We start from the raw sequence: 287,507 nt of genomic DNA, 5'->3' as shown, positions 1-287,507 counted from the left end.
GCAGAACCGGTTAATATTTCAAGGATCAAGTATTATGGTGCAGCAGGAGGTGATTTGGCTCATTGTGTCTGTACCTGCTCTCTGAATGAGTATCAGTAAGCCTGCACAATGCCCAATGCTCTCTCAAATACTTCAATGCAGCCTGCCTCCATGACCTCTCCAAGAAATGCATCCAGATCCTATTTGCTTGCTATGTGAAAACATCCTCACATCACATCATCTTCTACAAATCACTTTAAATCTGTGCCCTGTTGATCTTGTACTGCATACAATTCTGATCACCCTCCTATTGGAGAGGGCGCAGAGAAGATTTATAAAGGATGTTGCCGGGGTTGGAGCGATAGGGAAAGATTGAACAGGCTGGCGCCATTTTCCCTGGAGCATTAGTGGCTGAGGGTTGACCTTCATAGAATCCCTAGGGTGTAGAAACAGGCCATTTGGCCTAATAAGTCCACACCAACCCTCTAAAGAGTATCCCATTCCCCTACAAATGCACCTAGCCTGCACATGCCTGAATATTAGGGGCAATTTAGCGTGGCCAATTCACCTGACCTGCACCTCTCTGGACGGTCGGAGGAAATTGGAGCACCCAGAGGAAACCCATGCAGATGTGGGGAGAATGTACAAATTCCACACAGGCACTCGCCCGAGGCTGGAATCGAACCCGGGTCCCTGGCGCTGTAAGGCAGCAGTGCTAACCACTGAGCCACCATGCCACCCACAGAAGATATAAAATCATGAGGGGCATGGATAGGGTGAATAGCCAAGCTCTTTGTCCTCGGTTGGGGGAAGTACAAAACTAGAGGGCATAGATTTAAGGAGAGAGGAGAAAGATTTTAAAAGCACCCGATGGGTAACGAGCAGGAACAGATTCTCACTATTACTCTATCCAGCCAACTCACTTCCGGAACCTGGAGGAAAGAGTGAGGAGGTTGGACCTGTTTAAGGCAAGACCAGCTGAAAATTAGATCCAAGTTGTTTGGACAGTAACATCAGGCAGCATGTCATCTCAAAGGGCAATGGGAATCTGCAATATACAGCTCCGAATGTCTTTTGAGGTTGGGTAGGGGGAAATCGAGGCTTATGGGTAGAATGCAGGAAAGTGGATGTGAGAAATATTGGATCAGCCAAGATGATGCTGAAAGATGGAGTAAGCTCAAGGAGCATACTTACTTAAGAGTCATAGAAATATATAGCCTGCAAACAGACCCTTCGGTCTAACTTGTCCCTGCCAACCAGGTATCCTAAATTAATCTCGCCCCATTTGCCAACATTTAGCCCATATCCCTCTAACCCCTTCCTATTCATATGCCCATCCAGAAGTCTTTTAAGAGAGAGACAGAGTGGGGGAGGGAGGGAGAGAGAGATAGAGGTAGGGAAGGGGGAGAGACAGAGGCAGAAGTTTCTGATGGTCTTATCCGAGAGGCCCAGAGTGAGGCGACAAAATTGAACATTTCAAAATGGAGTTGGCTGGATCTTTGTTCGGACAAGAATGAAGGAAGACCACAACAGACAGGCTGAACCTCTGCATATTGGCCACGATCTGACTGAATGATTGGACTGTCCCGTGGAGCTGAATGGCCTCCTTCTATTCAGAGGCCGCAGGAACCTGGGATGTGAGCATGTAGTGTGCGGAGGAAAGGGCTATGATAAGTACATATTCAATCGTTGGACTGTTGAGAATGCATGAGGGCAGATGCTAAATGGCTACGGTGATTCAAATTATGGAAAATTGTAAGCCATGAAGAATCACTTCTTAAAAAAAGTGCAAAATAAGAAAAGAATTACATAGTCATAACCATTTCAGCATGCTAGTTATAATATACTGCCAAGTGTAAACAGCAAAGTGTAACCATCTTAATCTACAAAGTAAAACTACTGACCTTTGCAACCTTATCAGAAAGGTCCATAGTTCAGATATTGCCAGGTTAAATCCAGCTTTCAGCCATATACTTATTGAGCTTTCTAAAGCAAGGACCTAACCTTGTACGGAATGAGGATTATGCCCATATTGGGGGGGGATAAATATCAACTGATTGGGTCCAATGCTCTGCTTCCATGTTGCAATTGGAATGTACAACTCGGAGGAAGACCCCCCATATGAATTAGGAGGAGCAGGCCACTCAGCCCCTCAAATCCGCTCTGACATTCAGAATCCGGGCTAAGCTGATGACTATCTCACTTCCACATTCCCACTGTCCCCCAAAGACTTTTGACTCCCTTCCTCAAAAGATAATCTACCCACCTCTACCTTATAAACCTTATTGTGCTCTACATACAGTCTCACATTAATGCATTCCCATCTTAGTCAAAAGATCGGGTGTTCAAGCCCCACTCTGAGACCGAAGCTCAGAAAGCTAGGCTGACATGCTCAGTGCTGGTACTCAGAGGAAGTCAGGGATACAGCACAGGTCGACAACCTGACAAAGTCTTTTGTCACAAATTCAAAAGGTATTGAAGTGCACGGCGCTAGATATTTGACAGCAATAGTAGTTTGCACCAGTGTTAAAATCAGAAGCAGAGCAATTGTGGAAGACAGCACTGGGGTATCTAGAGGACACCAGCTCACAGTGGCAACATTAAACACCATCTGCCCACAGATAGCAGGAACAAATCATAGTCATAGAAATGTACAGCACGGAAGCAGACCCTTCAGTCCAACCCGCTTGTGCTGACTAGATATCCTAAATAAATCTAGACCCATTTGCCAGCATTTGGCTCATATCCCTCTAAACCCAATGTTGTCATTGTACTAGCCTCCAACACCTCCTCTGGCAGCTCATTCCATACATGCACCAGCGTTTGTGTGAAAAAGTTGCCCCTCAGGTCCCTTTTAAATCTTTCCCCTCTCACCTTCAGCCTACGCCCTCTAGATTTGGACTCTCCTACCCTGGGGAAGAGACCTGGTCTATTCACCCTATCCATACCCCTCATGATTTTATAAACTTCTGTGAAGTCACCCCTCAGCCTCCAACACTTCAGGGAAAACAGCCCCAGCCTCTCCCTATAGCTCAAACACTCCAATCCCAGCAGTACCTTTTCTGCACCCTTTCCAAGTTTAAAAACCCCTTTCCTATAGCAGGGAGAGCAGAATTGAACACAGTATTCCAAAATCTATTTTTTGGAAAAAGCCAGGGAGCTACCCCAGTGTCCTGGACAACATTCGTCACTCAACTAACATTGAAAACAGGTGACCTGGTGGCGAGGACACTGCTTTTTTGTCGGAACTTGAAACAATGGTCACTGTGTGCAAGTAACCATTCTCTAAAGGGCATGACTTCACATCGTGAAATCTCCTTATAACTGATGGTGTCTGTCTCAGTGTGCCATGAGCACTCACCCAGCATAGAGAAAACGAAGTCTTTTGCAGTGTGAACCTCCAAGGCCCGCCGATCGTCGAAGTCCCTCATCTCATACTTGCCGAATTCTTGGATCAGCTTCGTTATCTCCTCGATGCGAGCTCCTGAGTGGAAGTCCAAGTCGTTCAGGGGTTTGGCAAAGGCTGGCGGTTTAGCACCTAGTGCGGCATCCTTGCCGGACAACGACGCCAAAGTCGCCATGCCGAGGAACTGACCCACACAGTGGTCCCAAGAGCAATGGCGAGGATCGCAGACGGGGAACTATTTTACCGTGGCCTTTCAGAGCCAAGAGTGGGGTGCTGAGGAAACGCGCCTCTTTCAAAGTCGCGCCACCATCTCAGGAGCCCAGCAATGATGACAGGCAGCAGAAGGCGCCAGGCACAATTCTGAGGCGGGGGGAGGGAGTGTTCAGTTGCTAGTACCTCAAGGTTCTGGGAGACAGACTGTTAGACTGACAGATGAGTGAAGGAGCTTCTTATCGGTCAGCCTGGACGACGCAGGCGGGGAAAATCAAGGCTTTTCATCGCATGATCTGTGGTAAGAGTGAAAAACAGGAAAAAGTAAAGGAGAAGTTAGTGATCCAAGCTCAGAAAATCCTATGCAATCACCCTGGTTACAGGAGTTCCTGTCAACAATAAGCCAAAATGCTGTGGCCAGTGCAGCAGTCTGCAGACTGGGGAAGGGAACAACGGGTTGGGCCTATTCCTATCCTGGCCTCTCGAACCCAAAATCAAAATGAGATACAAACATTAAATTTGTGTCTCTGAAATGAGCCGCACTGATGGGATCATACCAGACTCAAGGTATTAATGTTTCTCTCTCCACAGAAAGTGCTGAGTTTCTCCTGCAGTTTTAGTGTTGGTTTCAGATTTCCAGCATCCACAGTACTTTGCTTCTCTTACCTCTGCTCCTGCAGCCTTTGTGCACAAAGGGGCCCTGAGGACAAGTAGTGGCAGCCTCCCTTTGAGCGAGTGAAAAGAACAGACAACAAACATTATTCAATCCATCCTCACCAAGTATTCACACAAGTGCACCTTGAGGTCTGATTGAAGTACACTTGCCTTCATTGGTCAGTGCATTGAGTAGTCATACAGCATGGAAACAGACCCTTTGGTCCAACCAGTCATGTCGACCGTGTTCTGTTTTGTACAGGAGATAGGAGGTCATGCACATGAGACTTTTCAGACCACTTTTAGAAAATTGCATTCGATTGTGGTCTCCCTGCTACAGGGTCCACAGCAGGGCCCCTGTGTATGTACCACCTCAGCTGACACTTGTGCTCAGCACTGGAGAAGTGCTGCGTGGCCACTGGTAGGAGTCGACTGAAAAATAGAATGATTCAATCGGGTACAAAAGCAAGATGCTGGAGATCTGGAAAAAAGACAGGCAAGGGCTGGAAAAACTCAGCAGGACCAGTACCATCTTCAATGGGAGAAAAATGCAGTTAACATCTAGGTGACCAACTGCCCCTTGTTTCGAGGTAATGTTCCTTAATTGACCGTCTGTGCCGTGTCCCACTGAGCAATGCTTTTTGTCAAGTATTTCTAACACGGTTTGCAGAGGGATGAAATGAAATACAGGGAGAGAAGGTGGGAGGGAAAGGGGGGAGGAAGAGGAGAGAGGAAAACCAATCATTGGAGTCTGCAGGGTGAGTTTGAGTGAGGTGAGGCTGAGGAGAGACTCAACGATAAGTTGCCAGCTTTAGTTGATTTTAATCGTCACCCACCCCCAATTATAGGGTCTCTTGAAGACTCCTCCCATCTCTTCTCAAGTTGAAACTCCCTTTCTCCTCTTACGCATAACAATATTAAAAAAATCCTTTTGCATCTCAAATTCCTGTTTGTCCTCTGATACTATACATCCACCGCCATTTCCAACAGGTTGGGAATTGGAACTCTCCCTGAATTGTGTCAACCAACACCACTAAAACAGTTTAATTGCTTATTATCTTTGTGTGTGGGAAACCATGTCTAAATTGGTTGAGAGTTTTGAAGTGACAAAAGATTGACAAAGACAGAGCAGTAGATGCTGTCTATACTGACTTGAGCAAGACGTTCGACCAGCTTCTGCACTGTTGACTGATTAGCAAGGTTAGATCATATAGAATACATGGAGAGCGAGCCAATTGGATGCAAAAATAGCTTGAAGATAGGAGACAGATGGTGGTAATGGTTGCTTTTCAGACTGGAGGCCTGTGACCAGGGGTGTGCCATAAGGATCATGCTGGGTCCACTACTTTTTGTCATTTATATAAATGATTTGGATATGAATATAAGAGGCATAGTTAGTAAGTTTGCAGATAACACCAAAATTGGTGGTGTAGTGGACAGTGAAGAAGGTTATCCTGGAGTACAACAGGGGTTGATCAGATGGGCCAACGGGCTGAGGAGTGGCAGATGGAACTTAATTTACATAAATGTGAGGTGTTGCATTTTGGGAAGGTAAATCAGTACCCTGGGGTGTGTTGCCACCAAACAAGGAGACCTCGGGGCGTAGGTGCACAGTTCCTCCAAAGTGGAATCACAGGGAGACAGGGTAGTAATGGTGGTGTTTGGCATGCTTGCCTTCATTGATCGATCAGTACACTGAGTACAGAGTCAACAAGGAGAAAGTGAGGACTGCAGATGCTGGAGATCAGAGCTGAAAATGTGTTGCTGGAAAAGCGCAGCAGGTCAAGCAGCATCCAAGGAACAGGAGAAAACGTCGATTCTCCTGTTCCTTGGATGCTGCCTGACCTGCCGCGCTTTTCCAGCAACACATTTTCAGCTACAGAGTCATAAAGCATGGAAACACACCCTTTGGTCCAACTGATCGATGCTGACCACGTTCTGTTTAGTATAGGAGTTGGGAGGTCATGTTGCAGCTGAATGCGACATTGGTTAGGCCACTTTTGGAATACCGTGTTCAATTCTGGTCTCACTGCTACAGGAAAGACGTTGTTAAACTTGAAAGGGTTCAAAGATATTGCTGAGGTTGGAGGATTAGAAATATAGAGAGAGGCTGGGGCATTTCTCCTTGGACCATCGGAGGCTGAAGGTGGCATTATAACATAGTGAGGGGAATGGATAGGGTGAATAGTCAAGGTCTTTCCCCCAGGATGGGAACTGGAGGGAGAGAGATTTAAAAAGAAACCTGAGGGGCACCTTTTTGGAACAAGCTGCCAAAGGAAGTGGTAGTGGTGGGTACTATTTAAACATTTAAAAGACATTGGGACAGGTAGATGAATAGGAAGGTTTTCGAGGGATATGGGTCAAACACCGGCAATTGGGAGTAGTTTAGTTTGGGAAACTTGTTTGGCATAAATGAGGTGGACCGAAGAGTCATACCGCACAGAAACAGACACTAGCTAGCTAAAGCTTTGTGGGAGCGTGCTGTGTGGAGATAGCTGCCACATTTGTGGACATAGCATTAGTGGCTAGACCACAAAAAAATAGTTTGTTGGCTTTGAAATGTCATGGGATGTCTCAACCCAGGTAAACGAAAGTTATTTCAGACCACCCAATCCTTGTACCTGTTACACAACTGGCTCCCAGCTAAAGGTCTGGCAATCCTGAGTCTTGAGGTGGGGGAGTGGAAGGGCTGAGCAGTTCTATCAAGGAAACGGTGGATAAAAAGCAGAATTCAAACATTTGCAAACTCAAGACAGACGAAGGAACCTTCCTGCAGTCTGGCTTCCCTCTCAAGTCTTTCCAGAAAGCAACCCTGCACACGCACCATTTATTTATTCCCTACCTTTTCTTCCTCTGGGCTTCAGACAGTATCTCTCTCTCTCACACACACACAAAAAAAAAGCAGGCAGTAATCTGCTTCCAGGTCGTGAACAGTGTTGCTAAGTAACCAGCAGGGAGGGGATTGGCAATAAATGCCGTCCTGGTCAGAGATGTGAGGTGGGAACAATAAAAGCACAAGTTGACGGACTGATTCATCCAGTTTTTTTTTCCTCTTTTCCACCAACCCCCACCTCACTTCCTGAAAGGTGTGTGGGTGTCCACGTAATATACAGATAGCAATCATCTCTGTGGTGACCCCCATCAAAACTACTACACACACACAGGAACAATAAAAGCACAAGTTGACGGACTGATTCATCCAGTTTTTTTTTCCTCTTTTCCACCAACCCCCACCTCACTTCCTGAAAGGTGTGTGGGTGTCCACGTAATATACAGATAGCAATCATCTCTGTGGTGACCCCCATCAAAACTACTACACACACACACACACACACAGAGAGAACACTAAATAGTGTTGCTTTCAATTCTCATTTTGCACCTTTTCTCCCATCCAACTCCTCAAAAATTTTTCAGCACAGTTAGGAAGCAAAACCTCAGACCACTGCTATCCCCTCCCATGGATAAAATGCAAGCAACCAGCCAAACAGAATCCCCTGCAAGAATTAACATGTTCACCCCTATTTCAAATCATCTGGCAGTTCAATTTTTTCAATACAGCAAACAAGTTCAAACCATGGGTAGACTTCATTTAAAATTATCTAGACAAGATATTGCGAACAAGCCCTCGTAATCACACGGTACAATCATGATTTAGACTATGATTAGTTTCAGCTCAATCGCTAATTAGTCTGGACTCAGACCTGAGGTGAGGGAACCCCATTTCTGACTAATGTCTTACCAGAAATATGCTGCCTTGAATGGTAATTCCTCAATCTTTGTTTCTGACGTAACACTCTAAACTACCCGCCGTAGTTGGAATTTAAACCCACAATCTTTTGGCTCAGAGGCAGTTGTGCGGAAAGAAGCTTTGTGCTGCTGTGGGTTCAAAGTTTCTCTCCAAGTATACATTACTATAGTTCACACCTTGCATTATTCCACCAATGCAGCGTTAGACACACCTTCTTCTAACCCATGAATCACAATTAGTAAAAAAAAAAGTACAAGATGATCTTAGTCTCCGACTTGGGAATCCTAGGATGGAGAGAAACCACACAACCAATAAGACAGCTGCACAGGATTTCCCTTTTAAATAGCTGCTTTAAAGAATTTTTTTTTAAAAATCCCCCATCAGAACTTTGAGAAAAAAACAGCGAAACAAGTGCACGCACAAGGAAATTGAGGCAACCCGACAGCTTATTAACACCTTTCCTTTTGAAAAAAAACATTCAAATCCAGACTGACTCCACAAAAACAATGCATTTTTTTAAAAAAAAATCTGTCATGACTGCTAAACGTTTACAGCCGTTCACCTTTGAAGCACGGCAGCTGTTGTGGGATAGAAAGAACACAAGCTGATTTTTTGCAAAGGTCCCAGTGATCAGTAGCCATGTGAAAACCTCTCTTTTACAATATTGGCCAGGACATTAGGGATACCCAGTTTTCTCCCACATTCCAAAGCTCATGGAATCATAGAGATGTACAGTGTGGAAACAGGGGTGGCATGGTGGCTCAGTGGTTAGCACTGCTGTCTCACAGCACCAGGGTCCCAGCTTCGATTCCAGCCTCGGGCTACCGTCTGTGTGGAGTTTACACATTTCTCCACCCCCCCCCCGTGTCTGCGTGGATTATTAGAAGGTGTGTCTAACACTGCATTGGTAGAATAATGCAAGGTGTGAACTATAGTAATATATACTTGGAGAGAAACTTTGAACCCACAGCAGCACAAAGCTTCACGCAGAGGGTGGTGAGTGTATGGGATGAGCTGCCAGAGGAAGTGGTGGAGGCTGGTACAATTACAGCATTTAGAAGGCTGGGTACATGAATAAGAAGAGTTTAGATCAGATTCCACACAGTGTGGAAACTAGAGCACAGTCCAAAGTTGTGCAGGTCAGGGTGAATTGACCATGCTAGATTGCCCATAGTGTTAGGTGCATTAGTCAGAGGGAAATGGGACTGGGTGGGTTATTCTTTGGAGGGTTGGTGAGGACTTGTTTCTACACTGTAGGGAATCTAATCTCAACTCTTCCTATTCATGTACCCAGCCTTCTAAATGCTGTAATTGTACCAGCCTCCACCACTTCCTCTGGCAGCTCATCCCGTACACACACCACCCTCTGCGTGAAAATGTTGCCCTCAGGTCCCTTATAAATCTTCCCCCTCTCACCTTTAACCCTCTAGTTTTGGAACTCCCCTAACCTGAGGTACTCTAACATTGAGGAGAAATTGAATCAACTGTTGATATTCGGTGTGGCTATAAGTATATTTACGTGCATGTGATCCAATGAAAAGGAACTACAATAATTGGACAGAAAATTACAGTAAACTTTGCCAGATATAATGTGTGCAGGTTAGGATGGATTGGCCATACACAATTGCCCCATAGTGTTCAGGAACATGTAGGCTGGGTGGATTAGCCATGGGAAATTCAGTGATGGGGTGGGCTTGGAAGTGATAGGTCAGTATGGACTCGATGGGCCAAATGGCCTGCTTCCTTTGGGATTCTACAACTCCCTTGCTCTCTTTGAAATTAGTGTCATGGGATCTTTTACACTAACCTGTTAGAACAAATGGAGAAGGTAAGGGGGAGAGGGGGAAGCTTAAAAGGATGTTGGGGAGGAGGGTGAGGGACAAACTTGATTTAATACTTCATCCAAATCAGCAACTCTGACAGCACAGCAAACTCCTCTTGCATTCCCATATCAGGGAGCAGGGCTCAAAACCACTACCGTCGTCTGGCTCACTGATGCAAGAGAGGAGCCAGAGCTGGCACTGGCCTCACATGGATAGACAACCCAGGACAGGTTATAAATTCTCCAAACTGTATTGAGTTTAGGCAATTCTTAATGCCAATTTGGCATTGGGGAGGGGGAGGAGGGTAGGGGTTGGGGTGATGGTTAGCTGAATCACAGAAACGGCCTCCTGCGCTATAACATTCGACCCATTATGCCAGCACCAGTTTGCTTACATCGACAGCATCACCTAGTGCCAATCTCCCAAAGCCCTAAACATTATGTGTATCCAAATAATTATTCAATGCCCTCTCAAATGCCTGAATTGAACCTGTCTCCACCATGTTTCCAAGCAGTGTGTTCCAGACCCTAACTACTTGCTGAGTGAAAAAGCTTTGCCTCAGAGTCTATAGAGATGTTCAGCATGGAAACAGAACCTTCAACCCAACTCATCCATTCCTGGATATCCTGAAGTAATCTAGTCCCATATGCCTCCAAACCCTTCCTCTTCATGTACCCATCCAGATTCTTTCTAAATGCTGTAATTGTACCAGTGTCCACCACTTCCTCTGGCAGCTCATTCCATACACGCACCACCCTCTGCGCGAAAAGATTGCCCCTTTCTAATCTCATTTCACCCTCACTTCTTTTACAGATCATTTTAAACCTATGCCTTCTCATTCTTGCTCTTTCTACGGACAGGAACAAATTCTGTCTATTCGATCCGGCTCACTCGCGATTTTGAAAACATCTATCAGACCTCCCACTCAGTCTTCTTCTCTCCACAGAGAACAGTCCCAACTTGTTCGATCTATCCTCATTGGTTAAGCTCCTCGTCACTGGAACCGCTTTTACGCTCAGTCCAATGCCACAGAGTGTCCTCCTCCCAATCACTCATCAAGCATCTCTAGTCTTTTGTGGGGTCGGGGGGATGGGATGTGAAGTGTGTATAGATTAGGAGATAGGGAGGACTGCAGATAATAGACAACAGGTGTAGGAGTAGGCCATTCTGCCCTTCAAGCCTGCACTACCATTCAATATGCTCATGGCTGATCATCCTTAATCAGTATCCATCAGTATGCTGGACAAGTTGAGTCAATAAAGCGTGGCGCTGGAGAAAGCACAGCAGCTCAGGCAGCATCCGAGGAGCAGGAGAGTAGAGATTTCAGGCAGGACCCTTCATCAGAGATAGGCAGCAGAACTATCATGCTCCAATGTGATGCCTTCCAAAGTCGAAGTGCCTGCCCCAGTCCCAACTCAGCTTAGCTCAACTCCTGGGAGATTGGGCATGAGGCCAAGTCACCACAGCAAAGTGTCATGACCCTGAGAGAGGCAATTAGGAGAAAATAAACCCCAGCGAAGGAGGAAGAAGAAGAAAAGGCCCACATTCCCATAGAGGTACACACACACCTGCTTCCATCCCTTCACAGCCCGTCTCCTCGCACATTTATCAGCCCTTTAACATTTCAGCCCGCCCCCTGAGTCAGCTCCAGGCCGGTGTTTCCAGACTGAGTCACCAGCTCCTCCCTGCCCCGGGCCCGACGGTTTAATATTCCACAGGTTCCAAACCGCCATGGACACCACCCAGCCTGCTCCCCGCTCTGCGCACGCGCTGGACCGGCGCTCCTCGCAAGCGGGCGTGATGCCGGCATAGAGCATGCGTACAACGTGCGCTCCGCTCGCGAGCTCGAGCACGCAGTGTCGGTTCTGCCGGCATAGAGCATGCGTATGACTGGCTCCGCTGTTTCCCTCCCCGGCATAGAGCATGCGCATGACTGTCACCGCCGTCCCCCCGGCATAGAGCATGCGCATGACTGGCTCCCCTTACCCACCCACGCCCGGCATGGAGCATGCGCATTACTGGCTCCGCCGTTCCCCCGGCATGGAGCACGCATCTGACTGGCTCTGCCGTCGCGCCTGATACAGAGTATGCGGATATCTGACTCTGCCGTCCCTCCCGATATAGATTAGAGCACGCAGTGTCTGTCCTGCCGTCGCTGCCGGCATAGAACATGCGTATAACTGGCTTTGCCGTTCTACCAGCATGGAGCATGCGTATTTCTGACTCTGCCGTCGCTCCCGGCACAGAGTATGCGCATAACACGCCCTACCGTCTCTCCCGGTATAAAGCATGCGTATAACGTGCTTGCCACGGCTCTCCCTCATCTGGGAAAGAGCACGCGCAGTTCTAGTATCGTCGGTGCTGCCGGAATAGAGCATGCGTATAGCACGCTTTGCCGTTGCGCCCGGGATTGAGCGTGCGCAGATCATGCCCTGATGTCCCTTGTGGGGAATGTTGTCTTAAACGTCCTGCCTCTCATTAACCGAACTGTGCTTCACCTGTACAGGTGTCTGTGTCAGGAGAATTATCACCTCGAATGCTGTCAGAAATTAAATCTCGGAAAATTGCAGAGCAGGAGGAGATCATTCGGCCCATCATGCCCGTGCCCGCCCTTTGAAGGATCAATCCAATCAATCGCACTCTTCCAAATTCCTACTTCCCCCCCCCTCACCGCCCCCATCCCTGGTGGGGAGGTGGGATTGAAGGATGGGGCATAGAGAGGAATGGAGGAAAAGGAGGAATAAGTGGGATTGAGGGATGGGGAGAAGGCAGGATTGAATTGATGGGGCAGAAAGTGGGATTAAGGGATAAATGGAGGAAGTGGGATTGGGAACTGGGGGCAAAAGGTGAGATAGAGGCAGAAAGTTGGGTTGAGGTATTGGTGAAGGAAGTGGGAAAATGAGTTTGAGGGATATGTGAAGGAAATGGGATGGAGGAACAGGAGGCATTGAAGAATAGGAAGAATGTAAGACAGGCATAGGGAGGAGAAGATGGTATCAAGGGATGGGGAAGAAAGGAAGATTGTGGGATGTGGAGAAATTGGGATTGAGGGACAGGAGAAAAGGTGGGATTGAGAGATGGTGAGAAGGTGGGACTGAGGAATGAGGAGGATGTGAGATTGAGGTATGCGGAAGGGGGTAGGAATGAAGGATGGGGAAGAAGTGGGATTGACGGAATTGGAGAAGGTAGGATTGAGGGGTGGGAAGAAGATGAGATTGAAGACTCCTGGAATTGAGGGATGGAAGCAAAGGTTAGATTTTGGCATATGAGGAGAAAGTGAGGTTGAGGGATATGATTATTTGCTAATCTGGAATAAATTAAAAGGAGAATAAACTAGGTTCAAGGTTGTGTTGTAAGATTAAGGAACAACTTGATTAGCTTTCAAGAAATTTGAGGAACATACAGAGGAGATAAAAGTATTTCTGTTGGCCAGGAAACCTTGTACTAGGTGACAAAGTTTAAACATTTGAGCCACACCCTTCAGGAAACACTTCTGCACACAAAATGTTGTGGAGGTATGGGACTCTCTTTCACAGTTGGCAATTAATCAATTGTTAGTTTTATGATTGAGGTTGACACATGTTTATTAACCAAAAACTGGAAATAGGAACAACATGGGTATATGGAGGAAGATCAGTGATCAGCCATGATCTCATTGAATGGTGGAACAGACTCAGTCTGTAGTTCCTTTACTAGATTATGAAGAATGGATGAGCAGACTGTAGACATTTAAAAGACTCAGCAGTGACTTGACTGGATTACTTAATATCCTGAGGTGACTTGACAGAATGGATGTAGAGAAGATGTTCCCTCTTGTGGGAGAATCCGGAACAAGAGACTACTGTTTATAAATCAGGAGTTTCCCATTTAAGACAGGGATGGGGTGAATTTTTTTGTCTCACAAAGTGACCTGTGTCTTTGGAACTCTCTTCCTCAAACTGTGATGGAAGCTGAGTCCTTGAATATTTTAAAGAGTTAGATGGCTTCTAACAGGGTGAAAGATTATCAGGATAGGCAGGAGTAATCAGATCAGCCGTGATGTAATAGATTGGTGGGACAGACTCAAGGAGTTTTTTGACCCACTCCTGCTCATCATTTAGAGTCCTAGAGGTGTACAGCAAGGAAACAGACCTTTCAGTCCAACTCACCAGTGCTGACCAGATATCCTAAATTAATCTAACTCCACTTTCCAATATTTGGCCAATAACCCTCTAAACCTTTCCTATTCATGTTCCCATCCAGATGCCTTTTAAATGTTGTAATTGTACCAATCTCCACCACATCCTCTGGCAGCTCCACCCTCTGTGTTAAAAAGTTGCCCCTCAGGTACCTCTCTCCTTAAACCTATGCCCTCTAGTTTTGGACTCCCTACACTAGGAAAAATACCCTTGGCTATTCACCCTATCCATGCCCCTCATGATTTTATAAACCTCTGTCAGGTCACCCCTCAACCTCTAATACTCTAGGGAAAAAAGCCCTAGCCTATTCAACCTCTCCCTATAGGTCAAACCTTCCAACCCCTTGTAAATCTTTTCTGCATCCTTTCAAGTTTAACATCTTTCCTACAGCAGGGAGACCAAAACATATTCCAGAAGTGGCTGAACTAATGTACTGTACAACCGCAACATGACATCCCAACTCCCAGACTCAATGCACTGATCAATGGAAACGAGTGTTCCAATGCCTGCATTAGTACCACAAATATTTGTGTGTAAAATGCTTAAGATTCAGGCTTCACCAAACCCCAACTTATTAACAACCTAACCTGTCTTTCTTTCAGTTTCTGACTGATTTCCTTTTAATTTCAGGTCTCCATTGATTGCTGCTTTGTATGTAGATTTTGAGAGATGCAGATCAGTAACCAGAGGGGATACAGGTTTAAGACAGTTGACGCAAGAGCCAGAGGGGGAAAAGAAGAGAATTGTTTTTATGTTGTGAGTTATGATCAGGCATATACTGCCTGAAAAGACAGTGGAAGCAGATTCACTCTATCTTTCCAAAGGGGATAAACACTTGAAGGGGAAATATTTGAAGAAATAGGGGAAAGAAAGAGATATTTGGATTTATTGCTCACAGTATATCTGAGCTGACGTTTCCTGTTCCTCGGATGCTGCCTGACCTGCTGTGCTTTTCCAGCACCACTCTAATCTAAACGGTGGCACAGTGGTTAGCACTGCTGCCTCACAGCGCCAGAGACCCGGGTTCAATTCCCGCCTCAGGCGACTGACTGTGTGGAGTTTGCACGTTCTCCCCGTGTCTGTGTGGGTTTCCTCCGGGTGCTCCGGTTTCCTCCCACAGTCCAAAGATGTGCAGGTCAGGTGAATTGGCCATGCTAAATTGCCCGTAGTGTTAGGTAAGGGGTAGATGTAGATGTAGATGTAGGGGTATGGGTGGGTTACGCTTCGGCGGGGCGGTGTGGACTTGTTGCGCCGAAATGCCTGTTTCCACACTGTAAGTAATCTAATCTAATCTAAACTCTGATTTTCAGCGTCTGCAGTCCTCACTTTGGCCTATTTGAGCTGACACTCCAGTGTAGCAATGAGAGAGGATGAGAAACGGATAAGATGGTTTGGGAGAGATGCTCTTTAGAGGGTCAGTGCAGACTCAAAGGGCCAAATGGTCTCTATCTGCATTGTAGGGACTCTATGCGACGTTAAACCAAGCCTCTTCCAATTCAGTTCGAACCACACTTTGTTCTGCTATTACTTGCATTTCGTTAATACAAATGCTCTATAATGCGATTGATGAATTGGGGACACTGTTTCTAAAGTGTGACCCTTTAAAGTGTGTATTGATTCCGGCCCCATTAGTTTAAATGGTGCTGCAATTACATGATTTTCTTATAACACGGGATTGCATGAGAATGGAACTACAGCTGAACCGACTGTATAACAAGGTATTCATATGATTCCCAGCTTTCAGTTCTGACAAAAGGTCATGTCAACGCTGTTTTTCTCTCGCCACAGATTCAGGGGAGCATAGTAAATCAGGGGGTGGCACAATACTTAGGAGTGGGAATGTTTTTGTAAAAGGGACGGACATGTTGCAATACCAACAGTCATCTTGAAGCAGGGAGGAAAGGTAGAGTATTTTAAAATTATGATTCGGCTGGACTGCAGTTATTGTTTAATCAGTGTTTTGCAATTCATTATCTGAAGAGTAATTCACAGGATTAAGTTATGACCTTTCACCAGTGCTTCCCAAACTTTCCCACAATGTGGCCCCTTGGTGAATACTGTAAAAGTGGATTAAGGGAATTGTGAGAGCTGGGGTCTGTTAGAGAGGGAATAAACTGTGGTCATTTCAATACGGCTCTTCTGGAGAACATTAACTTTGTTTCTCTCTGCACAGAAACTGGCGGGCCTGCTGAGTTTCTTCAGCATTTTTCTAATTTAATTACTTCATATTATGTCACATGTGGTAAGTTATAGTTGATATAGTGACAGTCCTGTGGCTTTAAGAGATTGTTTTGTCCTGTTTTATTTTAAAGAGGTTTTAAGATAGAGGTGCTGAGCTATTTAGTTGCAAAGCCAGTAAACAGCTTGTGAGGCCTTGGGTGTATTTTAAAAGTTGGAACAATAGAAGCAGCCTGAATGGGTGTTGACAAACTCCCACAGAACCAGGGGTGTTAGGTTTAGCTTTCAGCAGTTACTGTTGGGGTCTTGAAGAAGTGAAAGCTGGAATTCTGTCTTTCTCTCAGAATTGTCTTTTGATGTTCTTTCCCCCTGGATTGGAGAGCTGCATGGAGGCAATCTGTTTTTTTTACTAAATTTGTCTTTTGCTAAGGGTATGTTTATGGGGTGTTGTTAAATTGGAACAGTTAATTAATAATAGTTACTATATCTATTATTCTGTTAAGTTTTCCCAGAGAGTTCTAATTCTCTAGACTATCTGCTGAATAGTTTGAGGAAGTTTGGTCTGGTCCATAACAATGTGAAGACAAGAAAGGTAACGTTTTCCACTCTGCCTTTATTAGTGTGACTACATTTTGAGATATGGTAAAATAACCGATCAAGTGTGCCCCATGGGGTTTTAAAGAGGTAGAGCATCTCCAATTTTCTTTTGACAGGCAATAGACTGAGAAGGTAATGAAAACTCCGGTGTTGAGAAATGGTTTGCAAAGCCAGTGAGGCAATTGAAGATCAGCAGGGTCACCTCTCTACTTGTCTGTTTTCTCTGACCTCCGAAGCCCAGGTTGACCACAGCCTGGATTTGGAAGGTCACTAATAAAAGTGGATTGAGACAATGGCGCGACAAGTTGAGTTCAGGTTGCAGGTCAGATGATACAACAAGCGTGAGACTGGACCAGTTTGTCATCTTTGAGAAATTTAAAGTCAGGCTTACCAAAGAGGTCAGCACCAGGCGACAGATTCTGTTAGCGTACCTGACCGTCACCACTTCTGGTAGCTCCTATTGGGATCAGGCTGAAGGCAGTCTGAGGTCTTTGTGCTTGCTTGGACTCGTCCTGACTGAAGTTAGATTGGTGCACTGGCATTTTCTTTGTCAGAGCCGGTGCTGAGTGAGAGTGCGATGTGTTTGCACACCTCGCCGAGGCCGAGATGGGTTGAGAGTGAGAGATGGCAGTGTGCCTCACCGGACCCGAGATCGAGGTAGACCGAGGCGGTTCGACATGCTTTGTCGGACAGAAGCCAGAGTGAAGACGTGAGGCATTCACGCACCGTGAAGGATCCCGGGGAAATTGGCACCAGGGGGGCTCGCTTTGCCGTTTCAGGCAAGAGCTGGAGGGGATGGGAGGAGTTTCTGAGTGCTTTATCAGGGTGGGCATGGAGTGTGAATGGGATGTGTTTGCACATCGGACAGAATCGGGGCTCAGATGGGACCGACACAGCTCCGTGTGCCTCAGGCTACCAGACTTAGAGTGACAGTGGGATTTGTTAGTACACTGGACCGAAGGAGGAATGAGATGAGGCTGGGGTGTTTGCTCATGCCTCAACGGGCCAGGGCTGGAGTGAGAGTGCGCCATGTTGGAACATCGGACGGTATCTGGGGTCAAACGAGAGTGAGTTGGCTCAGTGTGTCTAACCGCAGTGGAGCTAAAGAGGACTGGAGGCGTTTCAGTGTGCCTCATTGGAGCAGGGCTAGACTGGGAGGTGTCTGTATGTCGTACCGGGCTAGGAATAGGGTAGTAAGAATGAGATGTGACCGCACGCATTACTGGGCAAGAGCTAGAATGAGAGTGTGAGGCATTAGAACATCGGACAGGATCGGAGCTAAAGCGACACTGCGGTGCTTTGTTTTGCCTCTGGGGACCAGGGCTGCCGAGAGGCTGGGCTGGCTTTGCCAAGCTCACCGGTAAGGAGATGGGATGGGAATCCGAGATCTTAGCTTGCCTTGCTGAGCCACAGGGGCTGCCAGGCTGACAGAATTCAGGGTGGCCTACCGAACCACTTTTCCACTGACATTGGGTTGACTTCAGGCTCCTTACCGGATGAGTGATGGGCCATTCCAGGGTCGCATCGGAAAATGACACACTCCGCGCGCGATGGTGATGGTGGTGGTGATGGTGAGCCCCTGGTTCTCTGTGCCGAAGGCAGGGTTCAGGAGTTCTTGTGCACGGAAGCGTGGCCGGGCTCAGGCAGCCCTCAGAGTTGCAGACCAATCCCGAGCCGGGGCAGGAGTTAGCAATCCGGGGAGTCCTGAGTTTGGCCACTCTGGAGTCGGTGCTGTCTCGAGGTCTGTCCGTGCACGGGGTCGCAGCCAATCCAAGGCCTTGATCCAACTCGAGAGCGGGCATTTGGTGTCTCTCCTCGGAGAGCTGGAAGGGGCCGGCCTCTCCGCTGTGACTCCTGAACTCATTAGAATTTGCCTGTTGGTGCTTCAGAAAGCAGCTGCCTAAATGTGGATTGGCTGGGCGGGGTTCATCTGCTGAACCTTGCATTACTTCAACAGTGCACTTACTAACGTCTACAGGGCACGTTCTTCTGTTTGAGCTTATCTACATTGGAGCAGAATACATCTGACCATGGGACTGCTATTTTCACATTGGCACCTGAGAATTAAGCAAAGATAGTGTTAAAGTTATCACTGAAAGTCTAAATTTTTAAAAAAATGTATTTGGGATTATGGATGGTTAGGCCAATATTTTGTTGCCTGGTCCTAATTTACCCGCTGAGAAGGTGGAAGTGAACTGCTGCAGTCTGTGTGGTGGAGGGTGTGCGATGTACCACACAAGTGTCAGGCAGTGACCATCAATGGTGTTACCATCACTGAATCCGTCACTGTCAATATCCTGGAGGTTATCATTGACCAGAAACTGAACTGGACTCACCACAGAAACACAGTGGCTACAAGAGCAGGTCTGAGGTTGGGAATCCTGCAGCAAGTTTTACCTCGTTGTTTTCACCTCCTGACTCCACCATCTACAAGGCACAAGTTAGGTTTGTGATGGGATGCTCCTGACCTATCTAGATGGGTGCAGCTCCAATAACACTCAAGAAGCTTGACACCATCCAGGACAAAGAGGATAGAAGAATAGAACCCCTAAAGTGTGGAAAGAGGCCCTTCAGACCAAGTCCACACCAACCCTCCAAAGAGGATCCCACCCAAACCCATTCCCCATTACTCTACATTAACCTCACCTACACATTCCTGAACACTATGGGCAATTTAGCATGGCCAGTTCACTGCATATCTTTGGATTGTGGGAGGAAACCAGAGCACCCGGAGGAAACCCACGCAGACACTGGGAGAATATGCACACTCCACACAGTCTCCCTAGGCTGGAATTGAATCCAGGTCTCTGACGCTGTGAGGCAGCAGTGCTAACCACTGAGCCATCGTGCTGCTCAAAGCAGGCTGCTTGATTGGCGCCACATCCTCAAACAGTGATGCTGTGTTTTGCCTCTGGGGACAAGGGGTGCCAAGAGGCTGGGCTGGCTTTGCCAAGCTCACCGGTAAGGTGATGGAATGGGAATCTGAGACCTTAGCTTGCCTTGCGGGGCCACAGAGACTGCCAGGCTGACAGGATTCAGGGTGGCCTACCAAACCACTTTTCCACTGACATTAGGTTGACTTCAAGCTCCTTACTGGATGAGTGATGGGTCATTCCAGGGTTGTATTGGAAAATGACATGCCACGTGCACGCTAGTGATGCACCGACGCTCAGAAGCAGCAGTATGTACCATCTACAAGATGCACGGCAGAAATTCACCAAGGATCCTCAGCGCCTTCCAAGCCCATTACCACTTCCATCTTGAAGGACAAGGGCAGTAGCTACATGGGAACACCACCACCTTCAAGTTCACCTCAATGTCACTCACCATCCTGACTTGGAAAAAAAATCACAGCTCCTTCACTGTCACTGGGTCGAAATCCTGGAATTCACTTACTAATGGCGTTGTGGGTCAACCTACCGCAGGTGGACTGCAGTGATTCAAGAAGGCAGCTCACCAACCACCTTCTCAAGGGACAAATAGGGACGTGCAATAAATGCTGGCCTAGCCAGCGACACCCACACCCCACAAATGAATAAATTTAAAAAAGGGGACACCCACACAGTGCCGTTAGGGGGGGGGGGGGGTTCTAGAATTTTGACCCAGTGACACTGAAGGAATGGTGATACTTCTACAAGTCAGGATGGAGAATGGCTTAGGGGAGGTGGAGGTGAAATATAAAGGTGATTGTGAGCCCTTTGTGCCAGTATCTATTGTCATAGAGTCATAGAGATGTACAGCATGGAAACAGACATAGAACATAGAACATTACAGCGCAGTACAGGCCTTTCGGCCTCGATGTTGCGCCGCCCTGTCATACTAATCTGAAGCCTATCCCACCTACACTATTCCATGGATGTCCATTTGCCTGCCCAATGATGACTTAAACGCACTTAAACTTGGCGAATCTACTACCGTTGCAGGCAAAGCATTCTATACCCTTACTATTCTCTGAGTAAAGAAACTACCTCTGACATCTGTCTTATACCTATCTCCCCTCACTTTAAAGTTGTGTCCCCTCGTGTTTGCCGTCCCCATACTTGGAAAAAGGCTCTCCTTGTCCACCCTATCTAACCCTCTGATTATCTTGTATGTCTCTATTAAGTCACCTCTCAATCTTCTTCTCTCTAACGAGAACAGCCTCAAGGCCCTCAGCCTTTCCTCGTAAGACATTCCTTCCATACCAGGCAACTTCCTGGTAAATCTCCTCTGCACCCTTTCCAAAGTTTCCACATCCTTCTTATAATGTGGTGACCAAAACTGTACACAATACTCCAAGTATGGCAGTACCAGAGCTTTGTACAGCTGCAGCATAACCTCCTGGTTCTGGAACTCAATCCCTCTATTAATAAAGGTCAAACACTGTATGCCTTCTTAACAACCCTGTCAATCTGGGTGGCAACTTTCAGGAATCTGTGTACATGGACACCGAGATCCCTCTGCTCATCTGCACTCTCAAGAATCTTACCATTAGCCCAGTACTTTTGTGTTCTGATTACTCTGGCCAAAGTGTATCACCTCACACTTGTCCACATTGAACTCCATTTGCCACCTCTCAGCCCAGCTCTGCATCCTATCTATGTCTCTCTGCAACCCACTACATCCTTCGTCACTATCCACAACTCCACCGACCTTAGTGTCATCTGCAAATTTACTAACCCACCCTTCTAAGCCCTCATCCAGGTCATTTATAAAAATGACGAACAGCAGTGGACCCAACACCAACCCTTGCGGTACGCCGCTAGTAACTGGACACCAAGATGAACATATTCCATCAACTACAACCTTCTGTTTTCTTTCAGCAAGCCAATTACTGATCCAAACTGCTATGTCTCCCACAATCCCATTCCTCCGTGTTTTGTACAATAGCCTACTGTGGGGAACCTTATCGAACGCCTTGCTGAAATTCATATACACCACATCAACCGGTTTACTCTCATCTACCTGTTTGGTCACTTTGTCAAAAAACTCAATAAGATTCGTAGGCAAGACCTACCCTTCACAAAACCGTGCTGACTATCCCTGATCAGCTTATTCTTTTCTAGATGGTTATAAATCCTATCTCTTATAACCTTTTCCAACACTTTACCAACAACTGAAGTGAGACTCACTGGTCAGTAATGACCAGGGTTGTCTCTATTACCCTTTTGAACAAGGGAACCACACTTGGTATCCTCCAGTCCTCAGGCACTATTCCTGTAGACAATGATGATTTGAAGATCAATGCCAAAGGCTCGGCAATCTCTTCCCTTGCTTCCCAGAGGATCCTAGGATAGATCCCATCCGGCCCAGGGGACTTGTCTATTTTCACACTCTTGGTCTCTTTGGTCCAACCTGTCCATGGTGGATGGTAGATTAAAAATGGGAAGATACTGCTTTAAACCAAGGAAACTGTAATATGTTTGCAGTTTTAGAAGCAGGTTACAGAAATAAGTTGTATTTACAATTTTGAGAGTGTGGTGCTGGGAAAGCACAGCTGGTCAGGCAGCATCCGAGGAGCAGGAGGATCGATGTTTCAAGCATAAGTGCTTCATCAGGAAAGATGAAGGGAAAAGAGCCCCCTCAGAGGTACTGGAAGGGCAGATCCAAACCCAGTGAATGAAAGACTGAAAAGCAGTGCCTTCACCACCTCACATCATTAGCAAAGAATTGGAAGGAGTCAACGGATAATCACTAGGAAACAACTCATTGATGGGCAGAAGTGGGTACTGCAGATGCTGGAGATTAGAGTCGAGAGTGTAGTGCTGGAAAAGCACAGCAGGTCAGGCAGCACCTGAGGTTTATAAACCGGGCGGTGTGGGATTCCCGAACTATGAGGTTGGAAGCTGTGGGTGGGAGATCCCCTGAGGTGATGAGGTTGTGTATGGTCTGGGAGATGATGGTTTGGTGTTGGGGGGGGTGAGGTCGTGGTTGAGGGGGTGGTAGGAGGAGGTGTCTTCGAGTTGGCATCTAGCTTCAGCGGTGTAGAGGTGAGTGCGCCAAACTACCACTGCACCCCCACCCCCACCTTTGTCTGCTGGTTTGATGGTGAGGTTGGGGTTGGAGTGGAGGGCTGCACATTGTGAGGGTGAGAGGTTGGAGTTGGGGGAGGGGGGTAGACATGTTGAGGTGGTTGATGTCTCGGCAGCAGTTGGAAATAAAGAGGTTGAGAGTGGGTAATAGGCCGGCATGGGGTGTCCAGGTGGATGCAGCGTGTTGGAGGCGGGTGAAGGGGTCCTCGGAAGGTGGGCGGGAGTCTTGATGAAAAATGTAAGCTCGGAGGCGGCAGAAGAAGTGTTCAACATCACCACGCGTATTGAAATGGTTGATGCATGGACGGAGGGGGATGAAGGTAAGGCCTTTGCTGATTTCCTGATGAAGGCTTTTGCTTGAAACGTCGATGTTCCTGCTCCTCGGATGCCGCCTGACCTGCTGTGCTTTTCCAGCAGCACTCTAATCTTGACAACAACTCATCAACATCTGTGATCCAGACTGGTGCCAGGACTGTCCATCTGACTTTGTAACAAAATCTTCCCTAGCTACAATGCATGCACATCTTGTTTTGTGTGACTGTATATGTAAGGGATCTTTAAGAAAGGGGTAGAGATTCATTCATCGGTTAGCGTTTCAACTTGTCCATTTTTTTTCCTGGGGATACTCTTTGATTCAGATCTCCATCCTCCATGGTCATTTTGTCTTTTATATTGCCATTGGTGAAAAAAAGGTTGTTTATCTTGTTAATAGAAAAAAGAAACCTGTATTCTTTTAACGTGAAATTGGTAAAATTGGTCACATCAGTGGCTTGATCAAATTTGTAATGCCTGAAGGATTTGCGTGCACTGTTCCAATGAATCCCGACACAGTCCGCAGGCAATTGGACATTACTGTACGACCCCAGAAGGTGAGGAAGCAGCCTTGCATTGATGGGAAATCAGTCACTTTTTGTATGCTATTTGTTAATGGGACATGGACGTTACTGGGTGGGCCAGCATTTATCGTCCTGTCTCTAATTGCCCTGGAGAATGTGATGGTGAGCTACCTTCATGAACCACTTGCAGGATGGGGTGGGAAAAGGTTACCTTAAATCTTGAGGCGAATGAGTAGCAGAGCAGAGTCACACCAGTCAAGAATCTTGCAGTGGAGTTCAGCGCAGCCACGCAATCCTGAGGGAAGATGCGGAAGGACAGGTTTGAGCAGAGTTCCAAAGGTCGAGAGGACAGGGTCAGGAGAGGTGTTTGATAGGCTATAGGGATTGCAGCGTGAACTTAATAGGGTGGATGGATAAGGTGAATGGGTTAATAGGCATGGATAGGGTGAATAGCCAAGGTCTTTTTCCCAGGGTGGGGGAGTCCAAAACTAGAGGACATAAGTTTAAGGTGAGAGGGAAAGATTTCAAAGGGGTCTTATGGGCAACTTTTTCACACAGAGGGCGGTGTGTGTATGGAATGAGCTGCCAGAGGAAGTGGTGGAGGCTGGTACAATTACAGCACTTAAAAGGCATCTGGTTGAGTATATAAATAGGAAGGGTTTAGAGGGATATGGGCCAGGTGCTGGCAAATGGAACTAGATTAATTTAAGATTCCTGATTGGGATGGACAAGTCTGTGCTGTACAGTTCGATGACTCTATAATAGCTTGGGCTAAATTGTTCCCAGGATGTTAGGAAACTGTGGGGAAAAGGGTGAAGGATTGTAATATGAGTGTGGAGCTGCAAAGAGGTCTATAAGGCAGCCATCTTGGTGGTTACCAGATTAGAGCCCTAACCTCCTCCAGCACGCTGTTCTGCACCTTTCCTTGAATTCATTATTCTTACGGGACCCGTATTTTCTCCGTCTCTACACTCCGCCATTGTCAGCCATGCCTTCAGCCATTTTCCCTTTACCTTGTCTTTGTTTTCTACGGCCTGTTTGCTGCACTGCATGGTACCTTTAAGAAAGGTGTCCAGTCGGAGAAGTGCTCATCTTGAAGGTACTCATTCCAGAGCACTGCCCAGCCCTGCAGCTTGTCGTGAACATCGGTTTAAAGCCTCTTTGACTGAGATCATCCCCACCCCTGCTTGCTTGCTTTTTTGACTAGGCGCAGTGTCCAGTCCCCTCAAACCTTTCTGAAGCACATCAGTGAAGGCCCCATTGGAGGGCCTTCTGTGGTCCCCAGCCCTACACTGGAAGGCCATGGAGGAGCTTCAACATCTCCACTTAAGAGGCCAGAATCTGCTGTCTTTAACACTGTATGCAAATGGTTACCTCCTCCATGTCCTCATTGTGAATCATAGAATTCCCTACAGCGTGGAAGCTGGCCATTTGGCCCATCGAGTCCACGCTGACTTCTGAAGAGCATCCCACCCAGACCCATCACCCAATCTTATCTCCATAACCCTGCATTTCCCATGGTCAATCCACCTAACCTACACATCTTGGACCGTACGGGCAATTTAGCATGGCCAATGTATCTAACCTGCACATCTTTGGACTGTGGGAGGAAACTGGAGCACCCAGAGGAAACTCACGCAGATATGGGGAGAATGTGTTAACTTCACACAGACAGTCACCCAAGAGTGGAATTGAACCTGGGTCTCTGACACTGTGAGGCAACAGTGCTAACCACTGAGCCACCGTGCCTCCCACCATTTGTAAAAATGCAATGTAAGGTGCTGGCAGAGGTCACCTGGCCCATCATGTGCTCGTCCCAGCTCTTTGAAAGCAATCTGATTATTCCCAGTCCCCTTCTGTCCCCATATCATATGACCTTTCCTTTCCAAGTATATATCCTTTTAAACACCATCCCTTTATCCTGCCAATCTGACTTTAGACAACTTTACCCCATTGGGTGCTACTGGAGGTCACCCTATTCAAACTCTGCAGAGGCTGAGAATGGGGCCCACAGGGTGCAGCTCACTCAGACTAACCAAAGCGGTCCCAGTTGGGAAGTGTTTGATGACTCGGAGGGACTATTTAGCCAATCACCCGTGATGCCAGTGCGCTGTGTCACTTGGATGACACCAGAGAATTAGTTTCAACTCACATGAAGAACAAAGTCTGGTTGCCGAGACTTGGGTAACTGCATCTCTTGTCTCCGTGCCTAAGAATCAAAACAAATATTGGAATTTTTCTCAAAATCATTTGTATTTGCAATTATGACTTATATGTTGACTAAGGCCTCATACTGATGTTTCACATCATCAAAGACTTCTGCTCTTTGTGCATGAGCTCAGGTATCCATTATAGCTTAGATGGCGTCCATTCGGTCCATTAAGTCCAAGCCCAGTTTTAGGCATTCATAAACTATTTGACTCAGAGAGTTGCAAAATAACAATAGTTTTCACTTATAAAGCACCTTTATTTAAAAAAAACTGTTGCAATGTCTCAATCACCTATCAACCCATCTTAATTACCAGTTAAGATTTACCATGTCTTCCTGTAGGTCTCAAGTCACACATACCCTAGACCAGATTTCCTTCCCTGAAGGGCATTTCAGAGAATCCTATTGTAGAAACCCTACAGTTTGGAAGCAAGCCATTCAGCCCATTGAGTCCATGCCAACCCTCAGAACAGCAGCTCGCCCAGACCCTCCTACCCTATCCCTGTAACTCCATATTTCCCAAGGCTAATCCACCTCGCCTCACAGCCTTGGACATAATGGGCAATTTAGCATGGTCAATCCACCCTAATCTGCACATCTTTGGACTGTGGGAGGAAACCAGAGCACCCGGAGGAAACCCACGCAGACACGGGGAGAATGTGCAAACTCTGCACAGACAGATGCCCAAGGGTGGACTCTAACCCAGTCCCTTACAGTGTGAGACAGCAGTGCTAACTACTGAGCCACCATGTCACCCCAAACAATAGCTTATAACAATGATTTCACAGTCACTATTCATCTGCAGATTTTGTTTTAATTATATTAAACTTTTAACCCTGTGGGATTTGAATCTGGGACCTCTCGTCTAGCAAAAATATGACTGCACCATCACTTCCCCATTAACCTAATAAAGTGTCTCAAAAAAGTATTATCAAAATGACATCTGACACTGAGTCACATATGAAGAACAAAGGGACTGGTGACCAAAGGTTATAAGTTTTAAGGATTGTCTTAAAGGACAGAGAGAAAGGATGAGAGGTTTAGGGGAAAGGATTCCAGAGCATAGAGCTCAGGCAACTGAGGTCACGGCCACCAGTGGTGGGAACAGAAGATGATTCAGGGGGGTGAGTTGGAAGTGTGCAGCGATCTTGAGGTGACAAATAAAAGGAAGTGAGGGGTTGAGGGCAAGGCCACTGTGGCAATCTCAAACTGAGGCTGAGGTTGACCGACAAGATGTGGAAAATTGGCTGGACTCTGAACAATGATCTAAAGCTGGGATTGTTGCCAATCTTCAACAGTTTCTTGATTGTGTGGTTCAACTACTGGTTGCTGTGAGCTAATGAGTCATCAGGACGTGTTTCTCATTTGTGGTTGTGACTGAATCATAGAATCCCTAAGTGTGGAATCAGGCCATTCGATCCATAGAGTCCATACCAACTCTCCGAAGAGCATACCACCCAGATCCAACCCTCTCCCTGTAACTGCACATCCCATCCACACAACCTGCACATCTCTGGACACTATGGGCAATTTAGCATGGTCAATCCACCCTAACCTGCACATCCCCGGACACCATGTGCAATTTAGCATGGCCAATCCACCCTAACATGCACATCCCTGGGCAATATGGGTAATTTAGAATGGTCAATCCATCTAACCTGCACACTATGACCAATTTAGCATGGTCAATCCACCATAACCTGCACATCCCTGGACACTATGGGCAATTTAGCATGGTCAATCCAACTAACCTGCACACTATGAGCAAGTTAGCATGGCCAATCCACCCTAACCTGCACATCTTTGGACTGTGGGAGGAATCCGGAGCACCCGGAGGAAACCCACGCAGACAGAGAGAATGTGCAAACTCCACACAGTCGCCCAAGGTTGAAATTGAACCCGGGTCCCTGGCATTGTGAGGCAGCAGTACCCATCACTGAGCCACCGTCCCACCCTGGTGAGGGGTCAGCTGGGGCTAATAGCCCCTTGAGTCAGGAGTTTGCAGGTTTAATTACCACTCCAAGCTCAAGTAGCTCAGGTAGACTGTCCAGTGCAAAACTGAAGATGTGTTCTCAAGAATGCACGGGCCAGGCTATTCTGCCCCTCAAGCCTGCTCTGCCATCTAGCAAGAGTATGGCCAATCTAATTATGGTCCCAGCTCCACCTTTCCGACCACAACTGCTGACTTCAATCAGAAACCTGTCTAATGCAAACTTTTAATATATATCCGCTGCTCTCTGGTGTGAGAGAATGCCAAACACTAAAGACCTCTGAAAGAAAAATAATCCTCTTTATCTCCCTCTTAAACGGGAGATCCCCCATGTTGAAACTGTGCCCCCCTCCCCACACCCCTAATGTCTAGAGTCCTGCAACAGTCTCTCAGCATTTATCCTGTCGAGCCCCCTCGAATCTTAAGTTTTAATGAGATCTGCTCGCATTCTTGTTAAATCTAGATAGATACGGCTGTCAGATGAGATTAACGAAGGCCGTAATTACTCTCTCCGGTGGATATGAAGGATCCCATTCTGCTGTCCAAAGTTTTGTTGGATTTGCATATTAATAGCCCTCTAAAGTCCTTGCAGGAAGTCAGGCCTTGTAACAATGATAACTGCAAATACAAAATACAACAAGCCCCTCCTGATCTGGAAAGTGAACATTTAAACTGTACAGGGTCATTCCACCAACTAGATTCTTAAAGATTTAAAACATCTAAAAAAACATTCTTACTGTTTCTATCTGGATTTTTTCACTGTCTCTCCATCCAGTCTTTCTTTCCCTCTCTTTATCTCTCTCTCTCTCTCTCTTTTGATGTGAAATTTCCCTTCTTTCTGTCTTTCTTTCTCAATCCTTAAATTGCATTGTTTAAGGAGGTCAGAAAGAACAAAAAGCAAGACTTGTATTTAAATATCACCTTCCATTAGCCCAGGATGTCCTAACGTGCTTCCTCAGCCAACAGAGTAATGTTATACGAAGCACAGCAGCTCATTTACACACAGCAAGCTCCTACAAACAGCAATGTAATAATGACCACATAATCTGTTTTTGTGATGTTTGCCGAGGGATCAATATTGGCCACAGGACACCAGAGATAACTCAAAGCAAAACGCTGTTGTTGCTGGAGATCTGAAATAAGAACAGGAAGTGCTTGGGAAAGATCCTGCCCAACTTAGAATCCCTACAGTGTGGAAGCAGGCCATTCAGCCCACTGAGTACACACAGACCCTCTGACGGGTAGCCCACCCAGACCCACAGCCCACACTGCCCATGGCTAAACCACCTCACCTACAGATCCCTGGACGCCATGGGCAACTTAGCATGGTCAATCCACCTAGCCTGCACATGCGTGTACTGCAGGAGGAAATCCACACAGACACGGGGAGAATGTGTAAACTCCACACAGAAGTCGCCTGAGAGTGGAATGGAACCCAGTCTCTGGTGCTTGAGGCAGCAGGGCTGACCACTGAGCCACTGTGCTGAGGGTCCTGCAGCACTTTCCAATTGTATTCCAATTGGGTTCTCGCTCCCTGCTTTCCTTCTAATTGGCACCAAAGAATCTTTAGTGCCCAGCCACAGCTGGTGGCTTCATGTCTCTATCCTGATTGGTGGCTCCACTGCATTTGCTCAGCACCGCTAATTCTCATCTGACCCGGAGGTAGGAGCACTACCCGCTGAGTCACTCACGGTTGGGTTCAAAGTTTTCCAAATGCCCACGCACACTGACCTTTGCCCTTGCAGCAGCTTAGAGAGCAAGACACACTGACTTTTTTGAGTTTTGGATAAATTAAAGATTGAATTAACAGCGGATGCTTGTGAGAAGGCTGTCCTCCAATAAAACTATCTTTTTCATCACTGGATATACTTGCAAACATGTTGTATCAGAAGCTTACCACAGCTGCCAATCAAAGTCTTCACTTTCAAAATAAACTGTGTGAACAATAAAATGGAAGTTAGCATCAGACGAACCAATAAAAGCAGAGTTCTGCGCAAATCTGAAACAAACGCAGAGAATGCTGGAGAAACTCAGCAGGTCTGGCAGCATCTGCAGAGAGAGAAAAACAGAGTTGATGTTTCGAGTCTGGTATGACTTTTTCTCAGAACACGAAGCATTTTGAAGAGTCCTTCGTATTCTCAGAAAGAGTCATAGCGAATCGGAAATATTAGCGGTTTCTGCTTTCATAGATGCTGTTAGACCTGCTGTTTTTCTCCAGCACCTTTTGTGCTTATATCAGGGAAACTAAGTTTGTTTGAACAATTATAAGCATTACTGTTTGCAGTGCTGTTACAATGAACTAAAAAAAAACACTCAATCATGGCAAAACCATTTACCTGCAGGGCATATACAGGAAGCCAAATTCAATCATAGACTCCAAAGAAAGACTAGCTCGTGGGAGAATCGAACCAGGGTCATTCAAGCATTTTACTTTATTTATTCACGGGATGAAGTCATCACTGGCTAGGCCAACATGTATTTCCCAGAGGGCAGTTAAGAGTCAACCACATTGCTGTGGGTCTGGAGTCACATGTCGGCCAGACCAGGTAAGGATGGCAGTTTCCTTCCCTACTGAAAATGTGTTGCTGGAAAAGCGCAGCAGGTCAGGCAGCATCCAAGGAGCAGGAGAATCGACGTTTCCTTCCCCAAAAGACATTAGCCAGTCTGATGGGTTTTTCCCATCAATCAACGATAGTAGGATTTGAATTCCCCATCCAGGTGAAATGGTCTCGGGATATGCCTCTTGAAGTAGAAAAAAAAGGCAAACCCCCACTGGCAAAAAAATACTAAGATGGAAATAACTCAGGATAAAATATCAGCTGATGAGGACCCTCCAATCTGTCCTGATTCCCAGGACAAAGGACTTGTCTTTCTAAAGAAAGGTCAAGCTGGTTAGACCTATAAGTATTGGAGTTTTGAATAAGAGGTGATTGTATTGGAGTTTTGAATAAGAGGTGACCAAATTGAACGATATAAGACTCTTGAGGACGCCCAACAAAGTGCATGTTGAGAAGTTTCCTCTTGTGAGGGAACTGAGAACCAGGAGCACACTTTCAAAGTCAGGGGTCTCTCTGAGGAGATGAGGAGGAACTTCTTCTCTCAGAGCATCATGAGTGTTTGAAACTCTCTCCCCGAGAGAGCAGTGGAAGCCGTTTCAATGAGGTTTTGATTGTCACAGGAGTTGATGGTTGGTGAGGGCAGTGCAGGAAAGTGGAGTTAAGACCACAATGAGATCAGTCATGATCATAATGAATGGCAGAGCAGTCCTGAGGGGTCGAATGGCCTATTCATGCTCCTATTTCTTGCAATTTTATTTATTATGGACACTCCATGAATTTACATACATGAATTCCACACACGTGAAGGGTGAAGTGATGCACTTTGAAGAATCAGAAGCAGCAGCATTGATTAAAAGGGATGATGATTGCATGTTTGAGAACGGAAAGGGGTGGGGGCAGAGCTACACAACTCTTAGTAGGCCACACAACAAGAGAAAAGGTTGCTTAAGAAAAGATCTTCAGGATTCCTGACTCTAACAATAGGGCCATGGCATAGAGATGCACAGGGACCCAGTGGTTAGCATTGCTGCCTCACAGTGCCAGGGACCCAGATTCGATTCTGACCTCAGACTACTGGCTGTGTTGGAGTTTGCATGTACTGCCCGTGTCTGTGTGGGTTTACTCCGATTTCCTCCCACAGTCCAAAGATGTGCAGGTTAGGGTGGATTGGCCACGCTAAATTGCCCATGGTGTCCAGGGATGTGCAGGCTAGGATCAATGGGGAAATGTAGGGTCACAGGGATAGGGTGGGTCTGGGTATGATGCTCTTTGGAGGGTTGGTGTGGATTTGATGGGCCGAATGGCTGTAGGGAATCTATGATTCTTTGTAAAGTACTGGATCATCTGAACTGGAATGTTGTGCTCCGGTCTTGGCATCACACTATGGGAGAGGGATGAGAAAGCCTTGGAAGAGAGTGCTGAATGGATTTGTACAGAATGATGCCAAGGATGAGGGATGCCAGCCAATTGGAGAGGTTGAAAGTCAGACTTGCTCTCCCTGAGTCAGAGATGAATAAAGGGCTCTCCACATCCACCCAATCAGGACCTCTCAGGATCTTACATGTTTCAATCAAGTCGCGCTATACTTTCCTAAATTCTAGTGGATATAAGCCCAGCCTGTCCAACCTGCCCATGCCAGGTATGAGTCTAATGGACCCTCTAACTGCCTCCAACATATTTGCATCCTTCCTTAAATAAGGAGACCAATACAGTACTCACCAATGCCCTATATAACTGAAGTGTAACCTCCCTGCTTTTGTGTTCAGTTCCCCATTACTTGCTGTATCTGCATATTAGTCCTTTCTGGCTCCTTCTGGGCAGGACACTTAGAACCCTCTGCAATCTTTCATTACTGAGGGGTGACCTTCTAGACGTTTATAAAATCATGATAGGATAAATAGACAAAGTCTCTTCCCTGGGGTGGGGGAGTCCAGAACTAACGGGCATAGATTTAGGGTGAGAGGGGAAAGATAGAAAGAGACCTGAGCAGCAATTTGTTCACACAGAGGGTGGTACGTGTATGGAATGAGCTGCCAGAGGAAGTGGTGGAGGCTGGTACAATTGCTACATTTAAAAGGCATCTGAATGGGTATATGAATATGAGTTTAGAGGGATATGGACTGGGTGCTGGCAAATGGGACTAGATTGGATTGGGATATCTGGTCAGCATGGACGAGTTGGACCAAAGGGTCTGTTTCAGTGCTGTATATCTCTATGACTCTATCTGCTTTTTTATTTCATTTGAGGCAGCATGGTGGCTCAGTGATTAGCACTGCTGCCTCACAGCAGCAGGGACCTGGGTTCAATTCCTGTCTTGGGCGACTGTCTGTGTGGAGTTTGCACATCTTCCCGTGTCTGTGTGGGTTTCCTCCGGGTGCTCTGGTTTCCTCCCATAGTCCAAAGATGTGCAGATTAGATGAATTGGCCATGTTAAATTGCCTGTACTGTGAGGTGCATTAGTCAGGGGTAAATGTAGGGGAATGGTCTTTGGAGGGTCGGTGTGGACTTATTGGGCCGAAGGGCCTGTTTCCACACCGTAGGGAATCTAATCTAATAATTCTTCCTGCCAAAGTGGACAATTTCCCACTTTTCCACACAATAATACTCCATTTTCTAGATCTGAGCCCATTTATTTAAATTAAAAACATTCAGAGTCATAGCATGAAAACAGACCCTTCGCTCCAACTAGTCAATGCCGACCAGAGATCCAAAATTAACCTGGTCCCATTTGCCAGCATTTGGCTCAGATCCCTCGAAACCATTCCTATTCACGTACCCATCCAGTTGCCTTTAATCCAAGTCATTCCTGCAAATTGTGAACAGTTGAGTTTCCCAGTTGCACACCACATGTTACTTATTGCTAACCTGAAAATAACCCATTAATTCCTGCTCTCTGCTTCCTGTTAGCTGGCCATTCTTCAATCCACACCAGTATGATACCCCACATTTTATGTTCTGCAAAGGGATTAGAAAAGATTTACAAGGATGTTGCCAGGGTTGGAGGATTTCAGCTATGGGGGGGTGGGGGGGGGTGGTGGAGGGGGTGGGGTGCTGAATAGGTTGGGGCTGTTTTGCCTGGAGCTTTGGAGGCTGAAGGGTGACCTTATTGAGGTTTATAAAATCATGAGGGGCATGGATAGGATAAATAGACAAGGTTTATTCCCTGGGGTGGGGGAGTCCAGAATTAGAGGGCATAGGTTCAGGGTGAGAGGGGAAAGATATAAAAGGGACTTAATGGGCAACTTTTTCACACAGAAGGTGGTGCATGTATGGAATGAGTTGCCAGAGGAAGTGTTGGAGGCTGGTACAATTATAGCATTTAAAAGGTATCTGGATGGGTACATGAATAGGAAGGATTTAGAGGGATATGGGCCAAGTGCTGGCAAATGGGACTAGATTAGGTTGGAATATCTGGTCAGCATGGATGAGTTGGACTGAAGGATCTGTTTCCATCCTGTGCATCTCTATGACTCTATGATATGGCAGAAGTCTTCTGGAAATTTAAGTATAGTACATCCAATGGTTCCCCTTTATCTACAGTACATTGAAGAATTCCTTCATTAAAGAACTCTAACAGATCAATTTAACACAAATTCCCTTTCGCAAAACCATATTGACTCTGCCAATTAGAGTCATAGAGTCAGACAGCATGGAAACAGAGACTTCGGTCCAGCTAGTCCACATGGACCACGTTCCCAAACTAAACTGTCCCACCTGTCTGCACTTGGCACATACCCCTCCAAACATTTTGTCTTCATGTACTTATCCAAATGTCTTTTAAGTATTGTAACTGTACCCACACTCACCAGTTCCTCTGGAAGTTCATTCACACACTAACCACTCTCTCATGGAAAAGAAATTGCCCCATGTCTCTTTTGAATCTCCCTCCTTTTACCTCAAAAATATGCCCCCTCATCTCGAAATCCCCAACCCTATGAAAAAGACACTTGCCATTCAGCTCACCTATACCCATCATAATTTTATAAACGTAACCTCCTACAGTGAGAAAAAAGTCCCAGCCTATCCAGCCTCTCCTTATAACTCAAATCTTCCAACATCTTGGTAAATCTCTTCTGAACCCTCAGCAGCTTGATAATATCCTTCCTATAACAGGGCAGCCAGACTAGAGCTGAAAATGCGTTGCTGGAAAAGCGCAGCAGCATCGAAGGAGCAGGAGAATCGACGTTTCGGGCATCAGCCCTTCTTCACAGTACTCCAGAACAGCCCTCACCAACATCATGTACAACCTTAACGTGACATCCCAACTCCTATACTCAAAGGTCTGAGCAATGAAGGCAAACTGATGGACTCTCTTTAAACTATATCTTTCTTTTTCACTCCTTATTCTTAAATTAATCAAAATGGCATTGTATCGTGGCAACAAATGAAAGCTTTTCTTTATATTTTATTGTATTCTTACTATAAAATAGACATGACAATCAACCCAAGGCCCTTCTTTTAACTGTATATGACCTGCCCTTGTTTGTTTTACCAAATTGGAATACCTCACATTTACCCAGATTAAAACCCATCTGCCTCTCTTCAGCCCATTGACCCAGTTGATCAAGTCCTTTTTGTAATCTTAGGTAACCTTCTTCACTGTTCACCACCAAACTTGGTGTCATCTGCAAACTTACTAACCCTTCTATATTCTCATCTAAATCATTTATATAAACGACAAACAAAAGTGAAATTTCTTTAATTTTCCTTTAATTTAACCAAGTGGCCTGCTAAAAAGTCTATAAAAGTAGTTTCTAACATTTTCTCCACAATAGATGTTAAGCTAACTGGCCTATGGTTTCTTGCTTTCTGTCTCCGTTGTTGAATAGAGGAGCTAAATTCACTACAGGTGAACGATGGTCACATCCAATCCCCCTAATAGGACCTTCCTTGAATCTGGGGAGTTTTGGGAAATCAAAATTCTTGGGATAAAGTCCATCAGGATTGGGCTCTGGTCAGCCCATCGTACCAACATCAGGAGAGATTCCTGGTCAGCTGCATTTGATGTGGAGCAGTGCTCACCAGACTGATGGCCTAATCTGAGAAAATCCAAGCTCCAGGAACAGATGTAAGCATCTGTTTTGTCCACCTCATGTGTCCCTAGACGTGCAAAAGTCTTTGAAGTCCGGGAGAAATATAATGAAACTCTTTACAACATTGCAAGTCGTCATGACCTGCTGCATGAAAAGGGTGGTGGGAGAAGATTCTACGGTAACTTTCAAATTGGGAATTGGAAAAATGCTCATGAGGAAAAGAAATTCCAGGGCTAAGCAAAGACAACAGTTAGATAACTGGATAAATTCAGAAAGCAGCTAGTTCAAGCACAGTGGCTGAATGGCCTCCTCCTGAATGTGTCTTTCAATGATTCTGAGGTGACTGATGCTTGTCCAAAATTGGAAATGCGTTTGCAATAAAAAGGACACCTCTCTTCACTTTACTGGCTGTTGGTATTTGGAATGCTGCCTTCAAAGGAGTAAAGGCTGGATCGGAGAGTCAAAGAGTCATACAGTACGGAGAAGACCCTTTGGTCCAACCAGTCCATGCCAAACATAATCTCAAACTAAACCTGCCTGCTCCTGGCCTATATCCGTCCCAACCTTTCCCATTCATGTACTTATCCAAATGTCTTTTAAAACATTGTAATTGTGTCCACATCCACCACTTCCTCAGAAAGTTATTTCCACTCTGTGTAAAAAAAAATTGCCTGTAATGTCTTTTTAAAAATCTCTTTCCTCTCACCTGATTTTGCCCGAAACGTCGATTTTTCCTGCTCCTTGGATGCTGCCTGACCTGCTGTGCTTTTCCAGCACCACTCTAATCTAGACTCTAACGCCAGGATGTCATTTCTTAGATAATCTCCAGCATCTGCAGTTCCCACCTCTGCTTTAAGAATGTGTCCCCTATTCTTGAAATCCCCATCCTAAGGAAAACATAACCCTATCTGTAAACGTCATTTTGTATAAAATTCTATAAGGTCACCTGAGGTTGCATTGTTAGGTCAGTGTTTAATGGACAAGAGAGTTTGGAGATAGGGACAGAGTTAGATTTGGGTGCATGGTGGTTGTGGAGACGGCAAGGAACTGACAACCTTCCTTCGGCCTTCTCCAGCCTGGCTAAAGGAACTGACAACCTTCCTTCAGCCTTCTCCAGCCTGGCTAAAGGAACTGACAACCTTCTCCTGTCTTCCGATGAACAAAAGTGCTCAAATACTTGGGACATGTTTCTTAATGAACTTCCTCACGGCCCCTCCCACCCCCACTTTGAAGATTGATTGGATTGCCTGTCCTCTGCTGTCCCTCTCTCCCATCCCTTTGTTTTGCCAACAGCTCTTCCTATAGGCTCATTATCAAACTGGTCTAAGAAACTCTTTCTCCAGCATCTACACTGCTATTGCCTTTTATCTGGCCCCTTCAGCCCATTTGTGGCTCTGATTATCCAAAGGGAAGACATTTGCAGGACTTGGAGAGATATCAGGTGGGAATGGGAATGGGAGTGGAGGGAAGGATGCTGAGTTGTTCTTATGGAGTGACAGCACAGACATGATAAACAGAACAGCCTCCTCCTGTTCTGGAACCATTCCCAGATTCCATTCTGGGATTCTTGATTCTAAGTCGCATGGAAATTCTGGAATTACCTTGTCTCTGAATTTGTTTGGACAGGAATCCCATAAAAAATCTGGGATTTGTTTAGATAGAAATTCCACTAAAATTTTGGGGTTTGTGCGAGTGAGAATCCCATTCAAATTCTGCGATTTGTTGAGGTGGGAATCCCATTAAATTCTGGGATTTTAAAAACCCACTAAAATTCTGGGATTTGTGTAGATGGAGAGCTCATTAAAATTCTGGGATTTGTTTAAGTGGGAAATCCCACCAAAATTCTGGGATTTGTGTAGATGGAGAGCTCATTAAAATTCTGGGATTTGTTTAAGTGGGAAATCCCACCAAAATTCTGGGATTTGTCCGGATGGTTACTCATTAAACATCTGGAATTTGTTTAGACCTCAATTCTATTAAAATTCTGGGAGTTATTTAGGTGGAAGTTCCACTAAAAGTTTAGAGTTTATGTTGGTGAAAATCCCATTAATCCAGGATTTTTTAAAAGACCTAGTCCAACTAAAATTCTGGAATTTATGTAGATGGAGATCTCATTAAAATTCTGGGATTTGTTTAAATGGGAAATCCCATTAAAATTCTGGGATTTTTAAAGACCCCACAATCCCATTAACCTTCTGAAATTTATCTAGATGTGTATCTCGTTAAAATTCTGGCATTTGCTTAGACCTCAATCCCATTAAAATTCTGGGACTTTTGTAGATGGGAATTCCTTGACTCTGAATTCCATATGTTTACATATACGTGTCTGTACAAACAAAAAAAATAAAATTTGTTTGGATTAGGAAAGTTCTGGGACGAGTTTGGATCTGAATCCTGCGCAGGCAGAGAGCTGGATGTGCCCCAAAACCCCCCTGGCTGTTGAATCTGGGACAATCTCATCCCTCCCTCAAGTCCCTGAGGCAAGCTCCGATTTACCAGGGTGAAGGTGTTGAACACCAGTACAGCCAGCACAGCAGAGCCAAAGAGGCAGAAGATGAGCAGCTCAGCAGTGACGCATTGTCTGCCGGCGACAATGTAGGCGCACTTCTCCGCAGGAATCCAGGACCTCTCCTTCTGGAACCATTGGCATGGTGGTAAGAGAATGACCATGAGGGAGAGTGGCACTGAGCCAGGAGGGTAGGAAAACTGGGGGCAGGCAGGGAGGTTCTAACTCTTGGGGTTGGGGGGGGCAGCGGGGGATGGGTGATCTACACACCGTGGGGGTGGGGGGTGTGGGTGTTGTTGGAATGTGTGTCAGATTCCACATTGTGACCCCCGCCTCCCCTTTTGTTACACGAATCAATTGAGTTTCAGTGTTAATGCAGTGCTTTGCCAGCCTCCTCTCAATGGGAGAGAGTTCACTGCTCTCTTAGCAATGTGTTCAGTGAAATTGATACATATTTCCCATATATTACAGACATCCACATGTATTTCATGTACATTTCGCATCTGTTACATACGTTCATGCACATTTCATGCACAGCACGTCCAATTATATTTCCCATACATTGTATATATCCATATGCATTTCACGTACAAGTATATTTCACATGCACATATATCACACACATTTTTCATATACATTTCCTTTGCATACATAACCCACGGGTATTGGTGATGGGTAAGTGCCGGTGTTGGACTTGGGCGGACAAGTCAGAAGTCCCACAAGACCAGGTTATAGTCCAACAGTTTATTTATAATCACAAGCTTTTGGAACACTGCTCCATTGCCAGGACCTCACCTTATTCACTTCACTTCACTTCAAACAGGATTTCAAATAAACCTATTGGAGTATAACCTGGGGTCATGTGACTTCTGACTTTATCCACAGGTTCAGTGTTTGGAAATACACATCCATAGATCCTGGAAGGCAGCAGGGCAATCACAGAATTCCTACACTGAGGAAGTAGGCCATTCGGTCCAGCGAGTCCACACTGACCCTCGGTAGAGCATCCCTCCCAGACCCAGACCCCATCTCTGTAACCGTGTATTTCCCCACAGCTAACCCACCTAGCCTGTGTACCACAGGGCAGTTTTAGTATAACCAATCCACCCTAACCTGCACATCTTTGGACTGCGGGAGGAAACAGGAGCACCTGGAAGAAACCCACGCAGACACGGGGACTCGAATCCAGGTCCCTGCCATGGTGAGGAAGCAGTGCTAACCACTGAGCCTCCCCTGAGGTAGTTATGGGATACTGAAGATCTAGATCCCAGGAGGGACCTCGTGGTTTCGAGATCGGTCAACAGAATCACAAGGAATGCGGTCTGTATAAAGCAAGGTTACCAGTTTAATAAAATAAGGCAGCCTGGTGCAATTTTGTCCAGCAACACAGAAGTTAAGGCTTCTGTATTCTGTGGAGAAATTGTGCAATTATGTTCGAAAATTAAACATTATTTATAGGTTGTTAAGAGACAGCACAGTGTTAATTACAAGAAAAGACAAATCAAATGTAACAAGGTGACATGATTGTTGTTCTTCATCCTCAGAAGCCCCAGCTCCTGATATGATTGACAGCAGGTCAATCAATGATATTTCCTGGGAAATGGTCCCTGTCCCACATACATCATCATCTCATGCTTGCAGTTCAAGGCTAGCTCAAGTGGTCAGCCAATGTCCCATGATTCATTCTATGAAGACTCCATTGTCTGCTTTATCTTCTAGTTCAGCCAACTCAGCCAAGCAGAAATGCAGGGTCACAGTGTCAAATCATAACTTGAAGCCCATTTTGTTTAGCTTAGATTAGATTCTCTACAGTGTGGAAACAGGCCCTTCGGCCCAACCAGTCCACTCCGACCCTCCGAAGAATAACCCACCCAGACCCATTTCCCTCTGACTGATGCATCTAACATTATGGGCAGTTTAGCATGGCCTATTCACCTGAACTGCACATCTTTGGAGTGTGGGAGGAAACCGGAGCACCCGGAGGAAACCCACGCAGACATGGGGAGAGTGTGCAAACCTCACACGGACAGTCGCCCGACGTGGGAATTGAACACGGAGACCTGCTGCTGTAAGGCAGCAGTGCTAACCACTGAGCCACCTTGCCATGGTCGTGTTATTTTAAATTGAAAAGCCACTTTGTAGTTATCTACATATGCTCGTTGCTTCTGACAACAGCCCAAATTCAAATTTTAAATCCTCAACACTTGCCACCTTTAGTCAAGTCATTGAGCACAAGAGCAAGGAGATAATAGTGGAGCTGTGTATATGATATTAGTTGGAGTACGATGTGCAGTTCTGGTTGCCACATTATAGCAAAGGTGTGACTGCAGGAGAGAAGGTGCTGAGGTGATTCACTAAAGATGTTGCCTGGGATGGAACAATTCAGCGATGAAAAGCGATTGTATAGACTGGTGTTGTTTTCCTTCGAGTAGAGCAGGCTGAGGGGAAACCGGACTGAGGTGGACAAAGTTCTGAGGGGCATGGACAGGATAGATAGGGGGAAACCTTTCCCCCTTGGGACAGGGATCAATCAGGGTTGGGTCAGGAGCAAGAGGTTTAGATGGGATTTAAGGCAGAATTTAAGGTAGCTTGGTGGGTTATCTGAATACTACGGCTTTCAAGGATGGACAGCATGACCACACTTAAGGAGTATTTCGATGATTACTTGCACCACCATTAACTTACAAGGCTGTGGGCCAAGTAGTGGGAAATGGGATTAGAATGCTTGATGGCCGTGTGCAGACGTGATGGGCCAAAGGGCCTCTCTCTGTGCTGTAAAGCTCTATGATCGTATCGATATACATGAAGTGACTTAAAGAACATGCCCTCCGAGGTTTTCACAGCGAACGAAGCGCTGTCCTGATGTTACAACAACAATACACATTTATGTGGCGCCTTTTGAGCTGATTTTAAAAACTCTCAAGGATCGTCTCAGGAGCATTATAAAGTCCTAACGTGACACCAGACCATACAAGCAGGTCTTAAGCTGAGGTGAGCTGGAGCGGTGCCAAAAAAGCCGGTTTTTATGACTGTTGTAAAGGAAGTTAAAAATCACACACCAGGTTATAGTCCAACTGGTTTATTTGGAAGCACTAGCTTTCGGAGCGCTGCTCCTTCATCAGATGGTTGTGGAGAATAAGATTGTAAGACACAGAATTTATAGCAAAAGTTACAGTGTGATGTAACTGAAATTATACATTGAAAAATACTTTGATTGTTTGTTAAGTCTCTCGTCTGTTAGAATGACCATGTTTGTCTCACTTCTTTCATGCGTAAATCGCAAAACGTTTTCTCAGTCAAGGAAATAAGTAGCTGGCTGGGTTGGGGGTGGGGGTGGGGGGGGGGTGGGGTGTGGGAGTGGAAGGAGTTCACTATTTACAGGGGAACCTCGATTATCCGAACGAGATGGGCGGGCACTATTTCGTTCGGGTAATTGATTATTTGGTTCATCGATTCAATGCCTCTCCTCTGGGGCTCAGAGTTTTCTATTACGTCTGCTCCCTGTTCGGGCTAGGTAGCAGCACACCGCACACAAGCCCCTGTCCCCAACACCACCTCCCAACCCTGATACCCAACCCCGTCCAACACTGCCACCCCCCAACCCAGTCTTCCCGCACGCCTCCTCCAACCCTGTCCATGACCGCGTCTCACATTCCACCCCCCCCCCCCCCCCCCCCCCCCGCCATCTTTGATGTACTGCGTCTGTCGGGACCTCAAGATCTCCTTTGGATAATCTGATTTTCAGATAATTGGTATTTAGATAATCGAGGTTCCGCTGTATTCGGTTCCATGGAATCTCCTACACCCACTGATACTTCCAGATTGGGTCTTGAACCTTTGATTTTCCCAGTTGAATCAATAAGCCATACATAACACTTGGGTTAGAGTTTATTTACACAGATACACAGATACAACCCCAGGTTTTCCCTCTTTGTAGCCAGTTTCAAGTGTAGGCACTTCAGAAACCTGCCAGCCAATTCGTACACAGCAAGCTCCCAATGCTGTGCTTGAGTCCCAACCTGACCTTGAATTTTCTTCTGTGATGTTGGCCAAGGGATCAATATTGCTCTCTCAAGAATACGTTGGAAAATAGTCCATGCTTTGCTTTGAAATAATGATCAGGGATCTTATATGTCCACCTGAGGAATCAGAATACAAACATGAGTTGGCTATTCAGCCCATCGAGCCTGCTCCACCATTCAACATGATTTGGTGTTATCGTCTATCTCAAGACCATACTCCCAGCAATCTCCTCTTACCCCTTCAGCTTCTAGGCATCTATTCTTTTCTCAAACATATTCAGTGACCTGGCCTCTACCTCCTTCTGTTTAAGGTTCACCACCACTCCCAACCGAAGAAATTTCTCCTCATCTCAATCCTAGATGGCCTACACTGTATCTTGAGTTTATGACCTCTTGTCCTAGATCTCCTCAACCAGGGGAAATATCCCCCCTGCATTCAGTCTAGTCAGCCCTTTCCAGTCAGTGTTTGATATGTCTCAGTGAGATCCCCTCTCATTTTGCAAAACTCTATGAAAAACAGGCCCAGTTGACCCATGTTTTCCATATAAGATGGCCCTGCCAGCGAGGAATCAGACTGGTGAGCTTTAAGAAGTAGACTTTATTGTCATGTGCACTCAAGTACAGGAGTACAAATGTACAGAGTCGCCATTCTTGTTGCCACAAGGTACAAATCTTCGTGAGAAGGGAGAGAGTTAAAAAAGATGTGAGGGGCAATTTCTTTCACACAGAGGGTGGTTCGCCTGTGGAATGAACTGCCTGAGGAAGTGCAGGTACAGTTACAATATTTAAAAGACATTTGGATAAGTACATAGGTAGGAAAGGTTTGGAGGGATATGGTCCAGGAGCTGGCAGGTGGGACTAGTTTAGTTTGGGATTATGTTCGGCATGGGCTGGTGGGACCAAAAGGTCTGTTTCCATACTGTATGAATCTATATTATTACAGTTCATATCAGTATAAAGTAGGAAAAAAGAAAGAGAGTTAAGATCAAAATTACAGTCCTTTTTTTTAGTTATGAGCCTGCAGTGGCTCCATGCTAGGCTTTAGGCATGAAGGTATGGGCTCCCCACGCTGGGCACGATCTCTCCCTCGCACTGAACTCAATCCCTCTCCCACAGTGGGCCTGAAACCCCCCTCCCACTGAACTCAATCCCTCTCCCACAGTGGGCCTGAAACCCCCCTCCCACTGAACTCAATCCCTCTCCCACAGTGGGCTCAATCCCTCTCCCACAGTGGGCCTGAAACCCCCCTCCCACTGAGCTCAATCCCTCTCCCACAGTGGGCCTGATACCCCCCTCCCATTGGGCTCAATCCCTCTCCCACAGTGGGCCTGAAACCCCCCTCCCACTGAGCTCAATCCCTCTCCCACAGTGGGCCTGATACCTCCCTCCCATTGGGCTCAATCCCTCTCCCACAGTGGGCCTGATACCTCCCCTCCACTGGGCTCAATCTCTCTCCCACAGTGGGCCTGATACCTCCCTCCCACTGGGCTCAATCCCTCTCCCATGGTGGGCCTGATACCTCCCTCCCACTGGGCTCAATCCCTCTCCCACATTGGGCCTGATACCTCCCTCCCACTGGGCTCAATCCCTCTCCCATGGTGGGCCTGATACCTCCCCTCCACTGGGCTCAATCTCTCTCCCACAGTGGGCCTGACACCTCCCTCCCATTGGGCTCAATCTCTCTCCCACAGTGGGCCTGATACCTCCCTCCCACTGGGCTCAATCCCTCTCAGTGGGCCTGATACCTCCCTCCCACTGGGCTCAATCTCTCTCCCACAGTGGGCCTGACACCTCCCTCCCACTGGGCTCAATCTCTCTCCCACAGTGGGCCTGATACCTCCCTCCCACTGAGCTCAATCCCTCTCCCACATTGGGCCTGATACCTCCCTCCCACTGGGCTCAATCCCTCTCCCATGATGGGCCTGATACCTCCCCTCCACTGGGCTCAATCTCTCTCCCACAGTGGGCCTGACACCTCCCTCCCACTGGGCTCAATCTCTCTCCCACAGTGGGCCTGATACCTCCCTCCCATTGGGCTCAATCTCTCTCCCACAGTGGGCCTGACACCTCCCTCCCACTGGGCTCAATCTCTCTCCCACAGTGGGCCTGATACCTCCCTCCCACTGGGCTCAATCCCTCTCAGTGGGCCTGATACCTCCCTCCCACTGGACTCAATCCCTCTCCCATGGTGGGCCTGATACTTCCCCTCCACTGGGCTCAATCTCTCTCCCACAGTGGGCCTGACACCTCCCTCCCACTGAGCTCAATCCCTCTCCCACATTGGGCCTGATACCTCCCTCCCACTGGGCTCAATCCCTCTCCCATGATGGGCCTGATACCTCCCCTCCACTGGGCTCAATCTCTCTCCCACAGTGGGCCTGACACCTCCCTCCCACTGGGCTCAATCTCTCTCCCACAGTGGGCCTGATACCTCCCTCCCATTGGGCTCAATCTCTCTCCCACAGTGGGCCTGACACCTCCCTCCCACTGGGCTCAATCTCTCTCCCACAGTGGGCCTGATACCTCCCTCCCACTGGGCTCAATCCCTCTCAGTGGGCCTGATACCTCCCTCCCACTGAGCCCAATCCCTCTCCCACATTGGGCCTGATACCCCCCTCCCACTGGACTCAATCCCTCTCCAACAGTGGGCAAGATACCTCCCTCCCACTGAGCTCAATCCCTCTCCCACATTGGGCCTGATACCTCCCTCCCACTGGGCTCAATCCCTCTCCCATGGTGGGCCTGATACCTCCCTCCCATTGGGCTCAATCCCTCTCCCACAGTGGGCCTGAAACCTCCCTCCCACTGGGCTCAATCCCTCTCCCACAGTGGGCCTGATACCTCCCTCCCACTGGGCTCAATCCCTCTCCCACAGTGGGCCTGAAACCCCCCCTCCCACTGGGCTCAATCCCTCTCCCACAGTGGGCCTGATACCTCCCTCCCACTGGGCTCAATCCCTCTCCCACAGTGGGCCTGATACCTCCCTCCCACTGGGCTCAATCCCTCTCCCACAGTGGGCCTGATACCTCCCTCCCACTGGGCTCAATCCCTCTCCCACAGTGGGCCTGAAACCCCCCCTCCCACTGGGCTCAATCCCTCTCCCACAGTGGGCCTGAAACCTCCCTCCCACTGGGCTCAATCCCTCTCCCACAGTGGGCCTGATACCTCCCTCCCATTGGGCTCAATCCCTCTCCCACAGTGGGCCTGAAACCTCCCTTCCACTGGGCTCAATCCCTCTCCCACAGTGGGCCTGATACCTCCCTCCCACTGGGCTCAATCCCTCTCCCACAGTGGGCCTGATACCTCCCTCCCATTGGGCTCAATCCCTCTCCCACAGTGGGCCTGATACCTCCCTCCCACAGTGGGCTCAATCCCTCTCCCATGGTGGGAGATCCCTGTGCCAACTACCACCTAGGCTCACCAGCCATCTTGCTGCCGACTCCCAACGAAAGACACCAGTCACCATCGCCACTCCTGCCTCCATGACCAAGCTCCCTCCAGCAGTGAAGAAATGAAAAACCAAATAACTAAACTGTTGCACTGCCTCCAGGGTGAGTATATCTTTTCTTTGGTAAGGAGACCAAAATTGCATGCAGTCAATGCATGTTACAAATATAGCGTGACATCCTCGCTCATGTACCCAGAACCACTTGCAATAAAAGGCCAACATACCATTTGCCTTGCCAAAGATGATGGGATCTCTGTTTAATATCTTGAATTGAAGGATAGTGCCTCCAATTGCCCCAGTACAAGGAATTGTAGAATTCCTACAGTGTGGAAGCAGACCATTCAGGCCGTCAAGTCCACACCAAATCTCCAAGGAGCATCCCACCCAAGCCCACTCCCCTGTCCCAGTAACCTTGCATTTCCAGTGGTTTATCCACCCAGCCTGCGCATCCCCGGACACTACGGACAATTTAGCATGTCTGTTCCAGTAACTGCCTGACTGTAATAGGAAATTTCAACTTGGCTAGAGCTCTTGCAATTTGGTTTCATCCCTAGTTGCCTTCCTTTTCATCACAGTCATTTGGGGATGCTATATAAATACAAATATAAACCATCAGTTCAAAGGCAATAATAGTGTCGAATAACTGAGACAAACTGTGAGATTTGGTGGGCCTGAACTGTAGATGGGGCTCACTGGCGACTCACTCCCAGTGTCAAAGGTAGCCCCAATCCAGGAGCCCAGGCACAAAAACTGACACTCCCTGGGTCAGCACGGTGACTCAGTGGTTAGCGCTGCTACCTCACAGCACCAGGGACCCGGGTTCGATTCCACCATTGGGCGACTGTCTGTGTGTAGTTTGCATGTTCTTCATATGTCTGTGTGGGTTTCCTTCCACAGTCCAACAATGTGGAGGGTTTCTTTTCAAACTGGAGGCCTGTGACCAGTGGAGTGCCACAAGGATCAGTACTGGGTCCACTGCTTTGTGTTATTTATATGAATGGTTTGGATGTGAACATAGGAGGTATGGTTAGTAAGTTTGCAGATGACACCAAAATTGGAGGTGTAGTGGACAGCAAAGAAGGTTACCTCAGATTACAATGAGATCTTGATCAGATGGGCCAGTGGGCTGAGGAGTGGCAGATGGAGTTTAATTTGGACACATGAGAGGTGCTGCATTTTGGAAAAGCAAATGAGGGCAGGATTTATACACTTAATGGTAAGGTCATGGGAAGTGTTGCTGAACAAAGAGACCTTGGAGTGCAGGTTCATAGCTCCTTGAAAGTGGAGTCGCAGATAGATAGGATAGTGAAGAAGGTGTTTGGTATGCTTTCCTTTATTGGTCAGAGTATTGAGTACAGGAGTTGGGAGGTCATGTTGCGGCTGTACAGGACATTGGTTAGGCCACTGTTGGAATATTGTGTGCAATTCTAGTCTCCCTAACCCTAACAGGAAGGATGTTGTGAAACTTGAAAGGGTTCAGAAAAGATTTACAAGGATGTTGCCAGGGTTGGAGGATTTGAGCTATAGGGAGAGGCTGAATAAATTGGAGCAATTTTCCCTGGAGCATTCGAGGCTGAGGGGGTGACCTTATAAATGTTTATAAAATCATGAGGAGCATGGATAGGGTAATTGAACAAGGTATTTTCCTGGATTGGGGAAGTCCAGAACTAGAGGCAATAGGGTTAGGGGGAGGGGAAAGTTATAAAAGGGACCTAAGGGGCAACCTTTTCACACAGAGGGTATGGAGTGAGCTGCCAGAGGAAGTGGTGGAGGCTGGTACAATTACAACATTTAAAAGGCATTTGGATGGGTCTATGCATAGGAAGCGTTTAGAGGGCTATAGGCCGGGTGCTGGCAAATGGGACTAGATTAATTTAGGATAACTGGTTGGCAGGGATGAGTTGGACCGAAGGGTCGGTTTCTGTGCTGTACATCGCTATGATTCTATGACTCTATGTGCAGATTAGGTGGATTAGCCATGGGAAATACAGGGTGGGATGATCTTTGGAGGTAGTGTGGACCTGATGGGCCTAATGGCCAGCTATAGGGATTCTATGATTAATGATACAATCAAGTGTGGGCAATTTGAAAACCAGCAATAAGCTCCCTGCAGGTTTAAAAAAAAGATGATTTTTATCTTATGCGCACACCCTGAGATCTAACACCATGGTATTGACTCAAACAAACCCTGCTCAAAGATAGTACGGCTCTGGAGAATACGCAGCATGGAAGAGTAGGTCATAAGTTGCAGAATTTGAATTGTGCTACAGGTCTGACACAGAGGTCATGCTTCACTCCTGAAGGGTGGTTTTGGTGAATTCAACAGCCAACATAGTTTCAGGATTTGTTTGAAGGGGTGAACTTTTTCAATGCTAGCTGCTCAGTAGCTCGCATTAGTGGACCTAAAAAAAGGAACAGGCTTGGAGGTTTAAGATGTTACAGCCTCCTGCCTGCTTAGATTGCAGAGGCTATGCAGTTTTTTTTTGCATAGAATTACAAAGAAAAAATTACAAATGGGAAACATGTACTGCCTTGCCATGAGACTCCTCAATTTCAGTTCCTTTTCCAAATGGTATTCTTAGGTTGATTAGCTCACAGCCTGGTTTATTGCCCTTTGCGTACCCCAACGTTTTATTTATTCATTCATAGGTTGAGGGCATCGCTGGCTAGGCAGCATTTATTGCCCATCTCTAATTGCCCAGAGGGCAGTTAAGCATCAACCACATCGCTGTGGATCTGGAGTCACATGTAAGCCAGACCAGGTAAGGACTGCAGTTTCCTTCCCTGAAGGGCATTAGTGGACCAGATAGGTTTTTCTGACAATCGATAATGGTTTCATGGTCATCATTAGACCGTTTTTAAAATCGAATTCAAATTTCACCATCTGCCATGGGTTTCACCATCATCCAGGGAGTTGAACCTGGATCCCTAGAACATTATCTGACCCGTGGACACAGCCTTAGAATTAGAGGGGGTCATTTCAGAACAGAAATGCGGAGACATTTCTTCAGCCAGAGAGTGGTGGGCCTGTGGAATTCATTGCCACGGAGTGCAGTGGAAGCCGGGACACTAAATGTCTTCAAGGCCGAGATTGATAGATTCTTGTTGTCTAGAGGAATTAAGGGCTACGGGGAGAATGCTGGTAAGTGGAGCTGAAATGCGCATCAGCCATGATTGAATGGCGGAGTGGACTCGATGGGCCGAATGGCCTTACTTCCACTCCTATGTCTTATGGTCTGTCATCAACAGTAGCAATACCACCATTAGACCACAGCTTCATGATTAGGTCAGGGGGGTGGGGGGGTGTTGCTGAACAAAGAGACCTTGGGGTGCAGGTTCATAGTTCCTTGGAGTTGCAGCTAGTCAGGGTAGTGAGGAAGGTATTTGGTATGTTTGCCTTTATTGGTCAGTGTACTGAGTATGGGAGTTGCGGTGTCATGTTGTGGTTGTACAGGACATTAGTTGGGCACTTTTGGAATACTGTGTTCAATTCTGATCTCTCTGCTATTCAAAAGATGTTGTTAAACTTGAAAGGGTTCAGAAAAGATTTACAAGGATGTTGCTGGGTTTGGGAATGTTTCAGCTATAGAAAGAGGCTAAATAGGCTGGGGCGATTTTCCCTGGAGTGTCAGAGGCTAAGGAGTGACCTTAGAGAGAGTTTTTGAGAAGATCTGCAGCTCAGGTTGAGGTTCTGGGTGTAGGTTCGCTCATTTCCAGCCCAGCGAGCAAACCTACATCCCTGACCTTATAGAGGTTCATAAAAACATTGGGTGGGGTGGAAGCAGAAATTGGAGATGATTAGCCAAGGTCTTTTTCCCCAGGGCAGGGGAGTCCAAAACTAGAGGGCATAGGTTTAAGGTGAGAAGGGGAAAGATTTACAAGAGACATAAGGAAAAACCTTTTCGCACAGAGGGTGGTACGTGTATGGAATGAGCTGCCAGAGGAAGTGGTGGAGGCTGGTACAACATTTAAAAAGGCATCTGGACGGGTATATGAATAGGAAGGATTTTGAGGGATATGGGAGATGTTGGCAATTGGGACTAGATTTAATTTACGATATCTGATCAGCACAGACCGGTTGCACCGAAAGGTCGGTTTACCATGCTGTATGACTCTTTAGTGTTTTTAAGAGTTGTCGCAATGGTTTAGGGAGGGAATTGCAGTTCTCGGGCTCCAGGCAATTGAAGGCAAGGCTACCAATGATTGAGACGCCAGATCTGGAGCAGGGCGGGGACGGATTTGAGACTGTGGAAGGAGAGAGCGAGAGTAAGGTGACGGAGGGATTTGAAATTTCAAGTCAAGACGGAACTGCTGGTCACCTTTCCTAGTTAGCACACAGCCAAAGACCTCAAGGGGAGGGGGGTCTCCCATTCCAGATAGAGATGGGGATGAATTTCCTCTCAGAATACCTGGAATTGTCTCTGAGAGAGCGTTGGGGTTTACATAATTAAATATTATTAAGGTAAAGGGGAGACAGGACGCCAATACATGAGAGTTTCAGGGAACATCTCTGGGACACACACACCAAACAACCCCACCACCCTGTGGCCGACCACTTCAACTCCTCCAAGGACATGCAAATCCTGGGCCTCCTCCCCTGCCAAATCCAAGCCACCCGGTGACCAGAGGAAGAACACATCATCTTCAACCTTGGGACCCTTCAACCACACTGCATCAACTTCACTAGTTTCCAAATCTCCCCTATCCCCCAAACTCATCCCAGATTCAACCCTCCAACTTGGCACCGCCCTCAACCTGTCCATCTTCCTTCTCACCGACCTGTCACAATGACTTCTCCCACCTGCATCCACCTAACACCTTCCCACCTATCTTCTACGGCCCAGCTCTGCCCCACCATCCTACTTATCTCACAGTCCCCTTCCCCCTCCACTTTCCTGATAAAGGACTTATGCCTGAAACATAGACTCTCCTGCTCCTCGGATGCTGCCTGACTTGCTGTACTTTTCCAGTGCCACACCTTTTGACCAACTCTCCAGCATCTACAGTCCTCACTTTGCTCTAGATTACTAGTGCAGTGACATGACCACTACACCCTTGTCTTTCTGATTATCTACCATATCTATTTTTCCTATCTACCAATCAATTCTGAAGGGGTTTTACTGGACTCAAAACATTAACTCTGCTTAAAGGTCTGGTAGCATTTGTGAAGAGAAAGCAATCTCCTTTTATTTTCACCTCCAGATGGTCACCTAGACTTTTTGCTGAAACCCTTATCTCGGCCTTACTGCCAAAGTTTGGCTAATCTAGTGGAGTCCTGCCGGCTGTCTTAGGGAACCTGCAAACTCAGGCTCCTCCAAAGCTTTGCTAGCCTGCATCTTCACTTAGACGATGTCCTGCTCACCATCACGTGTGACTTTTCAGCCGACATTGGCTCCCAGTCTGACAAAGATATTAAAACTGTCAATCTTGCATTTGAACCCTTCCCACTCCTGTGAACCCTCCCCCTTCATCTCCTGCAGTCCCACAACCCTCCAACCTCTCCATTGATCTAACGCCAGACTCTCAAACCATCAATGCTGGGCAGAGGGTCCTCAGATAGGAAGCCTCACCACTAGCAGCAGTGCTCCATCATTCCTAATGAAGGGCTTTTGCCCGAAACATCGATTTTTTTTTTTCCCTGCTCCTCGGATGTTACCTGACCTGCTGTGCTTTTCCATCACCGCTACTCTGGACTCTAATCTCCAGCAACTGCAGTACCCACCTCAGACTAGCAGCAATACCGGAGCCTTAAGGTAAGGAATTTCCCTCCTGAACACTTGCTCTTTTAAGAAACTTCTATAAGCTTAACACTGCCTGAAAATTTGGTCAGGGATGAATATCTCCTTCAGCAGATCAGGGTCAAAATGTTGCTTTAGGAGGCTCTCTCAATGCACCTTGGGCTATATTATTGTTAAAGGGACTATATAAATGCAGGCTATTGTGGAAACTGCAGTGAAATCCATGATTTTTTTGTTTAAAAAAAAACTTAAAAGGGCATCTACTCCAAATAACAAAAAAAATCTGTAGGGAGAAAGAGGAAGCAATGTTCCAAGTCTGGTGACTCTCCATCAAAATGGAGGTAGACAAGTGAGAGAATTATTGAAGGTTGAGAGCAGTTAACCAAAGCATACAGTACCCTAGCCCACATTAATCAGGGCACAGAGGTTACATTAGACTTGTATAAGATTAGTTTGGCCACAGCTGATTATTGCATCCAGCTCTGGGAGCACGCTTGAAGAATGTGCAGACTGGAGAGGATGCAGGAAGTTTCCCCACAAATGGCTTCCAGGATGAGTCAGCTTCATTGGAGAAGGTTAAGAGAAAGATTTGATGGAAGTGCTCAAAATCCCAAGGGCCCTGGGGAGAATGACAAGCTGTCCCCACTGGTAGAAGGATCGAGAACAGTTTACAACAATCTTAAAATTGCTGGGAAAAAACCCGCAGATCCGGTAGCACCCATGGAAAGAAAGTAGGGTTCAGTGGCCCTTCAGAAGGGATGGTAGTGAAGAGATGGTGGGTAGTGGTGTAGAAAAAAAAATGAATGATGGTGATCCAAAACAAAAATCAGAAAGTAGTTAAAGGTCAGCCTGGGAAAAACAGGAGCTCCTAATGGGCACCATTAGTAACTGGCAATTAATTGTGAACTGAAGGATTACAGCTGAAATGTGGACTTCACCTCCTGATGCTGCATTCTTCCAGTCTCCTGTTGGTCTACAATGGATTGTGTGTAGTTGCAGCCCACATAAGGTCTGGTATGTGGGGTTTGGGAGTAAGGATGTAGGAACGAGATGCTCAAGCCCTCAATTGATGAACTCTTTAATTCAGAGCTGTAGAGTTCAAGGAGAAGATGAGGGACTGCCCTTCAGCTTGCGCTAAGGTTTGCTGGAGCACTGCAGCAAGCCTGAAATGGATGTTGACCAGGGAACACGGGTATGTTGAAGTGGTAGACAGCTGGAAGCTCTTGATCTGTCTACAAAAATGATCCTAAGGTGTTCTGCAAAGTGGTCAGTTTATGCTTTGTTTCCCCCAAAGAGGATACCCTATTGTGAACAGTGAATACAGTAGGCTAAAGTAAGGTGAAAGTGCTGCTTTACCTGAGTGGGTCAGGGAAGGTGCTGTGGGGGGAGGGGGGGGGGGGGGGGGCAGTGTTGAGTAGTGGAGTGGGTCACTGAACCTGAAATGTTAACTGCTTTCTCTGCCAGTCCTTCCAGGTTTTTCCAGCAATGTTTATTTTTGGAATCTATCTTGTGATGTGGGGAAAGAAAAGCGATCCAGACAGAACTCCCATATCCACCTAGCCCCCAACCTTTTTCCAAGAGTTGAAAACTTTGTACATCTAGGTAAAGAGGTAGTGTTAATTTAGTGTTTCATCTGAAAGACAGCATTTGACAGGGCAGGGCTCAACATTACTGTACTAGGAATTTTAAGAAGATGTGTTAAAGTGCAGACCATTCAGCCCCTTGAGGCTGCTTTATATTCTACCCATCCCCCAACATTCTTCAACTTCCAGAATCCAGCTCTGCCTTAAATACTCTTGGTTCCTGTTTCCACTTTAGTGGAGACATCTCCAAAAACTGGACCCTTATATTTACTCTCTACTCCAAGACAGCCCTCATTTTGAAATTAAGATTTTATCTTGTTTCAAAAAAAGAAATGACAAATACAAAGCAATAAGTTTATTTTACAACTTTTATACAAAAGTCTGTTTCAATTAAAAGTCAGCAAATTCATGTATATCACTAAACTTAGCACTGCATTACATTTTCATAATGTCACAATTATATAAATTCTATAAATTCAGACTGCACCTGCTAAAATGTCTTCTCAGACAGATCAGTACAAGCAAAGTTGATTCTGAATTGGAGGGTCAAATCAAGGTAGCAGGGGGTCTAGTAATATTTCCCCCCACTCAAAAAGGGTATCAAGTCTAAAATGGGCCCATAGACAGGGTCTCAATCAGTAGCAACAGGTCACAATCTCTGCCCCATCATTAGATGTTACTACTATTCCCACCAGCAACTGAATATGATAAATATTCCAGAAGAGGAGGATACATGTACCAGTGCCTTCAATGATTCAGCCCAATGCAGAACAGTGCCATTGTGATGCCCAACTCACTGGCACCAGGAGGGGTTGTGGTTTAGAAAAGTCAGATCCCAACCTCAAAAACAGTAACTATGAAGGAAGATGCTGACTTCAGACAAGCACTCCTGCTACAGCCACATGAAAAACATGGCCCAACAGGAACAGCTGAACCTGTTAGGTCACTATCTCTGCCTGAATAAATTAGTAATTTGTTGGTACCGAACAGTTTACTAAAAGGAGACATGTTGCTAATGGAATTTGTCTTGTACTAATCAGGACCATCTCAAGAATGCCACATTGCAAACAATCAGCCCCCTGCTTCTCCCTAGAAAAGGAATTAGTGATCCTTTGAAATTTGGCATTCTTTTCTGATTTTCATCAGGACAAATTGGAGAACATCTGTCCTTTCAGGAATACTTAATCTAGTTGCATTATGGTTAAGATTCTGCTGCATGGCCAAGTTAATGAGCACACAGACTTCAGACAAGATGGAATGGGCACAAGCTGAACTGGAGGCAAGAACAATTTAGCACAGCAAGTGATCAAATGGTCCTAGCAGGTTGGAACACTGGCTTCAGACCAGTGTTATGAGTAGAGGTTGCTCACAGGTGCCTTATATGGAGGGTTTCCAAATACTACTGAATTTAAAAGGGCCCACTCCAATATGCACTCTAGAGCCATGTGTCAAATTCTACCTGGACTGCTCAGTGTGCTTCCTTGCCAGGCTTCCTGCCAGTCTCAGAGTGCCATGGCTGCCCAGCCCACTATCAGAATGGTTCCTCCAAAAGGTGCAGCTTTGGTGAACACCGGGTCTCCAGTCACTGCTTGATAGTAGAAGGCACCACAGAACATCACCATGCCAGAGGTCAGCAATGAGCCAGCCTACAATCCAACAATATTCAGTCAGCAGAATGAAACACCACCCATGTAGGCTCAGTAACTAAGGTTTTCTTCAAATAGAAAGAAATACAAATCAGTGTTAAAATCTGCCAATGGGATTTAGATACAATGGACATTTATTGCCCATCTCTAATAGGCCTCAGACTCTAGGTGAGAAGCTACCTTCTGAACTACTGCAGTCACTGGTGTAGCAATACCCACAGTGCCATTATGGAGGAAGTTCCAGGATTTTGATCCAGTGACACTGAAGGAACAACAAATCATTTCCAAGTCCAGATGGTGAGTAGCTTGGAGGGGATCTCCAGTACTGTTCCCATTATCATCCTTCCAAATGCTAACATTTGTAGGTTTGGAAGGTACAAAAAATATACTTAAAGGGGAGTTTCTGCAACATCTGTGCAGATGGATCCTGCTGTGACTGAGCAAGGGGGGGGGGGGGGAAAAGAAAGGAAGAATGCTTGCGACTGATGCCTATCAAGCAGTCTGTTGCATCTTGGATGGGCAAACATCTAGAGTGTCAGCTACACACATCTAGAGTTGGGTTAAGCCATATGAACTCTGAAGGTATTCAGATGCCAAGTTTAAACTCTGGTAATCACCTTGTCATCTAACTCTTGATGAGAAAGAGGCCAGAGTGAGAACAAGCCAGACTGACTAATGCACAGATTGCTATAAGGGATGTGTATAAAAGGGACAATCACTACAGATGAATGCCAATGCAAGCCAGCTATCCAGGGAGGGCAAATAAGTACAAATGCATCCCACTCAAACAATGGAAAGTTTGAATACTAATGGGAGAGGTAGTTCATTAGGTTGTGCAGATATTGTAGGTGACTTAGCTACACAATTCAGGTACAAGGAACACTGGTAGAGCCAGTGATAGGGGAATAAAACTAGAAGGAAAGAAAAAACAAAAACAAAGTGTCATACCAGCAGAGGTTTCCTGCAGAGGGGAACTCCCAGGAGTGCCAGGCTGTGGAGGAAGTGGTACTTGTTTGCAGTTTCAAACAGCTGTAGAACAAGAATAAAGTTAGTGCTGTGGCTAGAACACTGCTTATTCAGAAGCCAATCCATCACACTTTAGTAATTAAAGTAAAAACAACCCTCTTGAGTCAGCAGTTAATGTGACTTTTGCTAGTGCAGTTCCTGAGCTTTAAACCTTTTGCAAATTTAGTTTGTAGTGTTCTAAGAAAAACAATCTGGAACCAGCCAGAGAGCATGCTATACTAGGTATGGTACTGTGTAACAGACAGCATTATGGTATGACCTCAGCAAAACTGCTCCAGGTAGTAGCAACAAGGGTTGAACTTTGTATTCAATTTGAAAGGAGAGAAGAATGGGTCCAATTCCAAAAAAAAGTAAAGCATAAAAACAAAGCTGGCTAAAATGAATTGGTAAGTTAGATTAAAGGACGGTCATTAGAAGTGCAGTGGCAGACATTTGAGGATATTAGAGAAATGGTTTAGATGCATTTTGAGTAACAATCTTACAGACAGACTCAACATTTATGGTCAACAAAAAAAAATTAAACCAAAAAGAAAAAGCATTAATTGTTCAAAGACTGGTGAGCAAGTTAGGTTACTAATTTTTTAAAATCATTACTGTAAGGGTAAAATAAGAAAAAGCTAACCAGAATAAATTTCTACAAATATTTAAGAAAATGTTAAATGAACATTGGTCCTATAGAATAAGACTGTAGGATGAATAATGGAAAGAAAGAATTGGCAAGTGAGTGGTATTTTGCATCAGGCTTCACCACAAGAAAAACAGCCATATTGAATCAGGAGATGAAAGGGAGGGAAGAACTCAAATCAAAGTGGGACTAAATAAATTGGAGCATGGACTGACATGTGCCCAGGTTCTACAGCCTATGGCTGTAAAAGAAGTTTGCAAGAGGTGGCTGATGCATTGGTTTCAATTTTTCAAGATATGGGTACATCAGTATTGAACTGGGATGGAAAAATATCAGAAGTCACAACATCAGGTTTAGTCCTACAGGCCAACTCAAAAATCAAACTGAGTGCAACTCCATCACTTCACCTGAAGCATTCTGAAAGCTTGTGATTTGAAATCAGTGCTTCAGGTGAAGTGATGAAAAAGAGTTGCACTCTGAAAGAGTGTGATTCGATTAGATTTCTTACAGTATGGAAACAGGCCCTTCAGGCCAACAAGTCTACACCGACCCTCTGAAGAGTAACTCACCCAGTTTGGTACTGACTAATATAGGATGAGCAGAATTGTAATACTGAAACATTTTAGAAAAAATTGAAATCATTCTGTTGGACAATAGCCTGGTGTCATGTGACTTTCAATTTTTCAAACCCCTTTGATTCATGCATGGTTGAATCAGATCAGAAGAGTGTAACTTCAGTACAAAGAGGATGGCAGAGCAAGAACTGTTAGCTTATCATAAGGATTATACAGCAACATTTCATCAACTGGCACCTACGGGACCAGAAATGTAGTTGGCTGATCAAAAGGTACACATGATCAGTGCAAAAAACACTAAGTCATAGAAACAATGTAGGGGTAGGAGAAAGTGAAGACTGCAGACACTAGAGATAAAGTAGAGACTGGTGCTGAAAAAGCACAGCAGGCCAGGCAAGATCAGAGGAGCAGGATAATCAACATTTCAGGTTGAAGCCCTTCATCAGGAATCCAAAATGTAGGATTTTCCTGCTCCTTGATGCTGCAGGACCAGTGTTTTTCCAGTACTACACTTGATAATGTGAGTATACAATTAGAGTTTATTTACAGCATAATCACTTATGCAACTTTGCTATACTAAAACTTACTGGCAAAGGGTCTTCTCACTTGCACTCAACTGTCAAACATTGTAGAGATAATAATACAGCAAGTGTCCAGTATTTCAGGTGTAGTTTCTGCTGGTTCAGAAGGTGCCAATTAATAAAGTTTGTGTTATAACAAGGCTCAAGTTAAGGTAACCAGGCATGGTTTTGTTAAAGGGAGGTCATGTTTAACCAAATTTCAGATGAAGGAAATAAAACATCCTGTGCATACAGGCAAACTCATGGCTGTACAGCTTTTCAATTCCCAGAAGGCTTTTGACAACAATCCAAAAAGTTACTGCAGGAAACAAGCCTACAATGGAGGATTATAATACTGACAAGGACAGAAGATGGTCTATTCACGTTGCTAACTAGTCAAAGTCTTATTGGTTGGCAAAATGCAATGAGCAGTGGATCACAGGGTCAAGTACTTTGAGATAGTGAAGGGATGAGGGGTATGGTCACCATATTTGCTTATGACAAAGCTAGGTAGAAAGATGTGCTGAGAGGAGGACAGGAAGATGCTGCAAAAAACAAACAAAGTATGTGGAAATCCAAACAAATTACAGTTCTGAAATGCAGAGGGAATCTGGGTGTTCAGGTAGGAGATCACAAAGGGCTATGCAGGTACAGCAAGTAATTTGGAAAGCTAACTACTTCTATTGAGGGGAATTGAAAGCAGAGGCAATGATGGAAACACATCTGGAGTACTGTGTATACTACTGGCCACCCACTGTATCCAGTCATGCTCAGAAGATATTTCCTAGGACATGCTGGGTATGAAAGGTTTGAGTTATAAAGACAGACTAGATAGACTGGGACTATTTCCACTGGAGTGTAGAGGTTGAGAGGTGATCTGAGAAGTGGGGCATAGAAGCAAGTTGATTGTTGCTTTCTCCCTAGGATGGGGGATTCCAGGATTAAGGGGCATATTTTTTTTTAAGGGCAAGGAAAGGAGGGAGAGATTTTAAAAACTGAGGGGGCAAGTTTTTTTAAAAAAAGCAGAGGGTGGTACACATGTAGAATAACTGCCAGGGGAAGTGGTGGATGTGGGCAGTTACAATGTTTACAAGGCAATTGGATAGGTTTGGAGTTGAAAAGGTTTGAGGCAAGTGGGTCAGGAGCAGGCAGGTGAGACTAATTTAAATTTGTGATTATGTTCAGCATGGACTTTTTGAACCAAAGGGGCTGTTTCCATATGAGCATATGCAAGTGCAGCAGAAGCTGTTTCAGATTTATTTGAAATGATGGCTTGTCTCAGGAGGAAAAGTTGGACAGATTGCTGGTATTTAGAACAGTAGTGATTTGGCTGAACCATATTTCTTGACAGGGTTGATGTGGAGAGATGGTTTGCCCTTAAGAATTAGGAACTAGGGGCTATTTAAAAATCAGTCATCACCCACTTAAAACAGAGGATGTTTCTCCTCCTACGGTCAGAGAGTCACAGATCTTTGGAAAAGATTGAGAAAGTGGAATCCTTGAATAGTTTTAAAGAAGCAGTGGATAGATTCTTGCTAATCAAGAGGACAGGAAAAAATCAGGATGACTGGGAATGCAAATTTGAGGTTAGCTGATTAGCTGTGATTTAACAGAATGGAGGAGCAGGCTCAAGGGGCTGAATGGCCTTCTGTTTATGTTCGTTCACAAGCTCATACGCTTAAGGATCCAAGAGTGCAAATGGCTAACACCAGTGCAACGCCATTTTTAAAAAACTGATATTTTTAGAGGGCTAGAAGTGAGAAACAAAACTCATGGTAAATTTGTATTTGATCCTGTTAAATAAGACTTTGGATTATCAGAATCTCTACAGTGTGGAAGCAGGTCATTTGGCTCTGAGCACAGGCAAGTGGGACTAGTTTAGTTTGGAAACATGGCCATCATGGACTAGCTGGACCAAAGGGTCTGTTTCCATGACTATGAATCTAAGTTGTTAAAATAAACCACAAGTGTCATTATGGAATGATGAAACTCTAGATGAAAAATCCTACAAAGTTCACCAATTCACTAATGCATCTAGGAAGGAAATTTGCCAACCTTGTCCAATCTAGCCTACATGCAGCTCCAGGGCAAATTCTAGATGTCCTCAGTCATGATCAGAAAGTTTTGTTTGCATCAAACTCACTACCTGCAGTTCATTGAGTCTCTTGCCACCTGAGTATCCAAATATGGACAGCGAGAACCTGCTCCAACACAGGATAAAAGCACAAAGGCACTTCTTGCACAAGGAAATCACAGGCCAGACCTTAGGCAGAACAGAGTTATTTACCAGAATGATTCCAGGATATTGACTTTTAGTGACAAGGTTAGATGGGGGAAGTTAGGGCTGTTCATTTTGGAACAATGAAATCTGCAAGGGGAGTATGCAATTTCAGGTGAACATTAGGTTTCTCTTCTCAAACTGAGTGGTGATATTAATAACTGGAAGAGCTTGCTACTGATTGTTCAAGAAACTGACTCATTTATCAAGATGCTTTAAATGTCAATGTCTCAAGGTGGAGCAGTTAGAAACATCCTGGTTTTTTTTTGGGGGGGGGGTGTCAGGAACGAGGGTTGAGAATCAGCCTGGCACAGAATGATGGATGTTGGCAACTTCATCAATGGCAGCCAATAACAAGATGATGATGTGTTACATAAGGTAGGCAACGAAAACTTGTCGCATTAGCTGATAGCACAAAACTAGGGGGACACATTAAAAGTTTTGAACAAGGGAGTGAGGGGAAGAACTTTAAAAAGGTAGCAACAATGGAAGGGAAGGGAATTGAAATGTCAGATGCAGAGATTGCTTCCCCTCAAGGAGGCACTAGAACTGGTAGAAATAAGGGGCCTCATTCAGGAGATTAAGTTTCTTCAGTGTCACTGGTGTGTAAAATTGTATCTTACAAAGCTAGATCATTGACTATTAAGGCCAAGCCAGGAAGATTCTTGAGTAACAAGAGAAGATGCATATAGGTAGAAGGGAATTAAGTGCCAAGATCAAAACCAGATTAGCCATCAGTTGTAGCAAACAGTGCAACAAGCTTGAGGGGCCAAGTGGCATTCTGCTGGAATGCTGCCTGTGAGGATGGTGGAGGCCAAGGTGATGAACAATCTCAGAACAAGATGCCAGAGGGATAAGAGACCTTCACAGGGCTGCAGGAACTGGACTGACTGGATTGTTCCTGCATGGACTCAATGGGCCAAATGGCCCCCTCTGCAGAGGTGCAATTGTTTTTTTATTCATAGTATGAGGGCATCAGTGGCTAGCAGCATTTATTATCCAACCCTAGTTGTCCAGAGGGCAGTTAAGATTCAACTACATTGCTGTGGATCTGAAGTCACATGTAGGCTGGAGATCAGCCAAGGATGGCAGGTTCCTTCCTTAAAAGGAGTGAACCAGATGGGGTCCCCCCCCCCTCCAGACAATCCGTAATGGATTCATGGTCGGAGTCTGAATTTTTTAATTTCAAATTCCACCATCTGCTGTCGCAACATTAGAACCCAGGTCCCCAGAACATTCTGGGTTAACAGTTCAGCAATGCCACCAGGCCATCATCCCGATGCTCAGCTTTTTGCCTCACCTCTTTCAAATAATCATCTCGATCACTGCGTCGAAATCCTGCAAAAGTCAACAGAAAAGACATTAGCACATCTCAACCATAACTACCCCAAATAAATCTCCAGGGTTTCTGTTGTCCACTGGTATCCAGTGGCTCCTTACTGGAAAGGAGCACAGTTCCATGGAGAAAACATGGTGGTAGCCCCTTAACCAACTGAGTGACCAGATCACCTGACTTTGTGGGAACTTGCTGTGTACATAGTGACTGTTTGCTGCATTGCAACAGTGACCAGGCACTTAAGTGCCCCACTAACTGCAACATATTGGGACAGCCAGTGATGCTATGTAAGCATTCTTTTCATGAAAAAAAAGACAACACCAGGTTATAGTCCAGGTTTATTTAAAAGTGCAAACTTTGAGGACTGCTCCTTCAACCAAGCTGATACCATGCAACAATCCCTAGACAGGGATATTCCTCCCAGTCAGTCGTTGAAGCACTTCAGCGTTCAGGGATATTCAGCCTCAATTCAGGTGACTGTCCAAGGCAGACTTTAGGAAATGCAACAAAGCAGAGTGGCCAAGCAGATATCGATAGCCACATTCGGTACCTGGCCTCAACCAGGACCTCTGGTTCATGCCACTACACTAGCATCACTCACGCAGACCCACTCATACACCCCTCAATCACCCATGCATATACACACATGCACTCTTATTCAAGTCTCAGGTGACTTTGCATTGACATATATTCCATTTTGTTCAAGAAACAATCTTTAGACAGTCAATTTTTTTTTATAATCCATGCAACATTTTATAAATTCCTACTTTGGAAATCGAACCAGTCTGACTAGATTGGAATGCTAGACTAACCTCACCTTTAATTCCTTGCCTGAGCTGAGATGTCACTTTTTATAAAACCTGACGTTCTCAGGAATGTAACTTCAATGTAAATTCCAGAACTACTTTCAAAATGGATCAAAACCTGCAACCTATTCTGAGATGAGACTTAATTTGAGTTTGTTGAATATGTTGCAGTGTATGATACTATGATCTTTTGCTATAAATTCTGTGACTTATTGATCCTACTCCACCAGCTACCTGAAAGGAGTAGTGCTCCAAAAGTTTGTACTTCCAAATAAGCCTGTTGGACTATAACCTGGTGTTGTGATTTTCAACCTTTGTTCAGCCTAGTCCAACACCAGCACATCCACAACATTCATTTAGATCAGCACTGGCCAAGAAACACATTCATGACCTTCAGCATTGCAACACAACTGAAATCCTTATCTGCTCACATACATACACCCACCCTGCCCACACACCAAGTTATTTTATAAACGCACAGGATCCAGGGCAAGCAGTCAGATCCGTAACATCCCAATTCACAGGATAGGAGGCCCACCTTTCAGATCCTGATGGACTTGAGAATGAGGTCAAGAACAGACAGGCTTCCATTTACTAACTTTTGACTGTCAAACTGCACTGTCCCCAAGTGCTGGCTGAGCCAAGTGCTCCCAGCTGTTCCAGTTTCCCTTTCAGAATTCCAGCATCCACAGCACCTTGCATTTATATAGCCCCTGTCACATTCTTCTAAAGTGATTTAGTCAATTAAGCTAATTGTTTTAAGTCTTCTTTGCCTTACACTAACTGTATAAGAGAAAATCTAGAAAACCCAAGTCAGGTTCAATTAATATTTTCAAAAGGGAATGGATAACTATTTAAACAAATAGACAACTATTTACCAGGCTACAATTAAAAGGCAGGGGAGCATTCATGCCTAAGAACAGTCCAAACTTGAGGGGGGGTTGGTCCAATGGTAAAACACCTGGGGTTGCAGTATTTGATCCCCACACAAGACTAGGGAGGGCAAAACAGAACCCTAGTCAAGGTAACTCCCAACCAGCAAACCAGAGAGAGATGACACACTGTACTGCACAGCCACTCTGCAATGTCAAACCATCAGCATTGCTGCCTCACAGGGACCCAGGTTAGATCCCAGCCTTGAATAACTGAAGTTTGCACATTCATCCCAGTGGAGAAAGTGTGGACTGCAGATGCTGGAGATCAGAGCTGAAAAACATGTTGCTGGAAAAGCACAGCAGGTCAGGCAGCATCCAAGGAGCAGGAGAATCAACGTTTCGGGCATGAACCCTTCTTCAGGAAGGGAGCCCTTCCTGAAGGGCCCATGCCCAAAACATGAATTCTCCTGCTCCTTGGATGCTGCCTGACCTGCTGCGCTTTTCCAGCAACACATGCTCAGCTCATTGATCCCAGTGTCTGTGCAGGTTCCCTCCCACAGTCCAGAACATGGGCAGCTCAGGGTGAGTGGACCACACTAAAAAAATCACCCACAGTGCCCAGGAACATGTAGGTTAGGTGCATTAGTCAAGGGGGCAAGCGCAGAGTAATGGGGAATGGGTTCAGGTGGGATACTCTTCACAGGGTCAGCATGGACTTGCTGGGGCCGAATGGCCTGCTTCCCACACTTGTAGGGATCCTGGAATTCATCAGGAAGCAGTGAGGAGCTGTAGGAGCCAGTACAGCAGAGGGGAGGGGGAGGGGGGGGTGGTTCAAGTTACCACCACCCCTCCCCCCAAGGAGACCCTGCCAGAAGCTGTGAGGCCACCCACAGTCAAATAGCCCAGTTGGCCATCACTTTGCAGACTGGCAGCCCCAAAGAGGATGACCAAAGCCAACCCAGCAGCTGGCTGGCAGCCCAGGGGGAAGGGTCTTCGGGGGACGTCGATGGCGGTGGGGAGGGTGAAGCCTTCCACAGTCGATCAGCTCCCTCGCTTACCCAGCTTTAGGGGGGTAGGGGGGGAACAGATTTCAAGAGACTCGGGAGGTCACCGCCCCCACTGCGGGGTGGGGGATGAGAGAGAGTCACCACAGACTCACCGTGCGCCCCATACGCGCCGAGGCCCACGGCCAGAGCGCCCGACAGCCCGGCCACCCTCGTGAACACACCGCCCGCCATCGCCCCGCCAACGGGCCAACCGCCCGCCGCGAGCCGCCTCTTGTACACCGCTCCCGCCCACCGCGGCGGCTCCGACTGGCTCCCGCTGCCTGCGACTGACGGGCGGGCGGACCACTCAGGACCGGGGAGGGGCGGGGTTACCCGCGCCATCGCGGATCTCTCCAATCACTCCCCGGGGCGGCCGGATTGCACCAATAGTGAGAAGGGGATTGGTTGCGATTGACGGGCGGGCTTCGAACCAATCGACGACGAGGGGGAAGGCGGGGCTTACTGGACATGCGCAGAACTGTCCGAACGGGGTACAAAGGGTCAAGGGCCTTGGAGTTTGACCCTTTATGACCCTGAAGCCCTTTCAATCAGGTAACATTGACATTCATATTGCTCGTTGAAATGGATTTCCCCCCCCCCTTCCCATAACAAACCTTCTTTTCGAATTCCTCAGTTAGTGTTCCACTGAATCTGGAGTTCCATAAGGTGGTCCAATGTTAGGATCACCACAGCAACAACAATTGAATTTATATAGCAACTTCATGACAGTGAGAGGCCAACCAGGCACTTTGTGGTCAGTGCTATCCAGCAAAATCTGACGTCGTGAGGATTTAGGGCACAACAAAATGTTTTGAGTGAAGTGGTAGGTTTTCAGGAGTATCTTTTTAAAAGGAAATAGAGGAGTGGAGAGGTTTAGAATTTGAATCTCTTAGAGTTTATAGAACAAAGAAGACAGAACATTTCAGCACAGTACAGGGCCTTTGGCCCTCAATGTTGCGCCTACCTGTGGAACCAATCCACCTCCAAACGGACCCCACCACCAGGGATATATTTCCCTCCCCTTCCCTATCAGTGTTCCAAAAAGACCACTTCCTCCATGACTCCCTCGTCAGGTCCACACCCCTCACCAACCCAACCTCCACTCCCGGCACTTTCCCCTGCAACCACAAGAAATGCAAAACTTGCGCCCACACCTCCCCCCCTTACTTCCCTCCAAGGCCCCAAGGGATTCTTCCATATCCGCCACAAATTCACCTGCACCTCCACACACATCATTTACTGCATCCGCTGCACCCGATGTGGCCTCCTCTATATTGGGGAGACAGGCCGCCTACTTGCGGAACGTTTCAGAGAACACCTCTGGGACACCCGGACCAACCAACTCAACCACCCCGTGGCTCAACACTTCAACTCCCCCTCCCACTCCACCAAGGACATGCAGGTCCTTGGAGGCCTCCATCGCCAGACATTGGCAACACGATGGTTGGAGGAAGAGTGCCTCATCTTCCGCCTAGGAACCCTCCAAACACAAGGGATGAACTCAGACTTCTCCAGTTTCCTCATTTCCCCTCCCCTCACCTTATCTCAGTCCCAACCCTCGAATTCAGCACCACCTTCCTAACCTGCAATCTTCTTCCTGACCTCTCCGCCCCCACCCCCACTCTGGCCTATCACCCTCACCTTAACCTCCTTCCGCTTATCGCATTCCCAATGCCCCTCCCCCAAGTCCCTCCTCCCTACCTTTTATCTTAGCTTGCTTGGCACACTTTCCTCATTCTTGAAGAAGGGCTCATGCCCGAAACATTGATTCTCCTGCTCCTTGGATGCTGCCTGACCTGCTGCACTTTTCCAGCAACACATTTTCAGAACCAATCTGAAGCCCATCTAACCTACACTATTCCATTTTCATCCATATGTCTATTCAATGCCCATTTAAATCCCAATAAAGTTGGCAAGTCTACTACTGTTGTAGGCAGGCCACTCAACACCCCTACTATGTTTCGTCCCCTGTCTAGGTGACGTCTTCAGTGCTTGGGAGCCTCCTGTGAAGCGCTTCTGTGATGTTTCCTCCGGCATTTACAGTGGTTTGTCTCTGCCGCTTCCGGTTGTCAGTTCCATCTGTCCACTGCAGTGGCCGGTATATTGGGTCCATGTCGATGTGTTTGTTGATAGAATCTGTGGATGAGTGCCATGCCTCTAGGAATTCCCTGGCTGTTCTCTGTTTGGCTTGTCCTATAACAGTAGTGTTGTCCCAGTCGAGCTCATGTTGCTTGTCACCTGCATGTGTGGCTACTAAGGATAGCTGGTCGTGTTGCTTCGTGGCTAGTTGGTGTTCATGGATACGGATCGTTAGCTGTCTTCCTGTTTGTCCTATGTAGTGTTTTGTGCAGTCCTTGCATGGGATTTTGTACACATCGACCTGGACCCAATATACCAACCACTGCAGCGGACAGCTGGAACTGACAACCGGAAGCGGCAGATTCAAACCACTACAAATGGTGGTGGAAACATCACAGAAGTGCTTCACAGGAGGCTCCCAAGCACTGAGGATGTCACCTAGACAGGGGACGAAATGCCTGCAACACAAATTCCCAGCTCGGCGAACAGCACCACAACAACGATCACCCGAGCTACAAATCTTCTCACAAACTTTGAACCCCTACTACTCTCTGAGTAAAGAAACTACCTCTGGCATCTGTCCTATATCTATCACCCCTCAATTTAAAGCTATGTCCCCTCCTGCTAACCATCATCATCCGAGGAAAAAGGTTCTCACTGTCCACCTTATGGCCCAGGCAGCTGAGGGCGTAACTGATAGCAGCGGAGTGGTTGAAATTTGGGAGTAAGCAAGAAGATAGAATTGGAGGAGAAAAGAGCAGTGACATCGACAGGCTGGAGGAGGTTACAGAGGCAGAGAAGGGATGTTGAAGCCAAGGAATGATTTGGAAACAGAGTTAACTATTTTAAAATGTGTGGTGTGGCCAGGACTGAAGAAGGGTTATACCTGAAATGTTGACTTTTCCACCTGCTGATGCTGCCTGGCTTGCTGTGTTCTTCCAGCCTCCTACCTCTACACGTGACGTCTGGGAACCACCTTATAAGTTGATAGATTACTAGTCGAGTGACATTACCACTATGCCACACTACTTGTTAATCGGTAAACCGCTGAGCAGCACATTTTCTTTGCAAAAGTATATTTCATGCATAAAATTTGTAGAAGCATTACAAAACATTTTGACTTCCGAATTCCAGAAGCTGTAACAAAATTCAAGTTATCTCTGTGCAACATGTCCCATTCTTTGTTGTCTCAGTGTAACTGTAATATTTACATCCTGTGTTAAATAGACAGCCTAAGGGAAGAATTTCACAAATTCAGAATCACCATACATGCAGTAGTGTTGAAGGAGAGATTTGAGACAGTCCAGGGAAACCCGTGTGGCTATATGACTCTATGACTCAGACCTGTAAAGCCTCACTCCAGGTTTGTTCCAGAGATTGTAATCTTTGGAAGTCTGGAATAAAAACCTCTTAGACAGATTAGTTTAATTTTAGTCATCCCCTTTATTCACTAATAGCATCAGTGTCACAACATGCTACTGATACCTATAAGCTAAACTAACTAGGTTCTAATAACCTAGGAGAGTAGGGTACCAGTTCTTCAAGTGCCCCAGCAGGCTACTCCGATGTACTGATACAAAGTGGCTTCCTTTATACAAAAGTTTTTAAAAATTGCATTTCTTAAGTAGACAGATTACAGTGAAAGACAATAATTCATAAGGAAGAAAAGTTCATTGACAGTTCTGTGTACGCTTGACTAATCACTGTTATAGGCCCTAAGCTATTCATCAAGTGGGAAAAACATACCTAGCCGAGTTAGGTGCCTGCTAGCGAGATAAACTCCTCTCATAAAGAGGTACCAGTCTAAGCTAATTGGAGAGTTCATATGGTAACCTTGTGCGCAGCTCACATGTCAGATACAATTGTTTTACAAAATGGCTTCTTAGCAAGGAGGGCAAACTTTTGATCATAAAATGACTTCCTGACACATTATGTCAGAATCTCTTTAATGTTAGGCTTAGAATAACTTTTTTTAAAGCTAGGAGCAGACTCCTGCTTTTTAAGCATTGAATCATTCTGTACCTGAGGCTGAGATCTTACCATAAGGTTGCATTTAAACTGATTCATTAGTCTGATGAAGGGCTTTTGCCCGAAACGTCGATTTCGAAGCTACTTGGATGCTACCTGAACTGCTATGCTCTTCCAGCACCACTAATCCAGTCTTTGAATAGTGCCATATCTTTTCAGGGTTGAGATTCAAATTCAAATAAGACATAAGATCTGATTAGCTAGAATTGACAGTGGGGCAGCCTAGGTAAAAACAATGACTGCAGATGCTGGAAACCAGATTCTGAATTAGTGGTGCTGGAAGAGCACAGCAGTTCAGGCAGCCTTCAAAAGAGCAGCGAAATCGACGTTTCGGGCAAAAGCCCTTCATCAGGAATAAAGGCAGTGAGCCTGAAGTGTGGAGAGATAAGTTAGAGGAGAGTGGGGGTGGGGAGAAAGTAGCATAGAGTACAATGGGTGAGTGGGGGAGGGGATGAAGGTGATAGGTCAGGGAGGAGAGGGTGGAGTGGTTGGTGGAAAAGGAGATAGGCAGGTAGGACAAGTCCGGACAAGTCATGGGGACAGTGCTGAGCTGGAAGTTTGAAACTAGGATGAGGTGGGGGAAGGGGAAATGAGGAAGCTGTTGAAGTCCATATTGATGCCCTGGGGTTGAAGCGTTCCGAGGCGGAAGATGAGACGTTCTTCCTCCAGGCGTCTGGTGGTGAGGGAGCGGCGGTGAAGGAGGCCCAGGACCTCCATGTCCTCGGCAGAGTGGGAGGGGGAGTTGAAATGTTGGGCCACGGGGCGGTTTGGTTGATTGGTGCGGATGTCTCGGAGATGTTCCCTAAAGCGCTCTGTAAGGTCTGTAGAGTGGTCTGCAACAACAGCAAGTTAAAACTTCATTAATGTTACCTTTCACAGAGTTTGTATTTAATTACCCGTAATGACTACTCAATATCATCATAGAGTTCCAAAATGCAATTAAATTCAATCCATAGCAGATACACACTAAGAGTTAATTTTCTACTGGCTCAAACAGCCTCAGCACTAAAATGGTCTCTCTCTAGTGTCCTTTTGACAAGGTCTTGTAACAGAAAAGATGTTTTTCTCCCTCTGACTGCCCCGCTTGCAAGGGGTGATAAGAATCCATTATAATTGACAAGCATCTGACCGTTAATTACAAAGCTTTTGATAGTACTGAGTTTCGTTTCAGGGTCAGAATCAAACACTGTCATTAATTTCACAGGGGAACGGCTGTGAATGTTATCACTTGGTGTCCAGTTCACACAGATTCACCGATGCTAAGGCAAATATTCTTAATTGCCTTACAACACCCTGTTATCACTTGGTGAGCCCCGATGTCCCTATCTTCTGCATTCCTTGAGTTCCTTCCTTTTTTCTGAGCCTTCCTGCCTCTATTTTCTAGTGCAGTAAATGTGTTCTATAACTCAGCATTACATTTTTGCCTAAATGTTTAAAGACAAGTTTTAAGGCGATAGACTTTCTCAGTAGAATTAAACTTTTCTTCTGCATCATGTTCTATTGTGCCATATCTCACAACAGCTTCATTACTCTTGATGTTCACAATGCGTTTCCTTGCCAGGTACTCCAACTGAGAGACTTTATACTATGTTCAGCCTCTGGGTGTGTAAAGACTGATAGGCGTAGACAGTGATCTTTTTCCATTACTTCTGTTTCGGCTTCTCGAAGCTTTAGAGTATCCCTTAGCAGTTTGGAGTACTGTGTCCAGTTCTGGTCTCTTAGTTATAGGAAGGATATTATTAAGCTGGAGAGAGTCCAGAAGAGATTTACCAGGATGTTGCTGGGTATGGAAGGTTTCAGTATATAGAAAAATTGGATAGGCTGGGACTTTTTTCACTGGAGCATAGGAGGTTGAGACCTTATAGAAGTTTGTAAAATAATGAAGGATATAGATAGAGCTAATGGTAGTTGTCTTTTCCTGAGATGGGGGATTTCAAGACTAGGGGACACATCTTTAAGGTGAGCGGAGAGAGATTTAAAAAGACACAAAGGGTGATTTTTTTTAACGTATGTGGAATGAAATTCCTGAGGAAGTGGTGGGTGTGGGTACAATTACAACGTTTAAAAGACATTTTGGATAAGTCCATGAATAGGAAAGGTTTGGAGGGATATGGGCCAGGAGCAGGCAGATGGGACTAGTTATTTGGGATTATGGACTGGTTGAACCGAAGGGTCTGTTTCTGTGCTATATGACACTATGTAGTTCTAGATCTTGACAATTGGTTGACCAGAACATTTTGTTGTCAAAAAGTTTGTAAAAATGCATGTCAAATTATTTTGACTTGAATTGCACAGAATTTGCAGTAAAATTCAACTTGCCTCCATACTGTATGTTCTAACCAATACTGTTGTGATAGAATTAACTTTCAGAAAATCTGTTTTATATTGGGATTACAGAGCAAGGGCAAATTGAAAATGACAGGAAGTCCAGAAGATGTAAAGTTGCCATAATCGCAGAGGACTGCTGTCTTATTAACCTGAGGATCACCAAACTCAGGCAAGGGATGAGGTTGAGAAGGTAGGATTTTCATAATAACCTCAGCTTTTGCAGGAATTGAACCGCTAGCTATTCTCACTGTTCTACATCACACACCTGCCTCCCATCCAACTGAGCTAACTTTACCAAGTGATATAAATTATTTCTCCATACGCCACTTGCCACATTGAAGTACTCTTACTTTACAATGTACATTCTCTATAATGCGCACAGCCTGAGCTGTGGCTGAATGGCCTTCAGACAGTGACCTTTCCACATTCTCTAAGCCTTAGAGAGTTCCTAACCCATTGAACAGAACATTGTGGGCTCATAATGTGGGCTTCAACAGTTTTCTGTGCTGACATCGAGAGGTCGTGCAGCATCAGTGGAGAGTTTTCCCAGCATTTCCCCAGCCTTTAAGCTTGATGGGTAATATAAATGGTAACAACCGCTCTTTCAATATTGGCAAGACAAAAGAACTAATCAATGACTTGAGAAAGGGAGGATGAGAACACACCCCATCTACATCAACGGAGTGGAGGTTGAGAGTGTCAAGTTCCTAGGAGTGACGATAACCAACAATCTGTCCTGGACCTTCTTGCAGTCAAGAAAGCACAATGTGTCGTCTTTCTCAGGCGGCTTAGGAAATTCAGCATGTCCTCACCAACTTTTACAGATGCACCATAGCACCAAATCCAGGTGTGTAATAGCCTAGTAAGGCAACCGCTCTGCCCAGGACTGTGAGAAACAACGGAAGGTTGTTCTGTCATGGAAGCCAACCTTCCATCCATGGACTCCATTTACATTTCTCGTTGTCACGGAAAAGCTGCCAACATCATCAAAGGCCCCCTCACCCTATTAATGTTCTCCTACAACCTCTTCCGTCAGGCAGAAGATGCAAAATCTTGGAACAAATGGACCAACAGGTTCAAGAACATAGTCTTCCCTGCTGCTGAATGGACTTCTCTAATTTCCAATAATGTTTAATCTTGTTAATGTTGATTTTGCTTCGTGCCTTTCCTGTGCAGTATAACCTGTATGCCTCACTCTGTCTAAGCACACTGTAATCTGTATGTCCTTGCTTACCATGATCTTCCTGGACTGCTTGCACACAAAGCTTTTCACTGCACTTAGGCAGGCATGACTATAATAAATTAAAGCAAAAGAAATTTTGGAAGACTCAACGGAAATAGAATAATGAAATTCTCGGAAAAAAATCCAATCTTCAACTGTAGGTTTCAACGGCTAGATCAGAACCTTGTTGGGAAGTGGCTATTTGCATTTCATTATTAGCTAAATGCAAGAAGATTGATGAGGGCAGAGTGCTAATCATTGTCTACATGAACTTTAGTAGACCTTTGACCAGGTTCTGCATGGTAGACGGATTAGTAAGGTTAGATCACATGGGGTTCAGGGCGAGCATGTCAATGGATACAAAATTGGTAGGAGACAGAGGGTGATGGTGGAGAGTTGTTTTTCAGACTCGAGACCTGTGACCAGCAGTGTTCTGCAGGGATTGGTACTAGTCATTTTATATAAACAATTTGGATGAGGATTTAGCAGGAATGGTTACTAAATTTGCAGATGACACCAAAATTGGTGATATAGTGAACAGTGAAGAAGGTTATCTAAGATTACAAAGGGATTTTGATCAATTGGGCCAATGAGCTGAGGAATGGCAGAGGAAATTTGGATAAACACAAAGCATTGCACTTTGGTAAAGCGAACAAGGGCAGGACTTGTACAGTTAATGGTACAGTTGTCAAAGAGAGATTCAAGGGTCAGGTATGTAGTTCTTTGAAAGTTACGTCACAAGTAGATAAGTATGATTAAGATGACATTTAATAAACTTGCCTTCATTGCTCAATCCATTGAGTATAGGAGTTGGGATGTCATGTTGAGGTTGTACAGGACATTGGTGAGGCCACTTTTGGAGTACTGTGTACAGTTCTGCTACAAGAAGGATATTATTAAATTGGAGAGGGTGAGGGTTCAGAAAAGATTTACCAGGATGTTGATGGGACTAGAGGGTTTGACGGTGAGTAGAGGCTGGAAAGGCTGGGACCTTTTTCACTGGACCGTAGCAGGTTGAGGGGTGGCTGTTTAAAAGCATGAGGGGCAAAGATAAGGTGAATAGCACTAGGGTGGAGGAGTTCAAAACCAGAGGGCATAATATTGAGAGGAGAAAGATCTAAAAGGGACCTGGAGGGCAGTGTTTTCACACAGAGTGGTTTGTTTGTGGAATGAATTGCCAGAGAAAGCGGCAGATACAGGTTAGTTTGGGAAACTTGGTCAGCACGGACAACTTGGAATGAATTTTTGTGCTGTAAGACTCTATGACTCCATTTTCTACAAGCCTGTTTTAACTGTTCTTTGGAAGTCTGGCTTGTTGACTTTGTACCCTATCCTGCTCCAATTTTTTTTAATGCAATGAGACCATTTAATAAGAAGTGCGAAGTAAGTTTATAATGGCAATAAAACTCAGTACGGAGAATCCAGTCAAAGGTACAAAGTGAGAGGGGTGGTTGGACACCGTTGCTATTTCTTAACTAGTTTTGCTGAACTGGGGTAGGATTGCAGAGGTCGAGTGTGGCTTCCTTATCTGCCAGCCTATTCCTACAGCCCTGACACCACCCTCCCAGTTTACTGATAACAAGCTCCCACTGAAGCGAGAAGCTAAGTTTCTCAGTGAATGAAGCACCTCAGGTTCAGGGCAGTGTTGCATACCATTGACCGGCCCATTCGGCCCAACTGCTCTACGCTCCACATAAGCACCCCATCCACATTCCTCTCTTCACTTCACTCTGTCAAGATTAGAGTGGTGCTGGAAAAGCACAGCAGGTCAGGCAGCATACGAGGAGCAGGAAAATTGACATTTCGGGCAAAAGATTTTCCTGGTCCTTGGATGCTGCCTGACCTGCTGTGCGTTTTCACCACCACTCTTATCTTGACTCTCATACCCAGCACCTGCAGTATCCACTTCCATCTACTTCACCCTGTCAGCACGTGGAGTCACACAATCAGTATGGCACAGACGGAGGCCATTTGGCTCATTTGAATCTGTGCTAGCACTCTGTACACCAGTGCAGTCATCCCATTTTCTCCTGTTCCATCTTCATGTCCCTGAAAGCTTATGACCCTCAAGTGCTCATCTGATTTCCTCTTGAAATTGCTCCTTCTATTCCTTTCCTCCGTTGTGTTTATCCAGCTTCCCCTTAACTGTCTCCACACTAATCACCTCAGCCCTGTGGCAGTAGCTTCCACAGGAGGAGCAGGTAGCATAGTGGTAGTTTCACTGAACTAGAGATCTAAATTAGTGTTTTAGTGGACCAGGTTCAAATCCCATCACAGCAACTGGGGGAATGTAAATTCAGTTAATAAATCTGGAATTACAAGCTAGACTCAGTGAAGGTGACCATGTCACATAACATAAGTTGTAAAAAATAGGAGCAGGAGTAGGTCATCTGGCCTGTGAAGTCGGCTCTGCTGTTCAATAAGATCAGAGTTGATCTTTTTGTGGACTTGACTCCACTTACCTCCCCCACCCCCCACCCCAGCTCACCATGACCCTTCATTCCTTTACTGTTCAAAAATCTAAGTACCTTTGCCATAAAACATTCAACGCAGTAGTCTCAACGGCTTCCCTGGGCAGGGAATTCCACAGATTCACAACCCTTTGGGTGAAGGAAGTTCCTCCTCAACTCTGTCCTAAATGAATCTAAATCTGCTCCCCTTTATTTTGAGGCTATGCCGCCTAGTTCTAGTTTCACCATCCATTTGCATTCAGTTCTGGTCTCCCTCCAATAGGAAGGATGTTGTGAAACTTGAAAAGGTATGGCAAAGTTTACAAGCACGTTGCCAGGGTTGGCGGGATTGAGCTATAGGGAGAGGCTAAACAGGCTGGGGATATCTTTTCTGGAGCGTTGGAGGCTGAGGGGTGACCTTATAGAAATTTATAAAATCCATGAGGGACATGGATAGGGTGAATAGTCAAGGTCTTTTCCCTGGGGTGGGGGAGTCCAGAACTAGAGGGCATAGATTTAAGGTGAGAGGGGAATGATTTAAAAGCGACCCAAGGGGCAACATTTTCATGTAGAGGATGGTGCGTGTATGGAATGAGCTGCCAGAGGAAGTGGCGGAGGCTGGTACAATTACAGCATTTAAAAGGCATCTGGATGGGTACATGAATAAGAAAGAGTTAGAGGGATATGGGACTAGATTAATTTAAAATATCTGGTTGGCATGGATGAGTTGAACTGAAAAATATGTTTCTGTGCTGTCTAGCTCTATGACTCTATCTCTGTTACAAAGACCATTGTTTACTTTAGCTACTCTCTTCCTTTTTATATATCTACAAAAGCTCTCACACTCTATTTTTATACTGGTTGTCTATTTTACTTACAATTTCGAAAAATTTTTTTTCCTTTTGATCAACTTGTTGGTAGGTCATGTTGGGACAAATGGTGTTTTGGTTCACTGGTCCCTCTCAGCCCCAGCACTAATAATAAATCATGAAATTGAAAGCAAATCTCGTGCTGGTGCCTTGAAATCACCATTGATTCTTGTAAAAGCCGTTTGGGGAGGAGAATGTGCAACCTTTAATCGGTCTGGCCTGCATGTGACTCCAAAACCACAGCAATGTGATTAACTCTTTACTGCCCTCTGAAATGGTTGGGCAAGCCACTCAGTTCAAGGTCATGTAGGGATAGGCACCAAATGCTGGTCTGGCTAGTGACACCTACAAAATAATAAACAAAACATTCCACCACCCTCTAGGAGGAGAGGTTTCTCCTGAATTTAATTGGGTTTTATCGTGAATGTTGCATACTGATAGCCCATATTCTAATCTTGGCCACAATTCACAGAATCATAAAATTCCTATAGTGCTGGAAGAGGACATTTGGCCCATTTGAGTCTGCGCTGATCCTCTGTTTAGCATCCCACGAAGATCCTGCCCGTACCCTGGGAAAACCCTGCTTTTACCATGGCTAACCTATGCATCCCTGGAGACTACAAGGCAATTTCCCATGACCAATCCACCTAACCTGCACATCTATGGACTGTGGGAGGAAACCGGAGCACCCGGAGGAAACTCACACAGATACAGGGAAAATGTGCAAACTCCACACGGACAGTTGCCTGAGGGTGGAATCAAACCTGGGTCCCTTCTACTGTGAGGCAGCAGAGCTAACCACTGAACCACCATGCTGCCCACATGGGATTGTAAACATCTTTTCTACGTCGAACCTATTGTATAATTTTAAAGATCTTTATCAGGTCATCCCTCAATGTCCTCTTTCCCAATGTAAAGTGATTCAGCCTGATCAATCTTTTCAGCTATGTATAATCTCTCAGTCTGCTATTGTTCCAGTAAACTGTACTGACAGTATTTAAATTTCCTGTAGTGCCTCCAAAATAATACATGGTGTAAGGAAGAAAGTTCTGTAGACAGTACAAAGTGCAGTGTATATCGAGTTTTGAGAAGATTTGTAGCTCAGGATGTAAATTTGCTCACTGATCTGGAAGGTTCGTTTTCAGACATTTCGTCACCATACTAGGTAACATCATCAGTGAGCCTCCGGTGAAGCATTGGTGATATGGCCCGCCTTTTATTTTTGTGTTTAGGTTTCCTTGGGTTGGTGATGTCATTTCCTGTGGTGTTGTCAAACCGAGACACAAGCGAGAATTCCTAGAAGCATGGCACTCCAACCGGAACTCTATCAACAAACACATTGGCTTGGATCCCATTTACCACCCACCCTGAGAGAAAGAACAGGAAATGACATCACCACATGAAATGACGTCACCAATCCGAGGAAACCTATACACATAAATAAAAAGTGGGCTATAGTGCTTCACCAGAGGCTCACTGATGATGTTACCTAGTATGGTGACGAAACGTCTGAAAACGAACCTTCCAGCTCAGCGCGCAAACCTACATCCAGTTTAGAGGGAGTTCAGCTCAGACTCAAATGTTACAGAGGTTTAGAAGATTAAATTATAAAGGCAGGTTATATAGGAACATAGGAGCAGGAGTGGAACCTTCGATATTGTTCCACCATTTGAGGGTATCATAGCTAATCTCACTGTGATCTTAACTCCATATTTTCAGTTCACCCCCTCCCCTGCCTCCACACCCCATAAATGCTGTTTATTATTTGTTGACTACAGCAGCATGTTAAACCTTTGTGAGTGCAAGAATGTAATAGCTTCATGAAAAATTATTCTATTTTTCCTGTACGAGGAATAACCTCTTAGTTCTCCATATTACAGATTCATGCAGCACAGAAAAGGCCCTTCGGCCCATCGGTTCTGCGCGGACAATAACTACCCCGCGAAAAGTGCACCAAATCCGTTTCCCTGCACTCGTCCCATATCCTTGAATATATGATACTTCAAGTGCTCATCCAAATATTTTTTAAAGATTGTAAGGTTTCCGGTCTCCAATATTTCCCAGTTAGTGCTGTCCAGATTCCCATCACCGAGTGAAAGTGTTCTTTCCCAAATTCCCTCTGAATCTCCAGCACCTTACCCTAAAATTACGCCCCTTCGTGTTTGACCCTTCAACAAAGAGGAACAGCTGCTGTCTGTCCACCCTGTCCATATCCCTCATCATCTTATACACCTCAGTCATGTTCCCCCTCAGTCTTCTCTGCTTTAAAGAAAACAATCCAAGCCCATCTTGTCTCTCCTTGTAGCTCAATTGCTTCAACCCAGGCAACATTCTGGTCAACCCTCCTAGTGCTATCACAACCTTATTGTCGTGAGGTGACCAGAACTGCACACAGTAGTCCAGCTGTGGCCTGAGCAGTGCTCTGTGCTGCTTCAGCATTACTTCCTTGTAGTTATACTCTATACTATAACTGTTGAAAGTGAGTGCCCCATATATCTTTCTAACTATCCTATTCACGCGCTCTGCCGACCTTTGGGATCTGTGAATAATTGCCCCAAGATTGCTCTGTCCCTCTAAGCTACCCAATGTTCTTCCATTTATTCAGTACTTCGGATTAGCAGTGAATGGATGTTGGTCTAATTTTTGGGAAAGAATTATCTGGGTCAGTCTCTTCGGAACCATGGTTTTGAGGTTATGGATGTTGGAAATCATTTGGCCAAAGGTCTCTCAGAGGCTTAGTGGACATTTGTTTATTAGTCATAGAGTCGTACAGCATGGAAAAAGACCCTTCGGTCAAACCAGTCCGTGCCGAACATAATCCCAACCTAAACTAGTCCCCCCTGCTTGCTCCTGGCCCGTATCCCTCCAAATCCTTCTTATTCATGTATCCATCCAATTATCTTTTAAACATTGCAATTGTACCTGCGTCCACCACTTCCTCAGGAAGTTCATTCCACATGTGAACCGTCCTCTGTGCAAAAAAAATTTATAATTGGAAAAGTACAAGTTTTAAGGCTTTAGCTTAGCAGAAGCTAGGATGAGCAAGGCTTTTTAATTAATGTATTTCAATGCATTTGAGTTCAGTTTAGGGAAAACCTGTGTGAAGTTAGACGTAAAAACAATTCCTCCTCGAGAAAGGGGTTTGCTTAGAGCAGTTTAGGGAATAAGCTATATCAGAGTAAGGGTTTTAAATTGGCGAAACTTCCAGACCAGGGGTGTTTGGTTAAAAATCGGTATTGGTTATCTCACTTCTGTGAGTCAAAGAAAAAGCCTCAAGTTTACAGGACCAGAACCAAGAAAAAGTGGTTAAATCAACCTACATACCTGAAAGGGAAGGACATTTCTCTGGATTTTGATCAACTACACTTGAGATTGTTGGGATTTTGTTTTGCTGGCTGTTTTAACTAATTTAAACTATATTAAATGTAGATCACTTGATTTGTTTTATTTTGTTTCTTTTGTGTAATAAACTTCTGTTTTATTATTTAACTCAAACCTATAGCCTTGTGTTGTGTGAAAGACTCCCACATTAAATAAAAAAAACCTATCAAGCTATATGTAATTTTGGGATCTGACTTGTGTGGGATCATCAGAGAAAAAGAGATTGGGACTATACGTGGCATGTACAAACTATATTTTAGTGGCTAGATTTTGAGCAGAAAAGGGATTGAGAACAACTTGGACTGATAACAGCAAGAATACTGAAAGCACTTCATTCCCTTAATCTCACCCTTGGTTACAAATGCACAAATATCTCTGTTAGGAACCCCACAATTTCTTCATTAACTTCCCACAATGTCTTGGGATACATTTGATCAGGTCCCATGGCCTTCAGCACGTCCTCTCCTGTAGTGTGAGCTGTTTTCAAAACATCAATATTTTGTTCACAGAGTCCCCCAGCCTCCATGTGTTTCCCCACAGTAAAAACTGATGCAAAATATTCATTTAGTATCTCTTCCATCTCCCGAGGCTCAAAGCACAGACAACCTCGTTGATCTTTAAGGGGCTGTACTTTCTCCCTCGTTGCTCTTTTGCTCTTAACGTATTTGTAGACAAGGTTAAGGATAATCTAATCTCATATCCCCTCCTTAGCCCTCCTGATTTCTCTCTTAAGAATGCCCTATACCCTTTATACTGATCAAGAGGTTCATTTGATCCCAGTTGTCTATATCTAATATATGACTCCTTCTTATTCTTGAGCAGAACCTCAATATCTTTATGAATCCATTGTTCCCTATTCTTACCAACTGTACCGTTCACTCTAACTGGAACATAATACCTTTGAACTCTGGTTATCACACTTTCAAAAGCCTCCAACTTGTCAGTTGTTCTTTTACCTGTGAATAGTCTTCTCCAATTAACTTCTGAAAAGATCTGCCACCCTGCCTAACCATAGTGGGACCACACAGAACACAGGAAAACTTGGCCAAACTATACCAGAAACACCCACAACGCCACAGCGATGATCCAACAGGCTGACAAGTGAAGCCAGACAGCACTCGCAGGCAAGGCACTTTCCAAAACACACTAACAATACCCGGTCAACACAGCTATCCCAAAGCCCCGAGGGCAGTCTCATAACACAGCAATACCAAAGTCACACAAAGAACAGGTCAGCCAGAGAGGCACCACCAAGGACATCGCTCCCAGGACAGGACAGTGGAAGCACCTTACTGTTTCAGAGACATTCTCACCTACCTGCAAAGAGAACTGGAATCACCCGATCCCATGGATAGAGTCATAGAGATGTACAGCATGGAAACAGACCCTTCGGTCCAACCCGTCCACGCCGACCAGATATCCCAACCCAATCTAGTCCCACCTACCAGCACCTGACCCATATCTCCCCAAACCCTTCCTATTCATATACCCATCCAAATGCCTCTTAAATGTTACAATTGTGCCAGCCTCCACCACATCCTCTAGCAGCTCATTCCATACACGTACCACCCTCTGCGTGAAAGCGTTGCCCCTTAGGTCTCTTTTATATCTTTCCCTTCTCACCCTAAACCTATGCCCTCTAGCTCTGGACTCCCCCACCCCAGGGAAATTACTTTTCTATTTATCATATCCATGCCCCTCATAATTTTGTAAACCTCCATAAGGTCACACCTCAGCCTCTGATGCTCCAGGGAAAACAGCCCCAGCCTGTTCAGCCTCTTCCGATAGTTCAAATCCTGAAACCCTGGCAACATCCTTGTACATCTTTTCTGAACCCTTTCAAGTTTCACAACATCTTTCCGATAGGAAGGAGACCAGAGTTGCACGCAATATTCCAACAGTGGCCTAACCAATGTCCTGTACAGCCGCAACATGACCTCCCAACTCCTGTACTCAGTACTCTGACCAATAAAGGAAAGCATACCAAACGCCTTCTTCACTATCCTATCTACTTGTGACTCCACTTTCAAGGAGCTATGAACCTGCACTCAAAGGTCACTTTGTTCAGCAACACTCCCTAGGACCTTACTATTAAGTGTATAAGTCCTGCTAAGATTTGCTTTCCCAAAATGCAGCACCTCGCATTTACCTGAATTAAACTTCATCTGCCACTTGCCAGCCCATTAACCCATCTGGTCCAGATCCTGTTGTAATCTGAGGTAACCCACTTCGCTGTCCACTACACCTCCAATTTTGGTGTCATCTGCAAACTTACTAACTGTACCTCTTATGCTTGCATCCAAATAACTTATGTAAATGACAAAAAGTAGAGGACCCAGCACTGATCCTTGTGGCACTCCACTGGTCACAGGCCTCCAGTCTAAAAAACAACCCTCCACCACCACCCTCTGTCTTCTACCTTTGAGCCAGTTCTGTATCCAAATGGCTAGTTCTCCCTGTATTCCATGAGATCTAACCTTGCTAATCAGTCTCCCATGGGGAACCTTGTCAAACACCTTACTGAAGTCCATATAGGTCACATCTACTGCTCTGTCCTCATCAACCTTCTTTGTTACTTCTTCAAAAAACTCAATCAAGTTTGTGAGACATGATTTCCCACGCACAAAGCCATGTTGACTATCCCGAATCAGTCCTTGCCTTTCCAAATACATGTACATCCTGTCCCTCAGGATTCCCTCCAACAACTTGCCCACCACCGAGGTCAGGTTCACCGGTCTATAGTTCCCTGGCTTGTCTTTACTGCCCTTCTTAAACAGTGACACCACGTTTGCCAACCTCCAATCTTCTGGCACCTCACCTGTGACTATCGATGATACAAATATCTCAGCAAGAGGCCCAGCAATCACTTCTCTAGTTTCCCGTAGAGTTCTCAGTTACACCTGATCAGGTCCTGGGGATTTATCCACCTTTAACCGTTTCAAGACATCCAGCACTGCCTCCTCTGTAATCTGGACATTTTTCAAGATGTCACAATCTATTTCCCTACAGTCTATATCTTCCATATTCTTTTCCACAGTAAATACTGATGCAACATATTCATTTAGTATCTCCCCCATTTTGTGCGGCTCCACACAAAGGCTGCCTTGCTGATCTTTGAGGGGCCCTATTCTCTCCCTAGTTACCCTCTTGTCCTTAATATATTTGTAAAAACCCTTTGGATTCTCCTTAATTCTCTTTGCCAAAGCTATCTCATGTCCCCTTTTTGCCCTCCTGATTTCCCTCTTAAGTATACTCCTACTGCCTTTATACTCTTCTAAGGATTCACTCGATCTATCCTGTCTATACCTGACATATGCTTCCTTCGTTTTCTGAACCAAACCCTCAATTTCTTTAGTCATCCAGAATTCCCTATACCTACCAGCCTTCCCTTTCACCCTGACAGGAATATACTTTCTCTGGATTCTTGTTATCTCAATTCTGAAGGCTTCCCATTTTCCAGCCGTCCCTTTACCTGTGGACATCTGCCTCCAATCAGTTTTCGAAAGTTCTTGCCTAATACCGTCAAAATTGGCCTTTCTCCAGTTTAGAACTTCAACTTTTAGATCTGACCTATCCTTTTCCATCACTATTTTAAATCTAATAGAATTATGGTCGCTGGCCCCAAAGTGCTCCCCCACTGACACCTCAGTCACCTGTCCTGCCTTATTTCCCAAGAGTAGGTCACGTTTTGCACCTTCTCTAATAGGTACATCCACATACTGAATCAGAAAATTGTCTTGTACCCACTTAAGAAATCCCTCTCCATCTAAACCTTTAACACTATGGCAGTCCCAGTCGATGTTTGGAAAGTTAAAATCCTCTCCCATAACCACCCTATTATTCTTACAGATAGCTGAGATCTCCTTACAAGTTTGTTTCTCAATTTCCCTCTGACTATTGGGGGGTCTATAATACAATCCCAATCAGGTGATCAACCCTTTCTTATTTCTCAGTTCTACCCAAATAACTTCCCTGGATGTATTTCCGGGAATATCCTCCCTCAGCACAGCTGTAATGCTATACCTTATCAAAAATGCCACTCTCCCTCCTCTCTTGCCTCCCTTTCTATCCTTCAGGATGTGGCATTGTATCGAGAATTGGGACATTCTTCCGATAACTGTTTTTCAGTTATCATTATTGTAACTCCATTTCCAAACACGTTGTATCTTTCTCCATTTCTAATTAACCTTATTGTACAAGATTCCTATAAAACCTGGCTTCACCCTCAGCTGGAAGAAGACAACCCTTGATCTACCTGTGCAGACTGTCAGTTCTGTGTCAGCCTAGTCAATTTCTCTTCCAGCCATATAGCTTGTAATAAACAGCTTGTCAATTTCACCCGATCTGGTCTGTGTGGTCTTTGCATTATTGGGCTAATTTCTCCGACACTGACTTATAGCATTAACATTTCCCTTACTCAAGTTAAGTACTTTAACTTTTATGGAAGATGTGTCACTGGACTCGAAACATTTAACTCTGCTTTCTCTTCAGAGATGCTGCCAGACCTGCTGAGTTTCTCCAGTAATTTCTGTTTCTGTTTTTTGGAAATCTGGCATCCGCAGTTCTTTGTTTCATTTCGTTAACTTTTTGTTGGGTGTCCAGGGAAGTACTTTGAAATGATTGGTAGAAGGATTAGTGGGGAGATGGGGAATAATCTTTTCACCCATAGTGTGGTCGGGGTCTGGAATTCACTGCCAGAAGGGGGTGTGGTGGGGGGTGGGCTGATCATCAAAGCAGAAACTCTCAACTCATTTAGATATGTATCCCAAGTATCGGAACCTAGAAAGCTCCCAAGGCCTAGAGATTGCCATAATTGTTAAATATCATTAGAGATAGCTCAGAACCTCGGGCTCTCCTAGGAGTGTCCATCATTAATGAGGTGTTTTACAAGATTGGTCCCACAGGAGGGAAGGGGAGAGTGCAGTAACCACGTGTATATTCATTGTAACATAAAATATATAAAAATGCGTTTTTTTATTGTAAAATCTGAGTGTGTCATTGATCTCTCTTCTGATCTGAGCTGAAGATTAAGAAAACAATTGTGTTTTCATGTCGAAGCCAGATTTGGGGAAGATCCTTTGGCCCTCTCCCTGCACCGGCCTTTGCTTGAATCAAGGTCCACTACTTGCTTGAATCCTGTTTGCCTCCTTAGTCTTTGTCCCTGTTGGGAGGAATCACACCTCTACAGATATGTACCCAAGTGCTATAACATTCAGGCCTATGGTCAATACGTTGAAAAGTGCTGGGTGACTTGTTCCTTGGCCGTGCAGACCTGATGTCTGTGGCATCTTGCCGTGCCACGAACTTTCAATGATTGTATTGTGGACCAAAGGGTGTAAGAGTGAGTTGGGACTACAGGTCCAATTAAATGCTGGAATAGGGTCCAAATGGCCACTTTCCTATTCGTCTCTTCCTCTTCTTGTGGAACGAACAGACACACGCACACTCACACACCTGAACACACACCTCATCAGACCAGTTGCTCTGCACAACCTGGGTACCTCACTCAGTCCCCTGGACTGAGCTACAGCCCAGGGAAAACCTTCAGCACTGTTAAAACAGGAGCCACAGTTTGCTACACTCTTGGACAAGCAACTCCAGAGTCATCGTGGGACGCGAGTTAGCAGGAGAGCTTGGGACTTTTTTTCCTTGAAGTTTAGGAGGTTGACAGGTCACCTTGTAGGGGAATTATAAAATCATTAGGGGTATAGTTTCACTTAATCGTAGGTGCCTTTTCCCTAGGGTGGGGGATTTCAAGACAAGGGGGTGTACTTTTAAGGTGAGAAGGGAGAGGTATAAAAAAGACAATGAGGGGCAACTGTTTCACATAGAGAGTGGATCGTGCGTGGAATGAACTTCCTGAGGAAGTGGTGGATGCGGATACAGTTACAACGTTTGAAAGACATTTGTTTAAGTGCATGAATAGGAAAGATTTGAAAGGATATAGGCCAGGAGTAGGCAGGTGGGTTGAGATTATGGTGGGTCTGGAGTGGTTGGACCGAAGGATCTGTTTCTGTGCTGTACAACTCTTTGACTCTTTGTCATTGGATGATGCAACCTCCAATGGTCCAATGAGTAAAGCCCCAGCCTATCCAGCCTCTCCTTATAATTCAAGCCCTTCATTCCCGGCAACATCCTGGTAAATCTTTCCTGAGCCCTCTCCAGCTTAATAATATCTTCACTATAACAGGGCAACCAGGACTGGACACAGAAGAGGGCTTCATCAACATCCTGTATAACCTTAACATGATGTCCCAGCTTCTGTACTCAAAAGTCTGAGTAATGAAGACTGGCCTGCTAAATGCCTTCTTAACCAGCCTGTCTACCTGTGACGCAAATTTCAAAGAATTACGTACCTCGATCTCTCTGTTCTACAGTGCTACCCAAAATCCTACTTTTAATTGTATGAGTTGACTCAAGTGCCCAACACAAACTCTGAAACTCTATTTACCATATATACTCAAGTGCGTCGATCTCCTGTAAACGTCGACCAAAGAAATTGGAATTTTCCATATATCTCATGTAAAAGTCGATCCTAGTTCTTCACAGATAACAGATCAACATTTGTGAGTCAGTGTCAGCTGTTGTGCTCAGCTCTGGCATTCCAGTCTGCGGGTAATCCCACTCTGCTCTGGGTCTTCATATTTGGGGCGGCACGGTGGCACAGTGGTTAGCACTGCTATCTCACAGTGCCAGAGATCTGAGTTCAATTCCTGCCTCAGGCGACTGACTGTGTGGAGTTTGCACGTTCTCCCTGTGTCTGTGTGGGTTTCCTCCCACAATCTGAAAATGTGCAGGGTTAGGTGAGTTGGCCATGCTAAGTTGCATGTAGTGTTAGGTGTAGGGGAATGGGTCTGGGTGGGTTGCGGTTTGGCAGGTTGGTGTGGACTTGTTGGGCTGAAGGGCCTGTTTCCACACTGTAAGTAATCTAATTACCATAATTGTTTTTTTATTATTCTTTTGTTCCATTAGAGATCAGTTGAGTTTCTGCGAATGATACGGTATGAATTTTGACATACACGAATTTCAGCCGCTCAAAAGTAGTATCCAAGTAATAGTTGGCCCCATAAATTTCACCTTAAAAAAAAGCAAAAAAAAATTTGACTAATACTCGAGTATATACGAGTATGTGTTCAATAATGCAGATGGAATTTTACTTGAGCTAATAGGGAAAAATGCATTTACTGAAACTATTTGAGGGTGATTGAGTTTGGAGTTTCACTCTCATAATGTTTCGCATTTGTATATAAATATGACTGAGTAAAGATTAGCTCAGGGCAGCACAGTGGCTCAGTGGTTAGCACTGTTGCCTCACAGCACCAGTGTCCCAGGTTCGATTCCAGCCTCGGGTGACTGTCTGTATCTGCATGGATTTGCTCCAGTTTCCTCCCACAGTTCAAAGGTGTGCAGCTCAGGTGAATTGGCCATGCTAAATTGCCCGTAGCGTTAGGTGCATTAGTCAGAGGGAAATGGGTCTGGGTGGGTTACTGTTTGGAAGGTCGGTGTGGACTAGTTGGGCGCAAGGGCCTGTTTTCACTCTAATCTAATGTTATCCTGCACCAATATGCTGGGCACCCATCGGAGGTGAAACATATTGGCCCGTTATCCTTATTCCTCTAGCCACTGTGTATTCAATCCCAGTGGAGGTACTGACAAACTAAAGTAGATTTCAATTGTTTCAGGTTTTAGAAAAAGGAGGAGAGATCTAACTGAAGTATATAAGATGCTACTGGGGATTGACAAAGTAAATGTCGAGAGGATGTTTACTGAGGGGCATTCTAGAATGAGGGGTCATAGTTTTAGGATAAGATTTCAAATGAGGTGAGGAGGAATTACTTCTCTCAAAGGGTCATGCATCTATGGAATTCACTCCCCCAGAGTGTGGTGGATGTTGGGATAGTGAGTAAATTTGAGGAGGAAGGGGACAGGTTTGTAATTCTTACTGGTCTGAAAGGTAAGGGAGGACAGGCAGGAGAGTGAAATTGGAGCTGTGATGAGATCACCCGTGATTGTGTTGATTGGTGGAGCAGGCTCGAAGGACTGAACTGCCCATTCCCGCTCCTAGCTTTTTTGTTTTCCTTTATGTTACGTTTAGTTACAGAATGGAACATTGCATGTGCACGCCTACTACATATCACTCCCAGTTTAGGTGACACAGCAGCACATTAGCACTGCTGCCTCACAACGCCAGGGACCCAGGTTCGATTCCACTTTTGGGTGTTTGTGTGGAGTTTGCACATTCTCCCCATGACTACATGGGTTTCCTCTGGGTGTTCCGGTTTCCCTCCCACAATCCAAAGATGTGCAGGTTAGGGTGGATCGGCCATGCTAAATTGCCCCATAGTGTCCTGGGGATGCGCAGGCTAGGTGGGTTACCCATGGGAAACGCAGGGCTGCAGGAATGGGGTTGGGTCTGGGTGGGATGTTCTTCGGAGAGTTGGCGTGGACTCGACGGGCCGAATGGCCTGTTTCCATACTGTCAGGATTCCATGACTGAACCACTATTTACAAATGCCCTAGGACAGTGCTCAGACATTTTTGTCCAGATGTAAACCCATGTTAAAGCCTCATCTGACCTGGGGAGGGACTGAACAGGGTTTGGCTGGGGGGAAGGGGTGAAATAGTGGGTGTTCGAGTTTCTGAGCGGGAGGTTTGGGAGGGTCGGGAAAGGATTCAGTGCAGTGGGAATAGTTTCAACACTGTTTTTTTTACAAATGTACCACATCACAAGGTTTCGTTTTGCAACAGCAATCAGGCCTCAAAAGATCTGGTCATCAGGCCAAGCATGGCAGTCTGAGCTCGATGGCATCCATTGCTACCAAAATCTTGACCCATGACCTGACAGGAGGGACAACTGCGTACCTTAACACCATAGCACCTTAAATAAGATACTGCTCCATTCAAACAAGTCCAATCGAGAGCCTGCTTATGATGCTGGATGATTGCCAGTGTGTATTGCCTTTTGTCTTGGGGGGGGTCTTCTGGTGCACTGGGTGACGTGAGGCTCCAGCTTTGAGTTCCCTCTCCAGGAACTTAGGAATAACCAGCTACTAATCATTCCAACACCTCGCTGCAACTCCCCGAAGAGGGGAAGAGAAAGGAAGTGTGTAAGAAACAGCGAACATGCTTTGTGGGTGGAAAATCATGTCTCACGGACTTGATTGAGTTTGGTGAAGAAGTAACAAAGAGGATTGATGAGGGCAGAGCAGTAGATGTGATCCATATGGACTTCAGTAAGGCGTTCAGCAAGGTTCCCCATGGGAGACTGATTAGCATGGAATACAGGGAGAACTAACCATTTGGATACAGAACTGGCTCAAAGGTAGAAGACAGAGGGTGGTGGTGGAGGGTTGCTTTTCAGACTGGAGGCCTGTGACCAGTGGAGTGCCACAAGGATCGGTGCTGGGTCCACTACTTTTCATCATTTCTATAAATGACTTGGATGTGAACGTAGGAGGTATAGTTAATAAGTTTGCAGATGACAGCAAAATTGGAGGTATAGTGGAGAGTGAAGAAGGTTACCTCGGAGTACAATGAGATCTTGATCAGATGGGCCAATGGGCTGAGGAGTGGCAGATGGACTTTAATTTAGATAAATGTGAGGTGCTGCATTTTGGAAAAGCAAATCAAAGCAGGACTTGTACATTTAATGGTAAGGTCCGAGGGAGTGTTGCTGAACAAAGAGACCTTGGAGTGCAGGTTCATAGCTCCTTGAAAGTAGAGTTGCAGGTAGATAGGATAGTGAAGAAGGTGTTTGGTATGCTTTCCTTTATTGGTCAGAGCATTGAGTATAGGAGTATGGGAGGTCAGGTTGAGGCTGTACAGGGCATTGGTTAGGCCACTTTTGGAACATTGCATGCAATTCTGACTTCCTATCGGAAGGATGTTGTGAAACTTGAAAGGGTTTAGAAAAGATTTACAAGAATGTTGCCAAGTTTGGAGGATCTGAGCTATAAGAAGAGGCTGAATAGGCTAGGGCTGTTTTCCCTGGAGTGTCATAGGCTGCGGTGTGACCTTATGGAGGTTTATAAAATCATGAGGTGCATGGATAGGATAAGTAGACAAGGTCTTTTCCCAAGGTTGGGGTTTCCAGAACTAGAGGGTGTAGGTTTAGGGTGAGGGGATAAGATATAAAAGGGATCTAAGGGGCAACATTTTCACGGAGAGGGTGGCGTGTGTATGGAATGAACTGCCAGAGGAAGTGCTGGATGCTGGTACAATTACATCATTTAAAAGCCATCTGGATGGGTATGTGAATAGGAAGGGGTTAGAGGGATATGGGACAAGTGCTGGCAAATGGGGCTATATTGGGTTGGGATATCTGGTTGGCACGGATGAGTTGGACGGAAGGATCCGTTTCTGTGCTGTACATCTCTATGACTCTATAAGAGAGCAGATGATGTCCACGGCTTAATGTTCCATCTGCCCAGCACAGTCATTATCACACACCCTGCCTGACCCCCCCCCCCCCCCCCCGCCCCCCAGTCCACACCATTTCCTGATGTGACCCCATTTTCATGCCTCTGGTGGAGCTGGGTCCACTGTTGTTTGTCAATTATGTAAATGATTTGGATGAGAATTGAAGAGGAATGGTTAATAACTTTGCAGTTGACACCAAAATTGGTGGTATAGTCGACAGTGAAGAAAGTTATTTAGGATTACAAAGAAATCTTGATCAGTGGAGCCAACAGGCTGAGGAGTGGCAAATGGAGTTTAATTTGGATAAATGCAAGGTATTGCATTTTGGTAAAGCGAACAAAGGCAGGATTTGTACGACAAATGGTGGGGCCCTGGGTAGTGTTGTCCAACAGAGAGACCTAGGGGTTTAGGTACATAGTTCTTTGAATGTTGCATCACAGGTTGGCATGGTTGAGTTGGATGGAAGGATCCGTCTCCATGCTGTGGTTAAGTAGGCATTTAGCACATTTGCTTTTATTACTCAGACCATTGCCCAAAGGAGTTGGGATGTCATGTTGAGATTGTACAGGATGTTGGTGAAGCTACATTTGGATAGCTGTTTCCAGTTCTGGTCGGTCTATGATAGGAGGGATACTATTAAATTGGAGAGGGATCAGAAGAGATTTACCAGGATGTTGCCAGAACTGCGGGGCTTGAGTTATAAGGAGAGGCTGGACGGGCTGGGACTTTTTTCACTGGACGATAGAAGGTTGAGGGGTGACCTTATAGAGATTTATAAAATCATGAGGGACATAGATAAGGTGAACCGCAAAGGTTTTTTCCCATCTAAGGGGGTGGAGTTCAAGACAAGGGGGTATATTTTTAAGATGAGAGGAGAAAGATTTCACAGGGACACGCGGGGCAACTTTTTTTGTACAGGGTGGTTTGTGTGTGGAATGAACTGCCAGAGGAGGTGGTGGATGCGGGTATAGTTACGACTTAAACGTCATTTGGACAAGTATGTGAATAATAAAGGTTTGGAGGGATAAAGGCCAAACACAGGCACGTGAGACTAGTTTAGTTTGGAATGATAAAAAGTGGATGAAGGGATCTGACCCGAAACATTGACTTTCCTGTTGCTCCGATGCTGCCTGACCTGCTGTGCCCTTCCAGCTCCACACTTTGTCTGACTTCCAGCGTCTGCAGTCCTCACCATCTCCTAGTTTAGTTTGGGAACATGGACAATGGACCGAAGGGTCTGTTTCCATGCTGCATGACTCTATGACTTCAAGTGACCCCAGAGTGAAACTTTGGGAAGAGGGATTGGGGGGGGGAGTGGCATTGCTGGTACGGAGTTGGGGGTGGTAGGAGGAAAGGCTTTGAGTTACCGTGTTGGACAGGTTGATGAAAAAAACTGGATTTCTACCAAAGAACAATTGACCTTCTCACACCTTTTGTTGTCAGGTCTGATAAAGCACTCCATTAGGTTTGTGCCTATCAGTCGGGGCACAAATGGAGATTTTAAAGCGCTGCTTGGCTCCTAGAGATGATAGCGGCCATTGCTTTACCCGCAGCCTACGATTCCAGAATCCTGTCTCGCGAGCCCGAGTGGGGTCATGACCCACGAATTGGGAAACGTATCTCTGACCGGGCAGTACTCCCTCAGCACTGGCACCTCAACCATCACCCTGGGCTCCGTGCTCAAATCTCAGGGAATAGGACTCACAGAGGAAGGGAGGAGCTGTTTATGTGCCCAGTTCTGATGTTTTCATGATGTGCCCCAATGCAACATGGAACAATTCTTCTGTCTTTCAGCAATTCTGGAGAGCCAGCTAAGCAGAGGACTCATCAAAGACTGTTGAACTTTGAACTTTATTTTTCTAGTTTATATTGAGAGGGACTTTAATGTTAACTATTATTGTATTTCTTTATTTTTCTACTTATTTTATGAAGGTAAAGCTTAACTTTTAAAACTTTGTTTCTTTTACTGCTAAGGTTTTTCATATCAGAGTACTTTTGTACCTAAAATGGTGCCAAGTGTTGGCGACATTATACACTTTTCACTGTACTCCTGTACTTGAGTATGTGGGACAGTAAAACCTGAAAGTTCCACTTCAGTTGCGCCACTGACTGAATTGAAAGATGACACAGGCTGAAATGCAAAGATTGTATTGATTCAACATCAACAAAACAGGCAGTGAGTACAGTCAAGATTAGAGTGGTGCTGGGAAAGCACAACAGATCAGTCAGCATCAAAGGAGCAGGAAGATTAACGTTTTGGGCAGGAGCCCTTCATCAGGAGCAAGTTACATTTGGGTCCAAAGATGCAAACAAACAAACCAGAGAATTCAACTGGATTTATTTGTGCGTTTGTCGACAGTGGGATGATCTGTTAGAGATGTCACATAGAGTCCATTCAGTTCCTGCAGCCCAGATCCACCATTCAGTGAGATCATGGTTGACTTGCAACCTAGCTCCAAATTCATCCCAGATCCCTGTATGTGTTCATGGAAATGCAATCCCAATTTCACTCCTGAGGAAGTTGTGCCTCTGATCTTTAGACTGCACCCACTGCAACGGTGGGGGGTGGTTAGGAAGGGCAGTTTGGATGTGCACAGGCGCTCACGCAAAATGCCATCATTAGTCAGGGATCCCTGAGCTCTCTCAGATTGGCATACCATGGCAAAAGTATGATATGAATCTGAGTTAATAGTAGTGTGCCAAGTGCTTGCTACTTTGTTGAAATAGAGGTTTTAAAGGTCTTCAGAGCTAGTTTTCAAATGGCGACAATCGCTTTATAAACCGCTAATATCAAATATCTAGTCAGCATGGACGAGTTGGACAGAAGGGTCTGTTCCTGTGCTGTACATCTCTGACTCCCTAAGTGCCATCTGCACCTTAGCATCAACCTAGAACACACATTCAGACTCACACACTGCTGCTTAGCATTTTATAATTTAAATTGAGAGAAAATGTTGTTCTAATTGCAACAACCTGTATGATATGTCCCAGCTAAACAAACGATAACAAACAACATTTTCAATAATTCGCACCGGATACAACAACTTAATGTGCTTAAAATGTACAATTTCGAATGAATTTGCAGTTCAGTCCCGGCGGGTTAGTAATTGAAACGTGGATTTGATATTCCACCGTGACGTTGATCATCCTCGATTTGCCGCATTATTTCTTTCAAATCGATGTCGCTGCTGAGGGAGCTGATGTCACTCGTTGTATCACTTCTCTTTGATCCTCTATTCCTGTTTGGAAAATAAACACACTCAGGGTTACGCTGAAGCAGATTAGAAACATTGCTACCTTTTGGGACCATTCTACATTGGAGGTACTCCACAGATTATCTCTTTCTTGATCTGGGAAAGACAGATCGTGCAGAGGCTAAACTATGTCTTAAGAATGGGTGAAGTAGAGGAATTAGTTGAGAATAACTCCATCCTCCAATAAACCCATTTTTAACAAAATTTGTGGCAGATTATTAACAGTCCAGACAACGATATGGGTCCAAGAATCTGTACATTGAAAACTGGTTCTTCAGTTTGTGTACAGGAGACTGTAAGAAACTATATATTTGCAAAATTATGTAGAAGTTACTAATGAATGAGAGGCGCAGGTTGAAGATCTTTGGCAAATGAAGCAATTGGACACATGAGGAGAAACCTCTTTATCTAGTGAGTGGTTGGGATCTGGAATGCACTACCTGAGGGTGCGGTAGAGGCAGACTCTATCAAGGCTTTCAAAAGACAGAATGTATAGGGTTACAGGGAGAAGACAAGAAGAATGGCACTAAATGCGTTGCTAGTTCGGAGAGCCAGTGATAGCCCCTGAAGGGCCAAATGGTCTCCTTGTGGGCTGTAACCGCTTGGTAATCCTGGGATGTAACTGAGGGTAACCCATAGACTGGGCTGAATCCATTACTGAGGTAATGTTGAGGGCCTCTCAACATCAAAGCTGCAAGCGTTCAACTCCTCAGAACAAACGTCTCAGGACTGAATAAGGATGTCAGACCGGATCATTTTATTCTGGGGTCAGTAAGGTTGTGACTACGTACCTGCAGCAGCAGAAGCAAATCAGCACTGCCCCGACAATGAGAAGGACCACCACAACCACCACGACCGCAACAATGATGACCTTGGTAACATCTAAGAAGAGACAAAATAAAATCTGTCAGCACTGAGTAGCACTGAATGTTTACGGAGCCTGGAATTTCAGGTTCATAATACCGCAATGGAATACTTCTGAGAACAGTCATGGTGCAAATCTGTGGCAACCACGAGAGTTAAAAGGGTCCCTGTTGTCAATCAGCGAGCTGTCCTTGCCTATAGCTGCTGTCCTTGTGTCCCTGAGCTGGAAGGACTGATAGGTTCTATTTCCACCACGTATCGCAGCTCCCTACTGAATAACGTTAGCCAGATGACACAGATAAATTATTAAGTCCTATAAATAAATCCATTGGAGCTCAGTGCAAACCCAAAGTCTCCCCCACCACTGTGGCCAGCTGCTCTATAGAGATTTCATAGGATGGATTTGTTAATTGTATTGGGTAAAAACAATGACTGCAGATGCTGAAAACCAAATACTGGATTAGTGGTGTTGGAAGAGCACAGCAGTTCAGGCAGCATCCAACGAGCAGCGAAATCGACGTTTCGGGCAAAAGCCCTTCATCAATTGTATTGCCTATCGTGCAAAGAACATTTTGGACGACAGAGGTTACAAAGTACCTGTAGGTCATTCAGGCATACTGAGCCTCTTACCATCTTTTCTCTACCATCTTAATTAACTCTCTTTCCTTCTTCAGATCGGCTTGTCCAGCTTCCCATTAAAAGCAAATATACTACTGAATTCAACCCAGTGGTCCCCACCATTCACATTCTGACACTCAGGTGCTTAGAGTCATACAGCACGGAAACAGACCCTCCAGCCCAACTTGTCCATACCAACCAAATATCCGAAATTAATCTAGTCCCATTTGCCAGCATTTGGCCCAAATCCCTCTAAACCCTTCCTATGCATGCACCCATTCAGATGCCTTTGAAATGCTGTAATTGTACCATCCTCCACCACTTCCTCTGGCAGCTCATTCCATACACGTACCACCCTCTGTGTGAAAAAAGTTGCCCGGTTAGGTCCCTTTTAAATCTTTCCCATCTCACGTTAATCCTATGCCCTCTAGCTTTGGATTCCCCTACGCTGGGGAAAAGACCTTGTCTATTCACCCTATCCATGCCCCTCATGATTTTATAAACCCGTATAAGGTCACCCCTCAGCCTCCGACACTCCAGGGAAAATAGCCTCCTGCACCACTCTATTCTAGACTCTGATCTCCAGCATCTGCAGTCCTTACTTTTGCCTCTTGGGCTTCTTACACCTTTCTACATTTTTAGGTAAATCTGACAGCAGCTCTCTGGGTGGGGAGGTTTTCCCTGAATTCCTGATCGTTTTCCTGTGAACTCTCCCATACTGACAATTCTGCTCTTCCCAACATTCTCTCTATTTGTACATGAGTAAAACTCATTATCACTTTTAAAGATTTCTATTAGGTCACCCCTTGGTCGTTTTACAAGAGAATAGAATCCCTCCCTCTCGAAAACTCAATTAATTTGGTTCAGATTGCCTTTTCCCAAAACCATAATTGAATCCCTGCAGTGCAGGGAGCAGGCCATTCAGCCCATTGAGTCTGCACCGACCTTGTAAAGAGCAGCCCATCCCATCCACATAACCCTGCACTTCCCATGGCTAATACACCAAGCCCACACATCCTGGACATTGCAGGCAATGTAGCAAGGCCAATCCACCCTAACCTGCCCATCTTTGGACTGTGGGAGGAAACCTGCACAGGGGAGATTTGCAGACTCCACACAGACAGTCGCCTGAAGGTGGGATCGAACCCGGGTTCCTGGCGCTGTGAGGCAGCAGTGGGGAACCACTGTGCCACCACCCCTCCCCACAGCCTGTATCTCTAGCCTAAGGTGTATTCAGTCAGTAGGACTGAGCACAAGTGGACACTCACTGGGGGTGCTCAGGAGACGAGAGTCAGAAGGGTACGGAGCAGTAAGGCTGGAGGAGGCTACTGAGACAGTTATGGGGCAGGAACAAGATAGAGAGGGATATCAAAGCACGGACAAGGATTTCAAATATGACATGTTCCTGGACTGGAACTGAACTGGATCGGCGAGCATGGGGCCTGGGAAAGGTACTGGTGCTCTTGGGTGAGGGAACACTTGAGTTTTTGGTGAGTTGGCATTTACAGAGGGTAAGAAACAAGCTTGATTGTCTTGAGGGACGAGTGGCACAGAGGCTAGCACTGCTACCTCACACCACCAGGGACCTGGGTCCAATTCCAGCCTCAGGTGATGGTCTGTGTGGAGTTTACACGTTCTCCCTTTGTCTGTGTGGGTTTCCACTCACAATCCAAAAAATGTGCAGGTTAGAGTGAATCGGCCACGCTAAATTGCCGTTACAGTGTTCAGGAGTGGTAGGGGAAATGGAATTGTCAGGGTGGGATACTCGTTGGAGGGTCAGTGTGGACTTGTTGGGCCAAATGGCCTGTTTCCACAGCATCTATTGGGTGATCTGTAAGAAAACCAAGCCTAGCATGTCTAGAATTTTGTATCTAACCCATCCATGCTGACATGATCCTTTGTTCTGATCTGGTCACTCAATCACTGAGACTTAATCGTGAGGTGGAGTTAATCCTTTTATAGTATTCTTGATTCTATGAAGATACTCAATGTTTTAAAAACGACACACCAAACCCTTACCTTCACATAAGTCACCGTCATACAAAGCAGGACATGAGCACTCATATTTGTCTTCTTTCTGGATGCAAGTGCCTCCGTTCTTACAGGGGCTTGATGCACATGTACCATCTGAGGAGGGAATGGGACAGTTAGCTTAGAAACCAACACTCCAGTCTCTGTGACGAAGGAGCATGTGGGGTCCACCAGCACGGTACAGGCCCTCTGTGATAGGAGGGCTCCTCAGGTACTGGTGATACCAACGTCACACCCAAAAATGCATTTTAAGTTTACTGCAGCCTTATGATTTTTCAGGTCCACAACCCATACCAATTGGGCGGCATGGTGGCACTGCTGCCTCACAGCACCAGAGACCCGGGTTCAATTCCCGCCTCAGGCGACCGTCTGTGTGGAGTTTGCATGTTCTCCCTGTGTCTGCGTGGGTTTCCTCCGGGTGCTCCGGTTTCCTCCCACAGTCCAAAGATGTGCAGATTAGGGTGAATTAGCCATGCTAAATTGCCCTATAGTCCGGGAACGGGTGGGTTACGCTTCGGCGGGTCGGTGTGGACTTGTTGGGCCGAAGGGCCTGTTTCCACACTGTAACTAATCTAATCTAATCTAAACCAGGGGTTGGGGAACCTGCGGCCTTCTAGCCCATTGTGTGTGGCCTTTTGACTGAATCCAAATTTTGCAGAACAAATCTTTTATTAATATGGTTTTTTCGTCCTTTATTATTTTTATTTTAATCTTAAAGTGAATGTATTTAAAATGCCAGAGAGTAAAAGAAAATTCAACAAAGTAATCCTCACAGACTGACCGCCACAATTAAAAAAAATGTGAATTTTGAAGAATATATAATTGAGGTTTCTTGGATGCGGCCTTATTAGATTACAGCTAACATAATGTGGCCTTCCAACATGAAAAGGTTCCCTACCTCTGCTCTATACCATTGACTTTAAAAAGAGTGGAGACAAACCAAGCACACATTTCACTCATGCAGGTCAGACACGGTGAATTAACCAGGGACGATGTGATTAACTCAGGAAGATGACCACATGTTATCATACTGTAAGCTGACTAGACAGTATTTCAAACATGTCACAAGATGGCGTTTCCGCAGATTTGCCCTGAGGCCATTTGTCCCCTCATGTCGGACTGCTGGCTCTTTATCCCATTGTTCCCATCACCCATTATAGGAACACCACCACCTTCTGAGCCACTCACCTGGAAATATATTGACCATTCTTTCACTGTTGCTCGGTCAAAATCCTGGAACTTCTTCCCTAAGGGCATTGTGGGTCAACCCACAGCAGGTGACTGCAGTGGTTCAAGAATGCAGCTCACCAGCAAGGGGCAATTAGGGACAGGGCAATAAATTCTGGTCAGCCAGCGACGCACAAATGAATTTTAAAAAAATTCCCACTTCCGTCTGTTCTTTCTCTGAGGCCTTGCAAATTTTTCTCCCCTTCTATCTCACCACTCTGTTGAATGTTCCTATTGAATTTGACTCACTCACACTTTCAAGCAGCACACGCTTGTTGTTTCACCATTTGTTGCCCCCCTCAATTGCCCTTGAAGCTGAGTGATTTGCTTAGCCATTTCAGAGGGCAGTTAATGGTCAGCCACATCACAGCTGTCTAGAGCCATATGTAGGCCAGACAGTGGATTTCCCTCCCTAAAGGGCATTGATGAACCAGATGAGTTTTTACAGGCCCTCATTCCTGTGACTAACTTTCAAAGTCTGAATTTTGTTTGAATTGAATTTAAATTCTGTGCTGGGATTTGAACCCAGGTCCCCACAAGCGTTAATCTGGGCCTCTGGGTTATTGTCCAGTGGCACTATCCCCATCATAAAACAAACTCACTGTGTTACAAAATTCTGCCTCTTTTGTTCATTATCTTAAGTCATCTTTTCTATCATGCGCCCTGCCATGGGGAACCAATTTCCCCTGATCTAACTTGGTCAGAGTATGAAGAGACAGCAAATAAAAAGTAAAACAACGTACACTCGCAGTATTTTCCTATGAAGGATGGAGAACACACACACACAGGTCCATTTATTGTCGCCAGACACGTGCCACCATTTTCACAGAAATCTGCCGAGCAGTTGAGCCCAACTGTGGAAATAAAAATGGACAATAACGCAATTAATCAATAAAACATGTTAAACATTCACCTCTCCATACCCCATCAAAAAAAAGAAATGTAGGTGATTGTTTAAGCTGGTGACTTTTCAATTTGAAAATGTTTCAATGGGATCATGTTGCATGTTCTAATTGACCCTTAACCTCTATTGTCACGCTGACTTCCATTTTCCAGAATAAAATGGCGTGACGAGATTAGACAAGTTAATACCAAGTTGATACCAAGGCTACAGTAAGAGCATTCACCTCTACCAAAATGTGTGTGGTTTGATAGATCGGGCTTGTTTTCCTTAGAGCGGAGGTGAGATAATTGAGGTGGATAAAATCATGAGGGGCAACATAGGGTAGGGAGGGCAGGAACTTCTTCCCTTTGAGGGAGGGATCAACGACAAGGAGGCAAGGATTAAGATAATGGGCAGGAGGTTTGGAGGAAATGTGAGGAAACTTTCTTTTTCACCCAGAGTATGGTGGAATCTGGAACTCACTTGCCCGTGAAGGTTACACAGACAGAAACCCTCACTATAGAGTTGTACAGCATGGAAGCAAACCCTTTGGTCCAACTCGTCCATACCGGCCAGATATCCCAAATTAATCTTGCTGTGTTTGCCAGCACTTGGCCCGTATCTCTTTTCAACCCTTCCTAGTCATGCACCCATCCAGATGCCTTTTACATGTTGCAATTGTACCAGCCTCCACCACTTCCTCTGGCAGCTCATTCCATACACGTACCACCCTCTGGGTGAAAAGGTTGCCTCATAGGTCCCTGTTATATCTTTCCTCGCAACTTACACATACGCCCTGTAGTGTTGCATTCCCCACACTCCAAGGAAAAGACCTTGCCTATTTACCCTATCCATACCATTTAGGAGGTATTTAGGTGTGCACTTGAGATGCCAAGGGCTGGAAAATGGGATCAGAATAGTTAGCTGGTTGTTTTTGACCGGCAAAGACACAATAGGCTTTTTCTGTGCTGTAGAGGATTACATATGGGGGATTTAGATGTGTACCTGTGACAGTTTAAGATTCTGAGGGGAATTTTCCCGTCCTGGGCAAATCAAGAATCGGAGATCAAGATTAGAGAGAACTTGATTCAAAATAAAGGGGAGGGGATCTAGTTTAGTTTGGGATTATGGTTGGCACGGACTGGTTGGACTGTAGGGTCTATTTCCGTGCCGTGTGACTCTATGTTTCACCTTGGACAGGTAGTGTCTAGAACTTAGAAGCATTCCCAATTCCTCCGCCTCCGCCGCATCTGCCACAGTTCCACCACAGAACACACCAGATGGCCTCCTTCTTTAAAGACCGCAATTTCCCTTCCCACTTAGTTGATGATGCCCTCCAGTGCATCTCATCCATGTCCCTCGAACCCCACCGCTCCAACCGCAACAAGGACAGAACCCCCTGGTCCTCATCTTCCACCCCATCAATCTCCATATACATCCCATCATTTCCACCACTTACAAACAGACCCCACCACCAGAGATATATTTCCCTCCCCACCCCATCCGTTTTCCGTAAAGACTGTTCCCTTCGTGACTACCTGGTCAGGTCCACGTCCTCTAGCAGCCCACCCTCTCCTCCCGGCACTTTCCCCTGCCACCGCAGGAACTGCAAAACCTCCGCCCACGCCTCCCCCCTCACCTCCATCCAATGCCCCAAAGGAGCCCTCCACATCCATCAAAGTTTCACCTGCACTTCCACACATGTCATTTACTGTGTCCGTTGCTCCTGATGCGGTCTCCTCTACATTGGGGAGACAGGACTCCTACGCACAGAACGCTTCAGGGAACATCTCCGAGACACCCGCACCAATCAACCCCACTGCCCCACGGCCAAACACTTTAACTTCCCCTCCCACTCTGCTGGGGACATGCAGGTCCTGCGCCTCCTTCACCGCCACTCCCTCACCACCCGATGCCTGGAGGAAGAGCGCCTCATCTTTTGCCTTGGGACTTCCAATTTTATGGCATCAATGTGGACTTCACCAGTTTCCTCATTTCCCCTCCCCCCACCTTACCCCAGTTCCAACCTTCCAGCTCAGCACCATCCTCATGACTTGTCCCATCTGTCCATCTTCCTTCCCACCTATCTGCTCCATCCTCCTCTTTGACCTATCACCTTTACCCCCACCTCCATCCACTTATTGCACTCTCAGCTACCTTCCCCCCAGCCCCAACCCCCTCCCATTCATCTCTCCACCTCAGAGGCTCCTGGCCTCCTTCCTGATGAAGAGCTTTTGCCTGAAACGTTGATTTTCCTGCTTCTCGGATGCTGCCTGACCATTTGTGCTTTTCCAGCACCACAATTTTGACTCAGAATACAGGGCAGGCCATTTTAGAGTTACATGAGATGAACTTCATCACTCTGAGAGTGGTGAACTTTTGGATGTTTCCATCCCAGAGGGCTGTGGAGACTCAATCATTAAGCATATTCAAGACAGAGGTCGATAGATTTCCACATCTTAAAAACACTGAGGGTCACTGAGGTAATGCAGGTATGTGGCGTTGAGGTAGGAGATCAGCCCCAGAGTCATACAGCATGGAATTATACTCTTCGGTCCAACCAGTCCAGACCAAACATAATCCCAAACTAAAATAGTCCCATAAGACAGGCTCAAATGACTTCTTCCTACTCAGATTTCTTATATTCTTACATTCTTATTTAAGGAAGACAGCTATACAAAAAAAAAACTGGGAGCGTTTAAGATCCAGAACACAGAATGTGGTGGTGAAGGATTAATAATGGCTTTCCTTTAGGGAACTGGTTAAACACAGCTGGGAAAGGACAGGGAGTAGCTGCATAATACATACAGAGAGCTGGCATACACATTATGGGCTGAATGGCCTCCTTCTGGGCTGTAGCCATTCTAACATTCTGTGTTTGAAGACCATGAGTAGAGATCATGTTTGCAAGCTGTTAATGGTTCTCATACCTACTGTCAAAACTACATTAACTTTCCACATTAAAATGGCATGAGGAGGATAACAACAACTACAAGTGAGATACAAAGGAGAAGACATAAAACAGATTGACTCGGATGGTACCTAAACTTAGAGGTTTATTACTAAAGATTGAACAGGCCAAGTCACTTTTTGCAAGAAAAGAGAGGGGTGACTTGACGAAGAGTTCTAAAACGATAAAGGGATTTCAAGAGGCTAGATGTAAAGAGGATGTTTACACTTTCGGAGGAGGCAGTGGGGAAAGTGAGATCAAAGCGAGGGGCCATCAAAACAAGCTTGTTGATGGTGAACCCAGTAGGGGATTCAGGAGAAATATCTTTACCCAGTGATTATTGGGAGTGCGGAATGGGCTACCACAGGAAATAACTGCAGTGAATCATAGAATCCCCACAGTGTGAAAGCAGGCCATTCAGCCTGTCGAGTCTACAGCAACCCTCTGAAGAGGTTCCCACCCTCTTACCCTATCCCTGTATCCTATTTCCCATGGTTAACCCACCTAGCCTGCACATATCTAGACACTACACATATCTAGACACTATGGGCAAGTAAGCGACCTAAGCTGCACATAGAGTCATAGAGATGTACAGCACAGAAACAGACCCTTCGGTCCAACTCGTCCATGCCGACCAGATATCCTAACCGAATCCAGTCCCAATTGCCAGCACTTGGCCCATATCCATCTAAACCCTTCCTATTCATATACCCATCCAGATGCCTTTTAAATGCTGTAATTGTACCAGCCTCCACCACTTTCTCTGGCAGTTCATTCTATACATGCACCACCCTCTATGTAAAAAAGTTGCCCCTTAGGTCCCTTTTAAATCTTTTCCCTCTCACCCAAAACCTATGTCCTCTAGTTCTGGACTCCCCAACCCCAGGGAAAAGACTTTGTCTATTTATCCTATCCATGTCCCTCATGATTTTATAAACCTCTATAAGGTCATCCCTCATCCTCCAATGCTCCAGGGAAAACAGCCCCAGCCTGTTCAGCCTCTCCCTTTGGCTCAAACCCTTCAATCCTGGCAACATCCTTGTAAATCTTTTCTGTACCCTTTCAAGTTTCACAACATTCTTCCTATAGGAGGGAGACCAAGACTGGCCTAACCAATGTCCTGTACAGCCGCACCATGACCTCCCAACTCCTGTACTCAATACTCTGACCAATAAAGGAAAGCATACCAAACGCCTTCTTCACTATCCTATCTACCTGCGACTCCACTTTCAAGCAGTTATGAACCTACACTCCAAGGTCTCTTTGTTCAGCATCATTCCCTAGAACCTTACCATTAAGTGTATAAATCCTGCCCTGATTTGTGCAGCACCTCACATTTATCTAAGTTAAACTCCATCTGCCACTTCTCAGCCCATTGGCCCATCTGATCAAGATCCCGTTGTAATCTGAGGTAACCTTCTTCACTGTCCACTACACCTCCAATTTTGGCATAATCTGAAAACTTACTAACTATACCACCTATGTCCACATCCAAATCCATGTGGGAGGAAACCGGATCACCTGGAGGAAACCCACACAGACAAAGGGAACATGTGCAAACTCTACACGGACAGTTGCCTGAAAGCGGAAGCGAACCTGGGTCCCTTGGGCTGTGAGGCAGCAATGTTAACCAAAGTCACCGTGCCACCCATGAAGGGTGCAGGTATGTTGAAGGCAAAGCGGATAAAAGCACAAGGGAGTAAGGAGTAGACGAATACGATGTGGGGGTGAGACAATATTGGGTGGGCAGAGTCTTGAGTGGGGCATCAGATCAGCACTGGCATCGACCAGTGGGACAAACTATCTGTTGCTGTGTTGCATACTCTCTGTACATAGCACAGCAGGGTCATGTCAAACATTCTTTCTTTTGATCTGAGGGTTAGCAGTGTGACCATCAGGCTAAATGAGTGTTTGACCTTCCAGAGCTGGGGCTCAGTGTTCTGACTGTGCTGTATGATGACTTAGAGTCACTCAGGAGCACAGAAATTGGGTACTGCTGAAAAAAGACATACTTTGTCACAGCTTTTCAACTTCAGGACAATTCACAAGAAGTACCAACTACAAAGAAGGGCAACATCTATGATGCATGAGACAAGATTATTGATTGGTTGGCGAGAGAGTATGTATATTAACAATTTTTGAGAAGATTTGTAGCTCAGATTGATGATAAGTATGTAAGTTAGCTCGCTGAATTGGAAGGTTTGTTTTCAGATGTTTCGTCACCATAACTAGGTGACATCATCAGTGAGAGTTGCCAGTGAAGCGCTGGTGGTATGTCCCATCTCTCTATTTATAGGGCTTGGTTTCTTCAGGTGGGTGATGTCATTTCCGGTTCTTTCTTTCAAGGGAAGGTAGATAGGATCTAAGTTGATGTGTTTACTAATGGAGTTCTGGTTAGAATGCCATGTCTCTAAGAATTCTCGTGCATGTCTTTGTTTCGCCTGGCCCAGGATGACATCATCCACCTTAAGAAACCAAAGCCTAGAAATAGGTGGGACATACCACGATCATTTCACTGGAGACTCTCACTGATTATGTTATCTAGTCATGGTGATGAAACGTCTGAAGACAAACCTTCCAGCTAACTTACATACTTAGAATATGTACATGTCAAGTTTCCCCCTTTAAATCTGTATTCTTGCAAAATGTTCTGATGAGTGCAAGATGATAAGCTTGAACTAAATGTGTCTTTTCTTCAGCGTCGTGAGAGGCATAGATAAGGTAGGAGAGAGACAAAAAGATGTGCAGATGCTGGAATCCAAGGAAGACAAGCAGGAGGCTGGGAGAACACAGCAAGCCAGGCAGCATCAGGAGGTGGAGAAGTCAACATTTCGGGTGTAACCTGAAAGAGGGTTACACCGAAATATCGGCTCCTCCACCTCCTGATGTTGCATGGCTTGATGGATGGCCAACAGCTTTTCCCCATCAAAGGGGAGTCTAAAACTAGGGGTTGTAGGCTTAAAGTGAGAGGGCAGAGATACATAAGGGTCCCGAGTGGCAATGTTTTCACACAGAGGTGGTGAGTGTCTGGAACGGGCTCCAGAGGTAGTGGTGGAGGTGAGTATAATTTCGTCATTTAAGAAACATTTGGACAGGTACATGGATGGGATAGGAATGGAGGGATATGAACCAATGCAGGAAAATGATTAATTGTGAAAACTGGGCAGCATTGTTATGTTGGGCTGAAGGTCCTGTTTCCACGCTGTGGACCTCTATGGCTTGTCTTTCTTAGGATGATGAAACACATGGGCTTCTAGCTGACACCCGCGGAGTGAATCCTAAACCATATGTGTCCAGCCTACTAAGGTGAGATACTTATCCATTTTGCAATTGATGTTGTAAGTTGGGAGACCATCTTACTAGTATCCCATCAGCCAAAAACACCCGTTGTTCCCCTGTCATTGATTCTCGGATGAAAGGCTGATCCTTCGAGATGAACAGCCATCCTTCCTTACCTAAGACACAGGCCCTGTTGCCGTTGATGACACTACATGTTCTGTTCTCTGGGCATCTCATGCTGAAGCACCCAACAGTTTGTGTCTTGTTACACGTGCAGTCTTCAGAGCAATCGTCTGTGATAAACCTTTCTCCAACCTGTAATTCAATTAAAACAGAAATGATTTGGATGCGGAGGCTTTCGGAGAGGGATTCAGATAAGGATTACCAGGAAGTTGCCTAGTTTGGAGGGTATTAGCAATGAGGAGAGATTGGACAAACTTTGTTTTCACTTGAACAACAGAGACTGAGGAGAGATTTGGTAGAAATTTACAACATTGTCGATAGAATGGATAGTTGGCGTCTTTTTCCCAGGGTAGAAACATCAATTACTAGGGGACATAGGTTTAAAGTAAAAAGGGGAAAGTTTAAAGCAGATGTGAAAGGTAGGTGCTTGGAATGCACTGCCAGAGGAGGTGGTAGATGCAGATACAACAGCAACATTATTGGTCAGAGTATTGAGTACATGAGTTGGGAGGTCATGTTGCGTACAGGACATTGGTTAGGCCACTGTTGGAATATTGCGTGCAATTCTGGTCTCCCTCCTATCGGAAGGATGTTGTGAAACCTTAAAGGGTTCAGGAAAGGTTTACAAGGATGTTGCCAGGGTTGGAGGGTTTGAGCTACAGGGAGAGGATGAACAGGCTGGGGCTGTTTTCCCTGGAACGTCGGAGGCTGAGGGGTGACCTCATAGAAGTTTATAAAATCATGAGGGGCATGGATAGGATAAATAGACAGGTCTTTACCCTGGAGTGGGGGAGTCCAGAATTAGAGGGGCATAGGTTTAGGGGGAAGATATGAAAGAGACTTAAGGGGCAACGTTTCACGCAAAAGATGGTACGTGTATGCAAGGAGCTGCCAGAGGAAGTGGTGGAGACTAGTATGATTGCAACATTTAAAAGGCATCTGGATGGGTGTATGAATAGGAAGGGTTTGGAGGGATATGGGCCGGGTGCTGGCAGGTGGGACTAGATTGGGTTGGTATATCTGGTCGGCATGGACGGGTTGGACCGAAGGGTCTGTTTCCGCGCTGTACATATCTATGACTGTGTGACTCTATGAGGTATCTTGCTAAATACATGAATAGGCAGGGAATAGAGTGATATGGACCACTTCGAGGCAAAAGGCTTTTAGTTTAGAAAGGCGTCATTTGTCAGCATGGGCTTGGTGGACCGAAGGGCCTGGTCCTGTGCTTGTACTATTCTCTAATTGAGAAAAGCCAGCGGAGGAGCCATGCAGGTTGGAGCTAACTTTGACCTCATCACCCACTGGACGACAGATGGACAATAAGGAACTGTTGGGCTGTGGCGCTGAGATCGAATGGTTATTGTCTTCCTTGAATTGGCCTGGGTTTGCATTTGTGGTGACACAGTTGGGTTGACTGCGTCTGGGATGGATGTAGGGATATTTGTCTAGTCGATCATCCTTGGCAGCTTTCCAGTGATCTCTGCCAGGATGGTCTCGATGGACGGACTCTGACTCAGCCTACATGGCTCCTTGTGATCACTGGGCTATCAGCAATTACCAAGACAAAATAAAAATACTGTGGATGGTGGAGATCTGAAACAATTGTTCGGATGGGGGGAAAGGGTAGGAGTAAATGGTGTCGAGTGCATTTCCAAACGTTCGTTACGCACATGGAACTTGGCACGTGCGCTTTCTCTCTAGCTTTCAGTCGAGGGCAGACAGCTGAGGGGAGAAAAGGGCTGCATTGCTTAAGTAGTGAGTCCCAGTCACCGAGCATCAGGCAGTGAGTTGTTGTCCAGGTCCACTGTTACTGCATTGGTGTCGTCACGATGTCTCTTGGCTGCCTTTTAGATTTTGGCATTGGGGAGAGTCAGGGAGAGTCGGGGGTGAGATACTCGCAGGATTCCCAACCTCTGAGGGCGGCACATTGGCTCAGTGGTTAGCGCTGCTGCCTCACGGCGCCAGGGATCTGGGTTCAATTCCAGTGTTGGGGCGACTATCTGTGTGGAGTTTGCACATTCTCCCTGCGTTGGTGGGTTTCCTCAGGGTGCTCCGGTTTCCTCCCACAGTCCGGAGATGTGCAGGTTAGTGTGGATTGGTCACGCTAAGTTGGCTATAGCATTCAGGGATGTGTAGGTTAGGTGCACTCATCATGGGAAATGTAGAGTAGGAGGGGAATGGGTCTGCGCGGGTTTCTCTTTGGAGGGTCGGTGTGGACTTGTTGGGCCAAATAGCCTGTTTCCACACTGTAGGGATTCTACGCTCTTGTAGCCACTGGACTCAGTGGGGAGAAAGTAGTTAATGTTTCAAGTTTGGTAGCTCTTAATCAGAACTGACAGCAGTTAGGAAAAAGTAGCATTTATGCTGAAGATGAGATGAGTTGGGAATGGGGGTTGGGGGAGTGGTGAGGGATAGGTGGACATAGAGCCCAAACATAAAGGGATACTTGGGGTAGACAGACGACAGTAGGCCAGGACAGAAGAGAAGCTGAATAAATGTTAGTAAATGTGGAGAGTAAGAGAGAAGAGATAGACTGCTGAAAGCAATCATTGTAATAACAGGACTAAGTTTAAGGTGAGAGGGGAAAGGTTTAAAAGGGACCTAAAGGGCAACTTTTTTCATGCAGAGGGTGGTAATGAGATGCCAGAGGAAGTGGTGGAGGCTGGTACAAATACATTTAAAAGGCATCTGGATGGGTACATGACTAGGAAGGGTTTAAAGAGATATGGATCAAATACTGGGAAATGGGATTAGGTTAATTTAGTACATTCGGTCGGGATGGATAAGTTGGACCAAAGGATGTGTTTCTGTGCTGTACAGCTCAATGGCTCTATGACTAAGAAAGATGAGAATGGGTTGGCTGAAAACATTCCTGAAGAAGGGCTCGTGCCCGAAATGTCGATTCTCCTGCTCCTTGGATGCTGCCTGACCGGCTGTGCTTTTCCAGCAACACATTTTCAGCTCTTGCTGGAAACAATCCTTGTCACGACAGAACCAGGGTGTGGAGATTGGTAAAAAGAGGGATGAAATCATGCTCTAAAGTTATTGAACTCGCTGTGGAGTCCTGGATGCTGAAGGGTCCCCAGGTGGAAAATGAGATGGTGTTCTTCAAGCTGATAATAATTAGGATCAAGGCCCTTTGACTCAATTAGTCCACACCAACCCACCCAGACTTATTTCCCCTAGCCGATGCACCTAACTCTACAGGCAATTTAGCATAACCAATTTACCTAGCCTGCACATCTTTGGACTGTGGGAGGAAACCAGAGCAAACCCACACAGACACAGGGAGAACGTGCAAACTCCACACAGACAGTCGCCTGAGGCAGGAATCGAACCTGCGTCCCTGGCGCTGTGAGGCAGCAATGCTAACCACTGAGCCACCATGTCACCTCCGCTTGCACTGAGGATTGCTGCAGCACTGAAGCAGACCTGCTGATGTGGGAAGGCGGTAACTATATTCTCGTTGTCATGCAAAGCGTATTCTGCAAAGTGGTCTGTGTTTCTCCAGTGTGGAGGAGCCCGCATTGTGAGCAGCGAGAATGACAGACGAGATTGAATAAAGTGCAGGTAAAGTGCTGCTTCACCTTGGGAGGTGTGTCTGGGGCCTTGGACAGTGAGGAGTGAGTTGGCAAACAGACAGGCGTTACAGCTCCTGCGATTGTGTGAGAAGGTGCAGTGGATGGGGGAGGGGGGGCTTGGCGAGGTGTTGGGAATGGAGGAGGAGTGGACCAGGGTATCCAGGAGGGAACAATCCCTGTGGAATGCTGACAAAGGTGAGGAGGGGAATATGCGTTTGGTGGTGGCATCTCACAGAATTTGACTGAAATGGCGGCTTATACTTCTTTGGGTCCGGAGGCTGGCAGGGTGGTAAGTGAGGACTGTGGGAAGGAAGAGAAGGGACATGGGCAGATGTACAGGAGATGGATTGGACATGACTAAGGACCCTGTCAACCATATAGGAAAATGGTGGACATTTCTGAGGCCCTCTCTGTGGAAGATAACATCATCAGAACAGATGGGTGGCACGGTGGTTAGCACTGTTTCCTCACAGCGCCAGAGACCTGGGTTCAATTCCCGCCTCAGGCGACTGACTGTGTAGAGTTTGCACATTCTCCCTGTGTCTGTGTGGGTTTCCTCTGGGTGCTCCGGTTTCCTCCCACAGTCCAAAAAATGTGCAGGTTAGGTGAATTGGCCATGCTAAATTGCCCGTAGTGTTAGGTGAAGGGATAAATGTAGGGCAATGGGTTGGGTGGGTTGCACTTCGACGGGTCGGTGTGGACTTGTTGGGCCAAAGGGCCTGTTTCCACACTGTAAGTAATCTAATCTAAAAAAAGTGATGCGACAGAGAGAGAAACTGAGAGAATAGAATGAAGTCCTTACAGGAAGCAGGGTGTGAGGATGATAGTCCAGGTAACTGGGGAGACAGTGAGTTTGTTATGAATATTGGTGGCCAGTCTATCCCCTGAAATGGAAATAGAGATGTTGAGGAAGGGTAGGCAGGAGTCAGAGATGGACCAGGTGAAGGTGAGAGAGGGGTGGAAATTGGAAATTGATAAGTTTTTCCAATTCGGGACGAGAGAGGGGAGCAATTATATCATCGAAGTATCAGAAGAAAGAATTGTGAGTGAGGGCCCAAATAGGACTGGAACAAGGGACGTGCCATGTACCCCCCCAGGAATCACCACTGCTGCTGCTTAGAGATACATCTTAAAGTCCACCCCCTTAGCAGTGCAGAACACGACCATTGTTGAAAAAAAGAGAGACATGTTTCTGAAGAATTTTGTCTTGCTTCACCAGGAATGCAAAAAAATTTCAAACAGTCAATTTATACTTCAAGGTAGAAGTGCGCTGTTTGGTTGGAAGGTCAAATCTGATTGGCTGAGATGTTGCCATGCAGAAAGTAGTAGGATACTTTTCTTCTGCAGTACACATTATTGTGGTCCTTTGAACATAGGCATTCTTGCCAAGTGTCCTGACGAGGGAAAGCTGAAAGTTTTCAGTGGTGTGACACTCTTCCCAGTGATGTCTGTTTGCCAATTGCTGCACAGCGGGATCACATAAATGTTGTTTACGACCTACCTCGTAATACTTGTTGCGATAGGTGCAGCCGCACTGGCTGTAAGGCACACAGTCAAAACTGCTGTAGACATAGCCCCGGTCACACTCACAGCCTTCCATGCATGGAGCGTCGCATTCTGAAGAGGCAGCCAGGTTGGCGCAGGTGGGAGGACAGGCAGCCATGCATGACTTGTACGTACTGTGTGGAGGGCAGGCCATAGCTGCAAAACAGAAATCCACAGTTGGACGTGAGGATTGTGATGCTTCCAGCCAGATTCGGTTACTGTCCACCCCAGGGTAGTGAGACCTTTACCTCCTGTCTTGTTGGCAACCCCAAATGAAGGCCAGGCATCACACAATGCCAGGTTTTGGTCCAACAGGTTTACTTGAAGTCATAAGTTCATCAGATTTAAGAGCAGAATTAGGCCGTTCGGCCCATCAAGTCCACTCCGCCATTCGATCATGCTCCTCACTCCCATCTTCCTGCCCTCTCCCCATAACCCTTCAACCCATTACCAATTACAACCCTGTCTAACTCCTCCTTAAATTTTCTCACTGTCCCAGTATCCACTGCACTTTGGGGTAGCGCATTCCTCAGACTCACAACCCTTTGGGAGACGTAGTTTCTCCTCATCTCTGTTTTAAGTTTGCTGCCCCTTATCCTAAGCCTATGATCTCTCGTCCCAGACTGCCCCACAAGAGGAAGCATCCGCTCCACGTCTACTTTCCCCACACCTTTTATCATTCTTGAACACCTCAATTTGATCTCCCCTTGTTCTTCTAAATTCCATACAGTATAGGCCTAAACTATTCATCCTCTCTCCATACGACAAGCCCCTCATCTCTGGGATCAATCCAGTGAACCTCCTCTGAACTGCTGCTAATGCCACTACATTTTTCCTCAAATAAAGGGACCAAAACTGTGCACAATACTGCAGGTGTGGTCTCCCCAATACTTTGTAAGGTAATACTTCCTTACCTTTACATTCCCTTCCTTAAGCTATAAAAGCCAACCTTCTATTTTCTCTCTTTATTACCTGCTGTACCTGCGTGCCGGTTTTCTGTGATTCATGAACAAAGACACCCAGATCCCTCTGCACCTGAACATCCCGAAGTCTCTCCCTATTTAGGTAACAGGTCGCCTTCCTATTTTCCGACCAAAATGCATGAGACCAAAATGCTCAGACGGTGTTAGTAAAGTGGCAAGAGCTGAATAGTAAGTGAAAGGCAGAGTCAAAGTCAGAGAGATGTACAGCACGGAAACAGACCCTTCGGTCCAACCTGTCCAGATATCCCAACCCAATCTACTCCCACCTGCCAGCACCCGGCCCATTTCCCTCCAAACCCTTCCTATTCATATACCCATCCAGATGCCTCTTAAATGTTGCAATTGTACCAGCCTATAATCTGATTAATTGAGACAGAGGTACCATTTGACACTTCTGATCACCTGCAGAGAGTCCACTCACACCATTTGTATGATCTTTTGATCTCTCCGACTGTAATTTCTGTACCTGTGTGCTTCTCTTCACCTGATGACGGAGCAGTGCCCCGAAATCTTGTGATTTCAAGTAAACCTGTTGGACTATAACCTGGTGTCGTGTGACTTCTGACCTTGTCCACCCCAGTCCAACACTGGCACCTCCAAATCATGACAATCAAGTGAAGCACTATTGTCAAAGTTATCCTGATTGCAGCAAACTTACAAACACTGGCTCAATTTGATAAACTGGCATCTGGAACTCTCTGCCTCAAAAGGCGGCAAGAGGTTAAGTCACTTAAGAACTATGGACGGGTGGCATGGTGGCTCAGTGGTTAGCACTGCTGCTTCACAGTGCCCAGGGGTCTGGGTTCTGTCTGAGCGGGATTTGCATGTTCTCCCTGTGGATTTCCGCCAGGAGCGCCCAGCGGGAACCCACGCAGTCATGGTGCAAACTCCACGGAGACAGTTGCCCCAGGCTGGAATCGAACCCGGTTCCCCGGCACTGTGAGGCAGCTGTGCTAACCACCGCGCTGCCAATTTTGTACACCTTCCCTAAATCATCTCTTAGCGTCCTCGCTTCCAGTCGACTGTGTGACCCAAAAAATGCTGTATTCCCGGTGGCTCAGTGGTTAGCACTGCTGCCTCACAGCACCAGGGTCCCAGGTTCGATTCCAGCCTCGGGCGGCTGTCTGTGTGGAGTTTGCATGTTCTCCCCGCGTTTGCTCTGGTTTCCTCCCACAGTCCAAAGATGTGCAGGTCAGGTGAATTGGCCATGCTAAATTGCTCCAGGGATGTGCAGGCTAGGTGGGTTAGGCATGGAGATGGGGTGGGACTGGTGGGATGCTGATCGTGGGTCCGTGTGGACTCGATGGACTGAATGGCCACACATAAGAGATTTTACGAAAAGGACGTGAGTGAAGCAGATGAGATTTTTCATGTCAATCAATGATAGTTGCCATGGTCATTATTAAGAGTGTAGCTTTGAGTTCCAGATTTATTAACTGAACTTAAAATCCACTGGTGGATTTGAACACATGTCCTCAGAGTACAGGTGCACAGTCCTTTATCTGAAATCCCAAAATCTGAAAAGCTCAGCTATCCGAAGTTTTTCTCGTGAAGTTTTTTTTCTGCGTAACAAGGTTGCCTGGCGTGCAAACAGTTAACCCATCTGCACACCCACTTAACCCACGTCACTCAGAGGTAGGCTGGGGGCATGGCCCAGCACTGGTAGACATCAATTCTGTCTCAGGGCTTGTAGTACTCACAGGTATCTCTGCTGTTTGGTAAATCTCAACACTAAACTGTCACTTATTCGGAAATCTAAAAAATTCCGGAAACCAGCTGGTCCCGAGGGTTGCTGATAAAGGATTGTGTACTGTATTTGACTGGGCTGCTGGGTTATAAGTCCAGCGATGTTATCCCATACACCATCATCTCCACTAACCCTGTGACTCCCTCCTGTATTTGTTTTTTTAAAATTCATTCACGGAATGAGGACATGGCTGGCCAAGTCAACATTTATTGCCCATCTCTAATTGCTCAGAGGGCAGTTAAGAGTAAACCACGTTGCTGTGGGTCTGGAGTCACATGTAGGCCAGACTGGGTAAGGATGGCAGCTTCCTTCCCTAATGGGGCATTAATGAACCAGATGGGTTTTCCCCCTAACAAACAGTAATGGACTTACAGTCATCAATAAACTCTTACTTCCAGACTTTACTGCTCTGATGGGATTTGAACCTTGGTTCCCAGAACATTACCTGAGGTCTCTGGATTAACAGTCTAGCGATAATACCACTAGGCCACTGCCTCCCTGAATTATAGAGACTATAAAGGATTCAGAGACGACTTGCAATAGCCATTCTGGTCTGGGGCAAGGAATTAACAGTGCCCTCCTACCAAGACTTCTTCCCTGAGTTTCACCCCCACACTCACCACAGCTGGTTTCTCGCCTCCAGTTCGACAGGGTGGTCCCATTTGTCTGGCAGACCTGAACATATGTCTCGTAGCTGGCACACAGCATCTCGGAATTGTTGTAGAACTGGCACAGGTCAAATAGACAGTTCCTGTTGGAGCAGAAGACAGCCTTCAGCACCTCCATCTTAACCTAGAGGCAGGAACCTGCAGTAGCTGATAGTAAATGTTACACTTGTCCAGGTAAGCCTGTAGCTATAGACCAGACAGTTCAACTTCAGTGGCAGGCACGTTTCAGAGAACAATTATTTGAAACAAGATTCATAGCCACTTGGACAAAAACTGTTTAATGAATAAACCCAAGAAAAGCATGGTTTTTTTTTTAAGGGCAAACCACATTTAATTAACATGCTGGATCCTGTTGACAAGCTAACAAATAAAAACAGAAAAGGTCATTGAGGGCAATGTTGTAGATGTAAGGATTTTCAGAAGACATTTGTTAAAGCCCAATTAGTGGATTTGTGAGCTCATGCAATAAAAGTGACAGTAGCAACCTGGATGTAAATCATAGAATAGAATCCTTACAGGCCATTCGGCCCATCAAGTTCACACCAATCCTCTGAAGGACATCCCACCCATACCCTTGCATTTCCAAAGGCTAACTCACCTCACCTATACACCATCAGCAGTTTCCCACAGCCAATCCACCTAACCGGCACATCTTTGGACTCAGGGAGGAAACCCGCACAGACATGAAAACTCCACACAATAACCCAAGGCCGGGATCAAATCCGGGTCCCTGGTGCTGTGAGGCAGCAGTGCTAACCACTGAATCACTGTGGCTGAGTGACAGGAAGCAGAGAGTAATTGTTAAGGGATGGTGTTTTTAGGCTGGGAGAAGATTTGTAGTAGATTCCCCAGAGGACGCAATCGTTTTACCTGATTATATTAACAACCTTGGTTGCACCGTACTCATCCTCAGGATTTACAGGTGATACTAAAATCTGAAGTGCTGTAACTGTGGGGAGGATGGTTTAGATCGATGGTAAATGGGAAGACAAGTGGCGGGTGAAAGTTAATGAAAAGAAGTGTGACATGATTGTAAAATGAATATACAGAGACAATATAAGATAGAGGTTACAATTCTAAAGAGGGTGCAGGAATAGAGGGACCTGGGCATATATATGGTAAAGTCATCAAAGGTGACAGGACAGATTAAGGGAGCGGTGAGTAAACTTTACAGATCCCAGGCTATATTAATAGCGATGGAGAGCACAAGAGCAAGGAGGTTATGTTAAACTTGGAAAGAACATGGGGTTGCCCTCTACCCTAGAGTGTTTCAACCAGTTCTGGTTGCCACACTTTTGAGGAAAGACATTGAAGAGAGTGCAGGAAAAGCTCAGCAGTGTGGTTCCAAGGATGAGGAGCTTCAATTTACATAGATAAATTGGAGAACTGGGGTTATGTTCTATAGAGGAGAGAAGGTTGACAGAAGGTTTGACTACAGTGTTCAAAGTCACGAAAGCTCTGGGCAGAGTAGAAAGGGAGAGACAGTTCCCATTGGTGGAAGGATTGAGAATGGAAGGACACAGGTTGAAGAGAATTAGCCAATGGCGACATGAGAAACTTTTTTCATGCAAATGCTTAGGGTTTGGAATGGACTGTCTGAAAGGGTGGTGGAGGCGGGTTCAATCGAGGCTTTCAAGAGGAGCTTGATTATTGTCTGAAAAGGAAGAATGTATAGGGAGAAGGCGGAGGAATGGCATTGGGTGATGGGCTGAATGGCTGACTGCTATAATAATTCTATGATCAACATTTCTACCTGAATGCAAAGCCGATGTGTTTCATATTGCCATGGGGAAGAGGGCACTGGAAGCCAATTTTGAGATCAGGTTACAGGCTTCCCTACAAATGAATGTATGTCACAGACAGCCATTCTAGGTGGTCAGCAGAGGGGAGAGGCTGTTTGGCCTTACAATGTACAGCCAAATGAAGGAGGGAAGGGAATGGTATCTGAGAAGATGCATTCTGGAACCTTCTAAGGGATCCTAAGGGGAGAGTTACCCTGGCATGTGAAATATTATCAGGGCAGGCTTATTGCTGGCTTTGGTTTAGGAAACTCTGAAAACCACAGGAGGGGACTAGTGGCAGTCACTCCAACTTATCACTAACAAAATTAAGATTTGTGAAGCATTCCGTTTTTTAGGGGTTCTTGTGGCGCAGTAGAAACACTACCCCCTGCCACCATTAATTCAGTGGTACCTCCAAGAGCAGGTCCCTAGATGGTGATCTAGTCAATATTTGTCTTGGCCAATTTATTGAACCTTTGTTGAATTGGCTCCAATGCAGATTAATTCTTCCTTAAGCATGGAGACCAACAAAATTAATCACATCTATGCACGCAGCCCAGTCTGTCACTGCTTATGGCCTTTAACAGCCCATTTGCCCCCCCCACCAGAGAATAAAATAGGAAATGACATCGCCATAGGAAATGATGTCACCACAGGGAACTGACATCACCAAACTCAAAAATGTAAATAGAATGCAGGCTACACCACCAGTGCTTCATTCGGAGGCTCACTGAAGATGTGTCCTAGTATGGTGATGAAACATCTGAAAACAAACCTTCCAGCTCAGCAAGCAAACCCACATCCCAGAGCCGGTATCAGTGTCACTGGCAGTGATAGCAAGGAAGGGAAATCGTTCCACATGTCTGAAAAATCTAAAATCCCACCTCCCTCTCACCGCACGGATAAGACCCCATCGGAGCTAATGAGGTTGGATTTTGCTTACTGGTAATATTGTTCCGGGTCAACATTGTAATGGCAGTCTCGGAATGGCCCCTGAGGGTCTGCAATTGCCCAGCAGTAAGCCGTACTGTTCATCACAGCCAGTTGGTCAGGGCTACATGCTGCTGTAAAACCTGTCTCTGGCTCGGGGCCACTGTCCTCGCCGACGATTTCACGCCTGTAACACACAGAAATTGCAACTGAAAGAAAGATCCCGCAATGAAGGACAGACTACCTTCATCCTTGCAGCTTACACCCTCCAGCAGGCTGGAAGAGACCCTGATATCTCACAGTCGTACACGCACAGAAGCTGGATGTCTGGTCCAATGTGCCTCTTGCTGGTTCTTTAAGAACCTCACCAATGGCACCTCCCTCCCTGCTTTCCCCTTAACAGCACACTCAAGTTGGATGAGAGCTTTGACAATTTTGTATCAATTGTTATAATCGAGAGTTAAAATGATCGGGCTTCAGTTGACAAAAAACTGTCTCACAAGTGTGTTTGTTTGTAGAAAAGCAGCCCATTACCACGCTTCTCAGAGGCTGTTAGGGATAGGCAGTTAATGCTGGAACAGCCAGCGACACCCACATTCTTGAAGTGAATTAAAAAAAGCAAAGTTGCTAGGAGTAACTGTAGGCAAAGGATCAATCAAACGGTTTACTCAAATAACTTGAAGGCACCTATCATAACCTCAGGAATCCCAGACTCTGTAGATTAGAGTAGATTCCCTACAGTGTGGAAACAGATCCTTCGGCCCAACCAGTCCACACCGACCCTCCGAAGAGTAACCTACCCAGACCCATTTCCCTCTGATGAATGCACCTAGCACTATGGGTAATTTAGCACAGTCAATTCACCTGACCCGCACATCTTTGGACTGTGGGAGGAAACCGGAACAAATCCACACAGACACGGGGAAAATGTGCAAACTCCACACAGACAGTTGCCCGAGGCTGGAATTGAACCCGGGTCACTGGTGCTGTGAGGCAGCAGTGCTAACCACTGAGCCACCGCGCCACCCCAAGATTAGATTCCCTACAGTGTGGAAACAGGCCATTTGGCCAAAAAGTCCACACCGACCCTATTGCTAGTAAAAGACACATGTTGTTGAAATTTCTTGGTCAGGATAATTTGCAAGAATACCAACATAAAGGGGGGGACAACACGTTCATACTGCATGCAAAGACAGTGAGGATTAGTTGGCAACTGGACTTTGATTTTTTTCCTTTTTTTAAAAATTATTTTTCTTTTTGTTTCTCTTTCTAGTTTATGTTTTTACTCCCACACTACTGCCTAACTGTGGTAGCAACTGGACTTTGATGAGTTGAGGCACTGCCAGGGAGAATGAACCCAATTAGACGATGACTGACAGTTAACTGCCGAGCTTTGTTTATGTTTAAATCAGGTGGGGTTGACTCTGATTGATCCAGCCAAGGCTTTACCACATAATTGTGGCCAGATTATCTCTTCTGGCAACGCTGATCACAAGATAAGTACTGGTCCCAATGTCGGGGAGATATTCTGTCTCCAAATCATACCCCCATCTGTCTTCAAAAGAGTGCTACAGATTCTTTCACACACACTTGTTGGAGGCAGATCGCAAAGGTAGCACCTCTGACACTATTTCATAACCCTCTGGGAATGCCAACCGTCGATTTTGACCTCAAGCCCTTGGAATGGAAATTGGATCACAACATTTTGACTCAGAAAGAGTGAAACCCAGTGTGTCATGGTGACATTACAGAAGGATGGTGGTGTTCCCCTCACTCTCAACTCAGACTGTAGATAGGGAAGCACAACTTGAGACACCCAAGGGGAGTGATGACCTAATGGCATTGTTAATCAAGAGACCCAGGTAATGTTCTGGGGACCCAGGGTTGAATCCAGCCACAGCAGATGGTGGAACTTGAATTCAATAAAAAAAGCAAATCTGGAATTAAGAGTCTAATGATGACCATGTATCCATTGTTGGAAAAACCCATCTGGTTCACTGATATCCTTTAGGGAAGGAAACTGCTATCCTTATCTGGTTTGGCCTACACATGACTCTAGGCCCACCCTCTAGGCAATTAGGGATGGGCAATAAATGCTGGGCCTAGCCAGTGAGACCCTTATCCTGTGAATGAACAAAATAAAAACCACAGTCTACTTGGTTGACTGTAATATCTTTGAAAAGGAACCAGATTGTTTTCACTGGTGTCCATGACAAACATTTAGTTAAAAGACCTAATTTTTTGTTTTCTTTATCCTTTCTTGGAATGTGGGCATCACTGGCGATGGGCAACATTTAGTTCCCATCCCTGATAATTCTTGTACTGACTGGTATGTTCAGCCATTTTAGAGGGCAGTTAGGAGTCAACCACATTGGACAGATGGATTCCCTGCAGTGTGGAAACAGGCCATTTGGCCTAACAAATCTACACTGACCCTCTGAAGAGTAACCCACCCAGACCCATTACCCCTACCTTATTACTGTACATTTACCCCTGACTAACACACCTAACCCACACATCCCTGAGCACTATGGGCAATTTATCATGGCCAATTAATTCACCCCTAACCTACACATCCCCAAACACTATGGTCAATTTACCATGGCCAATTCACCCTAACCTACACATCCCTGAACACTATGGGTAATTTACTATGGCCAATTCACCCTAACCTATACATCCTGAACACTATGGGTAATTTAGCATGGCCAATCCACTCTAACCTACACATCCCTGGACACAGTGGGCAATTTAACATGGCCAATTCACCTGACTTACACATCTTTGGACTGTGAGAGGAAACCGGAGCACCCGGAGGAAACCCACGCAGACACGGGGAGAATGTGCAAACTCCACACAGACAGTCGCCCAAAGGTGGGATCGAACCCAGGTTGCTGGCGCTGTGAAGCAATAGCGTTAACTATTGAGCCACCGTGCTGCCCTGCCGTTGGTGCCTTGGGTGTACAGTCACATGCAGGCCAGGCCAGTAGGGATTCCCTAATGGGCCTGAGTGAATCAGATGAGTTTCTGCTCTCGCCACCACTATCATCGCTGATGCTGCTTGTGGGATCTTGTTGTGCCACAACATGAGGCCGAATTTCCGACGTCACAATGGGACTTAATTGGTTGTGAGTCTCTTCAGGAGGTGCTGAGGTTGTGAAAAGTCTCAAGATGAGCGCAAGTCTCTCTTCCCTGCGCACTTACCAAACTTACCGGAGCCCTGAATCTGATGTTTCACCTTCGCTCCTACTCACCTGTACCTCTGCCTGTTGGATTCCTGCGGCTTCTGTCTCATCCGGCTATCTTCGTTGTCATCCTCATTGTCGTCGTCATCGTCATCGTCATCTCCCTCCCAGTCGTAGTCATCATCGTCCCTATCCTCCACCTTCCAGCTGTTCCCGAACACATTCAGACTGGAAACACGTGTGCCATCGGGCAATGTAAAGTCATTCCTGTACCTACCATCGTATGTGCCACACAGCCCTCGGACCTTTCTCTTGTACAGGCTCGGGATAATAATATCTGGAGGAAGATAAAAGGGTTGGATGAGGCAGCGCATACATTAGTCGAAGAGATGCGAGTATTATCGCCAGGGTCTTAAGGCCTTACAGAACCAAGTTCGATCCCACCCTGGGGCGACTGTCTATGTGGAGCTTGCATGTTCTCCCCGTGTCTGCGTGGGTTTCCTCCAGGGTGCTCCAGATTCCTCCCACAGTCCAAAGATGTAGGGAATGAGCTGCCAGAGGAAGTGGTGGAGGCTGGTACAATTACAACATTTAAAAGGCATCTGGATGGGTACATGAATAGGAAGGGTTTAGAGGGATGTGGACCAAGTGCTGGCAAATGGGACTAGATTAGGTTAGCATATCTGGTCAGCATGGGGGAGTTGGACCGAAGGGTCTGTGTCTGTGCTGTACATCTCTATGATTGCATGCTCACATTAGGTGGATTGGCATTAGTAAATTACCCCGTAGTGCCCAGGAATGTGCAAGGCAGGTGGGTTAGCTGTGAGAAGTGCTAGATTACAGGGATAGGACAGGGAGCTGGCTGGGCAGGATGCTGTTCGGATACTGTAAGGATTCTACGTTGACCCCACAGTGCTGTCCCACCAGCACCGGACACATGTCCCCATCTTACATTTTGCAAGAGCATTTCAACATTTGAGATCCAGACAGTGACTTGGCCACAGGTTAGTATCACTATCTGTAAAATTCCCAAGGTATTTTCTCTCTCACTTATTTATCTTGGGGAAAATGTATCAGGACTTCCCCAGAGGAGATAAATAATGTTTAGAAAACAGTAGTAGTGGGAAATAAATGTACTGGTTGAACTAGCCCCCCCCCCACTTTGAAGCTGGTCAGATCACCATAAGTCATTTGCCAGTTTTACTGCTTTCTCCTCCTGGGTTTTCAATTGGGCTGAGTCACTTCAGGAGTTGGTCGTGAGGAGATGGGTTCAACTGGGGATTCAAATAGACAAAATAGCAGTTCACAACTATCAGCTTGCTCTAGGCTTGTTGGAAACAATTCCATATCTGGCCATGGTGGGTTTTGAACCCACAATTTCACTGGTTGAAAAAAAAATCAGGCTCCCTTTGGTCCACCACACCACTACATGGTAGGCCACACTACACCAGCTGGATTCCGCCGCAGCGGCCATTTTGAAAATCTCCCTCACCTGCATTTTCTCTCCCGTCAAAGTTGACTGAGACGCCAAAGTCCGTCTCCAGGTAGAGGGTCCTGGCTCTCTGGTAGACATGGAAACCTTCACGCGACTTGTAAGGTGGGATCACCCTTTCATCGTCCAACTGTGTCAAGAAGGAAAGTGAAGAGGTTTATTCCAAAACGCAGCCAGAATGAGAAAACACCCTGACTGGAAATACCAGGGCGGCAGAGCTAAGGCCGAAGCCTTGGTTGGATTGAGAACTGAGACCTGACTGAACAGTCCAAGATCACCAGAGAAACCAGAAATCAAGTGTCTGTGCTATTAAACTTCCTGGTCTTTTAACCATCATAGATTACTCACTTGAATAGTTGGAATTTAGGGATGGACAGTCAATGCAGGCCTAGCCAGTACCTGCATCTATGAGGATTCAAAATGTTATTAGATTAGATTCCCTACAGTGTGGAAACAGGTCCTTTGGCCCAACCAGTCCACACTGACCCTCCGAAGAGTAACCCACCCAGACCCATTTCCCTCTGACTAATGCACCTAACACTTAGGGCAATTTAGCACGACCAATTCTCCTGACCCGCACATCTTTGGAGTGTGGGAGGAAACCAGTGCACCCAGAGGAAACCCAAGCAGACCCGGGGAGCATGTGCAAACTCCACACAGACAGTCACCCGAGGCTGGAATCGAACCTGGGACCCTGATGCTGTGAGGCAGAAGTGCTAACCACTGAGCCTCTGTGTTACCATATAATTAGATTAGATTAGATTAGATTACTTACAGTGTGGAAACAGGCCCTTCGGCCCAACAAGTCCACACCGCCCCGCCGAAGCGCAACCCACCCATATTTGTCCACTTAATAATAATAAGACAGGATAGTATTTTGGAAACAAACATCCAACGGGTCTGTTTAACTGATCCCACATACCCATTTCTTTCCATCCTGCAACCCAATGATTGTCTCCATGATTACACCTCATAAAGTCATAAGTGATGAAGGAGCAACATTCTGAAAGCTTGTGATTTCATCGAAAACCCATTGGACTATAACCTGGGTCATGTGACTTCTGACTTTGTCCACCCCAGACCAACCCTGGCACCTCCAATCTGTTGTGATTGGCCTACCTTCATCAAAGTTCTCCACAGAGAGCTGCTAATGCAATATAACATTATGATACCATGGTACAGCAGCTTGGTTGGACCACACCTGTATGCAGTTTTGGTCTCCTTTGGTGTCAGGAAAGATACTATTGCCATCAAGAGATTGTAGTGAAGGTTCATGATGGAGTTCTGGGGTGCAGGTATGGAGTTCCTTGAAGGCGAGGGTCACAGGTAGACAGGATAGTGAAGAAGGCGTGTGGTATGCTTTCCTTTATTGGTCAGTGCATTGGATAGAAGAGTTGGGGTGGGGGGGGGGTTCATGTTGTGGCTGTACAGGACATTGGTTAGACCACTTTCGGAATATTGCGTGCAATTCTGGTCTCCCTGCTATAGGAAGGACGTTGTTAAACTTAAAAGAGCCCAGAAAACATTTACAAGGATGTTGCCAGGATTGGAGGATTTGAGCTATAGGGAGATGCTGAATAGGCTGGGGCTGTTTTCCCTGGAGTGTCGGAGGCTGAGGGGGTGACCTTATAAAATCATGAAGAGCACGGATAGCCAAGATCTTTTTTACCCCAGAATAGGGCAGTCCAAAACTAGGGGGCAGGGTTTAATGTAAGAGGGGAATGATTTAAAAGGGACCTGAGGGGCAGCTTTTTCACACAGAGGGTGGTACGTGTATGGAATGAGCTGCCAGAGGAAGTGGTGGAGGCTGGTATAATGACAACATTTAAAAGGCATCTGGATGGGTATATGAATAGGAAGGGTTTAGAGGAACATGGGCCAAAGTGCTGGCCAATGGGACTAGATTGGGTTGGGATATCTGGTCGGCATGGACGGGTTGGACTGAAGGGTCTGTTTCTGTGCTGTATGACTCGATGAGTCTGCAACCAAACGTGTTCCCAGGGATGGTGGATCAGTCCGACAAAGAAACATTGTCCTGTACTCTCTAGAGTTTTGAAGAATTGGAGGTGAGCGCTCATTGAAACTTATAAAACAATTAACCAGAAAGATGCAGGTTAGAACTATCCCGTGGCTGGGGAGTTTGGAACCAGGGAGTACAGTTTTACAAAATAAGGGGAATGCCGCTTACGTTCAAGATGAGGAGAAATCTTTCTACATGGAGAGTTGTGAGCCTTTGGAATTCTGTATCACTGGAAATTCAGTCTGTGGGTATTTTTGAGGTAGAGGTCAATAGATTTATGGTTATGGGGATGTGGTGGGTAAAAGGGATTGGAGTGTTCGATCAGCCTTGATCATAATGAATGCTAGTCCAGGATCAATGGGCCAAATGGCATCATGTTCCTACACCAGAGAAACAGTAAAAAGATGCCCTCACCAAGAAACGTTTCTTCTTGTGGAATTCGATGGAGTGGCCGTAAACTTTGATGTAAACTGCAGACAGATAGGAGATCTTTGTGTTCCTGTTCCTCACTTCGTTCTTGCCTTCGATGTTGATCGGCTGCAGGGCCTCGGAAATGTTGTGGGTGGTGACCAGGGTGTAAGTGCCCTTGCCTTGGAAGTGGTGGGCGAGGCCATCGAAGGTCAGATAGTGAGGGTCGCCCGAGATCAGGCACGTCTCGAAAGCTGGTCAGAGGCAAACAGATTAGAATTACAACCATCGTTATTTAACTGAAGAGGAACTGAGATTGTTCGGGGAGAGAAGGTTGTGTGCGTGTTCAAAATCATGAAGGTTCTGACAGAGTAATTAAGGAGTTCCAGTCATTTAGAGAATCCCTACAGTGCGGAAGCAGGCCATTCAGCCCATCAAATCCACACGGTCCTTCTGAAGACCAACCCACCCAGGTGCTCCATCCTGCCCTATCTCTGCATTTCCCATGGCCAATCCATCTAACCAGCACATCTTTGGACTGTGGGAGGAAACCCTCACAGATACAGGGAGAGTGTACAAACACCACACAGACAGTCACCTGAGGCTGGAATCAAACCCAGGTCCCTGGTGTTGTGAGGCAGTAATGCTAACCACTGTGCTTTGTTCCCACCTACAATCTTTTGACTTAGTAGCGTCCATCTCTTGATTAGGTAGTAATGTCATTGGACTAGGAATCGGGAGTCCCAGGCTAATACTTTACAGAGAGGGGTTCAAGTCCCACCACGGCAGCTGGTGGAATTTAAATGCAGTTGTAAATGTGAAATATAAAACATGTCTCATTGACAGAGACAGCAAAACTATTGTCATGTTGGTTGAGGCATCATCGTCACTTTAGTGAAGGGAAATCTACAATAGGATGAGGACTACATGTGACTCCAGATGCAAACCACTGGAGTTGACTCTTAATTGTCCTCTGAAATGTCCCCGGCAATTAGGGACAGGTTGGCCTTGGCATGTGAAAGAGTGGCAAGAAGAGATTGGTAAAAGGGCAAGACAGGGAGAATTTCTTTACATAGTGAATTGTATTCTGCAAAATGCCAAATGATGGCCCCATGGTGTTCCTATGCATCTGCTGCCCTTGTCAGTCTGAGTGGAAGAGGTATGGCAGTGCAGCCACCTTAAGACATTATTTCATCCTTTTTTTGTTGAGAGATTTTAAGGCCGAGGTACTGAGCAGTCTGGGGTAAACAGCTTGGGAGGCTTTGGTTTTTTTTGTTTAATACAGCCTGAATGGGATGTGGCCAGCTCTCACAAATCAGGTTTTGGTTTCTCAGTCGCTAGTGGGGTCTCAAAAGAGTTAGGAGCTCCAGTGAATATCTCCTCGCTGTTCCTCTCTCTGAATTTCCTCTTGATGTTTTCTTTCCCTCCTGGATTGGAGAATTGCGTGTGTCTCAATTTTCCTTTTAGCCAAGGGGTGTGTTTATGGGATGTTACTGTATTGCAACAGTTAATTAGTAATAGGTACTGAATCTATTATTCAGTTAAGTTTTCCAATGGATTTAAGTTATTATAGATTTCTCTTTCTTTGGTTGTATTTTAACTAAAGTCATAGAGCCATACAGCAAGGAAACAGACCTTTCAGTCCACCCAATCCATGCTGAACATAATTCCAAACTACCTGCCTGCTCCTGACCCATATCCCTCCAAACCTTTCCTATTCATGTACTTATCCAAGTGTCTTTTAAACATTGCAATTATACCTACAGCCACCATTTCCTCAGGAAGTTCATTCCAGACACATGATACTCACTGTGTAAAAAAATGGCCCCCATTTTTTTAATAATATCTTTCACCTCTCACCTTAAAAATGTGCCCCTCATCTTGAAATCCCCCACCCCAGGGCAAAGACACCTACTGTTAACTTTATCTATACCCCTCATTATTTTATAAACTTCCAGCAGATCGCCTCTCAACCTCTTACGTTCTAGTGGAAACAGTCCCACCCTTATCCAGCTTCTCCTTATAACTCAAACCTTCCATCTCGGTAAATCTCTTCTTAACGTTGAGTAACCCATTGAATTGCATCTGGAGCACGGTGCTTCACATTTGCTCTTAAAATAAGAAAAAGGTTAGGGTCTAGGCTACCTTCCTAAAATATCTCGATGGGGTCTGCTCTGCAATAGATGTCATGGGTTTGGACGGTGGAGGCATGGTGGGTTGCTGCAGTGATTTTCAGCCTCTAACCCCCTTTATTTTAACCCCCTTTAGGGGCGGCATGGTGACTCAGTGGTTAGCACTGCTGCCTCATAGCACCAGGGTCCCAGGTTCAATTCCAGTCTCGGGCGACTGTCTGTGTGGAGTTTGTAAGATCTCCCGGTGTCTGCGTGGGTTTGCTCCCCGACTTCCACCCACAGTCCAAAGACGTGCACGTTAGGGTGAATTGCCCGTAGTGTTCGGTGCGTTAGTCAGAGGGAGGTGGATCTGGGTGGATTGCTCTTTGGAGGGTCGGCGTGGACTGGTTGGGCCGGAGGGCCTGTTTCCACACTGTAGGGAATCTAAAATTTCACGCGAGCGAGAGAGGGCGTTGTGTCAGTGGACATCCTACTTCTTTAATAGTATCCCGACTTCAAAGTGGCTTTGAACCAAACGCTGATCTCATTGCGAGTGTTGTGCAGTGCAGTCCTGTCATTGAGGTTAAATGTTTGACCCATGTCAGCAGGGAGCTGAGCAAGAATGTGAGGAGGGTGGGGGGGGGGGTGGGGGTTGGGAGAGAGTGCAACGGTGACTTACCGACCGGCGTACACTTGTATTTTCCATTCTTCTTCAAGGCACACACTGAGTTCTCCACACACTTGTGTCTCTTGCAGCGCAGGTGTCCTTTCTTGCAGGTACACTTTGTGTCACAGTGCTTGTTCAGCCAGGTATCGCCTGACTGTGTAAAAACACACACACACACACACACACATCAGAAAACATTAAAAGGGAGTCAGGCTCTCTCCTCGTTTAAAACCACAACATCCCTGACCGTGACGGAAGGTTGATTGCCGGACTGGACCAACAGTTTAGATTCCCTACAGTGTGGAAACAGGCCCTTCGGCCCAACCAGTCCACACCGACCCTCCGAAGAGTAACCCACCCAGACCCATTTCCCTCTGACCAATGCACCTAACACTATGGGCAATTTAGCATGGTCAATCCACCCTGACCTGAACATCTGCTGGCTCCACTGTCATTCATGTAATCGAGTTGGATGGGAATTTGGTGGATAACACTGAAATTGATGGTATAGTGGATAGCGAAGAAGGTTAGGAGAAAGTGAGGACTGCAGATCAGAGTCGAGAGAGTGTGGTGCTGGAAAAGCACAGTCAGTCAGGCAGCATCCGAGGAGCAGGAGAATCGACGTTTCAGGCATAAGCCCTTCATCGGTGAAGAAGGTTATCTAAGATTACAAAGAGATCTTGACCAGCTGGGCCAATGGGCTGAGGAGTGGCAGATGGAGTTTAATTTGGATAAATGTGAGGGAGTGTATTTTGGTAAAATGAACAACGACAGGACTTTTTTTTACAATTAAGGGTGGGGCCCTGGGCAGCGTCGTAGAACAGAGAGACCTAGGGGTTCAGGTACATAATCTTTGAAGTTTGTGTCAGGGTGGGCATTTAGCACACTTGCCTTCATTGCTCAGACCTTTTGATCATAGGAGTCGAGACATCATGTTGGGGTTGTTCCAGACGTTGGTGAGGCCACTTCAGGAGTGCGGTAAGTATTTCTGGTTGCCCAGTTATAGGAAGGATGTTATTAAAATGGAGACTGTTCAGAAATGATTTACCAGGAGTGGAGGGTTTGAGGTGACGAGGAAGAGTTGATAGGCTGGGACGTCTTTCCCTGAAGCATTGGAGATTGAAGGCAGACCTCATAGAGGTTTATAAATTTTGAGGGGCATGGATAGGGTGAATAGCCAAGGGCTGTTCCTTGGGGGATTTCAAGACTAAAGAGGGACTTTTTTAAGGTGAGAGGAGAGAGAGGGGCAAATTGATTTACACAGAGGGTGGTTCGTGTGTGGAATGAACTGCCAGAGGAAGTGGTGGATGCAGGTACAGTTTAAAAGACATTTGGATAAGTACATGAGTAAGAAAAGGGTAGGGGCCAAGCGCAGGCAGTTTAGTCTTGGGGGGGATCCCTGGTTCAGGAAAAGTGAGGACTGCAGATGTTGGAGATCAGAGTCGAGAGAGTGTGGTGCTGGAAAAGTTCAGCAGGTCAGGCAGCATCCGAGGAGCAGGAGAATCGATGTTTCAGGCATAAGCCCTTCATCAGGAACCTAGTTAGCGTGGACTGGTTGGACCAAAGAGGGACTGTTTCTGTGTAGTATGACTCCATAACTGGGCTTATTCTCCAAACGTGAAAGGACCTCATTGGCTGAAAACATATGCTTGGCGAAAGTGGGTACTGAAGATGCTGGAGATTAGAGTCAAGATTAGAGTGTGGTGCTGGAAAAGCACAGCAGGTCAGGCAGCATCCGAGGAGCAGGAGAATCGATGTTTCGGGCAAAAGCCCTTCATCAGGAATCAGGAATTCCTGATGAAGGGCTTTTGCCCGAAGCGTCGATTCTCCTGCTCCTTGGCTGCTGCCTGACCTGCTGTGCTTTTCCAGCACCACACTCTAATCTTGACTCAAAACACACATGTAGCCTCTTCCTCTCCTGAAACCCTCCAACTGTGGCAAGATCCTTGCAAATCTTTTCCGCACCCCTTTCAAGTTTAGCAATAGCAGAGAGACCGGAAGTGAACGTGTTGGAGGCAGCTCAGAGGAGATTTACCAGACTAATCCCTGGATCGGAGACGATATTTCTGAGGAAAGGTTGGGCACACTGGAGTTGTATCCATTGAAGAGTGATAGGCAACCTGACGGAAACAGGGGAGATCACTGAGGGGTTGAGACCGGGTGGACATGGAGAACCCGGCAGTGGGGTCACTTTAAAAATCAGGGGCTGCCCATTTAAAACAGAAATCATGCATTTTCGTTTCCTTTCAGTGGGTGGATGATGTTTGGAAGTCTTCCTGAAAAGTAGTGGCAGCGGAAGGTGGAATCAGAAGGGTTCTCAGAAAGGGGTTCAAAGGTTAAGGGGACGGAGATAGAATGTGGATTTGAGGTGACAGTCAGACCAGCCAATGGATGGTGGACCAGGGATTGAGGGGCTGAGTGGCAACCTCCTGCCCCTTGCTCGGAAGTGATTTGGTTAAACTATGAAGGGCTGAAGGTCAAGGGCAATGACCCAAAAAGGCAGGAAACGCCACGCGTGCCCACCGGACGCACCAACCTCCACAGCTGAGGCCGCCATGGGAGGCCAGCCATTACCTCATGGTAGTCACCGTTGTAGTCGATGCAGCCGCAGTCAGCCAAGGCCACGCATCGGTCATCGCTCAGTACGAAGTTCTCATCACACTCGCAGCCCTCCACACACGGCCGGTGGTTCTCACAGGTCGAGGGGGCGTAGATGTCCGTGCAGGTAGCTGGGCAGGGTGTGGCACACTCGGTGTAGTGGCTGTTCTTCTGGCAGGGCAGGGCTGGACAGCGAAAGCAGACAGCAGTGAGAGATGGGCCAGCTGCTACCTTTACAACACACTCTGTCAGAACTGTCTGCCGCAAGAATCACAAGAGTTCCTCAAGATCTGCTGGGGGCACCGTTCAACAGGCCAAGCAGCACATTGTGCCCTGAGGGACCTTGCTATTTCCAAGTAGGCTGAATGGCCTCCTCCTGTGTAACAGGCTCAAGGGGCTGAATGGCCTCTTCCTGTGTAACAGGCTCGAGGGGCTGAATGGCCTCCTCCTATGTAACAGGCTCGAGGGGCTGAATGGCCTCTTCCTGTGTAACAGGCTCAAGGGGCTGAATGGCCTCTTCCTGTGTAACAGGCCCAAGGGGCTGAATGGCCTCTTCCTGTGTAACAGGCTCGAGGGGCTGAATGGCCTCTTCCTGTGTAACAGGCTCAAGGGGCTGAATGGCCTCTTCCTGTGTAACAGGCCCAAGGGGCTGAATGGCCTCTTCCTGTGTAACAGGCTCGAGGGGCTGAATGGCCTCTTCCTGTGTAACAGGCTCAAGGGGCTGAATGACCTCTTCCTGTGTAACAGGCCCAAGGGGCTGAATGGCCTCTTCCTGTGTAACAGGCTCGAGGGGCTGAATGACCTCTTCCTGTGTAACAGGCTCAAGGGGCTGAATGGCCTCTTCCTGTGTAACAGGCCCAAGGGGCTGAATGGCCTCTTCCTGTGTAACAGGCCCAAGGGGCTGAATGGCCTCTCCCTGTGAAACAGGCCCGAGGGGCTGAATGGCCTCTTCCTGTGTAACAGGGTCAAGGGGCTGAATGGCCTCTCCCTGTGTAACAGGCCCGAGGGGCTGAATGGCCTCTTCCTGTGTGACAGGGTCAAGGGGCTGAATGGCGGGTATCAGCAGAGTCAGATTTGCGATGCCTCCCTGAGTTCAATGGCCTGTTCGCTGTCCTGGCTCCTGCGCTGAGCAGCATGCTGAAGAAGAGGGTGGTGTGTGTGTGTTGGTGTGGGGAGCAGGGAGCTTCTAAAGCCACATGGAGGTTGGGTCACTTACGACAGAAGGTGCTGTTCCTCCACTTAATGTCGATGCCCTCGCTCTTGCAGGCTTCAATGTAGGACTGGATGTTATCGCAGAGAGTGGAGGTCATACCAGAGTACATACACATGTCAAACACACAGTTCTCAATGAATGCAGCTGGCTTCACTGTGCTGTGACACTGCTGGTACTTGGACGTTAACAGCTCCTGGCACTGGGCTGTCCACACCTTCTTATCCTTGGCCGTACACATCGGATCCAGATCCTCCCTGTCATCGGAATGGCAACTGAATGACAAAAAAACGCGGCATGAGTCAACGGGACAGCTCCATCTACTTCACAGGACAATGTCATCTTCAGGGGCCCGATGCCACAATGCTCTGGGGGGGGGGGGGGAGGGCGCAGAGATTCACATCCCAGAACGACAAAGGTTGGAATTTAAATTAAATCCGATAAAATCTGGGTGATGGAGCTGGTCTCTGTAAACGAAACTATAGGTAGGGTTTGGAGGGATATGGGCCGGGTGCTGGCAGGTGGGACAAGATTGGGTTGGGATATCTGGTCGGCGTGGACGGGGGTCTGTCTCCGTGCTGTACGTCTCTATGGCTCTACTGTTAATTGCGTATAATTCTGGTCACCACCCGACCAATAGGGTGTGTGGATACTTTGGACAGGGTGTAGAAAAGGTTTGATTAGATTCCCTACAGTGTGGAAACAGGCCCTTCGGCCCAACCAGTCCACACCGACCCTCCGAAGAGTAACCCGCCCAGACCCATTTCCCTCTGACTGATGTCCCTAGCGCTCTGGGGCAATTTAACACGGGCCAACTTAACCCGAACCTGCACATCTTTGGATTGTGGGAGGAAACCCACACAGACACGGGGGGAGAACGTGCAAACTCCACACAGACAGTCGCCTGAGGCTGTCTCGGACTGTGAGGCAGCAGTGCTAACCACCGTGCCATCCCAGGTTGGCCAGGACGCTGCCTGCTATGGTGGATTTTAGCGATGAGAAAAGGTTGGGTCGACTGGGTTTGTTTTCACTGCAATGCAGGAGGTTGAGGGGTGGCCTGATAGAAGTTTATGGGATTATGAACAGCGTGGATAGAGTGAGAAGTATGAGGCTTTTTCCCGGAGTGGAGGGGTCAGTTACTAGGGGACATAGGTTCAAGGTGTGAGGGGGTATATTTGAAAGAGATGTGCGAGGCAGGTTTTTCACACAAAGGGAGGCGAGTTCCTGGAATACGCTGCCATGGGAGCTGGTGGACGCAGACACGATGGCAGCCTTCAGGAAACAGCTGGACAAATACATGAATAGGAAGGGAATAGAGGAGTATGGATCCTGAATGGGCTCTTCCTGTGTAACAGGCTCAAGGGGCTGACTGGCCTCTTCCTGTGTAATAGGCTCGAGGGGCTGAATGGCCTCTTCCTGTGTAACAGGTTCAAGGGGCTGAATGGCCTCTCCCTGTGTAACAGGTTCAAGGGGCCTGTAAGTGAGAACTTTTAGTACGGATGGGCAAAATGTGTTAGCGCAGGCTCGGAGGGCCGAAGGGCCTGATCCTGTGCTGTACTGTTCTTTGATCTAACTATTGGCAAACTCCATCTTGTTCACTAATGTCCTTTGGGGAGGGAAATCTGCCCGTGCGTACACGGTCTGGCCTACACCTGTAAAATAACTCCATACCGGCTGGTATCCCATCATCAAATCACCCTTTATTAACACGTGCAGTGTAGATGGGCTCTGACCATCCAGCTCACAGCCCGTCCCTAGACTTTGGAGACTCTTTGAGACACCTGTTTATCATTGAATCCCTACAGCATGGAAGCAAGCCACTCAGCCCATCCACTCCACAACAATCCTCCAAAGTGCATTTCATTCACACCCTACCCTTTCCCTACAACCCTGCGCTCACCATGGCTAATTCATCCACCTGATGCATCTCTGGGCACTATGGGAAAGTTAGCATGGCCAACCAACCTAACCTGTACACCTTTGGATTGTGGGAGGAAACTGGAGGGAACACAGGTAGACATGGGGAGAAACGCCACACAGACAGTCGCCCGAGAGTTCAATCAATCCCGGGTCCCTGGTGCTGTCAGCCAGGGCTCCCTGATTGACCCCAACCAGGGATCTCATTGTTAATGCGATCCACCTGGCCCTTGTTCCAATCACTGCAACGTAACTCCAGGCCCAAAGCAACATGGTTGACTCCGGGACGGTCCTCTGAAAAGACCGAGCAAGTCTAAGGGGCAATTGGGAATGGGAAATAAATGGTACCCTTGCCTGTAACACACATATCCCATGGAAGAGGGCAAAGGGGGAAGAAACACCTTGGAGTCATTGAGCTACTGGGTGAGATGTTTTACTTGGTTGGAGTTGGAGAAGACCCTGCAGCCACAATTGGGAGAAAGGTTTGAAGGGATATGGGGTGGCTCTGGGGATGGGGAAGATTCCACCACCTCCCCCCATCCCCCCCCCACCTCACCGCTCCCCCGCCCCACCCCCAACCGTGTCCTGCAGTCAATATTAATCCCTCAATCGACATCACCGATTCGGATCGCCGAGTGAGGATTGCGATGTGCGGGAGCTTTCTGTGTTCACATGAGCTGCCTCATTCGTTACAATGCAACTTTGCCTGGGCTTGAGAAAATATTCCAGCCACGGGGAAAGGTTTGAAAGGTTGGGAACGTTTTTTTTTCTGGGAGCAGAGATAGTGCGGACAGGAAGGGCCTGTTTACCACAGCAGAGGGGCCAGTGACCAGGGGGCACAGACTTAAAGTGAATGGATGAATGGTTTTGTTGTCATATGTCTCTTGAAGATTCAGTAGAAAATGTTGTGTCTCACAGTCTGGCGCCATTTTGAGGCACAATCAGGATAAAACGAAATTATTTAAATGAGAGTTCATCTTCTGTTCAAACTGGGTCTCGGGCAGGGATCCAGTGCTTCTGTAAGGTGTTCTGGTCCTCTAAGAGTCCCGTTCTGGAAACAGCAATGATGACAGTGATGACCCAGGGGAATCTCACTCTGCCCGCTGTCTGACACCAACAAGTTGGCCAAGCTCCAGACCTACCACCATCAAGAGTCCCTGTTCCAAGTACCCGCAACTCCAAGTGTCCAGGCTCCGGGCCGACCAGCACCAAGAGTCCCCACTCCAGGCACCAGACTGGCAAGAGGCCAAGCTCTGTGCCTACCGCCACCAGGCGTCCCTGCTCCAGATACCAGCACCACCAAGAGTCCAGGCTCTGGGCCTACAACCACCAAGAGTCCAGGCTCCAGGCCTAGTGCCACCAGGAGTCCTTGCTCTGGGTACCAGCACCACCAAGGGTCCAGGCTCCATGCCTACAACCTCCAGGAGTCCAGGATCTGAGTCTGGCACTGCCAGGAGTTCCCACTCCGGGCACCACCGCTGCCAAGAGTCCAGGCTATGGACCTATTGCTCCCTTGAACTCCCCGCTCTGGGCACTGCCGCTGCCAGGAGTCCAGGCCTATCGCCCCCTAGGAATCCTCGCTCTGGGCTCCACCAATCCACACTGCCGACACTGCAGCCACCGCCCAGGCCTCAAAGGTAAAGAAAGAAAAGAAAAAGATGAAAAGTACACAGAGGAAAGGATGCCTTGAGCGGACGGACTCTGACAAACCCGAACACTGAGACGGTCAGGAGTCTGGAACCCAGTGCCTGGGAGGGTCGGATCGGCAGAAATTGCCCAGTTCATTGAAAAGATGTCTGGATTAATACCTGTGGTACTGTAACCTGAAGGGTTATAGACAGAGTACTGAGAAGAGGAAATAGGCTGGGTAATTCACTGTATGGCCAGTCCAGGCAGAGGGATTTCTTTCTAACATTCCATGACCTCCCATTGGCTGCAAAGAGCTTTGGGTACACTCAGAGATTGGCAAAAGAGGCTGCACAAACGCACCTTGTGTTTTTTTAAAGTTTCAGTGAAGAAACTTTAGCTCGGGTTGTGGTTGAAGGTGTTGGTCGGTTCGTCCGAGCTGGTAGGTTGCCTTGCAAGGTCACACAATGCTGGAGATGTCGCCCAGGAGGGAGACGAAACGCACGCAAGAAAATCAACCAGCTCGCCGAACCCAGCAGCACCTTGTTTTTGTGCCCCCAGCCTCCGCTCTCCGTGAGTCTCTTACCGTGGGTCCTTGTCACCCTGGATCTGCCAACTGTTGCCAAACTGGGTGACGTTTTTACCCTGCAGACCGTTGGGCATCAGGAGCTCGTCAGCTGGGTCATTGTTAAAGTTTCCGCACATACCGCACACCTAGGGAGGAGAACAGACAATTACTGACGTGACTCTGAATGGCTGTTTTGGCTTTGACAACCTCATAAAGAGCAGCAGGGCCCCACGATCGAGACTGGCTGTCTAACACAACCACAACTGCTGGTCAACCTGAGCTCCAGCTGATCTCCAAGTCCCCTTTGGAATTCAGAGTCGACAGCACAGAAGGACACCATCCTTTTCCCCAGAAAGACTCTGTCATTCAGTATACAGGGCAAACCCGAATGACACAGTATATCGGATAGTCAAATATTCGGATAACTAAATGATCAGATAATCGAATGTTCGGATAATCAAATGTTTGGATAATCGAATGTTCAGACAACCGAATGTTCGGACAACCGAATGTTCAGATAATCGAATGTTCTGATAATCGAATGTTGGGATTATCGAATGTTCGGATAACTGAATGTTCGGATAACTGAATGTTCGGATAATCTAATGTTTGGATAATCTAATGTTAGGATAATCTAATGTTTGGATAACCAAATGTTTGGATAATTGAATGTTTGGATAATCTAATATTCGGATAACTAAATGTTCGGATAATCTAATGCTCGGATAATCGAATGTTTGGATAACCGAATGTTCGGATAACTGAATGTTCGGATAACCGAATGTTTGGCTAACCGAATGTTCGGATAATCGAATGTTCGGATAATCGAATGGTCGGATAACACAATGTCATGGAAACCAGCGTCATGGACACTGCAATCCTGTGGCTTTAAATTCTGTATCGTATGGATCCTGCTCCACAGACACCTGACGAAGCTCCGAAAGCTAGTGCTTCCAAGTAAACTTGTTGGGCTATAACCTGGCGCTGTGTGATTTTTAACCTGGTCCACCGCAGTCCAACACCAGCACCTCCACATCATGTATTCAAAACAGACTTTTGAGACAGAGGCCAGGTTTAGATGTGAAGGACGATGAACGGTTCCAAAATGGAACTGGACCGACACTTGAGGGAACTAGGGAGGTGACTTCGCCCATTAAATCACTGTTACCTTGCTGTAGGGCAATCAGCCCATTCCATTCCGTCCGCTCTGTCCCTGCAAGTTTAATTCCCTCAAGTACTTGTCCAGTTTAACTGCAAAATCGTTCGTCATCCTTCATACCTAAACCTGGCCTCTATCTCAAAACTCTGTCTTGAATGTACTCAACAGCGGGGCTTTTCTGCGGCAAAGAATTCCAAATAACTACAAAAAAAAACCTCTGAAGAGATTTCTCCTCATTCTCAGACTTAAACAGTCGCCCCCTGATCTGATGGTTAAGAGCCCTAGGACTAAACTCTTTAGCTCAAAGGGATTACCTCACAAACATGTGCATGAATGGATACAGGAGTAGATCAGCCATGAGCCTTCCCTGCCAACAAACAAGACCACAGCTGATCTGATAACTCCACACGCTCGCCTAGCCCTGATAGCCTTTCAAAAATCTGCCTACTTTTCCTTTAAAAGTATTCAGAAGTCACACGACACCAGGTATTGGTCCAACAGGGTCTCTACTCACTGTGCAGGCTGAGGAAAGCCCACCCCCCCCCCACCCAACCACCCCATCCTCACCATATCATACAGAGGGTTCATTCAGAATACCCTGAGCTGTTGCATTACTGCCTGGCTCAGGAATTGCACTATAGAAGGAGGCCATTCGACCCATCGCAGCTGTACTGGCTCTCAAAAGTGCTACCCAGCTCGTCCCATTCTCCAGCCTTATTTCTATAGCCTGCTAAATTCATCACTTCCAAATTTACATCCAGCTGTCTTTTGAAACCTCAGATGGAATCCACCTCCACCACTCTCCGAGGCAGCGCATTCCAATTCCTGACAGCTTGCAGAGGATAACCTGGTGTCATTCCCAGAGGTGGCTGGGGAACTGGAGGCTTGTGGGGAAGGGCTGGAGAAATGGGACTAATTGGCATCGACCTGGTGGAGAATCTCACCTGGACCCTCAACCCTCAGCTCCATGGCCAAGAACCGTCTCTACTTTCTGTGTAGGCCGAGGAAAGCCCATCTCCCCCCCCCCAACCCCTCCTTCACCACGTTCTACAAGAGGGTCCATTGAGAGCACGCTGAGCTGCTGCATCACTGCCTGGTTCTCGGACGGTAAGACCCTACGATGGATAGTGAGGACGGCTGAGAGGATCATCGGGGTCTCTCTCCCCTCCATTACACACATTTACACCACACGCTGCATCCGCAAGGCTAAGAGCATTGTGGGACAGCCCACACACCCCTCACTCAAACTCTCCTCCCTCCTGCCATCTGGCAGAAGGTACTGGAGCATTCGGTCTCTCACGGCCAGACTGTGCAACAGTTTCTTCCCCCAAGACACCAGGCTCCTTAACACTGTATGATCGGACTCTTTCCCATCTGAAATTCTTTGCTTGACTTCAAATTGCTGCTGGAAAAATGTCTATAGTTTATTAATCTTGTATTACACTGTAACTTGTGTGTTTTGCACTTCTCATTCACTTTAGATTAGATTAGATTCCCTACAGTGTGGAAACAGGCCCTTCGGCCCAACCAGTCCACACCGACCCTCCGAAGAGTAACCCACCCAGACCCATCTCCCTCTGACTAATGCACCTAACACTATGGGGAATTTAAGCATGGCCAATTCACCTAAACTGCACATTGTGGGAGGGGGGGAACCCACACAGACATGGGAAGAATGTGCAAACTCCACGCATTCAGTCACCTGAGGCTGGAATCGAACCTGGGACCCTGGTGCTGTGAGGCAGCAGTGCTACCCACTGAGCCACTGAGCTACTAGTGCGTATTATTGTGTAGTTTGTGCTGTCCATGTTGCACCCTCCTGGAGGAACACTGTCTTGTTTTTACTGTATCAGTTGTACAAATGACAAATAAAAAACTACTCTACTAGACTAATAGGTTTATTTGAAATCACAAGCTTTTTGAGCACTGCTCCCTCGTCAGGTGAAAGGTTTTAAGGACACCTTAAAAATATTCAAAGACTCTGCCTTCAGCGCCCTTTTCAGTTTGACAGTTCCAAAGATTCATGAACTTCAAGTGAGAGAAAAAAAAATCTCATCTCTGTCCTCAAAGGGCAACCTTTTACTTTCAAATAATGACCCTTAGTAGTGATGCCAAGAAGCTTGACCTCATTCAGGGTCCACTCCCTCCCCCACCGACGCTCAGTAGCAGCAATGTGTACGATCTACAAGATGCACTGTAGAAATTCATCAAAAATCCTCAGACAGCACGTTCCAAACCCATGATCACCAACACCTAGTATGTCAAGGGCAGCAGATACGGGGGGACACCACCCCCTGCAAGTTCCCCTCTGAGTCCCACACCATCCTGACTTGGAAACATATCACTTTTGCTTCAGTATTGCTGCGGCCAAAATCCTGGAACTCCTTACCTCATACTGTGTCTGGATGTCCCCTGAACTGTAGCTGTTCGAGAATCCCAACCTCACGGAAGCAGGCCATTTGAGTCCACACTAAAGATCATCGCACCCACACCCATCCCTACTCCTACTCCTGCACTTCCCATGGTTAATCCACCTAACCTGTACATCCCTGAACACTATGGGTAATTTAGCATAGCCAATCTATCCTAACCTGCACATCCCTGGGCACTATAGCACGGCCAATCCACCCTTACCTGCACATTTTTGGATTGTGGGAGGAAACTGGAGCATCTGGAGGAAACCCATGCAGACACAGACACGGGGGAGAATGTGCAAACTCCGCACAGACAGTCGCCCGAGGCTGGAATCGAACCCAGGTCCCTGGCGCTGTGAGGCAGCAGTGCTAACTGCTGAGCCACCGTGCCACCCTCACTCAGCACCACCACCACCATCATCACCACCACCACCACCACCACCACCACCACCACCACCACCACCACCACCACCACCACCACCACCACCACCACCACCACCACCACCACCACCACCACCACCACCACCACCACCACCACCACCACCACCACCACCACCACCACCACCACCACCACCACCACCACCGTTTTCCAGGGCGGTTAATGGAAGCAAATGCTAGCCCTCACATGTCCTAAGAATGACATAAAGATTAGAATAACACTATTAATGACACAGAGTCAGGCCATTTGACCCATCTACTCTGTCGTGGTGCTTCAGTCCTATACAAGCCTCCTCCCACTTTCACCGGACCTCCTGTGCATCTTTGTTTCTCCCTTGTGTTTATTCAGTTTCTCTTCAGGCTCATCAACATTGTCCACACATTCCTCTGTGTGTGTGTGTGTGTGTGTGTGTGTGTGTGTGTGTGTTTGTGTTTGTGTGTGTGTGTGTAATCTCACCTTTCCAAAGTACGTGTTTGGCAGTTTAATCTCAAGGTGATGGTTGCCGTCGAACCTGACCATCAGCCCAAACCTGGTCTCGAGGACGTTGTAGATGCCGCTGGAGTAGATGTTGACTCCGGCCACGTTGTCCTCAAATGGTGTCCTGATCAGTTTATCATTGAGCTGCAAAGGAGGAACGACAAGGGACAAGCTACAATTACTAAACTGGCAAGTGTGGGTCACTCTCAGGAAAGCCGCGGTCGACAATTCAGCACGTGAAAACTGTGGAGAGCTCGCTGTTGGGGCAATACTAGACTGATCTCCCAGTGGGAGAAAGTGAGGACTGCAGATGCTGGAGATCAGAGTTGAGAGCGTGGTGCTGGAAAAGCACAGCAGGTCAGGCAGCGTCCGATGAGCAGGAGAATAGATTAGATTAGATTACTTACAGTGTGGAAACAGGCCCTTCAGCCCAACAAGTCCACACCGCCCCGCTGAAGTGCAACCCACCCATACCGTGACATTTACCCCTTACCTAACACTATGGGCAATTTAGCATGGCCAATTTACCTGACCTGCACATCTTTGGAGTGTGGGAGGAAACCGGAGCAACCGGAGGAAACCCACCAGATGTTTCGGGCATAAGCCTGGCATAGACATGAGAGGGAACATAGTCTATTGCTCTCAGCAGAAGGGTCTGACTAAAGGGGGCATAGATTTAAAGGTAGAGGTTGATTGGTGCATGGCATGAGTGGATCAGAGAGGCAGACACGCCCAACTCATCTGGACATGCAGGCCAAATGTTGCAACCAGGAGAGCTACAAACTGAATTCTGGGAAGAGGGATTACGCAGATTAGCATGGTAACGATGGGTAGAGTGGTCTCTTTCCCTGCCATTAGCTTTCTGTGATGCTTAAGATGTGTCGGACATTGATCCCCATTGCTAAGGGCTGTAGGTATGTCAGCTATTTCACTTTTCCCATTGACCACTGAGAATCTGGGTACCTGTTGCATTCAGAATATAAAAGAATATGAGAGTGTTCCTGTGCTCGCGGGTTTTACAAGTGTGAGTGACTGTGGGAAATTCGACGCTGAATCCCGACCATGCTTACAATGATGTATGACGATGCTGTGGTTTTAAGAGGTTATTTTGTTTCTGTTGTTTCTAAAGAGAGGTTTGAAGACAGAGGCACTAAGTTGTCGAGTTGAAAAACCAGTAAACAGCTTGCCTAGCCTTAGGATTTTTTTAAAAAGCTGGAACAATAGAAGCAGCCTGACTGGGTGTGGTCAAGTTCCGACCCCCGTGAACCAGGGAGTTTACGGTTAGCCTTCAGCAGTTGTTGCTGGGGTCTCAGCAGGATTGGAAGGCAGTGATTCTCTCCCAACTGCTATACTGTCTCTCCCAGAATTGTCTTTTGATGTTTTTTCCTTTCAGATTGCAGAAGTGTATGTGAGACAATTTGTTTTCTGAATTTGCCTTTTTGGCAAGAGTGTATCTATGGGCTGTTACTGTTTAGCAATAAGATAATCTATTATTCTGTTAAGTTTTCCAGTAGAGTTAAGCTACTCCAAGTTCTCTTTCTTTTGTTGTATTTTAACTATAGTGTTTGAATAAATTATGTTTTGTTAAACATTGAGTAGTTTGACCATTTGCATTGTATCTGGAGCAGAGCACCTCACATTTACCTTTGAAAATAGGAAAACGTTAGGGTCTCGGCTACTTTCTTCATATATTTTGAAGGGGGTCTGCTCTGGTCCATAAGAGATGTGAGGAGAGGCTGTGCCTTGTAGGCCCCCAATCTGGAACAGAGTCCCTTCCTCAGCTCATGGCTGAAGGAGCCCAGTTTCCAAACCCCACAGCCCATTACCACCTCTCCTGAGAGCAGTTGGTGGATCAGGTCTCGTCAGAAGGTTCAAACCCTGCCCAAGCACATAGTCTTTTCAATTAAGAACAGGTTGTAGTGTCTGCCCTCTCAAAGTGGGACTAAGACACCTCATATCTCTGTCCCAAGGGAACTCTCTTCGACCAACTGGGCTAATATTTATCCCTCAGCAAATGCCACTAGAGTTAATATTTCTGGAATCTTGCTGTGCACCAACTGGCTGGCATGTTTCCTGCGTTGTCATTCACAGTACTGCTTCACTTTAGAAATACTTTAGAATATTGGGGCACCCAAATATCAATGCAGAATTAATATTACTTCCCCGCCGTCCTTCTAACGACAGCAATATCTCCTGGAAAAAACATACAGGATTACTGAGTGATGCTGTTAGTGAGGGACAGTGACAATCTGATTGACAAAATGTGGAAAATCAGCCCCTTGTCTAGTCTGCAGCTGGGATTGGAACAGGAGGAGGCTATTCAGCCCCTCAAGCCCGCCTGACTGCAATTCCACTTACTTGTACAGGTAGAAGATCCTTTATCCGAAACGCTCGGGACCAGCTGTTTCTCGGAATTCGGAATTTTTCGGTTTTCAGAATAAGTGACGGTGTAACGGTGAAATTTTTAAAAAATCTTACCGGAGGAGCAGACTTCTAAGCAAGAACGTGCTTGGCCACGGGTCCCCCCCACTCCCCGCCCACCCCCACCCCCGTGTCGCGTCTGAGTGACACGCGTCGACCAAGTGTCAAATTGGGTCACCTGTTTGTTCTCCAAACAGCCTTGTTAATAATAAAACAAAACTTCCACAGAAAAACCTTCGGATTTCGGAGCGTTTTGGATTTTGGATGTTCGGATAAAGGGTGTTCTCCCTGTACTATCCCCATGTCCCTTTCTGTGATTGGTGTGTAGAAACTGAGTCATCTCACAGCTGTCGGTGAGAGAGAGTTACAAAGAGTCATCAGTCTCTGAGTGAGGGAAACCCCCTCCTCACCCCCACCTTAAAAGGCCTGCCCCTTATTCAGAGACTGTGTCCCTTGGGTCTCGACCCCCCCGGACCCCAGACAGGGGAATTGTGCTTTCTGCACTTACTCGATTTTGCAGTTTTGTATAAAATGACACCTCATTTCTCTACACAACGGACTCGGTCTTTTCAATTTCTCCTCATAAAATAACCCAGGGATTAGTATGATTAATGAACTAATTAGAATCTTTAAAAGAATGAACTTTAAGACAAGAATTATTCTTGTAAAGGTCCCCTGAGTAAAGTCGTTACCTCATAGAAAGTGACGCCTTTTGAATAATCACTTTGATTGGTTGCCTGATTCTAATTATTTGAAATGATCCTTTACACCCAGTGGCAGAAACTGCCCTGGTAGGGGTTAACCCCTCAGAAAACAAACAGGAAATGACATCACCACAAACCCCAGGAACCCCCATCCAGGACAAACATATAAATAGAAAGCAGGAGACAACAGCTTCGCTTCACTTGGAGGTCGCCACTGATCATGTGACCTAACCAGGTAATGAAACGTCTGGATATCAAACCTACAGCTCAGCGAGCAAACCTACACCCTAAAGGGGTTAACCTAATTAATCTGCTCAGGTTGCAAGATGCAGCCACGGAAATCCAAACTGGTCTTCGTAAAGACCCGTGAGGCCTGGCCGCAGGAACCAAACCAGTTCCCCCCCCCCCCCCCCCCCCCCCACCCACCCCAGCAGCTATGTCATTCTGCAGGGACCCACCAGCAACCTCCTGCTCTTCTGCATGGCGATGTTCAGGCCTTCGACCGCGATGTGCACCTCGCTGAGGTAGGAGGCGTACGGCATGCCCCGCTCCTCGTTCTTGCCGCTGATGGTGAACGGCGTGGCCATGGTGGCGTTGCAGACGGTGACCAAGGTGTAGGTGCAGGTGCCCAGGAAGGTGTGCATGACGTTGTCGAAGGTGTAGTAGTGGGGGTCACCAGCAACGTGACAGGAGGCAGTGCCTGTGGGAGGGTGAGGACACACATAAAGGAGACATCACATTGAATCTGTGCCCCTCCTTGAATACAGCGCAATGGGCATTTTCATCCAAGAGCTTTGAGAAATGGACAGAGGATTCTCTCTTGGGGACCCCTTATAAATACCAACAGACCTCAGCCACCCCCAGACTCTCTGTAAATACTGACTCTCTCCCTGGGGGCTCCCAGCTTCAGGGAGCAGCAGGAAGCTTTACTCCCTTTAAATATTGACACATCCGTAGGAACCTCCCGTCCACCCTGAGCACAATGTTCTCCCACCCCCAGCACCCCTTGCGCGGTCAACATGAGAAAGAAGTCGGGTGGCCATTTCTGGGATCTTCCTGTGTGCAGATTGGGTGCTGTTCAGGACAAGCTGTCAGACATCCTGGAAGATGGAGGATTTGCGTTCAGGACGTTTGAGGTGAATCGCAGAGTTGGTGAATTGTCGGGAGTGCAAAATAATCCGTTCCCCTTGCTTCGGGGCACGTGACTCTTGGATCAAGCCGATCGCAGGGATCCTGTAATGTGCATGTCCCGCCACCGCATGGCACTGTTGCGCCATGTGCCAACTGGAGCCTCTCAAACTTTCGACCAGAGATAGCCCATTCCTGGGACCTGCTGAAAAGCAGTGATTGAGTCTAATGTTCGAGGGTTAGGGAACTGTTGTTAGATCGGAGGGTGGAGTCAGAGGCAGGAGAGACAGGATGTGGCCCGTTTTCATGCCGGGAGGTGCTCTGTGTCGTGGTTACACGCCCAGTTTGAACGTCAGGGACAAGATCTCGTGGGAAGTGGGTGAGGTAGATGTGCTGGCTATGTGGCTGGAGGAAAAATGGTTCATGGAGGAGTTGAGTGGGTTTGTGAGGGCTACTTGGGTGGGATGGGTAGACAGGTTAGATCGTGAGGAAGGGTGATACTTATAAAGTCAGCTTCTAATTTGGACACAGTGTTATCATTGAGTTAGATAACACTACCCCCCCCATCAAACACTCTCAGGACAGGGACAGCACGGGGTTAGATACGGAGTAAAGCTGCCTCTACACTGTCTCCCCATCAAACACTCCCAGGACAGAGACAGCACGGGGTTAGGTACAGCGTAAAGCTCCCTCTACACCGTCCCCATAAAACACTCCCAGGGACAGGGACAGGGACAGTACGGGGTTAGATACAGAGTAAAGCTGCCTGACCTTTACACCGCTGAGGCTAAACGCCAGCTCGCAGACACCTCCACCTACTGCCCCCTTGACCATGACCCCACCTCCCACCACCAAACCATCATCTCCCAGACCATCCATAACCTCATCACCTCAGGGGATCTCCCATCCACCGCCTCCAACCTCATCGTCCCACAACCCCGCACTGCCCGTTTCTACCTCCTGTCCAAAATCCACAAACCTGACTGCCCCGGCTGACCCATTGTCTCAGCCTGCTCCTGCCCCACCGAACTCATCTCTGCATACCTCGACACGGTCCTGTCCCCCTTAGTCCAAGAACTCCCCACCTACGTTCGGGACACCACCCACGCCCTCCACCTCCTCCATGATTTTCGCTTCCCCGGTCCCCAACGCCTTATCTTCACCATGGACATCCAGTCCCTGTACACCTCCATCCCCCATCACGAAGGACTCAAAGCCCTCCGCTTCTTCCTTTCCCGCCATACCAACCAGTACCCTTCCACTGACACCCTCCTTCGACTGACTGAACTGGTCCTCACCCTGAACAACTTCTCTTTCCAATCCTCCCAATTCCTCCAAACCAAAGGAGTAGCCATGGGCACCCACATGGGCCCCAGCTATGCCTGCCTCTTTGTAGGATATGTGGAACAGTCCATCTTCCGCAGCTACACTGGCACCACCCCCACCTTTTCCTCCGCTACATCGATGACTGTATCGGCGCTGCCTCGTGCTCCCACGAGGAGGTTGAACAGTTCATCCACTTTACTAACACCTTCCATCCCGACCTCAAATTTATCTGGACCGTCTCAGACTCCTCCCTCCCCTTCCTAGACCTCTCCATTTCTACCTCGGGCGACCGAATCAACACGGACGTTTACTATAAACCGACCGACTCCCACAGCTTCTTAGACTACACCTCCTCCCACCCTGCCCCCTGTAAAAACGCCATCCCATATTCCCAATTCCTTCGTCTCTGCCGCATCTGCTCCCAGGAGGACCAATTCCAATACCGAACAACCCAGATGGCCTCCTTCTTCAAAGACCGCAATTTCCCCCCAGACGTGGTTGACGTTGCTCTCCACCGCATCTCCTCCACTTCCCGCTCCTCCGCCCTTGAGCCCCGCCCGTCCAACCACCACCAGGACAGAAACCCACTGGCCCTCACCAACCACCCCACCAACCTCCAGATACATCGTATCATCCTTCGTCATTTCTGCCACCTCCAAACGGACCCCACCACCAGGGATATATTTCCCTCCCCTCCCCTATCAGCGTTCCAAAAAGACCATTCCCTCCGTGACTCCCTCGTCAGGTCTACACCCCCTCACCAACCCAACCTCCACTCTCCGCACCTTCCCGTGCAACCGCAAGAAATGCAAAACTTGCGCCCACACCTCCCCCCTTACTTCCCTCCAAGGCCCCAAGGGATCCTTCCATATCCGTCAGAAATTCACCTGCACCTCCACACACATCATTTACTGCATCTGCTGCACCCGATGTGGCCTCCTGTATATTGGGGAGACAGGCCGCCTACTTGCGGAACGTTTCAGAGAACACCTCTGGGACACCCCACCAACCAACCCAACTGCCCCTTGGGTCAATACTTCAACTCCCCCTCCCACTCCACCAAGGACATGCAGGTCCTTGGCCTCCTCCATCGCCAGACCATGGCAACACGACGGTTGGAGGAAGAGCGCCTCATCTTCCGCCTGGGAACCCTCCAACCACAAAGGATGAACTCAGACTTCTCCGCCTTCCTCATTTCCCCTCCCCCCACCTTGTCTCAGTCCCAACCCTCAAACTCAGCACCACCTTCCTAACCTGTAATCTTCTTCCCGACCTCTCCACCCCCACCCCCTCTCTCCGGCCTATCACCCTCACCTTAACCTCCTTCCACCTATTGCATTCCCAACGCCCCTCCCCCAAGTCCCTCCTCCCTACCTTTTATCTTAGCCTGCTTGGCACACTTTCCTCATTCCTGAAGAAGGGATCATGCCCGAAACGTCGATTCTCCTGTTCCTTGGATGCTGCCTGAGCTGCTGCGCTTTTCCAGCACCACATTTTCAGCTCATACACTGTCCCACCATCAAACACTCCCCAGGACAGGGATAGCACGGGGTTAGATACAGAGTAAAGCTCCCTCTACACTGTCCCACCATCAAACACTCCCAGGACAGGGATAGCACGGGGTTAGATACAGAGTAAAGCTCCCTCTACACTGTCCCACCATCAAACACTCCCAGGACAGGGATAGCATGGGGTTAGATACAGAGTAAAGCTCCCTCTACGCTGTCCCACCATCAAACACTCCCCAGGACAGGTACAGCACGGGGTTAGATACAGAGTAAAGCTCCCTCTACACTGTCCCACCATCAAACACTCCCCAGGACAGGGATAGCATGGGGTTAGATACAGAGTAAAGCTCCCTCTACACTGTCCCCCCATCAAACACTCCCAGGACAGGGACAGCATGGGGTTAGATACAGAGTAAAACTCCCTCTACACTATCCCCCCATCAAACACTCCTAGGACAGGGACAGCACGGAGTTAGATACAGAGTAAAGCTCCCTCTACACTGACCCCCCCATCAAACACTCCCAGGACAGGGACAGCACAGGGTTAGATACAGAGTAAAGCTCCCTCTACACTGACCCCCCATCAAACACTCCCAGTCACTGTACTAATTCAAGTGCATGATACAGTCACACTGACACTCAGGTACATAAAGTGCAGAACTCATTGCGGCCTGTATCTTGCTGACTGACCTGATGTGATACAGCCCAGGTCACCGTCCAACACCTTGCACTTGTCCAGGGGTCCACACTGCCACTCCTCACAGGTGATGTTGCTGGGGCTGGAGCAGGTGCAGCGTTCGGTGCAGTTTCCATTGGCCATCCAGGACTCTCCCAGCTGCCGAGACATTGACAGGGATATCAGTGATTTTAATTACTCCCTCTCCATGTGCCATTTTCTGCTGCTCTGTGCGGTACCTCGATCCCCAGTGGACTCTGTGCTCACTGACCCAGGCTGGCTCCCTGACTGGCAACAAATTGGTTTTACAATCCTCAACCCACATTCAGTTGTTACGTCCTTCAGCCCCAAGCTCTCTGACAACAGTGTGACCGTCTGGAGGTGGCTATTTCTATGGGGGGGTTGGGGGGGGGTGCGCAGCATGGTGGCATGGTGGCTCAGTGGTGAGCCACTGCTGCCTCACAGTGCCAGGTTCGATTCCAGCCTCGGGTGACTGACTGTGTGGAGTTTGCACATTCTCCCCCCGTGTCCGCGTGGGTTTCCCCTGGGTGCTCCGGTTTCCTCTCACACTCCAGGGATGTGCAGGTTAGGGTGGATTGGCCGTGCTAAATTACCCATAGTGCCCAGGGACATGCAGGATAGGGTGGATTGACCATGCTACATTACCCATAGTGCCCAGGGATGTGCAGGTTAGGGTGGATTGGCCATGCTACATTACCCATAGTGCTAAGGGATGTGCGGGTTAGGGTGGATTGGCCGAGCTAAATTACCCATAGTGCCCAGGGATGTGTAGGTTAGGGTGGATTGGCCATGCTACATTACCCATAGTGCCCAGGGATGTGTAGGTTAGGGTGGATTGGCCATGCTACATTACCCATAGTGTAATGGGAGTCTGAGTAAACTGAGTCAAAATTCTCTGGAGCTTAGAGGAATGAGAGATGCTCCTGTTGAAATCTGAAGGGGTTTGACAGGGTAGACATTGAGATTGTTTTCCCCTGGTCACAAAATCGATGCAGGGGAGGCCGGTCTCAGGATGTGGGCTTGATCTTTTCGGACTGAGATGTGGAGAAATTCCTTCAGGCAGAGGGCAGGAAATCTCTGGAATTTTCTCCCGCACGGGGGATGCTCTTATCATGGAAAGCTGGGATTGCCAGATCTTTACTGTCTGAAGGGATTGAACGGATAGAGGGAATGGGGACAGGAAGGTGGAGTTGCAGCCCAGTATCACGTTGGCTCGGTGGTTAGCGCTGCTGCCTCATTGGACCCGGGTTCGATTCCCGCCTCAGGCGACTGTCTGTGTGGAGTTTGCACATTCTCCCCTGTGTCTGCGTGGGTTTCCTCCTACAGTCCAAAGATGCCCAGGTTAGGACGGATCAGCTACATTGCCCCATAGTGTGCAGGAACGAGCAGGCTGGATGGGTTAGCCGTGGGAAATGACGGAATAGAGGGGGGAGGTTCTGGGTGGGATACACTTTAGAGGGCCAGTATGGGCTGAATGGCCCGCTTCCACACTGTAGGGCTTGTAAGATTCATTCTACGATCAGCAACAAAAGAAAATATCGACAATAAAAGTATGACTCTCACCCTTTTGGATTCTGTCACTGCAAATCTGCTCACCCTCATACAATCTCTCCACCCCCACTCTCTGCACTGAGTTATTGTGAAGTGTTTGGTGAGTGACTGCTGAGTTACTTACCAGGCGGTAGTTCCTGTCAGGGTCCACACAGCCGCACTGAGTGAAGGGGACGCACTGGTCCCCACTCAAGATGTGGCGCACATCGCAGACACAGTCCTCCACACACGGTCCACTGCAGTCACTGGGGGCTGATAGGTCAGTACAGGACGCAGGGCAGGCACTGGCACAGGGCTCATAGTGACTATTGGCCGGGCAATTCAGAGCTGGCGAGGAGAGAGAGAGAATAAATACTGGGCTACAGGGCACACACACACACACACACACACACAGACACACACAGACACAGACACACACACTGACACAAATAGATACACATCCATGTAGACACATACAGACACAGAGATACATATGCAGATAGACACACACAGACACACACACACACAGACACACTGACACAAATAGATGCACATCCATTTGGACACATACAGACACAGAGACACATATGCAGATAGACACACACGCACACAGACATATAGACACATATTCATATAGACACACAGAAACAAATGGACACACACATACATACACATATAGACACACACGCACACAGACATATAGACACATATTCATATAGACACACAGAAACAAATGGACACACACATACATACACATATAGACACACACGCACACATATAGACACACACATAGACACAGACATATAGATACACATTTATATAGAGACAAACACAGATAGACATACACACACAGACACAGACACATAGACACACACACACTCACATAGACACACATGCACACAGACACACACATAGACGCACACACATAGGCACAGACACAGACATATAGATACACATTCATATAGAGACACACATACATAGACACACATAGACAGGCCACTCAGCCCCCAAGCCTGTCCCATTATTTAATGAGATCATGACTAATCTGCATTTTAACTTCACTCACTTAGTTCTAATTCCCTTAATCCTCTTGCCTAAAACAAATCATCCTGGTTTCAGTTTGAAGATTTTTTGATTGTCACTCTCTCAGCTACCCACCAGCCTCAATAGGGAGGGAGTTACAAAAACCCACACTCCCTGCTGTATGAAGAAGGGCTGCATGCCTTGAACTTATCTCACTGACCATGTGCACAAGGTTGCAAATATTCTTCAACAAAACATCACAAGTTTATGACACAATAGAAAAAAAGGATAAATGACAGTTTAGAAAGATCTAACATAAGCAGAAAAACAACATTATCCTTTACAGATACTCAATCTCAAAGAACTTTCACTCCTAACTCAATTCTCATTTCATGGACTTTTCCCATTTTTCCTTCTAGGAAAGCCAAGATAATTTTTGACTCTCCAAGAGTGTTGGAAAGGGTCTTTCTTTCAAGTCCCAACAACTTGAAGATGTTTACACACCTCTACTTCTGCTCAGGCGACTCGTTGCCCCTGACCTGACAACGTGACTGCCTTGCTAAGAGGAAACTGTTCTCCGAGCTGAACTGAAGTCAAAACTAAACCAAGCGGCCTCTGATCTGTCTTTCTGTGTCTGTCCTTTTCATTTATCTTCATCCATTAACACCACAGATGTCCTTCACTCAATCTCATACCTCCCTGGAAATGTTCCAAGTGACTTTCTAAGCTCATTTACAAAGATCCCCTCACAGAACTGGAACCACACATCTGCCTCTATTTTAAAAATCTAAATCCAAAAATACAGTGATATGTGTTGTACATCTTTGATTATAACTAGGTCTCATGTTTTATATAGTTCCAGCATCCCCTTAGCTTGTAGAGTTTGGGTGTTAAAGACCAAATAGTTGGAATGCCTTCTTGACAACTTTATCTATCTGATTGGACACCTTCAGCGATGTGTGGAGACACAGCCCTAGCTCCCTTTGAACCTCTAGGCTGCATAATCAAAGACCCTTCCCACCCAGGTTGCAATCTCTTCCTTCAGGCAGAAGATACGCATGGACCAACACATTCTTCCCGACTGTTATCAGACTTCTGAATGGGCCTCTCAAATTCCAAATATAATGCTTATCCTGCTCTTTCACTGCAACCGTAACATTGTATTCCTCACTTTGTTCTATTGGATTAAATTCCCTACAGTGTGGAAACAGGCCCTTTGGCCCAACCAGTCCACACCAACCCTCTGAACCCATTTCCCTCTGACTAATTGGCCTCATACTAAGGGCAAAGTGAGGACTGCAGATGCTGGTGATCTGAGCTGAAAATGTGTTGCTGGAAAAGCGCAGCAGGTCAGTCAGCATCCAAGGAGCAGGAGAATCGACGTTTCGGGCATAAGCTGAAGAAGGGCTTATGCCCGAAATGTCGATTCTCCTGTTCCTTGGATGCTGCCTGACCTGCTGCACTTTTCCAGCAACACATTTTCAGCTCATACTAAGGGCAATTTAGCATGGCCAATTCGCCCGACCTGCAGATCTTTGGACTGTGGGAGGAAACCAGCCCACCCAGAGGAAACCCACAGGGAGAATGTGCAAACTCCACACAGACAGTTGCCTGAGGTGGGAATCGAACCCAGGCCCTTGGTGCTGTGAGGCAGCAGTGCTAACCACTGAGCCCCCCCTCTTCCCTAATGCACTTTGTATTGTATGATCTGCTTATCCTGTGCACAAAACAAAACTTTTCACTGTCCCTAGGTACATGGAACAATAATAAATCAAATCAAATCAGAGCTCTGCTTCTGAGAACTTGGACAAAATTCTTTGTTGCTGCATTGAAGAGTCTCTCCTGCACTCCTGAGTGAGTCCACCGTAAAGTCACATTGACCAGACAGAGGATTAACTTACGGCAGAAGGTCTGGTTTCTCCAGCTGACGGGGAATCCGGCTTTGGCGCAGAGTGTGGCATAGGATGCCAGGGTGAAACAGAGTGATGCCATGTCACCAGTCCCACAGGACATGTCGTACACACAGTCCTCAAAGTAGCTCTCTGGTGGGATGTGCGTGTTGCACTCTCGGAAGGGACCTTCAGCAGACAGAACAGAAGCAATCACTGGACTAGCCTCAACAACAGCACGCATTTACCTGGCACCTTTTAACAGGGAAGCCAGTGTGGACCAGGTAATGGTTGGAACAAACACAGAGGGACCCTGGGGAATTCTAGGATGGGAGAAGATGTAAGGAGGAGGGAGGGAGAGTGCGGGGGGGCGGGGGGCAAGATCAGGGAAGGGTTTGATCCTACCTCCCGACCTCAGAGTTGCCTTGGAGAGAGCTGGTGTGAATGTCTGCACTAGCTCACTCAGAACCCACTCTGAAGGTGACACCTCTCCCCCCCCCCCCAGGGTTCTCCGAAGTGAAAGAATTGACAACGGCCTCTCTGAAACCAGAGCCCTCCGAGCTTGGTCCCTCCTTCCTGAGGTAGGGGGCCGAGAACTGAACCCAGACGGACATTTGACCAGAGGTCTCACTGACACGTGCCGAAAGCAGCAATGAAGAAAGTTGAGAAGATTTTATTTTCCTCAAGGAGGGTTTGTACTTTCGCAATAGGTATGAGATCAGGCAGTAAAACCATCCACGTATCTATATTTTTGTTATATTTATAATCATTGGACAATTAGGTTGGCACTGGTGGTGTGCCAGGGTACGGTAGGTTGCTTGTCGCGGACTTTAACCGGACTGATTGCGGTTTGAACTGGCTTTGATACCAGTGGACTCTGTGCCAGCCCTCCCTTGGCACAAGCATCGCCAACCTCAGGGGCTCACCAACACTTTCCCTCCCTTCCCTTTTTCCACTGGGTGGCCCAGAGGGAGCATTGGTGCTCATCACGGTGGACCCTGGGGGCACTGAGTGCCGGCAGCTGTGGGGGGGGGGTGGGCCCAACTGTGTCTTCACCATGAGGGTGTCGCCCCAGTCTGGGGCAGGGATAGGGGCTTGTAGAGTAGGTGGGCACCAAGAGGACGTGATACCATGGCCCCTCACTCTCCCACATCCTATTGTCAAGCCATGAGGGGATCCGTCTTTGGGACTGTGCGCGTCTAAGGCAATCGTTTGTGTATATTTCTCGTTGGACTGTGAGGATCTAAGTGTCCCACGGGAACCAGGGTGAGCTCGCTCGGTGGATCCAAACTGTAGGCCATCGAACTCACAGAAAGTAGTGGTGACCAGTAACTAGTTGTGTTCAGCAGGGATCAGTGTTGGGGCCTTTCTTGTTGGTAGTACTGTTATAGTTGTAGAGTAAAAGTTGTATTTTTTTAAGGTTAAATCTAAGGGGTCCACAATTATGTGGATACAACTTTTGACGGGCTGAAATTCATGTTACAGTCCAAAATAGGGGTTTTACGGGAAAACTGAGCTCAGCTGAGCTGCAGACAAAGGGAGGTTATCACCTCATTCTGACCTGTCTGAAACTTATGTGGCAATTCTTCCAATTCTCTCCATTTTATCTTGGTGTTTTAGTTTCTTAGATTAATACTGAAGCTTTCATTTCTGATAAACAAGTCATCAGACATTTGACTCTCATACAGTCTCAACAATCACTGTAGATGTAACATTTATGGACAAGATATTACCTTGACCCACAAATGTTGATCTGTTACCTGTGAGGAATGAAGGTCGACTCTTACACGAGATATATGGAAAATTCCAGAACTTTTGAGCAAAAATAGGGAGCCGTCTTTTATACGAGGTCAACTTTTACTTAAGTATGTACAGAGTATATGAACGCTCTGGGTGGGTGGTCTGGTTAGTAAGTTGGTGAGGGTTCCAACCTTGGTGGAGTTACAGACATTGAGGCGGACTGTCAGAAGATACGGCAGCATATCGATAGATTGCAGATTTGGGCAGAGAAATGACAGATGGAGTTTAATCCAGCCAAACGCGAGGCAATGCATTGATCTCAGCATACAGGTCCACAGATCCCTGAGAGGGCAACAGGAGTGGTCAAGAAGGCGTAACAGCATGTGTACCTTCTAGACATCGAACATAAAAGTTGGCAAGTTATGTTACCGCTGCACAAAACTCTGGTTTGGCCACATTTGGAATATTGCGTGCGGTTCTGGCACGCTACTAGAAGGACATAGATGCTTTGGAGAGGGTGCAGAGAAGGTTTACCGGGATGGTGCCTGGTCTGGGGGGCGGGGGGGGGAGGTTTAGTTATGAGGAGTGGTTGGATAAACTTGGATAGCTTTCGCCGGAAGGCTGACGACCTGACAGAGAGCGACAAAATTACGAAAGGCGGATGGTCAGAGGTTTTTTTTTTCCCCCAGGGTGGAAATGTCGACCATGAGAAAACACAAGGGGAGAGGAGGAAAGTTATGGGAGGAGTGCAGGGGGAAATGTTTCACCCAGGGGGTGGTGGGTGTCTGGAATGCACTGCCAGTGGACGTGGTGGAAGCAGGCACGTTAGCAACGTTTAAGAACAGGAGACAAACACAGGAGTAGAAACCACGCCTGGGCAATACATAGTAGATTAGATTACTTACAGTGTGGAAACAGGCCCTTCGGCCCAACAAGTCCACACCCATACCCCTACATCTACCCCTTATCTAACACAACGGGCAATTTAGTATGGCCAATTCACCTGACCTGCACATCTTTGGACTGTGGGAGGAAACCCGCGCAGACACGGGGAGAATGTGCAAACTCCACACAGTCAGTCGCCTGAGGCGGGAATTGAACCCGGGTCTCTGGAGCTGTAAGGCAGCAGTGCTAACCACTGTGCCACCGTGCCGCCCAATAAGGATCTAAATAAGGATTAGAATTGGTGCAGAATTAGTGGGCCAAAGTTCCGAGTTGTATTGAATTGTATGTCTGTTATAGAATTCATTTGCACATAACCCCTGTGTTTGACTTAAACTAGTGTTTCTGGATTGTCAAAACAGCTCAACCTAGTTCTGTCCAATTCTTATGGACCCGACTGTGGTTTAAATGGCTGGTTCTCGACAATAACCTCCCCCTCTGCTAGTGACGGCTGCTCGGGGGGGGACACTTACCCTTCGGGTCCTTCATAAATCCACAACTCTCGGGTTTCTTAAACTCATCCTTATCGCAGTCCGTGGGAGTATCATCGTGGGTGCACCTATGAACACAGCAGATCGAGCAATCAAATGTGTGAATGCACCGGAGAGAGAGAGAGAGACAGAGAGAGAGAGAGACAGAGAGAGCAGAAGTAATTTGCAAGAATGGCTCCAGGAAAGAGAGATAGATTGAAGAAGTTGGAACCGTTCTCCTTGGTGAGAGGAGGGTAATTTGGTAGAGATTTGAGGAAGCTGGAGAAGCTATTTCCTGATCATAAAAAGGTTTAATGTGATATGCAGATGAAGCAAGGATTGGCCGTGCTAAATTACCCATAGTGTCCAGGGATGTGTAGGTTAGGGTGGATTGGCCATGCTAAATTACCCAGTGTGTCCAGGGATGTGCAGGTTAGGGTGGATTGGCCATGCTAAATTACCCAGTGTGTCCAGGGATGTGCAGGTTAGGGTGGATTGGCCATGCTAAATTACCCATAGTGCCCAGGGATGTATAGGTTAGGGTGGATTGACCATGCTAAATTACCCATAGTGCCCAGGGATGTACAGGTTAGGGTGGATTGGCCATGCTAAATTACCCATAGTGCCCAGGGATGTGCAGGTTAGGGTGGATTGGCCATGCTAAATTACCCATAGTGTCCAGGGATGTACAGGTTAGGGTGGATTGGCCATGCTAAATTACCCATAGTGCCCAGGGATGTACAGGTTAGGGTGGATTGGCCATGCTAAATTACCCATAGTGCCCAGGGATGTGCAGATTAGGGTGGATTGGCCGTACTAAGTTACCCATAGTGCCCAGGGATGTGCAGGTTAGGGTGGATCCTGCAGTACTACTTTGTAGCAGAGGAGGCTATACACAGAGCTTTGGGTCCTAACTTTCTCTCGCCCAATCTACACGGCGAAAACATAACTGGTCATCTGGATCTTGACTTGCTGACTGTTTCTTGCAGGACTACATTTCAAAGGCACTGCATTGGGTGAAGTGTCCTTAAGCGGTTAAAGTTGCAACATGTGCCGCTTTCGTTTCATAAGATGAATGTTGTTTGGTGAATGAAGACAGTACATTCCAGTTCATGTAGGGGACACAGTTCAGTCAATGGCACTCATTGATTGATTCCTGGTAAATACCATTGTCTGTCTCCTCACCCCACTTGCCTCCTCCTCAGGACGTTGACTCCAGTCTGGTGTGGTACACTATGCCTGGACCCACTACGGCATTGAGTAACCCACCTCCTGTCTCCCCAAAACCTGTCCATCGTGTAGAAGGGATGTCAGACATGGGACACTCTCTCCATTTGCCTGAATGTGTGCAGCTCCAACAACACACGAGAAGCTCAACTCCACTCAGGACAGAGCAGCCCGCGTGATTGGCATCACTTTCAATGTTTCTTTCCCTTCAACACTGCTGTAACCCACCAAGACCCCTTCAACACCATCTTGGAGACCCTTGACCTCTTCCATCTCATAGGGTCAAGGCCAGCAGGTGCATGGGAACACCACCCCTCACGGTCCTGACTTGGGAATATATCGGCTGTTCCCTCAGCGTCGTTGGGTCTGAGTCCTGGAACTCCCTCCCTGAGGGCACTGGGTGGGTGTCTGTCTGTGCAGGTTAGGGTGGGACTGCAGCGGTTCAAGAAGGCAGCTTACCTTCTCAAGGGGTAATTAGAGATGGAGCGTTAAATGCTGGGCCCACATCCCATGAACAATTTTTTAAAAATATCATTTGTTTTTAGACTGTAAGGCGTATGGGGATAGGCCAGGTAGGCGGAATTGAGGTAGGGGTCAGCTATGATTGTTTTGAATGATAGAGCAGGCTCGAGGAGTCTGAATGGGCTCATCCTGCACCCATTTCTTAAACCTCTTCCAAAACACTTTGGCTCAGTTGGTAGCGGCCTTATAGCTGTGCCTTAGAAGAAGGTTCTCTGTTCAATGGCCGGAGCACAACACTCAAGGCTGACACCCCAGTGCAGTGCTGGGTGAGTGCTGCACTGCCGGAGGTTCACAGATACAAGCTAATTGGATACATGAACACCAACTAACCACCAAATAACATGACCCCCTCTCACTAGTATCCTCACATATGGATGAGGAAGGACACCACTTCGACTGGGACAACACATCTATCCTCGGACAAGCCAAACAGAGACACGCACGAGAATTCCTAGAAGCATGGCATTCCAACTGAAACTCTATTAACAAACACATTGAGTTAGACCCCATCTACCACCCCCCTGAAAAGAAGAAGATGAAGCGACTTCACCACAGGAAATTACATCGTAACAGGAAATGACATCACCAGCCCAAAGACACCCAAACATATAAATAGAAAGCAGGGAATATCAGCAGTGCTTCGCCTGGAGACCCGCTGAAGATCTTAACTAGTAGGGTGACGAAACGTCTGGAAATGAACCTTCCAGCTCAGCGAGCAAACCTACATCCAGAACCTCAACCTGAGCTACAAATCTTCTCAAAACTTGATATAAGCTAATTGGCCAAAGATTGAAGAGGAATTCAAGATCACAAGACATAGGAGACAGAGTAGACCATTTTGGTCTTGGAAGTAGGAGCTAGAATGGACCATTTGGCCCATCAAGCATACTGTACCATTCAATTTGCTGATGTTGGGTTCAACTCATCCTCTCCTCCCTGCTCCCTATACTTCCTCAATACCTCGAGAGACCAAAACTCTGCCAATCCCAGTCTTAAACATATTCAAAGATGGAGCATCGACAGTCCTCTTGTGGAGAGAATTGCAAAGATTCTCTTCAAGATTAGAGCGGCGCTGGAAAAGCACAGCAGGTCAGGCAGCATCCGAGGAGCAGGAGAACCCACCTCAACTCCTTCCAAGGGCCCAATGGATCCTTCCATATCCGTCGCAAATTCACCTGCACCTCCACACACATCATTTACTGTATCTGCTGCACCCGATCGATTCTCCTGCTCCTCGGATGCTGCCTGGCCTGCTGCGCTTTTCCAGCACTGCACTTTTCAACTTCTGGTCTCCAGCATCTGCAGTTCTCACTTTCCCCTAAAGGTTCTCCTCATCCCAGTCCTCAACGGCAAGTCCCTGAGGAGATTAATTTTCTTTCGAAAAACACTTGACGGGATTTTAAAATGCAGAACAGTAAGGAGCATGGGAAGTAGATTTGTGAGGAGCTCTCTGCGGGGAATACTTGAAAAAGAAACTGCAGGGACGTGGGGAAAGAAACACAGAGAGGGGATAATCAGAGGGGTCTCGAAAGCCAGTATAGGCAGGATGGGTCGAATGGCCTCCTTCTGCTCCGCAAGGTTGTAAATGTGTAACGTAGTTGTGTGGGGCTTCAGTGTGGGACACAGGAGATCAGCTGATATTGCATTTCTTAACAGGTCACTGAGTCAAACTTACTGATTAGCAAGAGTAGACATTAACTAGATTCATACGTTGGGTCATGGACTAACTGTCGGGTCTGGTGGGGGAGGTGTGAGCCATGTCTAATAATGAGATGTATTAACTGGAAATTGAGAAGCATCAGCAAAGGGAAAAATGCAGCGTTAGCGAGGCTGTTATCCAATAAGTAAATTAAAAAGTGCACTTACTCAGTGTCCGGGTCTGATACCAGCCAACTGGCCCCAAATTCAGTAGAGCTGCTGGTGATGTCACCATTGGGCTTGCGTTTGTCATCAGAATGGTCTCCGTTGTAGTCTCCTGCATTCGGGAACAGCAGGGCCTAATGTTAGTCACCGGGCCTGTAGGCGGCGAGGTGCAACCGAGGAAGGAATGGCCAGGATGCAGTTATTGGGGGAGAGGTGTAAATGGGCCGACGTTTCTCGCCTTGATGCCCCAGCAGAAGCCAGAGCCATTGGACGGGGCACCACCAGTGTAGGTTCCACTGGATGGAGCTTGCATTGGGGTAATCGAGCAGGGGTGAGGGAACACTCCAATTTCCCCACCTCAGTTTCCTGAAAGCACTGGCAAGCCTTCCCATCACCCCCCCTCCCCCCCACAACCTGCCATAAAAGTGATGTTTAGATCAAGGCCTACAAGAGGTAGAGGCCTAGTTAAAAGAGGAGCCCCATTTGAATTGGTTGGTTCTGTCTTGGGATTTGGCTGTCTTGACATTTGACGAAAGAATCTTCCTCAGTGCAACTTCTCATGGCAGTGGAGAAGGGGCAGAGAAAGAATTTACAAAGGTGATGTCGGAACTGAGTTGTTGTGACAACCAGCAAGTGACTAGGGCCCTTTCCTCTCGGAGGGATGGTTGGAGAGAGGATGTGAGGAAGAGCAAATCTGAAGACCATGCGTGTGAGAGGGTCACAAGTAGAGAACCTTCCTTTTATAGTCTTCTGTGTGAGGGAGGCCCTGCTGGGCAAGGCCACAACTTGTAGTCAATCCCTCACAGCCCTTTTGAGCTGAGAGCCTTGCTCGGGCCATTTCAGAGACCGGTTACCAGGCAACCGCATCGTTGCGGGCCTAACGTCACATGTAGGCCAGACAGGGTAAGGAGACCAGTGTTCCTTCTCTGAAGGACATCAGCACAAGAGAAATGTCTTTGCCCAGAGAGTCATAGACATGTACAGCACAGAAACAGACCCTTTGGTCCAACCCGTCCATTGGGGAAGGGAATGGGTAAGGTGGGTTACTCTTCAGAGGGTCTTGGTGGGCTGAATGGCCTGTTTTCAAACTCTAGGGATTCCATGAAAATAATCCCAACATCTACAGGAAGGTCACCCAGAGGGTGAAAGGAGGTGACTAGTAGCTTCCTCATAACAAGTCCCATCGATTGAATGGCAGAGTTTCGTCCACTAGTGCTCACACCAATGGCTGTGTGATGAGGCTGTCACCTTAAAAAGGTTATTTTGCCCTGGGTTATTTTTTCGAAGAGCAATTGTAAAGGCTGAACTAGCTGCTGAAGAAGTCTTAAGTAAATAACATAGGAGGCCTGTCAGTTTTTTTAAAAAAGTTTAAACAATAGAAACAGCTTAAATGGGTGTGGACAGCTCTCACAGAACAGGCTTTCTTGTTTTTTGTTTTAGCTGTAACAGACAGATGTTCTGGATGTAGGTTTGCTCGCTGAGCTGGAAGGTTCATTTCCAGAAGTTTCGTCACCCTACTAGGTAACATCTTCAGTGGGCCTCAGGCGAAGCACTGCTGATAGTTCCTGCTTTCTATTGAAATGTCTGGAAAGGAACTTTCCATCTCAGCGAGCAAACCCATATCCAGAACCTCAACCTGAGCTTCAAATCTTCTCAAAACTCGCTCAGTCAGAAGCTGCTTGGGATCCCAGAAGTGTTGGGACCTTCACTAGCTGCTACTTTGTCTGGAATCCTGCTTGATGTTGTTTCCTCCTGAATTGGAGAACTGCATGCAAGAATCTATATCTGACTTTGCCTTTTTGCCAAGGGGTGTGTTTATGGGATGTGTTGGAGCAGTTAATTAATAAAAGGTGCTCTGTCTATTATTCAGTTAAGTCTTCCAGAAGTTAGGTTGTTCTAAGTTCATCTATCTTTTGTTTGCATTTTAACTACAGCATTTAAATAAATGGTGTTTTGCTTAACATTGAGTAGTTTGACCAGTCGCAATATATCTGCAACACACAATTCACATCTACCTTGGCCACCTTCTTAAAATATATTGAAGGGCTGGTCCATAACAGCTGTACTTTGTTCACGATCAGAGTCGAGAGTGTGGTGCTGGAAAAGCACAGCAGGTCAGGCAGCATCCCAGGAGCAGGAGAATCAACGTTTTGGGCTAGAGCCCTTCATCAGGAATTATGCCCGAAACGTTGATTCTCCTGCTCCTGGGATGCTGCCTGACCTGCTGTGCTTTTCCAGCACCACACTCTCGACTCTGATCTCCAGCATCTGCAGTCCTCACTTTCTCCTAGAACATAGAACATAGAACAATACAGCACAGAACAGGCCCTTCGGCCCACGATGTTGTGCCGAACTTCTATCCTAGATTAAGCACCCATCCATGTACCTATCCAAATGCCGCTTAAAGGTCGCCAATGAATCTGACTCTACCACTCCCACGGGCAGCGCATTCCATGCCCCCACCACTCTCTGGGTGAAGAACCCACCCCTGACATCTCCCCTATACCTTCCACCCTTCACCTTAAATTTATGTCCCCTTGTAACACTCTGTTGTACCCGGGGAAAAAGTTTCTGACTGTCTACTCTATCTATTCCTCTGATCATCTTATAAACCTCTATCAAGTCACCCCTCATCCTTCGCCGTTCCAACGAGAAAAGGCCGAGAACTCTCAACCTATCCTCGTACGACCTACTCTCCATTCCAGGCAACATCCTGGTAAATCTTCTCTGCACCCTCTCCAAAGCTTCCACATCTTTCCTAAAGTGAGGCGACCAGAACTGCACACAGTACTCCAAATGTGGCCTAACCAAAGTCCTGTACAGCTGCAACATCACCTCACGACTCTTGAATTCAATCCCTCTGCTAATGAACGATAATACTCCATAGGCCTTCTTACAAACTCTATCCACCTGAGTGGCAACCTTCAAAGATCTATGTACATAGACCCCAAGATCCCTCTGTTCCTCCACCTGACCAAGAACCCTACCATTAACCCTGTATTCCGCATTCTTATTTGTTCTTCCAAAATGGACAACTTCACACTTGGCAGGGTTGAACTCCATCTGCCACTCCTCAGCCCAGCTCTGCATCATATCTAAGTCCCTCTGCAGCCGACAACAGCCCTCCTCACTGTCCACAACTCCACCTATCTTTGTATCATCTGCAAATTTACTGACCCACCCTTCGACTCCCTCATCTAAGTCATTAATAAAAATTACAAACAGCAGAGGACCCAGAACTGATCCCTGCGGAACTCCACTTGTAACTGGACTCCATGCTGAATATTTACCATCTACTACCACTCTCTGACTTCGACCGGTTAGCCAGTTTTCTATCCAATTGGCCAAATTTCCCTCTATCCCATGCCTCCTGACTTTCCGCATAAGCCTACCATGGGGAACCTTATCAAATGCCTTACTAAAATCCATGTACACTACATCCACTGCTCTACCCTCATCCACATGCTTGGTCACCTCCTCGAAGAATTCAATAAGACTTGTAAGGCAAGACCTACCCTTCACAAATCCGTGCTGGCTGTCCCTAATCAAGCAGTGCCGTTCCAGATACTCGTAAATCCTATCCCTCAGTACCCTTTCCATTACATTACTTTGCCTACCACAGAAGTAAGACTAACTGGCCTGTAATTCCCGGGGTTATCCCTATTCCCTTTTTTGAACAGGGGCACAACATTCGCTACTCTCCAGTCCCCTGGTACCACCCCCGTTGCCAGTGAAGACGAGAAGATCATTGCCAACGGTACTGCAATTTCCTCTCTTGCTTCCCACATAATCCTAGGATATATCCCGTCAGGCCCGGGGGACTTGTCTATCCTCAAGTTGTTCAAAATGTCCAACACATCTTCCTTCCTAACAGATATCTCTTCTAGCTTATCAGTCCGTTTCACACTCTCCTCTTCAACAATACAGTCCCTCTCGTTCGTAAATACTGAAGAGAAGTACTGTATAATACTCCTATATAATAATTATAATACTCCTGTATTATAATGATCCAGCCACCTTCATTCTATATCCCATGTCACACGTAACTCCAGCCCTCTTTGGTTTTGGCATTTTCTCTTGGCCTCTACGTTTATGGGGGAGAGAGTTTGGGATTCCCACACTCCTTTAGGTGAAGGAATGACTCTCTCCCCATCCAAACAGCCTGACCCTAAGACCCGACCTTGTTCTCGGCTCATCCGTCCAACCAGAGATATTTTCTCTCTACGCATCCCATGTAATCCTTTAACCACCTTAACCGGCTTCTCTTGAGACAAGTCCTCACCGCTCAGCCCCGCGCCAGAGCAGGTGGAACCTCCCATTTATCTCTTACCACAGAGGCCGCACAGCTCTCCTTCATAGGAAGAGGGGACGGTGACGTCAACATGATGGTTCCCGTCGTAGCGCACCCTCAGGCCGAAGTCCGTCTCCAGGGAGACGTAGCGGCCGCTGATGCGGATCTCCAGCTTGTCATCAAAGAGGATGGGCGTGTTGACCATCCGTCCGTTTAGCTGCAAGAGAGAGGAGGGGAGACGCCGTCAGGAAGGTGATCAGAGGGCCCACTTCCTCATCCCCTGGGCACATGTTAGAGAGGGAGAAACTGTTCCCAGCGGTAGAGAGTCGGAAAACCAGAGCGACACAGACTCTGAGGGGATTGGCAAATAGAAACAATGGCGACGTGAGGAAGAGGTTTTGGTTCCAGTGAGTGGTTCGCCTCCAGAGTGAGGCAGAGGCAGGTTTCCAAGTGGGTCATTATCTGATGAGTAACTTCTGAAACCCAAATGGATGAGATGTGTTGCTCTACAAGGAGTGCACGTGCACACATGATGGGCTGAATGGTCTCCTTCTGTGCTATAACTCTTCTAAGATCAGAAGAGTTAGAATCATAGAACCCCTATAGTGTAGAGGCAGGCCATTCTGCCCATTGAGTCCACATCGACCTTCTGAAGAGCATCCCACCCAGATCCTCCCTTATCCCTGCATTTCCCATGACAAACCCACCAGACGTGCACATCCCTGGACATTAATGGAAATTTGGCACGGCCAATCCACCCTGACCTGCACATCTTTAGATTGTGGGAGGAAACCAGAGGAAACCCACGCAGACACGCGGAGAATGTGCAAACTCCACACAGACAGTCACCCGAGAGCAGAATCGAACCCAGGTCCCTGGCGGTGTGAGGCAGCAGTGCTGACCACTGAGCCACCGTGCCGAATTCTCTCCTGCGTGGCTGAACAATACTTAATTTCCAATCAATATCCCTTCAAAAAGAAGGACTGTCTGCTCATTACTGTGTGTGGGAACTTACTGTGTGCAAACTGAGGCCACACTTCCCACATTGTCTCTCGTAAAGTGTCGGACGACAGAGGTGAACTCACGTGTGTTGAGATTGGATCAGACTGGACAGCAACCAACAGCAGGGGACTGAGCAGAGTGACTTTGAACAAGCGGCAAGGGCCCCTGAGGTACTCACAATGACTTTTCGGTTCTTCATTATGGTCACTTTAAGACCGTGGACGTCAATGTGAACGGCCTTGAGATAGGAGACCCGCGTGTTCTTGCCTCGGTGCTCGTTGGTGGTCTCCACGTTGAAGTTGGGCAGGTCGGACGAGGCGTTGCAGAGCTTGGAGAAGGTGTAAGTGCAGTTCCCCATGAAGTTGTACGAGAGCTTGTCGAACGTCTTGTAGTGGGGGTCTCCTGAGGCGCTGCACGTTTCATGGCCTGTTGGAAAACAGCACAGACAAGGGTGAGGGGCAGGGGGGGGTTGGGGGTGGGGGGGGGGAGGTTTGGTAAGTCTTCTGTTACAGATGGCAATTGTAGTGAGTCAAAGGATGGGGTGGGTTTCCCTGTGGTTGGACAGTCACTTAATATGTAGGAGGTCTTTATGCCACTTCCTGTTGCATTGCACCCCACTTCCTGCTGAACTGCTCAGAGAGAATTGGAAGGAGGTTGAAATATCGTTATCTTCTAGCATTCCTGTCATGCATCTCCTGAATTGCTAACACCAGCGTGGGAGAGTTTCACAATTCATCCTGGAGCCTCCAGGGTGAGGTCTGGATGGTTGGCAATCCAACTTCCTGTGAATGTCATGCCCACTTCCTGTCACACAAGGTCGCCATGAGCAACGACACGGCAGAATACCCTGATAAAGATGCTTGAAGAGCACCCACCAAGGATCTGGGACTGCCAGCGTCAACAAGGGGCTCATCAGCTAAGTACCAGTCAGCCCCAGGCCTGAAACCTGAGGCGTGTGGCTTGTAAACTGGAATCAACAGACAAAGGGATGGTTGCTCTTCTGCTCTCGTCTAAGATTGATCCAAGGCGAGATGTTCTCCAATGATTGACAGTTCTACTGTCACTGGATTGGTAAATCCAGGTTAATACTCTGGGAACATGAGTTCAAATCTCACCCTGGTAGCAGGCTCCAATTATTAAGAGTTAACTTGGCGCCACATTTCAATCTAGAGTCTCGGTGATGGTGACCACTGCAACAATGTCAACAACCATCTGGTCCACTCACGCCCTTTCGGGAATGAAATCTGACATCCTTACCCGGTCTGGCCTACACGTGACTCCAGACCCAGGGCCACGGGCTGAGAAAGACACTTGGTTTAATGGTGATTCGCCGTGAGTAAGAGTTGCGATGCCTTCCAAGAACGAAAATAACGGCGCAGTAACTGTAGATTTGGGGTTCCTAAGAATGGGAGTTACCCTGGCAAATTGAGAACCTGAATGCAGCTTCTTTCAGAAGAAGAATGTTTGTAAGTGTAAAGCTATTGGTCTGCACTCAGAACTCCAACAGCTCGATGGGTACCCTTGGGTGGAAATTCCCATCATTACCCAGCCTCAGGCCTTCACAGTCCTCCACACCAATGTGGTTGTGACTGGGCAATGAATCCCGGCCTACCAGTGAGGCTGATGTCCCCCAAAATGAACGTGGAAAGTCTTACCCTTTGAATGACAGCCATAAACTCCGCCCAGCAGCTTGCACACCTCCGAATGCGAGCAACCCGTATCCTGACAGATGACGTTCTTTGGACTGACGCAGGTACATTTCTTGCTGCAGCCTGGTAAGTACCAAGACTCGTCGATCTGCAAGTGGACAGAAGCTCCGACATTAGCTACAGAACTTACTAAAGTGCGGAAGGAGGCCATTTGGCCCATTGGGGTTATGGTGACCTCTATAAGAGCACTCGCAACGCAGCGTTGGTAGTTTTAAATCCGAGATAGACTTTTTTTTTGCGAAGTGTAACTATTAGGGATTCATAAAGAATGTAGAGTTAAGGCTATGATCTCATCCAATGGTGGAACAGGCTCAAGAATGGTCTACTTTTGTTCCTGTGTAGCCTCGGAAATAATATTTCAGTTTAATTTTGGGTTTTCTTTCAGTGTTTTTATTATTTTTATTACGGGGCCCCCTTCTAACAGCTGGCTGTTCGTGTGAGTGTATCCTACTGTTTTGCAAAAGTAATTCCTTTGCATAACATAAAGTTGTAATTAATTTTGGCTAACTTATGATGTCGCACTCTGTGGGGAGGGTGGGTTTCGAACCCAGATCTCTTGCTATAGACACTACCACCGCGCTACTAGATCACACTTTACCAACGGTCACCAAAGATCCTCAGACAGCACCTTCCAAACCCCCAACTACTTCCATCTAGAAGGACAAGGGCAGCAGATACATGGGATCACCACCTTCAAGCCCTCCTCCAAGCCACTCTTCATCCTGATTTGGAAATGCAGGTACACAATCCTTTATCCAAAATTCCAAAAAGCTCCGAAATCGGAGGCTTTTCTTGTGAAGTGGTTTTCTGCATAACAGGGTTGTTTGGCGTGCGAACAGGGGAAAAATGTGTTGCTGGAAAAGTGCAGCAGGTCAGGCAGCTTCCAAGGAGCAGGAGAATCGACGTTTCGGGCATCAGCCCTTGACCTGGTGCGCTTTTCCAGCAACACATTTTTCAGCTCTGATCTCCAGCATCTGCAGTCCTCACTTTCTCCCGGTGTGAACAGGTGACCCAACTCCACACCCACTCGACCCACAACACGCAGACGTAGCATCGGTTGTGTCTCAGCGCTGGTACTGGTCGCACGTGGGTCTGCTGTTTGGTCATTTTTTTTTGTTATTTCACTGTGAAAATGTCAGTTATTCCGAAATCTGAAGAAGTCCGAATTCCGAAGAACAACTGGCCTCAAGGATTTCGGGTGAAGGATTGTGTACCTGTATACTGCTGTTCCTTTTAGTGTCGCAGGGTCACAATCCTGGAACCCGCGCCTCCCCCCAGTGAATTGTGGGTCAACCCATAGCCAGCAGACTGCAGTGGTTCAAGAAGGCAACTCACGACCACCTTCTCAAGGGGCAACTAGGGACGGGCAATAAACGTTGGGCCCAGCCAATGGATAAATAAAAACGTGACCCCCGAAATGTCGATTCTCCTGCTCCTCGGATGCTGCCTGACCTGCTGTGCTTTTCCAGCACCGCTCTAACCTTGACCCTTTCAGGCCCTTGACCTCACTTTGATTTGTGCTCTGCCCACCTACTGTGTGTGGTTTTGTGCCAAAGCTGGACTTGTGCCCAAGTCTGACTAGTGAGTGGAGCAGGCTATTCTACCAGGGTGGTCACCAAAGCTGGATCTGTCATTGTTGACAGTGGAGGTGGGTGAGATATTGGTTATAAGCAGAGATTACTTACCAGGTGATAATTGCCTTCATCGTCCGAGCATCCACAGTCAGAGCGGGGGACACACTTACTGTCACTGAGAACATACCCAGGGTCACAGTTACATCCTTCAATGCATTTATTTGAACAGTCAGAGCTGTTGAGTTGGCTACATGTCTCTGGGCACATGCTGGCACATATGTTGTAGTGGGAGTTTGACGGGCAGGGTGGAGCTGCAGAGCAAAGTGGATATTGTTTAGCTTTTGTTTTACTAGATTGGGTTGGGATGTCTGGTCGGCATGGACGGGTTGGACCGAAGGGTCTGTTTCCATGCTGTACATCTCTATGACTCTAATAAGAGACACATAGGTGATGGCATGCAAGAACTCACACTGCCCAGATCACACAGAACAGAGCTGTTATCGTCTTCTCCTCAGGTATTAAAATAGTCTTGTCTGGATTCTGAGGTCTAGTTACAGGAGAGATCCCATAACATTCAACCTGTCAGAGGAACATTTTATCCCATCATTGAGGGGGGGGGGGGGAGGGGGGGGGGGTATTGAGCCACTTATTACCATCTTCAAAACTGCCAGCAACAGGGTTTTTAACCAAGGTTTACAGGGACGAAGTGTGGCGTGGTTGAAATGCAAAGATAACAGTCACTGAGTCATACAGCATGGAAACAGACCCTCTGCTCCAACTCGTCTGTGCCGATCAAATTCCCCAAACTAAACTCGTCTCCCATTTGCCTGCATTTGGCCCATAAACCCTTCCTATCCATGTACCTGGTCAAAGATCTTTTAAATGTTGTAACTGCACCAATATCTACCACTTCCTCTGGCAGCTCATTCCATACACGTACCATGAAGACGCTGCCCCTCAGGTCCCTTTTATATGTTTCGCCTCTCGCCTTCAATATATGTGCCCTAGTTCTGAACTCCCCCCATCCTAGGGAAAAGATCCTTGTCATTCACCTTATCTATGTCCCCCATGATTTTATAAACCTCTATAAGGTCACCCCTCAACATCCTATGCTGCAGTTAAAAAGAAAAGATGCCAGTCCATCCAGCCTCCTCCTTATAACAGTGGTACAGATGAACAGCACAGAAACAAACCCTTTGGTGCAATTCATCCAAGCCAACCAGACATCCTAAGTTAATCTAGTCGCATATGTCAGTACTTTGGCCCATATCCCTCCAAACCCTTCCTATTCATATACCCAGGAGAAAGTGAGGACTGCAGATGCTGGAGATCAGAGCTGAAAAATGTGTTGCTGGAAAAGCGCAGCAGGTCAGGCAGCATCAAAGGAGAAGGAGAATCGATGTTTCGGAAACGTCGATTCTCCTGCTCCTTGGATGATTAGATTAGATTAGATTACTTACAGTGTGGAAACAGGCCCTTCGGCCCAACAAGTCCACACCGCCCCACCAAAGCGCAACCCACCCATACCCATTCCCCTACATCTACCCCTTACCTAACACTAGGGGCAATTTAGCATGGCCAATTCACCTGACCTGCACATCTTTGGACTGTGGGAGGAAACCGGAGCACCCAGAGGAAACCCACGCAGACACGGGGAGAATGTGCAAACTCCACACAGTCAGTCGCCTGAGGCGGGAATTGAACCCAGGTCTCTGGCGCTGTGAGGCAGCAGTGCTAACCACTGTGCCACCGTGCTGCCTGACCTGCTGCACTTTTCCATCAACACATTTTTCAGCTATTCATATACCCATCCAGGTGCCTTTGAAATGCTGTAATTGTACCAGCCTGCACCACTTTCTCTGGCAGCTCATTCCATACACGTACCGCCCTCTGTGTGAAAAGATTGCCCCTTTAGATCCCTTTTAAATCTTTCCCCCTCTCACCTATAACCTACGCCCTCTCGTTGTGGACTCCCCGACCCTGGGGCAAAGTCTTTGGCCTATTCACCCCCTCTCCCCCTAACTCAAACACTCCAACCCCAGCCGACATCCTGGTAAATTTTTTTTGGAACCCTTTCAAGTTTCACAGCATTTCGGAATCTTTCACAAGACCCCGTTTCGGATTCTGGAGATAGGGAAAGTGTGGGACTTTTTCAAAAATCCTTCATCCCCACCCTTGCACCCGCCCCCCCCCCCCCCACCCCGCCACCGGAAGACCCAGAGTAAGGACATGGGGGAAGGAGCTCCAGTCCTTTTCAGATGTTTCAGCTCACAGTAACTAGGAAGGTGCACAAGTTGTGTTCTGTGGCTCCCTTGCAGTCACGTCAGGGGGATCAGCCAATATCCAACCCCCACCCCAAATGGAAAGACATCACTGCGTAACCTTTCGATGTAGCGCCCACAAGGAGCACTCCTCTCCGCACGGCCAGGAACAAAAATGACTGCTGACTTACTGCAAAAGTCTGGAGTCCTCCAGTTATGCACTTTGGCTCCGGCAGATAGACAGATATCAGTATAGGCCTGAAGCTGGTCACACAGAGGCGGTTGGAAACCCTGGAACTGACACATGTCATACACGCAGTTGTTGAAGTAAGGCATGGGGTCCACAATCTTAACACAGTCCCTGTTAAGTAAGACAGAGGTTACTCTTTAACACGGGGCTGTAGGTCGTGATACCTTTGGTCAATATGGAGGTGGTAGATCAGCGCCCCGAATTATAGGGCTCCATTCACAGTCAACACAGATTCAGGGAGAGTACCAAACCAATTAGTGAGAGGGCTCTGTGTTGATGAACGGCCAAGAGCAGAAACCAACCATAAACAGCTGACTGTAATTCCAGCATGTCCGAATGTCATGCTGATGCGTCATATTGATGTGTTTTCCACTCAGTCATGAGATAGAGGTGTCAGTGGCAAGGCCAATATGTATCACCTATTCCTGAGTGTGCTTCAGGCTAATTCAGAGGGGAGTCAAGACCAAAGAACAATACTGTGGAGTTTGTTACATGTAACATTCACTGTGGCCTCTACCACGAGTGGCTCAGTGGCTAACACTGCTGCCTCCCAGCATCAGTGACTTGGGTTCGATTCCCAGCCTCGGGTGACTGTCTGTGTGGAGTTTGCACATTCTCCTCGTGTCTGTGTATGTTTTTCTCCCAATGCTTCGATTTCCTCCCATGCTCCAAAGATGAGTAGATTGGCTGTAGTATATGGTCCCATAGTGTCCAGGGATGTGCAGGTTAGGGTGGATTGGCCATGCTAAATTACCCATAGTGTCCAGGGATGTACAGGTTAGATGGATTGGCCGCGCTAAATTACCCATAGTGTCCAGGGATGTACAGGTTAGATGGATTGGCCATGCTAAATTACCCCATAGTGTCCAGGGATGTGTAGGTTAGATGGATTGGCCATGCTAAATTACCCCATACTATCCAGGGATGTACAGGTTAGATGGATTGGCCGTACTAAATTGTCCCATAGTGTCCAGGGATGTGAAGGTTAGGGTGGATTGGCCATGGGAAATTCAGGGATAGAGTAGGTCTGAGTGGGATGCTGTTCGGAGGGGTGGTGTGGACTCAGTGGGCTGAATGGCCTGTTTTCTTACTGTAGGAATCCTGTGCACAGATTGTGGAAGTTCATCCAGGAAGGGAAAAGGAGTATTAGGGCATTATTGGTCACATCGTGGTCATAACAGATAAGGACACAAGGTGTTTGCTAAATCTCATTTGCACAGCCGTAGTTCGAAACAAGGGTCACTCGACCCAGAACATTAACTCTGCTTTCTCTCCATAGATGTTGCCGGACCTGCTGAGTTTTCCCAGCTATTTCTTTCTTTGTTTCTCCAAAAAGGAGAGGGAGCCAGCTGAATTTTTATTTAAAAAACAAGCAATGATAGGTTTTCATTCACTTGCTTTCAATGTAAATTTAATTAATTCAATTTCTCTTCCAGCAGCTCCCATTAACTGGGTACTCCGGACTATTAGTCTAGTGTCATTATCACGATTTCCTCTGACTTTAAGGTTGAGCGTCATTTTGTTTTCCCTTGGTTCACTTCAGTGTGGGTGTAGGCCCTTCGGCCCAACAAATCCACTCTGAAGAGTAACCCGCCCAGACCTATTCCCCTCCATTTAACCCCTGACAAATGCAACCGACCTACACATCCCTGAACACTTCAGCATAGCCAATTCACCCTAACCTGCACATCTTTGGACTGTGGGAGGAAACCAGAGCACCCAGAGGACAACCATGTCGACAATCGCCCGAGGGTGGACTCGAACCGGGGTCTCTGGCGCTGTGAGGCAGCAGTGCTAACCACTGAGCCACTGGCTTGCCTTGGAACTGCTTGAAGTTTTGACGTCTCACCCAGACAGCGACCAAATACAACGTGAAGATTGATTCCAATAAATACTGAGGGACAGATCAATGATATTCTGTTCCAATCCTGAAAATGTGTGCACGCTCGGGCAGGAGATTTCACACACTTGGCCTTTCTCTCCTTACCGTCCCACGGCCCCGAAACTCTTCGCAAAGGTTCAAGATGGTGGCTTGCCATCTTCTCAAGGTCCACGAGGAAGGGGGGGGGGGGGGGGGGGAAATAAACACTAGCAAGGTCCACATCACGTAAAAGAATGATCAAGAACATATTTCAGACTTAAGTTAAAAATCACACAACGCCAGGTTATAGTCCAACAGGTTTAATTGGAAGCACTAGCTTTCGGAGCGACGCTCCTACATCAGGTGGTTGTCACTCCAAAAGCTAGTGCTTCTAATTAAACCTGTTGGACTATAACCTGGTGTTGTGTGATTTTTAACTTTGTACACCCCAGTCCAACACCGGCATCTCCGAATCATATTTCAGACTGTCATCCCTACTCCCATTTTGATTTAGAACTTCTGGCTGCAGATGGTCGCAAATGCTTCAGTTTTGCCTTTCACACTCGGCTCCCCCAGTGTTGATGGGAATATTTGTGGAGCCTTCTCCTCCTCCAGGTTTATGCTTTTGCTTTGCTTCTGGACATCTGGACCAGCTCAAGTGACCTCTTTTGTTTCTTTACTCACATCGCTTTAGGCCTTAGGCTGAACTGCAATAACAGATTCACGTGAGCTGTTTCTGTCTTCCACCCTATCATGACATATCATAGAACATAGAAAAGTACAGCACAGAACAATGTTGTGCCGAGGTTTAATCCTAATGTAAAATATAGTAACTTAACCTACACACCCCTCAACTCACTGCTCTCCATGTGCATGTCCAGCAGTCACTGAAATGTCCCTAATGACTCTGCTTCCACCCCCACCGCTGGCAACACATTCCATGCATTCACAACTCTCTGCATAAAGAACCTACCTCTGACGTCTCCTTTATACCTTCCTCCTAATATCTTAAAACAATGGCTTCTCATACCAGTTAATCTTGCCTTGGAGAAAAGTCTCTGACTATTGACTCTATCTACTCCTCTCGTTATTTTGTACACCTCGATCAGGTCTCCTCTCTTCCTCCTTCTCTCCAGAGAGAAAAGTCCGAACTTATTCAACCTTTCTTCATAAGGCAAGCCCTCCAGTCCAGGCAGCATCCTGGTAAACCTTCTTTGCACCCTCTCCAAAGCCTCTGTATCTTTCCTATAATAGGGCGACCAGAACTGGACACAATATTCCAAGTGTGGTCTCACCAGGGTTTTGTAGAGGTGCAGCAAAACCTCATGGCTCTTAAACTCGATCCCCCTGCTAATGAAAGACAAAACACCATATGCTTTCTTAACAACCCTATTGTTGGGCGACAACATTGAGGGATCTATGTACTTGCACACCTAGATCCCTCTGCACTGCCAAGAATCCTGTCTTTAATCCGAAATTCAGCTTTAGAGATCGACCTTCCAAAATGCATCACTTCACACTTATCCAGGTTGAACTCCATCTGCTATTTCTCAGCCCGGCTCTGCATCCTGTCTATGTTGTGCTGCAGCCTGCAGTAGCCCTCTATACTATCGACGACACCCCCAACCTTTGTGTCGTCTGCAAATTTACTAACTCACCCCTCAACCTCCTCATCCAAGTCATTTATAAAAACTACAAACAGCAGAGGCCCAAGAACAGAGCCCTGCGGGACCCCACTCAACACTGTCCTCCAGGCAGAATAATTTCCATCTACAACCACTCTCTGCCTTCTATCAGCCAGCCAATTCTGAATCCAGATAGCCAAATCTCCCTGTATCCCATACTTCCTGACTTTATGAATGAGCCTACCATGGGGAACGCTGAAGTCCATATACACCACATCCACTGCCTGACCATCGTCGACCTGTCTTGACACCTCCTCAAAGACCTCGATAAGATTAGTGAGGCATGACCTGCCCCTCCCAAAGCCATGCTGACTGTCTTTAATCACACTATGCTTTGCCAAATGGTCATCAATCCTACCCCTCAGAATTCTTTCCAAAACATTGTATCCTTGCTCTCTCCTTCGCGCCTTCCCTTGACCCAGTTCTGAAGACGATTCACCAACCTAGCTTGTTAATTTTGTTCCTCTCCTTCACTTCTCCGCCATTCTCCGCTTGTATTTCCGATTTCCACTCCCTGTAATAATCCACTACTGCGACCTACTTCTCTCACCTGAACGGTCCTGTCGCATCAATGATGAGTCCGCACTGGTCATCGCTGATCACCTTGTCAAGGATTTCTTTCTCGCATGGACTTGGGACAATAGTCTTACACCTGGAACACAGAAACATGGCTCAATGGGTCTTTGCCAGAAATAACAATGAGATCCCTTCAAAAATATTGGCCATGGTTGATGTGGGGGGGATATGCATCAGTGGGGACATGCAGTCAGCATGGATCCCAGTGGAAAGGTCTTAGATTGGTTCAGAACTGTACCTCGAGCCATTTGGATGACAAATGGACGCCATCTTGAAACCATTTCCGTCTCCTGCAAATAGCGTCGACACAGGAGTTGAGGACAAAAGGAGAGCTGGTTTACAAGTTCCTGATTTCTATCACTGCACCATTGGTGGCCATTCCTTCTGGTCTAGAATTCCCTGCCCAAACCTCTCCAGAGGGAATTGTGCGAATGATGTATTGTGGACTGACTCGTCTTGTATAGTTCAAAATGGCGTTCCACCTCATTCATTTCAACATCGTGACAGATGTTTTCTTGTCTCTGGGCCACTTTGCTTAAAGATCTACATTTTCAACCAAACCCATCCTCTATGGCTTGTTATCACATGGTCTTCACTCATCGGACCATTGAGAGACTCTGAATAATCACGTCTCAGTCTTAGCGCAGGAGGTGAAGAGGTTGATGTAACGCAGCGCAGAAGCAGCACTTACCTCACATCCTCATCATCTTTCGTCTTCCAGCTCTCTCCAAATATGATGTCATTGACCGCCAAGGACCCATCTGGCATCCGGTAGTCATCAACAGAATCACCGTTGAAGTCACCACAGAATCCACACATCTGTTGCTGATAGTTGCTAGGAGAGAAAGAGACCCTTTAACAAATAGACCTGGGGCCTGTTGGGATCAAGAGCCCATCCCTAATTGCCCCTTGAGAAGGTGGTAATGATCTGAAACTGCTGCAGTCCCATGTGGTGTAGGGACCCCCCCCCCCCCTCACAGGGAGACAGTTCCAGGATTTTGACCCAATAACACTGGAGGAACAGCCAATATATTTCCAGTTTAGGAGTGACTAGGAGGGGAACTTGCAGATGCTGGTGTCTCTATGTGTCTACTGCCTTGACAGTGGAGGGGATAGGTGTTGCCATAGGAATTTGTAGATGGTACACACTGCTGCCCCTGAGCATCATTGGTGAAGGGAGTGAATGCAGGAAGAGTTGGATGGGGAGCCAGTCAAACGGGCTGCTTCACCCTGGATGGTATTGAGATGCCCTCATCCAGTCAAGTGAAGAGTATTCTTTCACGCTCTGGACTCAGAGATGATGAACATTTCTTTGAGGTCAAGAGTGAAGTGAAAGGTGGCACGCTTGAGCTCAAAAGCCATGGGACTCACCCCGGTACAGTTATCTTCACAAAATGGTTCCCGTCGTACTGTAGCTGCAGGCCAAAATCTGTCTGGAGAATGACGTATTGGCCGGACTGAGAGAGATGGACTCTGCCCACTTGCCTTGGCAGCCTCACCCTTGTTTGGCCCACCTGCAATTACAAGGATCAGACACGGAATCAATATTTTGTCTTTCTTGGATAGAGCTCAGAAAGCCTGACTGAAAGGCCTGCAGAAGATCACCTCGTCGCAGTGCTACCAAATCAGATGTACTTTATCAATCGTCCCTTGATTGGAAAGAATCCAGCCGTCGCTGAATATCAATCATCGTGCACGCATCAGGACAAATGCAAGCATGCCAAATAATCTTAAATGCTCATAACAGGTTTTTTTTCTCTTTTTTAAAACTTTAAAAAAATTTTTAATTTTTTTTTGTGGACACCGCGTGCTCCTTTGCTCCTTCTCCAAGGACACCCAGGCTCTAACGTAAATCTACTGTTTATTTTTTTTTCTTTTTCTTTCTTTTTTTTCTTTTTTTTTTCTTTTTCTAGTTGTGGGTGTGCGCAGGTGTGAGACACAGTGAAAGACACAAAGTGCACGAATCTTTATTCAATTGCCACCACCAGGAAGATAGGAAAAACGCCCGAGTGGCCAGTGACAAGCACTGCCCTTCACATCAAAGGGCAATGCTGTGTGATCAAAAACAGTGAAGGGGAGGGTAGGGACTAAATCAAAATAGAGTTGGACAGGGAAATGATACACTCCACTCCCTGCCATAACGGTTTATATATTTTTTTTTTCTTTTCTTCTTTTTTTTTCTTTTTTCTTTTTTTTTTCTTTTTTTTTGGGCCCGAACGTAAGCCCAGCATTTTTATTATTATTTTTTTTTCTTTTTCTTTTTTTTAAATTAAACCCCCACACTACCGCCTAAGTGTGGTAGTGCTTATTTTTTCCCCAGCACTCATGGTGTGTGTGTGTGCAGGTGCGAGACACAGTGAAAGACACAAAGTGCACGACTCTTTATTCAATTGCCACCACCAGGAAGATAGGAAAAACGCCCGAGTGGCCAGTGACAAGCACTGCCCTTCACATCAAAGGGCAATGCTGTGTGATCAAAAACAGTGAAGGGGAGGGTACGGACTAAATCAAAATAGAGTTGGACAGGGAAATGATACATTCCACTCCCTGCCATAACAGTTTATTTATATTTTTTTGTGTGAAATGTCCTGTTTATTTGTTTTGGAGGGGGAGCACTCCTGTTTATATTTTTTTTCATGTGATCTCCACACTCCTGTTTATTTTTTTTTCCCTTTTACAGTCCTACACTGATCCAATTCTCCACAAAATGGGGAAAACACCCGAGTGGTCAGTGACAAGCAATGGCCCTTCACATCAAATGAAGCTTAATCTCCTGTTTATATATTTTTTTTAAAGTGAAGGGGGCCTCGTGATTATATTTAAAAAAATTTTTTTTTAAACCCCCACACTACCACCTAACTGCGGTAATGCTTATTATTTTTATTCCCCATACCAGTTTATACTGCAGGGGTCAATGATGCTGATTGGTTGGCCAATCAACTGTGATTGACAAGACGTTGCCATAGAGAAAGCTTCTGGGTAATTCACAAGGCTTGGACAGATTTCACTGGCCATTTGAGTGTTGCTTTTCTTCCTGGTGCTGGAAACTGAATAAAGATTTGTGCACCTTGCATCTCTCACTGTGTCTCACACCTGCACGCACACAACACACCATGGGGGCTGGGGAAAAAAAAATAAGCATGACCGCAGTTAGGCGGTAGTGTGGGGGTAATAGAAGAAAAAATAAACAGGAGGGTCAGAGGTTCTGTTCACTCTGAGAGCTGGCTCTGAGGGAGCTGGATCAGCATCAAGGCCTCCCCACATGTAAATAAAGGGTGCTCCCCATGGACTGAATTCAATTATCATATTGAATGGTGGAGCAAGCTTGATGGGCTGAATGGCCTACTCTTGCTCCTGTGATTATCTGAAATTGCTTTGCTGGAGTGGTTATTATGGCAGTTGGGATTGTTCAGCAAGTGCGACCCAATCATGTAATCACGCCTAACAGTCGACATTTTGTGTTGGGTTTTGCAAATGTTTTGCAAGTTGTTTTGAACAGTGGGGTGAGCAGGCTGTTTGATTCAATCAGGCTGTCAGTGAGATGGATGGTCTATGTAACTGCCAGATAACCAAGGCTGAAATTGATACACAACAATAACTCAGTTGTGAAGGAGATAAACCTTCCAGATTAATGGGAACACTGTATTAATCAGAAACACTACTTGTAAAATACAACTGCTCTGTCACAGTGAGAAATGGCTTGTTTAAGGGATTGTGATTTATTGGTTGATATCTGTTCTGTCTCATGTTTGTCCTGAAGTGGGAGAGAGCCTGGTTTGTATCCGACAGGTATGGATTCTGTTTAGAGTTCTACCAAAATGATCATCGAATCCCGACAGTGTGGAAGCAGGCCATTCAGCCCATACCAACCCTCTGGAGGGCATCCCATCAATACTCAACCCCCTCACCCTATCCCTGTAACCCTGCATTTCCCATTGGCTAACCCACCTATCCTGCACATCCCTGGACACAATGGGCAATTTATCAGGACCAATCCACCGCAATCTGGGCATCTTTGGACTGTGGGAGGAAACCCACGCAGACACAAGGGGAGAATGTGCAAACTCCACACACATACACACCTCTATTTCATTGCCTAGACTCAGTTCCTGTATTGATCGGAACAAACCATGTGGATTTTCTGATTTCGGACCTCTGGTGAAAAGGTTCCTTTTGGGAAATGGATGGCGGGGTGGTGGTAGATAAATCAGGTTATGATACCTAGTCCCTAATCTGGGGAGAACAAAACCAATCAAATCTCTTCAACTGCGGAAACAGGCCTCTCATCCATTGAGTTCGCACTGATGGGCAGCCCATCTTATCCCCATAACCCTGCATTTCCCATCTGACCTGTAGACTATGGGGACAATGTAGCATGGCCAATCCATCCCAACCTGCACATCTTTGGACTGTGGGAACAGACAGGAGTACCTGGAGGAAACCCACACAGACAGTCGCCAGAGGGTGGAATTGAACCCAGGTCCCTGGCGCTGCAAGGCAGCAGTGCTAACCACTGAACCACCATGCTACTCAAGCTATCTAACGTCAACTCCGTAGCTGTGTATTGTGGGTAGAATTAGACCAGCAATGGCAGTTTTGACCGGATAGCTCTAGTTTAGGTGGACAGGGTAATATACTGGTGACATCCCTCGATTAACAGCCCAGGCTAATGCTCTGAATTCAAATTCCACTTTAGCAACATTAATTTCAATGAATAGAAAAGTTGGAATTAAATCCCTGTGAACAGTGTTGCCTCTGGATTCCTAGTTGGTAGTGAGTAATCTAATATTACTTTAAAAATAAATAGGCATGCCCTTCAGCCATATTTTCCCGTCTGGTCTCCTGTGCTGACTTTGTAGAAGGTGAGTGCTACCCCACTCCATAGCCTGGTTCTTTGGGAACTGGTCATTCTGACGACTCAAATTACACCAGGCTTGTTGGTGGTACGCTGGCTCGGTGGTTAGCACTGCTGCCTCACGATGCCAGGGTCCCGGGTTCGATTGCAGCCTCGGGTGACTGCCTGTGTGGAGGTTTGCACATTCTCCCTGCGTCTGTGTGGGTTTCCTTCAGGTGCTCCGGTTTCCTCCCACAGTCCAAAGATGTGCAGGTTAGGGTGGATTGGCCGTGCCACATTGTCCCCATAGCCTGCAGGTCAGGTGGGAAATGCAGGGTCATGGGGATAGGATGGGCTGCCTGTCAGTGTGGACTCAATGGGCTGAAAGGCCTGTTTCCACAGTGGAGAGATTTGGTTGGTGTTTGTTCTGGAGACTAGGAAGTGCAACCTGATTTAATTCCCCCTCCTCCCCCCCCATCCATCTCCTAAAGGGAACCATTTCAGCGGAGGTCTGAAATCAGAAAATCCATGTGGTTTGTTCCAATCAATACAGGAACTGAGTCTGGGCAATGATAGAGAGATGGGTAATGAGGGAGAGAAATCTGTAGAATTCTTTGCCCTAGACTGGGTCACATGGATAGTCAAGGGCAATTTAAACATATAGTTTTTGGTCTATAAAGGAATCAGAGGGGTGAGAGGAAGGTAGAACAGAGGCCACACTCAGTTTGGGAGTGATAGGGACAAGGGGAGAAACTGTTTTCTCCTCTCTTTGAATCTCGTTTGGCAGTGGGGGAAAATTGCTGTTGATGAGGATATGCATCTGAGCTGACATTTGAAGTACTTTAACTATCAGAGAAAGCGTTCGATCAGGGTGCATCACTGCTTGATATGGCATCTACTCTGCCCAGCACCGTGAGAAACCGCAGAGAGTTGTGAACACAGCCCAGTCCATCACATAAACCGTTCACTGACTCCACCTGTACATCCCCACTGCCTCAGGTAGGCAGCCGGCATCAGCAAAGACTCCTCCCACCCTGGCTATGATCTCTTCCATCAGGCAGAAGATACGAAAGCTTAAACACACGTACCAAGACCGGCTGCTTCCCCGCTGTTACTGGACTCCAGAATGAACCTCTCAAATTTGAAACTTAATACAGTCATCCAGCACAGAAGCAGACCCTTTGGTCCAACCAGTCCATAATCCCAAACTGAAACCCCACCCACCTGCCTGCTCCTAGCCCAGCCTGGGTAAGGATAGCAGTGTTCCCTCCCTGAATGACATTGAGGAAGCCATTGGTTTTAATTGCAATCTAACAGTTTCCATTGGAGCAGCAATGGCCGAGTGGGGTTAATGCTGGACTGATAATCCACAGACCCAGGTGATGTTCTGGGGACCAAAGTCCGAATCCTGGCCATTGTGGAAATTTGAATTAAGTGTTAGAAAAGAATTAAGACTCAATGCTCAAGAGAAGCCCATCTTGCTCACTAATGCCCTTTAAGGAAGGAGACTGCTGTCCTTATGGTCTGGCCTACACGTGACTCCAGACCCAAGACCCTTAACAATTAGGGATGGGCAATAAAATGCTGGCCTGACCAGCGATGCCCCCATCCCTATGAATAAATAAAGAGACAAAAAAAGTCATTCTGACTGACTGAACTCAGTGAAACTCTCAATCAGAGTGACTGGTGAAACTGTGGGGAGACTAACCAGGATTCGCCTGTTTTTCATCAGAGTAATGGTGATGTCATCAATAGTGATGTAAAGTTTCCTGAGGTAAGTGGCTCCAGGTAATCCCCTCTCCTCATTCTTGCCTTCGATGCTGAACCAGGGTCCTGGAAATCATTGAATAACATTAAAGGAGAGAAGCATATTGACTGTCAAATAAGCACTGACAAACTCTCTCTCTCTCTCTCACAGATACATGAATGCACACACACTCACACAAATGCTCACAGACACACACACACGTGCATACACACACTCACATAAACACACAGACACACAAATAGACACATGGCTACAGAGAAGGTGCACAGAGAGCGAGATCAACAGAGAAAGTTTATGAGAGACAACCTTTTCACACGCAGACATATAGGCACACAAACATGTATACTGACACAGACAAACTGTACAGGTAGACACACAGTAACATAAACACACTGACACACACGCATACAGACAGACACATGTACATCGAGATACACATACAATCACAAATGGACAAATACACAGACAGGAGGAGAAAGTGAGGACTGCAGATGCTGGAGATCAGAGCTGAAAATGTGTTGCTGGAAAAGCGCAGCAGGTCAGGCAGCATCCAAGGAGCAGGAGAATCGACGTTTCGGGCATAAGCCCTTCCTCAGGAATATACAGAGTGATAGATACACCTACACAGACATGCACAGATAGGAAGATACACACACGTGCATAAAGAGGTAGACATACAGATACAAACAGCACACTGGTAGAACCATACACACACGCATAGGGCAATCAATTATTCACACAAATACAGAAATATGCACATTAACATACTGAATGCAAGCACACACACACACACACGGAGTACATCTCACACACACGTGGCCAACAATGGGGTAGAGTTCCACAGACAGAGTCCTGGTGGGCTGGACATGTGAATGCTGTTTTTCTCTCTGCCAAACTGTTGTATTTCTCCAGCACATACTATGTTTATTTTTAAAAATAACAGAGTGATGCTTAGCATCTTTCATGGTCCCGAAGTCCACCAGATCTGCTGGTTTTTGCTGTTGAACAAGGGGGACGAACACTGGCTCAGCAGACCAGACAGAACTCCTAAACTCTTCTCCCCCTGCGGTCTCGCTTACTCCTGCCTGAGGGAATTAACATTTCATCCAAAGGCTTCTGACAATGCAGCACTAACTCAGTACAGCTACTGGGAATATTGATTTGGACTTAGAATTCAAGGAGTGAGACTTGGTTCAAGAGAGGATTATCACGATGACTACAGCTGCCATTCAGAGGCCCAATGGCTATGAAAAGAGAGATGTCTTAAGTCAAGCTTTTTTTTAACATCACTCGGCTTTAGCTCTCAGAGAGGTTGTGTATCAGGGTCATTATCTCTCGCTTATACATACCTGTCTTATTCTCGCAACTTCTGGCAAGAGTGTAGGTGCAGGTCCCCAGGAAGGTGAACTTCCTTTTGTCAAAGGTTATGTAGTGAGGATCTCCAGACACGATACAAACGCCATCTGACAGGGGAAACAGGTCAGAGGAAAATTAGTTGCTCAGTTGGAGTCATGGAGGTCTACAGCATGGAAACAGGCCCTTCGGCCCAACTCATCCATGCCGCCCAGTTTTCACAATTAAACTAGCCCCATGTGCCTGCATTTGGCCCATATCCCTCCAGACCTATCCTATCCATGTAGCTGTGAAAATGTTTCGTAAATGACAGCATGTACTCCCTTCTCTGGCAGCCTGTTTTAGACACTCACCGCCCTCTGTGTGAAAATCCTTTTGTATCTCTCCCCTCTCACCTTAAACCTATGCCCACTCATTGTAGATTCTCCTACAATGGAAAATGGCTATTTACTTTATCTATATCTCCCATGAGTTTTTTGACCTCTATAAGGTCACCCCCTCAGTCTCCTGTGCTCCAGGGAATAAAGCCTATCCAACCTCTCCTTATAACTCAAACCTTCCAGTCCAGGTAGCATTCTGGTAAATCTTTTCTGCACTCTTTCCAGTTTAATAATATTCTTTCTATAGTAGGGAGACCAGAACTGCACGCAGTACTCCAAATGTGGCCTCCCCAATGTCTTATACAGCTGCAACAAAATGTCCCAACTCCTATACTCAATGCTCTGACCAATGAAAGCAAGCATACTGAAAGCTTTCTTCACCGCCCTGTCTACCTGTAACTTCACTTTCAAGAAGCTATGAACCTGTACCCCTGGATCTCTTTGCTCTATAACACTCCCCAGGGTCTTATCATTATCCTGCCCTGGTTCGCCTTATCAAAATACGACACCTTGCATTTATCTAAATTAAACTGCATCTGCCATTCCTCAGCCCACTGGCCCAAACTCGCTGTGTCCCCAGATAATCTTTCTCACCCTCCATGATGCCACCATTCTTGGTGTCACCCACAAACTTACGAACCATGCCTCCTTCATTCTCATCTAAATCATTAATATAAATGACAAACACGGGTGGCTCAGTGGGGACGCGGGTTCAATTCCCGCCTCGGGCAACTGTCTGTGTGGAGTTTGTACATCCTCCTCGTGTCTGCGTGGGTTTCCTCCCACAGTCCAAAGATGTGCAGGTCAGGGTGAGTTGGCCACGGTAAATTACCCACAGTGCTCAGGGATGTGTAGGTTAGGTGCATGGATCAGGGGTAAATATAGGATAGTCGGGGAATGGGTCTGGGTGGGTTACTCTTCGGGGGGGTTGGTATGGACTTGTTGGGCTGAAGGGCCTGTTTCCACACTGTCGGGGTTCTATCTTTCTAAAAAGCAATGATACAAATATTTCTGCAAGAGGCCTTACAATTTCCTCCCTAACTTCCCACAAAGTCCTGGAATACGCGAGATCAGATGCTGGAGATGTACGCACCTTTATATTTTCTAAGACCTCCAGCGCTTACTTTTCTGAAAGTCAACTGTTCTCAAAACATCGGTATTTATTTCCCTGAGCTCCCCAGCCTCCCTTTCTTTTTCCACAGTAAAAACCGACGCACAATATTCATCTCATATCTCTCTCATTTCCTGAGATTCAACACAAAGACGATCTCTTTGATCGTTCAGGGGCCCAAGTCTCTCTCTAGTTGTCCTGAATCTTCAACTAGTCACTGAGGGACCACCAAAAGTGAAAATTCCTTGAACATTTCTCCATCACCCATTCCCATAGAATTTAATTACACCCTTGAAGCATGATGAACCACCAATTTAAACAGATTACTAGGCATTTCACTGAGCCCTTGAAAGGGATGTAGTGGATATGGTGACTTGGCCAAATGCTGATAATGTGTCAGACAAGGGCGATCTATCCTGGTCAATGGCTCTCCGTTGTTTCTGCTTAATATTGTGATGTTCGCAAAAAGAGTTCTAAACATGGTTGACCATTCAAATGGCTGACCTTAAATGACTCAAAAAAAAAATTACCATCATAAAACACGAATCATTTTGTAATGACCACAATTGATAAAGTATAAATTATCCTGACCTGAGATTGTCTCGGGGGTAGATGTTGTAGTCTCAGGGGTGATGGTTGTAGTCCCAGGGGTGGTGGGTGTAGTGTCTGGGGTGGTGGGTGTAGTCCCAGGGGTGGTGGGTGTAGTGTCTGGGGTGGTGGGTGTAGTCCCAGGGGTGGTGGGTGTAGTGTCTGGGGTGGTGGGTGTAGTCCCAGGGGTGGTGGGTGTAGTGTCTGGGGTGGTGGGTGTAGTCCCAGGGGTGGTGGGTGTAGTGTCTGGGGTGGTGGGTGTAGTCCCAGGGGTGGTGGGTGTAGTGTCTGGGGTGGTGGGTGTAGTGTCTGGGGTGGTGGGTGTAGTCCCAGGGGTGGAGGGTGTAGTCCCAGGGGTGGTGGGTGTAGTGTCTGGGGTGGTGGGTGTAGTCCCAGGGGTGGTGGGTGTAGTGTCTGGGGTGGTGGGTGTAGTCCCAGGGGTGGTGGGTGTAGTGTCTGGGGTGGTGGGTGTAGTGTCTGGGGTGGTGGGTGTAGTCCCAGGGGTTGAGGGTGTAGTGTCTGGGGTGGTGGGTGTAGTGTCTGGGGTGGTGGGTGTAGTCCCAGGGGTGGTGGGTGTAGTCCCAGGGGTTGAGGGTGTAGTGTCTGGGGTGGTGGGTGTAGTGACAGGGGTGGAGGGTGTAGTCCCAGGGGTGGTGGGTGTAGTCCCAGGGGTGGAGGGTGTAGTGTCTGGGGTGGTGGGTGTAGTCCCAGGGGTGGTGGGTGTAGTCCCAGGGGTGGAGGGTGTAGTCCCAGGGGTGGTGGGTGTAGTCCCAGGGGTGGAGGGTGTAGTGTCTGGGGTGGTGGGTGTAGTCCCAGTGGTGGAGGGTGGAGTGTCTGGGGTGGTGGGTGTAGTGTCTGGGGTGGTGGGTGTAGTGTCTGGGGTGGAGGGTGTAGTGTCTGGGGTGGAGGGTGTAGTGTCTGGGGTGGTGGGTGTAGTGTCTGGGGTGGAGGGTGTAGTGTCTGGGGTGGTGGGTGTAGTGTCTGGGGTGGAGGGTGTAGTGTCTGGGGTGGTGGGTGTAGTGATAGGGGTGGAGGGTTTAGTGTCTGGGGTGGAGGGTGTAGTGTCTGGGGTGGAGGGTGTAGTGTCTGGGGTGGTGGGTGTAGTGATAGGGGTGGAGGGTTTAGTGTCTGGGGTGGTGGGTGTAGTGTCTGGGGTGGTGGGTGTAGTGATAGGGGTGGAGGGTTTAGTGTCTGGGGTGGTGGGTGTAGTGTCTGGGGTGGAGGGTGTAGTGCCAGGGGTGGAGGGTGGACTGTCTGGGGTGGTGGGTGTAGTGTCTGGGGTGGAGGGTGTAGTGTCTGGAGAGGTGGGTGTAGTGTCTGGAGAGGTGGGTGTAGTGTCTGGGGTGGAGGGTGTAGTCCCAGGGCTGGATGGTGCAGTGTCTGGGGTGGTGGGTGTAGTGTCTGGGGTGGAGGGTGTAGTGTCTGGGGTGGTGGGTGTAGTGACAGAGGTGGAGGGTGTAGTGTCTGGGGTGGTGGGTGTAGTGTCTGGGGTGGAGGGTGTAGTGTCTGGGGTGGTGGGTGTAGTGTCTGGGGTGGAGGGTGTAGTGACAGGGGTGGAGGGTGTAGTGTCTGGGGTGGTGGGTGTAGTGACAGAGGTGGAGGGTGTAGTGTCTGGGGTGGAGGGTGTAGTGACAGGGGTGGAGGGTGTAGTGTCTGGGGTGGTGGGTGTAGTGTCTGGGGTGGTGGGTGTAGTGACAGGGGTGGAGGGTGTAGTGTCTGGGGTGGTGGGTGTAGTGACAGGGGTGGAGGGTGTAGTGTCTGGGGTGGTGGGTGTAGTGACAGAGGTGGAGGGTGGAGTGTCTGGGGTGGAGGGTGTAGTGACAGAGGTGGAGGGTGGAGTGTCTGGGGTGGTGGGTGTAGTGACAGAGGTGGAGGGTGGAGTGTCTGGGGTGGTGGGTGTAGTGACAGGGGTGGAGGGTGTAGTGTCTGGGGTGGTGGGTGTAGTGACAGAGGTGGAGGGTGGAGTGTCTGGGGTGGTGGGTGTAGTGACAGAGGTGGAGGGTGGAGTGTCTGGGGTGGTGGGTGTAGTGACAGGGGTGGAGGGTGTAGTGTCTGGGGTGGTGGGTGTAGTGACAGAGGTGGAGGGTGGAGTGTCTGGGGTGGAGGGTGTAGTGACAGAGGTGGAGGGTGGAGTGTCTGGGGTGGTGGGTGTAGTGACAGAGGTGGAGGGTGGAGTGTCTGGGGTGGTGGGTGTAGTGACAGGGGTGGAGGGTGTAGTGTCTGGGGTGGTGGGTGTAGTGACAGAGGTGGAGGGTGGAGTGTCTGGGGTGGAGGGTGTAGTGACAGAGGTGGAGGGTGGAGTGTCTGGGGTGGTGGGTGTAGTGACAGAGGTGGAGGGTGGAGTGTCTGGGGTGGTGGGTGTAGTGACAGGGGTGGAGGGTGTAGTGTCTGGGGTGGTGGGTGTAGTGACAGAGGTGGAGGGTGGAGTGTCTGGGGTGGTGGGTGTAGTCCCAGGGGTGGTGGGTGTAGTGTCTGGGGTGGTGGGTGTAGTCCCAGGGGTGGTGGGTGTAGTGTCTGGGGTGGTGGGTGTAGTGACAGGGGTGGAGGGTGTAGTGTCTGGGGTGGTGGGTGTAGTGACAGAGGTGGAGGGTGTAGTGTCTGGGGTGGTGGGTGTAGTCCCAGTGGTGGTTGGTGTAGTCTCAGGGGTGGTGGGTGTAGTCCCAGTGGTGGTGGGTGTAGTCCCAGTGGTGGAGGGTGTAGTCCCAGTGGTGGTGGGTGTAGTCTCAGGGGTGGTGGGTGTAGTGTCTGGGGTGGTGGGTGTCTCTGTGGTCGATGTGTCTGCAAAGGAATCAGAAGGAAGAAAATGAGTTGCATAAATAACAATTATTCATAAATTGCTGCTATCCACTGGGAGAGATTTCTCCCTGATTGGGAAATCTAATACAACTGGATTCAATGTTGGGGTAAGTGACCAGTGCTTTAGGACTCACAGTGGCTCAGTGGTTAGCACAGCTGCCTCACAGCACCAGGGTTCCTGGTTCAATTCCACTCTCGGGTGACTCTCTGTGTGGAGTTTGCACATTCTCCCTGTGTCTGCGTGGATTTCCTCCCACAGTCCAAAGGTGGGCAGGTTGGTGGGGGGGGGGGGTTGGTCATGCTAAGTTTTCCATAGTACCCAGGGATGTGCAGACTGGGTGGATTAGCTGAGGGAAATGAAGGATGACAGGGCTAGGGTGGGACTGGGTGGCATGCTCAATGGAGGGTTGGTATGGATGGATGGGCTGAATGGCATGTTTCCACACTGTAGGGATTCTATAATTGACTGGAACAAGGAACATTCTCTTCACAAGATTTGCGGAGTCGCCGTCACTGAATATATTTCAGGCTGACATCATCAGAGGTGTGGTCTGTCAGTGAATCAAGTAGGAAGTCGACATGTTCAAGCCCAAGATCAGCTATGATTGTAGTAAATGGGAGAGCAGACTTGATGGGCTCAATGGCCTCCGCCTGCTCCAGTTTCTGGGGTTCTTATGTTCTGGATGGCATGTGAGGTTAAAATGAATAACTTATTTTGATTCCAGTGACAATAACTGAGGAGAGACACTTAACAGTGGTCGTACCCAAACAGTCGACGATGCAGACTTTGTCCACTCCAAGTTGAGCGGCCTTGCTGTCTCCTGAAACGCCTTCTATAATAAACTGGAAACAGAAAGACACTGAGTTAGATCATAATACACACAGGACGATCCTTACCTCAACTCCTCACCTGTCATCTTGTTCAGGTCTAGTGTGTTGGTGTGTGTGTTCGCGTGTATATATGTGTGTGTGAGACAGTGAGTGAGAGAGAGAGAGAGAGAGACTGCGTGCACGTGTGTGTGAGAGAGAGAGAATGCGTGCATGTTTGTGTCTGTGTATTTGTACGTGCTCGTGTGTTTCTGTGTGTGTATCCATGTGTTTGTGTGTGTCTATGTGCGCACGTGTATGTGTGTGTGTGCACGCGTGCGTGTGCGTGTTTGTGTGTTCGTGTGTGTGTATGTGTGTCTGTGTGTGCTTGTGCATATGTGTTCGTGTGTGTATGTGTGCTTGTGTGTGTGCATGTGTGTCTGTGTGCATGTGTGTCTGTGTGCGTGTGTGTCTGCATATGTGTGGGTCTGTGTGTGTGTGTGTGTTTGTGTGAGTGTGTGTGAGTGTGTGTGAGTGTGTGTATTTGTCTGTGTGTATGTGTGTCTGCCGGTGTGTGTGTCTGTGCAAGTGTGTGGGTCTATGTATGTGTGTGTCTGTGTGTGTGTCTGTGTATGTGTCTGTGCGTGTGTGTAGGTCTGTGTGTGTGAGTGTATGTGTGTGTGTGTGCCTGTGAATGTGTGTCTGTGTGTGTGCATATCAGGGGACTGTCTGTGTGCATGTGTCTGTGTATGTGTGTCTGTGTGTGTCTGTGTGTGCGTGTGTGTTCGTGTGTGTGTGTGTGTGTCTGTGTCTATGTGTGTGTGTGTCAGTGTGTGTGTGTTTATGTGTGTTCTTGTGTGTGTCGGCGTGTGCGTGTCAGTGTGTGTGTTGTATGTGTGTGTGTCTGTGGGTGTGTCTGTGTATATGAGTGTGTCAGGGGATTGTCTGTGTGTGTCTGTGTATATGTGTGTGTCAGGGGACTGTCTGTGTGTGTCTCTGTGTGTGTGTGTGTGTCAGGGGACTGTCTGTGTGTGTGTCTGTGTGTGTCTGTGTGTGTGTGTCTGTGTGTGTGTCTGTGTGTGTGTCTGTGTGTGTGTGTCTGTGTGTGTGTGTGTCAGGGGACTGTCTGTGTGTGTGTGTGTGTGTGTCTGTCAGGGGACTGTGTGTGTGTCTGATGTCACAAAGCTGGTCCTTTTTTCTAAGTGCTGTTCCTTTTCTCAAGGATACGGTGTCCTTGGTGTTGTTTTTCAGAGGGGTCATTAACAGTCCGGTCTCTGATCTGGTTGGTTTGGTATACAGATGCAAGGGTTTACTGAGACCTGTCTGTTTATATATAAACAGATGAGACTTTAGGCCAAAGCTTTCATGTTTTAGAAGTGACCTGTATAATGAAAGGGAGGTGGTCAGTCCTGAAAGCTGAACCCTTGTTAGATTCAGAGCAGCGGGAGCTGTGTGTGAAACAGGCTACTGAACTCTCTCTCCTTCTGCCCTTCTAACTTCAACCTGTAAACCTCCGTATCCTTTTTACTCTGTGTTTAAGGGGGTTTGTTTATTGGGACTGTTGCACGTATCTTTCGGAACAGCGTTATTAAGTCGAGTTTGGACAGACTGAGTTCTGCAGCTTTTCTATATTCTGTTCTTTGAGTTTCATTCTGTAATTATGTGAATGAATATTTGTCTGTTTTAAAACCTGGTAGTCAACCTAGCTAACTTAGTCTGGGTTTTTCTTTTAACTGTACACGTAGCAAATTGCAAAGTTATGCTCTGGGCTGCCTGCTTAAGAATGTTTTGAATGGTCTGGGCTAGTCCATAACAAGGGCAAGCCCATCTCCCCACAAACGATGGACCCTCATTCCATGTCACCCTTTCTCATACATGCCTCTGCAAACACCTGCCCACTCCTACTTGACTGCTAATCATATTAATGCCATGGCCAGTGTATTATTCTGATCAATGTAGGCTTGTTAACAAGTCTATGTGATACTTGATAATTGATCCAAATATAGTGGTGTGCAACTGATTTCCTAACGAGCATTGTAGAAATGTCAGTCCCGGATATATGAGGAAAGGTGGTGTGTCTGTCCTGCTGAATATACGTGTAATGGGCACATCAAATCCATCCCACCTTCCAATGGCTTCCGCGCCTGTTTACCTTGCTCTGAGTCCTCACCCAGTCAAGCATGGATCAATTAATTGCCGGACCCACATAATCAAGTACAGTTCAGTGAAAACAGTGAATGCCTCTCAACCTGTTGCAAGAATCTAAATGTTCTCACGAGTGAGTAACCCAGCCAGGTTCCTATAACATCCCTTGTCTACCCATTCCCTTACCTGAACAGGTGTTGCTCCACAATAAACTGCCTGGGCCTTGGTCCACTGCTGCAGCGGGTTTCCGGAGGAAGTATAAGCTAACGCACTGGCGGAAGATCCTGGTGCACACCAAAGAGAACCACAGCACAACATCAGCTTATGGGATATCAGAACATGACAGTGTGGAATGGTTTCATTGCAAGCAAGGTTTGTGTGTGTGTGTGTGTGTGTGTGTGTTTGTGTCTCTGTGTGCATCTGTGTGTGTGTGTGTGTGTATCTGTGTATGTGTCTGTGTCTGTGTGTGTGTATCTGTGTCTGTGTGTGTGTATCTGTGTATGTGTCTGTGTGTGTGTATGTGTGTGTGTGTGTATGTGTCTGTGTCTGTGTGTGTGTCTGTGTCTGTGTGTGTCTGTGTGTGTGTGTCTGTGTGTGTGTCTGTGTGAGTGTGTGTGTATCTGTGTATGTGTCTGTGTGTATCTGTGTGTGTGTCTGTGTGAGTTGTGTGTATCTGTGTATGCCTGTGTCTGTGTGTGTGTGTATCTGTGTATGTGTCTGTGTGTGTGTCGTGTGTGTGTTTGTGTGTCTGTGTATGTGCCTGTGTGTGTGTCTGCGTGCCTGTGTCTATGTGTGTGTATCTGTGTATGTGTCTCTGTGTGTGTGTCGTGTGTGTGTGTTTGTGTGTCTGTGTATGTGTCTGCGTGCCTGTGTCTGTGTGTGTGTGTGTGTGTGTGTGTCTGCGTGCCTATGTCTATGTGTGTGTGTGTTTGTGTGTGTCTGCGTGCCTGTGTCTATGTGTGTGTGTGTTTGTGTGTGTCTGCGTGCCTATGTCTATGTGTGTGTGTGTGTGTGTGTGTGTGTGTGTGTTTTGTGTGTCGGTGTCTGTATCTATGTGTGTGTCTGTGTGTCGTGTGTGTGTGTCTCTGTGTGTGAGCGTGTGTGTGTCTGTGTGTGAGCATGTGTGTGTCTCTGTGTGTGTCTGTGTGTGTCTCTGTGTGTGTGTGTGTCAGTGTGTGCATGTCCCTGGGTTTGTGCTTGCTTGAGTAAATGTACATTGTTATCTGTATGTATGTGTATTAAGTGCATGTTTGTGCACATGATAATGGTTTGCAAAAACTCTCCTGTGTGTCTGTGAAGGTACCTGCATATGAATGTACATACATCTGTGCCTTATCATTTCTGTAAATGCATCTATGAATAAACATTTGTACATATGTGTGTGTACATCCAAGTCGCTCTATACACATATACATGTTTACATACATATGTGGTGTACCCATGTACATATGACTGCACATGTATATTCTTATGATTCCAGCAAACGTCATTGCTGGTCATGTCAGATCCCAGACTGAAACCTGCCTTGATAGATCTTATTTAATTTTGGTTTTAATTATGGGCTCTTTCATGAGCACACAATGCTGCAGATTTGATTTTAAAAAGAACAGAAGTTTATTATGCAAAAGAAATGAAGACAAAATAGAATAAACCAAGCTATTTACATTTAACACAAATCTAAAGATTTCAGAATACACTGTTAAATGCAATCCCATTAATCCCAAGAATAATCTATTCCATAATTCACTCCAAAGAGAATAACCTCCTCTTTCCCATGCATAGGGTTTAATTTAACTGTAGCCCTCAATACTTTGTCTTGAGAATCTGTTAGCCTGTTCTGGAGTTCTCATACAAATGAACTTAGACTTTCTCAGCTTCAAATAATCTTTTCTTGGCTTTTACCAAACGCCCCTGGTCTGGAACTTTTAAATTTAACTCCTTACACTGAATTAATCTCCCCTTTTTACGTATCTCTGTCTTACACACACAGCTTTAGCAAAGTCTTCTGCAAAAACTGCCTAAAAATAGTTATCAGTATTTCCTTTATGTCCAAACATTCCGGAAACTTCGATCTGAAAGCTTAAACTCTCCTGCTGTAAACAATGCAAACTTATATCCATGATAAAAATCTCTCTCCGATGCTGTATTTTAAAAGAAATCACCATTGCAACAATGCTGTCACCAAAGAAAAAGGTTACTTTGTCCTTTTTTTAAAAAAGAGAGATTGTAAAGGCAGAGGTGCCGAAATGGCTATGGGGGCGGGGGCGGGGGCAGTGGGGGTGGGGGTGGGGGGGTGGGGGGAGCGGTTTAAGTAAACAACATAGGAGGACTTTAGGCTTTTTTAGAAGAAGCTGTAACAACGCAAGTAGCTTAAATGGGAGTGGCCAGCTCTCACCAACCAGGTTCTGCAGTTTTTTTTTAACCGGTGTAGCAGTCAGAGACTGTTTGGGGTCACAGAAGGGTTGGAAGCTTCAGATGGAACAACTCCTAGCTGCTACTTTCCCTGGAATCTCTCTTGACGTTGTTTCCCTTTGGATGGGAGAACTGCATGTAAGAATCTGTGTCTGAATTTTACTATATTGGAACAGTTAATTCATACTAGGGTACTGTATCTATTCTTCAGTTACATTTTCCAATATTTAAATTACTCTAAATTCTTCTTTCTTTTGTTTGCATTCTAAGTTATGGTGGTTAAATAAATTGTATTTTGATTAACATCGAGTGGTTAGACTAGTTACGTTACATCCGGAAGTTGCCACTTCTACTGGTAAAATAAGGAACAGTTAGGGTCGAGGCTACCTTCTTCAAATATTTTGAGGGGATCTGGCCTGGTCCATAACACCATGGTGACACTAAATCTCTTCAGGCACACAGAAACCCCGTACTCCTATAGCTCTGAGAATCTGAAATCTGGATTTAGGCTGTTGTGAGAAGCAACCATTTATTGCATGCTTTTACCAACTACAAAATGGCTTCTTACTGCTGGTAACATAACAAAATGGCTTCTAGGAGCCATGGCATCTAACTGCATTCCTGAACTAATTGAAAGAGATTAGCAAACAATCCCCTGTTCATAGTAGGAATTAACTAAGCAAGATAAGACATTATTAAAGTATTCAAATTGGCCTTGGAAATCAGGTGACAAGAGATAAAGACAGTAAAACAAGGTAGTTCCCAGGAAGTATCAATGCTTAATGTTATGTCTATTTGTTATATCATTTCATTTTATTGGATTAATTTCGTGATTAAGGCTGTTCTGTTTGTTAAGAGACCTATAAAAGTTGCCTGTGTTTTAAGGTTGTACGCAGCTTTTCCACTGTACACTGAGATACTTAACCCCTGCGTTGCTGGATAACCTATGCCCGGCGTCATAATAAATTGTTAAAACTCGCTAAAAGAGACTGAGCTGCTAGAGTTTACTTGTCCGATCGTAGAACTGAGAGGCCCCTCTCGGGGGTCCAGATCTTCAGCTCAAATCCAAACATTAAAATAAATGAGATCACAACACAGACATGACACACGCCTAACATAATGTTTGTAGATGCTGTGTATACGTGATCATGCTTGTGTGTGTGGAGGTTTGCATATCCATGTGCAAGTTCACTGTGCGAGAGTCCGTGTATATGTATGTATTCGTTTGACTGTGCATTTGCATGTGTGTGTGTGTGTGTGTGTGTGTCCATGTGTGTGTGTGTGTCCATGTGTGTGTGTGTGTCCATGTGTGTCGTGTGTGTGTGTGTGTGTGTGTGTGTGTGTGTGTGTGAGGTCACATGTGTCCTGTGTGTGTGCGGCACGCATGGCCATGTGTGTCCTGTATGTGTGTCTCATGTGTGTGTGTGTGTGTGTCCTGTGTGTGTGTGGCCATGTGTGTCCTGTGTACCATGTGTGTGTGTGTGTGTGCATGCATGGCTATCTGTGCCCTGTGTTTTGTGTGTGTGTGTCCTGTGTGTGTTTTGTGTGTGTGCGTGTGTGCGCGTGCGTGGCCATGTGTGTCCTGTGCGTGTGTGTGCATGCATGGCCATGTGTGCTCTGTGTTTTGTGTGTGTCCTGTGACTCTGTGTGTGTGTGTGTGTGTGTGTGTGTGTGTGTGTGTGTGCATGGCCATGTGTGCCCTGTGTTTTGTGCATGTGTGTGTGTGTGTGGACTTGTGTGTCCTGTGTTTTGTGTGTGTGTGTGTACGTGGCCATGTGTGCCATGTGTTTTGTGTGTGTCCATGTGTCGTGTGTGTGTGTGTGTGTGTGTGTGCGCGTATGTGTGTGTGTGCATGGCCATGTGTGCCCTGTGTTTTGTGCGTGTGTGTGTGCGTGGCCTTGTGTGTCCTGTATTTTGTGTGTGTGCGTGCATGGGCTTGTGTGTCCTGTGTTTTGTGCATGTGTGTGCGTGGCCTTGTGTGCCCTGTGTGTGTGTGCGTGTGGCCTTCTGTGTCCTTTGTTTTGTGTGTGTGCGTGGCCTTGTGTGTCCTGTGTGTGTGCGCGCATAACCATGTGTGTCCTCTGTGTGTGTGTGTCTGTGTGTGTGTGTGCGTGTGCGCGTGTGTGTGCACGCACATGGCCATGTGTGTCCTGTGTGTGCGTGTATGTCCTGTGTGTGTGTCCTGTGTGTGTGTGTGCGTGTGTGTGTGTCCTGTGTTTTGTGCGTGTGTATGTCTGTCCTGTGTTTTGTGTGTGTGTGCGTGTGGCCATGTGTGTTCTGTGTGTATGTGTGTGCACGCGTGGCCATGTGTGTCCTATGTGTGTGTGTGCATGGCCATGTGTGTCCTGTGTGCATGTGTGTATGCATATGGCCATGTGTGTCCTGTGTGTGTGTGTGTCCTGTGTGTGGGTGCGCGTGGCCATGCGCGTCTTATGTGTGTGTGCGCATGTGGCCATGTGTGTAATGTGCGTGTATGTGTGTGTGGCCATGTGTGTCCTGTGTGTGTGCGCGTGGCCATGTGTGTCCTGTGTGTGTGCGCACGTGGCCATGTGTGTCCTGTGTGTGCACGTGGCCATGTGTGTCCTGTGTATGTGCACATGGCCATGTGTGTCCTGTGCATGTGAGTGTGCGCACATGTGGCCATGTGTGTCCTGTGCGCGCGCGTGTGTGAGTGTGTGTGCACGCGCGTGTGGCCATGTGTGTGCACGCGTGGCCATGTGTGTCGGGTGTGTGCGCGCGCGCGCGCATGTGGCCATGTGTGTCCTGTGTGTGTGCGCGTGTGGCCATGTGTATCCTGTATGTGTGTGTGCACGGGCGTGGCAATGTGTGTCCTGTGTGTGTGTGCGTGTGGCCATGTGTGTTCCTGTGCGTGTGTGTGTGCGTGCGTGGCCATGTGTATCCTGTGTGTGTGTGTGTGCGTAGCAATGTGTGTCCTGTGTGTGTGTGCATGTGGCCATGTGTGTTCCTGTGTGTGTGTGTGTGCACGCACATGGCCATGTGTGTCCTGTGTGTGTGTGCGCGCGTGGCCATGTGCGTCCTGTGTGCTTGTGTGTGTGTGTGCATGGCTGTGTGTGTGTGTGTGCATGCGTGGCCATTGGTGTCCTGTGTGTGTGCACGTGTGGCCATGTGTGTCGTGTGTGTGTGTGTGTGTGTGTGTGCGCGCGCGCACTAGTGTGGCAATGTGTGTCCTCTGTGTGTGTGCATGTGGCCATGTGTCCTGTGTGTGTGCGCGCGCACATGGCCATGTGCGTCCTGTGTGCATGTGTGTGTATGTGCATGGCTGTGTGTGTGTGTGTGTGTGTGTGTGCGTGGCCATGTGTATCCTGTGTGTGCGCGCGTGTGGCCATGTGTGTCAAGTGTGTGTGTGCGTGCGCGCGCGCACACGTGTGGCCATGTGTGTCCTCTGTGTGTGTGCGCGTGTGGCCATGTGTATCCTGTGTGTGTGCGCGTGTGGCCATGTGTGTCAAGTGTGTGTGTGCGTGCGCGCGCGCACACGTGTGGCCATGTGTGTCCTCTGTGTGTGTGCACGTGTGGCCATGTGTGTCAAGTGTGTGTGCGTGCGTGGCCATGTGTGTCATGTGTGTGTGTGCGCGCGTCCATGTGTGTCCTGTGTGTGTGTGTATGTGTGTGTGCGCACTCATGGCCATGTGTGTCCTGGTGTGTGTGTGTGTCCTGTGTGTGTGTGTGAGTGTGTGTGTGTGTGTGTGTGTGTGGCCATGGGGGTGTGTGCACATGGCCATGTGTGTGTGTGCGTGTGACCATGTGTGTCTTATGTGTGTGTGTGTGTGCCCTGTGTGTGTGTGTGTCCTGTGTGTGTGTGTGTCCTGTGTGTGTGTGTGTGTGTGTGCGTGGCCATGTGTGTGTGTGCGTGTGGCCATGTGTGCCTTATGTGTGCGTCCTGTGTGTGTGTGTGTGCGTGCGTGGCCGTGTGTGTGTGTGAGTGTGGCCATGTGTGTCTTATGTGTGTGTGTGTCCTGTGTGTGTGTGTGTCCTGTGTGTGTGTGTGTGTGTGCGCGTGGCCGTGTGTGTGTGTGTGTCCTGTGTGTGCATGTTAGCGTATTTCCCACTGCACCAAGAAGTGACTGGACTGGAAGACTGTCACAAACCTTGTTGCTCCGTGTAGACATTCATCGCCATCGTCCTGTTCAGGAAGTAGTAAAACGTCAGGGAAAGGCACTGGAAGGAGGGGATGAACGGGCTCTTCAAATGGAACCTGTGTCCTGCTTCGTTGTAGCTCGAATCCAGCAGCATGTACTGCCCAACTGGAACAGGAGGGAGAGACTTCAGACACGGTCTGGTTAAGGATTTCACACCCCTGCCCCCCCTGAATTATGTTTCGAACCCAGAAATCCAGGACACCCATGAATCGTGAAAGAAAATGTTTTCTTACTGCCAGGCTTTGACAGGTCGGCAACGTGGCCCGTTCCCTGGATCCAGCCCTTGTCACTTGCGTCGCCCATGGACGTGTCCGTCTTCCAGCCACACAGATCCTCATCAAAATCGCAGCTACTGAGGCAAGCTGTGCAAAAACAGTGCCACGGATACAGTGAGTCAATGCTGCCCTTGTCCTAACTGTACACACAGGGCTTCGTAACAGTGCCGCGGGTCTCTTGACTCCCCAACTGGAAGTTGCGTTCGTGTAGCAACTTTAACGTCATGGAGTCTTAAGCTGTTTCACGGGAGCACTGTCCAACTAAACATTGTAAGGGCATTAGGTCAGATGAGCTAAAGCTCGGAGGAAGGGGTAGGCTCTGTGAAGGAGGAGGGACAGAGAGAGGCAGGCAGGTTCAAGAAGGGAATTCAAGTACTCACTGTAGAAACCGGGAATACTGAACAGGTCAGCATTTGAGGAGCGCAGAGGTCTCGGAGGGTTGTCGGGGCTGGAGGAGTTCACAGACATAGTGAGGGGTAAAGTGAGGCCACGTGAATTAAGTGGCGTGTTTTGAAAAGTTTGATTTCGCGAGCAGCAGGCGATGATAACTGACTGGGGGGTCTCTCTCTCTCTCTAGAGTTGCCATGTAATGTGTCAGTCTGGTCCAGGATCAGAACAACAGGTTTAAGGTTGAAGGGAAAAGAAGCAACACAGAACCCCCTACAGTGTGGATGCAAGCCATTCGGCCCATCCAGTCCCACACCGACCCTCTGAAAAGCATCCCACCCAGACCCACTCTCCCCACTATTCCAGTGGCCCTGCATTTCCCATGGCTAACCCATCTAGCCTGCACATCCCTGGACACTATGGGTCGGTTTAGCACGGCCAATCCACCCTGACCTGCACATCTTTGGACTGTGGGAGGAAACCGGAGCACCCGGAGGAAACCCACGCAGACACGGGGAGAATGTGCAAACTCCACACAGTCAGTCGCCCAAGGCTGGAATCGAACCCTAGCGCCGTGAGGCAGCAGTGCTCAACGCTGAAACCAACGCAAAACGTTTTCACACAGCGAGTGGTTGAGGATGTGAAATGTACTGTATGCGGAAATGTGATGGAGGCAGGTTCATCTGAGGGGTTTCACGTTGGCCTTGGATAATTGCCCTAAAAGGAGGAAGGTGCAGGGAAGAAGATGAAAGGACTGGCCCTAGGTGCATTGTTCATGTGGAGAGCCAGCACTGATGAGGGGCCAAATGGCCTCCTTCTGTGCTTTAATTCTGTTTGATTATTAAATTTATGAACCACTGACTAGAAATGGAAACCCATTTTGTCCTATTGAACTCTTTCATAATTTTAAAGACTTTTACTGAGTTGCCCTGTCTTGTCTTGGCGAAAGGAACTCTCGAATGTTCAATCTTTCCTGAGAATTCTTATATTTCCATCTCCCTTCAACCTTGTAATTCTTTTCTGGTTTGCCTGTGGTCTCTCTACGGCCGGTTCGGCAACTCGGGGTGGGCAATAAATGTTGGCCAAGTCGGCGATGCCCTCATCCCATGGATGAAGAAACAAAAATTCAAATATCCTGTCCATTCAGTCAGCGTTCACTCACAGAAACAGGGCCCGGTTACCACGGCGACATTGTCCAGGGCGATGTCACCAACTTCAGTCAAACCTCGCACTGCTTCGAAGATGACCTGCCATCAAGTGGGGGGGGGGGGGGGGGGAGGTCAGAAAGAACACGCGTATCGTTAATGAAAGAAAATTTAATCTCCTCATCCTTGTGCTCAGATCCATCCACGGCCTCCTCCTCTCTCCCTACCTCCACAACCCTCTGGGAGCTCTGAACACCTCCAAATCTAACCTCTGGCACACCTTCTGATTTTACTGTCAACCCAAACCCCTCTGCCTTTCCTTCTAAATCCCTTTGCTTCTCTCTCCATACCCCTACCCTTCTCTCTCTGTCTTTGATGGTCCTTATAACCTAGGACGCAAGCTTCCCTTATTACCTAATATCTCTGTCTTTCCCTGATTAATGTTTCTTTACACTTCCAAGGGAGGTTGGGCTGGGGGTGTCGGGGGGGGGGGGTGGGGGGGTAGGTGGAGGGTCACTGGGCCAGGGCAGCACTTTCTGCCCCTACTTCCTTGTCCCTTGAAACAAAGTGACTTGCTCAGTCATTTCAGAGGACAGTTAAGAGTTAAGCACATGGGTCTGGAGTCACGTGTAGGCCAGACCAAGTAAGGATGGCAGATCTCCTTCTCTGAAAGAAAGGACAGCTGTGAACCAGGTTGGGATTTTTACAATAATTAGTGATATTCGTGCTGGCCACCATTCTGAGGTGAACTTTTGATTCCAGGTTTTATGAATTGACTTTAAAATCTACCATCTGTCGTGTTGGCACTTGGGCCCAGATTGTCCCTGATGAAGACTAATCCAATGACATAGCCATCACTCTACCAGTGTCAGTTATGGAATCCCTACAGTGTGGAAATAGGTCATTTGGCCCATGAAGTCCACACTGACCCTCCAAAGATCACTCAACCCAGACCCATTCCCCTACTCTATCCCTGTAACGCTCATTTCCCATGGCTACCAACACACCCTTGGACACTATAGGCAATGCAGCATGGCCAATCCACTTAACATGGGGGCGTGTGTGTGGTACAGTGGTAGCATCATCACCTTTGGTGTTCACTTCCCAGAGGTTCACCAGCAAAGCTCCTTCCAGGGGTGGCCCAGTGGTTAGGACTGCTGCCTTGCAGCACCAGGGACCCAGGTTCGATTCCAGCCTCAGGACTCCTCCCACAGTCCCAACGTGTGCAGGTTAGGGTGGATTGGCCGCACTAAATTGCCCACAGTGATCAGGGAAATGTAGATTAGGTGCATGGCTCAGGGGTAAATAAAGAGCTGTAGAGATGTACAGCACGGAAACAGACCCTTCGGTCCAACTCGTCCATGCTGACCAGATATCCCAACCCAATCTAGTCCTACCTGCCAGGGTCTGGGTGGGTTACTTTTCGGAGGGTTAGTGTGGACCTATTGGGCTGAAGGGCCTGTTCCCACACTATAAGGAATCTAAACTCCACATCTTTGGACGTTGGGAGGAAACTGACATAGATACAGGGAGAACATGCAAACTCCACTCACACTTGGAATATTGTGTCCAGTTCTGGTCGCCCTACTATAGGAAAGATACAGAGGCTTTGGAGAGGGTGCAAAGAGGGTTTACCGGGATGCTGCCTGGACTGGAGGGCTTGCCTTATAAAGAAAGGTTGAATAAGCTCGGACTTTTCTCCCTGGAGAGAAGGAGGAAGAGAGGAGACCTGATCGAGGTGTACAAGATAATGAGAGGAATAGATAGAGTCAATAGCCAGAGATTTTTCCCCAGGGCAAGATTGACTGGTACGAGGGGTCACAGTTTGAAGATATTAGGAGGAAGGTATAAAGGAGACGTTAGAGGTAGGTTCTTTACGCAGAGGGTTGTGAATGCGTGGAATGTGTTGCCAGTGGTGGTGATGGAAGCAGAGTCATTGGGGACATTTAAGTGACTGCTGGACATGCACTTGGATAGCAGTGAGTTGAGGGGTGTGTGTAGGTTAAGTTATTTTAATTTACATTAGGATTAAACCTCAGCACAACATCGTGGGCCAAATGGCCTGTTCTGTGCTGTACTTTTCTACGTTCTATGTTCCACACAGACAGTCGCCCAAGGCTGGAATCGAACCTGAGGTCCTGGCACCGTGAGGCAGCTGAACCAACCACTGAGCCACTATGCCACCCGCATTTTTGTAATACGATGTTCAATTCTGGTTCCCCGTGTTAGAGGAAAGATGTTGCTAAACTTGCAAGGATTCAGAAAAGATTTACAAGGATGTTGCCAGGGTTGGAGGGTTTGAGTTACAGGGAGAGGCTGAACAGGCTGGGGCTGTTTTCCCTGGAGCGTTGGAGGCTGAGGGGTGACAAAATCATGAGGGGCATGGATAGGGTGAATATCCAAGGTCTTTAACCTGGGGTGGGGGAGTCCAGAGGGGTATAGGTTTAGGGTGGGAAGGGGAAGAGCTTTAAAAGGGACCCAAGGGGCAACTTTTTAACCCAGAGGGTGGTGCGTGTATGGAATGAGCTGCCAGAGGAAGTGGTGGAGGCTGGTACAATTACAACATCTGGATGGGTACATGAATAGGAAGGGTTTAAAGGGATATGGACCAAACGCTGGCAAATGGGATTTGATTAATTTGGGATATCTGTGTAGATAAGGGTCTATTTCCATGCTGTACATCTCGGAATTGGTGGCATTTGTGGGAGGTGGGGGTCGCTGGCTGTGCCCAGCATTATTACCCGTCCCTAGTTGCCCCTTGAGAAGGTGGTCGTGAGCTACCATCTTGAACCGCTGCAGTCCCACCTGCTGTGGGTTGACCCACAGTGCTGTTAGGCTGTGAGTTCAGGGTTATGACCCAGCGACAGTGAAGAAACAGCGATATATTTCCAAATCAGCGTGGTGAGAGGCTTGGAGGGGAACTTGATACACAGGTGGTGTTCCTGTGTATCTGCTGCCCTTGTCCTTCCAGATGGAAGTGGTCGCGGGTTTGGAAGGTGTTTTCTGAGGAGCGTTGGTGAATTTCTACCCCACGCCTTTAAAATTGCAGTCACTGCTCTAATGTCGGGAGTGTAGCCAAGGATGTTCATGAGGCAAGAGCCCACTTTCAGCAGCTGGGTAATTATCTGTTCCTCGAGAATATTGATCACCCTTTCTCCTCAGAATGACATCTTGGGAACCTTCTTTCTCACACGTGTGGGAGGGCTGATGGTGTAGACATCTCCCCCAATTAGGGGAAGGTGGAAGACGTCTAGTTGGACTATAGGTACTGGAAGGCGATGGCTCAAGTCATTAGAGAAAGGTGGGGGGGGGGGGAAGAGGAAGAGAGAGAGAGAGAGAGAGAGATAGAGAGAGAGAGAGACACACACACAGAGATAGAGAGAGACAGAGAGAGAGAGAGGCAGAGAGACAGAGACAGAGAGACAGAGAGAGAGAGACAGAGAGACAGAGAAAGAGACAGAGAGAGAGAGAGGGAGTTTCTGCCCCATCAGCTGTTCGAGTTATGGTCGGATCCTGTGAGGGACGTTAATTGATTGTTTGCAGACAACTTTGAGACAGGGCTGATCTGAGACGTGCCAATCAGGCAAGGACATTAACAACACAGTTTGAGGTTTGTGTTTCAGAGATCTAATGGCCTGCCTCCTCATTAAAACAGATTAATGAGGGACGGTGGGGATATTGAATGATGCACTCATTAAGCACGGGCGCAGCATAGATTTTGGGTCATATCTGGGTCATTTCCTCTGCTTGTTTTGCAGTTTTTAATCCAAAACGTAATTCTGGAATCGACGACATTGACTAGTAAAATGACCAGGAGCCTCTGGGAGTGAATATTTAATCTCCAGGATACTGGTGGTCAGTTACGACACACACGGTCAGTTACGACACACACAGGGGGGTCATGGGAACCAATTAGCCAGGTGTTTCCCTTTCGAATCTCTTCAGATCCCTTCTATTGTTTAGGTTTGGAGTTGAAGGATGTCAGTCTTTTTTTTTGAAAACAATTTAACCCCCACATTACTGCCTAACTGGGGTAGTGCTTATTTTTTCCCCAGCACCCATGGTGTGTGTGCGCAGGTGTGAGACACAGTGAATCTTTATTCAATTCCCACCACCAGGAAGATAGGAAAACACCCGAGTGACCAGTGACAAGCACTGCCCTTCACATCAAAGGGCAATGCTGTGTGATCAACCAGTGAAGGGGAGGGTAGGGACTAAATCAAAATAGAGTTGGAGGGGGAAATAATACACTCCACTCCCTGCGGCGCCCACCTCTCCCTGAACGACTCCAGGGTGTTGGTGGACACCGTGTGCTCCTTCTCCAAGGACACCCGGGCTCTAACGTAACCCCGGAAGAGGGGCAGGCAGTCGGCCCTAACGACCCCCTCCACGGCCCACTGCCTGGACCTGTTGATGGCCAGTTTGGCCAGGCCCAGGAGCAGACCCACGAGGAGGTCCTCGGACCTGCCCTCCCTCCTCCGTACCGGGTGCCCGAAGATCAGGAGCGTGGGACTGAAGTGCAACCAAGAGTAGAGGAGGAGGTTTTTAAGAAAATCAAAAAGGGAGTGCAAACACCCCCACCCAATATATACATGGTCCACGGACTCCACAGCGCCACAGAACAAGCAGTTGGGCTGGGAGAGGATGTCAGTCTTAGAGTTGGTGGGAGCGAATGGGATAAGGGAGCTGGCTGGGGTTGCCATGGGAATGGATGGGAGTGGGTGGGGCAGTTGCATAACTGGAAGGGAGGTGCGGTTTCGGGGTGCTGGGTGGATAGAGGAGATGGAAGGGTGTGGGAAGGGATGTAACTACACCCCCCTACTGTTCCCCGCATGACCCCTCACCCGCAGGGAACGCGCCCGAACAGAATGGGTGACTCAACTCGGGTGATGATCACTGAATCTCTACTCAGAATCATAGAATCACCTACAGTGTGGAAACAGGCCCTTCGGCCCAACACATCCACACCAACCCTCTGAAGAGTAACCCACCCAGGCCTATTCTCCAAACCTATTACTCTACATTTACCCCTGACTAAAGAATCTAACCTGCCCATCCCTGGGCACTATGGGTAATTTAGCACGGCCAATCCACCCTAACCTGCACATCCCTGGGCACTATGGGTAATTTAGCATAGCCAATCCACTCTAACCTGCACATCCCTAGGCACTATGGGTAATTTAGCATGGCCAATCCACTCTAACCTGCACATCCCTGGGCACTATGGGTAATTTAGCATGGCCAATCCACCCTCACCTACACATCCCTGGGCACTATGGGTAATTTAGCATGGCCAATCCACTCTAACCTGCACATCCCTGGGCACTATGGGTAATTTAGCATGGCCAATCCACCCTAACCTGCACATCCCTGGGCACTATGGGTAATTTAGCATGGCCAATCCACTCTAACCTGCACATCCCTGGGCACTATGGGTAATTTAGCATGGCCAATCCACCCTAACCTGCACATCCCTGGGCACTATGGGTAATTTAGCGTGGCCAATCCACCCTAACCTGCACATCCCTGGGCACTATGGGTAATTTAGCGTGGCCAATCCACCCTAACCTGCACATCCCTGGGCACTATGGGTAATTTAGCATGGCCAATCCACCCTAACCTGCACATCCCTGGGCACTATGGGTAATTTAGCACAGCCAATCCACCTGAACCTGTATACCTTTGAGACTGTGGGAGGAAACCAGAGCACCTGGAGGAAACCCTCACAGACTTGGAGAGAACGCACAAACTCCACACCGACAGTGGCCCGAGGGTGGAAACGAACCTGGGTCCCTGGCGCGGTGAGGCAGCGGTGCTAACCATCCGAGCCGCTGTGCCGTGACGCGGCGACTCACCCGAATGCTCCTGGAGCCCGATCCTGGGACAGGGACTGCCCCTGACAGCCAGGCGTGGCTCTGGGGCACAGTCCGATTCCACAGCAACAGCTTGCTCGGGCCTTCTGCAACCAGAACGTTGAGGGTCCCTCCATCGCTGAACAGTCCGTACATGTGGTAGGAGAACTCAACACACACGTCACCGCTGATGTTCAGGCTCGGGCTCGTCAGGCGGATGAACTGGTTGGTGACAAAGTTACTGGCCTCCTCGTAGACATAGTGGCCTGGTTGAGTGAGAGAGTCATGGCTGTTATACAGGCTGCCCCTTTTACCTCTGCTCAGTGCAAGGCTGTCTCTCAGAGGTGAGTGGTGGGACAGAGGGTTGGGTGTTATGGCCCCCTTGGGCCTGAACGCGGGTTGGGGTTGCTAATGAAGCCTGCGGCCTTCCAACTGCCTCTCCGTCTAGACCTGGATCTGTCCCCCATTTCACTGGGATGCAGTGCCAGGCTGAGTAGCCCCAACTGAGGCTCTCCACTGTCCATTGCATGGCCAAACCAAGTGCCTCATACTGCCTCATTATCTCCTTTAGCCCATGCCAGGAGGAGGCCCGTGCCCTGTGGGTGGGCAGATGGCCAACAAAAGGAGGGGGGGGGTGCCATCATATCTCCTTTTAACGCCCCTCCCGTCCCCCCGGCCTCTCAAACTCAACCTCCCCACCCTCCCGGCTCATGACCTCTCTGTCCACCCCCTCCCCCACCTTGATGGGGTCCTCCACCAATTGATGCCCACTCACTTGGAGCCTCTTTCTCAGGGGCATTGCCCCAGCCAGGATCCGGCTGGACTACAAGCAGCCGTCAGCCAATCGGATTCCTCCCCAGATTTTGGCGGTGGAGATCTCACCGCGAAACAAGTTGCCAACGTCGAATGGTTGGCTCTTTGGTGGCAGACTGGGGAGTTGGCCTCCTGGAGAGAGGCAGCCCACACAGTCAGAATGGTACGGACAGCGACCGTTCAGCCCCACCTGGGATAGTCTCAAGGAGCCATCGACCAACGCCACCATCCATCTGTGCCTAATGCAACTCTGAGACCCAAGACCAGGCTTGCAAGAGTCATGTGATGCAACGCTTCTAAGTCATAGGGTGCTGCCTCACACAATCACATGACACCCAATTGCCAGGAGTCACATGGTATGGAATTGCCAAGGGATACAGTTGGAGCCCCTATTGGTTCACGTATTGCCCCATCTTGTGGGTGGCCTCTTTTGGTTGCAGTTTGCTTTGGCTTGCCCCCACCCTTCCCCCAACTTACCGTGAGTCACCCCATCCCCCCAGGGCGCGGGCTGATCGGCGGAGGGCCCCGTGCCCTGGGTAGGGGTCTCGCCGTTGGTTCTAATCCATTCGCCGCTGTCAGTGTCACATTCCTGAGTCCATTGGCAGTAGGGTCTCAGGTTATCATTAAAGTCACAACGCGTGATGTAATCTACAAGGAGGGCAACAAAACTCGATTAAACCTTGTCTCCTGCAAAGGAGGTAGGAGGCGCAGTGCATCCACACATACCTTAGTGTCACATTCGAGTCATACAGAACAGAACCAGACCCTCCAGTCTAACCAGTCCACACTGACCATAATCCCAAATTAAACTCGTCCTACCTGCATGCGTTTGGCCTATGTTCCTCTAAACATTTCCTATTCATGAACTTATCCAAATGTCTTTTAAATTGTATCTGCTTCCACCACTTCCTCTGGACGTTCATTCCACAGAGAAACCACCCTCTGTGTAAAAGAAAAATTGCCCCTCGTGTCTTTTTTAAATCTTTCTCCCCTCACCGTAAAGGCAGCCCGTCCACAGCTGTGATTACTTGGGCACCCTTAATCTAGGGAGAGATAGACTGGCATTGAAAGCGATCCAGAGTAAATTAATTACGGGGAATCCCAAATACCAAGAAGGACATTACCAGACGTTGAGTAGGTCAGGCAGGTACTCATTGGAATTTAGGAAAAATGAGAGGAGACCTACATTCTTAGGCCGCTTGGCAGGGTACAGGAGAGATTGTTATCCCTTGTGTGGGCAAGTCTAGGGCCAGAGAGTATCATCTCAGCATAAGGGGTCACCCATTTAAGAAGAGATGAAGAGGAATTTCATCTCTCAGTGGGTAATGACTCTGTGGAACTGTTTAACACAGAAAGCCGTTGAGTATATTCAAGGTCAAGATGGAGAGATTTTTGATCAGGAGAGGAATCGTGGGTCGTGGGGAAAGTGGAGTTGAGGACGCTAAGATCGTGATAATGATATCATTGAATGCTGGAGCTGACTCGATGGGCTGAATGGCCTGCGTCTGCTCCTACATCTTATGGTATTGGGTTCAAGGCTTTCAGAAGAGGATGGAAATTTCTCCCAGAGGAAGAAAGGGGTCCTTTAGAAAAGCCCTTGATTAGACTGGAGTGTCAGTTAAATTAACATTCACAGAAGTTTAGGACGTTGATTTTTTTTTGTCAGTCTTCCAGCCTCCATTCTATGCATGGCATGGTGGCTCAGTGGTTAGCACTGCTGCCTCATGGTGCCAGGGACACAGGTTCGATTCCTGCCTTGGGTTTCTGTCTGTGTGGAGTTTACACATTCTCCCTGTGTCTGCGTGGGTTTCCTCCGGTTTCCTCCCACATTCCAAGGATGTGCAGGTCAGGGTGGATTGATCATGCTAAATTACCCATAGTGCCTAGGGATGTGCAGGTTAGGGTGGGTTGGTCATGCTAAATTACCCATAGTGCCTAGGGATGTGCAGGTTAGGGTGGGTTGGTCATGCTAAATTACCCATAGTGCCTAGGGATGTGCAGGTTAGGGTGGATTGGTCATGCTAAATTACCCATAGTGCCTAGGGATGTGCAGGTTAGGGTGGATTGGTCGTGCTAAATTACCCATAGTGCCCAGGGATGTGCAGGTTAAGGTGGATTGGCCGTGCTAAATTACCCATAGTGTTACGTGCATTAGATGAGATTCAATTCCCTACAGTGTGGAAACAGGCCCTTTGGCCCAACAAGTCCACACTGACCCTCCGTAAGAGCAACCCACCCAGACCCATTTCCCTATGTTCACCCCTGACGAATGCACCTAACACTATGGGTAATTTAGCATGGCCGATTCACCCTAACCTGCACATCCTTGGGCACTATGGTTAATTTAGCATGGCCAATTCACCCTAACCTGCACATCCCTGGACACTATGGGTAATTTAGCATGGCCAATTCACCCTAACCTGCACATCCTTGGGCACTATGGTTAATTTAGCATGGCCAATTCACCCTAACCTGCACATCTTTGGATTGTGGGAGGAAACTGGAGGAAACCCACGCAGACATGGGGAGAATGTGCAAACTCCACACAGACAGTTCCCTGAGGTAGGAGAGGAACCCAGGTGCCTGGTGCTGTGAGGCAGCAGTGCTAACCACTGAGCCACCATGCCACTCAGGGATAATTATAGGGCAGGCAAATAGGTTTTGGTGGGTTGCTGTTCAGAGGGTCGGCGTGGAGTTGTTGGGCCTAAGGGCCTGTTTCCACACTGTAGGGAATCCAATCTAATCAAATGAAATTCTCGCCTTATCGAGAATCTCGAGTGAGTGACGTTTGAGAGACAATCTGGGAACCCCAGGCAGCTGTGCAGGAATTAGATTGGAGTTGGGAAAGCACAGCCGGTCAGGTAGCACTGGATTGAGCAGGAGCTCTTCATCAGGAATGAGGTCCTCCCTTTCTCCCAGGAAGAAGATCGATGTTGAGCTAAAGCTCAGACATGATCGAACAGTATGGAAAACAGGTCAGTCAGGCTGGATGGTCTGATCCTGCCTATTCCTTGCCTCCAGAGGAAGATGGTGGAAAGTATTCATGGCAAGTGGGTTATGCTGTCAAGGTGCAAGATTGAAAATCACACAGCACCAGGTTATAGTCCAACAGGTTTATTTGGAAGCACTAGCTTTCGGAGTGCTGTTGCAACCACCTGATGAAGGGGCAGCACTCTGAAAGCTAGTGCTTCCAAATAAACCTGTTGGACTATAACCTGGTGTTGTGTGATTTTTTTTAACTTTGTCCAGCCCAGTCCAAGACCGGCATCTCCAAGTCAAGATACAAGATGAAGGGTATTCATCAGTTAATTCCCTAGAATAGCAATAAGGAAAGTCTGAAAGGGGTCTTTCAATGTGATGTTTGCACCATGTCTGGGTGACCTTGGAGAGACAGTGTCCACTGCTGGGTTTCAGGCTCCCTCTGACCTCCTGACCATCACAGGGGCTGGAGTGCATCATCCCCCACCCAGACCACAGTTTAATGTCAAATGTGTGAAGGTATCCGTCAGGTTTTTCCCTTCATCATGGTGTTCCGTTAACGGTCTGAGTCCTGTTTATGTAGTTTAATTTGTTTCAGTTGGTGTAATCGGAACAGTAAATGGGGAGAGGGTGCTCTGGAGAGAGAGAATACAGGGCGTTTATTGGCACACTTCAGGTGCTCTGTAGCCAATGGCTATCTCAGGGCTGGACGTGTCATCACATCGAGTCATAGTCATAGAGACTTAGAGCATGGAAACAGACCCTTCAGTCCAACCCGTCCATGCCGACCAGATTTCCTAAATTAATCTAGCCCCATTTGCCAGCACTTGGCCCATATCCCTCCAAACCCTTCCTATTCGTGTACCCATCCAGATGTTGTAATTGTACCAGCCTCCACCACTTCCTCTGGCAGCTCATTCCACACATGCACCACCCTCTGTGTGAAAATGTTGCCCCTCAGGTCTCTTTTATATCTTTCTCCTCTCACCCTAAACCTATGCCCCTCTAGTTCTGGTCTCCCCCACCAAAGGGAAAGGACTTTGCCTATTTACCCTATCAATGTCCCTCATGATTTTATAAACCTCAATAAGGTCACCCATCAGCCTCCGACTCTCCAGGGAAAACAGCCCCAGCCTGTTCAGCCTCTCCCTATAGCTCAAACCCTCCCTATAGCTCAAATCTTTTCTGAACCTTTTCAAGTTCAACAACATCCTTCCTATAGCAGGGAGACCAGAATTGCACACAATATTCCAACAGTGGCCTAACCAATGTCCTGTACAGCCGCAACATGACCTCCCAACCCCTGTACTCAATACTCTGACCAATAAAGACAAGTGGACCAAATGTCTTCTTCACTATCCTATCTATCTGTGACTCCACTTTCAAGTAATGACATTGTATTTTAATTTGATAAGGTGCCTTTGAGATTCGGTTTCCATCAGTTCAATTTGAAAAATGGTGTAAAAAGTGCTGGGGCTGCAGGTGTATGTGACACAGCATTCTATGAGTAAGAGAGATCGGCCTCTCAGTTGACCCTTCCCCATCTGGCTTGGGATCCAGATAACAGAAAGGGCAGTGGTGTGACCCGATCAGGAGCAGGAGTCAGTCTGAACAAAGTGAATGGACCATACCTTTCGGTATCTCCTCCATGTGGCACTGCAGGATCTGTGGGGGCCTGTGTAGAGACAGAACAAAGAGATGAGCAGATTCATCGATAGCGTTGTCCAGAAAACAGAATGAACCTCACTAACAGCAGTTGGTATTTCTATCATTTCCCAGACGTCCCATGGGAGGCTAACTAGACACAAAGTTGAAGTTGAACTGAAGGGTAGAGTTATACACTTCAAGCAAGGGTATATCCAATGTAACCAAATAAAATCCAAAACAACTGTGGATGCTGTAAGTCAGAAACAAGAAAAGACATCGCTGGAAAAGCTCAGCGGGTCTGGCAGCATCTGTGGAGAGAAAGCAGAGTTCACATTTCTGTTTTTTGTTACATCCAATTTATATGTCGTCAAGAACCACCTCTTGCTCCTTTGTCCCATTACCATTATCACTTTCTCCTGCCCACCATCTTATATACTCATTCCTGCCCTCTCTCTCGGTCCCTCTGTCTTTTGCTCTCTCAGTCTCTCTCCCTCTGTCTCTCTCTCTCTCTTGCTCTCTCAGTCTCTCTCCCTCTGGCTCTCTCTCTCTTTTGCTCTCTCAGTCTCTTACCCTCTGTCTCTCTCTCTCCTTCTCTCCCTCTGTCTCTATCCCCCTCTGTCTCTCTCTCCCTCCAACTCTCTCTATCCCTCCACCATTATTCCCTTTTGCCTTTCATTTTCTCCTGCCCACCATCTTATATACTCATTCCTGCCCTCTTTCTCGGTCCCTCTGTCTTTTGCTCTCTCAGTCTCTCTCCCTCTGTCTCTCTCTCTCTCTTGCTCTCATAGTCTCTCTCCCTCTGTCTATCTGTCTCTCTCTTGCTCTCTCAGTCTCTCTCCCTCTGTCTCTCTCTCTTGCTTGCTCTCTCAGTCTCTCTCCCTCTGTCTCTCTCTCTCTTTCTCTCTTGCTCTCTCAATCTCTCTCCCTCTGTCTCTCTCTCTCTCTCTCTTGCTCTCTCAGTCTCTCTCCCTCTGTCTCTCTCTCTCTCTTGCTCTCTCAGTCTCTCTCCCTCTGTCTCTCTCTCTCTCTCTCTTGCTCTCATAGTCTCTCTCCCTCTGTCTATCTGTCTCTCTCTTGCTCTCTCAGTCTCTCTCCCTCTGTCTCTCTCTCTTGCTTGCTCTCTCAGTCTCTCTCTCTCTCTCTCTTGCTCTCTCAGTCTCTCTCCCTCTGTCTCTCTCTCTTGCTTGCTCTCTCAGTCTCTCTCCCTCTATCTGTCTCTCTCTCTCTCCCTCCAACTCTCTCTATCCCTCTGTATGTCTCTCTCTGTCTCTCTTTGCAAATGTTGTCTGATCCATTGCGTATTTCCAGTGTTTCCTGATCTTGGTTGAGGAGACATAATATCTGGTGACTGAGAGGCCAGTCAGAGGTGAATTTAAACGAGGGGTTTAAAGGTTGGGAGAGAGAGAATGAAAGATTATTGAAATGGTGTAGATGAGAAGATGGAATTTGAAACAATGTCAGAGCAGCCATGTTCTTATTGAATGGTCGATGGCCTACTGCATGCATGTATTAAATTCCGAGGTACTAGATGTCCATAGACACAGCTTCTGACAATGGTGTGAAGGAAGTGGCAGATGTGTACACCAGAACTGGGGGGTTTGTGGAAATCTTTGAGGGTTATAGAGCTCGGGAGAAACAGGTTACAAGGTGGAGCAAGCAGGCAAGACCAGGGAAAAGTTTGAACATGAATGTGAGATTCTTAAAGTGGAGATCATCACACCCTCGGAGCAAATGTAGGCCAATGATCGTAAGTTAGACAGGAAAACAGAGGCTGTCTCCATCACATACTCTCAGGCAGCTTGTGCCTATTCCAACTGCAATTAATGTTAAAGGAAGCAGAATTTTCCCTACAGAGGAGGAAGCAGGCTATTCAGCCCATTGAGTCCACACTGACCCTCTGAAGAGCATCCCACCCATACCCAACCCCCTACCCTATCCCTGCATTTCCCATAGCCATCCCACCCAACCTGCGCACCATTGGGTGAATCAGCATGGCCAATCCAACCTAATCTGCGCGTCTTTGGACTGTGGGAGGAGACCAGAGCTCCCGGAGGAAACCCACACAGACACAGGGAGAATGTGCAAACTCCACACAGACAGTTATCCGAGACAGGGATCGAACCTATCTCCCTGGCACCGTGAGGCAGCAGTGCTAACCACTAATCCAACCTGACCTGCACGTCTCTGGACTGTGGGAGGAGACCGGAGCACCCGGAAGAAACCCACACAGACACAGGGAGAATGTGGAAACTCCACACTGACAGTCGCCCGAGGCTGGGATCGAACCTATCTCCCTGGCACCGTGAGGCAGCAGTGCTAACCACTGAGCCATGGATCGTACAATCCAACTTTGTGAACTTGTTTCTTCATTACCTTGTGGAAGATACTGATGGTATCAGTGAGGACCAGTCCAAGGTTGAGTCTGACGAAGCGGATTCAGTCGGGCCTGAGGGGACAATATCGAGTTCATGACAAACAGCAGCTGTAATGATAGCGCCGTCCCCTTCAACAAATCACTCGGCATTTTCAATGAAAACCACTTTCTGCTTTCGTCAACATTTATAAATCAACCAATCTTGTGACGATGCTGTCACTTTATTTTGTCCTGGTTTTTATTTTGAAGAGAGGTTGTAAGGCAGACGCAGCGAGCTGTCTCGAAGAATTTGCGAGGTCTTGGGATGTCGTTTAAAGTTTGAACAATGGAATCAGCCTGGGTATAGCCAGCTCTCACAGATCCAGGCTTTCGAGTTTGGTTTTAGTTTTTGATTTAGGTTTAAGCAGAAGCCTTTGGGGCCTCAAAAAGAGTTGGCAGCTTCGGTGAACATCCCTCAGCTGCTGCTTTCTTTGAATTGTAGAACACAGAACATAGAAACGATACAGCACAGATCAGGCCCTTCGGCCCTCAATGTTGTGCTGACCTATGAACTGTTCTCAGTTCGTTCCCCATCAACATCCAATTTTCTCTTGATTTTTTTTCCCTCCGGGATTGGATAACTGCATGTGAGAATCTGTGTCTGAATTAGCCTTAATGCCAAGGGGTGCGTTTATGGGATATTACTGTAATGGAACAGTTAATTAGTAATAGGTACTGTTATTCTGTTAAGTTTTCAAATAGAGTTGTGTTATTCTAAATTCCTCGTTCTTTGTTTGTATTTTAACTACAATGTTTAAATAAATTATGTTTTGTTTTAACGTCCAATAGTTTGACCTATCGAGTTACATCTGGAACTCAGCACTTTACATTTTCTTTAAGGTAAGATCAAGTTAGGGTCTAAGCAACTTTCTGAAAATATTTTGAGGGGGGTCTGGTCTGGTCCATAACAGATTCACCTCACGGCGTTTCTTAGAGGGAGTTAGAATTCGTGAGCACAAAAACAGGCTATTCAGCCCCTTGTAGGCCTTACTCGAGCCTCCTCCTTCACCTTCTTTGTCCCACCCCACCATCATGACCTTATATTCCTTTCTCTCTCTCTCTCTCTCTCACGTGTTATTTTCTGACTTCTGCTGTAAATGTATCCACCCTGTCACTTCAGATGAGGAGAAATTCCTTCTCACGAAAGGGTGCGGGTCTTTGGAACTCCTGGTAATAGAGAACCATGGGCGCAGAGTCCCTGTGTCTTTTGAATGCTGAGATAAGGTCTTCAACAGTCAGGGAATTGAGGGGCAAAGTGGATGTAATAGAGTCATAGAGATGTACAGCACAGAAACAGACCCTTCGGCCCAACCCGTCCACGCCGACCAGATATCCCAACCCAATCTAGTCCCACCTGCCAGCACCCGGCCCATATCCCTCCAAACCCTTCCTATTCATATACCCATCCAGATGCCTCTTAAATGTTGCAATTGTACCAGCCTCCACCACTTCCTCTGGCAGCTCATTCCATACCCGTACCACCCTCTGCGTGAAAAAGTTGCCCCTTAGGTCTCTTTTATATCTTTCTCCTCTCACCCTAAACCTATGCCCCTCTAGTTCTGGACTCCCCCACCCCAGGGAAAAGACTTTGTCTGGATTAGTGGTGCTGGAAGAGCACAGCAGTTCAGGCAGCATCCAACGAGCAGCGAAATCGACGTTTCGGGCAAAAGCCCTTCATCAGGAATAAAGGCAGTGAGCCTGAAGCGTGGAGAGATAAGCTAGAGGAGGGTGGGGGTGGGGAGAGAGTAGCATAGAGTACAATGGGTGAGTGGGGGAGGGGATTAAGGTGATAGGTCAAGGAGGAGAGGGTGGAGTGGATAGGTGGAAAAGAAGATAGGCAGGTCGGACAAGTCAAGGAGACAGTAACTGAGCTGGAAGTTTGAAACTAGGATGAGGTGAGGGAAGGGGAAATGAGGAAGCTGTTGAAGTCCACATTGATGCCCTGGGGTTGAAGTGTTCCGAGGCGGAAGATGAGGCGTTCTTCCTCCAGGCGTCTGGTGGTGAGGGAGCGGCGGTGAAGGAGGCCCAGGACCTCCATGTCCTCGGCAGAGTGGGAGGGGGAGTTGAAATGTTGGGCTATGGGGCGGTTTGGTTGATTGGTGCGGGTGTCTCAGAGATGTTCCCTAAAGCGCTCTGCTAGGAGGCGCCCAGTCTCCCCAATGTAGAGGAGACCACATCGGGAGCAACGGATACAATAAATGATATTGGTGGATGTGCAGGTGAAACTTTGATGGATGTGGAAGGCTCCTTTAGGGCCTTGGATAGAGGTGAGGGAGGAGGTGTGGGCACAGGTTTTACAGTTCCTGCGGTGGCAGGGGAAAGTGCCAGAATGGGAGGGTGGGTCGTAGGGGTGTGTGGACCTGACCAGGTAGTCACGGAGGGAACGGTCTTTGCGGAAGGTGGAAAGGGGTGGGGAGGGAAATATATCCCTGGGTGGTGGGGTCTTTTTGAAGGCGGCGGAAATGTCGGCGGATGATTTGGTTGATGCGAAGGTTTGCAAGGACAGAATGCCCCTGGTGCTCACCTTCCACCCTACAAACCTTCGCATCAACCAAATCATCCGCCGACATTTCCGCCACCTCCAAAAAGACCCCACCACCAGGGATATATTTCCCTCCCCACCCCTTTCCACCTTCCGCAAAGACCGTTCCCTCCGTGACTACCTGGTCAGGTCCACACCCCCCTACAACCCACCCTCCCATCCTGGCACTTTCCCCTGCCACCGCAGGAACTGTAAAACCTGCGCCCACACCTCCTCCCTCACCTCTATCCAAGGCCCTAAAGTAGCCTTCCACATCCATCAAAGTTTCACCTGCACATCCACCAATATCATTTATTGTATCCGTTGCTCCCGATGTGGTCTCCTCTACATTGGGGAGACTGGGCGCCTCCTAGCAGAGCGCTTTAGGGAACATCTCCGGGACACCCACACCAATCAACCACACCGCCCCGTGGCCCAACATTTCAACTCCCCCTCCCACTCTGCCGAGGACATGGAGGTCCTGGGCCTCCTTCACCGCCGCTCCCTCACCACCAGACGCCTGGAGGAAGAACGCCTCATCTTCCGCCTCGGAACACTTCAACCCCAGGGCATCAATGTGGACTTCAACAGCTTCCTCATTTCCCCTTTCCCCACCTCATCCTAGTTTCAAACTTCCAGCTCAGTTCTGTCTCCTTGACTTGTCTGACCTGCCTATCTTCTTTTTCCACCTATCCACTCCACCCTCTCCTCCTTGACCTATTACCTTCATCTCCTCCCCCACTCACCCATTGTACTCTATGCTACTCTCTCCCCACCCCCACCCTCCTCTAGCTTATCTCTCCACGCTTCAGGCTCACTGCCTTTATTCCTGATGAAGGGCTTTTGCCCGAAACGTCGATTTCGCTGCTCGTTGGATGCTGCCTGAACTGCTGTGCTCTTCCAGCACCACTAATCCAGTATTTGGTTTTCAGCATCTGCAGTCATTGTTTTTACCTAAAAGACTTTATCTATTTACCCTATCCATGTCCCTCATGATTTTATAAACCTCTATAAGGTCACCCCTCAGCCTCCGACGCTCCAGGGAAAACAGCCCCAGCCTATTCAGCCTCTCCCTGTAGCTCAGATCCTCCAACCCTGGCAACATCCTTGTAAATCCTTTCTGAACCCTTTCAAGTTTCACAACATCTTTCTGATAGGAAGGAGACGAGGGACATGAGGAATGTCGAATCAGCCACGCTCCAATTTCCTGGTAGAATAGGTCTCGAGAGGCTGAATGGCCTACTGCTGTTACGTAATGCCTTACAACCTCCGCCTACTGCACTTGGATGGGGAGTGTGCTGTCCACACTGGCGCTGACGGACTCACATGTATCTGGTACGGAAGCCTCTGTGGTTGAAGGGAGGTCTGTAGTGATCACAGGGGTCAAGATATCATCGATAGTTGGTAATATTGTGCTCTGTGAATCATTTGGTGTTTCTTCCGGACCTGTTGGACAAAAGAAAGTAATTGTATAAGGCAATGGTTCTGAAGGAGTTAACGTTCGTGTTACATTTGCCCCCCCCCCCCATTGTTCTGATGTCTCACACACACAGTGTGTGGGTGGAGGGGAGGAGTCCTATTCCAGCCTTAGGAGGGAGCAGATGTATCTGTAGCTGCTCCCTAAAGTCCTAGTCACGAGGCCCGGCAAAATGTCGTATTTATCATCATCACACAATAAACCTTCCTGTTATCGAAGTACTGCTTCCTCTGTAAATAGTCCACAGTGGGATATCATTTACCCCTAATCACTTCGAAAGGTCCAGGAGAAAACTAAGACAAAGGGGCTTTCGTGACAGTGATCTACCTCAAATAACTCTTACCCCACATGGAGCCACATAAGGTTAGAGATGCCAAATATCGCAGGAATAAATAAATAGATTCCTGATCAGTCGGAGAATCAAGGATGTTGGGGAAGGGACAGGAAAATGGATGTCAGGAATATCAGAAACGCCTTGATCCCATTAAATGGTAGTGCAGGCTTGAGAGACTGAATGACCTACTCCTGTTCCTGTTCCTTACTGGCTTTGATTTCTGTCCCATGTACCTAGGTACAGTGAAAAGTTCTGTTTTGTGTGCATTACAGGCAGATCATACTGTACAAAGTGTGTTAGAGTAATAGAACAGAGCGAGGAATACAATGTTATGGCTACAGAGAAGGTGCACAGAGAGCGAGGGCAACATTCCATATAAAATGTGAGAGGTCCATTCTGGAGTCTAAGGATCGCGGGGAAGAAGCTGTTCCTGAATCTGTTGGTACGGGTGTTTGAGCTTTTGTATCTTCTGCCTGATGGAAGAGATCATAACTGGGGGGTGGGAGGGGTCTTTGATGATGCCGGCGGCCTACCCGAGGCAGTGGGATGTACAGGTGGAGTCACTGGATGGAAGGTTGGCCTGTGTGTGATGGACTGGGCTGTGTTCACAGCTCTCTGTGGTTACTTACAGAGTTGGGCAGAGCAGTTGCCGTACCAAGCCATGAGGCATCCTGATAGGATGCTTTCTATGGTGCATCTATAAAAATTGGTAAGAAGTCTTCCAATGTCCACCAGTGGCACTTGGATGGGGAGTGTGCTGTCTGCACTGGCGCTGACTGACTTACTCGTATTTGCTGGGGAGACCTCTATGGTCGAAGGGAGGTCTGTAATGATCCCAGTGGTTGAGACATCATCAGACGTTGGTGGTATTGTGCTCAGTGGGTCACTCGGTGTTGACTCTGGACCTGTTTGACAAAAGAAAGTTATTGTATAAGACAATGGTTCTGAAGGAGTTAACGTTCATGGTTCATTGGACTCCACCCATTGTTCTGATGTCTCACACACACAGTGTGTGGGTGGAGGTGAGGAGTTCTATTCCAGCCTTAGGAGGGAGCAGATGTATCTGTAGCTGCTCCCTAAAGTCCTAGTCACGAGGCCCGGCAAAATGTCGTATTTATCATCATCACACAATAAACCTTCCTGTTATCGAAGTACTGCTTCCTCTGTAAATAGTCCACAGTGGGATATCATTTACCCCTAATCACTTCGAAAGGTCCAGGAGAAAACTAAGACAAAGGGGCTTTCGTGACAGTGATCTACCTCAAATAACTCTTACCCCACATGGAGCCACATAAGGTTAGAGATACCAAATATCGCAAGAATAAATAAATAGATTCCTGATCAGTCGGAGAATCAAGGATGTTGGGGAAGGGACAGGAAAATGGATGTCAGGAATATCAGAAACGCCTTGATCCCATTAAATGGTAGTGCAAGCTTGAGAGACTGAATGGCCTACTCCTGTTCCTGTTCCTTACTGGCTTTGATTTCTGTCCCATGTACCTAGGTACAGTGAAAAGTTCTGTTTTGTGTGCATTACAGGCAGATCAGTACAAAGTGTGTTAGAGTAATAGAACAGAGCGAGGAATACAATGTTATGGCTACAGAGAAGGTGCACAGAGAGCGAGGGCAACATTCCATATAAAATGTGAGAGGTCCATTCTGGAGTCTAAGGATCGCGGGGAAGAAGCTGTTCCTGAATCTGTTGGTACGGGTGTTTGAGCTTTTGTATCTTCTGCCTGATGGAAGAGATCATAACTGGGGGGTGGGAGGGGTCTTCGATGATGCCGGCGGCCTACCCGAGGCAGTGGGATGTACAGGTGGAGTCACTGGATGGAAGGTTGGCCTGTGTGTGATGGACTGGGCTGTGTTCACAGCTCTCTGTGGTTACTTACAGAGTTGGGCAGAGCAGTTGCCGTACCAAGCCATGAGGCATCCTGATAGGATGCTTTCTATGGTGCATCTATAAAAATTGGTAAGAAGTCTTCCAATGTCCACCAGTGGCACTTGGATGGGGAGTGTGCTGTCTGTACTGGCGCTGACTGACTTACTCGTATTTGCTGGGGAGACCTCTATGGTCGAAGGGAGGTCTGTAATGATCCCAGTGGTTGAGACATCATCAGACATTGGTGGTATTGTGCTCGGTGGGTCACTCGGTGTTGACTCTGGACCTGTTTGACAAAAGAAAGTTATTGTATAAGACAATGGTTCTGAAGGAGTTAACGTTCATGATTCATTGGACTCCACCCATTGTTCTGATGTCTCACACATACACAGTGTGTGGGTGGAGGTGAGGAGTTCTATTCCAGCCTTAGGAGGGAGCAGATGTATCTGTAGCTGCTCCCTAAAGTCCTAGTCATGTTGCATATATCATCATCCTACAATAAACCTTCCTGTTCTCGAAGCGTTGTTTCTTCTGCAGGTAGTCCACAATGGGAGATCCTCAAACCGCTAATTGCTTAGAGAGGTCCAAAACAAAAGTAAGACAAAAGGGGGTTTGGTGACAGAGAACCTGCCCAAATCGCCCTTACCACACATGGTGCCATGTAAGGTGAGAAGTGGCAAACACCGCAAACATTATGGTTCCATACAATAGCTGTTTGCAACCAGTCGCTCTTGGATAATGAGTTATTGTTGGTTCCAAAATCCCCCCTCAGGGCAAACCCTTTGCTCCAAGTTAGAAATGGGACAGGAATTTGGAATGTCGAATCTTCACGGCACAGATACAGGCCATTCAGCCTGACCAGCCCCTCCTAGCGGTTATGTTCCACTTGAACCTTGTCCCATCCCTCCTTCTCAAAGTGTACCATCATTCGTTCCCTTCACCCTCACTTGCAAACCCAATTTCCCCTTAAATGTAGCTGCAATAATTACCGAGTCACTCCACGTGGGGTAGAGTTCCACAATCTCGCCATTCTCTGGATGAATATGTTTCTCTCGCATTCCCAATTGAATTCCGTAATTGCATATGAGAGTCCCCTACATGGACAGTCTCCATAAAGGAGAAGGAAACATTTTCTATCCACACTATCAACACCGTGGTGCAAGGGGCCGTGGCAGTTAGTTAGCTCAGTTGGCTGGACAGCTGGTTTGTGAGTGATGCCAATAGTGTGGGTTCAATTCCCACACTGGTTGACATTATCCTGAAGGATTATCCTGAAGGACTCTCTTTCTGAACCTCTCCTCTTGCCTGAGTCATTGTGACCTTTATGTTTAACCACCACCAGTCATCTCTCTCCCTCTAGTGGGGGAGCAGCCCTGTGCCATCTCTACAGTACATTTCCAAAGAGCCCCAGCTCATGCCTGGGGAAATGGATTCACATTCCATCATGGCAGCTAGTGGAATTTGAATTTAATTAAAATCTGGTTGAAAAACTGGTCCTAATGGTCAAAACTCATCTGAATCACTGAAACTGGATCTCTTCGGCAAGGTTATCTTACCCATTCAAGCCAACAGATCCACAGCAATGAGCTGGGCAACTAAAGATGCGTGCTGGCCTATCCCATGATGCCCACATCAGATGAATGATGGGAAAATCCGTCAAAGCCAGAGGTATTAATGATCTCACATGTGATCTGCTGGTTGGAACCTTTCAGGGTGGTGCAGTTATGCTCCAAGACGAGTACAGATGAGAGTTTCAGTTTTAGTTCTTACCGCTACAGGCGAAGATGCAGACTTTGTCCACAGCGATATCAGAGGCAGGAGTTTCTCCTCGGACGCCTTCTATGACGAACTGCAAAGGCAAGTATTAGGTAAAACCTGAGATGCAATTGCTAAATTGTCCCACAGTGCCCAGGGATGTGCAGGTTAGATGGGTTAGCCATGGGAAATGCAGGGTTAAGGTAGAGGGGTGGAACGCTCTTCAGAGTGTTGGGGATGGGCCAAGTGGCCCGCTGCAGAGATTCGATCACCAAATGTACAACAAGCACAAGAGCTCTTGGGGAAACTCAGCAGGTCGGCAGCGTCTGTGGCGAGACACAGAGTCACTATTTCGTGTCTGATAGGATGAAGAAATGTATGACCTGTGGACTTTGGAAAGGCCAAGGAGAAGGAGCCCATAGGAACAGGAGTAGGCCTCTCAGCCTGACCATCCATAAGACCATAACTGATCCAGCTGTGAAGAACAGCCACAAAACCTACACTCTCTTTCTCTCTCTCCACAGGCGCTGCCAGACCTGCTGAGTTTCTCCAGCCACCTTTGCAGTTGTTTTAGCCTGGCTTCACTTGGCAGGAATTTGGCCTCAGTGGTAACCTGGCAACCATTACAAATGCATACAATTGGCACCCAATGCGCGCCTGGTTCCCACCCTCAACCGGGATTGCCTCAGGGTTACCATGGTGATTATTGTCAGCCACTCACTTGAACTGGTGAATCTCCACAGTGAACAACCCGGGCCTCAATCCATCGATGCCCTTGGTTTCCCATGATGCTGAGTAATGGATGTCCTATAGACCCTCCTGTAAAACAAGGGCACGTCACCAGGGGGACGATTGAAATGCCTTAACCCGAGAGAGTATCGGCAAGATGGACAGGGAGAGGGAGCAGGGTGAAAGTGTAAAAACGAGGGGTACAGAATCACAGAGGGTGAGGTCAAGGTGCTGGGAGAAGGAAGGAGAGAGAGAGAACGTGAGGAGAGAGAACGATGGACAGAGAAAAAGGCAGAGGGGGACAAAGGGAAGCAGAACAGGTGAGTGAGAGAGAGAGCGAGATGGAAGGAAGGAAAGGGTGAGGAGAGAAGGAGGGAGGGAGAGATGGTTGGACGGAGAGTGGGAGGGTGGGGAGGAGAGATTGATGGAAGGACAGTGGGAGGGAGGGAGGGAGAGATTGATGGAAGGAGAGTGGGAGGCAGGGGTGGGAAGGATTGACAGAAAGAGAGTTAGAGGGAAGTGGAAGAGAGGATAGAGAAGGAGACGGAGCAGAGGGAGAGGGAGAGAACGCGAGATGGAGAAAGAGCAGAGGATGAATGAGAGAAGGTGAGAGAATGTGAGTTGGAGAAAGCAGAGGAAAGAGAGTGTGTGTGAAAGAGCAAGGCAGAACAGACACCATTTGAAGAATAAGATCAGCATCTGGCTGGGAAGGGTCCTGCTCACCTGGCTGCTCTGCGTAGACATTTATTGCCATCGTTGTTGCAGTCCCATACAGGAAATAGTAAAAAGTCAGGGAAAGGCACTGGGAGGAGTTAACCACCGGGCTCTTCAAATGGAACTTATGGCCTGGTTTGTTGTCTGCTGAATCAATCAGCATGTACTGCCCAACTGGAATAGGATGGAGAGACTTTTCAGACAGTGACTGGCTCAGGGTTTCACAACTCCCCAACCAGGAAATAGTTGTGTGTGTGTGTGACTGAGAGTGTGTGTGGAGTGTGTGTGTGTGAGTGAGTGTGCGTGTGCGAGTGAGAGTGTGTGTGGGGTGTGTGTGTGTGTGAGTGAGTGTGCGTGTGTGTGGGTGTGTGTGTGTGTGTGAGTGAGTGTGTATGTGAGAGTTTGTGTGTGGGAGTGTGTGTGTGTGTGACTGAGAGTGTGTGTGTGGGGGTGTGTGTGTGTGAGTGTGTGTGTGAGTGAGAGTGTGTATGTGTGTGGGGGTATGTGTGAGTGAATGTGTATGCGTTCTTGCTTGTGTGTGTGTGAGTGAGAGTGTGTGTGTGGGTGTGTGTGAGTGAGTGTGTGCGTGTGTGTGCATGTGTGCATGTGTGTGTGAGTGAGAGTGTATGTGTGTTGGTGTGTGTGTGTGAGTGAGAGTGTGTGTGTGTGTGTGTGTTTGAGTGTGTGTGTGTGCGCGTGTGTGAGTGAGAGTGTGCGTGTGTGTGTGTGAGAGTGTGTGTGTGAGAATGAGAGTGTGTGTGAATGAGAGTGTGTGTGTGCGTGTGTGTGCTTGTGTGTGTGAGAGTGTGTGAGTGAGAGTGTGTGAGTAAGAGTATGTGCGTGTGTGTGAGTGAGTGAGAGTGTGTGTGTGAGTGAGAGTGGGTGTGTGTGAATGAGAGTGTGTGAGTGAGAGTGTGTGAGTGAGAGTGTGCGTGTGTGTGTGAGTGAGAGTGTGTGTGTGTGTGAGTGAAAGTGTGTGCGTGTGTGTGTGAGAGAGTGTGCGTGTGAGTGAGAGTGTGCGTATGTGTGAGTGAATGAGAGTGTGTGCATGTGTGTGAGTGAGAGTGTGTGTGTGAGTGAGAGTGTGTGTGTGTGAGTGAGAGTGTGTGTGTGTGTGTGAGTGAGAGTGTGTGCGTGTGTGTGAGTGAGAGTGTGTGAGTGTGACTGAGAGTGTGTGTGTGTGAGTGAGAGTGTGTGTGTGTGAGTGTGTGCGTGTGTGTGAGTGAGAGTGTGTGAGTGTGACTGAGAGTGTGTGTGTGTGAATGAGAGTGTGTGCGTGTGTGTGAATGAGAGTGTGTGTGTGTGAATGAGAGTGTGTGTGTGTGAGTAAGAGTGTGCGCGCGTGTGTGTGAGTGAGAGTGTGTGTGGGATGTGTGTGAGAGTCTGTGCGTGTGTGTGTATGCGTGAGAGTGTGTGTGTGTGAATGAGAGTGTGTGTGTGCATGTATGTGTGAATGAGATTGTGTGTGTGAATGAGAGTGCATGTGTGAGTGAGAGTATGTGAGTCTGTGTGTGTGTGTAAGTGAGAGTGTGTGTGTGTGTGTGAATGAGAGTGTGTGCGTGTGTGTGTGAATGAGAGTGTGTGTCTGTGTGAGTGAATGCCTGTGAATTATCCATGTTTGTGTGTGAGATTGTGTATTTTAAAGCATGCGTATGTGAATGTGTATTCGAATGTTTGTGTGGGTGAATTTGTCTTGGTGTATATGATTTTAAAACAAATCACTCATGGGATGTGTTCATCGCTGGCTGGGCCCAGCATTTATTGCCCAGAGGGAAGTTGAGAGTCAACTGCATTGCTGTAAGTCTGGAATCGCATGGAGGCCAGACCAGGTAAGGATGGCAGCTTCCTTCCCTAAAAGGTATTAGCAAACCAGAGGTATTTTTTTCAGTAATTGACAATGGATCATCATTAGACTCTTAATTGCAGATTCTTTAAGGAATTCAACATTACACCATCTGCCACAGCAGGATTTGGATCCAGGTCCCCAGATCATTAGCCAAGTTTCTGGTTTAATAGTTGAGCTATGGTACCACTGGGCCACGAGTATACATATGTGAGAGTGGAGAAGAAATTGTATCTGAGCACGGTGTATCTGTGTGAACGTGTGTGAGAGTCGAGAAGAAAGTGAACATGAGTTTTTGTGAATGAGTGTCAGTCTGCGAATGTGTGAGATTGGATGTGAATGTTTGTGAGCATGCTTGTGTCTATGACACGAGTTTTCCAAAGTTGATTTGTGCTGCAGTAATTCTGTGAGTGTGCTTTTAAAAACACTGTTTCCTTACGGCCAGGCTTGGAGAAGTCATCATCAGGGCCTGAGTGATCTGTGGGAGTGTTGCCTCGCCACTGGTGCCAGCCAAAATCATCTTTATCGCCCACATACGTCTCTGTCGTCCAACCACACAGGTCCTCATCAAAGTCGCAACCTCTGATACAAGCTGTGCAGAGCAGGATGAGAAATGTCATGAGTTAGTGGCAGGAATAAACGAATGACTAGACTAAGATTTGGGCTAATCAACGACAGTAGTGGAAAAAATTGTGTGTGGTGTCTGAGGACCTAGAAGCGCTCAATGAATACATTTTGTAAGTATTCACATTGGCAAAGGGCAATGTTAGTGACAATACAGAGATACAGGCTACAAGATTAGATGGGATTGAGGCTGACAAAGAGGAGGTTTTAGCAATTTTGGAAGATCTGAAACTTGATAAGACCCCAGGGCTGGATGGGATTTATCCTCGGATTCTCTGGGAAGCCAGGGAGGAGATTTCAGAGGCTTTGGCTTCGATCTTTATCTCATTATTGTCGACAGGAGTAATGCCAGAACACTGGAGGACAGCAAGTGTTGTTCCCTTGTTTAAGAAGGAGAGTCAGGACAACCCTGGGAATTATAGGCCAGTGAGCCTTACTTCGGTTGTAGGTAAGGTGTTGGGAAAGGTTATAATAGATAGGATTTGTAATCATCTAGAATGGAATAAGTTGATTAGGGATAGTCAACACAGTTTTGTGAAGGGTTGAGTTCCGTATTGAGTTCTTTAGAGAAGGTAATAAACAGGTGGATGAAGGTAAAGTGGTTGATGAGGTGTATATGGACTTCAGTAAGGTGTTTGATAAGGTTCCACACGGTAGGCTATTGCACAAAATACAGAGTTTCAGAATTGAATGTGATTTAGCGGTTTGGATCAGAAATTGGCTAGCTGAAAGAAGACAGAGGGTGGTGGTTGATGGGTAATGTTCATCTTGGAGCTCAGTTACCAGTAGTGTGCCGCAAGGTTCTGTTTTGGGGCTACTGCTGTTTGTCATTTTTATGAATGATCTGGAGGTGGCCATTGAAGGATGGATTAGTAAATATGTAGATGACATTAAGATAGGCAGAGTTGTGGATAGTGCCGAAGGATATTGTGGGTTACAGAGGGACATAGATACGATGCAGAGCTGGGCTGAGAAGTGGCAAATGGAGTTTAATGCGGAAAAGTGTGAGGTAGTTCACTTCGGAAGAAGTAACAGGAATACTGAATACTGGGCTAATGGTAAAATGCTTGGCAGAGAGATCTTGGTGTCCAGGTGCATAAATCCCTGAAAGTTGCCAGCCAGTTTGAGAGTGTTCTTCAGAAGGCATATGGTCTGTTGGCGTTTATTGGTCGAGGGATTGAGTTTTGGAGCCACAAAGTCATGCTTCAGCTGTACAAGACACTGGTGCGGCTGCACTTGGAGTATTGCGTACAGTTCTGGTCACCGCATTATAGGAAGGATGTGGAAGCTTTGGAAAGGGTTCAGAGGAGACTTACTGGGATGTTGCCTGGTTCAGAGGGAAGGTCTTACAAGGAAAGACTGAGGGACTTGAGGCTGTTTTCATTGGAGAGAAGTAGGTTGAGAGGTGACTTAATCAAAATGTATAAGATAATCAGAGGGTTAGACAGGGTGGACTGTGAGAGCCTTTTTCCTCAGATGGTGAAGGGTAACATGAGGGGACACAGCTTTAAGTTGAGGGGTGATAGATTCAGGACAGATATCAAGGGTAGTTTCTTTACTCAGAGAGTAGGAGGGGTGTGGAACGGCCTGCCTGTGGCAGGAGTAGACTCGCCGACATGAAGGGTATTTAAATGGGCATTGGATAGACATATGGATAATAATGGAATGGTGGAGTTGAGATGGGCATCAGATTAATATCACAGGTTAGCACAACATTGAGGGCCGAAGGGCCTGTACTGCACTGTAACATTCTATGTTCTACGTCTGTAATTTAACCAGAATTAACAACGCCTCTTGGACTGTGTCTCTTGAACATGAATGAGTGCAATGAGCAACTAAGAAAAAAAATCTTTGGGACCATTAAAAGAAGCGTTGATTCATCTTACTCTTCAGAGGGTTGGTGTTGACTTGTTGGGCCGAATGGCCTGTTTCCACACTGTAGGGAAGCTAGTCTAATCAAATCAAAATTGTGATCTGTCGGTGATGGGGATTTGTGTGACAATCCACAGGACACGCTAACAGGCCCCTCCGCCAGTGCCCACACTAGACCACAAAGGGTGGTTATTTCCATATGGCAGGAGGCTTTATGGGATCTTGCCATGCATGGAATGAGACAGAATCTCTACAGCGCAAAAGCAGGCCATTTGGCCCATCAAGTCCACAACAGCTCTGCAACAAGGAGCCTGCCCGCCCCACTCACTCCCCATTTCTGTAATCCTGCATTTTCCATGGCTAACCTCTCTAACCTGCACATCCCTGGGCACAATGGGTAATTTAGCACGGCCAATCCACCCTAACCTGCACATCCCTGGGCACTATGGGACAATTTAGCACGGCCAATCCCCCCCTAACCTGCCCTGCCCTGGACACTATGGGTAATTTAGCACAGTCAATCCACCCTAACCTGCACATCCCTGGGCACTATGGGTAATTTAGCATGGCCAATCCACCCTAACCTGCACATCCCTGGGCACGATGGGACAACTTAGCACGGCCAATCCCCCCCTAACCTGCCCCGCCCTGGACATTATGGGTAATTTAGCACAGCCAATCCACCCTAACCTACACATCCCTGGGCACTATGGGTAATTTAGCATGGCCAATCCACCCTAACCTGCACACTATGGGACAATTTAGCACGGCCAATCCACCCTAACCTACACATCCCTGGGCACTATGGGTAATTTAGCACGTCCAATCCACCCTAACCTGCACATCCCTGGGCACTGTGGGTAATTTAGCATGGCCAATCTACCCTAAACTGCACATCTTTGGACTGTGGGAGGAAACCAGAGCACCCGGAGGAAACTCACACAGACACGGGGAGAATGTACAAACTCCACACAGGCAGATGCCTGAGCATGGAATCGAACCCAGGTCCCTGGCGCTGTGAGGCAGCAGTGCTAACCACTGAGCAACCGTGCTACTCCAAAAGTGATCCATCTGTCTCCATTGTCACCTCATGCTAGCCTACCTGGTTCTCCTCCGAGGAGTGTGGGACAATATTAGGTTTTTGGAGTTCAATACATTCACCAGAATTATCCCTTTTCGAACCATTATCTCGGACAACAAGCCTCAAACTGGAATTCCAGTCCCTAAATTTCTGGAGCCTTCTGTTTTCAGGGAATGTTGGTGTCGCAGTTTTGCCTGGGACATTTGTGAACCGGATGGGCCTTTACAACGGTGGATAATGGTTGCCATTTCCACCATGGCAGACTCTGGATTTCTTAATTGAATTGAAACTCCATTGAACTGTCCTGGGGTGAGATTCGAAACCCCCACCCCTGCACAGTACTCGGCTGATCACTGGCCCAGTGACATTGTCATGGCCTCGGGTATGAATATATTAACATTGAAGCAAGGCACGCTCCAAAATTTATCAGTTAGTTGACTGGAATTTTATGAAGAACTGCCTACCAACCCTCCCAAGTTAACAGACATGGGGGGGGCTGTAAAATGGAATGGAATGGTGTTTGTCATGGGGTGTGCCTCCATGCTTACCTCCACCGTTGGTCTTTGACCCGTGGATGGGGAGCTCCATGCCAGCTGGAGATACTGCCGGGCACTGGTGTGCTTGGGAGTGACTTGGGCAGGTTAAGCCTGCGTTCATTAGAGTTTGAGAAAACCCAGAGGTGGTCTGACTGAAGCCTGGAAGCTTCTGAGAGGGTAGATGCTGAGAGGATGTTTCCCCTTGTGGTTGGGGGTTGAACCAGGGGTCTCATCCAGATTTCCCACTGAAGGTGGAGATGAGAAGGAACCTCTCCTCCCCTGGAGGGTTTGGAACTCTCTTCCCCAGAAGGGCAGTGGAGGCCAGATCATTGAATATATTCAAGACCAAGCTAGGCCCAACTGACAAGAGCATGAAGGATTATGGGAGATGGAAAAGGAAAGTGGGGTTGCGGACACAATGATTTTATCGAATGGGATTGAGGGCCCGAATGGTCTGCACTTGCTTATTTATCTGACATTGTAATGTTGATAGATATGCTTGGGAGTCCTAACAAATATATTAAACTGAAAAATACCGCCTCCCTGATCCTTAAAAACAATCCAAGCAGACAGAAGAATAAACAACGCTATCTTAAGTCAGCAATCTGATAACTTTGAGATCCCCTCACGGCTTCTAGGCCCACTTGTAGACACGCTCAGGCCAGTTTTAAAATGAAGAAATTATGGTTGATTTTTCACCAGCATATGAGCTGTGATTTCCCCCACCCTCAGAGAATCTGATTGTGTCTTCCGCTAACTTCAATCCAGGTCAGAATTGGGCCCCATTCCCTCCAGCTGACCCGTTGGAAACCACCCCGCTTAGTGCCTCCATTCATCAACACCACCACCTACAGGTTAGGCTTCGGTTTGGACTCACCGAAGCAAGGCCCCATCGTTATGGCAATGTTATCCAGCGCCGTTTGAGTCGTGTTGTCCCCGCCTTGGGTCGCCTCGAAAATGACCTGTTGGAAAAGGAGACAGAGTCACGGTGAACGGTGTTGGCAGGCTGGGGGAGTGGCACACAATTGACCACACACTCGGAGTCCTAATGGAGGAGGATGTGCACCTGCATTTTTGAAAAGGCACACTGTGCCTCAAGGGTAAAGATCAACCTTACTGTTCGGGGTGGGGGTGGGGGGGGGGGGGGGGTGGTTGGGGGGGACATTGGCGTGACATCCATCGCCCCTTATCAAAACCGCTTGCTGTCCCCTTCTGCCTGACTCCTTTTTGGAGATGGCTTTGAAGCCTTGGTTGACATCTAAGTGACAATTAGATGTCAACATGATTTCAGTCACCTTCGATTGTCACGGAACTAACTTCCACAAGAAGCTTCATGCTTTATGGGCTAGAACCAGGACAGGCAACCTTAAAAACTGTCTGAAATCAAACTTGTGTGTTTCAACAAAGCCATCCAAATATCTCTTTCCTTCTCTCTCAGGTGAGTGTGAAAGATTGAATGGTGCTATTTAAGTGAGGGGGGGACCTTCGCGAACAAAATCTAACCCCCCCCCCCCCGTAAAGTCAATCACCTGGTTACTGTGACCTTGCCGTGCTTGGGATCTTGCTGTGCCCAAATGGCTGCCGCACTCCCTTCCACCACTGCACTGCAGGGAGAAGGGGAACACCCTGAGGCGCTACCTGAATTCAGTTGGTGCCCAGGGTGGTAAGTTGGTCACAGCGGGATGGGTGGAAGGAATGAACCAAGGGGAGCCCCCACCCGCCCCCGATAACCCTGAGGATTGATATAGCGCCTCACCCGGACGGTGCCGCTGGTCTGCCCCGGGATGGTGACTGACTCCGACAGCCAGGCGTGGCTCTGGGGATCGGTGCGACTCCACAGCTGCATGTCGACTGGGCCTTGAGTGAACAGGACTCGGAGGGTCTGCCCATTGTCAAACGGTCCATACATGTAGTATGAGAACTCGACACACACATCGCCAGTGACATTCACAATCGGACTTTCCAGACGGATGAACTGTTTGGGATGAAGTTTGACAGTATCCAAGTAGATGTAGTAACCTGGTTCAAAGACAAGGAAATAATAACTACTTATTCAATCAGACTTTCGAGATAAGACTTTATTAAAAAGAAGGTGGGACTTTCTGTTCCATTTCCCCTGGGCTCGAGAGCACATGGAGCTCTGTGACCCAAATATTCACAGCACGACAGCAGGCCATTCAGCCCAACAGGTTTCATGCTAGTCTTTATCCGCCTCTTCCCATCGAGCACCGCCCCCTCCAATTCACTGCTCAACGGCCAAAGTTTTCGAGATCGGATCAGCTTCGGAAGCATTTGGGAATTCCTGATCTACACCATTCCCGTGGATCCCTGCTAACTCATACTGCCCCCAGTTCTCGCCTTCATAAGAAGAACATGATGTAGAGAGCTAGGGGAGGTGGAAAGGGATGATAAATAGAGTAAGGGACCAAGAGCTTAGAACTATCATAGAAAGGACTGGGTTGCGTTTCTCCAGCACAGGCTGAGAAGAGATGACGTCTTTATAAAATAATTTGGTCGTATGGACGTAGAGATGGTGTTTGCACCTGTCCAGAGATGTTGTATAATGTCGAATCACTGAATTCCCACTGCACGGAAGCAGGCCATTCGGACCATCAAGTCCATACTGACCCTCCCACCCAGATCCACCAACCCCCCCCCCCCACCCCCCATCCTACCATAACTCTCCATTTCCGATGGCTAATCCACATAGCCTGTACATCTCTAAACGCTGTAGCCTGACCTGCACATCTTTGGACTGTGGGGTGGGGGGAGGGGGGGGGGGGGGGGGTTGGGGGGGGGAGCGGAGGAAACCCACAGGGAGAATGTGGAAGCTCCATGCAGACCGTCGCCCGAGACTGGAATCGAACCTGGGTCCCTGGCGCCGTGAGGCAGCAGTGCAGGTACATACGTCAATCAGTCATCGATACTCACACGGTGTCGAGACTCTGAGAAGGGAGGGTGGAAGAGCTACCTACATTAACATGGGAAGAAATGGGAGGGGCCCACCAGTGGTCATTCTGAGAGAAGGCACAGCCAGAGCTGAATGGGGGAGGTCGGGGGGGGGGGGGGGGGGCAGTACAGTCAGAGAGGGGAGCCTCAAGACTACAGATGCGTCTCAAACCAGGGCAGTCCAATACAGCCATCCGTACAAGAAGGTTGCCAACAAATCCAAATGAGACTTCACGAGAAACCTCTCCTGCTAGAGAGTGGGGAGAATGAGCTAAGGTTGGATTCCCTACAGTGTGGAAGCAGGCCCTTCGGCCCAACCAGTTCACACAGACCCTCCGAACAGTAACCCACCCAGACCCATTTCCCTCTGACTTATCCACCTAACACTATGGGCCAATTTATCACGGCCATCACCCTAACCTACACAACCCTGAACAGTGTGGGACAATTTAGCACGGCCAGTCCACCCTAACCTGCACATCCCTGGGCACTATGAGTAATTTAGCATGGCCAATCCACCCTAACCTGCACATCCCTGGACACTATGAGTAATTTAGCATGGCCAATCCACCCTAACCTGCATATCTTTGGACTGTGGGAGGAAACCGGAGCACCCAGAGGAATCCCACGCAGACATGGGGGAGAATGTGCAAACTCCACACAGACAGTGCTCCTTCAGCCCTGCAGTTCTGACTGAGCGTTTCCATCACAAGGTCGCAACATATTGGGTTTCACGGGAGCCTCCCATTCCTGGCCCTCGGCTGAAGGCAAGGAATGACTTGTCCATTCCAGCTCGCCGCCCCACCTTGGGTACCACCCTACCTGTCCTGTTGGCCATGTCCCAAGGTGCAGGATGGTCCTCCGATGGCTTGGTTAATACCGAACCTTTCGAGCGGTCCCAGTCTCCATCGTCGCTGCCTACCGGTTGGACCCAGTCGCAGTAGGGTTTGGCGTCATCGTTGAAATCGCAGCGTGTGATGTAATCTGCAAACAGGAAGGACACTCACTTCAACCAAGTAACCTGGGCCCCAGGAGGTAACTGTAACCAAGGAGGTGGAATCCGCACAGGGGTAATCCCTTGGCCAAATCCAGGACAGACGATAAACACGCACGCCGTTGGAACATCAGAAACGCAGCAGCAAGCTCCCACGAAAATGGGGATGGGGGAATGACAGTCCCAGCTACAAAAAAACAGAACTTGCTGGAAAAGCTCAGCATCTGTGGAGAGACATTTCAGGTCAGGTGACTCTAACATTGAGGAAGGGGTCGCTCGACTTGAAGCGTTAACTCTGATTTCTCGCCCCAGACACGGGGCGAGAGTTTTTTTTTCCAGCAATTTCGGTGTTTTGTTTGTGATTTACAGCATCCGCGGTTCTTTTGGGTTTTTTTTTGGTTTGACAGTTTTTGCTGTCGGTTGAGGTTTAGGAAGTAGGCACTTAACACGACGCAGAACTCACCTCACCCCACCACCCTCACAACTGCTCCTCTCCCATCAGGAGCCGTGGGGATGTTTGTAAGAGGGAGCGTTAACAACTTATCACCTCATCCGGAAAGACGGAATTTCTGACACGTCAGCTCTTCCTCAAGGCCGGGAGTGTGGGACTCAACCACACACTAAAATCCTGGAATAGGGTATGAACCCACAACCTTCTGGCTTGATGGCGAAAGAGATGGCAACTGTGGTGTGACTGTTCATCGGATGGCGATTGGGTTAGAAAGTGTTCCTGATGAAGGGCTTTTGCCCGCAATGTCGATTGTCCTGTTCCTCGGATGCTGCCTGACCTTTTTAAGGTTAGGTTCCCTACAGTGTGGAAACAGGCCCTTCGGCCCAACACATCCACACCGACGAGTAACCCGCCCAGACCCGTTTCCCCTCTGACTAATGCACCTAACACTACGGGCAATTTAGCGTGGCCAATTCACCCCAACCTGCACATCTTTGGACTGTGGGAGGAAACCGGAGCAAACCCACCCAGACACGGGGAGAATGTGCAAACTCCACACACAGACAGTCGCCTGAGGCTGGAATCGAACCCGGATCCCTGGTGCTGTGAGGCAGCAGTGCTAACCACTGAGCCACCCCTTGCTCTTCCAACACGGCTTTAGAACATAGAACATAGAACAATACAGCACAGAACAGGCCCTTCGGCCCACGATGTTGTGCCGAACTTCTATCCTAGATTAAGCACCCATCCATGTACCTATCCAAATGCCGCTTAAAGGTCGCCAATGATTCTGACAAATCTTTAATCTTGACTCTAATCCCCAGCATCTGCAGCACCCACTTTCACCTTCGAAAGAGCCAGGTTGGAGTGCGAGTGTTACAACTGCTTTGTCGGTTAAATAATTAATAATTAATAACACTAAATAATTTCTAAGTAAACCGAGCAAACATATGATGACGCGTTGCTCGTGGGGGTGGGATGTGAATCCCGGTCTCTTGACTCAGCGTGTGCCTGTGCCGATGCTCTCGCTGTGATCAAGAGCAGTAATCAATTGGGGAAAAGGAAGGTCATGTCCATAAGAGTCACTCTGTACCCGGGAGAGTGGAAGGCAAAAGGTAGTTTTCACTGGTCTGTGCAAAGCGGAGGATAAATCAGCTTGAAATTTGGAGTCACTTCCAGGTTAGGATGGGGCCCACTGAAGGGAATGGCCAGCCATATGGTCCTTTCTGCCTGAGTAAAAATTGAGGTAACCGGGGACGCTGTAAATCAGAAGCAGAAATTGCTGGAAAAGCTCAGCCAGTCTGGCAGCATCCGGGGAGAGAGATCAGAGTTAACGTTTCGGCTTGAGTGACCCTTCCACAGAACTGAGGACAGAACAGATCCGAGGAAGGGTCACTCAACCCCAAAACATCAACTCTGATTTCTCTCCCCGGATGCTGCCAGACTGGCTGAGCTTTTCCAGCAATTTCCGTCTTTGCGTCCGTTTTCTCTGTCATTTTCCACAGATTTGTCCCTTTCCCCCCACTCGGCAACGGGAACGCCGCGCTAGTTTAAAGTAAGCGAGAGTGGGTGCCGCTGGAGATTAGAGTCGAGAGTGTGGTGCTGGAAAAGCTCAGCAGGTCAGGCGGCATCCGAGGAGCAGGAGGATCGACGTTTCAGGCAATAGCCTCATCCTCATTCCAGCACCACTCAAATCTTGACTCCTTGCTAGTTTGGTAACCCATTACAAACCCAGTGAGTAGAAGTCGGCTATTCTCAATGAAATCTAGTCAATGTGAATGTTAAGGCTTGAACTGTCTCCCAGTCCTCGGGCAGGAGCCATCTTGGTTCTCTATGCCAATGCTGCCTGACAGTCGGTCATGTCTTCCCCACCCGGCCTCCCTGCCCCACCGTACCTTTAACAGGGCCATCTCCATGGCAATCCTGGGGAGAAGACGGTCTGCAAGGAAACAGAAGGAAGAGATCAGGGTTATTCCTGAAAGCTGGGGCAGTCAAGTAAAATCTCCATGGCAACGGGCCTGTCCCTGGTGTGCTCACCAACAACATCGATTTGGGATGGGGGGGGAGCGGGGTTGGGGGGGTGGGGGGATGCAAGGAGAAGCAACAGTGGTGGAATGCCACTCGACCCATAACCCAAAGGGCCTGGCCAATGCTGTGGGATCATGGGTTCAAATCTTCTCACCGTTGCCGGCGAAATTAATAAATCTGGAAACCGAGGTCTAGCTTTGGTGAGGGAGAGCTTGACAACGGTGGCTGACTGTTGTCTGAGAGCGAGAAAAAAAAATCCCTAACTGGTTCACATGCCTCCTTTAAGGAGGGGGAACCTTTCACCCTTACTTGGTCTGGCCTACACGTGACTCCAGACCCACACCAACATGGCTGACTCTCAGCCGTCACAGAGTAAACGGAGTCATACAGCACGGAAACAGACCCTTCGGTCCAACTCTCAATGCCGACCAGGTATCCTAAATAAATCTGGTCCCATTGGCCCATATCCTTCTGAACCCTTCCTATTCAGATACCCGTCCAGATGCCTTTGAAATGTAGTCATTGTACACCACATCCTCCAGTTTTAGACTCCCCTATCCTGGGGAAAAAGACCATGGCTATTCACCCTATCCATGCCCCCCCTCATGACTTTACAAACCTCACCCCTCAGCCTCCGACGCTCCAGGGAAAACACCCCTCAGCCTCTCCCTGCAGCTCAAACCCTCAAACCCCGGCTGACGTTCCTGTGAAATGGTTGAGGAAATCACTCAGTACAGGGGATAATTGTTCATCTTGTCAGTGAAGGCCACATCCTACAGAAGCAATAAGATTAAAAAATAGGCATCCCACACTTGACGGACACTTAAGATGTCAAATCATAAGGAATTGAAGTGGACCATTTGGCCCCTTGGACCTCCTCTACCATGTCATAAGATAATTTCTGACCTGATTGAACACTTCGCTCCATGTTCCTGTCATCCACCACCCCTTCCCCCACATCCTTCCCCAGGTACACCCAGCCTCTCCATCCCCTCCAGGGCGGCACGGTGACATAGTGGTTAGCACTGCTGCCTCACAGCGCCAGGGACCCAGGTTCAATTCCTGCCTCAGGTGACTCCCTGTGGCGCTTGCATATTCTCCCCGTGTCTGCGTGGGTTTCCTCCAGGTGCTCCGGTTTCCTCCCACAATCCAAAAATGTGCAGTTTAGGTGAATTGGCCATGCTAAATTGCCCGTAGTGTTAGGTGTAGGGGAATGGATCTGGGTGGGCTGCTCACCAGAGGGTCGGTGTGGGCTTGTTGGGCCGAAGGGCCTGTTTCCACACTGTAAGTAATCTAATCTAATAACTCCTGACTGTCTTGTCAATCAGAAACCCCTCTAACTCAGCCTTGAATGCATTCAACGATCCAACTTCCACTGAGGAAAAATTCCAAGGAAGCTTCATTAAGTGGCCTGTGCAGGATATTGGTTCGGCCACTTTTTGGAATACTACGTTCAGTTCTGCTCTCCCTGTTACAGGAAGGATGTTGTGAAACTTGAAAGGGTTCAGAAAAGATTTACAAGGATGTTGCCAGGGTTGGAGGATCTGAGCTACAGGGAGAGGCTGAACAGGCTGGGGCTGTTTTCCCTGGAGCGTTGGAGGCTGAGGGGTGACCTTATAGAGGTTTGTAAAATCATGACGAGCAGGGTTAAAATTCACACAACACCAGGTTATGGTCTAACAGGTTTATTTGGAAGCACTAGCTTTCGGAGCGCTGCTCCTTCACCAGGGGGTTGTGGAGTATACAGGGCAGTGTTCTGAAAGCTAGTGCTGCCAAATAAACCTGTTAGACCATAACCTGGTGTTGTGTGATAGTTAACTTTGTACACCCTAGTCCAACACCGGCATCTCCAAATCATGATGGGCAGAGATAGGGTGAACAGACAAGGTTTTTTCCCCAGGGTAGGGGAGTCCAAAACTAGAGGGCACAGGTTTAAGATGAGAGAGGTAAGATATAAAAGAGACCTAAGGGGTAGCTTTTTCACACAGAGGGTGGTGTGTATATGGAATGAGCTGCCAGAGGAAGTGGTGGAGGTTGGTACAATTGCAACATTTAAGAGGCATTTGGATGGGTATATGAATAGGAAGGGCTTGGAGGGATATGGGCTGGTTGCTGGCAGAGGTGGGACTAGATTGGGTTGGGATATCTGGTCGGTATGGACGGGTTGGACCGAAGGGTCTGTTTCCATGCTGTAAATCTCTGACGCCATATTCATTTGAGCAAGAATTTCCCCAATTTACAGCAGAGATTTCACATTGATAAGGATTGTAAAACTCTCTTTATGTTTCGCATCAGATATGGGCACTGCTAGCAAGGCCCAAGGTCCCTGGCCCCCCCCTTGATCTGAGAGGACAGTTCAGAGTCAACCACTTTGCTGTGGGTCTGGAGTCACATGTAGGCCAGACACTGATCCGTTTCCCTTCCCTAAAGGTCTTTAGCGAATCTGGGGGGGTGTTTTTGCAACCATCAATAAAAGGTGTCCCAGTCTGAGACTGGCTTTATACTGCACATTTTATTAACGGAATTCTGCCAGCTGCTATGGGATTTGGAACTGCACCCCCCCCCGGAATATTCTCGGATTGCCATTATGGGGTTAAAGGGGGAGTGATGAGCTGGTGGTATTTTCACTATTTACAGTATTAGAACAGACACTCAGCCAATTTTTTTTTAATAGAATCCCTATAATGTGGAAACAGGCCATTTGGCTCAACAAGTCCACATCGACCCTCCGAAGAGTATCTCACCCAAACCCATTCCCCTACCCTATATTCACCCTGACTAATGCACCTAACCTACACATCCCTGAACACTGCATGGGTAATTTCCCGTGGCCAATCCACCCTAACCTGCACATCTTTGGACTGTGGGAGGAAACCGGAGCACCCGGAGGAAACCCACGCAGACACGGGGAGAATGTGCAAACTCCACACAGACAGTTGCCCGAGGGTGGGATTGAACCGGGGTCACTGGCGCTGTGAGGCAGCAGTGCTAACCACTGAGACACCGTGCTGCCAACATTCTGGGGATCTGGGTTTGAATCTCGCCGTGGGTGGAATTTGAATTAAATAAAATAATCTGAAGTTAAGAGTCTCGTGACCACCATTGCCAAATACTGGGAAAACCTAATATCCATGAGGGAAGGGAATCTGTCATCCTTACCTGGTCTGGCCAACATGTGACTCCAGACCCACAGCAATGTGGTTAACTCTTAACTATCCTCTGGGCAATTAGGGATGGGCAACAAATTCTGCCTAGTCAGAGAAGTTGTGACATCCATGAGTGAATTACAAAAAAATCACTGTCTCCAGTCCAAAGGAAGCAAGTGGGACAGATGCTAAGAGGAAGCTAAATAAAGGATAGACTGATAGGGTGAGGTAAAATGGGGGGACAGTAAATGCCAACATTGATCTGTCAGGCTGAATGGCCTGTTTCTGTATCAAACATTTTGAATGCAAGCAATCAGACTGTCCCGAGATTAATGTGTATGTGTGATCTGCCAACTGACCATAGCGGTTCCCACTCACACTGTTCACCATTTTCTGATTAAGTAGATACAGAGACAGTGCACACACAGATACACACACAGACACATTCTCTTTCTCTCTCTCTCTCTCACGCACAGACACACACACATACACATGCACACACTCTCTCTCACACAGACACACATACGTTCACTCTCACACACAAACACACTCTCTCACAGACACTCTCTCTCACACACACACTATCACACGCACTCTCACATATACACTTACTCGCTCACACACCCTCACTCTCACACACACCCTCTCTCACACACTCGGTCTCTCTCTCACACACACTCATACACTGTTTCACATGCACACACACACACACACTCACACACACTCACAGACACACACACACCCATACACACACACACTCACAGACACACACACACACACACACACAGACACCCACACACCCACACACACATACACACACTCACAGACACATGCATACACATGCATAGAGACACACACACACTCACAGACACCCACACACACACACACTCACAGACACATGCATAGGGACACATACACACATTCACAGACACACACACACACAGACACACACACACTCACAGACATACAGACACACACACACTCACACACACACACACTCACAGACACACAGACACACAGACACACACACACACAGACACACACACACACAGATATACAGACACCAAGGTTGTGTAATTACATTTTTATCTCCAGCAGCCCCACTGTTACTGACTGAAACTCTGAAACTCTCCCACCTGTCCCTCACACAGACTGACTGCCAGCTACCTACTGGGAACAGCAAGCAAACATTCCCAGTGCCAGGGTCAGCAGAGCTCCCTTGGAAGAGCAGCTTCAGTTCAAGAGCAGATGAGAGTAATCCTTCAGTGTAGTGCTGAGGCTGGGAGATCGCCGTGTGCAGGACAGCCACTGCACTTGCCAACATAGCAAGAGCCTCTTCCAAGCAATTAGTGGGATGACAGTGCCCAGCCACATTTGGAAGTGACTGAATTAAATAAATGGGTCTATAACTGGCTGGGAACAGAGTGCAGTGGTAATGCTGAGTGAGACTATGATTAGATTAGATTACTTACAGTGTGGAAACAGGCCCTTCGGCCCAACAAGTCCACACCGCCCCATCGAAGCGCAACCCACCCACACCCCTACATCTACCCCTTACCTAACACTACGGGCAATTTAGCATGGCCAATTCACCTGACCTGCACATCTTTGGACTGTGGGAGGAAACCGGAGCACCCGGAGGAAACCCACGCAGGAGGGTACGGGGAGAATGTGCAAACTCCACACAGTCAGTCGCCTGAGGCGGGAATTGAACCCGGGTCTCTGGCGCTGTGAGGCAACAGTGCTAACCCACTGTGCCACCGTGCCACTATGATTCAGAAGAAACACGTTATTCAAACTGTACACTTTGAATCACTCTCAGTGATGGTAGCGTTTAAATCTCAGTGACAACGGGGGCAAAGCTCACCTGACATTTCCTCTTGCTTGCTTTTAAGTGATGAAACTACAACGCAGAAATGTGCCGGCCAATTGAGGAAGGAGACAGGGAAACGTTTCTACTCTCAAGAGGGTCGTTCGTCTTTAGGTTTCTTTTCCCTAGTAAGTAAGTGGAGGTTGGGTGCTTGTAAAAGCTTATTTAAATAAATTTTTGATCGATAAGAGAGAGATTTCCTTTTCTCTCAGAGGGTTATGTGATCACAGAGACCTGAGGAGATGGGGATCATTGGATACTTTGGACGGAGATGGGTTTTCGGCTAAAAAGAGGTCACAGAGACAAGCAGTTGAAACCACAGTTTGCTCAGCCATGTGTTTATCGAATGCCGGAGGGGCCGAGTGGCCTCCTCCTGCTTTTAATTCTTTACTGTCAAAACCCAGGAGAGCGCTGCGAGTGGGTCAAAGAAGGTTCCTCATCGCCACCTCCCCAATGTTATAAGATTAGATTAGATTCCCTTACAGTGTGGAAACAGGCCCTTCGGCCCAGCCAGTCCACACTGACCCTCTGGAGAGTAGCCCACCCAGACCCATTTCCCTCTGACTAATGTATCTAATACCATGGGGTAATTTAACATGCCCCATTCACCTTTGGATTGTGGGAGCAAACCCACGCAGACACGGGGGAGAATGTGTAAACTCCACACAGACAGTCGCCCGAGGCTGGAATCGAACCTGGGACCCTGGTGCTGTGAGGCAGCAGTGCTAACCAACGAGCCGCTGTGCCGCCAGGCTTGCTAGGTTATGGCTAACCTCCTCGGAGATTTTATTTTAACAAGTCATCAGTGAAGTGGAGGGGGGAGTAACTCGATAAGAAGTTGCTGGAAAAGCTCAGCAGGTCCTGGCAGCATCTGTGGGGAGAGGTCAGAGTTGACCTTTCGGGCACGGTGACCCCTCCTTGGAATGTGAACAGCGGGTATCCCAGTGAGGCCTCCCCACCCCCACCCCCCCCCCCCACCCCACCCTTGGGGCTCACAGGCTGGTGAGGTGTGGGCCAGTGAGGTGATGGCAGCTCAACCAGACATAACCGTGAACAGACTCGGGAAACGTTAACCCAGTCCGGGCAGAGAGGGACGGCATTCCACTCAAATCTCGACCAGAAAAGTGACGGACAAGTCAACAACAAGACCACCCTCCCCTCCCCCCCCCCCCGCCAAAGAGTTGATTCTGAATACTCACCTCACATGCCCGACGCTCAACGCGAGAAAAGCCAAAATCTTCAAAAACTGGAACTTGTAACGGCCCATTTGCAGCATCCACAATCTCGGGACGTGATGAAATAGCAGCACTTGAGGGTCACTGGCAGCTTTAAAGACTCTAGTCACCAAAGGTGTGGCCTCACCGATCTTTAATTGCATCTTGGTATGGTTTTATTGCACACATTATCCTCCAGGAGGGTTAAATCACAGCACAGCACCAACCCGAGCCGATAAGGGGGTGTGCAAAGGTCTTTGTCAAACTCAGTTTCCGTCTTGGCACCAGCCCAATCTTCACATGCTCAACCCAACCCCATTGTTCTCATCCTGAAACATCCATCCAAGTCGTCCCTCTTGTCACCCACACCTCTCCTATATCTCCAGACCTTTGTAATTTCCCTCTCCCAGCCCTACCCCAGCTATCGCGTGTGACTCCCTGTATGAAAGTTCCTTTTTGCCTTTGCTGTTTGACATTCACGCGATGTGGGCATCACTGGCTCATCCAGCATTTATTGCCCATCCCTAATCGCCCAGAGTGCAGTGAAGAGTCCCCGATATTGCTGTGGATCTGGAGTCACACATAGTTTAGATCAGAGTGGTGCTGGAAAAGCACAGCAGGTCAGGCAGCATCCGAGGAGCAGGAGAATCGACGTTTCGGGCAGAAGCCCTTCATCAGGACTGGGTCACACATAGGTCAGACTGTGTAAGGACAGCAGATTTCCCTTCCCTCAATGGCATTACTGATCTGGGTGCATTTTTAAAAAAATAAATCTGACAATTAGACTCGTAATTCCAGATTTATTTTTTAACTGAGTTCAAATTCCACCATTTATCCCAGAACACTACCTGGGTCTGTAGAGTTAATTGTTTCACGATGAAACCCCCATTGCCTCCCATCTGCTTCTTTTAGACTAGAATAGATTCCCTACAGTGTGGAAACAGGCCCTTCGGCCTAACTAGTCCACACCGACTCTCCGAAGAGTAACCCACCCAGACCCATTTACTTGCAACTACTGCACCTAACACTACGGGCAATTTAGCATGGCCAATTCACCTGACCTGCACATCTTTGGATTGTGGGAGGAAACCGGAGCACCCGGAGGAAATGAGAGCCAATGGGATTGTCATAATGCCATCCATCTTGGCTTTGTGTCACTTAATGTCCTTGGCTGTTTATCAGATTTTGAATCGATTAATTAAACAAGTTGTCGCTATGTTTAGTGGGAGAGAGGTTCCATGTCTCTGAAGTGTTTTACACGAGAAAGGTGTGGATCTCTACAGCACAGGAAAAGGCCCTTCGGCCCGTTGCTTTCATGCCAGTCAAAAACAGTCACCTCACTATTCTTACCCCATTTCCCAGCAGTTGGCCCATACCCTTGTATGCCTTCAAGGACTATAACATCAGATCTGACACCAAGCTCATGGTATACAGGGCTATGGTGGTTCCCACCCTCCTGGACGGCTCTGAGATGTGGACTGTCTACAGCGGGCACCTCAAGATGCTGGAGCGGTCCCACCAATCCTGACTGAGCTATGTCCTGCAAATCTGCTGGGAAGATAGAGTCACCAACACCAGTATCCTCGACCAGGCCAATATCCCCAATATCGAGGCACTGACCCCCTCCTCCCCACCTCGACTGGCTACGATGGGGGATGGGCACGTCTTCCATGTGACTGACACGAGAGTCCTTGACCAGGAGCCCTCCGAAACGGCAGGCCAGCCCCAAGCGGACAGAGGATATGCCTCAGTGATACCCTCTAGAGCCTCAATGGGAAGTGCAGCGTTCCCACAGACTCTTCCCCAGGAATCTCTGGCCCGAGACCATCCAAAGTGGAGGAAGGTGTGGAGCACCTCGAGACTTGCCGTCGGGGAAAAGGAGGAAGGGGCACGCTGCCACACCAACACCCCACCCAACCCCTCCATGACCACAACCTGCCCCCTGCCGTAGCGGTATCAGTGTGTACAACCGCCTACACAACTCGGTCTGAGGGTGGAAGTGAACCCCCCTCATCTACAATGGACCGCTGATGATGGTGATGATGGTGATGATGTATGTCTTAGCATCACAACTAAACCCTTGATAAACGTTCTGAAGATTTCTGCGTCTACCGTCCTTACAGGAAGCGAGTTCCACTTTCACGCTCCTCTGGGAGATAAAGATTGTCTCCACATCTCCTGGAAGCCTCCTGCACCTTCCCTTAAATCTATTCCCCCTGCCCCGCCCCCACCCCCACTCCCCCCCCCCCCCCCCGCCAGCCGTAATTCCCCAAAGAGATAAGGTTCTTCCTGCCTGTGCCCCTCAGTTTGATCCATCTCAACCAGCTCCCCTCTCAATCCCCTCTACTCAAAGGAAAACAATCCCAGTCTGTCCAATCTCTCTTCAATAGTGAATCTCTCCAGCCCCAGGGCTACATCCTCGTAAATCCCTCTAGCCCCAGGGCAACATCCTGGTAAATCCCTCCAGCTCCAGGGTAATATCCCGGTAAATCCCTCCAGCCCCAGGGCAACATCCTGGTAAATCCCTCCAGCCCCAGGGCAACATCCTGGTAACTCTCTCCTACTGGGCAGCATCCTGGTAAATTCTCTCTGTAACCTGCCCAGTGCTATCACATGCTTCCTAGAATGGGGATTGACAGGGTTTCGTTATCTCCGATGGCTAGTTTGCGATGCACTGTGATGCCAATGGAGTGTTTTCAGTTTCTGCTCAGTGACGTTACTGTGGAGGATTCTCCTTCTCAACCTGTCCCCTCACCTGAGGCGTGGTCACCGTCAGGTTAAACCACCCCCCCCAGTTGGTGGTGAGACCAGTTCCATGGTCTGCTTGGACTATGGGGAGTTTATCTTTACGATGTGAAACTTGAGAACTGAAAGCAATTCTTTAGCTGCGGCCTACCCAACATTTTATACAATTCCACCATAATATCCCTGCTTTTAAACTCTATCCCTTGGCTAATAAAGGTAAGTAAGCCCTATACCTTATTAACATATTATATTCTGATACCTTTTTGGGGTGGCATGGTGGCTCAGTGGTTAGCACTGCTGCCTCACAGCACCAGGGACCCGTGTTCTATTCCAGCCTCGGGCAACTGTCTGTGTGGAGTTTGCACATTCTCCCCGTGTCTGTGTGGGTTTGCTCCCACAATCCAAAGACATGCAGGTCAGGTGAATCGGCCATGCTAAATTACCCATAGGTTGGGTGTGTTAGTCAGAGGGAATAAGGGTCTTTTTCGGCTACTCTTCGGAGGGTTGGTGTGGACTTGTTGGGTCGAAGGGTCTGTTTCCACACTGTAGGTAATCTAACCTGTACTGGTGGACTTGCACACTGATCCTCAGTGTTTGCCAGGGTCCTACTGTCCATCGTGTATTCCCTTGCCTTGTTTATAGAACCCCTACAGTGTGGAAACAGGCTCTTCGGCCCAACATGTGAACACCGACCCTCCGGAGAGTATCCTACCCAAACCCATTCCCCCTCCCCTATTACTCTGCATTATTCCTTAATAATTCACCTAGCCCACACATCCCTGAGCACTATGGGACAATTTCCCACGGCCAATCCACCCGAACGTGCACATCTTTGGACTGTGGGATGAAAACCCACGCAGACACGGGGGGAGAATGTGCGAACTCCACACAGACAGTCGCCCGAGGCTGGAATTGAACCCGGGTCCCGGGTTCGGTGAGGTAGCAGTGCCAACCACTGAGCCAGCGTGCCACCCAAAATGCATCGCCTCACACTCAGGTGGGTTAATTCCTAAAGGGATTCTGGTATCAGCTTCTTGCTTGGCAAGGCTTTTCACTTAAGATTGTGTTCCATTGACCTAGCCATCTTCACCAGCCTCTCTAGTTACTGTCTCCTTGACTTGTCCGGACTTGTCCTACCTGCCTATCTTCTTTTCCACCTATCCACCCCACCCTCTCCTCCTTGACCTATCACCTTCATCCCCTCCCCCACTCACCCATTGTACTCTATGCTACTTTCTCCCCACCCCCACTCTCCTCTAGCTTATCTCTCCACGCTTCAGGCTCACTGCCTTTATTCCTGATGAAGGGCTTTTGCCCGAAACGTTGATTTCGCTGCTCGTTGGATGCTGCCTGAACTGCTGTGCTCTTCCAGCACCACTAATCCCGTATTTGGTTTTCAGCATCTGCAGTCATTGTTTTTACCTTCTCTATCTACGCGGGCAGGCAAGGCTAACAATCACACTTTAACCAACGAAAGGTCTCCCAACAATATTAACATTAGGTTACCTTGCTGTACCAGTAAGGCTAAGGCCTGGTCCCATGCTCTCGAGATATTAGTTCAAATCCGATCAAAGCAACTGGGTCACTTAAATGAAATTGATTAATACAGCTGCAATTAAAGAAATGAGTATCTGTAATGAACCAGATCGTTGTAAAACCCCATCCAGTTTACTAACACCCTTCAAGGTAGCAAATCTGCCAACCTTATAGGGGCTTGGCCTACACTAGGCTCTCAGCTCACAGCGAGTCACACATTGACCCTGAACTCCACTCTCAGATGGCTGAGTGAGTCAGTCAGTTCAAGAGCGGTTAGTGAAAGGTAATAAATACCAACCTCGACCAGCCAGCTTGGGAACGAATGACACAAACTAGCCCGGGCCTCATCTGGGATTGCACCACCCTTTTACCCAGAGGGCGGGGTGGGTTGTGGAGGGATCATGCTATCTTGAAGGAGTGTGTCTGCCCAGATAACTGCTCAGCCTGGAGCAGAGATGGCTGATGGGAAATTTGATTGCGGTTCCCGTGGGGCCTGAATAGAAAGGGATCCCTTTAACTCAGCGGAGAGTCAAAGATAAGGGGCACAGATTTTTAACGAGCACCCAAGCTACAAATCTTCTCACAAACGTTGATTAGATTAGATTAGATTAATTACAGTGTGGAAACAGGCCCTTCGGCCCAACAAGTCCACACCGCCCCGCCGAAGCGTAAACCCACCCATACCCCTACATCTACCCCTTACCTAACACTACGGGCAATTTAGCATGGCCAATTCACCTGACCTGCATATCTTTGGACTGTGGGAGGAAACCGGAGCACCCGGAGGAAACCCACGCAGACACGGGGAGAATGTGCAAACTCCACACAGTCAGTCGCCTGAGGCGGGAATTGAACCCGGGTCTCTGGCGCTGTGAGGCAGCAGTGCTAACCACTGTGCCACCGTGCCGCCCACAGAACCACAACAGATTTTTTAGAACTGCCACCCAGGCCTGTGATGAATTGCAACTTGTTTACTCAGCGTGTTGTAGACCTGTTCACGGAGGGCTGCAGGAGCTCAGTCTTTGAGTATGTTTTGGGTAAGATTGATAGACTTCTGGTTACCAGGAGCACACAGGGTAATGGGGACCTGGGTAAAGGGCATTGAAGGGATCGATCATCCATGACTGTGTAATGGTCTGAATGCCCTGCCCCTGTTTCTAGTAGAGGGAAGACGAGGAAGTTGATTTTGACTTAGAGGATGGAAATCCTTGCCTGAGATGGTTCAAACCCTCACCGCATTTAAAGGGTGTCAGGATCTGCAGAGATACGGACCAATTAATGGAATTAATTAGACTGGCTAACCCCTCATTGATTTACTGGAATGATCCATTGGGCTGTTTCTTGTACTGTTGTGTCTGTGATTCCATAACACATGGTCAATTTGCTGGCACAGATCACTGGAGATCAAGGAGAAGAAATTTCTGGAATGTTCTCTGTCGCTTTTGAACCTGAGGTTTCCTTCCTGTTTGACTATTCCAAAAGAGATGTAGGTGCCGTTGGCTGGGTACAGCATTGATTGCCCAGCCTGATTTGCCCCTTGAGAAGGCGGTGGCAAGGCCACCATCTTGAACCGCTGGAGGAACTCCCATAGTGCCCCTGGGGAGGACGTTCCAGCATCTTGACACTGAAGGAATGGCTACACATTTCCAAAGTCAGGACGGTGAGTGGATCGGGAGGGGAACTTGCGAGGGGGGGGGGTGGCGTTCCCATGTATCTGCTGCCCTTGTCCTTCTGGATGGAAGTGGCTGTGGGTTTGGGAGGGGCAGCGGTGCAGCTTGTAGACGGTACACACTGCTGTGACTGTGCCTCGATGGTGGGTGGAGTGGATATTGACGGTATTAGATCTGGTGCGAGTCGAGCAGACTGCTTTGTCCTGGAATGGTGTCAGTTTTTGTTGAGCGTTGTTGGAGCTGCCCTCAACAAGTGAGGAATATTCCATCACACTCCTGACTGAGAGTCACACAGCATGGGAACAGACCTTTCGGTCCAACCAGTCCATGGCAACTAGAATCCCAAACTAAACTAGTCCCACTTCCCTAAGCCTGGCCCAGACCTTTCCTATCCACCTACCTATCTGAATGTCTTATAAACATTGTAACTCTACCCACATCCACCACTTCCTCTGGCAGTTCATTCCACACACGAACCACCCTCTGTGTAAAAAGGTTGCCCCAATGTCCATTTTAAATCTTTCTCCTTTCACCTTAAAAATAGTTTTGAACTCCCCCCACCCTAGGCAAAAGACCCTGGGGGTCATTCCCTTTATTTATAACCCTCATGATTTTATAAACCTCAAAAAGGTCACCCCTCAACGTCCTACGATCCAGTGAAAAACAGTCCCAGTCTTTCCAGTCAGATCTCAAACCCTCTATTGACTGAACCCTCTCCAGTTTAATAATAACCTTCCTGTAACAGGGGTGGCATGGTGGTTCAGAGGTTAGCACTGCTGCCTCACAGCACCAGGGTCCCAGGTTCGATTCCAGCCTCGGGTGACTGACTGTGTGGAGTTTGCACATTCTCCCCGTGTCTGCGTGGGTTTGCTCCTGGTGCTTCGGTTTCCTCTCACAGTTCAAAGGTGTGCAGGTTAGGGTGGATTGGCCGTGCTAAATTACCCATAGTGCTAGTGCATTAGTCAGGGGTAAATGTAGGGTAGTGGAATGGGTCTGGGTGGGTTACTCTTTGGAGGGTCGGAGTGGACTTGTTGGGCCGAAGGACCTGTTTCCACACTGTAGGGGATCTAATCTAACAGGGCGACCAGAACAGTACTCTACAATGTGCTGTACAACCTCAACACAGCATCCCAACTCCGATGCTCAAAGTTCTGAGCGATGAAGACGGGCTTGCTGAACACCCTCCTAACAAACCTCAAAGAATTATATACCTAAACCCCTCAGTCTCCCTGTTCTACAACACTACCCAGGGCCCTACTTTTAATAGCATGAGTCAATTCCCTGTATTACCAAAATGCAATACCTCACATGCCCTGTAGACGATAGACAGGGGAATCAGAAGGTAGGTTCTAGTGCTTCCTAGCCTTTGATCTGCTCTTCTGGCCATGGTATTAGTACAGCAGGCAAAGTTAAGTTTCTGGTTAAGGTGAAACTCAAGGAGAGCTTCAGTATCAGAGGAATCTTGACAGAAAGGGATGAAACCATACAGGAAGAATTATGCATTAAATTATCAGAAGGAAATGGAGTTTCCAAGAAGGGTGTTTTTTTTATTGCATTGATGGTATGGATCACAAGTGATTACCAGCATGATACAACGGTGAGCACTACTGCACCTGAGTCAAAGGGTCATAGGTTCAAGCCCCACTCCAGAGACTCACACACACACAAAATCTGTTCCACCACTTGGATGGTGTCAGCACTGAGGGGCGGCACTGTCGGAGATGCAGCTTTCTGGGACTCACGGGCTGCTGGGAGAGTGGGTCGTTCAGCCCAGGAGTTCCTATCCACTAGGTAATTAGATTAGATTACTTACAGTGTGGAAACAGGCCCTTCGGCCCAACAAGTCCATACCGACCCGCCAAAGCGTAACCCACCCAGACCCATCCTCCTACATTTACTCCTTCACCTAACACGACAGGCAATTTAGCATGGCCAGTTCACCTAACCTGCACATTTTTTGGGACTGTGGGAGGAAACTGGAGCACCCGGAGGAAACCCACGCAGACACGGGGAGAACGTGCAAACTCCACACAGACAGTTGCCCGAGGCGGGAATTGAACCCCGGGTCTCTGGCGCTGTGAGGCAGCAGTGCTGACCACTGTGCCACCGTGCCGCCCAATGATGCTCATTGGAAGTGCCTGTGATGGGCCGAAGGGCCTCCTCCTGCAAAGTAACAATTCTGTAATCACTGAGCCAGGGCTTCCCAGAGTATGCGGACTGTTGAACAGACCAAAGCAATTGGTCTCCGATTGCCAACTGAGTACAAAATCGGCTTCACTGTCAGAGACAGAGAGTGATGGTGGGTGGAGGGGGGGGGGTTGCTTTTTGCACTGGAACCCTGTGACCAGCAGTGATGGTTGCTGGTGATGTGCAAACTCCACACAGACAGTCACCCAGGGCAGGAATTGAACTCGGGTCCCTGGCGCTGTGAGGCAGCAGTGCTAACCACTGAGCCACCATGTTGTGAGGCGCCAATGTGTTGTGGGGCCTTAACCTTCTGCTGATCACTAGGATCTTCCCATTCCCTGTTCTCGGGCTAGCACCTGCAGTCAGCACACCGTGTCAGTGGAAACAGGCCATTCGGCTCCTCAGGCCTCTTGCAGAGTCTCTGGACCATCTCATTCAATGTCGTGTTATCACCACATTCCCTTTGGACACAATCACTGACCTTCCACCGAGTGCCAGGATAGTCATGATTTGGAGACCCCGGTGTTGGACTGGGGGGGGGGACAAAGTTAAAAATCCCACAACACCAGGTTATAGTCTAACAGTTAAAAATCACACAACACCAGGTTATTGTCCAACAGTTAAAAATCACACAACACCAGGTTATAGACCAACAGTTAAAAATCACACAACACCAGGTTATTGTCTAACAGTTAAAAATCACACAACACCAGGTTATTGTCTAACAGTTAAAAATCACACAACACCAGGTTATTGTCTAACAGTTAAAAATCACACAACACCAGGTTATAGTTCAACAGGTTTTATTGGAAGCACTAGCTTTCGGAGCGCTGCTCCTTCATCAGGTGGTGCAGAAGGAGCACCGTACCGAAAGCCAGTGTTTCCAAATAAACCTGTTGGACTGTAACCTGACGTTGTGCGATTTTTAACTCTGGGGTAGAGATTTCCAAAGGTTTCCAAAGAAATTCCTCCACGTTTCAGTCCGAAATAGCGACTGATCCTGAGACTCTGCGCCTGGTCAACCAGGCCTCACCCTTTCCTCAGCTGGCCGGGTGGAGACATCCTTCCTGCATCTACTGGATAGGTCCATGAGTAGGAAGGGTTTGGAGGGATCTGGGCCAGGAGCAGGCAGGTGGGACTAGTTTGGTTTGGGATTGTGGTCGGCATGGGCTGGTTGGGCCGAAGGGTCTGTTTCCACGCCGGATGACTCTGTGACACGACCCCAGTGGAAAGCAATAAGAGTTATGCCCATCTAAATGAGAGCACTGTCATTTCTGTGTTCTTTGTACCCGAATTTTTTCTCAGCTCCTCAGCTCTTACGACACAAATGCTGGCAATAAATCCAAACAGAGCAGATCTCGTAAAACTGCCACGTACATTCACCGCTCGAACATTAATCATGGGTCAATGATGTTCAGTCCATTGTAAATTCATTCCTGGGTGGGGTGGTACTAGTGCCATAGACTCATACAGCATAGAAACAGGCCCTTTGGCCTAACCAAGCCATGCTAACCACGTTTCCAAACTAAACTAGTCCCATCTGCCTCTGCTCTGCCCATATTCCTCCAAACATCTCTTATTCATGTACCTCTTCAAATGTCTTTTAAATGTTGTAGCCATACCCACATCCACCACTTCCTACGAAAGTTCATTCCACACACGAATCACCCTCTGCTTAAACAAGTTGCCCCTCAAGTCCTTTTTAAATCTTTCTTCTCTGACCTTAAAAATCTACCCACTAGTCATAGAGTCTTAGAGATGTACAGCACGGAAACAGACCCTTCAGTCCAACCTGTCCATGCCGACCAGATATCCCAACCCAATCTAGTCCCACCTGCCAGCACCCGGCCCATATCCTTCCAAACCCTTCCTATTCATATACCCATCCAAATGCCTCTTAAATGTTGCAATTGAACCAGCCTCCATCACTTCCTCTGGCAGCTCATTCCATACATGTACCACCCTCTGTGTGAAAAAGTTGCCCCTTAGGTCTCTTCTATATCTTTCCCCTCTCACCCTAAACCTATGCCCTCTAGTTCTGGACTCCCCCACCCCAGGGAAAAGGCTTTGTCTATTTACCCTATCCATGCCCCTCATGATTTTATAAACCTCTATAAGATCATCCCTCAGCCTCCGACACTCCAGGGAAAACAGCCCCAGCCTGTTCAGCCTCTCCCTGTAGCTCAGATCCTCCAACCCTGGCAACCTCCTTGTAAGTCTTTTCTGAACCCTTTCAAGTTTCACAACATCTTTCCGATCGGAAGGAGACCAGAATTGCACACAATATTCCAACAGTGGCCTAACCAATGTCCTGTACAGCCGCAACATGACCTCCCAACTCCTGTACTCAATACTCTGACCTATAAAGGAAAGCATACCAAACGCCTTCTTCACTATCCTATCTACCTGCGACTCCACCCCCGAGGAGATAGGCTGAGATTTTTCTCACTGGAGGGTAGGAGGTTGAGAGGTGACCTTGTGGAAGTTTATAAAATCATGAGGGGTAGAAATAGGGTTAATGGCAGGTGTTGGGAGTGTGGTGCTGGAAAAGGTCAGTCAGCATCCGAGGAGCAGGAAAATTGACGTTTCCTGATGAAGGGCTTTTGCCCGAAACGTCGCTTTCCCTGCTCCTCGGATGCTGCCTGACCTGCTGTGCTTTTCCAGCGCCGCACTCTAATCTAGACTCTGATCTCCAGCATCTGCAGTCCTCACTTTCACCTCCTGAATGACATGTGTCTTTTCCCTCGGAGTGGGGCCAGGGGGGTATGTTTTGGAGGTGAGAGGGGAGACATTTTAAAAAAACAAAGCGGGGGAGTAAATGTTTTACACATTCGTGTGGGAATAAACTTCCAGAGGATGTGGCCACGGTTATAACATACTGAGATACTGAGACAAGCGCGTGACTAGGAAAGGTTTGGAGGGATATCGATCAGGAGCAGGCAGGTGTGGGACTAATGTAGTTTGGGATAATGGTTGGTCTGGAGTGGTTGGACCGAAGGGTCTGTGCTGGATGTATCCATGCAAAGTGATGAGCAGTTGGTCAGGGAACAGGTCCGGGAATTGCGAGGAGCGTGCGTGATTCATGCAAATCTCCTTGTCGGTTCAGGGAAATACCTGCACATTCGCATCAGCTGCTGACGGACACAGGGAGATAACTGTTAGACTTCGGAACCGCGCTGCAGGTAATAAGGAAGTGGGAATTAAAAGCCAGCCACGTTTGATTCCGCGTAGCCCACGACGGTTTTCCCAGCACAGTGCTGCCGCCTAAGAAGCAGGAGTCAGGCCGCTAGGGCACGCCAACTGCTCCTCACTGCCATGATCCAAGTCCAGCTACCCCCTGGGCACTGACCCCTGGCAGTCAGTGCGGACACAGCCAGCAACCTGTCACCCCCTTGGAGCTGGGCTCCTGTAGTTCAGATAGAAACCCTCTCTCTCTCTCTCTCTCTCTCTCTCTGTCCTGATCCCCACAGACTGCATGGCTCCTGCTCACACATCATAGTCCATCCCCAAATGGTTCGAGACCCACAGGACAGACAGACCTTGAGTGTTTGATGGGGTGACAGTGTAGAGGGAGTTTTACTCTGGATCTAACCCCATGCTGTCCCTGCCCTGGGAGTGTTTGATGAGGGACAGTGTAGAGGGAGCTTTACTCTGTATCTAATCCCATGCTGTCCCTGTCCTGGGAGTGTTTGATGGGGTCAGTGTAGAGGAAGCTTTACCCTGTATCTAACCCCATGCTGTCCTTGTCCTGGGAGTGTTTGATGGGGAACAGTGTAGAGAGACCTTTACTCTGAATCTAACCCGTGCTTTCCCTGTCCTGGGAGTGATTGATTGGGGTAGGGGGGAATCAGTTTAGAGGGAGCTTTACTCTGTACCTAACCCCATGCTGTCCCAGTCCTGGGAGTGATTAATGGGGTTGGAGGGTGGCGGGACAAAGTAGAGGAAGCTTTACTCTGCATTGTACCCTGTGCTCTACCTGCCAGTACTGAGTTGGTGAGGGCTGCAGATGCTGGAGATCAGAGTCAAGAGAGTGTGGTGCTGGAAAAGCGCAGCAGGTCAGGCAGCATCCGAGGAGCAGGAGAATCGACGTTTCGGGCATAAGCCCTTCATCAGGAATGCTGAGGGTGAGGGAGGGGGGCTGAGAGATAATTGGGAGGGTGGGTGTGGGAGTGGGGGGGGGGGGGGGGGGCAAGGTAGCTGAGAGTGCAATGGGTAGCTGGAGGTGGGGGCTGATAGTGATAGGACGGAGAGGAGGGTACAGTGGATAGTTGGCAAGAACAGATAGGACAGTTCAAGAGGGGAGTGACGAGTTGGAAGTTTGGATGTGGGATGAGGTGGGGGGAAGGGAGATGAGGAAACTAGTGAAAATCGACGTTGATGCAGTGTGGTTGGAGAGGCCCATGGCAGAAGATGAGGTGTTGTTCCTCCAGGCGTTGGGTGGCTTGGATTTGGTGGTGGAGGAGGCCCAGAACTTGCACGTCCTTGGGAGAGTGGGGGGTGAAGGTGAAGTACTCAGCCAAGGGGTGGTGGGGTTGTTGGGTGCGGGTATCCCAGAGATGTTCCCTGAAACGTTCCGCGAGTTGGCGTCCTGTCTTCCCAGTGTAGAGGAGACCACATCAAGAGCAATGGATGCAGTAGGTGAGGTGGGTGGAGGCGCAGGAAAATCTCTGCTGGATGTGGAAGGCTCCTTTGGGGCCTTGAATGAAGGTGAGGGGGGAAGGTGTGGGCGCAGGGTTTGTATCTCTTGCGGAGGCAGGGGAAGGTGCTGGGTGTGGAGGGTGGGTTGGTGGGAAGGGGCGTGGACCTAACGAAGTCTTACCGGAGTGGGTGGGGGGGGGGAACAGACTCTGCAGAATGCAGATGGGGATGGGGAGGGAAATATATCTCTGCTGTGGGGTCTGAATGTAGGGAGGGGAAATGGCGGAGGATGATGTGCTGTATTCGGAGATTAGTGGGGTGGAAGGTGAGGATCAGGGGCGTTCTACCCTTCTTGCAGTTGGAGAGAAGGGTGGGTTTCAAGGGTGGAGGTGGAGTAAGGGAAGGAGATGCGCTGAAGGGCATTATTGGTCTCGTAGGAGGAGAAATTGCGGGGCCTTGAATTAGGAGGCTATCTGGGATGTCCTGAAGTGGGTTTGCTCTTCCTGGGAGCAGATATGGCAGAGGTGGAAGAATTGGGAGCAAGGAGAGAGGGTGGGAGGAGGTGTAGTCGAGGTAGCTATGGAAGTCTGTGGGTTTGAAGTAGATGTCCGTGTTGGGTCAGTCACCGGAGATGGAGACAGAGAGACCCAGGAAGGAGAGGAAGGTGTCTGGGATGGTCCAGGTGGACGTGAGGTCGGGGTGGAAGGTGTTGGTGAAGGTGATGAACTGCTCAACCTCCTCATGGGAGCACGAGGTGACGCCGATGCAGGCATCGATGTAGCGAAGGAAGAGGTGGGGAGTGGTGCCAGTGACGCTGTGGAAGGCGGACTGATCTACGTAGCTGACAAACAGACAGGCATAGCTGGGGGCCCATACGTGTGCCCATGGCTACCCCTTTGGTCTGGAGGAAGGGGGAGGATCGGGAGGAGAAGTCGTTGAGGGTGAGGACCAGTCGAGGGAGTGTGTCAGTGGAAGGGTACAGGTTGGGTCAGGAAGAAATGGAGGGCTTGGAGGCCCTGGTCATGGCGGATGGAGGTGTAGAGGGTTTGGATATCCATGGTGAAGATGAGGCGTTGGGGGCCGGGGAAACGGAAGTCATGGAGGATGTGGGGGACATGGGCGGTGTCTCAAATGTATGTGAGGAGATACTGGACGAAGGGGGGACAGCAGATATGAGATGATAACTTCGGTAGGGAAGGAGCAGGCAGACACCGGGGCAGTCAGGTTTGTGAAGATTTTTGGTGGAACCAGGCGGTGCGGGGTTCCCGGACTACGGAAGCTGAAGATGGGAGATCCCCTGAGGTGATGAGGTTGTGGATGGTCTGGGAGATGATGGTTTGGTGAGGGGAGGTGAGGTGTGGTTGAGGGGAGGGGGGAAGTAGGAGGCGGTGTTGTTTCTGACCTATCACCTTCCCAGCTCCTTTCCCCCCAACCCAACCCAACCCCCACCCTCCTTTTTATCTCTCAGCCCCCTTCCCCCTCCCGCATTCCTGATGAAGGGCGTACGCCCGAAACGTTGATTCTCCTGCTCCTCGGATGCTGCCCGACCTGCTGTGCTTTTCCAGCACCACACTCTCGTCTCTGACCTCCGACATCTGGAGTCCACCCTTTCTCCGAATTCTGAGTGGCTGCAAGATTGCAAGGTCCTCACTGGAGGGTGGGTATCCCTCACCCTTTGTCACAGTGACATGTTCTCTAGCCAATGGGAAGCCGGGTCTGGAAGCTGGGCTGTCCAATCAGATCCTAATCCTGCTTGAGGGAGATAGGGGACAAAATAAAAGTGACGATGCTGGGATCCAAAATGGACAGGCAGGCTCGGAGAAGGGTTATACCCGAAACACTGACTTCTCCACTTCCTGATGCTGCCTGGTTTGCTGAGTTCCTCCAGCTTCCTGCCTCTCTATTGATGGAGGCCGGAGGCTGCTGTAGTGGGGAACTAACTGAGAGGGAATTTCAACACAGAGACGCAGTTATTAACAAGGTTTTTAACGTTTTGAATGAAAAGCAGCCACTTTTTGTGTGTGAGTGCGTGCGCGACAGTGCGTGTGAGAGAATGTACGTGGTGTGTATATGCGCTCACGTGCGAGTATGTGTGTGCATCTGAGGGCTTGCTTGTGTACACAAGTGTGAACATGTGTGACTGTAAGTGTGAACTTATGTGAGCGTGTGTATGCAAGTGTTTGTGTTTACGTACATGCGAGTGTGCTAATGTGCGTTTGTGCACACATCTGAGTGAATACAGGTTTGAGTGGGTATCAATTTGTGTGTCGAGAGTGTAGTGCTGGAAAAGCACAGCAGGTCCGGCAGCATCCGAGGAGCAGGAGAATCGACGTTTCGGGCATAAGCCTTTCATCAGGAATGAGGCTTGTGGGCCAAGGGGGCTGAGAGATAAATGGGAGGGGGGTGGGGCTGGGGGGGAAGCGAGCTGAAAATACAATAAGTAGATGTCGGTGGGGAAGCAGGTGATAGGTCGGAGAGGAGGGTGGAGGGATAGATTGGAAGGTAGATGGACAGGTCAAGAGGGCGGTGCCGAGTTGGGATCTTGGGACTGGGATAAGATGGGGATTTCTCCTATCAATTTGTGTGTGTTCGATTGAGTGCATGTGATTGTTAATATGTATGTGTGATTTTCTGAGTTTGTGAATGTGTTAAGTCTAATTCTGCCTCTGTGTGTGTGTGTGTGTGTGTGTGTGTAAGTCTGTGTGTGTTTGTTAATGAGACTGCACGTGTGTGTGTATGAGTGTGTTTGTGTGTATGAGAGTGTGTGTTTGTGTGTGTCTGTGTTTATGAGTGTGTGTGTGTGCCTGCATGTGTGAGTGTGTTTGTGTGCATGTCTGTGTGTATAAGAGAGTGTGTGTGTCTGTATATGTGTATGTGCATGTGAGTCTGTGTGTAGGAAAGTGTGTGTTGCTGTGTGAGTCGGAGTGTGTGAGAGTGTGTGTTTCTGTGTGTTTGTCTGTGCTTATGAGAGGGTGTGTTTGTGTGTCTGTATGTCTGTGTGTATAACACTGTGTGTGTGTCTGTGTGTCTGTGTTTATGAGAGTGTGTGTGTGACTGTGTGTGTGAGTGTGTTTGTGTGCGGGGGCCTGTGTGTATGAGAGTTTGTGTGTGTCTGTGTATATGAGACTGTGTTTGTGTGTCTGTATGTCTGTGTGTATAACACTGTGTGTGTGTGTCTGTGTTTATGAGAGTGTGTTTGTGTGTGTGTCTGTGTGTATGAGAGAGTGTGTGTGTATGTGCATGTGAGTCTGTGTGTAGGAGAGTGTGTGTCTGTGTGTAGGAGAGTGTGTGTTTCTGTGTGAGTCTGAGTGTGTGAGAGTGTGTGTTTGTGTGTGTGTGTGTGAGAGTGTGTGTTTCTGTGTGTTTGTCTGTGTTTATGAGAGGGTGTGTTTGTGTGTCTGTATGTCTGTGTGTATAACACTGTGTGTGTGTGTCTGTGTTTATGAGAGTGTGTTTGTGTGCGTGTCTGTGTGTATGACAGGGCATGTGTGTGTATGTGTGCATGAGAGTGTGTGTTTGTGTGTGTCCATGTGTATGAGAGGGTGTGTGTGTCTGTGTGCATGCGTGTGTGCTTGTGTGCATGTCTGTGTGTATGAGAGGGTGTGTGTGTGTGTATGTGTGCATGAGAGTGTGTGTTTGTGTGTGTCCATGTGTATGAGAGTGTGTGTGTGTGTCTGTGTGTATGAGAGGGTGTGTGTGTCTGTGTGTATGCGTGTGTGTTTGTGTGCATGTCTGTGTTTATGAGAGTATGTGTGTGCGTACATGAGTGTGTGTTTGTGTGTGTGTCTGTGGGATGAGAATGTTTGTGTCTGTGTGTATGAGACAGTGTATTTGTGTGTCTGTATGTCTGTGTGTATAACACTGTGTGTGTCTGTGTGCATGAGAGTGTGTGTGTGTGTATGAGAGGGTGTGTGCGTGTGTCTATGTGTGTCTATGTGTATGAGAGTGTGTGTTTTTGTGTGTCCATGTGTATGAGAGGGTGTGTGTCTGCGTGTATGAAAGGGTGTGTGTGTGTGTCTGTATGAGAGTGTGTGTGTGTCTGTATGTGTGACAGTGTGTGTGTCTGTATGTATGAGAGTGTGTGTGTCTGTATGTATGAGAGTGTGTGTGTCTGTATGAGTGTGTGTGTGTGTATGAGTGTGTGTGTGTGTCTGTGTGTATGAGAGGGTGTGTGTGGGTGTCTGTATGTATGAGAGTGTGTGTCTGTGTGTATGAGTGTGTGTGTGTGTCTGTGTGTATGAGAGTGTGTGTGTGTCTGTGTGTATGGGAGGGTGTGTGTCTGTGTGTATGAGAGTGTGTATGTGTCTATGTGTATGAGAGTGCGTGTGTGTGTCTGTGTGTATGAGAGGGTGTGTGTGTCTGTGTGTATGAGAGGGTGTGTGTGTCTGTGTGTATGAGAGTGTATTTGTGTCTGTGTGTATGAGAGTGCGTGTGTGTCTGTGTGTATGAGAGGGTGTGTGTGTCTTTGTGTATGAGAGGGTGTGTATGTGTCTATGTGTATGAGAGGGTGTGTGTGTGTCTGTGTGTATGAGAGGGTGTGTGTGTCTGTGTGTATGAGAGTGTGTGTGTCTGTGTGTATGAGAGTGTGTATGTGTCTATGTGTATGTGAGTGCGTGTGTGTCTGTGTGTATGAGAGGGTGTGTGTGTCTGTGTGTATGAGAGTGTATATGTGTCTGTGTGTATGAGAGTGCTTGTGTGTCTGTGTGTCTGAGAGGGTGTGTATGTGTCTATGTGTATGTGAGTGCGTGTGTGTCTGTGTGTACGAGAGGGTGTGTGTGTCTGTGTGTGTGAGAGGGTGCGTGTGTGTCTGTGTGTATGAGAGGGTGTGTGTGTCTGTGTGTATGAGAGAGTGTATGTGTCTATGTGTATGAGAGTGCGTGTGTGTGTCTGTGTGTATGAGAGGGTGTGTGTGTCTGTGTGTATGAGAGTGTATTTGTGTCTGTGTGTATGAGAGTGCGTGTGTGTCTGTGTGTATGAGAGGGTGTGTGTGTTTGTGTGTATGAGAGTGTGTGTGTCTGTGTGTATGAGAGTGTGTATGTGTCTATGTGTATGTGAGTGCGTGTGTGTCTGTGTGTATGAGAGGGTGTGTGTGTCTGTGTGTATGAGAGGGTGCGTGTGTGTCTGTGTGTATGAGAGTGTGTATGTGTCTATGTGTATGTGAGTGCGTGTGTGTCTGTGTGTATGAGAGGGTGTGTGTGTCTGTGTGTATGAGAGGGTGCGTGTGTGTCTGTGTGTATGAGAGTGTATATGTGTCTGTGTGTATGAGAGTGCTTGTGTGTCTGTGTGTCTGAGAGGGTGTGTATGTGTCTATGTGTATGTGAGTGCATGTGTGTCTGTGTGTACGAGAGGGTGTGTGTGTCTGTGTGTGTGAGAGGGTGCGTGTGTGTCTGTGTGTATGAGAGGGTGTGTGTGTCTGTGTGTATGAGAGAGTGTATGTGTCTATGTGTATGAGAGTGCGTGTGAGTGTCTGTGTGTATGAGAGGGTGTGTGTGTCTGTGTGTATGAGAGTATATTTGTGTCTGTGTGTATGAGAGTGCGTGTGTGTCTGTGTGTATGAGAGGGTGTGTGTGTCTGTGTGTATGAGAGTGTGTGTGTGTCTTTGTGTATGAGAGGGTGTGTATGTGTCTATGTGTATGAGAGGGTGTGTGTGTGTCTGTGTGTATGAGAGGGTGTGTGTGTCTGTGTGTATGAGAGGGTGCGTGTGTGTCTGTGTGTATGAGAGTGTGTATGTGTCTATGTGTATGTGAGTGCGTGTGTGTCTGTGTGTATGAGAGGGTGTGTGTGTCTGTGTGTATGAGAGGGTGCGTGTGTGTCTGTGTGTATGAGAGTGTATATGTGTCTGTGTGTATGAGAGTGCTTGTGTGTCTGTGTGTCTGAGAGGGTGTGTATGTGTCTATGTGTATGTGAGTGCGTGTGTGTCTGTGTGTATGAGAGGGTGTGTGTGTCTGTGTCTATGAGAGGGTGCGTGTGTGTCTGTGTGTATGAGAGTGTATAGGTGTCTGTGTGTACGATAGTGCGTGTGCGTCTGTGTGTATGAGAATGCGTGTGTGTCTGTGTGTATGAGAGGGTGTGTATGTGTCTATGTGTATGTGAGTGCGTGTGTGTCTGTGTGTACGAGAGGGTGTGTGTGTCTGTGTGTGTGAGAGGGTGCGTGTGTGTCTGTGTGTATGAGAGGGTGTGTGTGTCTATGTGTATGAGAGTGTGTGTGTGTCTGTGTGTATGAGAGGGTGTGTATGTGTCTGTGTGTGTGAGAGGGTGTGTGTGTCTGTGTGTATGAGTGGGTGTATGTGTCTGTGTGTATGAGAGGGTGCGTGTGTGTCTGTGTGTATGAGAGGGTGTGTGTGTCTGTGTGTGTGAGAGTGTGTGTGTCTGTGTGTATGAGAGGGTGTGTGTGTCTGTGTGTATGAGAGGGTGCGTGTGTGTCTGTGTGTATGAGAGGGTGTGTGTGTCTGTGTGTGTGAGAGTGTGTGTGTCTGTGTGTATGAGAGGGTGCGTGTGTGTCTGTGTGTATGAGAGGGTGCGTGTGTCTGTGTGTGTGAGAATGTGTGTGTGTCTATGTGAATGAGAGTGTGTGTGTGTCTGTGTGTATGAGAGGGTGTGTAGGTGTCTGTGTGTATGAGAGGGTGTGTCTATCTGTGTGTATGAGAGGGTGTGTGTGTCTGTGTGTATGAGAGGGTGCATGTGTGTCTGTGTGTATGAGAGTGTGTCTGTGTCTGTGTGTATGAGAGGGTGTGTGTGTCTGTGTATATGAGAGGGTGTGTATGTGTCTGTGTGTATGAGAGGGTGTGTCTATCTGTGTGTATGAGGGTGTGTGTGTCTGTGTGTATGAGAGTGCGTGTGTGTCTGTGTGTATGAGAGTGTGTGTGTGTCTGTGTGTATGAGAGTGTGTGTGTCTGTGTGTATGAGAGGGTGTGTGTGTCTGTGTGTGAGGGGGTGTGTGTGTCTGTGTGTATGAGAGTATATATGTGTCTGTGAGTATGAGAGTGCGTGTGTGTCTGTGTGTATGAGAGGGTGTGTGTGTCTGTGTGTATGAGAGTGCGTGTGTGTGTGTGTATGAGAGGGTGCGTGTGTGTCTGTGTGTATGACAGTATATAAGTGTCTGTGTGTATGAGAGGGTGTATGTGTCTATGTGTATGAGAGTGCGTGCGTGTCTGTGTGTATGAGAGTGTGTGTGTGTCTGTGTGTATGAGAGTGTGTGTGTCTGTGTGTATGAGAGTATATATGTGTCTGTGTGTATGAGAGTGCGTGTGTGTCTGTGTGTATGAGAGGGTTGGTATGTGTGTCTGTGTGTTAGAGTTGTGTGTGTCTGTGTGTATGAGAGGGTGTGTGTGTCTATGTGTATGAGAGGGTGCGTGTGTGTCTGTGTGTATGAGAGTATATATGTATCTGTGTGTATGAGAGTGCGTGTGTGTCTGTGTGTATGAGAGGGTGTGTGTGTCTGTGTGCATGAGAGTGTGTGTGTGTCTGTGTATATGAGAGGGTGTGTATGTGTCTGTGTGTATGAGAGTGCGTGTGTGTCTGTGTGTATGAGAGGGTGCGTGTGTGTCTGTGTGTATGAGACTGTATATGTGTCTGTGTGTATGAGAGTGCCTGTGTGTCTGTGTGTATGAGAGGGTGTGTGTATCTGTGTGTATGAGAGTGCATGTGTGTCTGTGTGTATGAGAGTGCGTGTGTGTCTGTGTGTATGAGAGTGTGTGTGTGTCAGTGTGTATGAGAGGGTGCATGTGTGTCTTTGTGTATGAGTGTGTATATGTGTCTGTGTCTATGAGAGGGTGTGTATGTGTCTGTGTGTATGAGAGGGTGTGTGTGTGTCTGTGTGTGTCTGTGTGTATGAGAGTGTGTGTGTGTCAGTGTGTATGAGAGGGTGCATGTGTGTCTTTGTGTATGAGTGTGTATATGTGTCTGTGTCTATGAGAGGGTGTGTATGTGTCTGTGTGTATGAGAGGGTGTGTGTGTGTCTGTGTGTATGAGAGTGCGTGTGTGTCTGTGTGTATGGGAGTGTGTGTATGTGTCTGTGTGTATGAGAGGGTGTGTGTGTTTGTGTGTTTGAGAGGGTGCGTGTGTGTCTGTGTGTGTGAGAGGGTGTGTGTGTCTGTGTGTATGAGAGTGTGTGTGTGTCTTTGTGTATGAGAGGGTGTATATGTGTCTGTGTGTATGAGAGGGTGTGTGTGTCTGTGTGTATGAGAGTGTGTGTGTGTCTGTGTGTATGAGAGGGTGTGTGTGTCTGTGTGTATGATAGAGCGTGTGTGTCTATGTGTATGAGAGGGTGTATGTGTCTGTGTGTATGAGAGGGTGTGTGTGTCTGTGTGTATGAGAGTGTGTGTGTGTCTGTGTGTATGAGAGGGTGTATGTGTCTGTGTGTATGAGAGGGTGCGTGTGTGTCTGTGTGTATGGGAGTGTGTGTATGTGTCTGTGTGTATGAGAGGGTGTGTGTGTTTGTGTGTTTGAGAGGGTGCGTGTGTGTCTGTGTGTATGAGAGTGTGTGTGTGTCTGTGTGTATGAGAGGGTGTGTGTGTGTCTGTGTGTATGAGAGTGTGTGTGTGTCTGTGTGTATGAGAGGGTGTATGTGTGTGTGTATGAGAGGGTGTGTGTGTGTCTGTGTGTATGAGAGGGTGTGTGTGTCTGTGTGTGTGAGAGGGTGCGTGTGTGTCTGTGTGTATGAGAGGGTGTGTGTGTGTCTGTGTGTATGGGAGGGTGTGTGTGTCTGTGTGTATGAGAGTGTGTGTGTGTCTGTTTGTGTGACAGTGCGTGTGTGTCTGTGTGTATTAGAGGGTGCATGTGTGTCTGTGTGTATGAGAGTGTGTCTGTGTCTGTGTGTATGAGAGGGTGTGTGTGTCTGTGTGTATGAGAGGGTGTGTATGTGTCTGTGTGTATGAGAGGGTGTGTCTATCTGTGTGTATGAGGGTGTGTGTGTCTGTGTGTATGAGAGTGCGTGTGTGTCTGTGTGTATGAGAGTGTGTGTGTGTCTGTGTGTATGAGAGTGTGTGTGTCTGTGTGTATGAGAGGGTGTGTGTGTCTGTGTGTGTGAGGGGGTGTGTGTGTCTGTGTGTATGAGAGTATATATGTGTCTGTGAGTATGAGAGTGCGTGTGTGTCTGTGTGTATGAGAGGGTGTGTGTGTCTGTGTGTATGAGAGTGCGTGTGTGTGTGTGTATGAGAGGGTGCGTGTGTGTCTGTGTGTATGACAGTATATAAGTGTCTGTGTGTATGAGAGGGTGTATGTGTCTATGTGTATGAGAGTGCGTGCGTGTCTGTGTGTATGAGAGTGTGTGTGTGTCTGTGTGTATGAGAGTGTGTGTGTCTGTGTGTATGAGAGGGTGCGTGTGTGTCTGTGTGTGTGAGAGGGTGTGTGTGTCTGTGAGTATGAGAGTGTATTTGTGTCTGTGTGTATGAGAGTGCGTGTGTGTCTGTGTGTATGAGAGGGTGTGTGTGTTTGTGTGTATGAGAGTGTGTGTGTCTGTGTGTATGAGAGTGTGTATGTGTCTATGTGTATGTGAGTGCGTGTGTGTCTGTGTGTATGAGAGGGTGTGTGTGTCTGTGTGTATGAGAGGGTGCGTGTGTGTCTGTGTGTATGAGAGTGTATATGTGTCTGTGTGTATGAGAGTGCGTGTGTGTCTGTGTGTATGAGAGGGTGTGTGTGTTTGTGTGTATGAGAGTGTGTGTGTCTGTGTGTCTGAGAGGGTGTGTATGTGTCTATGTGTATGTGAGTGCATGTGTGTCTGTGTGTACGAGAGGGTGTGTGTGTCTGTGTGTGTGAGAGGGTGCGTGTGTGTCTGTGTTTATGAGAGGGTGTGTGTGTCTGTGTGTATGAGAGAGTGTATGTGTCTATGTGTATGAGAGTGCGTGTGAGTGTCTGTGTGTATGAGAGGGTGTGTGTGTCTGTGTGTATGAGAGTGTATTTGTGTCTGTGTGTATGAGAGTGCGTGTGTGTCTGTGTGTATGAGAGGGTGTGTGTGTCTGTGTGTATGAGAGTGTGTGTGTGTCTTTGTGTATGAGAGGGTGTGTATGTGTCTATGTGTATGAGAGGGTGTGTGTGTGTCTGTGTGTATGAGAGGGTGTGTGTGTCTGTGTGTATGAGAGTGTGTGTGTCTGTGTGTATGAGAGTGTGTATGTGTCTATGTGTATGTGAGTGCGTGTGTGTCTGTGTGTATGAGAGGGTGTGTGTGTCTGTGTGTATGAGAGGGTGCGTGTGTGTCTGTGTGTATGAGAGTGTATATGTGTCTGTGTGTATGAGAGTGCTTGTGTGTCTGTGTGTCTGAGAGGGTGTGTATGTGTCTATGTGTATGTGAGTGCGTGTGTGTCTGTGTGTATGAGAGGGTGTGTGTGTCTGTGTCTATGAGAGGGTGCGTGTGTGTCTGTGTGTATGAGAGTGTATATGTGTCTGTGTGTACGATAGTGCGTGTGTGTCTGTGTGTATGAGAGTGTATATGTGTCTGTGTGTATGAGAATGCGTGTGTGTCTGTGTGTATGAGAGGGTGTGTATGTGTCTATGTGTATGTGAGTGCGTGTGTGTCTGTGTGTACGAGAGGGTGTGTGTGTCTGTGTGTGTGAGAGGGTGCGTGTGTGTCTGTGTGTATGAGAGGGTGTGTGTGTCTATGTGTATGAGAGTGTGTGTGTGTCTGTGTGTATGAGAGGGTGTGTATGTGTCTGTGTGTGTGAGAGGGTGTGTGTGTCTGTGTGTATGAGTGGGTGTATGTGTCTGTGTGTATGAGAGGGTGCGTGTGTGTCTGTGTGTATGAGAGGGTGTGTGTGTCTGTGTGTGTGAGAGTGTGTGTGTCTGTGTGTATGAGAGGGTGTGTGTGTCTGTGTGTATGAGAGGGTGCGTGTGTGTCTGTGTGTATGAGAGGGTGTGTGTGTCTGTGTGTGTGAGAGTGTGTGTGTCTGTGTGTATGAGAGGGTGCGTGTGTGTCTGTGTGTATGAGAGGGTGCGTGTGTCTGTGTGTGTGAGAATGTGTGTGTGTCTATGTGAATGAGAGTGTGTGTGTGTCTGTGTGTATGAGAGGGTGTGTAGGTGTCTGTGTGTATGAGAGGGTGTGTCTATCTGTGTGTATGAGAGGGTGTGTGTGTCTGTGTGTATGAGAGGGTGCATGTGTGTCTGTGTGTATGAGAGTGTGTCTGTGTCTGTGTGTATGAGAGGGTGTGTGTGTCTGTGTGTATGAGAGGGTGTGTATGTGTCTGTGTGTATGAGAGGGTGTGTCTATCTGTGTGTATGAGGGTGTGTGTGTCTGTGTGTATGAGAGTGCGTGTGTGTCTGTGTGTATGAGAGTGTGTGTGTGTCTGTGTGTATGAGAGTGTGTGTGTCTGTGTGTATGAGAGGGTGTGTGTGTCTGTGTGTGTGAGGGTGTGTGTGTGTCTGTGTGTATGAGAGTATATATGTGTCTGTGAGTATGAGAGTGCGTGTGTGTCTGTGTGTATGAGAGGGTGTGTGTGTCTGTGTGTATGAGAGTGCGTGTGTGTGTGTGTATGAGAGGGTGCGTGTGTGTCTGTGTGTATGACAGTATATAAGTGTCTGTGTGTATGAGAGGGTGTATGTGTCTATGTGTATGAGAGTGCGTGCGTGTCTGTGTGTATGAGAGTGTGTGTGTGTCTGTGTGTATGAGAGTGTGTGTGTCTGTGTGTATGAGAGGGTGCGTGTGTCTGTGTGTGTGAGAGTGTGTGTGTCTGTGTGTATGAGAGTATATATGTGTCTGTGTGTATGAGAGTGCGTGTGTGTCTGTGTGTATGAGAGGGTGTGTGTGTCTGTGTGTATGAGAGGGTGCGTGTGTGTCTGTGTGTATGAGAGTGTATATGTGTCTGTGTGTATGAGAGTGCGTGTGTGTCTGTGTGTATGAGAGGGTGTGTGTGTTTGTGTGTATGAGAGTGTGTGTGTCTGTGTGTCTGAGAGGGTGTGTATGTGTCTATGTGTATGTGAGTGCATGTGTGTCTGTGTGTACGAGAGGGTGTGTGTGTCTGTGTGTGTGAGAGGGTGCGTGTGTGTCTGTGTTTATGAGAGGGTGTGTGTGTCTGTGTGTATGAGAGAGTGTATGTGTCTATGTGTATGAGAGTGCGTGTGAGTGTCTGTGTGTATGAGAGGGTGTGTGTGTCTGTGTGTATGAGAGTGTATTTGTGTCTGTGTGTATGAGAGTGCGTGTGTGTCTGTGTGTATGAGAGGGTGTGTGTGTCTGTGTGTATGAGAGTGTGTGTGTGTCTTTGTGTATGAGAGGGTGTGTATGTGTCTATGTGTATGAGAGGGTGTGTGTGTGTCTGTGTGTATGAGAGGGTGTGTGTGTCTGTGTGTATGAGAGTGTGTGTGTCTGTGTGTATGAGAGTGTGTATGTGTCTATGTGTATGTGAGTGCGTGTGTGTCTGTGTGTATGAGAGGGTGTGTGTGTCTGTGTGTATGAGAGGGTGCGTGTGTGTCTGTGTGTATGAGAGTGTATATGTGTCTGTGTGTATGAGAGTGCTTGTGTGTCTGTGTGTCTGAGAGGGTGTGTATGTGTCTATGTGTATGTGAGTGCGTGTGTGTCTGTGTGTATGAGAGGGTGTGTGTGTCTGTGTCTATGAGAGGGTGCGTGTGTGTCTGTGTGTATGAGAGTGTATATGTGTCTGTGTGTACGATAGTGCGTGTGTGTCTGTGTGTATGAGAGTGTATATGTGTCTGTGTGTATGAGAATGCGTGTGTGTCTGTGTGTATGAGAGGGTGTGTATGTGTCTATGTGTATGTGAGTGCGTGTGTGTCTGTGTGTACGAGAGGGTGTGTGTGTCTGTGTGTGTGAGAGGGTGCGTGTGTGTCTGTGTGTATGAGAGGGTGTGTGTGTCTATGTGTATGAGAGTGTGTGTGTGTCTGTGTGTATGAGAGGGTGTGTATGTGTCTGTGCGTGTGAGAGGGTGTGTGTGTCTGTGTGTATGAGTGGGTGTATGTGTCTGTGTGTATGAGAGGGTGCGTGTGTGTCTGTGTGTATGAGAGGGTGTGTGTGTCTGTGTGTGTGAGAGTGTGTGTGTCTGTGTGTATGAGAGGGTGTGTGTGTCTGTGTGTATGAGAGGGTGCGTGTGTGTCTGTGTGTATGAGAGGGTGTGTGTGTCTGTGTGTGTGAGAGTGTGTGTGTCTGTGTGTATGAGAGGGTGCGTGTGTGTCTGTGTGTATGAGAGGGTGCGTGTGTCTGTGTGTGTGAGAATGTGTGTGTGTCTATGTGAATGAGAGTGTGTGTGTGTCTGTGTGTATGAGAGGGTGTGTAGGTGTCTGTGTGTATGAGAGGGTGTGTCTATCTGTGTGTATGAGAGGGTGTGTGTGTCTGTGTGTATGAGAGGGTGCATGTGTGTCTGTGTGTATGAGAGTGTGTCTGTGTCTGTGTGTATGAGAGGGTGTGTGTGTCTGTGTGTATGAGAGGGTGTGTATGTGTCTGTGTGTATGAGAGGGTGTGTCTATCTGTGTGTATGAGGGTGTGTGTGTCTGTGTGTATGAGAGTGCGTGTGTGTCTGTGTGTATGAGAGTGTGTGTGTGTCTGTGTGTATGAGAGTGTGTGTGTCTGTGTGTATGAGAGGGTGTGTGTGTCTGTGTGTGTGAGGGTGTGTGTGTGTCTGTGTGTATGAGAGTATATATGTGTCTGTGAGTATGAGAGTGCGTGTGTGTCTGTGTGTATGAGAGGGTGTGTGTGTCTGTGTGTATGAGAGTGCGTGTGTGTGTGTGTATGAGAGGGTGCGTGTGTGTCTGTGTGTATGACAGTATATAAGTGTCTGTGTGTATGAGAGGGTGTATGTGTCTATGTGTATGAGAGTGCGTGCGTGTCTGTGTGTATGAGAGTGTGTGTGTGTCTGTGTGTATGAGAGTGTGTGTGTCTGTGTGTATGAGAGGGTGCGTGTGTCTGTGTGTGTGAGAGTGTGTGTGTCTGTGTGTATGAGAGTATATATGTGTCTGTGTGTATGAGAGTGCGTGTGTGTCTGTGTGTATGAGAGGGTGTGTGTGTCTGTGTGTATGAGAGGGTTGGTGTGTGTGTCTGTGTGTTAGAGTTGTGTGTGTCTGTGTGTATGAGAGGGTGTGTGTGTCTATGTGTATGAGAGGGTGCGTGTGTGTCTGTGTGTATGAGAGTATATATGTATCTGTGTGTATGAGAGTGCGTGTGTGTCTGTGTGTATGAGAGGGTGTGTGTGTCTGTGTGCATGAGAGTGTGTGTGTGTCTGTGTATATGAGAGGGTGTGTATGTGTCTGTGTGTATGAGAGGGTGCGTGTGTGTCTGTGTGTATGAGACTGTATATGTGTCTGTGTGTATGAGAGTGCCTGTGTGTCTGTGTGTATGAGAGGGTGTGTGTATCTGTGTGTATGAGAGTGCGTGTGTGTCTGTGTGTATGAGAGTGCGTGTGTGTCTGTGTGTATGAGAGTGTGTGTGTGTCAGTGTGTATGAGAGGGTGCATGTGTGTCTTTGTGTATGAATGTGTATATGTGTCTGTGTCTATGAGAGGGTGTGTATGTGTCTGTGTGTATGAGAGGGTGTGTGTGTGTCTGTGTGTGTCTGTGTGTATGAGAGTGTGTGTGTGTCAGTGTGTATGAGAGGGTGCATGTGTGTCTTTGTGTATGAGTGTGTATATGTGTCTGTGTCTATGAGAGGGTGTGTATGTGTCTGTGTGTATGAGAGGGTGTGTGTGTGTCTGTGTGTGTCTGTGTGTATGAGAGTGCGTGTGTGTCTGTGTGTATGGGAGTGTGTGTATGTGTCTGTGTGTATGAGAGGGTGTGTGTGTTTGTGTGTTTGAGAGGGTGCGTGTGTGTCTGTGTGTGTGAGAGGGTGTGTGTGTCTGTGTGTATGAGAGTGTGTGTGTGTCTTTGTGTATGAGAGGGTGTATATGTGTCTGTGTGTATGAGAGGGTGTGTGTGTCTGTGTGTATGAGAGTGTGTGTGTGTCTGTGTGTATGAGAGGGTGTGTGTGTCTGTGTGTATGATAGAGCGTGTGTGTCTATGTGTATGAGAGGGTGTATGTGTCTGTGTGTATGAGAGGGTGTGTGTGTCTGTGTGTATGAGAGTGTGTGTGTGTCTGTGTGTATGAGAGGGTGTATGTGTCTGTGTGTATGAGAGGGTGCGTGTGTGTCTGTGTGTATGGGAGTGTGTGTATGTGTCTGTGTGTATGAGAGGGTGTGTGTGTTTGTGTGTTTGAGAGGGTGCGTGTGTGTCTGTGTGTGTGAGAGGGTGTGTGTGTCTGTGTGTATGAGAGTGTGTGTGTGTCTGTGTGTATGAGAGGGTGTGTGTGTGTCTGTGTGTATGAGAGTGTGTGTGTGTCTGTGTGTATGAGAGGGTGTATGTGTGTGTGTATGAGAGGGTGTGTGTGTGTCTGTGTGTATGAGAGGGTGTGTGTGTCTGTGTGTGTGAGAGGGTGCGTGTGTGTCTGTGTGTATGAGAGGGTGTGTGTGTGTCTGTGTGTATGGGAGGGTGTGTGTGTCTGTGTGTATGAGAGTGTGTGTGTGCCTGTTTGTGTGACAGTGCGTGTGTGTCTGTGTGTATTAGAGGGTGCATGTGTGTCTGTGTGTATGAGAGTGTGTCTGTGTCTGTGTGTATGAGAGGGTGTGTGTGTCTGTGTGTATGAGAGGGTGTGTATGTGTCTGTGTGTATGAGAGGGTGTGTCTATCTGTGTGTATGAGGGTGTGTGTGTCTGTGTGTATGAGAGTGCGTGTGTGTCTGTGTGTATGAGAGTGTGTGTGTGTCTGTGTGTATGAGAGTGTGTGTGTCTGTGTGTATGAGAGGGTGTGTGTGTCTGTGTGTGTGAGGGGGTGTGTGTGTCTGTGTGTATGAGAGTATATATGTGTCTGTGAGTATGAGAGTGCGTGTGTGTCTGTGTGTATGAGAGGGTGTGTGTGTCTGTGTGTATGAGAGTGCGTGTGTGTGTGTGTATGAGAGGGTGCGTGTGTGTCTGTGTGTATGACAGTATATAAGTGTCTGTGTGTATGAGAGGGTGTATGTGTCTATGTGTATGAGAGTGCGTGCGTGTCTGTGTGTATGAGAGTGTGTGTGTGTCTGTGTGTATGAGAGGGTGTGTGTGTCTGTGTGTATGAGAGGGTGCGTGTGTCTGTGTGTGTGAGAGTGTGTGTGTCTGTGTGTATGAGAGTATATATGTGTCTGTGTGTATGAGAGTACGTGTGTGTCTGTGTGTATGAGAGGGTGTGTGTGTCTGTGTGTATGAGAGGGTTGGTGTGTGTGTCTGTGTGTTAGAGTTGTGTGTGTCTGTGTGTATGAGAGGGTGTGTGTGTCTATGTGTATGAGAGGGTGCGTGTGTGTCTGTGTGTATGAGAGTATATATGTATCTGTGTGTATGAGAGTGCGTGTGTGTCTGTGTGTATGAGAGGGTGTGTGTGTCTGTGTGCATTAGAGTGTGTGTGTGTCTGTGTATATGAGAGGGTGTGTATGTGTCTGTGTGTATGAGAGTGCGTGTGTGTCTGTGTGTATGAGAGGGTGCGTGTGTGTCTGTGTGTATGAGACTGTATATGTGTCTGTGTGTATGAGAGTGCCTGTGTGTCTGTGTGTATGAGAGGGTGTGTGTATCTGTGTGTAAGAGAGTGCGTGTGTGTCTGTGTGTATGAGAGTGCGTGTGTGTCTGTGTGTATGAGAGTGTGTGTGTGTCAGTGTGTATGAGAGGGTGCATGTGTGTCTTTGCGTATGAGTGTGTATATGTGTCTGTGTCTATGAGAGGGTGTGTATGTGTCTGTGTGTATGAGAGGGTGTGTGTGTGTCTGTGTGTGTCTGTGTGTATGAGAGTGCGTGTGTGTCTGTGTGTATGGGAGTGTGTGTATGTGTCTGTGTGTATGAGAGGGTGTGTGTGTTTGTGTGTTTGAGAGGGTGCGTGTGTGTCTGTGTGTGTGAGAGGGTGTGTGTGTCTGTGTGTATGAGAGTGTGTGTGTGTCTTTGTGTATGAGAGGGTGTATATGTGTCTGTGTGTATGAGAGGGTGTGTGTGTCTGTGTGTATGAGAGTGTGTGTGTGTCTGTGTGTATGATAGAGCGTGTGTGTCTATGTGTATGAGAGGGTGTATGTGTCTGTGTGTATGAGAGGGTGTGTGTGTCTGTGTGTATGAGAGTGTGTGTGTGTCTGTGTGTATGAGAGGGTGTATGTGTCTGTGTGTATGAGAGGGTGCGTGTGTGTCTGTTTGTGTTAGAGTTGTGTGTGTCTGTGTGTATGAGAGGGTGTGTGTGTTTGTGTGTGTGAGAGGGTGCGTGTGTGTCTGTGTGTGTGAGAGGGTGCGTGTGTGTCTGTGTGTATGAGAGGGTGTGTGTGTCTGTGTGTGTGAGAGGGTGTGTGTCTGTGTGTGTGAGAAGGTGTGTGTGTCTGTGTGTATGAGAGGGTGTGTGTGTGTCTGTGTGTATGGGAGGGTGTGTGTGTCTGTGTGTATGAGAGTGTGTGTGTGTCTGTTTGTGTGACAGTGCGTGTGTGTCTGTGTGTATTAGAGGGTGCGTGTGTGTCTGTGTGTATGAGAGTATATATGTGTCTGTGTGTATGAGAGTGCGTGTGCGTCTGTGTGTATGAGAGGGTGTGTGTGTCTGTGTGTATGAGACGGTGTGTGTGTGTCTGTGTGTATGAGAGTGTGTGTGTGTCTGTGTGTATGAGAGTGCGTGTGTGTCTTTGTGTATGAGAGGGTGTATGTGTCTGTGTGTATGAGAGGGTGCGTGTGTGTCTGTGTGTGTTAGAGTTGTGTGTGTCTGTGCGTATGAGAGGGTGTGTGTGTCTGTGTGTATGAGAGGGTGTGTGTCTGTGTGTATGAGCGGGTGCGTGTGTGTCTGTGTGTGTGAGAGGGTGTGTGTCTGTGTCTATGAGAGGGTGCATGTGTGTCTGTGTGTATGAGAGTGTATATGTGTCTGTGTGTACGATAGTGCGTGTGTGTCTGTGTGTATGAGAATGCGTGTGTGTCTGTGTGTACGAGAGGGTGTGTGTGTCTGTGTGTATGAGAGGGTGTGTGTGTCTGTGTGTGTGAGAGGGTGTGTGTGTCTGTGTGTGTGAGAGGGTGCGTGTGTGTCTGTGTGTATGAGAGGGTGTGTGTGTCTGTGTGTATGAGTGGGTGTATGTGTCTGTGTGTATGAGAGGGTGCGTGTGTGTCTGTGTGTATGAGAGGGTGTGTGTGTCTGTGTGTGTGAGAGTGTGTGTGTCTGTGTGTATGAGAGGGTGTGTGTGTCTGTGTGTGTGAGAATGTGTGTGTGTCTGTGTGTATGAGAGTGTGTGTGTGTCTGTGTATATGAGAGGGTGTGTATGTGTCTGTGTGTATGAGAGTGCATGTGTGCCTGTGTGTATGAGAGGGTGTGTGTGTCTGTGTGTATGAGAGGGTGCATGTGTGTCTGTGTGTATGAGAGTGTGTCTGTGTCTGTGTGTATGAGAGGGTGTGTGTGTCTGTGTGTATGAGAGGGTGTGTATGTGTCTGTGTGTATGAGAGGGTGTGTCTATCTGTGTATATGAGGGTGTGTGTGTCTGTGTGTATGAGAGTGTGTGTGTGTCTGTGTGTATGAGAGTGTGTGTGTCTGTGTGTATGAGAGGGTGTGTGTGTCTGTGTGTGTGAGGGGGTGTGTGTGTCTATGTGTATGAGAGTGTGTGTGTGTCTGTGTATATGAGAGGGTGTGTATTTGTCTGTGTGTATGAGAGTGCATGTGTGCCTGTGTGTATGAGAGGGTGTGTGTGTCTGTGTGTATGAGAGGGTGCATGTGTGTCTGTGTGTATGCGAGTGTGTCTGTGTCTGTGTGTATGAGAGGGTGTGTGTGTCTGTGTGTATGAGAGGGTGTGTATGTGTCTGTGTGTATGAGAGGGTGTGTCTATCTGTGTGTATGAGTGCGTGTGTGTCTGTGTGTATGAGAGTGTGTGTGTGTCTGTGTGTATGAGAGTGTGTGTGTCTGTGTGTATGAGAGGGTGTGTGTGTCTGTGTGTGTGAGGGGGTGTGTGTGTCTGTGTGTATGAGAGTATATATGTGTCTGTGAGTATGAGAGTGCGTGTGTGTCTGTGTGTATGAGAGGGTGTGTGTGTCTGTGTGTATGAGAGTGCGTGTGTGTGTGTGTATGAGAGGGTGCGTGTGTGTCTGTGTGTATGACCGTATATAAGTGTCTGTGTGTATGAGAGGGTGCATGTGTCTATGTGTATGAGAGTGCGTGCGTGTCTGTGTGTATGAGAGTGTGTGTGTGTCTGTGTGTATGAGAGGGTGCGTGTGTCTGTGTGTGTGTCTGTGTGTATGAGAGTATATATGTGTCTGTGTGTATGAGAGTGCGTGTGTGTCTGTGTGTATGAGAGGGTTGGTGTGTGTGTCTGTGTGTTAGAGTTGTGTGTGTCTGTGTGTATGAGAGGGTGTGTGTGTCTATGTGTATGAGAGTGTGCGTGTGTGTCTGTGTGTATGAGAGTATATATGTATCTGTGTGTATGAGAGTGCGTGTGTGTCTGTGTGTATGAGAGGGTGTGTGTGTCTGTGTGCATGAGAGTGTGTGTGTGTCTGTGTATATGAGAGGGTGTGTATGTGTCTGTGTGTATGAGAGTGCGTGTGTGACTGTGTGTATGAGAGTGCCTGTGTGTCTGTGTGTATGAGAGGGTGTGTGTATCTGTGTGTAAGAGAGTGCGTGTGTGTCTGTGTGTATGAGAGGGTGTATGTGTCTGTGTGTATGAGAGTGCGTGTGTGTCTGTGTGTATGAGAGTGTGTGTGTGTCAGTGTGTATGAGAGGGTGCATGTGTGTCTTTGCGTATGAGTGTGTATATGTGTCTGTGTCTATGAGAGGGTGTGTATGTGTCTGTGTGTATGAGAGGGTGTGTGTGTGTCTGTGTGTGTCTGTGTGTATGAGAGGGTGTATGTGTCTGTGTGTATGAGAGGGTGCGTGTGTGTCTGTTTGTGTTAGAGTTGTGTGTGTCTGTGTGTATGAGAGGGTTTGTGTGTTTGTGTGTGTGAGAGGGTGCGTGTGTGTCTGTGTGTGTGAGAGTGTGCGTGTGTGTCTGTGTGTATGAGAGGGTGTGTGTGTCTGTGTGTGTGAGAGGGTGTGTGTCTGTGTGTGTGAGAAGGTGTGTGTGTCTGTGTGTATGAGAGGGTGTGTGTGTGTCTGTGTTTAGGAGGGTGTGTGTGTCTGTGTGTATGAGAGTGTGTGTGTGTCTGTTTGTGTGACAGTGCGTGTGTGTCTGTGTGTATTAAAGGGTGCGTGTGTGTCTGTGTGTATGAGAGTATATATGTGTCTGTGTGTATGAGAGTGCGTGTGCGTCTGTGTGTATGAGAGGGTGTGTGTGTCTGTGTGTATGAGACGGTGTGTGTGTGTCTGTGTGTATGAGAGTGTGTGTGTGTCTGTGTGTATGAGAGTGCGTGTGTGTCTATGTGTATGAGAGGGTGTATGTGTCTGTGTGTATGAGAGGGTGCGTGTGTGTCTGTGTGTGTTAGAGTTGTGTGTGTCTGTGCGTATGAGAGGGTGTGTGTGTCTGTGTGTATGAGAGGGTGTGTGTCTGTGTGTATGAGAGGGTGCGTGTGTGTCTGTGTGTGTGAGAGGGTGTGTGTCTGTGTGTATGAGAGGGTGTATGTGTCTGTGTGTATGAGAGGGTGTGTGTGTGTCTGTGTGTATGAGAGGGTGTGTGTGTCTGTGTGTGTGAGAGGGTGCGTGTGTGTCTGTGTGTATGAGAGGGTGTATGTATCTGTGTGTATGAGAGGCTGTGTGTGTATCTGTTTGTATGAGAGTGTGTGTGTGTCTGTGTGTGTGAGAGGGTGCGTGTGTGTCTGTGTGTATGAGACGGTGTGTGTGTGTCTGTGTGTGTGAGAGGGTGCGTGTGTGTTTGTGTGTATGAGAGTGTGTGTGTGTCTGTGTGTGTGAGAGGGTGTGTGTGTCTGTGTGTATGAGAGTGTGTGTGTGTATGTGTGCATGAGAGTGCATGTGTGTCTGTGTGTATGAGAGGGTGCGTGTGTGTCTGTGTGTGTGAGAGGGTGTGTGTGTCTGTGTGTATGAGAGGGTGCGTGTGTGTCTGTGTGTGTGGGAGGGTGTGTGTGTCTGTGAGTATGAGAGGGTGTGTGTCTGTGTGTATCAGAGGGTGCATGTGTGTCTGTGTGTGTGAGAAGGTGTGTGTGTCTGTGAGTATGAGAGGGTGTGTGTGTCTGTGTGTATGAGAGGGTGTATGAGTGTCTGTGTGTGTGAGAGGGTGTGTGTGTCTGTGTGTGTGAGAGGGTGTGTGTGTCTGTGTGTATGAGAGGGTGTGTGAGTGTCTGTGTGTATGAGAGGGTGTGTGTGTCTGCGTGTGTGAGTGGGTGTGTGTGTCTGTGTGTATGAGAGGGTGTGTGTGTGTCTGTGTGTATGAGAGGGTGTGTATGTGTCTGTGTGTGTGAGTGGGTGTGTGTGTCTGTGTGTATGAGAGGGTGTGTGTGTCTGTGTGTGTGAGTGGGTGTGTGTGTCTGTGTGTATGAGAGGGTGTGTGTGTCTGTGTGTGTGAGAGGGTGTGTGTGTCTGTGTGTATGAGAGGGTGTGTGAGTGTCTGTGTGTATGAGAGGGTGTGTGTGTCTGTGTGTGTGAGTGGGTGTGTGTGTCTGTGTGTATGAGAGGGTGCGTGTGTGTCTGTGTGTATGAGAGGGTGTGTATGTGTCTGTGTGTATGAGAGGGTGTGTCTATCTGTGTGTATGAGTGCGTGTGTGTCTGTGTGTATGAGAGTGTGTGTGTGTCTGTGTGTATGAGAGTGTGTGTGTCTGTGTGTATGAGAGGGTGTGTGTGTCTGTGTGTGTGAGGGTGTGTGTGTGTCTGTGTGTATGAGAGTATATATGTGTCTGTGAGTATGAGAGTGCGTGTGTGTCTGTGTGTATGAGAGGGTGTGTATGTCTGTGTGTATGAGAGTGCGTGTGTGTGTGTGTATGAGAGGGTGCGTGTGTGTCTGTGTGTATGACAGTATATAAGTGTCTGTGTGTATGAGAGGGTGTATGTGTCTATGTGTATGAGAGTGCGTGCGTGTCTGTGTGTATGAGAGTGTGTGTGTGTCTGTGTGTATGAGAGGGTGCGTGTGTCTGTGTGTGTGAGAGTGTGTGTGTCTGTGTGTCTGAGAGTATATATGTGTCTGTGTGTATGAGAGTGCGTGTGTGTCTGTGTGTATGAGAGGGTTGGTGTGTGTGTCTGTGTGTTAGAGTTGTGTGTGTCTGTGTGTATGAGAGGGTGTGTGTGTCTATGTGTATGAGAGGGTGCGTGTGTGTCTGTGTGTATGAGAGTATATATGTATCTGTGTGTATGAGAGTGCGTGTGTGTCTGTGTGTATGAGAGGGTGTGTGTGTCTGTGTGCATGAGAGTGTGTGTGTGTCTGTGTATATGAGAGGGTGTGTATGTGTCTGTGTGTATGAGAGTGCGTGTGTGTCTGTGTGTATGAGAGTGCCTGTGTGTCTGTGTGTATGAGAGGGTGTGTGTATCTGTGTGTAAGAGAGTGCGTGTGTGTCTGTGTGTATGAGAGGGTGTATGTGTCTGTGTGTATGAGAGTGCGTGTGTGTCTGTGTGTATGAGAGTGTGTGTGTGTCAGTGTGTATGAGAGGGTGCATGTGTGTCTTTGCGTATGAGTGTGTATATGTGTCTGTGTCTATGAGAGGGTGTGTATGTGTCTGTGTGTATGAGAGGGTGTGTGTGTGTCTGTGTGTGTCTGTGTGTATGAGAGTGCGTGTGTGTCTGTGTGTATGGGAGTGTGTGTATGTGTCTGTGTGTATGAGAGGGTGTGTGTGTTTGTGTGTTTGAGAGGGTGCGTGTGTGTCTGTGTGTGTGAGAGTGTGTGTGTGTCTGTGTGTATGAGAGGGTGTGTGTGTCTGTGTGTATGATAGAGCGTGTGTGTCTATGTGTATGAGAGGGTGTATGTGTCTGTGTGTATGAGAGGGTGTGTGTGTCTGTGTGTATGAGACTGTGTGTGTGTCTGTGTGTATGAGAGGGTGTATGTGTCTGTGTGTATGAGAGGGTGCGTGTGTGTCTGTTTGTGTTAGAGTTGTGTGTGTCTGTGTGTATGAGAGGGTGTGTGTGTTTGTGTGTGTGAGAGGGTGCGTGTGTGTCTGTGTGTGTGAGAGTGTGCGTGTGTGTCTGTGTGTATGAGAGGGTGTGTGTGTCTGTGTGTGTGAGAGGGTGTGTGTCTGTGTGTGTGAGAAGGTGTGTGTGTCTGTGTGTATGAGAGGGTGTGTGTGTGTCTGTGTTTGGGAGGGTGTGTGTGTCTGTGTGTATGAGAGTGTGTGTGTGTCTGTTTGTGTGACAGTGCGTGTGTGTCTGTGTGTATTAAAGGGTGCGTGTGTGTCTGTGTGTATGAGAGTATATATGTGTCTGTGTGTATGAGAGTGCGTGTGCGTCTGTGTGTATGAGAGGGTGTGTGTGTCTGTGTGTATGAGAGGGTGTGTGTGTCTGTGTGTATGAGACGGTGTGTGTGTGTCTGTGTGTATGAGAGTGTGTGTGTGTCTGTGTGTATGAGAGTGCGTGTGTGTCTATGTGTATGAGAGGGTGTATGTGTCTGTGTGTATGAGAGGGTGCGTGTGTGTCTGTGTGTGTTAGAGTTGTGTGTGTCTGTGCGTATGAGAGGGTGTGTGTGTCTGTGTGTATGAGAGGGTGTGTGTCTGTGTGTATGAGAGGGTGCGTGTGTGTCTGTGTGTGTGAGAGGGTGTGTGTCTGTGTGTATGAGAGGGTGTATGTGTCTGTGTGTATGAGAGGGTGTGTGTGTGTCTGTGTGTATGAGAGGGTGTGTGTGTCTGTGTGTGTGAGAGGGTGCGTGTGTGTCTGTGTGTATGAGAGGGTGTATGTATCTGTGTGTATGAGAGGCTGTGTGTGTATCTGTTTGTATGAGAGTGTGTGTGTGTCTGTGTGTGTGAGAGGGTGCGTGTGTGTCTGTGTGTATGAGACGGTGTGTGTGTGTCTGTGTGTGTGAGAGGGTGCGTGTGTGTTTGTGTGTATGAGAGTGTGTGTGTGTCTGTGTGTGTGAGAGGGTGTGTGTGTCTGTGTGTATGAGAGTGTGTGTGTGTCTGTGTGCATGAGAGTGCATGTGTGTCTGTGTGTATGAGAGGGTGCGTGTGTGTCTGTGTGTGTGAGAGGGTGTGTGTGTCTGTGTGCATGAGAGTGTGTGTGTGTCTGTGTGTATGAGAGGGTGTGTGTGTCTGTGTTTATGAGAGGGTGCGTGTGTGTCTGTGTGTGTGAGAGGGTGTGTGTGTCTGTGTGTTAGAGTTGTGTGTGTCTGTGTGTATGAGAGGGTGTGTGTGTCTATGTGTATGAGAGGGTGCGTGTGTGTCTGTGTGTATGAGAGTATATATGTATCTGTGTGTATGAGAGTGCGTGTGTGTCTGTGTGTATGAGAGGGTGTGTGTGTCTGTGTGCATGAGAGTGTGTGTGTGTCTGTGTATATGAGAGGGTGTGTATGTGTCTGTGTGTATGAGAGTGCGTGTGTGTCTGTGTGTATGAGAGTGCCTGTGTGTCTGTGTGTATGAGAGGGTGTGTGTATCTGTGTGTAAGAGAGTGCGTGTGTGTCTGTGTGTATGAGAGGGTGTATGTGTCTGTGTGTATGAGAGTGCGTGTGTGTCTGTGTGTATGAGAGTGTGTGTGTGTCAGTGTGTATGAGAGGGTGCATGTGTGTCTTTGCGTATGAGTGTGTCTATGTGTCTGTGTCTATGAGAGGGTGTGTGTGTGTTTGTGTGTTTGAGAGGGTGCGTGTGTGTCTGTGTGTGTGAGAGGGTGTGTGTGTCTGTGTGTATGAGAGTGCGTGTGTGTCTTTGTGTATGAGAGGGTGTATATGTGTCTGTGTGTATGAGAGGGTGTGTGTGTCTGTGTGTATGAGAGTGTGTGTGTGTCTGTGTGTATGAGAGGGTGTGTGTGTCTGTGTGTATGATAGAGCGTGTGTGTCTATGTGTATGAGAGGGTGTATGTGTCTGTGTGTATGAGAGGGTGTGTGTGTCTGTGTGTATGAGACTGTGTGTGTGTCTGTGTGTATGAGAGGGTGTATGTGTCTGTGTGTATGAGAGGGTGCGTGTGTGTCTGTTTGTGTTAGAGTTGTGTGTGTCTGTGTGTATGAGAGGGTGTGTGTGTTTGTGTGTGTGAGAGGGTGCGTGTGTTTCTGTGTGTGTGAGAGGGTGCGTGTGTGTTTGTGTGTATGAGAGGGTGTGTGTGTCTGTGTGTGTGAGAGGGTGTGTGTCTGTGTGTGTGAGACGGTGTGTGTGTCTGTGTGTATGAGAGGGTGTGTGTGTGTCTGTGTTTGGGAGGGTGTGTGTGTCTGTGTGTATGAGAGTGTGTGTGTGTCTGTTTGTGTGACAGTGCGTGTGTGTCTGTGTGTATTAAAGGGTGCGTGTGTGTCTGTGTGTATGAGAGTATATATGTGTCTGTGTGTATGAGAGTGCGTGTGCGTCTGTGTGTATGAGAGGGTGTGTGTGTCTGTGTGTATGAGAGGGTGTGTGTGTCTGTGTGTATGAGACGGTGTGTGTGTGTCTGTGTGTATGAGAGTGTGTGTGTGTCTGTGTGTATGAGAGTGCGTGTGTGTCTATGTGTATGAGAGGGTGTATGTGTCTGTGTGTATGAGAGGGTGCGTGTGTGTCTGTGTGTGTTAGAGTTGTGTGTGTCTGTGCGTATGAGAGGGTGTGTGTGTCTGTGTGTATGAGAGGGTGTGTGTCTGTGTGTATGAGAGAGTGCGTGTGTGTCTGTGTGTGTGAGAGGGTGTGTGTCTGTGTGTATGAGAGGGTGTATGTGTCTGTGTGTATGAGAGGGTGTGTGTGTGTCTGTGTGTATGAGAGTGTGTGTGTGTCTGTGTGTATGAGAGGGTGTATGTGTGTGTGTATGAGAGGGTGTGTGTGTGTCTGTGTGTATGAGAGGGTGTGTGTGTCTGTGTGTGTGAGAGGGTGCGTGTGTGTCTGTGTGTATGAGAGGGTGTATGTATCTGTGTGTATGAGAGGCTGTGTGTGTATCTGTTTGTATGAGAGTGTGTGTGTGTCTGTGTGTGTGAGAGGGTGCGTGTGTGTCTGTGTGTATGAGACGGTGTGTGTGTGTCTGTGTGTGTGAGAGGGTGCGTGTGTGTTTGTGTGTATGAGAGTGTGTGTGTGTCTGTGTGTGTGAGAGGGTGTGTGTGTCTGTGTGTATGAGAGTGTGTGTGTGTCTGTGTGCATGAGAGTGCATGTGTGTCTGTGTGTATGAGAGTGTGCGTGTGTGTCTGTGTGTGTGAGAGGGTGTGTGTGTCTGTGTGTATGAGAGTGTGTGTGTGTCTGTGTGTATGAGAGGGTGTGTGTGTCTGTGTGTATGAGAGGGTGCGTGTGTGTCTGTGTGTGTGAGAGGGTGTGTGTGTCTGTCAGTATGAGAGGGTGTGTGTCTGTGTGTATCAGAGGGTGCATGTGTGTCTGTGTGTGTGAGAAGGTGTGTGTGTCTGTGAGTATGAGAGGGTGTGTGTGTCTGTGTGTATGAGAGGATGTATGAGTGTCTGTGTGTGTGAGAGAGTGTGTGTGTCTGTGTGTGTGAGAGGGTGTGTGTGTCTGTGTGTATGAGAGGGTGTGTGAGTGTCTGTGTGTATGAGAGGGTGTGTGTGTCTGTGTGTGTGAGTGGGTGTGTGTGTCTGTGTGTATGAGAGGGTGCGTGTGTGTCTGTGTGTATGAGAGGGTGTGTGTGTCTGTGTGTATGAGAGGGTGTGTATGTGTCTGTGTGTATGAGAGGGTGTGTGTGTCTGTGTGTATGAGAGGGTGTGTGTGTGTCTGTGTGTATGAGAGGGTGTGTATGTGTCTGTGTGTGTGAGTGGGTGTGTGTGTCTGTGTGTATGAGAGGGTGCGTGTGTGTCTGTGTGTATGAGAGGGTGTGTATGTGTCTGTGTGTATGAGAGGGTGTGTGTGTCTGTGGGTGTGAGTGGGTGTGTGTGTCTGTGTGTATGAGAGGGTGCGTGTGTGTCTGTGTGTATGAGAGGGTGTGTATGTGTCTGTGTGTATGAGAGGGTGCGTGTGTGTCTGTGTGTGAGAGGGTGTGTGTCTGTGTGTGTGAGAAGGTGTGTGTGTCTGTGTGTATGAGAGGGTGTGTGTGTCTGTGTGTATGAGAGGGTGTGTGTGTGTCTGTGTGTATGAGAGGGTGTGTGTGTCTGTGTGTATGAGTGTGTGTGTGTGTCTGTGTGTATGAGAGGGTGTGTGTGTCTGTGTGTATGATAGAGCGTGTGTGTCTATGTGTATGAGAGGGTGTATGTGTCTGTGTGTATGAGAGGGTGTGTGTGTCTGTGTGTATGAGACTGTGTGTGTGTCTGTGTGTATGAGAGGGTGTATGTGTCTGTGTGTATGAGAGGGTGCGTGTGTGTCTGTTTGTGTTAGAGTTGTGTGTGTCTGTGTGTATGAGAGGGTGTGTGTGTTTGTGTGTGTGAGAGGGTGCGTGTGTGTCTGTGTGTGTGAGAGGGTGCGTGTGTGTCTGTGTGTATGAGAGGGTGTGTGTCTGTGTGTGTGAGAGGGTGTGTGTCTGTGTGTATGAGAGGGTGTGTGTGTGTCTGTGTTTGGGAGGGTGTGTGTGTCTGTGTGTATGAGTGTGTGTGTGTGTGTCTGTGTGTATGAGAGGGTGTATGTGTGTGTGTATGAGAGGGTGTGTGTGTGTCTGTGTGTATGAGAGGGTGTGTGTGTCTGTGTGTGTGAGAGGGTGCGTGTGTGTCTGTGTATATGAGAGGGTGTATGTATCTGTGTGTATGAGAGGCTGTGTGTGTATCTGTTTGTATGAGAGTGTGTGTGTGTCTGTGTGTGTGAGAGGGTGCGTGTGTGTCTGTGTGTATGAGACGGTGTGTGTGTGTCTGTGTGTGTGAGAGGGTGCGTGTGTGTTTGTGTGTATGAGAGTGTGTGTGTGTCTGTGTGTGTGAGAGGGTGTGTGTGTCTGTGTGTATGAGAGTGTGTGTGTGTCTGTGTGCATGAGAGTGCATGTGTGTCTGTGTGTATGAGAGGGTGCGTGTGTGTCTGTGTGTGTGAGAGGGTGTGTGTGTCTGTGTGTATGAGAGTGTGTGTGTGTCTGTGTGTATGAGAGGGTGTGTGTGTCTGTGTGTATGAGAGGGTGCGTGTGTGTCTGTGTGTATGAGAGGGTGCGTGTGTGTCTGTGTGTATGAGAGGGTGTGTATGTGTCTGTGTGTATGAGAGGGTGCGTGTGTGTCTGTGTGTGTGAGAGGGTGTGTGTCTGTGTGTGTGAGAAGGTGTGTGTGTCTGTGTGTATGAGAGGGTGTGTGTGTGTCTGTGTGTGTGAGAGGGTGTGTGTGTCTGTGTGTATGAGAGTGTGTGTGTGTCTGTGTGTATGAGAGGGTGTGTGTGTCTGTGTGTATGAGAGGGTGCGTGTGTGTCTGTGTGTATGAGAGGGTGCGTGTGTGTCTGTGTGTATGAGAGGGTGTGTATGTGTCTGTGTGTATGAGAGGGTGCGTGTGTGTCTGTGTGTGTGAGAGGGTGTGTGTCTGTGGGTGTGAGTGGGTGTGTGTGTCTGTGTGTATGAGAGGGTGCGTGTGTGTCTGTGTGTATGAGAGGGTGTGTATGTGTCTGTGTGTATGAGAGGGTGCGTGTGTGTCTGTGTGTGTGAGAGGGTGTGTGTCTGTGTGTGTGAGAAGGTGTGTGTGTCTGTGTGTATGAGAGGGTGTGTGTGTGTCTGTGTGTATGAGAGGGTGTGTGTGTCTGTGTGTATGAGAGTGTGTGTGTGTCTGTGTGTATGAGAGGGTGTGTGTGTCTGTGTGTATGATAGAGCGTGTGTGTCTATGTGTATGAGAGGGTGTATGTGTCTGTGTGTATGAGACGGTGTGTGTGTCTGTGTGTATGAGACTGTGTGTGTGTCTGTGTGTATGAGAGGGTTTATGTGTCTGTGTGTATGAGAGGGTGCGTGTGTGTCTGTTTGTGTTAGAGTAGTGTGTGTCTGTGTGTATGAGAGGGTGTGTGTGTTTGTGTGTGTGAGAGGGTGCGTGTGTGTCTGTGTGTGTGAGAGTGTGCGTGTGTGTCTGTGTGTATGAGAGGGTGTGTGTGTCTGTGTGTGTGAGAGGGTGTGTGTCTGTGTGTATGAGAGGGTGTGTGTGTGTCTGTGTTTGGGAGGGTGTGTGTGTCTGTGTGTATGAGTGTGTGTGTGTGTCTGTGTGTATGAGAGGGTGTATGTGTGTGTGTATGAGAGGGTGTGTGTGTGTCTGTGTGTATGAGAGGGTGTGTGTGTCTGTGTGTGTGAGAGGGTGCGTGTGTGTCTGTGTGTATGAGAGGGTGTATGTATCTGTGTGTATGAGAGGCTGTGTGTGTATCTGTTTGTATGAGAGGGTGTATGTGTGTGTGTATGAGAGGGTGTGTGTGTGTCTGTGTTTGGGAGGGTGTGTGTGTCTGTGTGTATGAGTGTGTGTGTGTGTCTGTGTGTATGAGAGGGTGTATGTCTGTGTGTATGAGAGGGTGTGTGTGTCTGTGTGTGTGAGAGGGTGTGTGTCTGTGTGTATGAGAGGGTGTGTGTGTGTCTGTGTTTGGGAGGGTGTGTGTGTCTGTGTGTATGAGTGTGTGTGTGTGTCTGTGTGTATGAGAGGGTGTATGTGTGTGTGTATGAGAGGGTGTGTGTGTGTCTGTGTGTGTGAGAGGGTGCGTGTGTGTCTGTGTGTATGAGACGGTGTGTGTGTGTCTGTGTGTGTGAGAGGGTGCGTGTGTGTTTGTGTGTATGAGAGTGTGTGTGTGTGAGAGGGTGTGTGTGTCTGTGTGTATGAGAGTGTGTGTGTGTCTGTGTGCATGAGAGTGCATGTGTGTCTGTGTGTATGAGAGGGTGCGTGTGTGTCTGTGTGTGTGAGAGGGTGTGTGTGTCTGTGTGTATGAGAGTGTGTGTGTGTCTGTGTGTATGAGAGGGTGTGTGTGTCTGTGTGTATGAGAGGGTGCGTGTGTGTCTGTTTGTATGAGAGTGTGTGTGTGTCTGTGTGTGTGAGAGGGTGCATGTGTGTCTGTGTGTATGAGACGGTGTGTGTGTGTCTGTGTGTGTGAGAGGGTGCGTGTGTGTTTGCGTGTATGAGAGTGTGTGTGTGTCTGTGTGTGTGAGAGGGTGTGTGTGTCTGTGTGTATGAGAGTGTGTGTGTGTCTGTGTGCATGAGAGTGCATGTGTGTCTGTGTGTATGAGAGGGTGCGTGTGTGTCTGTGTGTATGAGAGGGTGTGTGTGTCTGTGTGTATGAGAGGGTGCGTGTGTGTCTGTGTGTGTGAGAGGGTGTGTGTGTCTGTGAGTATGAGAGGGTGTGTGTCTGTGTGTATCAGAGGGTGCATGTGTGTCTGTGTGTGTGAGAAGGTGTGTGTGTCTGTGAGTATGAGAGGGTGTGTGTGTCTGTGTGTATGAGAGGGTGTATGAGTGTCTGTGTGTGTGAGAGGGTGTGTGTGTCTGTGTGTATGAGAGGGTGTGTGAGTGTCTGTGTGTATGAGAGGGTGTGTGTGTCTGCGTGTGTGAGTGGGTGTGTGTGTCTGTGTGTATGAGAGGGTGCGTGTGTGTCTGTGTGTATGAGAGTGTGTGTGTGTCTGTGTGTATGAGAGGGTGTGTATGTGTCTGTGTGTATGAGAGGGTGTGTGTGTCTGTGTGTATGAGAGGGTGTGTGTGTGTCTGTGTGTATGAGAGGGTGTGTATGTGTCTGTGTGTGTGAGTGGGTGTGTGTGTCTGTGTGTATGAGAGGGTGTGTGTGTCTGTGTGTGTGAGTGGGTGTGTGTGTCTGTGTGTATGAGAGGGTGCGTGCGTGTCTGTGTGTATAAGAGGGTGTGTATGTGTCTGTGTGTATGAGAGGGTGTGTGTGTCTGTGTGTGTGAGTGGGTGTGTGTGTCTGTGTGTATGAGAGGGTGCGTGTGTGTCTGTGTGTATGAGAGGGTGTGTATGTGTCTGTGTGTATGAGAGGGTGTGTCTATCTGTGTGTATGAGTGCGTGTGTGTCTGTGTGTATGAGAGTGTGTGTGTGTCTGTGTGTATGAGAGTGTGTGTGTCTGTGTGTATGAGAGGGTGTGTGTGTCTGTGTGTGTGAGGGGGTGTGTGTGTCTGTGTGTATGAGAGGGTGTGTGTGTCTGTGTGTATGAGAGTGCGTGTGGGTCTTTGTGTATGAGAGGGTGTATATGTGTCTGTGTGTATGAGAGTATATATGTGTCTGTGAGTATGAGAGTGCGTGTGTGTCTGTGTGTATGAGAGTGCGTGTGTGTGTGAGTATGAGAGGGTGCGTGTGTGTCTGTGTGTATGAGAGTGTGTGTGTCTGTGTGTATGAGAGGGTGTGTGTGTCTGTGTGTGTGAGGGGGTGTGTGTGTCTGTGTGTATGAGAGGGTGTGTGTGTCTGTGTGTATGAGAGTGCGTGTGTGTCTTTGTGTATGAGAGGGTGTATATGTGTCTGTGTGTATGAGAGTATATATGTGTCTGTGAGTATGAGAGTGCGTGTGTGTGTGTATGAGAGGGTGTGTGTGTCTGTGTGTATGAGAGTGCGTGTGTGTGTGAGTATGAGAGGGTGCGTGTGTGTCTGTGTGTATGAGATTGTGTGTGTCTGTGTGTATGAGAGGGTGTGTGTGTCTGTGTGTGTGAGAGGGTGTGTGTCTGTGTGTGTGAGAAGGTGTGTGTGTCTGTGTGTATGAGAGGGTGTGTGTGTGTCTGTGTTTGGGAGGGTGTGTGTGTCTGTGTGTATGAGAGTGTGTGTGTGTCTGTGTGCATGAGAGTGCATGTGTGTCTGTGTGTATGAGAGGGTGCGTGTGTGTCTGTGTGTGTGAGAGGGTGTGTGTGTCTGTGTGTATGAGAGTGTGTGTGTGTCTGTGTGTATGAGAGGGTGTGTGTGTCTGTGTGTATGAGAGGGTGCGTGTGTGTCTGTGTGTGTGAGAGGGTGTGTGTGTCTGTGAGTATGAGAGGGTGTGTGTCTGTGTGTATCAGAGGGTGCATGTGTGTCTGTGTGTGTGAGAAGGTGTGTGTGTCTGTGAGTATGAGAGGGTGTGTGTGTCTGTGTGTATGAGAGGGTGTATGAGTGTCTGTGTGTGTGAGAGGGTGTGTGTGTCTGTGTGTGTGAGAGGGTGTGTGTGTCTGTGTGTATGAGAGTATATATGTGTCTGTGAGTATGAGAGTGCGTGTGTGTGTGTATGAGAGGGTGTGTGTGTCTGTGTGTATGAGAGTGCGTGTGTGTGTGAGTATGAGAGGGTGCGTGTGTGTCTGTGTGTATGAGATTGTGTGTGTCTGTGTGTATGAGAGGGTGTGTGTGTCTGTGTGTGTGAGAGGGTGTGTGTCTGTGTGTGTGAGAAGGTGTGTGTGTCTGTGTGTATGAGAGGGTGTGTGTGTGTCTGTGTTTGGGAGGGTGTGTGTGTCTGTGTGTATGAGAGTGTGTGTGTGTCTGTTTGTGTGACAGTGCGTGTGTGTCTGTGTGTATTAAAGGGTGCGTGTGTGTCTGTGTGTATGAGAGTATATATGTGTCTGTGTGTATGAGAGTGCGTGTGCGTCTGTGTGTATGAGAGGGTGTGTGTGTCTGTGTGTATGAGACGGTGGGTGTGTGTCTGTGTGTATGAGAGTGTGTGTGTGTCTGTGTGTATGAGAGTGCGTGTGTGTCTATGTGTATGAGAGGGTGTATGTGTCTGTGTGTATGAGAGGGTGCGTGTGTGTCTGTGTGTGTTAGAGTTGTGTGTGTCTGTGCGTATGAGAGGGTGTGTGTGTCTGTGTGTATGAGAGGGTGTGTGTCTGTGTGTATGAGAGGGTGCGTGTGTGTCTGTGTGTGTGAGAGGGTGTGTGTCTGTGTGTATGAGAGGGTGTGTGTGTGTCTGTGTGTATGAGAGTGTGTGCGTGTCTGTGTGTATGAGAGGGTGCGTGTGTGTCTGTGTGTGTGAGAGGGTGTGTGTCTGTGTGTATGAGAGGGTGTATGTGTCTGTGTGTATGAGAGGGTGTGTGTGTGTCTGTGTGTATGAGAGTGTGTGCGTGTCTGTGTGTATGAGAGGGTGTATGTGTGTGTGTATGAGAGGGTGTGTGTGTGTCTGTGTGTATGAGAGGGTGTGTGTGTCTGTGTGTGTGAGAGGGTGCGTGTGTGTCTGTGTGTATGAGAGGGTGTATGTATCTGTGTGTATGAGAGGCTGTGTGTGTATCTGTTTGTATGAGAGTGTGTGTGTGTCTGTGTGTGTGAGAGGGTGCGTGTGTGTCTGTGTGTATGAGACGGTGTGTGTGTGTCTGTGTGTGTGAGAGGGTGCGTGTGTGTTTGCGTGTATGAGAGTGTGTGTGTGTCTGTGTGTGTGAGAGGGTGTGTGTGTCTGTGTGTATGAGAGTGTGTGTGTGTCTGTGTGCATGAGAGTGCATGTGTGTCTGTGTGTATGAGAGGGTGCGTGTGTGTCTGTGTGTATGAGAGGGTGTGTGTGTCTGTGTGTATGAGAGGGTGCGTGTGTGTCTGTGTGTGTGAGAGGGTGTGTGTGTCTGTGAGTATGAGAGGGTGTGTGTCTGTGTGTATCAGAGGGTGCATGTGTGTCTGTGTGTGCGAGAAGGTGTGTGTGTCTGTGAGTATGAGAGGGTGTGTGTGTCTGTGTGTATGAGAGGGTGTATGAGTGTCTGTGTGTGTGAGAGGGTGTGTGTGTCTGTGTGTGTGAGAGGGTGTGTGTGTCTGTGTGTATGAGAGGGTGTGTGAGTGTCTGTGTGTATGAGAGGGTGTGTGTGTCTGTGTGTATGAGACGGTGTGTATGTGTCTGTGTGTATGAGAGGGTGTGTGTGTCTGTGTGTATGAGAGGGTGTGTGTGTGTCTGTGTGTATGAGAGGGTGTGTATGTGTCTGTGTGTGTGAGTGGGTGTGTGTGTCTGTGTGTATGAGAGGGTGTGTGTGTCTGTGTGTGTGAGTGGGTGCGTGTGTGTCTGTGTGTATGAGAGGGTGTGTATGTGTCTGTGTGTATGAGAGGGTGCGTGTGTGTCTGTGTGTGTGAGAGGGTGTGTGTCTGTGTGTGTGAGAAGGTGTGTGTGTCTGTGTGTATGAGAGGGTGTGTGTGTGTCTGTGTGTATGAGAGGGTGTGTGTGTCTGTGTGTATGAGAGTGTGTGTGTGTCTGTGTGTATGAGAGGGTGTGTGTGTCTGTGTGTATGATAGAGCGTGTGTGTCTATGTGTATGAGAGGGTGTATGTGTCTGTGTGTATGAGAGGGTGTGTGTGTCTGTGTGTATGAGACTGTGTGTGTGTCTGTGTGTATGAGAGGGTGTATGTGTCTGTGTGTATGAGAGGGTGCGTGTGTGTCTGTTTGTGTTAGAGTTGTGTGTGTCTGTGTGTATGAGATGGTGTGTGTGTTTGTGTGTGTGAGAGGGTGCGTGTGTGTCTGTGTGTGTGAGAGGGTGCGTGTGTGTCTGTGTGTATGAGAGGGTGTGTGTGTCTGTGTGTGTGAGAGGGTGTGTGTCTGTGTGTGTGAGAAGGTGTGTGTGTCTGTGTGTATGAGAGGGTGTGTGTGTGTCTGTGTGTATGAGTGTGTGTGTGTTTCTGTGTGTATGAGAGTGTGTGTGTGTCTGTTTGTGTGACAGTGCGTGTGTGTCTGTGTGTATTAAAGGGTGCGTGTGTGTCTGTGTGTATGAGAGTATATATGTGTCTGTGTGTATGAGAGTGCGTGTGCGTCTGTGTGTATGAGAGGGTGTGTGTGTCTGTGTGTATGAGACGGTGTGTGTGTGTCTGTGTGTATGAGAGTGTGTGTGTGTCTGTGTGTATGAGAGTGCGTGTGTGTCTATGTGTATGAGAGGGTGTATGTGTCTGTGTGTATGAGAGGGTGCGTGTGTGTCTGTGTGTGTTAGAGTTGTGTGTGTCTGTGCGTATGAGAGGGTGTGTGTGTCTGTGTGTATGAGAGGGTGTGTGTCTGTGTGTATGAGAGGGTGCGTGTGTGTCTGTGTGTGTGAGAGGGTGTGTGTCTGTGTGTATGAGAGTGTGTATGTGTCTGTGTGTATGAGAGGGTGTGTGTGTGTCTGTGTGTATGAGAGTGTGTGTGTGTCTGTGTGTATGAGAGGGTGTATGTTTGTGTGTATGAGAGGGTGTGTGTGTGTCTGTGTGTATGAGAGGGTGTGTGTGTCTGTGTGTGTGAGAGGGTGCGTGTGTGTCTGTGTGTATGAGAGGGTGTATGTATCTGTGTGTATGAGAGGCTGTGTGTGTATCTGTTTGTATGAGAGTGTGTGTGTGTCTGTGTGTGTGAGAGGGTGCGTGTGTGTCTGTGTGTGTGAGAGGGTGCGTGTGTGTTTGTGTGTATGAGAGTGTGTGTGTGTCTGTGTGTGTGAGAGGGTGTGTGTGTCTGTGTGTATGAGAGTGTGTGTGTGTCTGTGTGCATGAGAGTGCATGTGTGTCTGTGTGTATGAGAGGGTGCGTGTGTGTCTGTGTGTGTGAGAGGGTGTGTGTGTATGAGAGGGTGTGTGTGTCTGTGTGTATGAGAGTGTGTGTGTGTCTGTGTGTATGAGAGGGTGCGTGTGTGCCTGTGTGTATGAGAGGGTGTATGTATCTGTGTGTATGAGAGGCTGTGTGTGTATCTGTTTGTATGAGAGTGTGTGTGTGTCTGTGTGTGTGAGAGGGTGCGTGTGTGTCTGTGTGTATGAGACGGTGTGTGTGTGTCTGTGTGTGTGAGAGGGTGCGTGTGTGTTTGTGTGTATGAGAGTGTGTGTGTGTCTGTGTGTGTGAGAGGGTGTGTGTGTCTGTGTGTATGAGAGTGTGTGTGTGTCTGTGTGCATGAGAGTGCATGTGTGTCTGTGTGTATGAGAGGGTGCGTGTGTGTCTGTGTGTGTGAGAGGGTGTGTGTGTCTGTGTGTATGAGAGTGTGTGTGTGTCTGTGTGTATGAGAGGGTGTGTGTGTCTGTGTGTATGAGAGTGTGCGTGTGTGTCTGTGTGTGTGAGAGGGTGTGTGTGTCTGTGAGTATGAGAGGGTGTGTGTCTGTGTGTATCAGAGGGTGCATGTGTGTCTGTGTGTGTGAGAAGGTGTGTGTGTCTGTGAGTATGAGAGGGTGTGTGTGTCTGTGTGTATGAGAGGGTGTATGAGTGTCTGTGTGTGTGAGAGGGTGTGTGTGTCTGTGTGTGTGAGAGGGTGTGTGTGTCTGTGTGTATGAGAGGGTGTGTGAGTGTCTGTGTGTATGAGAGGGTGTGTGTGTCTGTGTGTGTGAGTGTGTGTGTGTGTCTGTGTGTATGAGAGGGTGCGTGTGTGTCTGTGTGTATGAGAGGGTGTGTGTGTCTGTGTGTATGAGAGGGTGTGTATGTGTCTGTGTGTATGAGAGGGTGTGTGTGTCTGTGTGTATGAGAGGGTGTGTGTGTGTCTGTGTGTATGAGAGGGTGTGTATGTGTCTGTGTGTGTGAGTGGGTGTGTGTGTCTGTGTGTATGAGAGGGTGTGTGTGTCTGTGTGTGTGAGTGGGTGTGTGTGTCTGTGTGTATGAGAGGGTGCGTGTGTGTCTGTGTGTATGAGAGGGTGTGTATGTGTCTGTGTGTATGAGAGGGTGTGTGTGTCTGTGTGTGTGAGTGGGTGTGTGTGTCTGTGTGTATGAGAGGGTGCGTGTGTGTCTGTGTGTATGAGAGGATGTGTATGTGTCTGTGTGTATGAGAGGGTGCGTGTGTGTCTGTGTGTGTGAGTGGGTGTGTGTGTCTGTGTGTGTGAGTGGGTGTGTGTGTGTCTGTGTGTATGAGAGGGTGCGTGTGTGTCTGTGTGTATGAGAGGGTGTGTATGTGTCTGTGTGTATGAGAGGGTGTGTGTGTGTCTGTGTGTATGAGAGGGTGTGTATGTGTCTGTGTGTATGAGAGGGTGCGTGTGTGTCTGTGTATGAGAGGGTGTGTGTGTCTGTGTGTGTGAGAGGGTGCCTGTGTGTCTGTGTATGAGAGGGTGCCTGTGTGTCTGTGTATGAGAGGGTGTGTATGTGTCTGTGTGTATGAGAGGGTGTGTGTGTCTGTGTGTGTGAGAGGGTGCCTGTGTGTCTGTGTATGAGAGGGTGTGTGTGTCTGTGTGTGTGAGAGGGTGTGTGTGTCTGTGTGTATGAGAGGGTGTGTGTGTGTCTGTGTGTATGAGAGGGTTTGTATGTGTCTGTGTGTGTGAGTGGGTGTGTGTGTCTGTGTGTATGAGAGGGTGTGTGTGTCTGTGTGTATGAGAGGGTGTGTATGTGTCTGTGTGTATGAGAGGGTGTGTGTGTGTCTGTGTGTATGAGAGGGTGTGTATGTGTCTGTGTGTATGAGAGGGTGCGTGTGTGTCTGTGTATGAGAGGGTGTGTGTGTCTGTGTGTGTGAGAGGGTGCCTGTGTGTCTGTGTATGAGAGGGTGTATGTATCTGTGTGTATGAGAGGCTGTGTGTGTATCTGTTTGTATGAGAGTGTGTGTGTGTCTGTGTGTGTGAGAGGGTGCGTGTGTGTCTGTGTGTATGAGACGGTGTGTGTGTGTCTGTGTGTGTGAGAGGGTGCGTGTGTGTTTGTGTGTATGAGAGTGTGTGTGTGTCTGTGTGTGTGAGAGGGTGTGTGTGTCTGTGTGTATGAGAGTGTGTGTGTGTCTGTGTGCATGAGAGTGCATGTGTGTCTGTGTGTATGAGAGGGTGCGTGTGTGTCTGTGTGTGTGAGAGGGTGTGTGTGTCTGTGTGTATGAGAGTGTGTGTGTGTCTGTGTGTATGAGAGGGTGTGTGTGTCTGTGTGTATGAGAGGGTGCGTGTGTGTCTGTGTGTGTGAGAGGGTGTGTGTGTCTGTGAGTATGAGAGGGTGTGTGTCTGTGTGTATCAGAGGGTGCATGTGTGTCTGTGTGTGTGAGAAGGTGTGTGTGTCTGTGAGTATGAGAGGGTGTGTGTGTCTGTGTGTATG

The 287,507-nt window shown here is 47.8% G+C and overlaps 4 protein-coding genes across 6 annotated transcripts in view; all 4 read right to left on the bottom strand.

Moving 5' to 3' along the window:
* The window catches only part of LOC140492542 (nucleotidyltransferase MB21D2-like), a 17,661-nt gene extending 6,093 nt beyond the window's left edge, over window positions 1-11,568 (bottom strand). Inside the window, exons 1-2 of one of the 3 annotated variants that reach the window (XM_072591481.1) lie at window positions 11,389-11,568; window positions 3,341-3,891 (exon numbers count right to left, since the gene is read on the bottom strand). In XM_072591481.1, the coding sequence (XP_072447582.1) occupies window positions 3,341-3,560 (220 nt within the window). In that variant the 5' untranslated portion in view covers window positions 3,561-3,891; window positions 11,389-11,568. Of the gene's footprint in view, window positions 1-3,340; window positions 3,892-7,091; window positions 7,160-7,988; window positions 8,117-11,388 lie in introns of those variants that run through there. The other 2 variants (XM_072591483.1, XM_072591482.1) reach the window with 2 other exon arrangements.
* A 5,201-nt stretch (window positions 11,569-16,769) lies between these two features.
* LOC140492370 (uncharacterized) lies at window positions 16,770-29,794 on the bottom strand. Its single transcript, XM_072591289.1, has 4 exons — window positions 29,717-29,794; window positions 25,773-25,829; window positions 23,832-23,915; window positions 16,770-18,830 (listed from the first exon to the last, which is right to left on the bottom strand). Exon 4 carries the CDS (start codon window positions 18,717-18,719, stop codon window positions 17,196-17,198), a length of 1,524 nt encoding a protein of 507 aa, XP_072447390.1. The 5' UTR covers window positions 18,720-18,830; window positions 23,832-23,915; window positions 25,773-25,829; window positions 29,717-29,794; the 3' UTR covers window positions 16,770-17,195.
* A 23,253-nt stretch (window positions 29,795-53,047) lies between these two features.
* On the bottom strand, window positions 53,048-63,746 carry tmem256 (transmembrane protein 256). Its single transcript, XM_072591480.1, has 4 exons — window positions 63,594-63,746; window positions 60,718-60,755; window positions 55,302-55,382; window positions 53,048-54,353 (listed from the first exon to the last, which is right to left on the bottom strand). The coding sequence occupies exons 1-4, from the start codon at window positions 63,670-63,672 to the stop codon at window positions 54,210-54,212; spliced, it is 342 nt and encodes a 113-aa protein (XP_072447581.1). The 5' UTR covers window positions 63,673-63,746; the 3' UTR covers window positions 53,048-54,209.
* A 27,425-nt stretch (window positions 63,747-91,171) lies between these two features.
* On the bottom strand, window positions 91,172-237,207 carry LOC140492433 (zonadhesin-like). The gene is made up of 50 exons (XM_072591324.1): window positions 237,138-237,207; window positions 230,790-230,833; window positions 228,272-228,433; window positions 226,257-226,519; window positions 225,378-225,462; window positions 220,827-220,979; window positions 218,554-218,718; window positions 217,823-217,920; window positions 217,117-217,195; window positions 215,513-215,632; window positions 214,250-214,369; window positions 212,980-213,099; window positions 202,571-202,741; window positions 201,214-201,546; window positions 193,855-193,983; window positions 193,571-193,726; window positions 187,239-187,336; window positions 184,865-184,943; window positions 179,222-179,335; window positions 177,813-177,937; window positions 172,642-172,784; window positions 171,962-172,105; window positions 171,245-171,346; window positions 167,090-167,259; window positions 164,749-164,948; window positions 163,010-163,151; window positions 161,533-161,780; window positions 160,392-160,569; window positions 156,065-156,173; window positions 152,453-152,538; window positions 149,310-149,486; window positions 146,531-146,733; window positions 144,849-144,993; window positions 140,655-140,896; window positions 137,051-137,215; window positions 132,601-132,728; window positions 128,478-128,746; window positions 127,238-127,446; window positions 124,676-124,817; window positions 121,892-122,139; window positions 119,458-119,587; window positions 118,035-118,302; window positions 114,794-114,967; window positions 112,022-112,152; window positions 108,628-108,827; window positions 103,539-103,677; window positions 96,994-97,104; window positions 95,012-95,119; window positions 92,302-92,392; window positions 91,172-91,495 (listed from the first exon to the last, which is right to left on the bottom strand). The coding sequence occupies exons 1-50, from the start codon at window positions 237,203-237,205 to the stop codon at window positions 91,357-91,359; spliced, it is 7,623 nt and encodes a 2,540-aa protein (XP_072447425.1). The 5' UTR covers window positions 237,206-237,207; the 3' UTR covers window positions 91,172-91,356.
* Between the last annotated feature and the right edge of the window lie 50,300 nt (window positions 237,208-287,507).

The sequence above is a fragment of the Chiloscyllium punctatum genome, chromosome 21 (genome assembly GCF_047496795.1).
Source record: "Chiloscyllium punctatum isolate Juve2018m chromosome 21, sChiPun1.3, whole genome shotgun sequence".
Taxonomy (NCBI): Eukaryota; Metazoa; Chordata; class Chondrichthyes; order Orectolobiformes; family Hemiscylliidae; genus Chiloscyllium; species Chiloscyllium punctatum.
This window is presented reverse-complemented; position numbering and strand designations above follow the sequence as displayed.

What these genes read in the sequence shown, in the direction of transcription:
- tmem256 (XM_072591480.1), bottom strand. Translation starts at nt 63,672, where the DNA reads ATGGCGGGCGGTGTGTTCACGAGGGTGGCCGGGCTGTCGGGCGCTCTG. An exon ending in CGGCGCGTATGGGGCGCACG is followed by an intron (nt 60,756 to 63,593) that starts GTGAGTCTGTGG and finishes TGACTTTTGCAG; the next exon opens with GATTTCGACGCAGTGATCGA. An exon ending in GAGATGATTATTTGAAAGAG is followed by an intron (nt 55,383 to 60,717) that starts GTGAGGCAAAAA and finishes CTTGTTCTACAG; the next exon opens with CTGTTTGAAACTGCAAACAA.
- LOC140492433 (XM_072591324.1), bottom strand. Translation starts at nt 237,205, where the DNA reads ATGGGCCGTTACAAGTTCCAGTTTTTGAAGATTTTGGCTTTTCTCGCG. An exon ending in TCCAACAGGCAGAGGTACAG is followed by an intron (nt 114,968 to 118,034) that starts GTGAGTAGGAGC and finishes TGTGTGTTACAG; the next exon opens with GCGTGAAATCGTCGGCGAGG. An exon ending in ATTTGCTTCTGCTGCTGCAG is followed by an intron (nt 91,496 to 92,301) that starts GTACGTAGTCAC and finishes TTTTCCAAACAG; the next exon opens with GAATAGAGGATCAAAGAGAA.
- LOC140492370 (XM_072591289.1), bottom strand. Translation starts at nt 18,719, where the DNA reads ATGCAAGGTTCAGCAGATGAACCCCGCCCAGCCAATCCACATTTAGGC.